Source organism: Arvicola amphibius, chromosome 4 (assembly GCF_903992535.2).
Source record: "Arvicola amphibius chromosome 4, mArvAmp1.2, whole genome shotgun sequence".
Classification (NCBI taxonomy): domain Eukaryota; kingdom Metazoa; phylum Chordata; class Mammalia; order Rodentia; family Cricetidae; genus Arvicola; species Arvicola amphibius.
This window is the reverse complement of record NC_052050.1, coordinates 144,072,105-144,357,956: the sequence shown is the minus strand read 5'-3', so window position 1 is coordinate 144,357,956 and position 285,852 is coordinate 144,072,105. Positions and strand designations below refer to the sequence as shown.

At 47.7% G+C, this 285,852-nt stretch overlaps 7 protein-coding genes and 1 pseudogene across 14 annotated transcripts; 4 read left to right on the top strand and 4 right to left on the bottom strand.

Annotated features, from left to right (window-relative positions):
- Positions 1–51,341: 51,341 nt before the first annotated feature.
- Positions 51,342–52,899, bottom strand: LOC119811629 (annotated as a pseudogene).
- A 38,587-nt stretch (positions 52,900–91,486) lies between these two features.
- On the top strand, positions 91,487–95,646 carry Znf703 (zinc finger protein 703). The gene is made up of 2 exons (XM_038327181.1): positions 91,487–91,845; positions 92,801–95,646. The coding sequence occupies exons 1-2, from the start codon at positions 91,597–91,599 to the stop codon at positions 94,325–94,327; spliced, it is 1,776 nt and encodes a 591-aa protein (XP_038183109.1). The 5' UTR covers positions 91,487–91,596; the 3' UTR covers positions 94,328–95,646.
- A 42,534-nt stretch (positions 95,647–138,180) lies between these two features.
- Erlin2 (ER lipid raft associated 2) lies at positions 138,181–152,673 on the top strand. 7 transcript variants are annotated; one of them, XM_038327846.2, is made up of 13 exons: positions 138,532–138,557; positions 138,636–138,768; positions 139,344–139,465; positions 141,941–142,022; positions 143,076–143,122; positions 143,553–143,614; positions 143,751–143,876; positions 147,361–147,434; positions 147,589–147,647; positions 148,220–148,311; positions 149,354–149,443; positions 152,015–152,094; positions 152,453–152,673. In XM_038327846.2, the coding sequence occupies exons 3-13, from the start codon at positions 139,359–139,361 to the stop codon at positions 152,651–152,653; spliced, it is 1,020 nt and encodes a 339-aa protein (XP_038183774.1). In that variant the 5' UTR covers positions 138,532–138,557; positions 138,636–138,768; positions 139,344–139,358; the 3' UTR covers positions 152,654–152,673. The 7 variants fall into 7 exon arrangements, with proteins under 7 accessions (XP_038183773.1, XP_038183778.1, XP_038183775.1 ...); XM_038327845.2 differs by lacking the exons at positions 138,532–138,557; positions 138,636–138,768 and adding an exon at positions 138,181–138,279; XM_038327847.2 differs by lacking the exon at positions 138,636–138,768 and having other exon boundaries at positions 138,501–138,557.
- A 4,956-nt stretch (positions 152,674–157,629) lies between these two features.
- Positions 157,630–171,488, top strand: LOC119812667 (pyridoxal phosphate binding protein). The gene is made up of 8 exons (XM_038327501.1): positions 157,630–157,786; positions 159,613–159,720; positions 159,799–159,834; positions 160,360–160,435; positions 165,561–165,695; positions 167,647–167,789; positions 169,130–169,228; positions 170,171–171,488. Exons 1-8 carry the CDS (start codon positions 157,688–157,690, stop codon positions 170,276–170,278), a joined length of 804 nt encoding a protein of 267 aa, XP_038183429.1. The 5' UTR covers positions 157,630–157,687; the 3' UTR covers positions 170,279–171,488.
- Positions 171,489–182,462: 10,974 nt separating this feature from the next.
- On the bottom strand, positions 182,463–182,849 carry LOC121677166 (cofilin-1-like). The gene has a single exon (XM_042054922.1). It carries the CDS (start codon positions 182,847–182,849, stop codon positions 182,463–182,465), a length of 387 nt encoding a protein of 128 aa, XP_041910856.1.
- Positions 182,850–197,100: 14,251 nt separating this feature from the next.
- Positions 197,101–237,432, top strand: Adgra2 (adhesion G protein-coupled receptor A2). The gene is made up of 19 exons (XM_038328689.2): positions 197,101–197,403; positions 211,944–212,015; positions 223,861–223,932; positions 224,269–224,340; positions 224,514–224,585; positions 224,980–225,143; positions 225,576–225,789; positions 226,552–226,716; positions 227,303–227,501; positions 228,002–228,151; positions 228,306–228,467; positions 229,048–229,272; positions 229,479–229,695; positions 231,294–231,493; positions 232,627–232,754; positions 233,285–233,408; positions 233,867–234,012; positions 234,459–234,548; positions 234,772–237,432. Exons 1-19 carry the CDS (start codon positions 197,138–197,140, stop codon positions 236,036–236,038), a joined length of 4,005 nt encoding a protein of 1,334 aa, XP_038184617.1. The 5' UTR covers positions 197,101–197,137; the 3' UTR covers positions 236,039–237,432.
- Positions 237,433–237,765: 333 nt separating this feature from the next.
- Positions 237,766–242,307, bottom strand: Brf2 (BRF2 RNA polymerase III transcription initiation factor subunit). The gene is made up of 4 exons (XM_038328690.2): positions 242,059–242,307; positions 241,098–241,157; positions 239,639–239,960; positions 237,766–238,567 (listed from the first exon to the last, which is right to left on the bottom strand). Exons 1-4 carry the CDS (start codon positions 242,210–242,212, stop codon positions 237,856–237,858), a joined length of 1,248 nt encoding a protein of 415 aa, XP_038184618.1. The 5' UTR covers positions 242,213–242,307; the 3' UTR covers positions 237,766–237,855.
- Positions 242,308–249,323: 7,016 nt separating this feature from the next.
- Positions 249,324–281,682, bottom strand: Rab11fip1 (RAB11 family interacting protein 1). 2 transcript variants are annotated; one of them, XM_038328113.1, is made up of 6 exons: positions 281,253–281,682; positions 265,045–265,481; positions 263,090–263,873; positions 260,370–262,193; positions 259,431–259,539; positions 249,324–249,791 (listed from the first exon to the last, which is right to left on the bottom strand). In XM_038328113.1, exons 1-6 carry the CDS (start codon positions 281,627–281,629, stop codon positions 249,573–249,575), a joined length of 3,750 nt encoding a protein of 1,249 aa, XP_038184041.1. In that variant the 5' UTR covers positions 281,630–281,682; the 3' UTR covers positions 249,324–249,572. The 2 variants fall into 2 exon arrangements, with proteins under 2 accessions (XP_038184041.1, XP_038184042.1); XM_038328114.1 differs by lacking the exon at positions 260,370–262,193.
- Between the last annotated feature and the right edge of the window lie 4,170 nt (positions 281,683–285,852).

Genomic DNA, 285,852 nt, shown 5'->3' with positions numbered 1-285,852 from the left:
CGCACTCTGAGGTAGTTGCTGTAATCCTCACTCACAAATAAAAGGATCAGGGTTCAGAGAGACAGGGGCTGTCTGCCTAAAGTTACAGGGTTAGAAAGTGAAGTATCACATCTTCCGCATCGTAGGGGCAGACCACACTCTTCTGGGCAGGGCCCAAGGGCCTTGACATCAGGCTGGGAGAGAATTCAAATCTGCACGCATCACATACATGCATGCAGACACATGTCTGGAGGTTCACAGAGCCCAGCCAGGAGCCAGGGCCCTCAAGCAGGCTGCGGGAAAGCAGGCAGCGCTGGGGCCAGAAACCCGAGTCCTGACAGGCTTGACACCCGGCTCTGCCTTTCACTAGCTCGACTCCTTTCCTAAGCCTCAGTTCCTCCTCTGTGAAAGGAGGGACACCCACTTTGTAGCATCTGGGTGCAAAGAAGTGAAGTCTCTGGGAGTTCCTAGCCCCAGGCGTGGAAGTGAGCCCAAGGTACTGCCACACATGCAGGAGAGGCCATGCCAGCCTTTCGTGTCAGGCACCGAGAGATCTGGGGAAGGTGGTGACTCTATCGCTGCAAGAGGACAAGAGAACAGGAACAACTGCCCTACAGCAGCTGCATCTTCCACGCCCACGGCTTAAGCTGCTGCTCCATCACGACTCCTATATCCAAAGTGGAAAGCACACCTCCTAAACAGGACCCTTCTCATTCTACTCTTCGGCCAGAAAGAGAAAGAAATAAAGAGACAGACAGATTCCACTAGCGTCTGGCCAAGACCAGGGTTTTCCTCTTGCTAGACATTTGGAGACCACTGGTTTATCGGCAAGCATCCGGGATGTTGCTTTCCAATCCACTGTGGAAGGAGACCGACAACTGACAAGCAGCCGGCTCAGCAGCTATCACCGGGCACCTGCCATGAACAGGTCCCTAGGGAGACAGGAGGATGAATTAGTGCAGCCCCGACCCAAGGGGCTTGCTGTCAAGTCCAGGAGACAGATAGTAAACAAATAACCCCCAACAAAAGAGAGCTGTGGCCAGCGCTAGATGAGAGTGTCGAGCAAAATGCCACAGAAAGCTGGGAAGAAAATTGTGGCCCCAAGGCAAGAAACGTGTTTGCCTTTCGAGAAAGCAATCTGGAATATTCATCAAAAGCTTTAAAAAAAAAATGTTCTTAACATTTGACCTAGGAATCCAACTTCTAAGGATCAGTTGTGAGCACATCATCAGAGGCATGCAAGGGGATTTATAAGCAAGGGCATATTTATGTTGTGTATAATGGATGCACACGGGAAACAAGGCGGGTCATGAGTGCACCATATGAGAAAGGAGTGTGGAGGGGGTAGGCTTTCAGGCAGAGAGAAGAGAAAGTGCAAAGATGCCGTAGCAAGCCTGGAGGAAGCCAGACCCTGAGCTCAGAGGATAGATGTCAGCAAGGAACGTGAAAGCTAAACCTTGTGGCTGTCAGGCTTAAGCTAGGCTCTGGGGTCCAGGCTAAGGACCTCCGAAAATGGGACCATATGTCTTCACTGTGTTTTCTAGAAAATCACATCAAGGATATATACTCGGTAAGGCCGTCTGTGCTTGTGTTAACATGTCTTTGCTTATTTAATCTTTCCCACCTTGTGAAGAAAGAAAACTGAGACCCAGAGTGAAGTATGGCTCACAGAAGACAAAGTCAGTCTTTCTGTTCGGGGACACTAACCTAGTGCCACAGTTGAAGAGGACTGAGTGGAACCGTTAGCAGCCATGATCAGGGTCAGGCTGGGGACCGTGGAAACAGAGTAGACTGCCCAGTGACAAGAAAGACCGTAACAGTAGGACTTGGTGCTAGATGAGGGTGAGGTGGCATGGGGGGCATATGGGGAGGGGGAGGTCAGGAGTAACTCCTGGGCCTCTGGATTGCAGTGCTTAAATTTGTAAAAAGCATTAAAAAACAAGACATAAATGCGTATAAAGGCTTAATGTGCCTACTAAACAGAAGATAGAGAAAATGCAGATAATCAATGATATCTTAGTCAGGGCTTCTATTGTGAAAAGACACCATGACCACAGCAACTCTTACGGGGGAGAACGTTTCGTTGGGGTGGCTTACAGTTTCAGAGGTTTAGTCCATTATCATCATGGTGGGACATGGCAGTGTGTAGACAGACACGGTGCTGGAGGAGGAGATGAGAGTGGAGAAGGAGCTACATCTTTACCCCACAGGCAACAGGAAGTGATCTGAGACACTGTGTTTGACTTGAGCATATATAAGATCTAGAAACCCACTCCACAGTGACACACTTCCTCCACTCCAGGCCGTATCCACTCCAACAAAGCCACACCTCCTAATAGTGCCAATCTCCATGAGCTTATGGGGCCAATTACATTTAAACTACCACAGTGGCTATTTGGAGTAGGATGAAGGTGGCTTATTTTTATTTCTTTTTACACGTGTATATGCTTTCTGAACTTTTTTGCAACAGGGATGCATCATCTCTGCAATCTGAGTATAGCTGCTTCTGCTTCGGAATGAGATGTGCATCAGTGTGTGTGCAGTGTATAGGGACCACCCTTAGAATGCCATGTACTCGCAGACCACCTCCATCCCCACCCAGCCTTGAGCCAACGCCCATCCATCCACCTTGGGTCATCAGTAAGAAATCTCAACCAACCTTCACAAGCTCCATGCTCACTGCCACCCTGTTCTTCCAAAGCTAGTAAAAGCCTACAGCCAGCGTGCACCACTCTAGGCTTGGGGGAGAATACTGGGAGCAGAATTCTCAATGGGAATCACAAACTTCTGCTTGGGAGCCAGCAAGGCATGTCCAGCAGAACCACAAAACAAACCCGTCATAGACAGATGATGGATAAATTCAGTGTGGATCGCCTTACATGGCCATAAGACCTCTTTTGGGGCTTTCTATGCAGGGGGACCTGCAGGCCAGGCAAGGCCACCTAGGACTGATGGTCTAGTATCATCCCCTAACCCCATGGAAGGGATAAAGAAACTCCATCCCCCTGAGAATAAGGTAATACTCACATCCCAGAAGCTGCAATAGAGATGCCAGAAGAGTAGATATACCCTGCGCTTCCATTGAGCAGTAAGAATCCCAACTGGGTTAGACAAAGGTCGTGATTTGGAGACAGCCAAAGGACCCTGGGAAGTGTGGCATTCACAGTCATGGTTATGTTAATGGACCAAGAACCTCTTAAAAGTCACGTGTGCACGTGCAACTGTGGCACAAGTACCCTTACAAGCCCAGTGAGCTGACCGTTACAAGTGAGGACAGTTTGTTGTTTAGAGTGCTCTCGCTTGAGCCTTGTGTGTTTGTCACTAATTACTTCATAACAAAAGCAAGCTGTCACTGACCAGTTCTTACAGGCAGTAAAAGTGAGTCCAGATTGTCTGATCATCTCCTGGAGATGTATACTAATAAGCAGTGTTTGCAAGCCAGTTCTGGGTCAAATGCTCCTCCTCATCTCTCTCTCTCTCTCTCTCTCTCTCTCTCTCTCTCTCTCTCTCTCTCTCTCTCTCTCTCTCTCACACACACACACACACACACACACACACACGTCACCTGTCATCTGTCTGCAAGGCCATAAGCTCGGATTTCTGACCCTCCCCAAAAGCAGCTAGGAGTCAGACCCATCGGTGAGGGGTTCTCTGAGTAAGAACCAGGTGGGCCAATAGAACAGGGCTCTGCCTCTGAGCCAAGCACAGTGGTCCATACTTGTGATACCAGCACTCAGGAGGCCGAGGCAGGTGGGCCTTGAGTTTTAGACCAGCCCAGGCTGCACATCACAAGACCTTATCTCAAAGCAAACCCAAAAGCTATGCACACATGCCTACTTACTTTAATCCTTATTATTCCCCAGCTTTTGGCTGGGGTTGCGATCAGAGCTACTGGCCTGCCTACCTGCCTGCCAGAACGACACTGTTGTCTGAGGACCGGCAGCCTCTGAAGACCCTAGGTCAAAGCAGGCACTGGAGCTGCCCAGGCTTGTCTGAGTCTGCCCCAGCCAAGAGGCCCAGGTCAGAAACATAAGTCTGCCCCAGCCAAGAGGCCCAGGTCAGAAACATGACAACCTAGAAATGTGTTCCCAGGTACCAGGAGGGGACCTGAACCCTAAACCCCAGCTCTGAGCTCTTCCAAGCCAGATCTAATCTCAGACAACCAGACCTCCCTCTGCTGAGGCCACAGGCTGCTGCCAGCTCCGGCCTGGCCACCTGCCAGCCTTCAAGTACTGCCTTTAGCTTGGAGAACTCAGCAACTCTGAGGTGCTGACCTTCCCGCCAGAGCCGTGGCAAACACCTGTCACAAGCCTGAGTGCTAATGACAGGCCAGAGTGAGTGGCATTGAGTTTAACACCTGCGTGAGTGCCATGCCCTTCGAAGGTCAATGGTGCACATTTACACAGCCTTGGGGGAACACAGGGGTGAGGACCATCACCCTTCGGGCTGAGCAGATGGCTCCATCACTAAAGGTCTCCTAGGCATACGAGTAATGGACACAACCTCTGGAATTTCTCTTCTGCCCTATGCAACAGTAGGAAGAAAAGAGAAAGGAAGCTGTGTTTGCTTCTATAGCCCTGTTGTCCTGTCCAGAACAGATGAGCAAACCTTCCTGCCACCGTTGATCCCAGAGAAGGTTCTTCCCCAACCAACTATGAACCATCTACCCACTCACGGCAGGAGGCGAGTCTGCATTCCTGTGCCCGGCCTCAGGGAGCAGCTTATCCTGTTGGACACACAAACAGCTTCCTTCTTCCTTCCTGCCCAGATCCCAGGCCTTTTAATCCTTGCCACAGCACCTCCTGGCCACCCTCAGAAAGCCACCTGTCTCTACCTGGGGACTCTGAGATACCTGTCACATCAGAGCACAGAGAACCTTGAAGCAACAGGCTTTCCGAAAGCAGAAATCATCACCAAAATGCAAGATGAGTTGGGAAAGGTGCTGGATTGCAGGTAGTGAATACCATACAGAGTCCCCCACATACACCCTTAGGAAAACACTCCAAGACCCCTAGAGGATGCCTGGAGTCTTGCACACTTCCTCTGACAGTGCCATCATGAGATGGCACAGTGCTGAAGCTGACCCTAAGTGGCAAAGCCTGAAATCATGAAGAGTACAGCTGTGGATAAGGGGGGGCCACTATGGATGCCACAATCATGAAGAATCGTTATAGAGAGCAAAAGCATGATCACATTCCTTCCGGCTCATTACCAGTCAAGAAGGGGCCATGGCGGATCCACGTTGGTACACACACTAAGCTAGGTCCTGGAAGTGGAAAGCAAGTCAAGGAACTGTCTGAGTCCCTGTTGCAAGAGGCTGTGAGAGGGTGGCAGCCAAGGAAGGTGGAAACTGCTTGGGCTGAGGAGATGGGTCAGCAGGTTAGGTACCAGCTAGATGATCATGAAGACCCAAGTTCAAAGCCCAGAACCCATGCAAAAGCCCAGTGCCATGGCACGCATCACCTGTAATCCCAGCACTCCTGTGGCAAGACAAAAAGCAGAGACAGAATTTTTCCCAGAAGCCCATGGGCCAGCTAGTACAAAGGACAAAGAAACAGGGAAGGAGATCGCCAGGTCCTTTCTCAAGGTCTCTGACTCGCACACCTGATAGCTGCACGAGTATAAGCATTACATAAATAAGTAAATCATTTCTTAAAAAGAAAGGCAGGTCAGGCTGTGGGGAGAAAGGGAGGCACGCGGAGCTGGAAAGTTCCAGAGACTCATGTGAGGCAATAGGTTCTGTGAAAGGTCCACAGTGAGAGCAGAGAACACAGGAACCCTGGGGATGGGAGTTCCTGATGACCACCTGTTTGTGGCCCAGGCAGTGACCCCGAAGTCAGGAGAGAGAGATATCTGTTCTGCTACAGGAAAACAAGATGGGTGTCTGGGGCAGGGGGTGGGACGCGGGAGGGAGGAATAACCCGGCACTGAATTTTTAGGGGGTTGGTTCATGTGATACAAAGTGGGTGGTGTTATTATTATAAAAAGATGTCAGGAATAGACCACAGGCCTCCTGGCAGATGCCAAGGCCAGATGGAAGGCTGACAGTATTTCCACCTCACTTGCTCCCGTGTCCCGGGATCCCCCCTGAGCATCCCCACGGACTCAGGCAGCAAGCACTTCGGTGGCAAAGTGGAGGGAAACTGTGCTGGAGAATCTGCAGAGTTGAAAGGCACCTTCCTTCCCACAGGGGCTCAGCGTGTCTCTAACGCTTCCCCTTACCTCTCGCGCAGCAGTGGGCAGTGTTCCAGGCAGGGAAAGCTGAGACTGGCATTGTCCTCACGCAGCTCAGCTCAGACAGACACCAAGTGGCAAGGGGAATGAGTATCATCGTCTGCACACAGCACTGAGAATGTGCTAAATGCTCTCAATTCACTCAGTTCTCTGTGTTCCCTAAATGAGGGCATTCAGAGAGGCTGAGGGACTCCCCCCAGCCAAGTCACACAGATTGTTAGATGGTGAGGAGAGCTCCCAAACCAGGCATTTTTTGTAAGAGTCGTGTTTCTGTCTATGGTCAGATGTAGATAGACTTAGAAACCAAACCAAGATCAAGCCTGGAGCTGGGAGGAAGACGGCCCAACAGAGAAGGCTTGGGAGAAGATTCAACATCCAACTATTTCACAGGCCCTCTGTCCCTCAAGGGCTGTCAAGGAAGCAACACCCCCAGTCTAACTGGGGACCTCTGTGAAGACAGATTCCAAAGTGGGGAGGGTGACAAGAGGAGATGGAAATCAGAGGGATAAAACTTCCCCTGCCATAGAAAGCGGATATCTAGGGAAGAACACTGCATCCCCGCCCCCCTATGTCACAAGAGAGACGATAGCAATTGGACATGTCGTTCCCCAAAACCAGAAACTTGGAGCAATTTGAGATGAACTTTCAGAATGACGAAACAAATGGCCATGTTTGTGATACACACCGAATAAATCACACCAAAGTGATAGTTGTAATTCCCGAAAGTACACAGAGAATTGATCTTACTACGACACTCATCATGATGAACGGGCGCAACCCTGCATGGGCCACCTCAAGTGGCTGCTGTTTAACCCGTTCTCCCAGCCTAGTCCCTTCCCCTGCCAGGTCTCCAGCTGTGAGAAGCCTGAACACACACAGGCAGCTTGGCACTGGCTTGAGACTGGACCTGCCCTACAGCCCTGCTGAAGCAGGTATCCCAGGAGCTTCCAAGCTGGGAGAGCCAGATCGAGCCACTGCCTGAAACAATGGCCTGAAGGATGGATGTCAGCTGACTGGCTCAGCCAAGGGAAGGAAGGCCTGCGCTTTCCATCAGTATTGGATTTCTTCTTATGACTGTCTGAATTCTGGGTACCACTGCGTACTCCCAGTAACCTCCTAGAGGCCGGAGAGGTCTAATTACCCAGAGGCTGGATCAAGGTCTATTTTAGGAATGTCCAAGTAGGCCTTATTCCAGTACGTTCTGTTTCCAATGACGCTAAGGGGCCTTTCCACCCACCTAGCATTGGAATTCTTTGTTTCATTCATTCATTCATTCGTTCGTTCATTCATTCATTCATTTATCATTCACATCTATTCTTCCATCCTTCAGCGAGTGTTTACTGAGTATCTATTAGGTGTCAGATACCGAGATTAAATATACCAAAGAATAAAATATTATTGACACACTTCCCACCCAATACAAGGCAGCAGGAGGGTGAGGAACAGAAAAACGCTACAAATGAAAGAAAGATTATAACAGCGTTCAGAAAGGCATGCTCCATGCTTGAGCCCTGGGGAAGTCTGACAGCTTAAACAAGGGCAGGGCAGGGAGCGCCCTGGGAGGCGAAGGCTGAACTGGCAGTTCCCAGATGAGATGGTACCGACCAACCAACAGGAGGAGAGAGCAGTGGAGGCCAGGGCCTGGGGTAGCCTACTGAGCTGGAGTGGGAAGAAGAGGTAAGGGAGGACAGGTGTGGGAGGCAGGGAGTTGAGGGGCTGCAGCAGCCCATCAGGAGGTCCCTCCATCGTGAAGCTACCCCAGACCATTACTGGAACAGTGAGAGATCCCTAATCTGTGCTGCCAGCACACCGACAGAGCTCAAGGGCCTCCTCTGGTCCTGAGGAGGCTGCCACGCTGTTTCCAGACTGGAAGCCAAGAGGGCACAAGGCTTTCTGACCTTTTGAAGCAGTGGTTCTCAACCTTCCTAAGACCATGGCCCTTTCATACAGTGCCTCCTGTTGTGGTGACCCCCAACCATAAAACTGCTTTGGCTGATTCTTCATAACTGTAATTTTGCTGCTGTTATGGATAGTCATATAAACAAATATCTATATGCAGGATATCTGATATATGACCCCTGGGAAAGGGTCGTTCTAACCCCAAAGGGGTCACCACCCGCAGGTTGAGAAGCGCTGTTTGGAACTTTTGCTTTCTGCCAGCTGTGGCAGATTGTCTTGCTCACGGGCTCCTCTAAGAGGTGATGAATAAAGACAACAGACGATGCTCTGTAAACTGAGCTACAAAACCCAACCTGGGACTAAATTAAAGGAAGTTTGTGCAATAAAAATAAACAGAGCTAATGTCATTAACAGAAGGTTTTGATCTGTTGCCATGTGAGCTGTTTGTCTGAGCTTTTTGTTCGATTTTTATTTTTTTTTTTTTTTTTTGTCTTTGGCTTCTTAAATGCAGCTGGTATCGAATGCCACACTGCCTCTTTCTACATATGCAAGTTTAGGCAAAAGTTTTGGCTCTGTTAAGCTGCAATCTTTCCTTGGGTCCTAAAATTGTATGACTCCCCCTCCCCCCCCGGCCCCGGCATACAGAGATTCCAGAAGTCGCTTACACTTTTCTATCAGAGTTCAAGCCCTTCGCATGGGTGGTCAGCCCAACTCCAAAGAACAAATAACACGATATGCCTTCTGATCCCCCAACTTCTCATGTGCAATCTCCCCAGCTCCAGGAACCTGGCCTAGGGGAGGAGATGTACTTTGAAAGGAAGCAGCCATCACGACTTGTCCTGTGTTGGTAAAGACTGTGAGAGGCCATGACACCAGTCATCCCAAAGTCTGTGAGAACAGGGTGTCCATCCCAGCCATGTTCTTCTTTCTTGAGTTTTCTGGGTCATAGGAGGAACGCACGCAGAAGGGACAGAATTTTCAGCATCACTGTCCTCCTGGCCCAAAGAAGTTTAGCGAGTGGCAGTTAACAGCAATCATTGCACAACCTCCAGCCCCTAGAAACAAGCCCTTCCCACGTGCCTCTGAGGCAGAGGTTTTCAAATTTAAGTAAAGGATGTAAAGAGTTAAAGGTGCAGGGGTGAGGTTATCTTACCAGTACTCCGGGCTTAGCTTATAGCCTAGTGTTCCTGTGACATCAGGAGACAGCTTGGGTGAGTCGGCCTTCTCCTAGCCCAGCACCTTGTGCCGGAAGCAGGGGCTCTCTTGCTGTTTCTGCTGTGCTGTGCACTCCTGGCAAGCTGGCCCAGGAGCTTCCGGGTACTTCTCCCATCTCTGCCTCCCATTCTACAGGGACGGTACAGGGTTACAAGTTCGGTGGCAGTGCATCCAGCCCCTTATAAAGGTTTTAGGTCTAACTCCAGTTGTCAGGCATGGCAAGAGCGTTTACAAGATAAGCTGTCTCACTGGCCTCCAACACATGCAATTCAAATCAGCGTTAGTTTGTTATAACAAGTAAGGAAGTTTTGCAAAATGGCAGCCTCCAGTCTCGGGCTTTAGCAGCAGAAAATGGCAGCCTCCAGGGTCGGCCTTTAGCAGTAGAACTGTGCCATAGTTTGCTTAGCTTCTTCCTCGTCGTTTGGTTCTTTTGACAAGAAAATGATGGATCTTCATTTAATGCAGAGGCTAGCAAACACTTTCTGCCAGAGGCCAGATGAGAAATAGTTTAGGCTACGTGGACCATACAGTCTCTGTTGTGAGTTTCTTGACTCTGTTGTGGCATGAGATCAATCACACACACACTACGTAAACCCATGTGCCTGGCTCTATTCCAATAAAACTTTATTTACTAAAACAGGTTCCAGGCAGGATATGCCCCAAGGGTCAAAGTTTGCTGACTCCTGATTCAATCCGTCATCTTTATTATGTCATCATTTGGCCTTTTGCTTCTTGACAACGGGTATCACTTCTAATTGTTGATTTATGATCCTTATGGGCCAGTCACTTCAATAATTCGCTCCAAACTTCAACTTTGAAAAATAAATTCATACAAAATGGTCCTTGCCTATTTACCATTCAGTCACTGATGAAGAACTTGTGCAAAGTGATATTTAATTAAAAAAAAAAACAAAAACAAAAAAACCCAAAACAGACAGGATCTGAGCAGCCTGGATCTCAGAGCAGGAGTGGTACCTTTGGCTTCTGTAGGCCTGTAGGTCTGGGCCATGTGTCTTCATGAGACCAAGCTGCGTCTTTTTTACAAAACTTAAATTAGCAAGGTGGTGGTGGTGGTCCATGCCTTAATCCCTGCACTCTGGGGTGGAGGTGGGGGCAGAGGCACGTGGATCTCAGTTCAAGGCCAGTCTGGTCTACAGAGCGAGTTCCAGGACAGCCAAGGCTACACAAAGAAACCCTGTCTGGGGGGAAGGGGGGGAAAGCACAAACAAACGAACAAAACACAAACAGAAAACCAGAAATAAATAAGTCATAATGTAAACTGTCTTCATCTCAGAAAATGGCACCCAGCTGTCGGGTCTGGCGGGGCAGCTTTGGTGGGATAGTGGTGAGCGTAGCTCCCTCCTCGGTTGTCAGATATCATCTCAAAGACAGCACTAAAACCCTGTGCCCTGTGCAGGGATCAAACAGATTGTCAGCAGTGCTTACTTTGCTCTGCCATGAGGACAGGGAGACTCACCAGAAACCAGGCTTGCACATCTGCAAATCGAAGGCTCCAAAAGCCAGGTGTGCTGCAGTCCAAGCTACACACTCTTGACCTTAAACAGCCTGGCATTTCCGTGGTTTCCTCTCTGTGGAAGCTCCACAGGACAGCCCAGAGAAGAGCCAAGAAGACCACGAAAGGCCTTTGTCCTATCCTGGCTCTGCCTCTGGTGAGCCTGGCCAACCTGATGGTCCCTCAGTCTCCCCGTCAATTTGTAGTAATAGGAGTGTGTGTCCTGACTCCCACACAGAGTCCCTAAGAAAACTAAACGGGGGTCAGCTAGGAAAGAGCTTGAAGTTACATCTGCTGAGATCCAGTTTGGTCTGAAAATACAAAATCAGGGTTCTTTTCCTGTTCTGGCCAGTATTGAGGAGTCCGTAGCAGCATGGGCCACAGGTGGCTGGTCCTGTGGAGCTGTTCGGGTTTCCCTGTTCAGAGAAATGAACAGCCCTGATAACCTGAGGGTCCACAGGATCTTCCACCAAAAAGGGGTTGATTTCAAGACTGTGGGCACACAATCCCCACAGTCCACTGCAAAGGCCCTGAGACAGAGATTCTGATATCTGCTGCGTGAATACTGCCTGTCAGTAAGGATATGCAGGCTATGCTCAGAGGCACCAGACACTTGATCCAGGAGAACGAGAGCAGCCCTGATCTGCAGAGCCTTGAGCAAAGTCAGAACACCTGTGCAGCCACAAGCCCATGGTAAAGAGGTAAGACCTGCTCAGCTAAGAGCTCCTGAGGTACATGGCCTCAGAGGCAATATAGTCAGCCAAGGGAGGGAGGGAGGGAAGGAGGGAGAAAAGGAAAGAGGGGGAAAGTAAAGGAGGGAGAAAGAGAGGAAAGGACAGAGGGAGGGAGGGAAGGAGGAAGGAAGGAAGGGAAAGAGGGAGGGAAGAAGGAAGGGACAGAGGGAAGGACAGGGGAAGGGAGGGAGAGAGGGAGGGAGGGACGGAGGAAGAAGGAAAGAATGAAATTCAGAGGGCCCTAGCAAAGGAGCTCTCCTGAATGTGTGACCTTGACCCAGCCCAAACCTGGGCTCTGCGCCCCCACAGCTCTGCTGCACACAGGAGCCCCGTGATGTAATTGAGTCCTATTATTACAACTGCTTCATGTGCTGGAAGAACTACCAAAGATCAGATGCCAAGGATGCTCGCAAAGCCAGACTCTCTTCACGAGAGACCTTTATCTCTGCTCACATTCATCTTAGCTTCCCGAACGTTATTAGTTACTCGGCCTAAAGATTTTTTTCTCTCTTTTATTTTTTTTTCTGGCGAAAACTCTATAACCTTTTGTAGACTGACAATATATATTATTCCTATAATCTTTTTTCTTTAATCGATTTCAAAATGCACCTCCCCTATCCTTATTTCTATTGCATTTTCCTTACAGCTTTAGTGAAGAAAAGACAGGGAACGAAACCCCACTTCCCCACAGACCACATTTCTACAGGCCACAGAGTTGAATATGAATGGGTGGGAGGACTATTTTCCTAAAACCTCTGCCAGGATGCCCAGTGTACCCACTCATCCTATCCAGCGAGAGCAGGCATTCTGCGCTGCTCACTTCCGATGCCTTTCTGGGACCACATTGTTCTACACGCATTATTATCAGCCAGGACTGTGTACTCCACTGGACCGCTCCTGAGGGGAAAAATCACAATATATTCCTTCCGTCCAGTTCTGACCAACTCCCACCCCCACCCCACACTCAGTTTCCACTCCCTACTGCCTTTCTCTGTCCAGCATCCTCTGACCACAGAACAACTGTTCTCAGCCAAGGCATCTTAGCTCCAAAGCAACTCACAAATGCCCAGAGCAATCACCTGGGGGTGGTAGAGCTTTGTGATGAAGGGACTCCCAAGAGTAACAAAGCAGCACCCTTCACCCTCCCCAGCCCAGGCTGCCAGGGCACCCCCACTCCCAGGAGGCCCCACATGAGCTAGACTGCCCCCAAGAAAACACCCCTAAGAGGATAACATTTTCAATTTGCAACCTGGTTTTGTTCTCCTTCAATATGTGCTGTGTGCTTTCCTTTTGTGGAAAGAGCACCAGCTTTCATTTTGCCTTTTATTTGTCTTGCTGCTGGTACGGTGGAAATGTATTGGCTTTTCAGTTCGTGATTACACATCATCACATACCCAATTTATAACACCATGCCCCAAAGAACAGATGTAATAAAGTGAGGGCAGGAAGTGGCAACCTTATAAAACAGAGCTGCCGACTCGAAGGGCTTTGCATGTGTGCAGGACGGAGAACTGCGTCGACGTAGGGCCTGGGAACTTGGATTTTAAAACGGTTACAGATGTGGTGGACGTGGGACAGAGTAGAACCCTCCGGAGAGTCGGTTTCCTGCCCTGTACACCTAAGACCACAGCCACCAGCCAGGTGCACGGCAGGGAAGAGCAATGGCTGTCTTTGCATTTGACCTTCAAGAAAGTCTATGCCCCTCGGATCAGACTCAACACCGTCCAGCAAGGAATCCTGGGAAAGTTGGGCCGTCTGCCTCTTTGTGCAGGTTCAGGGTTCTACTCAGTCATTACAAGAAGTCCCCTGAATGCAGGGTCTTGCATTAAAGCCCAGTGAGACCAGGTCTCCTAGTGAGACCCTGAGACCTGAGTGCTCCTCACAATCCCCCAAGAATGAAAAAAGATATCTCTCTCAAAGACTCTCAGAAACATTTCTACGGTTCCATCATCTCATGGGACAGACACGCCAGCTCCTTCTACTGCTACTCTTGTTTCACACAGGCCTTTACTAAACACAGTGTCTGTGTGACTGAAGTAAAGGAGAAAGCCTTTAGGCAAAGACGGACCTTCTTTCAGGTCTCAGATGATGAGGTCTCTCACCCAGGGCTAAAGATTCTCCCCATGACAATGTTTCTTTTCTTACCTCATGGTGACCTGAAGTCCAACCACAGAAAGAGAAGACTCTCTTCTATCTGGGCCCAAGGTTGGCTGACTGCAGCGAGTAGCTCTCACCCTCACATCCAGCTCCTTCCCTGGTGTCTTTGCGTTTCTGTTGCTGTGAAGAGACACCATGACGCGGCAACTCTTATAAAAATGTTTAACTGGGCTAACATACAATTCAGACTGGGTTTGGTCCATTATCGTCATGGCGGGAAGCAAGGCGGCCTGCAGCAGACGTGACACTAGAGCGGAGAGTCCTCACATTTTTACCCAAAGGCAACCGGAAGTGAACCGAGGCACTGGGTGTGGCTTGAATATATGAGGCCTTAAAGCCTATCTCCATAGGGGCACACTTCCTCCAACAAGGCCACACCCACTTCCACAAAGCCACACCTCCCTTTGGGAGCCTTTTTCTTTCAAATCACCACACCTGAAACTGGGTAAGGAGAAGCCAATGACAAATTCCTCTGTCTTCAGAGCGACCTCCTCACTCTCTCTCTCTCTCTCTCTCTCTCTCTCTCTCTCTCTCTCTCTCTCTCTCTCTCTCTCTCTCTCTCTCTCTCTCTCGGCTAGAACTCGGGGCAGGCTGCCCGGCTGCCCCTCTCACCAGCCACCATAGCAAAGCCATCCGTCCTCTTTCTCCTTTCCAGTGAGGTCCTCCAGGTTTTCTCCTCAAAGCCGCCCCCACACACTGTTGTATCCCATCTGCCCATTCAGGACTCTGCCCACACCGCCTGATGATCAGACACGCATGCTTTCACACACCCTTGCATTCACACAGCCACACATGCACACTTCTCCATGGGCGTATTTATTCACGTTCACAATCACTCCCATACCACACATTATTCAGGCACGCGCCCTGCTCGGCGCCGGTGCCGCACGCTTACGGATGGAATCCGACTCACAGGGCTCCCACAAGGACTTCAGAATCTGAACTCCGTCCCACACTTTCTGCCTCTTCAATGTTCTCCAACTGTTTTGTCTACGTTAACCACATCTATTTCCCCTGACTGCCCCTCACTTTGCCCTTGACTCCAGAGAATCCAGCAAAAGGCTAGATCTAAGACAGGCGACAATGACATCTTAAAACTCACTCAGCAGAGATACTTTGAAGATCGCTATGGTCCCTGATTTCCTGACTGCAACACCGAAGTAAGTGATTGATCAATACATTGATTGATAACCTGGTTGACTGGCAACTTAAGAACTGCAATCTATATGACCACAGAGGCCATGCTGCAATTGCTGCCTGTACTTGCCTGTTCAGCAGAAGAAGGGATGCGGGGGTCCTACCCCAACATTACTTCATGTGATCTCATCCTCAGGAGATACCCAAGAATCAATGGTACCCAGAACTGTGAGCTAGTCCTGATAGAGGATCGGTTGCAGCTGCCATGTTACCTCTCAACTGGTTTCTCTATTGATTCTGATTTGAAGTTAATTCCTTCCACATGGGAAAGTGAAGATCATATACCCCACTTGTCTGGGCTGTTCCGGGAGTTAGAATTTTATTCATGGAGCAGCAACACTTAGACCTGCCTGCAAGTAAGCACTTTCCACTCAAGCCCCTCTCGCTCTCCCCATATTCTTTAGTCATTAGATCCCACGTTGTCTCTGTAATTACAGAGACCGTCTCTCACGCTCTCACGGCTCAGGAAAATGAAGCCTTATTGGCTCCACATGTCCTGAGAAGACAGAGGGGCTGTGGGTGCACCACTGGGAATGGAAGGCAGCTCCAGCCACAGGAAAGCACAGAAGGTCAGTCTACTGGGCCCCTAATTTAAATATCCTAAATGTCCTCATCTTTAGCAGGCAGGACGTTAGCAGTGGGCAGAAATAGATACTTCAGAAAATTCTGGAACATATTTAGAATGCCCATACTTTGGGAATCTGAGGTAACAATTTATTAATTTATATTTGGATCCTGAAGTTTTCCCAATTGTAAAGTATTGTCAGAGACACAGAAAACCAAGCTGTATATGGACCAACTCTGTGGACATATAAATATGGTCATATAAATATCACTGTTGTGAATAGTTTCACATATTTCCTTCTGGACCTTTTTCTAGGAGTATTCTAGCAAAGTTGGGATCCCTGTGTAAAACATTTCACATCTGTTTTCCAGTTAATGGGACACGTTATTATGCAATTAATTTCTCATATCATTAGAAACCTATCTGATGACATCATCTTTAATGGCTCCATAAATACCCCTTCACTTGGAAACTACTAACTTATTTAACTGTTCTTTCCTTGGCTGTTGAGCTCATAGCCAAATTTTAACCCTGAAAACCTTTAAAGCACCAAGAAGTAGAAGCTTGGAAGTCCCTGATCTAGGCCAAAGGTAAGTGCTCCACAGCCATTAGCCCTGTGACTAACTCCCCATCTGCACCTACCCCAGCTCCGTGAGGACCATGATTAATTAGAGGCTGGCTCATCAGAAAGCTGCCTCTTTGTGTTGCTCTTTGCTAATATAGCCAGAATTAAACATTTGAATGACCCAAGCACAATGAGATTGTCCTCCCAGACATTACTCCAGTGAAGATGGACAATCTAAATGGTAGTGGAATTCATTTTTACTAGAACTCCATAAAGTTTATTGAATGAAATACAACCTATAAATAGTTTCTCCCTCTTTTCCTTACCTTTGATCTGGGCTGTTTCAGTCTGGACTTTTTTGATTGCAGTGATCCCTAACTCCAATCAACAATGGTATTATTGTGATGATGGGCAGGTCAGTCTCAAGGCCTTGGAAGAACCCTGAGTCAGCCTTGAGAAGGGCAGAAAGTGGAATTGTCTTACCCACTCCCTAATTCACACATGGTTTCTGTTTCCTTTGAGCCCTAGCCTCCTGCTCGTTTCTCTCCTGAGTGCCCCTGCCCCCATTGTCAGGAGGCACACACACAAGCCCAGGGAAGCTCCTTGCTCCAGTTTTTATTTTCAGAATAAATTCTCCAAACTAACCAGTACCTTCTTCTGGTCCCAATTACAAGTCTCCAAGAAGGGAACCTATTGCGTTAGGCAAACATTTTGCTCCAGTCCCAGCTTGTTGGTTGGTTGGTTGGTTGATTGGTTAGTTAGTCAGTCTGTTAGTCAGTTGTCAGTTAGTTACCTAGAAAACTGGATTTTGAAACAGTCCGCCTGTGTAGTTCAGTCTGGCCTTGAACCCCTGCTCCACCCAGCCTCTCAGCTGCTGCCAAGCATTCACGCACCACCATGACAGCTACAGAAACTCTAATTGGCCATCCCACAACCACTCATGATTCCCAAGTCTACACATGGTCTAACCCAGTGTGACAGAGAAAGGCAGAGTTTCATTAATCCCTTTCATGGCATTACCTATTAATATATGTTTTAATAGATTTCTAAAGATAAAAGAATGAACTTGTGTGCATGTTTGTGTGTGTGATAGGACTCACAATTCCTCTCTTAGACATGCTGAGCAGCAATATGTGTAATGTAACATCATGTGGACACACCAGAAACTAAATAAATCACTGTATCGTATAGACAATAGAGGGGTACCTTAAGGTATTCTCACAGCACAGGGCCTCATGAGCAAGGCAAATGTAGTTCAGTCTGACCTTGAGCTACAGATAAATTAGAGTCACATGAAACATGGCTGAATCGCACCAACAAGACTAGCCAAACACAAAAACACGCACACTGCACAGTGTGTTCATATGAACTACACAAACGAGCAAAACTCACCTCTGGTTTTAGGGCGTGCAATGTGGTGATTTTATTAGGCGGGGGTTGGCAAGTGCCGGGAGGGGTGAAGGCACCTTTGTGACATCACCTCGTCTGACTGTGGTTATGTGATACCACTTTCTGATGGTCCTGGGGCTGTATATTTATGATTTGATACATTTCCTAGATGTATATTATACATCAATTGTGTATCCTTTTTGTACAGGGATAATAACATGCCATGTGATGCACATTGCTATCCCCGGTTGTACATGTTTATTCCATGGATGTGCGAACTCCTGTGGATCAGAGCGGTGGAACCCATTCTCCTGTCGTTGCACAGGTAGCTAACAGTAGGCCACGTCTCAACCTAGGTTTTAGGGTTCCAAACAGTCTTTCTACTAAACTCTCCTGTTTCCATTGAGATATAAAAGCCTCAACCATAACCCCATATATGCCTCTGCCTCACAGTTTAAAAAAAAGACAAAAATGATATTCAAGACATTTTTAAGCCATGAACTCACCTTAATGTCTTGACGGCTCTCTAGTAGGCATTAGCCAAACTCAACACTTGGTTCTTTGGCCTTGCCTATATAACTCATTCCCACAGAAACACCTCATCCAGAAGGCACTAGCTCACAATGCCCCCCCCCCTCTGCCAGCCTTCCAGACAGCCGCTGTGATGCTGACCTCATGTCTAACAATACAGTCTTGGCAGGAAGATACTCAGAAACTCCTGGCCCATCGTTGCTGCAAGGATCTACATAGCTCAACACAGAACAAAAATCAAGGCGTGTAAAACCGTATCCCATGCAGAGAACAAAGTCACCCCACTGGACCGAGGCAACTCTCAAGATTGTGGGTGACGGCGGGAGACAGGAGAGTGATGTGCTGGAGAGAGCCTAACATCACAGGGCTGGGAAATTGAAAGGGACTTTTAAGTTCAACTTCTAAGGCAGGAGACTAATAAAGACTACACTTGGAAAGCACTTAACAGGTTGCCAAGTCTGTTCTCAATTCTCAATTGATCTTCTGGCAATCGTTTCAGGTAAGATGTAATTATAAACTCTCTTTGAGAGGCAAGGAAATCAGAACTCAGGCAATTTGTAAAGTTACTAAATGGTGACCTCCTATAATTGGTCCCAGGTTGGTTGAGTCCAAATTCCAATCTTTTTTTTACACTACACCGTATACCATATGTGGCTCTAGACGGACACCTGGAGATTGTCATCACTACTTATCCCAGAAACCTTAGCGTCAAGACAAGTCACTCTGAGTTCTGAGAAACCCAGCTGAAGACTGTGGAGGCCCTAGAGCTGAGCTGATCCCCCACTGAATTTCCCTGGGCAGGAGCTCCCAGCAGATTTAAGAAGTTGACACAGTGTTTATAACGCACTGTATATGCCCTGAATTAAAGACATGTTGCTTTGTTAACAGCAAGCCGTCTCTTACATATTGAGCCAGCAGCCAGAATGAAGTAGACCTCTTCTGTCCACACAAATGAGGAAGTCTAACCGCTATAAAGAACTTCCTGTCTCAAGAATTAGCTCTTCCTCCCCACGTTCTGACTGCTCCATAACAAATTCTCTTCCCTTGAGCAAATTGGAAATGAGCAAAGATGTAAACCCTGCTGCTGGCCTGGAATTCCAGAAGCATGTTCATAGAGCCATTTTGGTGAACCTGGCGCACTGACTGGAGACAGAGGCTGGGAGCCAACCCCCAAGTAGCCTCTTGTCTTTTCCTCTTCGAGTTTCCTGAAACTCTGCAGATTGTCCCCAGAGCCTCTGCTCTTTCTGAAGGTCACATGAGCTCATGTAACAGCTGGGTGTGCCTGGGCTTAACAGAAAGGGTGCACCTGGACAGTGTGTCTGCTTTGATGGCCGAGAGGACCAGGTCAAGCTGGTTTTGGAAGGCATGGATCCACGCAGTGCAGGTTCTGCTCTTGACAGATTGTCCCCTTGTCTGGACTGGGGTGATTCACCTGCCTGCTGCCGCCTTTGTGATCCAGAGGAAGGCTAAGAGCCCAGCCTGGAAAAGTGATTTCTGAGCCCAGCACAGAACAGCAGACATCCGTCCATAGTACACATTGACATTTATTGACTGTCTGTAGACAGAGACTGCATCAAGAGCTCTGGGAGAAGCGGAGGGGAGGATTGATGATCAGCCTCAAAGGAAGCAATAGAAATACAGCATCGCCGTTTCAAAGCACACTTCACACCTGAGACCCTGTACAAAAGCGTTGACCTAAACAGAATAACCATGCCAGCCACACATGCAGTCCTGTCTGCCGCGTGAACATATTCAAGGAGGGGATCCTTTTGTTTGATGAGTCTCAACCAGACAAGCAATGCCCCCTCACTGGGCATCTGCAAACTCAGAAGGAAATATCTGGGGTGCTCTTTTACCTGGGAGACTCTACTGTCCTCAAGAAGATAGATGCCAGGCACCCTACGCTTCTTGACAATGTAGAAAAGAATCATACACAAAATACTGTTCTACTCCAAAAACCAGTGTCCTGTTGAAAACTATATCCATACCTCCCCTTGCTCGGCCTTGGTTCTCAGCTTGTTATTGTCTTCCACCCTGTGAATAAGTTTCACACTTTGGTGGGAACATTCAGTCTGGAGGATGCGTTAGTGTACACGCAAATGCACTGTGCTAGCTGGAGCGAGACCATGTGATGCCGTGGTCACAGGCATGACCCTCGGATGTTAAAATCCTGCCTGGGGTAGCAGTAATTTGTCCTTCGCTCATGGCGCTGCTATGAGAATTAAATGAGATTCTGTATATTTAGTTCTGTGCTAAACAAGCATGGTGATTTTTGCTCTTGGAGAAGTGTTTGCTCAGGATTTTGAATGTTTTAGTTGCCAGCACAATCCAATAAAGGTGAAGTAAAGATTGGAATGTACAAAACTGGGCTTCGTGGCTGTCGTGTTGGTCAGAGGCACACCATGTGTTCAGCATGCTGGAGATTCTGGGTTCAATATGCAATATACACATATCCCCCAAACAAAAGAAAATCTACCTTCACCCACAGATCTGCCCACGAGATCACAGTGAGATCCGCTTACCTCTCTACATCTCATCTTTTCACACTTGGAAATACTAATAAATAACGATGAACCCTTTCCAGGCAACTGTGAGGGTTGACTGAAGTAGACATAGACGAGATGTGACTGCAGCAGTGTGACCAATAAATCACACCTCTGGCTGGACAGAAAGAACCTTCTGAAATAAGATAGCGCGACAGTGTGTTTGTGCATCCCTTTCACTCACGATGACATCATTTCCTCTGTGGTTAGAAGGAACCAATGCAATAACATCAAAGGATGTTCCGCCTCACTAACAATTAAAGATGCCTATGAAAATATCAAGAGACCAGTATTCATAGAATATTGGCAACAATTCAAAAGGCAGATGATGCTCAGTATTGGTTAGGGAAATGGGCTTCCTCAGATATATGGTGGGAATATTGATGCAATATTTCTAATTTCTAGAAAGCAATACAGCAAGATATATCCAAAAAAAGTGTGTGTGTGTGTGTGTGTGTGTGTGTGTGTGTGTGTGTGTGTGTCTTAGTTAGGGATTCTATTGCTGTGAAGAGACACCATGATCACAGCATCTCTTATAGAGGACAAACATTTAATTGGGGTGACTCACTTACAATTTTAGATGTTTGGTCCATTATTATCATGGTGGAGAACACGGTGGTGTTCAGGCTACATCTTGATCAAAAGGCAACAGGAAGTGGACCGTCTGTCACACTGAGTGAAGCTTGAGCAAAAGAAACCATAAAGCCCACCCCAATAGTCACACACTTCCTCCAACAAGACCACACCTACTTCACAAGGTCACACTTCCTAATAATGACAATGCCTTTGGGACTATGGGGGCTAATTACAGTCAAACTACTACATTGTGTGTGTGTACAAATATAATACACACACACACACACACACACACACATATATACTGAAGAGATGGCTCAGTGTTAAAAGTACTTGCTGGTCTTGCCGAAAACCTGGATTAGGTTCCCAGCACCTACATGGCAACTCATGACTCTAAGACTCCAGTTTCAAGACTCCATGGCCCTTTGCTGACCCTCCCATAGGCACTGCACACAGTTGGTGCCAATACATAGTACACAGATGCAGGCAAACACTCATGCACATAAAATAAAATCTTTGAAAAATAGTTTAAAGTGTATATATTTATGTGCATACACAAATGCATAAATGTGAGAAATAATTAGTACTTATCAAAAACTACCAAAACTTATCCTTTACAATGAATAAAAATGGAAATAGCCTAAGTGTGCTGTAATTTGATGATTAGGCATGTAAATAATGCTATACCCATACAACAGAACACATACAGTCATCACAAAACATATGAGTTATGTATGGGCTCAAAAGATGTTAAGCTCTCATATGATGAACAGCATGTTACCAGATCTTTCCAGGGCACGATCCTGTTATTGCAAAAACACAAATATCTTCCATAGAGAGTTCAGAAATCTGAAAGTATACATACCAGGTCCTTAAGCCCTGGTGGTTATCTCTGGGGAAATAAAGGGATTAAAAAGAAAAGTTTTATTTGTCTTTAGTTGAACGTTATAATTAGAGGCACATTCTACCTGGATGTCAAAAGGTCAAGTGTTTGAACTCAGCTGAGAAGACAGCAAAGCTTGTGCAAAAATTTAAATAAAATAGTGTTACAACTTTTTATTAAAACTATAGTGGGATCCGTGGATGCATGGCTAGTACTTCTCCCTTGTGATAGGAGTAAAATCACAAGATGTCACTATCACTAAGAGACGCCCTAATTTCAGAGACAGTAAATGTGTATATGCATCTCACACACATGATGTAAACGCAAAACAAATAGAGCTGTCGTGCCATAGCAGGGCTGAAATGGCCTCTCTGCTGTCCATTTGTGCCATGGAGAGATGGTCACATACAACCAAGGTACCCAACGAGCAAGGTATTTGAGACAAGTCTCACACACGTGTTTTTTTTTTCTCTAATTCTCTCTCAGGCCTCACTCAAGGCTCATTGGTCACAGAGACTGGGTGAGATTTGGCCACGTTTCTGCTTTTTCTAACTTGAAGGTGGCAGAGTTGGCTTCTTCATGCCTCCTCCTCCTCCCCTGTGCTTCTCAGATGAGATGATTTCCTGAAAGAGCTCTGACATCAAGAGGATTAAACACTTGAAAATTAAAAACAGTCCTGAAGGGTTGTTTTCTTTAGTGTCATGAATGTTATTATAACAAATAATACTGTAAAAATGAGATTTAATGACATAATCTAATCTAGTTTTTATCTTGTTATGTTTTCAGGCTTCACAGTGTGTTTAGTTCCCAAACAGGATATAAAACTCTAAGGTTTTCCTTAAGTTGTCAAGCTGACAGTCTCTTCTATCCTGCACATTAGAGTCAGCTTTTCTTCTGTCTGTTTAACTGGTGGAAGGTCTGCAATAATTTTCATGCCTAAACACCCTTCACCCTCACGGTTATTGCAAGTCCTCAGTCTTACCATCACAAATGCATATTTCAATGTCAGCTGACGGATGGAATTTCAAGCAGACAGCACAAAAGGCATTCTCCTTCCAAGCTCTACCCGGAAGGCTTACCTCTACTTCAAAGTTCATGCTTAGCGATTAATAAATCTGCCTCGCATGCCCTGTTCAGAACATGTGTGTCTTATGATGTCATGCACAATGCAGAAACCAGTTGTTGGGCACATGCAAGTTCAGGGATGCCCTCCATAATGTTGAAATTGGCATTAATTTTCCAACCTCCAGAGGCCAAGCCCAAAGCTGAAAGGCAAAGACTAAAAATTGAGGCCAAAGTTGACCTTTGGTACATCTCTTGGGAATTCTTTTTTTTTCCCATGTGTATGGGTGTTTGGCCTACATGTATGTCTGTGCACCAAGTGCATGAGTTCTCTGGGACTAGAGATACAGCTTTAGCCACCACATGGGTGTTAGGAAAAGTCCTGGGTCCTCTGCAAGAGTAATAAATTCTCTTAACCTCTGAGTCAGCTCTCTAGCCCATCACAGATTCTTATCTTCCATGATTTTTGTTGTTACTAGTATTTTCTCTTTTTCCATGAGTTTTTTGATGTTGTTATTAAAAGTATGTGTTTCCTTTATATTTAAATATGTATTTCTATGATAAATCACACAGGAAAAAAATAATACCTGCTTTAGGTACGGCTCCCTTCTCCTCCTTCCTGGCCACCTTGATGTAAGCAGCTTTGCTCCAATATACTCTTCCCATCATAATGTCTGTCTTCCTCTTAGAACCAAAACATCAGGATCAAATGACCCTGAACTGAGACCTCTGAAACCATAAGCCAAAAATAAAACCCTCTTCTTTATAGGTTGATTATGTCAAGGAGTTTATCCCAGGGATGAGAAGTTGACTAATACAGTACCTGCTGCAGTATGCATATAAAATGTTTCCCGTAGCTCATACATTTGAGTGCTTGGTCATCAGTTAGTGGCACTGTTTTGGGAGGTTGTTGAGCCCTAATGGAGTGAAGATTAGCTGGAAGAAGTGGTTTGCTGTGGTAGAGGGAGCACTTAAAATTATAACTCAACCCCATATCCAGGTGCCGTCTTCCTCTCTGCTCCCTGATCCACAGAGATGTGAGTGAGTGGCTTCATACTCCAGCTATGGTACTTTTCCGCCATGGTGGACTGTACTCTCTCAAACTGTGAGCCAAATCAATGCTTCCATTACATCACTTCTTTGAGACTCTTTATCACAACAATGAGAAAAGTAACTAATACAGTGTTCTGTCAGGGAAGGGGGTGTTAAAATATGATGTCCTGCCACAGCAGGGGTGGGCATTAAAATCATTACATTGAATCTTCACGTGCTTCCAACCTTTCGAGTAGCTTCTTGTTTGATCACCAAGTTGGATCTAAGAATCTTAGAATTTGCAATGGCCCCAGGCATCAGCAGGACTCACTGTGCCTCCCACTCAGAAGTGGAATCTGCTGGTCCTTACCAAGAGTCATTCCAAACAAGCTGGGACATCTTCCACAGTTAGCACTTCAACATGAATCTGTGTCCTAGACTTTCAGGGATTCCTTTCGCCCTCTGGATGAAGCCCAACTCTTTGGGGGGGATGTGAGCCTCTGCCCTGTGTTTTGAGTCTCTTGTCAAGCCATTCTCCCTCACAGAGCATGCTTCTGGTATCCTGAGCTTTGTTCAACCTGTTCCCTTCGCCTACAACACTGTGGCTGATGAGCTCTGACTGCCTCTCCCTACAGTGCCAGCATTGCCTCTTAGTGAATATCTTTCCTGTCGTGCCCCAGAAGAATCTGTAATATTTCTCTCTGTGTGGACAGTGTTGTCTTTACTGATCTGCCAGTCTCTGAGAACATGGAGCACACTATTGTCACCTGTAATTCCCAGCCTCCTGCACAGTCCTATAGAAGTCTCCTTGGGCAAACAGAAGGATCTGAGAAAATGCTAAAAGAGGAAAACAGTTATACGCAATTATTCCCAAATGTTCATGTGGAGTTTATATCTACCTGTGATGCCTATGCAGACTTGAGAAGTAGGGTTGTATACCTGGAGTTCAAAATGACTAGACCACCGATTTCCAAATGTCATTTTCTAAAGACTCTGGCTCACAGAGACTGAGGTTGCTGTGGGGCCTAGAAAGAGATAGGCCATGAGTCCTTACTACTTCCTAGAGTGGACCACCCTGCTTCTTCATCCGGGTTCTGAGTGGCAGTGGGCATCGTGCAGGGAATATCATGCTGCCAAGAAAAGTGTAAACAAGAATCTCACTGAGATGGTAAGCGTTGGCTTCAGAAGGGAGGAAGAACTCCCTCAGACACTGACTCTGAGCGCCAGTCTCCACACCTGTGGAGACAGGCTACCGATGACTGCCCTCTGTGGTGACAATGGTGGAGGATGCTAGGAAGAGCTAAGCTAACGAGCACCAAGTTTGTAAAGGACACTAATGTTAAACGTTCATCCCAGCGGCTTTCCTTATGAGTACACGGTTACTTCTGCCCTTCCTCCCACAGATTTCTTTTGCCTATCTTTAGACCCGGTTTACAAATTGAGCCCTGCAGTGTGCATTCTTTTGTGCCTGGATCTTACATCTGTGTTGTGTTTGCCCAAACAGCCATAGGAAATAATTGGGAAAGGGGGACGCAGTCAGCAGAGTTTCAGGCTACTTATAGACTCTAAGCATCTTGGGAGTAAAAGCTAAAACTTGTTCTGTTTGTTTTCTGTACATTAAAGTGAGAACAAGCTCATAAGAGGAGTCAACAAATCTTTGGCTGAAGTGAAAAGTATTAGTCAGGCAAACATAAACCCATGAGTCATTGTTACCGCCTGCCCCCCTTTGGCCTTTACCTGTAGTCCAGCTGGCCTCCTCACTTTTCCCTCTGGCTTTGCCACAGGGTCTGTTCCTGTTTTCAAATCCTCCAAAGTTGGAGTGACTCATGAAAAGTGGGGAAAGCCTGAACACCTCAAAGGCCTACACTTGAGGGCAGTTCCCAGACAAGAGGAGGAGCTGGAAGCAGCGCCCAGACCCAAGAGTCAGACAGGAGACTGTGTGTGCCCTGGGGACTCCTGACTTAGACGGACCTGGAAGGAGGCCCTCGGGTCTCAGTCTGAAGTCCTTGACCTTCCCCCTCGATGTGCATCTGGGCCAAGACGTAGCTCAGCCCAGCTGTCAGGCACACTGTCATTCCAGCTGTTACTGAGCGATGGATTCCTGTTGCCAAGATATGGATTTGGTTTTAATAACAGTTAGTGCAAACACTGTAAATTTACTGCTGCGAGAGAGAGTTTTTGAAAACGTCCACTCTGGCTATAATTTTTCAGCCGCACCAGCTGTTTGTGCTCAGCTCATACCTGACACGGAGCTTTGAAATAGCAATGACTGTATTTATAAGAAGGCGAGGACTCATAAATATGTCACAAGTGGAATATACAATGCCATATTTCACCATTTTCTATTTTAAAATGGTGAGTTATGGCTGCAGAAATGCACGCCCATTAAAGGTGATATGATGTATTTTCTGCCCTGTTCAGGAGTCCATCCATCATTGAGACAATAAAGAAAACCGCACTTACTTTTTTCCTGTCGTCTGTAATTTATGATCCCCAAAAAGCTGTAACCTTTTGGCAGGCTCTGCAGAAACCACTGCACTGTTAGCAACTAAATAACCTTTTATAAGGTTTTAAATGTGTTGCTACAGTCTCAATGCACTTGCTGTATTGATCCAGAAGATCTTGGGGTGGGGGGAAAGGGATGGAAGGAGAAGATCCATAACAAAATCAATAACGGCATATAGATTGTTGAAAGATGCTTCTAATGATTTTTGCCAGCCGTCATCTTTCAGCGTGCCACGCCCTATCTCTTAGGCTCGGTCTTGGCTCAGAATTGATTGACCTTGCTTTTCAGCCTCTCTCTCTTCATCCCTCCCGCCCTTTCATCTTGCAGCCAGACCCAGGAGAAGCAGGAAGATCTATCGGCCACCACAGGCTATTCACAGCAAAGCTCCGAGAATCCCAGTCACAGCTATCTGGCTGTGCAGAGGAGGCTCGGAGAGTATTGTGACTCGCATGCATTCTGCTGGCGATTTAGGGATAGACTCGGGTGAGGGTCTCCAGTCCATCTTTTTCTAGCTCTGCCACCTCGCTTCTGATGTTCACACTGGAGAAGGGTGTGGGCAGGATGAGCGGATGTATTTCTGCTATAAATCTCAGCAATCTGCCCGGGGCAGAGCTCAGAGCAAAGAGAGTGAGTGAATGAGAGCAGCTGCTTAATGGAGTCCGTGTCTCAGTCTGCTCCGAAAACAGTGAGATGCCAATGGCAATGGTCATCGTGCCTGCAGGTGGAGAAGGTTCGATGTTTGGTGTGAGTCACGCGGTCAAAGCTTCCCATTCATGTAGCGGTCCAGCAGGAAAGGTAACCCCAGCATTTTCTGGGTTAGTCTTCCACTCTCTGTCATTTTTCTGGATGGAGGGGGACAAATCACCATGGCAACTTCCAGGGATGGAAGTAGGTAATCTTTGCCTCCGTGGTCCCTGTGGGTGAGGCCTCCCTGTTTGCCACAGAATAGAACTGTGGTAAAGATGAGCTTCCTGATGAGCATAAGCTGAACCAAGTTCACAGAGCTGGAAAAAAAGACCTGCGTAGCGACTTTAGATGCACCCCCAAGAGGAATCTGTAACTGAGCCTGGACACTATATTCAGAGGTATGATAATATACAGTTTTAAAGTTCTGCTGGACAACCAGACAGAATCAGCAGAGGTGCCCAGGCCTACCCCCTTCAGGATCCCACTCCCCACCCCAACTCCTCTCTACCTCCCACCCCCACTCCCCACCCCTGGAAGCACTCACTATGCTGTAAGCTCAGGATTAGATTACATTCCTACCTGCATGGCAGATCAGCCACAGCTGTGATAATGAATAAGGCTTCACCAGAATACAGCCCTGCCTCCCCTGCCTCTCCCCTGCTTCCCCTGACTCCCCTGTCTCCCCTGCCTTTCCCCTGTCTTTCCCCTGTCTCCCCATTAGAGTTTGTCTGTGGCTGTCTTCAGCTACAAGTAACCTCAACACAGAGCATAAAGCACATCCAGGCAACACCCCCCCCCCCCCGCCAAAAAAATAAACACACAAAGCTTGCCCTTTCCCCAAATACTGCAAGGCCCTGACCTTGGCTCTACACAATGGTAGTGCAGAGGCCTCTGGAGCAGGTGATCCATGGTTGCTGCTTGCACAGGAATTTGTTGCCTACCGATGCTTTGGTGAGTACGACCTTGGCTGACTCCTCCAGCAATGCTGTAAGATGGAGAGTCTTATTATGCAGGTTTCCAGAGGAGCGAATGCCATGCCCAAGGTGGCACAGTGTCAGAGGTGGGGTTTAGAGGACAGCTCCCAGGCATCCCTGTGCTCATACCCCGAAATCAAGGGACCCCCATATGTGCATTCCAGACCTGAGACTCACAGCTGGTGACACTGGGAGCGTCACTAGCCTTCCTGGACCTTTGTACCTTCAAAATATGAAGACTCGCTAATATAAACATGGCAAGGAGCTCTCCAAGCAAAACCCACACCCTAAGCACGTAGGAAATACTTCCTAAGGCAGAGCTCCTTTCTTTCACCCAGTCTGACACCTGTCCCACCCACAAATCAGCAATAGAAGATGCCAGGAAGGCAGTAGGGTGGGATGGGAGCTCTCTAAAGGCCACCAAGTGTCCCAGAACCCCCACAAGCTGCATGGAGCCATAGATACAAAGAGTCTAGAGAGCACACAGCAGGCGCTTCGCGCATCCTGGTCCTGTAGACTCCATAGAAAGCAGTCTACAGAGTGATGGAAAACTGGCCCTTCATTGATGCTGGGCTATTGGGTAGGGGCGCAAGGACAAGGGCAGTTCTCCCTTTGTCAAGCATCTTGCCACCTCTCTGTGTTGAAGTTGAACCCTCCCTCTCTTTCTCCTGGGCTTTCCCAGGGCACCCCATCATTATTAACATTATAAATAAAAGGAGAGGCGAGTTATTAAATGTAAAATATGCAAAGTTCCTCTCGGATCTCACTGGGCAGTTCATAAACGTGATGGCTTAATTTTGCTGTGGATCCAGGCAGCTGACGAAGCATCTCAAGCTCTCGGGCTAATTGAAGTTGTTAACGAAGTGGAGGAGAATGATGGGGATGATGATGGGTGGCCGCTTCTGCCGTGGGGACCCAGAAGAGCTGCCCTGGATCAAACTGGAGCCCTCGGTCCCCATTGTCACTACAGCCAGGATTGCCAGGGTCCTGGAAATTCCCTAAGAGGAAACTGCTTTTGTGTAACTTACCTGGGCTTGCGCATCCTTAGAGACCCCTCTCCAACAGCCTCGTGGGTCCTTCCCTTTCATGTGCCGCTGTTTGGGTGAGTGACCGCAAAGGCCCATGGGTTGAAGGCTTGGTCTCCTACCCATGATGGAACCTTTGGAGGTGTAGGCGGTATAGGAAGAGTCAGAGGCAGTTAGGTCATTAAAGTGTTCTCTTGAAGATACTGGGACCCCATCCCTTCCTATCTCAGTCTTCATGGCTACCACAACTTTGTACCGCTTCCTACCTGTCCAGAACAACAGGGTTATCTACAGACCGAGATTTTCAAAACCATGAGCTAAAATAACCTTTCCTGTTTTTAAGTTGATTGTGTTGGGTACTTTGTTACAGTCACCGATCGCTGACAAACGCTGGAGAAAAGCATTTACAGAAAGAGATTGAGATGGGATCTTGAAAGAATTGTTTTTAGGGTGGCTTTCGTTGAATTCAGGTCTTCAAAAGCTTATGCCCTCAAAATCTGGGATGAGTAGAAACAACCCAGGTGTCTACCAATAGATAAACAGATAAATAGATTGGGCGTAGAAATGTTATTTAGGCACAAAAGGAATAAAGAACCCATATGTGCTGCCACATAGATAAACCTTGAAAACATGATGCCGAGCCAAAAAAAAAAAAATCAGACACTAATTGTCACATAGGGTATGATTCTGTGTCTACAAAATATCCAGATTAAGTGATTTCACAGAAAAAGCAAATGGCTGATTTCTGGGGCCTAAGAGAAAGAATAATGCTTGACTCCCCGGGATCATATTTTATGGGTGATTGGGGTGATGAGAATAATTTGGAGCTCTGAATAACCAAGTGCTGGTGAATACTTTACTGTAAAGGCTTGAACAAGGTCTGGAGAGATGGCTTAGTGGCTAAGAACACTTCTTGCTTCTCCAGAGTACACTAGCTGGTTCCTAGCACACCCTTCTGACAAACAGCTCACAATCACCACTTGACACCCCAGTTCCAGATGATCCCACTCCCTCTTCTACCTCTGCAGGCACTCACACACATGTGATGCACACACACACACACACACACACACACATACACACACACACACACAAACACAAATAAGTAATAGAAATAAAAGCTTTGAATTTGTATTGTATACATTTTACTTCTTTGTTGTTGTTTAAAAATGCTGAGGGGGAAATCCAGCCCTAGGACAAATTCTATTTGAGGTGCCCTCATTTGGGAAGCTTGGTTCCTTTGTGTGAGCCACTGATTTTCCCAGCAGGAAGCCCAGGCAAAACCCAGCTCTATGATCCTGGTCCCCATGTGAAACGTCTGTGTCTACCTCTTCAACCCATCCAGCAACCAGAAAGAGCTGCCTAGGAAGTGAGCAAGCCTGGAGAAAGAGCATATCATGGCAGGCAATCAAAGGGCGCTTGATACCAAGATCTTTACTAACGTCCCGTGCTGCCGTGGTCTGGCAGTGAGCTGGTGAATAAGCCACCCGTATTCTTTCCTCCTCGCTCACTCGCTTCCTCGTCTGAACAATAGGTGTGGTAACGTCAACCCTGCCTTCCATGGGTCTGCTTCCATCATAAAGTGACATACTCTGCATTACCATTAGGTCAATTAGCACTCTGTGATAATAACGAATCCCTGAGATAATATTATAAACAGATATTTTTGGCTCACAATTTTAGAGGTTCCAGTCCATGTTGGTCACATTCCCTGGGGAAGGTAGGCTGTTATGGCCAGAGGTGTGATAGCAAACTGTTCACTTCTGACCAGGAAAGCCAAAGAGAAGAGAAGGGTGCAATTCTAGTGACCTACAGACCTCCCCATCTGTGGGATAGTCCATCACAGAGGCCCTGAGGGGGACTTACAAGATTCAAAGCATCATAGTCATGGTTGGTGACTCTTTAAAATCCAGTGTATTGGAGGTTGGGAGGATGGCTCAGTGGTTAAGTGCTCTTGCTAAGGATACAGGCTCAGATTCTAGCACACACAGTGGCTCACAACCATCTATAACTCAGTCCCAGGGGCTCTGTTCTCCATGGGCACCAGGCATGCATGTGGAACACATCTATCAAGTTCCTTGTGAGTGACAGTCAGTGAGCCTAGGATCTAGGACCTGCCACAGTAGACAAAAGACAAGAGGTGAGCCCTGTCTTCTAAATAGGATGGCAAAGCTACCAGCGGACACCGTGACAGAGCAGACAACAGCCTGCCATGGGCAATACGCTGCTGGAGGAATCCGTGTGACTTCCAAACACTAAGAACCCAGGTATCCATGACTGGCCAAACTCTACTGCCAACTCCGTATGCATTTTGGAGGCACTTAACTATTTTTTACCTTGGCCTCCTTGCTTTTGCGATAAAAGCCTTACATTAAAAAAGTATTTTTATAGCTTTAAAAAGCTAGAAATGAAAAGGCAAAACCTGGTAATGTATTCTTAATAAATAAGTCAAAGCATGGATGTTTTTAGTGTATAAGGGGACTTTTTTAAAAAAATCAATAGAATGGATGGCTGCCCCAAAAGGGAAACATGGGTCGCACACACAGGATTTCACACAAAACTTTCTCCACTAAATATTTTATTTTAACTTGAAACCAGCCTCAATCTAATGTGATAGAACTAGTTTTCACTTTATTTCAGAAAGTCATGTCCACAGCCTTTGATAACCACACTTTTCATAGCATTTATGAGAGAAGAAAGTGGTCAAAATAAAAGATGCAAAGTAAGGATGAAGCTTCGTGGTTCTGAATTAGTTTTTGTTTAAGATAATATCTTGCATGTAGCCCAAACTAACCTTGAACTGGCAATCCTCCTGCCTCAGACTCCCGAGTGCTTGAATTACAGGTATATAACTCTTTGCTGTGGCTTGGTTGTTTTTGAGAGGCGGGTAAAGAATGAGTAGGAATGATCAAAAGCCTAGAAAGGCACATGTGGAGTTGAGAACCGTTATCTCTGCACACCGGTTAGTCATTTTATTTCTTCTTTGTAACTGTGATACCTCTCTGGATATCTGCAACGGACACATTATTTTCTAAATTAGGGGTCATATGTTTAATCTGTGACATCACAAAAACAAATTTAAGGTTTTATACAATCGGTACCATCAAAAATTCATTCTGATATCGAAATAATAAAACCTATGTTAGAACCTATGTTAAAAGTGCCAAAACTTGGAGCTAGACACATCCTAGGCCCAATTCTTCCCAATCCTAGGGAAGAATCTGCGACATTTCTTTATTATTCTGCTTAGTGGGCATAGTATTAAACCAATGCCAAAGTTTTAGTGCTAGAGCGTAGATTAGTGTTTCTCTCAGTCCTCATCAGAGAAGCTTCTTTTGCCATAATATTGATTAACAGACACAAGGTAGCGAATAAAAGACTCCAGAATGCTCAGTCCTGAAGAAGACCCTGACAGCACACTGCTTCTAGCCAAGGCTCAGGAATCATCAAGGAAGAGGGAGAAGAAAGACTGTAAAAGCCAAATGCAATGGGAAACTACAGCAAAACGTGTTTCTGGACACAACAGAGAAGCTGCAAGTATGAACTCAGTGGCTATGACAACATGCACAAGACTTTTGCCAGTTCAGCCGGACAAAATCCCAGCACAGAAAGGGGAGTGGGCATGAAGTCCTACCCCTAGCTAGGGAGTTATTGACAATCCAGAGTTGCTAGGAAAGGGAACAACATCTTTGTTTAAGGATGTGACCCGTGGTGGATCCACTACACTCCAGCGGAAGGTCACACACTCAAGAATATACGCGCAGCCTAAATTAGAAAAGAAAAAGGAATACACAAAGTTGGGTGAGTTGGGAAAGCGGCAATCTGGGAGGAGTTGGGGATGCATATGATAAAAATACATTAAGTGGAATTATTAAATAATTGATTCAGATATTTAACTAAAACAAATGTTTAAAAATAAAAAGGTTATCAATGGCAATCTTTATTTTCTGTGGTTGTGCCTCTATTGTAGCTCCTATCTCAACTGTTGGTTGGTCTACCTATAGTCTCAACTCTACAGAAGGTTTTCGAGGACAGAAACCTAGGAATATTTATTCCTAGCTCCCAGGACTGTGTAATAGATATTCCATAGATGTTCGTTAATAAATGATAATATTGAAAGACCAGTAGTCTGAAAAATCTTAGGCGAGAGGACAGGAAATGTGAGGGGGAGCCTGCATGGTGAATGGCGGTGGGTGTTTTTAGTTATCACCTGTCTATCCAGTGACTCCACTTGGCTTGAACAGTGTGTTAGGCTCTGGAGATCTAGAACTGAAAATGCACAGAGCCCCACTGTGAGGAACACAGTTTCAGGAGAGAGGCACACCATCTGAGGTTTGACCTTTTCGTATCTACATTCTACGGCAGTCTGAAAAGATTATACTGAAAATTCCAGAGAATAAAGAATGCTTAAGTCTTAAATTCCAATAAGTCTGAACAGTACTCTATTCATGATTCTGAAATCTTGTTCGACCCTTCCAGGACATGAGTCATTCATTCATTAGCATCCACAGTGTATATGCTACCCACCTATTGGTTACTTAACAGATGTCTGTCTTAGCTATTATCTCAATAGTATTACTTACAGAATTAGATCTTATAGGAGGTTTCAGACATCTTTGGGGTGTCTTGGAAAAGTCTCCCCATGATAAGAGGGGACTATATGGAGTTAGAAAAGAGGAAGAAGTTTAACAACATGCGGAGGGCAGGAGGAGAATCAGGACAGAAGAGACGAGGTCACAGGGGCAATGCCCAAGGATGAACAGCTCTAACGAAGGTAAGATGCAGGAGAACCAGACAGGGATAGGAGTGGAAGGCAGCACATCCCAAGCCAATAAGCTAAAGCATGGAAACATGACCCCTGCTTCTCAGCAGAGAGGATCTTGGCAACAATGCCCACACACTTGGCCTGTGGCCATTGTCCTGAACCTCCAAATTCAACTCTGCAGAAATGGCATGGCCTTCTCTTCCTGGGAAGTAACTTCAACCTTGAGGGGAGATGGTTCTCAAGCAAAGGTTTCTGATACCAGGTCTGCATCCCATCACCCCTGTGGAGAGAAAGGCAGGTAGAGAGAGAGTCTATTAAGGTATGGGGTCCCCTCACCTATGAGATAGTAGAACTACCCCAAAAGGAGAATACTGAACACACATACAATCTCCCAGATACAGGAAGGGTTTTTTTAAATAGCTTAAACGTTTGTGTGAGTGTGTGCTGAGTGTATGTCTGTCTGTGTGTTTGTGTGTGAGAGAACACATGTGCCACAGCACACATGTGGAGGTCAGAAGGCAATCTCGGGCATCAGTTTATTGCCTTCATCCTTGTTTGAGGCAGGGTCTCTCTGGTCTGCTCCTGTGTTTCTTGTTCCAAGCTAGCTGGCCTGTAAGCCTTCAGGATAGTCTCCTCTTTGCCTCTCATCTCAGCACAGGAGTGCTGGGACTACAGGCATGCGTCATTGTATCTGGCTTTTACTTTCAGAGACCAGAACTTGGGTCATCAGCCTCTTGATCCTAGCCTTTTTATCAGATAAGCCATCTCCCTGGGCCAGGAAGGGTTTTGTCTTGTTTCCTTTGATGGTTTGTTTCTTTGTTTCCATCCTCCAGGAAACATCAGCTTCTGCCTCCAAGTTGGTCCTGCTCTGATCTGGAATTCATTATTCCAACACAAGCAAATGTAAATTAATGTATAGTCATCACATTGGCTTCTCAGCAAGGTAAGGAAATGTTGACATCAGCCCGAGAGTCAAAAGAGGCTCTGAATTATATGGTGTGACTTGAGGTGTTGACACGCTGGCCCTCTGCCTTCCAGCCTTCAGGAAAGAAAGCACATGGTTGGGAACAGAGCTCATGACTTCATCGCTTTCCAGAACACCACTGGCCAGTGAAAAGTCCACACTGAGCAGATCCAAAGTATTGCTTCATCCCTGTCCAGGAAGCATGCCCAATGTGAAGTGTCCATCCTCAACCATTGCTGGTCATCCACGGTGGGTCTGACCCTGAGCTAGGTGCTGGAGCAGCACTTGGCCCCAGCTACATCTAACCAGAGTGGCTGTTACCTTTCCTGTGTCCTGTATGTTCGACTTCTTCTGCATCCCATGTCCCCCTAGTGTTTTCTGCATGCCTAGCTTTATCCTTCTGGCTTTCCTCTCTCTGCTGGAAATCCCACCTCTCCTCTCCTGCCTAGCTATTGGTTATTCAGCTCTTTATTACTTCAATTGCAGCATTACATTGTCACACCGTGTACAAATATCCCACAAGAGGAGACCGCAGAGAACTACACTGTCGGGAAGCCTGTCTCATCCCAACACCAAGCCTCATTCCACCATAGACTCTGATGATGCCTTGTTTAAAGAGACGTGAACTTACTGAGACACTCACCCCCACAGATCCAGCCTGGAGCAAGCTCAGCATGCATGGACTGGCAGGTCAGACAAGACTTACTCTCCAGACACAAGAACAAAGTAAGAGTAAGGCCGTGCACGAAGAATGAACTCGTTACCACTGAGTGTCAATCAACTGCTCTAACGCATAAACATATAGGAGATGATGGAGACATCACTGTTGCCTGTCCACGGTGGGAAAACTTTAATGGGAGGCAGACCTGGAACCATCCAAGCAGGAGCCCAGCTTGGCTGTGACACCAACAATCGTGGTTCGGTGCTGTTGGAATGCAGTAGTTTGGTGCCTTTTACGACCTGGCAGTCTACCCATATTGAGAGCCAGGTGTGGCTGTTGCAAAATATTTGTACACTGTGTAAAGATGTGTTGCTGTGAGTGGGGTAATAAAGAGATGACCTGCCAATAGCTAGCAGGAGAGAGAGGTGGGCAAAGGGAGGGAAAAGAGATAATCGAGGCACACAGGAGATGCGGAATGAGTCAGACACACAGAATGGGAGAGAGGTAAAAGGCATGTGGTAGAACGTAGATTATTTAAAATATGGATTAATTTAAGCTATAAGGGCTAGCCTATAGCTACAGGCCAAGCTTTCATAATTAGTAAGAAGTGTCCATGGCACTATTTGGGAGCTGGCTGGGGGGGGGGGGGGGACAGAAAAAGACTTTACACATGGTAGATGCCTGAAATTCCAGCAGTAGGGAGGCTGAGGCTGAGGCAGGAGGATCAGGAGCTCATCACCAGCCTAGGCTTCATAGAAACCTTGTCTCAAAACTTAAAGAGGAGTGGGGATACAATCCGATTGGTACAGTGGTTGCCTAGCATGCCAAGGCCCTGGGTTCAATCCCCAACATCACAGAGCCCACCTGTAATTCCAGCAATCAGTAGGCAGAGGCAGGAGGATCAGAAGTCTGAAAGTCCTTGGCAACACAGCAAGTTGTCTAGGCCATGAAACTTTGCCTTAAAAATAAATAAATAGTAAACAAAATTCCTGGGTCCCTGGATTCTGATTCAAGGATGCGGAGTTGAACCCTGAATAGTAAGGCATCCAGATTGCTAAGAGACAATTGCATCATAAGAATGTGACCAGCTCAGTGAATGACACTGAAAATCCCAAGAGGTAGAGAACTAAGAACATTGTCTTCCCTTCCTTCTCTACCCTGGGGTTATAAGGGAAGGGTTTGGCGGTTGTTTTTCAGCAGATAACCTTTGACCCAGAGCAACGGTAGCTTATGAAATTCCTGTGGCTTCTAACCTGCTGGCAAGAGCCCTCCATCTGATCCGCAACTGCTGAGCTCTGAGATTTTGGCAGCGTCTGTAGGATTTGTGCATAGGTGTCTCCTTAAGCCTTCTCATTCAAAGCATACAGGAGGACGGCAAACAAGAATACAGTCTGCGGTGGGGACCCTCCTGTAACCCCACAGCTCTCTAGGCAGGAGGACGGTGAGTTTGAGGCTAACTGAGCTAACGGCAAGACCCTGTCTCAAAAAGAAAGCAAGGAATGGAAAAGAGGGAAGAGCCAGAAATTAGGAGAGAGGAGAGGAGGGAAGAAGAGAGGGAGAGAAGGGAGGGAGGGAGGGAGGGAGGGAGGGAGGGAGGGAGGGAGGGAAGGGAGAAGGGTGTAGATATTATTTGGGCTTCTCCCTAAAGCAACAGTTCTCGACCCATGGGTCACGACCCCTCTGTGGGGACCAAACAATCCTTTCACAAGGGTCACCTAAGACCATCTGCAGATCAGATATTTGCATTATGATTCATAACAGTAGCAAAATTACGGTCATGAAGTAGCAACGAGAACAACTGTATGGCTGGGAGTCACCACAACATGAGGAAGAGCATTAAGGGGTCACAGCAATTGGGAGCTTGAGAACCACTGCCCTAAAAAAGAACGGTGTGGGGTCTGTCATTAAATCCGACCATAAGCTCTCATGGATGGCAGTTTCTGTAATATCGTACAAACTTGAATTGGGAATATTTGCCATCCATGGTACGTGTTCCAATTAGTTTTGTCAAATCGACACAATCTGGAATCTAGAGCCACCTGAGAAAGGAATCTCAATTGAGAATTTACCCAGACTAGTTTGCCCTGTGGGCATGTCTGTGGGAGACTCTCTTGACTGTTAGTTGATGTAGAAGGGTCTAGCCCACTTTAGGCAGCACCATCTCCTAGGCAGGAAGTCCTGGGCTATATAAGCAAGACAGCCATCAAGATCCCTCCACGCTCCAACTCCTGCTTGATTTCCTACCCTGACTTCTCTCAACAATGTGACCCGGAAGTGTAAACTGAATCAATTCTTCCCTTCCTCTGGTTGTTTTTTGTCAGTGTTTTATGGTAAAATCAAACTAGAACTCTGCTCCCTGAGGGGAACTGAGTGCCGCAGGGCACCATGCCTCTCGCCTAGAAGCACAGCTTCCAGAATGTTAACCCAACAGAGCACATCTCCTGGTTTGGGACCAGAAGTTGCCTACTCCGGAAGTCTTAGCACATAGCCCAGGTTGCCTCTCTCACCACTGCTTGGGTGTGGAGTTGAGGAGCAAACTAGAGGACTAGAAGGTTCCTTTGGTCATGTGTCCCAGCCTTCCTTAGCAGACAGAATCTAGAGGGACCCTGAAGCCGCTACTAAAGACCTGGATTTTCAGAATTTCCAAAACAGCCGGTCAGTGAGTGAGTAAAGAGATTAGCCCAGACTCCCTGCGAGAGAGGAAGGCAGGTGATGTGTTTCTTTGGTACGTGATGGCCACAGGCTGCCTCCTGATAGAAGTAGCAAATGTCACACGGGTTAAGCTAAAATGCTCGGGTTTTCTCTATTTTTAATTTTTGTCTTTATGAAATTGGTGGTTTGTCACAATTGCAGTTTTGTCTCTACCAACACCACATGAGTTAGAACCACAACCTGGGGCCACACTGTCATGTCAGGTGCGTCCAATAGCTGAGTCTCCCCCCCCACACACCCTTCCCCCAGCCCCGGTCCAGCTACTTTGCCTCCTCACCTAGAAGCATGCAAGAGGTACAGCTGGACATCCCCAGCCTCTGGGATTCTGACTACCACACTCCCACTTGCCTCCCAGTCCATCCTCTGGCTGGGCCTATTCTCACGTAGACCTTACCCAATGCCTTGAAGCCAGGAAGAGTGAGGACGAAGTCATGCTTGCTCACAGGCCCCCAAGTGACAGACTGACTCTAACGCATCCTGGCCCAACCGGGCCAGAGAAAAGGCCAAGTCTGGGCTGTAACTAGAGGCTAGATGGCTAGAGATCAGAATTTTAGAAATCCATGTATTTGTTTCTACCTTTAGCTATCATGAATTGGAGTACTATTCATGAACATGTGGATGAAGAGCTGAGACATCTGCTTTTAATATTTTTTTAATTTTATTGATTTTTATTGAACTCTACCTTTTTCTCTGCTCCCTCCCTGTCTCTCCCCTCCCCTTCAACCCTCTCCCAAGGTCCCCATGCTCCCAACTTACTCAGGAGATCTTGTCTTTTTCTACTTCCCATGTATATTAGATCCATGTATGTCTCTCTTAGGGTCCTCATTGTTGTCTAGGTTTTCTGGATTGTGATTTGTGGGCTGGTTTTCTCTGCTTTATGTTTAAAGCCCATTTATGAGTGAGTACATGTGATAATTGTCTTTCTGGGTCTGGGTAACCTCACTCAAAATGATGTTTTCTAGCTCCATCCCTTTGCCTGCAATTTCAAGATGTTATTTTTTTCTGCTGTGTAGTACTCCATTATGTAAATGTACCATATTTTCCTTATCCATTCTTCGGTTGAGGGACATTTAGGTTGCTTCCAGGTTCTGGCTATGACAAAGCTGCTATGAACATAGTTGAGCACAAGTCCTTGTGGCATGATTGAGCATCCTTTGGATATATTCCCAAAAGTGGTATTACTGGGTCTTGAAGAAAGTTGTTTCCTAATTTTCTGAGAAATCACCGTACTGATATCCAAAGGGACAGTACCAGCTTGCACTCCCACCAGCAATGCAGGAGTGTTCCCTTTACCCCACAACCTCTCCAGCATAAGTTATCATCAGTGTTTTTGAGCTTGGCCATTCTTACAGGTGTAAGATGGAATCTCAGAGTTGTTTTGATTTGCATTTCTCTCATGACTAAGGATGTTGAACATTCCTTTAATTCATCCATTTTAGATTCCTCTGTTGAGAGTTCTCTATTTAGGTCTGTACTCCATTTTTTATTGGATTATTTGTTCTTTTGATGACCAGTTTCTTGAGTTCTTTGTATATTTTGGAAATCAGACCTCTGTCTGATGTGGGCTTGGTGAAGATCTTATCCCATTCTATAGGCTGTCGTTTTGTTTTGTTGACCATGTTCTTTGCTTTACAGAAGCTTTTCAGTTTCAGGAGGTCCCATTTATTAATTGTTTCTCTCAGTGGCTGTGCTACTGGGGTTATATTTAGGAAAGTGGTCTCCTGTGCCAATGTGTTTGAGTGTACTTCCCACTTTCTCTTTTTTGAGGTTCAGTGTGACTGGCTTTATGTTAAGGTCTTTGATCCATTTGAACTTGAGTTTTGTGCATGGTGATAGATATGGGCCTATTTTCATTTTTCTACATGTTGATATCCAGTTATGCCAGCACCACTTGTTAAATATGCTTTCTTTTTTTCCATTTGATTTTTTTTTGCTTCTTTCTCAAAAAATCAGGTGTTCGGAGGTGTGTGGATTAACATCCGGGTCTTCGATTTGATTCCATTGATCTTGTCTGTTTTTATGCCAATATCAGGCTGTTTTCAGTACTGTAGCTCTGTAGTAGAGTTTGAAATCAGGGATTGTGATGCCTCCAGAAGTTCTTTTATTGTACAGGATTGTTTTAGCTATCCTGGGTTTTTTTACTTTTCCATATGAAGTTGAGTACTGTTCTTTCAAGGCCTGAAGAATTTTGCTGGGATTTTGATGGGCATTGCATTGAATCTATAGATTGCTTTTGGTAGGATTACCATTTTTACTTTGTTAATTCTACCTACCCAAGAGCATGGGAGACCTTTCCACTTTCTGGTGTCTAGGAGAAGGGCTTTTCAAGAGAGGCCCAGGAATGGGGAGGAATGGAGGAGTCCTGTGCATAATCTTGGAGCCACTAGCCCTTTTCCAGATCAGGTTATTACATTAATTCAGAACTTATGCTCACACTTAAAAGATTTCTGTCATATTTTATGAACACTATGATCTCAGAGTAATTTGCCCTGGAAATGTGTCACATTAAATCAGAGACACTAATAAACTTTATTACTTAAACTCCATGTGGATCAGTCCAGGCAGATAGAGCAGCCTCCCGTTACACTTAACACCCCTGCCCTTCAACCACGGTCCCTCCTGTGGAAGAAGCAGAAATAGGCTGGAGAGCATCCCTCTGCCCCAACACACACAGATCCACCAGGCTCTATTAGGAGCCTGGCCTGCTGTCCCCCAAGGGAAACATCCTGGGTTCAAAGGATGGGCTCAGTCTTTGGAACTCACTCTGACTTCGTGGCTTTAACATCTTCCATCTGTACTGCCATGGCCTTTGGCCTGGACTGCACATAGCTGGCAAGAATCGCTTCACAGTTACAAGTCAGATATTAAAAAGTCCTAGCTAACAGCTAGGCGGGGTAGAGCACAATCCCAGCCCAGCCATGCCGAGACTGGAGAGTTTCAGGCCTGACTGGGATATACATGGGAGACCCTGTCGCAAAAAAAAAAAAAAAAAAAAAAAAAAAAAAAAAAAAAAAGCCAAGTCCTTCTGTTCTGCATGTGACCCGAGCACAAGTTAACCAGGACCATGACCATGTGATATAGAAAGCCAGATACCGGGATTATTTCCACTTTGTGGTGACATATTTAAGGATTATTTGTTTATTTGTTTTTCTTGAAAGCCTAGCATGATCCAGGCCCATGGCCGAGACTTGGAAATAAAAGAAAGAATACAAATCCACTTCAAATATTAATAGGGTGATTTGAAAAACTAAATTAACTATAGTGGTATATTATTTGTGTTTTAAGAAATAAAGCTTGCCTGAAGATCAGAGGGCAAAGAAGCTAGACTAGTCAGCCATACAGGCCAGGGAGTGGTAGCAAACACTTTTAATCCCAGGACTCAGGAGACAGAGGCAGCAAATCTCTGTGAGTTCAAGGTCACCTTGGGCTACAGGAGACTAAATCTGCCCAAAAGAGAAACAGAGTTCACACAAAGGTGACCCCAGCACTTGGGTTCACACACCTTTAATCCCAGCACTAGGGATGTGGAGGCAGGAGTGGTATGGCTGGCTGGAGAGAGGAAGATAAGGTGGGAGGAGACAGGAACTCAGTAGAGTGTGGGGTCTGAGGTCGGTGGAGAGCGTCGCAGGATCACCCCTTTGTCTGAGCCTTGGCAGAGGTAAGATCTCTCTAGTGGCTTGGTTGTTTTGCTTTTCTGATCTTCAGCTTGAACCCCAATATCTGTCTCTGGGATTTTATTATTCATGCTACAGTTAACTTATTATAAGATATGTATAAATCTATACTGTTCTTTATAGAATATGAAGTACTTTAAAAAAATCTTTAGGTTCATATAAAAACATCTAAGAACAATTAGGATGAACTTGTGCCATCAGATATTAAACCAAAATGTACACGGGGAAAGGGACTGGTGAGATTGTTCAGTCATTTAAGGCTAGATTCACAACCAAATGTGTGTCGGGGTGGGGGTGGCGAGGTTGAGATTGCCCACATGCCAACATCACATTTTATATATACACACTTTCAAACAACAACCCCATGGCTGTGAGAACGAGCAGCACGAAGAAAGCTGACGGGAAGTCTGTGGCTTGACCACATGGATTCCCAGGGAGCTTCCCCAGTGTAAGCATCTGTGCCTCCACCTAGTCCCACGGCTCAGGGAAACCGGAAGTCTTTTCTCTGGGAAGAAAAGAACTGAGGCCAGAGAGATAGCTCTACAGTTAAAGTGTTTATGGCCTCTTACAGAGGACCAAAGTTTGATTCCCAACACCCAAATCAGGTGACACACAGCCAGCCACCTGAATCACGCCAGCACCAGGGGATCCAAAGCTCCTGGCCTCTTTAGATGAAACACACACACACACACACACACATACACACACACACACACACACACACACAGAGAGAGAGAGAGAGAGAGAGAGGAGAGATAAATATTTTTTTAAAAAATAAGAAATCAAATTGAGTCTAAACTCAAGGTAGGGACTACTAAACTTTCAGGGGTGAGCCAGTAAAAAGGGGACTCCGAAGAACACTGACTCCACATGGCAAAACGCAGGTGCTCGGGGGCCCTGTCATCTGGTCCCCCAACGCCAGCATCTGGGGCCCTCTCCCACACATCAACAAAGGCTGAACTGGAGGCTGCCTGGCACATAGCACTCCCTGCCCCCATATGCAAGCAGGAGAGAGACAAAATGAGACAGCCTCTGGCAACCTGGTCTCCCTGGGGAAGCCCACACACAAACATCCTCCCCTCAAGCAGGGGAGACAGTGAGGAAATACTTCTCACAGAAGACATAATCAAAAACAAACACGAGGAAAAGTGTTTGGAAGAAAAACAGACAGGGCAATCATATTCTCAGAGAGAGAGAAAATGATTTCTCACCGAGAAGTAGAAACAAAATGGTGCTTAAAATGCCAGCTTAAAAGTAGGAAACTGCTGTCAGAAGCTAAAATGGGCAGCTAGATACTGTTCAAGGAGATTAAGATTAAAAGTTAAGGAAATCCCCTTTAAGTTAGAAGTTAGTGGCTATATACGATGAAAGAAGGAATGATTTAAAATCCGGTGTAAATCCAAAAGGCCAACATCCAGAATTTCATTTCAAAAATGGAGAGAAAATGGGAGATGAAAATTACTGATGGAAAGATTGGATCTGGGAGATAAATAGCTCAGTGATACAGGACTTGCCTAGCGTGCATAAGACCCTTGGTTCAATCCCCAGTAACACACACACACACACACACACACACACACACACACACACACACACCACATATTTAATTGTATTTCTCAGAATCACTACACAGTGAAACCCTGTCTCAAAAATAAAAAAAAAAAAAACAAACCCTCTCAGAATTAGATGACAAGGGAACTCAAGTGCACATAACAAAGTTAAGGGGAAAAAAAAGAGGATACCACTGTGAAACATCAGAAAATTATAAAGAGATGGTCTCTAAAACTTCCACAAGTCAGGGTAGAGGAGAGGTGGACATAGTGGGTGTAAACAAAGGAGTGGGAATAGAAATAGCCAGGCTGTGGTGGTGCACACCTTTAATCCCAGCACTCGGGAGGCAGAGGCAGGCCTCTGTGGGTTCGAGGCCAGCCTGGTCTACACAGCAGTTTCCAGGACAGGCTCCAAAACTACAAAGAAACCCTGTCTCAAAAAAAAAAATGTGGCAATAGATATCATATGAAGAATTAATGTCTTAAACATATTAATACAAAAAAATGTTGCATTCTTATACTAACCAGAACACTTTGAAACAGAAATTAAGAAGGGACTGAAAAGATGGCTCGGGGGTAAAGCCCTTGCTGGGCAAGCAGGGGACCTGAGTTGGGATCCCTGGCTCTTCCCTAAAGCCAGAAGAGGTTCACACATCCCTAACCCAGATCTTCTCAGAGAGATGGGAAGAGGGGACATAAGTCCCTAGGCCACCTGCCTGGTATATACAGCAGTGAATGAGAGACCTTGCCTCAAACAATGATGACCAAGATGGCTCTCTGCCCTCTACAAACATGCCATACCACACATGTACCTTACACACACACACACACACACAGAGAGAGAGAGAGAGAGAGAGAGAGAGAGAGAGAGAGAGAGAGAGATTCTTTAAAAATTAAAGAGGACAAAAGGCAATAGATAAATAGAAATAAAAAGATAGAATAGACTAATAGAAACACAGTCTTTGTTCATGGGCCAAAGACAAAAATTTTAAGATGTCAATGCTATGAAAATCAATCTATAGACTCCATGCAATCTCTAGCAAAATCACAATATTATCTTTTTCAGAAACAGAAAAAAAATCATCCTAAATGCCACATGGACTCTCAAAAGATTTTAAACAGCCAGAACAATCTGGGGGGAAAAAATCGGAGCTCTCACACTTGCAGGTTTTATTGCATATTGCAAAACTTTGGCAATCAAAATTGTGTAGTGCTGACAGAATAAAAATAACCAGAAATAAGTAGAGAGAAAATAGAGAGAAATAAGCCCTCGTATGTGTGCGTTCATGTGCTAGTGTGTATCTGTGAACATATATATATATATATATATATATATATATATATATATATATATATACACACATACACATATTATATATATTCAAATGATTTTGACAAGGGTGCCAGAACCACTCAGCAGTCTTTTCAACTCGTGAATATCCACATGCAGAAGATGAAACTGGATTCTCTTATCTTATACAAAATGCAAAATGATCCCAAAATGGGATCAAAGATCAATTAACCATAAGAAAAAAAAAAACCAAAGGGGCTGGAGAGATGACTCAGCAGTTAAGAGCATTGGCTGCTTTTCAGAGGACCTGGGTTCAATCTTCACCACTCAGAACGATCTATAACTCAGTTATAGATGGGACCCAACACCCTCTTCCAGCCTCCAGAGGAACCAGGCACATACATGGTACACAGGTGAAATATCCATACACATAACAACAAAATAAAAGCAAAAAAAAATGAAAACAACATCAAACCCACTTAAAAAACAAAACAAAAAGATAAAACAACAAGTTTCTTCTAAGAATACAAAGGAGAAGGTATTCATAACACTGGGTTTCAAGTGTTTTCTTGGACATGGTTCCAAAATCAGAGGAAGGAAAAAAACTATAAAAATTTTCAATCTCATCAAAGTTACAAGCTTTGGCAGAGTGCAAAGGCAGCACGCGGAAGACAAGGATTTGCAAAGAGTCTATCTGATAATGGATTGATATTCAGAATCCAGGAAGAGCCCCAAACTCAGAAACAAAGAAATCATGCTTAAATAGGAAATTGGCTGAACATTTCTCTAAAGAACATATCCAAATGGCTCGTATGCGTGTGAAATAATGTTCACCATGATTAATTCTTAATAAATACAAATCAAGACACGATGAGTCACCAGTTCATATTCACTAAAATGACAAAGAGAGATGAAGAAAGAGACACACACACTCTTACAGAGAGGGACTGTGGCAACACTCATAGGGCCTGCACAGGTCTAAGCCACACGGGGTCCCAACACTGAGAGGGAGCAGTACACAGGTCCCCATCCCCAACCCAGAAGCCATCTACCATCAATAACTGCTTGCAAAGGAATAAATGGTTTTCTCCGGTAGTCTCACTGGGTACACAAACCACTCTTATGGCCCGGCCCATACCCAGCAGTTGGTGGCCAACACAAAATCAACTTCATAATATTTTTGAAGATTCCGTGTCTTGTCATTTTTTTTGTCTGGGCATTATTTTTGCTATTTTCTTTTTTTCTTGCAGGTATTTCACATGTATGTTAACTTCTCGTGTTCTGTTTTTATGGGATATCTGTATGTATAAACATGTGTGTCTCTGCATCTATATGTGTTTCTTGTACTTCTTCTTTGGCTCTTTTCCTTCTGTTAGTTTGTTTGGTTTGAGCAATTTGGGTTTGTTTGTTTTTATTTTATCTTATTATTTTATCATTTTTATATGTCTGTTTGTATTCTAATGAGAGAGAAAAAGAAAGGATGTGGATTTAGGTAGATGGAAAGCTGGGGAGGAGCTGGGAGATGGAAACCATAGTCAGAATATATTATATGGGAGAAAATCTATTTGCAATAAAAAAAGAGAGAGAAATGGAGAGGGGGGATCAGAGAGAAGGGAAGGGAAGGGAGAGAGGAACCGGGAGGGAAGAAAGAAGGGAGCACAGCACAGTACAGCACAGCACAGCACACGGGGAAGGCAGCCCTGGGAGAGGAGCCACACCGCTCCTTACTGTCCAGTGCCAACGTAGGGTCTACAGGGAAAGGGGAAAGCGTGACCGAGAGCGGGGTGCAGGAGAGGAGCTGGCTGGGTGTGTGTGACTGTGTGCAGTGTGCTCTCACCAGTTCCAGCACACACATGGTTAAACTCGTGAACAAGCCTGGGGAGAGAGAAAACTAGAGTTTCGTTGCAACTCTACTGCACATTTTTAATTATGGGGAGAAGATAAGAAGGCAATCGTCTGATTGCAAGCCTCAGATGTTTGTTAATTTTTAACTGGGAATTAAGAGCTGCTCAAAAGGAGCCCTGTTTCACATGGCTTGGTCCTCACACAAATTAGTGAGCAAAAGCTGTAGAAGGAGAGAGCAATGCTGAAGTCCAGGCCATGATGCAAGGGACTTTTACAGAAGCGAGACTTTTAAAGGATAAAAACCAATCTGGGGCCAGGTGTAGATGTGTACACCTGTAAACCTAGCACTTGGGAAGCTAAGGGGTGTGTGTGTGTGTGTGTGTGTGTGTGTGTGTGTGTGTGTGTCAGTGGGGGTGAGTTGTGAGTTTAAGGCTAATCTGGGCTATACAGTGAAGGGAGGGAGGGAGGAAGGAAAGAGAGAGAGAGAGAGAGAGAGAGAGAGAGAGAGAGAGAGAGAGAAGAAAGAAAAAGAAAGAAAGAAAGAAAGAAAGAAAGAAAGAAAGAAAGAAAGAAAGAAAGAAAGAAAATAAAGTAAAAAGAAACAAGGGATGGAGGGAGGAGGGACAGAGGGACTAAGGGAAAGAGAGAGGGAGGAGGAAGAAAAGAAAGAAAGAAGGAGAAAGAGAGAGAGAGAAAGGAGGGGTAGTGGGAAGCAAGGAGGAAGGAGATAGAAAGGGAAGGAAGGAGAAAGGGGGAGGAATGAAGGAGAATAAGTGGATGGCTTAGACTGCTAATCTCAAAACCTCTTAGAAAACAAGGAAGTCAACTGAAAAGACTCCGACAACTTTCACAAGGTTCCTTGATTGGGAATCTGGTTCCTCTCCCAGTCTGGCAGGGCGGTGTTGCTCATCCTTGCTCAGTGTGTGAAGGGTCAAAGCCTGGGACAGCAGAAACCAGTGTCTCTGTTCAGATGGGAAACTTAAACTATACCAGTCCCCAAAGACCATCCTTTTGCTTGCACTTCCTGAGTGGCCAGTTCCTATCAGATTAGCTAAATATTTACAGAATTGTCACTTTCCCATTATCTCTGGCAGACAAAACAAAGGGCGCAGTTATTTTGTGTGGAAAAGGCTCGCTGACGTTAGACTGTGCTCAGTAAGGGCTGCTCACAGACCGTCAGCTCCATGTGGCCCCCAAGGGTTCCTGCGTTTGAACTCTTGGTCACCAACTGCTGTGCTGTTTTGGGAAAGTGCGGAACCTTTGAAGACCATGGTCTGTCTGGCGGACACAGGCCCTTAGGTCTTCAAGGGCTATAGTTAGACCACACTTCCAGTGTACGTTCTTGCAGGCTCCTGGGCCTGTGGGTTGGGTAGAGTCATTTGCCTTCCCCATCTCAAAACTATGAATCCCAATTGTCTTCCCTCATTTACCTTGTTTCTCTCAAGTATTTTCTCTCAGAAGCAAGCAAAGTAATTATTCCAGAACGCGTTCCCATATCTCAGGGTTGTTGTAAGAATTAAGTGTTATCATCAATTAAGCACCGGTCACAAAGAGAACAGACACCCAGTAAATGGCAGGTTTGGGCCACCACGTTCCATTCCACTGCTCACCTGTTGTCTCCACTGGTGTGTGCATGCATGCATGCATGCGTGTGTGTGTACACGCGCACACACACACACACTCTCTCTCTCTCCCTATCTCTCTCCATTTCACAAATTATCCATTGTTCTCTGCTGTGCACCTGCAGACAAAGAAAGTCTCTTCAGCAGCGGCACTGGAGAGATGACAATGGCTACAAGCGGGCACTGTTCCTCCAGAGGACCAGAGTGCAGTCCAGCACCCAGCTCACAGTCACCCATAACTCCAGCGCACGGCCTCCACTGATGACCTGCACCACTCACATGCGCAAACCCACACGCAGACATGCGTGCACACATATAATACAAAATAAACATAAACATAAAGAAACAACTCAGACGTACACCGGAAGACAATAAAGGACAGTTTTGTTCCCAGAACATGAGCAGGTTCCTGCAAGTGGCAAGGGGATGCTTGTTTTCCTCCCTTGTCCCATACCCATCAGAAGAAGGTGGTTCAGATCTGACTAGGACTACGCTGAGTGACGTGCAGAGCCTGGTGAACTTGTTGATAGCGAGGTCAAGGTTACCCATTAGACCCTTATAAGAAGATGTAGCCTAGCAACACTAACTCCACTGGCCCTGCCCATTCACAGATATTTCCTGTTGCACAGAGGAGCCTTGTCAGGGGCTGGGTGGAGTCGAGATCAAACACAAACGTCTCCACTGTCATAAAAAAAAAAGCCTCCACGCTCAGTCCTAAAGAGTGAGGCCGGATGTCCTGTTCACATCTCAGTACCTGAAGAGGGCAGTTACAAGGCAGCAGGGCTCTGCGGCCCGACTTCGGAAAAACATGCAGTTGCTATAACAAAAGTCACAGCAATGGGGACTTCAACACGATCACTTATTTCTTTCTCACAAGAATTCAAATATAAACAATCCGGAGCAACTGAGCCGCACGCTCCACAGTGTCGGGAACCCGGGTTCCTGGCTGAGCGCGCTGCAGATGCAACCACATAACCCAGACGGCAGGGGTTGGAGAAGGACTAACCTAAACACCTTTGCAGGGTGACACGTCCACTATAAACATCAAAAGGAACCCGCGTTTCTGACAGCCCGAATATGAGCCTTCCACTTTGTCATCATCCAAGATAACTGTCATTGCGACAGCACTGAATATCCACCCAGCCAGAAGAGACCGGGGAAGAGCCAAGGCGTAGCTAGAAAGACGCTCCCACTCTGCCGTTCAGAAGAGCCAGGCTATGGAATCAATAGAGGTGCGTATGGACAGGTAAGCTGTTAAGAAACATCTTTATTTTGTGGACTGTTATTCCCCCATCAAAAAAAAAAATCATGTTATTTGCCACAAAGTGGGTGTAACTGGCAGATATTGTGTTGAGTAAAATGAATCAGGTAAGAGAGGTAGGATACTGTGTGATCTCACGTGTCGCTTGTATGTAGGGAGTCACTGTCCTCCTAATATTGCTCACACGACTAACTGCCTGCAGATGACCGAGTCTCCTCTGCAGACTGCATGTTGGGTCCCCATGGGGTCATTGTTCTGCTCCCAAAGGTTCACATCTTGTCCCCACAGCTGTGTTCTCCCAAAGACTGCTCTCTCCTTTCTTGCTCACAGTAGCTGACAGTCGCTACCCTAGAGGGCGGGGCCACATCGTGATTTTTACAGATTACTTAATCTTTAGATAAATGTTTAGATATTAGAAAGTATGTTTCATGTCACCATCAGTAGAAAGATAAAGATATTCACATGATATGTTTTTTTTTTAAAAAATCTACCTAAATGGTTTTTCTCTCGTTATTCTAAAGGAGCCAAAATGTTTTATAGGAACTTAAAAGCTTTGTAGACATTAGGTACTGTACTATTAGGTTAGTGTAGATGCTGACCACTGGAAGGCTGATAAGGGGAAAGGCAAAGCCAGCTTCAAGACCAAGCAGGGGTCACTTCTTCCACCCCAACAGACAGCACTCTCCCTATGTGTTCTTCCTATGTGTTCTCCCTATGTACCCTCTCTATGTGTTCTCCCTACGTGCCCTCCTTATGTGCCCTCCCTATGTGCCCTCCCTATGTGCTCTCCCTATGTGCCCTCCCTATGTGTTCTCATTATGTGTTCTCCCTATGATGTGCTCTCCCTATGTGTTCTCCCTATACATTCATGACCAGGAGTTTGCAAGGCACTAAACCACAGTTAGGTCAGGAAGAAAAAAAAAACACCCAAAGGAAAGGTCTTTCCCAACTAGATGCCCAGAAAATAAGAGCAAGAATCCTTGATGGGATTGCATGAAATCAAAAGGCTTCCACATATAAAAGGAAACAACAGAGCCAGGAGACATCCTACAGTTTTAGAGGAAAAGCTTTACCACCTATACATTTAGCAAGGGTTTGATATCTAGACTATATACTCAGAAACTAAATGCCAAAATATCAAAAGACCAAGTCATCTGATCAATAAATGGGCAAATGAATTCGACAGCCTTTAAAAGAAGAAATGCAAATAGACAATGAATATATGAAAAGGGGTTCACGATCCTTAGCCATCCGGGAAAGGCAAGTAAAATTTATATGAGGATCCCATCTCACCCAAGTCAGAACAGGGACCATCCAGAAAATAACAACAGAAATACTGGCAAGAATGTAAGGGGAAAGGAGCCCTTATGCAACCACTCTGGAGGTCAGTATGGAGGTCCCTCAAAAAGTAAGTAATATAATGAACACAAATCGGGTCTACTCTCCTAGTTTGACTTCTGTTGCTGTGATAAACACCTTGACCAAAAGCAACTGGGGGTGGGGGCAGGGGTCTTTAGCCTACCTTTGCAGATCACAGTCTGTCACTTTGGGAAGACAGGACAGGAACTCCTGCAGAAGCGGAGGCGGAGCCATGCAGGAGTGCTGCTTACTGGCTTATTCCTAGGCTTACAGTCAATGACATTTCTTTTTTTTTTAAAGCTTGTTTTATTTTAATGACTGATCCACATGAGGCCACAGGCAGCCCACTATGTACAGACTCGAGGGAAGCTCTATTTCTTGGTCTCTTCCTCCTTAGACAGAGTCTTGATGATCTCCTCCTTCTTGGCCTGGAGGCGCTCATCCCGGCGCTTTCTTGCTTCCTTGGTCTTAGACCTGCGAGCCTCAGCCTGGTCAGCCAGGAGCTTCTTGCGGGCCTTGTCTGCCTTCAGCTTGTGGATGTGCTTCATGAGAATCCGCTTGTTTCTGAAGACATTCCCTTTGACCTTCAGGTATGGCTGTAATACATATGGCGGTCAATCTTCTTGGATTCACGATATCTCCTGAGGAGGTGGCGCAGGATCCGCATCCTTCTCCTCCAGGTCACCTTCTCGGGCATTCGGGCATTGGCAGTTCCCTTCCGCTTTCCTATGCCCAGATGCCTGTCCTTCCGTCGAGCCAAAGTGTTTTTCCGGCATCGAGCCCTGGAATGGACAGTCACAGGCTTCCGGATGATCAGCCCATCTTTGATCAGCTTCCGGATCTGCTGACGGGAGTTGGCATTGGCAATTTCATTGGTCTCATTGGGGTCCAACGAGACCTTCTTTTTACCACAGCGCAGGACGCTAGAGGCTAGAGTAGCCTGAGCATACTCATGGCTGTGGACGCAGCAGCGAAAGGCTTAATGCATTTCTTTTTTTGTTGTTTTTTTTTTTTTTTTTTTTTTTTTTTTTTTTTTGTTTTTCAAGACAGGGTTTCCCTGTAGTTTCTAGAGCCTGTCCTGGATTAATGACATTTCTTAAACATCCAAATCTCACCTGCCTAGGGACAACTCTCTGCATCAAATCAGTAATCAAGAAACTGCCCACCGATGTACCCACAGTCTGGTTAAGATAATCCTTCAACTGAGGGTCCCGCTTTCCAGGTGTATGAGGTTGATGGCAAAGATTGGCCAGCATCCCTACCATATGAGCCAGTTAAACCACTCCTGGGAATATAGCTAAAGGAACCTAAGTCAAGACACCACAGAGGTACCTGCACTTCCATGTTTATTGCAGCAATAATCACAGCTTCCAAGCTACAGAATCAGCCTCGATGCTCATTAACTTAATACATAAGGAAAATGTGGAGTGCCCTGTATGAACTCCCAAAAACTAAAAATTAAAAATTTGTGAAATAAGCAAAAAAGAAAAATGCACAGCAGAGTTTTACTCAGCCATGAAGAAAAAGTTAAATTAAGTCATTTGCGGGGAAATGGAGGGAACGAGAGAGCATCATGAGGAATGAAATCAGCCAATGCAGAAAGACAAATACTGCATGGCTTTTCTTCTGTAAGAGAGTAGAGAGAAAACTGGGAAGAGGACACACACCAGTGGAGGATGGGAGAAGGGACAGCTCTGACGGGACGTACAAAAAAAGAACATGGTACGCAGAATGGAAATGCCACAGTGAACCCAGTATTTTGTTCAGAGAATGTTTGCAGATAAAGAATACAACAAAGAAATCTTTTAAAAAGCATCCCACTCTCAGGACCTGAAATAGCATCCCTTACCCCAAATGTGTTCCAACCACTGTTGTCAAGCACATGTAATTTGACAAGAGTAGCTGCCCACACAGCACGGCCAATGCCATAGCCTTCTTTCAAGGGTGAGAGTAACTTCCATCCTTCACGGTGAGCTGTGGGACGCTTTGCCACACATCTGACTAATTCAAAACTGCATTTTGTTCTAAACTGCTTTCCCTTGTTTTTACAGCCCATGTATACTTTAAATCTAATATTTGCTAATACATTTAATTTTAGCTCATAGGCTGATTTATAAAGCACATTCACTCGCTTAGGTAACTATCTCATCCTAGTGTTCCCGGAGCCTGATTTGGGCACCGAAATTCTTGCATCCTTCAGGTCCCAGGCAAACCTGGACATTGGTCAGCTTACAATGATATGTAAATATCACCAAGCTGTACTGAATTTTATGCCTAGATCAACAAGATAAAAATCACTGGGGAAATCATTATCTTGAATAAGGTCTTCGATGGAAACTATTTTGGGTTGTGGTTGTAGTTTTGGGAAGGGTAAGTGGGGATCAATCATACAGTTCGGAAAGATGTGTGTAGCGCTGAATGTGGCCACACAAGGTCCTGTGGCCACACAAGGTCCTGAGACTCCTGTAGCAACTTCAGTATGGTAAAGAGCAGCTGGGAGTCAGTGCTGCGGCTTGGATAGCATTCCCCGAAGGCTCGTGTGGCACAGGCTTGGTCCCCAGATGATCCCACTGAGAGGGAATGGACACTTTAAGACATAGTAGGAGGTCTTTTGCTCCCTGGGGATATGCCGTCAGAGGGAACTGTGGAACCCCAGCCCTTTCTTCTGCTGTTCCGTGGCTATTCTATAAGTAGTTTTCATCCTACCCAGCACTTCAGCGGTGAGATCATTACCGGTGATGTTATTATATGTCAATAGCCGCAAAGCAACGGCATCAATCAGTCGTGGACTGAAGCTGCAAAAGCAGGAGCCAAAATAAATCTGTCTCTCTATAAACGATTCTCTCAGGTGTTTGTTATAGGACAGCAGACCGACGAATGCAGTCAGCACCCATGCCTCTGGGATCCCTGGAATGTCTCTCCCATGAATATTTTAGATAAAACACCAAAGGAGAAAAGGGATTTGGGCAGTGATCTGCACAGGGCACTTAGGAAGAATCTGAGAAACTTGCTTAAAAGGGTATAATTCTGGGCCCTCTACCCAGAATGTCTGGTTTGGGAGCATCTAAGAAACAGTCCTGTTCACAAGGACCCAGGATCATCTTCATGCACGTAGTTGGTGACCCATGCTCGTTAAGGCTCTGGACAGCATGGGAAGCGATAGAAATTGCTCTCCGACAGTAGTCAAGCTGAATCAGCACCTACCCAGAAGGAACAGGAAGCCAGAGTAATTATCTTAGCCAGTGCTCTACTGCTGTGAAGAAACACCACAGCCATGACAACTCTCATAAAAGAAAGCATTTAATTGGGGCTGGCTTACAGTTCAGTAGGTTCAGTCCATTATTATCAAGATGGGAAGCATGACATCATGCAGGCAGACATGGTGCCAGAGAAGTGGCTTGATTGTTCCACATCTGGAGCCACAGGCAGAGGGAGGAGAGAGCCACTGGGCCTGGCTTGGACTTTCGAAACCTCAAACCCCACTCCCAGTGAAACACTTTCTCCGACAAGGCCACGCCTGCTCCAACAAGGCCATGCCTCCTAATCCTTTCAAATAGTACCCTTCCCTAAGCATTCATCTATGAGTTTATGGGGCCATTCTTATTCAAACCGCCACAATTATAAAGCAAGGGACCTTCCTTATGTAAGGGCCTCTTTTAAACCTTAACTACCTAAAGCAAAGTGTATCTGAGCTAACCAAGGCAGTCATGCACTCTCTACATATGCATGCATGCTATGCTAGGCAGCTATCATAGTAATATACATGTAAATTATGCCAAAATGAGCTAAAAGCCATTAAACTGATTAGCATATAACAGACACTGTAAATGTTAGTGCATCTATGAGCCCTAGGGTGTGTTTAACATATATCAGTAATCTTGTTTTGGCCATGTTAAATCCAGGATGTCCATAATGAAGGTGTCCAATAGGCAGCTGGATACCATAACCCCTATTATAGAAGACACTCAGGGGCCAGGTTACAAATAGACATATAGATTTAAAGAAGCAACTCCATACAGACTCCTGGGCATCAATAAAATTGAAGCCATGCCAGTGGGCCAGGGAAGGTCAGGGCTTAATATTAAGTCAGAGTTATGTTCCCTACAGTTTTGTCAGCAAGCTAAGCCCCTACACAAGCCTGAAACTGGTCAAGTCCGGATATCAGTAAATGGAAATTAGAACAAAGGCCCTGTGGGGGAAGGCCTTGATCTCTCAAATTGTACACCCTAATTCCAGATGCCTCTCATTACAGAAATCCAGAGGCCCCAGACAGAGGCAAGCGAGGATCACACTCATAGACAGGCCTCTGCCGCCCAAACATAAACAAGAAAATGTTTGCATATCGGGCATCCCCACAGGATGTCCTTAATGCACAAACCACAAACTATGAGGAAGTCAAGATTCTGAACACTGAGACTCCCACTTCACCCCTGCTCCAAAGAAAAGAGAAGAAATCCCCTGAATGGTGGTAGAGAGAGTATCACACTCTGAATGGACTTTGAAATCGCTGCAATAGGAAATAGGAAATCACTGCAAGGTCTGAAAGATGCGGTGTGTGCTGAAATGGCTGTTTCGGCTGTTTAGAATTGCGTCATCCCCGCCTTTGTATGTCAGCGCTATGAGGAATGGAAGGGACAAAGCTGAGGACAGAGGTTCCAAGACCAGCCCAGCAGCTTCACACCCTCCCCGTGGGTAATTTCTCCTGTCTTCTGAGAGCCCATAAAATTTAACTGGCGTATCTTTAATGACATTATGGCCTGTTTTATAGTTTCTTTCACATATATAATAAGCTTGTATACAGGAACTGGCTAAACTCAATGCTCCTTGGAGGTGTGTGTGTGTGTGTGTATCCATACATGTATATATCTTCATACACATGACTTTTTATATACCTCACAGAACCTAACATGGCCCTGCACATGTAAGATGTAACTGTTTAACATTAATTCATTAACATTTGCCCAGGAACCTTGTAAAATACTGACAGATCAGACCCATGCACTATGAACCTCTCTCTTGGACTAGAAAAAAAAAAGCCAGTTAATGGTGAATCACTACCTGGCCCCTTGGAGCCAAACAGACTCCCTCAGCCTATGTGTACACCATCTGTGACTGCATTGGTAAGCCAGCAGAATTAATTGACAACTTTCAGTTCCACGGCACTGAAGAAAATGTGTGTGTGTGTGTGTGTGTGTGTGTGTGTGTGTGTGTGTGTGCATGCGTGCATGTGTGTGCAGGTCCACCTACACATGTGTGTGCATACTTGTGGAAGCCAGAGGACAATCTTGTGTTTTACTTCTAAGGCACCTTCCACTTGCTATTCTGAGTCCCAGTTTTTCACTGGCCTAGAACTCACCCTTTTAAAGTAGGCTGGCTGATCAGCAAGCTGCAAGGTTCTGCCTGTCTCTTGACTCCTGTGCTGGGATTATATGTATGTGCCTACATCCCCGTCTTTTCTCATGTGGGTTCTAGAAAACAAAGATGGGTCCTCATTCTTGCAAGGAAATACTTTCCCAGCTGAAATATCTTCTTCCGAAGAAAGAAAAATCTCCTGCTGTGTTTGGATTTCCCTGGAGCAAGCAGCTAAATAATTCCTCCTGTATGGAACATGAATCCGTTCATGCTGTGTGTTATGGTAAACCATGCCCCTATCCAACCATCCTATTCCTAACTAGAATTACTGATGTGGGAGTCCCCTCTGTATGTTATGAATATGTTTTATTGCCATTGGTTATTAAAGAAGCTGTTTCAGCCAATGGCTTAGTAGAGTAAATCCAGGTGAGAAATCTGAACAGAGAGAGAGAGAGAGAGAAAGTAGTCAGAGTTGAGGAGATGCTATGTCAAGTAGCTGCCAAAGGAGAAAGATGCCAGACGCCAGCCAGAACCTTACTGGTAGGCCACAGCCTCATAGCAAAACATAGAGTAATGGAAATAGGTTAATTTAAGATATAAGAGCTAACTAAAATTATGCCTAAACTATTGGCCAAACAGTATTGTAATTAATATAGTTTCTATGTGATTATTCAGATCTGGGTGGCCGGGAAATGAATGAGCAGTCTCCATCTATGAATTACCTCTTCTCTTCACTGTTTGAGGAAAACCCTCTACTGTACTGCGCCTATGGAAATGTCAACCCCTTAATAATTTGTACAGGGACACAAGCTGGCCACAGCCAACAGCAAAATAGCAAAGATTGGGGACCTCTTGAGATACCCAGAGCCATCCTTGTATCCAAAACTTTCCCACTAAAAACCAAAAAAAAAAAAAAAAAACAAAACAAAAAAAACAAACAAAACTTTCCCACATAGTATTGATAAGGATACAAACTGAGGATGTGATATTGTCTGCACTTGTCCTATGATCTTTAATGTGACCGGATAAATACCACCTAGTAAGGAAGGTACTAGCATGACCATCTTGCAGCTGGGAAAATGAAAGAACCTCCCCTAAGATCACTGTAAAAATCTACTGTGCCAAGGTCAAGATTCAAGCCCAGATCCACCTGAATGCACTTTTATGTTCTCTGCTCCTCACAGTTTCCACTGCAGAGGCACAGCCTCCAGCAAAACAGCCAGTGACTATTGATGAACTTGGGTTTGGGAGCTAGAATTGTTTCCTGTGAGACTGTAAAGAAAGCACACACCAGCTCTAACTTCTTGTGTTTTCATTCCAGTCTCATTCATGGATTCTGGGGAAAGAATACACATATCCTCTCTGATCATGTTGCCTCCAATTCACTCCATAGGGAATCAGGGAGCCTGTTTGGCTCTCAGCTTTCGGGTACCCAGTGTGAGGTCAGCTACTCACTCGTATGGCCAAAGCGATGACAAATGAAGCATTGATATCCTCTTGGGTTTCTTTAAGGTACAGAGTAAGGGAACATTGTGTTTACTTACGCCATTGAAATGGTCCACTGCAAGCATGTCTAAGAACATTGCACCAGTTTATTAGATAAGATCAAAAACCACAGAATTGGTTATTTGAAACCCTTTCACTGTTTCTCAGCAGTTCCAACAATTGCAGACCAAGAGGCTAGACCAGTCCTAAACTGAGGTAAGGCCTATTAGTGTTTTTACAGTATCAAAGGAGCTGTAGAGCCAGATATAAGTGTTCAAATCCTGATTTAACTTGGGATTCAACGTCTGGTTAGGCCCACAGGTGTCTGAGAATTCCACATCTCCCAGTAGTTGCAGTGGCAACTGAGAAACCAAGGTGAGGATGCCATCTGAGTCTAGGTAGGGACAGAGGCCCATGGACAGCTCCTTCAAATCACAGAGAAACCCAAGAGAAAGGGAGGAAGTCCTGGCTACCATAGGTCATTATCTGACCCTCAAAGAAAATCTAGAAATAGAGCCTCTGGCCCTAAATAAGAGTCCCAAAGAGGAAAGTACAAAGCAGTCCTACTAGGACTTAGTCCTCCGCCTAACACTGCAAACCCCAGCTCTGAAGGACAAAAAAAAAAAAACCAAAGGTGTCTAGAATTTAAAACAAAACACACAAAAGAAAGAACAATCAACCGATAAACTAGCTACAGATACAGAAGGCCCAGCACAGAAACCACGGAAACACTCAGACAACATGCCTGTTCCACAGATCGCTGATAACCCTCTAATAATGGCACCCACATAATGAAATGACTTGGAAGGCCAAAAAAAAATTCAAAAGAATTATTATAAGTATGTTCAAATAACTCAAATAATACATGAATATACTCCATGAAAACAAAACAAAGAGATGATTAAAATGCAGTCAATTCAAGAAATGAAAATAGTGACAGAATTGCTGAAGAAAACCCAAACTGAGATGATGTCGGAAATGAAAAACTCGATCCCAATAAAAACTTCAGTGGAAAGCCTCTCCAATAAGATGGAAAACACAAGGGACCTATGGGGCACAACGAAGACAGTCTATAGGAAAGACTACAGCACTAAATGCCTACATCAAAAAAGGTCTGTTTTAATTTTAATTATATATATATATATATATATATATATGAGTGTTTATTTAATTTATATGTATGAGACCTGCACTCATGCCTGTGTACCATGTGCATGCCTGGTACCATAGAGACCAGAAGAGGGTGTGGAATCCAAAAATCCAGAGTTGCAGACAGCTGTGACTCACAATGTGTCCTTTGGTAATCAAACCCAGAACCTCTAGAGAAATAGCCAACGCTCTTAACCACTGAGAAATCTTTCCATCTCCCCACAGCAAAAATTTCAAGAGATCTCAAATTAATAACTTAATGGTGCACCTGAAGGCTTTAGAAAACAAGAACGAACAACACCCAAAATCAGTGAACAGGAAAGTCTCATCAAAATCTAGACTGAACATAATGAACTAGAAATGGAAAAAATAATACAATGAAAAGAATGAAATGAAGAGTGGGTTCTTTGAAAACATCAATGAGACTGACAAACCTTTAGACAAATTAAACGAAAAACATAGCTAATGAAACAAAATTAACCATGTAAAGATTAAAAAGGAGATCTTACAACAGATACTTGGGAACTTCAGAGAATCATAAGGACATACTTTAAAAATCTATATTGCACAAAACTAAAAAAATCTAAAAGAAATGGATTTATTTCTGGATGTATATGACCTACAAAAGTTGAATCAAGATGAATTAATCATTTAAATATAATCGTATCAAGCAATGGCATAGAAACAGTAAACAAAAATCTCCTAACTTAGAAAAGAAAGGAAGAAGGAATAAAAGGAAGGAACTAAAGAAAAGAATAAAAGGAAGGAAGTAATAGTAGGAAGAAAGGAGGGAATTATGGAAGGAATTAAAGGAATGGAAGGAAGGGAGGAAGGAAGGGAGGGAGGGAGGGAGGGAGGGAGGGAGGGAGGGAGGGGGGAAGGAAGGAAGGAAGGAAAGAAAGAAGGAAGTACAGACAAGCCCAGGGCCAGATAGACTCAGTACCAAACCCCACTAGACCATCAAAATCATCAGAGAAGAATTAGCAACAATATTCCTCAAAGTATTACATATAAAACACAAAAGAAAAGCATTCTTCAAAATTCTTTTTTTGAAACCAGTATTAACCTAATATCAAAGCCAAAGACCAAACCAAAAGATAGAGATAGAGGGAGAGAGAGAGAGGGAGAGAGAGAGAGAGAGAGAGAGAGAGAGAGAGACTTAAAGGCAATATTCCTGATGAACATAGATGCAAAAATCTCAATAAAACGCTCACAAACTAAATTCAAGATTATGACAAAAAGATCATCAATCGTGATCAAGTGGACTTCATCCAGGAGATGCAGACCTCATCAGAGAAGCTTCTTTGTAAAGTATAGTGTGATTAACACACACACACACACACACACACACAGAGAGAGAGAGAGAGAGAGAGAGAGAGAGAGAGAGAGAGAGAGAGAGAGAGAGAGAGAGAGAGGAGAGAGAGAGAGAGAGAGAGAGAGAGAGAGAGAGAGAGAGAGAGAGAGAGAGAAAGACAGACAGAAAGAAAGAAAGACAGACAGAAAGAAAGACAGGCAGACAGACACAGCACAGGGCAGTAATAGAATTGGAAAGATGTAAGTCCCAGAGGTCTGAAAGGACCAGAACAAAACAAGGTCTTCTGTAACACTGGTCTTCAGGGCCACTGCACTCAATAATTCACAGTGGCTGTGGTTGCCTATACAACAACAAGCCAACCAACATTCTATCAGTGAGTGAAAGGGGTTCATGAGCCCTCTCTCCTGAGTACCTACAGAAAGTGAAAGGCTTCTAGAGGCAGAAAAACCCATTTTTTAAAAGGATGTAACTATTCAAAAACACACACTGGAGAAAAGACAGCATCTTCAACAAATGGTGCTCGTCAAACTGTGTGGCTGCATGTAGAGGAATGAAGAGATCCATCTGTATCACCCTGAACAAAACTCAACTCCAAATGGATCAAGGACCTCAACATGAAATAAGATACTCAGACTCTTATAGAAGAGAACATGGGGAATAGATTGGTTCAAACAAAAAGACTTTCTGGACAAGACACTGATAGCACAGGCACAAAGCCCAGCAATTAATCACCCATGAACAGCTTCTGCAAGGCCAAGGACACCATCATTCAGGCAAGTGGCAGCCTATAGAATGGGGAAAGATCTTTACCAATTATATATCTGACAGAGGGTTAGTATCTAGAATACATAAAGAACTAAAAAAAAAACCCTGAACATCAAGAAAATTAATAACCCATTTAAAAATGGGACACATAACTAAAAAGAGAATCCTCAGAAAATAAAACACAAATGGTTGAGAAACACTTAAAGAAATGTTCAACATCCTTAGCCATCAGGGAGACGCAAATAAAACTACTTTGGAATTTCATCCTACACCAGTCAGAATAGCCAAGGTCAATAAAACAAATGACAGACAGCTCATGATGACTATGATGTGAAGTAAGGGAAACACTTGCCCATTGCTGGTGGGAGTGCAAACTTGTACAGTCACTATGAAAATCAGTGTGGTGGCTGCTCAGGAAGCTGGAAAGAGATCTCAAGATCCAGATGTACCACTCTTGGGCATATATTCAAAGAACTACATCCTACTAGAGAGACACTTACTCAAGCATGTTAGTTTCTGTTCTACTCATAACAGCCAGAAATTGGAAACAGTCTGGATGCCCATCAACAAATGAAATATCATTTGGTTGTTTAAAAACAAATTATGAAGTTCGTAGGTAAATGGATGTAGTTATAAGAAATCATCCTGAGTGAGGTAACTCAGACACAAAAAAACAAATAGTCCATGTTTTCTCATATATGTGACTGTTATATTTTAAGTTTTTGAATGTGGCTACAATATGAGTAACCACAGAGGTTAGATACCTAGTATTGGACCGGAGGAAGGAAAGAATCTCCCAAGAAAGGGGAAATAGAATGCAGTGCTATGGAGCGCTAAAGGGAAACTAGAAAAGGATGATTACATGGGGTGGAGGATGGGAGAGAAAGGTAAAAGAAGGAATACAAAGAGGGACAGCTAACATTAAAGGTCATTTGAAAAACCAAATGGAACTAGGTATGGCTGCACATGCCTTTAATCCCAGCACTGGGAGGCAGAGGCAGATGGATCTTTGTGAGTTTGAGGCCAGCCTATTCTACATAGTGAGTTCAAGGACAGTCAGGACTATGTAGAGAGACCCTGTTTAAAAAAAAAAATATATATATATATATATATACATACATACATACATATATATTCTATGCATACACAGAAATCCACTCTATACAAGATACGCTGCTGGTACAATAGCGGCATAAATGTTATGGGAGAAACCAACCACTTTCTGGTCTGATATGAAACCCATACCAGACACTGCTAAAGCAGCCGAGAACCTGAGACTAGATGGGTCATGGGCCTAGGAGAAAAACTAATAATATTGTCCTGAGAAGGGAACACCATAGCAAACTGATTCCTGATGACATACTGCCGTACCCATGCACCAGTGCCTCACTCAGCCCACACCAGAGAAGTTTCTCCTTTCAGTAGATGGGAATCCACAGAGACCACAGCTGTGCAGAAGGTGGAAGACTTTGGAACATTCAGTCCTAAATCGGATGTTTGGGTCATCTCCCTGCAAAGTTCAAGGATCCATGTGGGAAAGGAGGCAGAAAGGATGTAAGAGCCGGAAGTGATGGAAGATGTTAAGGACACCACAGGATTGATGAGCATGTGCTCACAGAGACTGTCAGCCCTGATAAGACCGGCACAGGTTTGAGCCAGGCTGAGTCCTAGAAGTGAGAGGGGGAAGTGAACACTGGCTCCCACTCCTAACCAAGAAGCTACCTGCAACTGGTACCTGCTGGCAAAGGTGTATCGGCTGGTTTTCTGTGTCAACTTGACACAAGCTAGAGTCATCAGAGAGAAAGGAGCCTCAGTTGAGGAAATGCCTCCATGAGTTCCAGGTGTAGGGCATTTTCTCAACTAGTGATCAACGGGGGAAGGCCCAGCCCACCGTGGGTGAGCAAATCAGGGGAAGCAAACCAGTAAGCAGCTCTCCTCCATGGTCTCTGCATCAGCTCTTGCCTCGAGGTTCAAGCCCCACTTGAATTCCTATTCTGACTTCCTCCAGTGACGGACTATGATCTGAAAATGTAATACAAATAAACCCTTTCCTCCCCCAGCTTGCTTTTTGGCCATGGTGTTTCATAGAAGCAATTGAAAGCCTAAGACAAAAGGAAAGTCCAGGTTTTCTACAGTGGAGTGTCACTGCGTATATCGGAACATATTCCAGGGCAGGCCCCATGCCCAAGAATAGTTGGCCAACACAAAATGAATTCAATGGAAATTTTGTGAACTTTTCATCTCATTTTGCTTTATTTTGGCTTTTTAAAAAAATTTTTGGTCTTAGTGGTTTTATCTTGTTTACTTTGATTTTTGTTTTGTGGTTTTATAAGGGGTCACATTCTTGTTTTTTGGTTTTGTCTCTTTTGTTTGTTGTTTGTTGAAAGAGCAAAAAGGGCATAAAGCTGAATGGGTAGGGAGCTGGGGAATCTGGGGGGAGCTGAGGGGGATACAAAAACGTAATCAAAATGTATTATACAAAAATTTTCAAGAAAAAATAATAAAAGAATTAAAAAGTATATGACACCTTGGTAGATCACCCACACTCCAGTAGATGAACTCACACCCAGAATTATATGGAAAGCACAAACTGGAGTCAATGGATTATTACATTTAAAAATATAAAGAAGACATGATGTTGGGGGAATAAGGAGATGGAGTGGCTAAGTTCAGAGGAACTAAGGAGAATTGGGGTGAATATGATCAAAATACACTGTATTTTCTTAAAGAAACTTAATATGAATGGCTTTTAAAAATGTTTCTTGGGCCAAGTGTAGTGGTTTATGTCTGTAGCCACAGCTTTAGAGAAATTGAGCCAGATAGTAAGTTTAAGACCAGCCTGTGCTATTATATATCAGGATCCTGCCTCAAAAAGAAAAAGATTCTAACAAACCAAACGGTCATCATCAAGACAGTGAAAGAAATGCAGTTTTGGTCCATTCACCCTGTATAATACTAAAGTAGTAAAAGATATACATGAATCATAGCTACTTGCAACAACACTAATAAAGCTTAGAAACAATGGTCAGTGAAAAAAGAAATCCACTTACTGTAGGTGATTGTTCTAAAAAAAAAATACACACATAAATTCTTCAGCACCCCATCCTTCCTAACTTGGAGAGCAACAGTCAATGACTTGCTTCTCTATGACAAGCCATAGTAAAAGGTGGTAGATGACTTCTCAGAGTAAACTTGGGAGACACTCACACAGAGAAGAGTTAGCCTTCCTGCCAATACCCAGGAGAACTTTCCAGACACATGTGAGAGCCCAGAGGGAAAGCCTCTTCTTCAGCCTTCAGATGACCTCCTGATAGCTTGGCTTCATGAGAGATCCTAAGCCAAAACTGTATCACTGAGATAATTCCAGACTTGTAATCCACAAAATGTTGTGCGGTAAGTATTTATTGTCTTAAGCCTCTAAATTGGTAAGTTGTTCTCCCGACATGCAAAACTAGTACAGCAAGATGATACAGTTTTTTTTAAATCTCAAAGCAAGAAAAGCGCTTATATAAAAATACATTCAGGTGGTAAACAAAAACATATGTGTGTGTATATGTATATATATAGATATAGATAGAAAAAGAGAGAGAGAGAGAGAGAGAGAGAGAGAGACCAGGCTTGCCTTGAACTCAGAGATCCACCTGCCTCTGCCTCCTGAGTTCTGGGATTAAAGACGTGTGCCACTACATCCAGCTAACAAAAAACTTTTATTTAATTAAAGGATATTAGACAAATCCTTCACTGATAATTATAATGATTAAATTAAATGTACAGGACAACAGCATATAAACATCTGCAAGCAACAAACTTTGGTAGAACTGATGGGACCAAGAGCACAAAGGGAAGAAATTTGAGGTCAACCATGCTTTTGTCACTGGCCTCTCTTCTGGGTCCCTTGTCACAGCCTGATGTGGCATAAAACAGAATGAAGGCAAAGCTAGAAAGTCAGAGGTTAAAGTTCAAGGCCATCAGATGGGACGTGATCTAACAGAACTTCGGAATTTGAGTTGAGAGCCCAGAAAATTTGCTTGTCTAGAAATGAGTTACATCCACTATCCCTGAGATTTCCAAGAGTAGGAACAAGGAAATACGTATCACCCTAACAAAGCTCCTAGTCACCCTTGGCAGCAAAGGGATGACTTGACCACTCCTACTCCCTAACATAAGAAAATTAAATAATCTTTTGTTTTGTCCTGAACCCAGGGCCTCGAGCATCCTAAGCAAGCCCTTTACCCATAAGCACACCCCAGCCTTTAATAGTTGGGAGGAAACAAAGATACATCATCCAAAGACCACAGCTTTTTGTACACAGTGCCTGAGTTCAACTGAAATTTACCAGACATGCTAATAAGTATGATCGAATGACTAAAAACAGAGAGGGGGGAAGCAGATAAGAAAAGAACAGCAAAGACATTATTGAAATTATCCAACAGACTTTAAACTAGCGTTGGTGTGTTTAAGAAAATAAAGAAGGTACAGTTTTACAACAGAACTGTAGTCTAATTTTAAAAAACGTGAAATAGAAATCCTAGAGTATTTACTGAGATTAAAAACAGAATAGAGTAATTCAAAGTAAATTAGGCATTCAGGTTTTTTTTAAACAAGGAAAGGTTTTCTCAAGAATAGAAGATACATGGTAAAAATCATCGAACATATTTGTGCCTGGTTCTCAGATGGAGGAGAAAGAGAATTTTAAAGAAATTCTAGCTAGGAATCTTCCAAAAATGATAAAAGGCAGAATAAAATAACATTACATAATTTTTGAAAACTTATAAAGCCCATTGAAGATAAATATAAAATTACTACAGCAGTATACATTGTGGGAAAATCTACTAAAAATGAAAAACCAAGAGGAAAGTCCTAAAGGCAGCTGAAGGAGGAAGCAAACTGTTTCAAAAGAGGAGTAATTAAGCCGGGCGATGGTGGCGCACGCCTTTAATCCCAGCACTCGGGAGGCAGAGGCAGGCGGATGGATCTCTGTGAGTTCGAGACCAGCCTGGTCTACAGAGCTAGTTCCAGGACAGGCTCCAAGCCACAGAGAAACCCTGTCTCGAAAAACCAAAAAAAAAAAAAAGAGAGAGGAGTAATTAAAACTGAAAATAAGTAGCAGAGGAAAAAAGTGGGACCAGGAGAGTTAGAGAATCACTAAAATAATCTAAAAAATAAAACTTAAAATTCTATGGTCAGTGACAATATCCCTCAACATGGAAGGCATGACAAAGACATTTCCAGGAAATGAAAACAGAATTTAGCATAGACACATAAAAAAATGCCAGGAGCATTTGGGGGGGAGTTAGAAGATCCCAAAGGAATACGCAGAAATGAATACAGGACTAAGCAATACCAGAAGGTAAAATTTATGGGCAAATTTAAATTGTTATTTAGTGCATAAAATATAGTACCTTATGAAGATGAAGATACACAGAATGAGATATATGAGATCTATGCTCAAAATAGCACAAAAAATCAGGGCCAGGTAAGTGGAGGGCATGTGGTGTCAGGCTCTTGAATTGTTCAGGATGTGGTGTAAGTACACGTAAGGTAGTTTATAATGAAGTAACAGCAGACATAGGAATCTCTTGCATGATTATTGTGCTCACTTCAGCAGCACATACACTAAAACAATACAGATTAGTTCAGTCTCTGTACACCAATAACTCAGAGATTACAGAACCATCCTAGAGAATAATTGAAAAATGTACCAAAAAAGCAACTAGATTAGGGAAAGGGGGCAATTTGCATAATAGTTCCAAAGCAGGAAATGAGAGCAAAATTAACAAAAATCACTTGGAATAAGTAAAAAGTATAGGATGATAGATTTAAATTATAATCTCCATGGTTGCTCTAAATATAAATGGACCAAAGACTTCGGTTAAAAAACAAAGACTGAGCCAGTGTAAAGGGTCAGTTGATAAAGGTTCTTTCCACCAAGACTGATGACCTAACTTCAATCCCCAGGATCCACAATGTTAATTGACTCACAGAAGTTGTCCACACAACATTGCATACATTCACCTACACATACACACACCACATACACACACTTAATTTACTAATTAATTAAAATGCAATTCAGTTTTTAGAATAAATTATAAAGCTAGATAAAAATTATAAAAATCTAACTATTGGGTGTTTCCAAGCAACACCTTAGGCATGAGGAGAGCCATGGAGCGGTTTATACAGCATAACCACAAACCCTTTGGCACATCTCTCAGTAAGAGTCGGGCCCACCTGTCTGCACCAGTCTGAGCCTGTTTGTTCCTTCAACCCACAAAGAATGACGAAAACAGCACTGGCTTTGGAGGCAAGATTATAAGCATACATTATTATAATTCAAGATTATAAGCATGAATTATTATAATACAGTGCACACTTTGTGCCATGAAACATCACTCTTAGCAGTCTGGGCCACTGTTTAAGAGACCTGACTACCAAGACTGTCATGTTATAAGGAAGCCAAAACCATATGGAGAGGCCATATGCAGGCATTCCAGTCAATACCATAGCTGGGTTCCACATCACGTTATCCAACTCCAGGTGACAGACATGAATAAAGACGTCTCCAGACAGTTATTTGAGCTCCAAATCATCCGAGTCTTTCCAACCAAGGTTTCAGATGTCATAAAACAACAAGAGGCCTGTATTCTGTTGTGTCCAATTCACTGTCCCATAAAACCTGCAAGTGTAACAAAATGCTTGTTGGGGTGATTTGTTATGTACAAACAGATAACTGGAAAAGGGGTGGAGCTAAAAGGATGGTAAAGATACAGCAAACAATCCCCAACGAGAAGAAAGCTGGTGGCGCTAGGTGTGTATCAGACAGAGTAAACCAGTGCAGGTGAGTCCCTGGGTGGGCATCTCAACAGAAAAACAGAGCAATTCTAAATGTGTATAGACCTAATAACATAGTCTCAAAATACAGAAAGCAAAAACCAACAGAACTAAGGGAGTATAACACACCAGAACATCTGGAGTTTTTTTTTTTTTAATGTAGTTAAGTAAAATTTAAAGAATTTAAGTAATTCAGTGTGAGAGGAGGGGTATCTCACTTGGTAGAATGCTTGCTTAGCATGCCCAAAGTCTCAGGAGCAATTCCCAGCGCTGTGTAAACCAGACAGCGTGGTTTACATGTACACACACACACACACACACAAAATACAAAATGCATGTTTTATTTTGTAGTTCTGGGATATCACACCTAGGGTCTTGTGCATTCTGGACAAATGCACCATAAGTAAGCTACACCCCCAAACTCACAACTGACAATGAAAACTGTATCTCAAAGACATTCTGTAAATTTTACTCAACCATAAAGAAAAACTAAAATTTTCAAGAAAAATCAATAGAATTGAAAAAAACTTATATTCAGTGAGGTCACCTACACTCAGCAAGAAACACCACATATTCTCCCTTATACACCAATCTTGGCTTATAATTCTTGTATATGTGCATTATATGGAAGTCAGTGCACGTAGAGGTCAGAAGAGGTCAGGAAACTAGAAAGTGGCCCAGGAGAGTGGAAAAGAGGGCCTTAAGGGTATGTGGGGGAGATAAAAACAAACAGACAAACCAAAACATCCAACCATATGGAAGTGGAAGGCAGACCTCTGGGAACTGAGAGTGTAAACCGGAAGGAGGCAGGAGGAGGGGGAGGGGAAAGGCCCCGTCAAAACAAGGGCTGTGAAAAGGTGGCTGGCAGGATTGCTCAGTGGGTAAAGCTGCTTACTGACAAGTCTGATGACTTGAGGTTCAATCTCAAAGAGCCTGCATGGTAAAAAAAAAAAAAGGGGGGGGGAACCTCTTGAAAGTTGTCCTCTGACCTCCACATATGTGTCATGTGCCATGATACATGCATGCCCACATACACTTGTATACATTCATGAAATAAATTCAAAGAAAAAGCCATAAGGAAACCTGATACTTGGTAACCAATTGTTAATTAATTGGTTAATTAAAAAAAATAAAATTTGAGCCAGGCGTGGTGGTTCACCTCCGTAATCCCAGCACTTAGGAGGCAGTGACAGGTGGATCCCTGTGTTTGAGACCAGCTTGGTCTACACAGCAAGTTCTAGGATAGCCAGGGATACATAGAGAAACCCTGAATTAAAAAACCAAAAAAAAAATAAAATAAAATTTGGGGGAAAAACTATTTGGTTGTGTGATGTCTTGAATATGAATGGCCCCCATGGGCTTATGTATATTTCAATGTTTAGTCACCATGGAATGGCACTATTTGAAAAAGATTAGGAGGTGTGGCCTCATTGGAGGAAGTGTGTCACTTAGGGCAGGCTTTGGGGTCTCTCTCTTGGTCTGCAGGTCAGCTGCTGCACCAGCACCCTGTGTGCCTCCACGCTCCCTGCGATGATGACAGTGGACTAAACCCTGGACACTAACCAAGCCCCCACTTCAAAGCTTTCTGTTGTAAGAGTCGCTGTGGTCGCGGTGTCTCTTCACAGTGACTGAACAGTGACCAGGACAAAGGGAAGCGAGATGACACAGTAAATAAAGGTCCTTGCTGTGCTAACCGGGCGAGCGCAGGTTGAGCCCTGAGATCTATGTAAGGGTGGAAGGAAAGAAGTGACTCCATAAATTTGTTCTCTGACCTCCACGTGTGTGCTTTAGCATGCATACACATGCACACACACACGTAATAATAGTAAATAACTTTTAATTTAAAAAAAAAACATTTGAATGAAGGAAGCCAGTGTGGGTGAATTAAAGCTGTTCCCAAAAGCCTTACACTATTAAGTAAAAAATGCTCATGCCAGCGGTGGGTACTTACCTATTGGTTATTGGTTGAAAAGATCTCTGGGATTCCCAAGACAGAAAGCAAAGAAAACCAGCCTACAATTCACAATCCCAGAGAACCTAGACAATAACGAGGACCCTAAGAGAGACATACATGAATCTAATCTACATGGGAAGTGGAAAAAGACAAGATCTCCTGAGTAAATTGGGAACATGGGGACCATGGGAGCAAGAAGAAGGGGAGGGGAGAGGAAGGGAAGGGAGCAGAGAAAAATATAAATAGATAGAAAGAAAGAAAGAAAGAAAGAAAGAAAGAAAGAAAGAAAGAAAGAAAGAAAGAAAGAAAGAAAGAAAAATATCTGTTTGTGATCCCAGCATGTTCCTTCCAGGATATGGGAGGCAGAGACGGGAGAAGCAACAGAAGCTCATCAGCCAGCTATAGCCCAGCTTATGCAGCGATGAGCACCATGAGGAATCTTGTCTCAAACAAGGCGGAAGGTGAGGATGGATGCCTGGGGCACACACATGCAAACTTACATATACACACTCACGTCATACTCACAAAAAAAAAATTGTTAAAACGTGTAAGAAATATATAGCCCACTACACCTACCAAAAACGACCACCAAAATTTTGACTAAACTTCACTTTCAATAAGTATGTGTTAAGATTAATCTATACTACATACCCATAGGTATAAACACAGATTTGTCCTGCTCTCAACTTGGCTCAGAGAAGTTCCCTTTTGTGATGGACAGTAGTTAACGAAGAGACACATGACTGGTCAAAGTGCCCAGTTTAAATCACTCTGAGTGCTTGTGATGGGTCATGTAGATATCAGCTTTCTACCACCCAAGGCTCAGAGAACATTGCAGAAGAGAGAGTAGAAAAAAAAACCATAAGGGCCTGTGGATATGGAGGGAGGCTGTGAAAGGCTGACTTCCATACAAGACATGGCTGCTGTGTGGATTAACTTGCAGCAACTGTGGTTACTTGCAAGGCAGTAGAGGAAATGTAATGCTTTGAGCCCAGCGGGGGCTACACAGCAAGACCTTGTTTCTAAACAGAGAGAAAAGGAAGAACGAAACACATGTATGTACCAAAGGGTGTAGGCAAGGAAGCCCACAGTGGTTGTACTGATAACAGTCAGAAAAGGGACACAGTACAAGGGTTCACCAAGGGCTGAGCAAATTTGTAAGTCGTGAGAGTCATTCACACAATTGAATACCTACCCTACCATGGAAATGAGTGGGCTAGAGATGCGTATAACAACACAGGACCTTGCAAACAGAATGTGGACTGTGGTGGATGGGGCTAGCAGTGTGGTTCAGTTGCCAGAGTACTTGCCAATAACCCTAGAAGCCCTGGGTTTGCTCACCGGCACCACCTACAAGCTGTTGTGGTATGCGCCTGTTAGCCTGGTGCTTGGGGGGTGAAGGCAGGAGACTCAGAAGTTCAAGGTCATCCTTAGCTACACGACAATTTGAAGACTCACCTGAGATTTGTAATACCCTGTCCTCCCAAAAAAATACTTTTTCAGGCAAAAACAAGAATACATACTTAATAGTTAAAATCGATATAATCCCCAAACTAATTTATGGTGACATAAGCCAGGTCAGAATCACCTTAAGAACATGGGGAGATTGGGGAGGGGTGGGGGGAAGGCTTATGGAGTATACATGATATTGTGTCTCATCCAGGTGTGCTCCCATAATTGTACAATTTATTAAAATTAAGCAACCTGTACACTTAAGATTTCCATGTGTTATTATGTATGCTATGCTTAAATTTTAAAGTTTTCCTAAAAAGCAAAAGCAAATTTAAAAAAAAAAAGTACAAATACAAGATAATGGCTATTTCTGGAAGAAAGACCAGAACCACACACACAGAGTTTTAAACTCACATGGACAATACATAGACCTTTTAACATTACATTAAATATTAATAAACACATAATTTTAGTAAAAAAAAAGAACTTTTAAATGTTTACAAATGCTGAGAAACTTAAAATCAAAATTAGGGGCAGGAGAGCTGGCTCAGAGATTGATAGTGCTGACTGCTCTCCCGGAGGATCTAGGTTTTATTCTCAGCTCCCCCATGGGAGCTCATGATCACCTGTAACTCCAGTTCTAGAATATCCGATGCCCTCTTCTGGCCTCCACACACACACGGTACACAGATGTGCATTCAGGCAACACATCTATACACATAAAGATAAGGAAAGAATTTTAAAATAAAATGAATGTAAATGACTCACTGATGCTAAGATGCAAGAGGACATGCTCATGTCTGTGCCTTCCTAGCATCTCTCCTTCAATGGGTTCAGCAGTAATCCTAACAGGCATTGTTGAGTACACACTATCTGTAGTTGAGAATGATTTACACGCATTTAATTGTCATATAACCCTATGAGGCCAGGGCTGTTATCACCCCAATTTAACAGATGGGGAAACACACACAGGGAGTTCAAGTGATTCGCCCGTGGCCTCACAGCGGGCGAGCGGTAGAGGCAGCTTTGGAAGCTTGCTTTTGAAATGCAGCCTGGGTTCAGAGCTTCTGCCCCATTTACCTCATAAGAAACACAACTCCCATGTCTATGAGTTCTCAGCCATAACCTGGACCTCTGGGGAGACCTGGAATAGAGTTCCTGGTGTTAAACACACCTGCTTGATAGAGGAAGGGATTGTGTGATGTGGCTGAGATTACAATGGCAATGAATTATATTGTCATTACAGCCAGTAACAACAGGCATTAAGCCCACACGGTACCATATTATAGAGCATATTAAAAAACCTGACATGATCCAACGGCAAATACTGTGCTTAATTCTAGACCTTCACCAAGAAGAACCTGAATAAATTATCTTCTCTCTGAACTCTCTGTCTCACCCTTCCCCAGCATACGGTGCCTACCACTCAATGCTCCAAGTTAGATGTCATTAGCTGTGACCCGTACCAGGCTTTCTTTCGGGCCACCAACCAGCCCCCAAATAAAGACGCGGTGATCTAATACTAGTTATGAATGCTTAGCCTCATCTTATGCTCGTCCCACTAGCTCTTATAACCTAAATTAACCTGTTTCTCTTCGTCTGTGTTTTGCTTCGGGGAGGAGCTTTTACCTTTCTTTTATCCTATATGGCCTACTTTCCTGCTTCATGTGAAAGGCTGGCTGGCAGCTGCCTGGTTGACTGACCTCAGGCATCTTCCCCCCCTTCTCTCTTCTCTCTCATTCCCCACATTCTTCTCTCCTCTTCTATTTATTCTCTCTGCCTGCCAGCCCCTCCTATCCCTCCACTGCCTAGCCACAAGCCAGTGAGCTTTTTATTAGACCAATAAGGTGCCTTAGGCAGGCAAGGTGAGACAGCAACTCATCTTTACATAATTAAACCATTGCAGCGTAAACAAAGGCAATACCCTTTTACACAGTGAAAGCAATGTTCCGCAACATAAACAAACATAGCACACCTTTCCGTAGTTAAATATTCCACAGCAGTGGCTTGTTTTCTAGGAGGACACATGCCTTTCCAATTCTGCTTTGTCTCCTTGCACAAATGACTTAGAGGCGGAGATGTTCTGCAACTAGCTGCCTAATGAGTGTGCACATGATAAAGAAGGGTCAGACATGCAGGTTCTTTGCAAGGACTCCCATGCAATATACTCGCTGCTTTATTCCAAAGATTTAGAAAGGGGCTCTGTGAGTTCGAGGCCAGCCTGGTCTACAAGAGCTAGTTCCAGGACAGGCTCCAAAGCTACAGAGAAACCCGGTCTCGAAAAACCAAAGAGAAAAAAAAAGAAAGGAAGGAAGGGAGGGAGGGAGGGAGGGAGGGAAGGAGGGAAGGAGGGAGGGGGAGAGAGAGAGAGAGAGAGAGAGAGAGAGAGAGAGAGAGAGAGAGAAAGAAAGAAAGAAAGAAAGAAAGAAAGAAAGAAAGAAAGAAAGAAAGAAAGAAAGAAAGGGGCCTGCAGGTTCTATGTGTCCACTAAATATAAAATCCTCACAAAGGTAAAGTGGGGTCAATGCTTAGGGAACAATGTGCAGCTGCATTTACACGCGATCCCTCCTCACCTCTAGGAAACACCCCAACATGTCTATCAACGTAGATAACAAAGGCACTGGGCACTGCTGGGTACTGATGACAGGACAAATTAGTTCACATTGGCATGACAGGCAACTGGCTCCTTAGAGGATCTGAGAGAAAGCCCACACACGCAGTTGGGGTGGTGGTCTGTGTTGTGACTTGGGGTTTTAAATCCCTCACAAAGACCCATGGACAAAGGGTTGGCCACCAGCTCATGGCACTCTTTGGAGGTGGCAGAATCTTTAAGAGATGGGGCCTGGTAGAGGAAAACTACATCACTGAAGGCATGCTCCTGAAGGGTGTAGTAAGACTGGTCTCTTCCCTCTGTTTATTTGCTTTACAGCCACCATGGCTCCTGATTTGCTTTGTCACAAACGTCCCGAACAATAGGGCCCAGTGACTATGAGCAGAAACCTCTGAAACTATGAACCAAACAAATCATCGTTTGCCCGGGCTATTTTGTCACAGCAGCAACAAGCTGACTGACACAGCCTATCTGCAGGATTCGCCATAGACAATTCTAAACCACCTCAGAGAGACAGAAACAAAAATGTTTCCAGTTACTTCAAGAATTTTTCACACAGAATTGAATACAATATGCCGTCAAGTGAGCCAAAAACCTTTCCCTCCTGGGTCCTCTGCTTCAGTTCTCACCTCACTTTCTTTAGGGAGTTACTCTTCTAGAAGTGGACAAGCAAGCAGCTGCCATCTTTACACAGGGACTATCACAAGTCAGTGGGGGCATCTCTGAGTCCGCCTTTTGGAAAGGTACCAGGAGCTTCCTTCCCCATGTTAATCTGCCTTGTCTTTGCAGGCAACATGGTGAAGTTCCTCCCTCACAGTCCCCTTCACGGCTTGACCCTCTTTCAAACTGCATGTGTCCCTTTCTCCCTACCCACATTTTCTTTAGTCTGCGGTGGGGATAGCCACGAGCTTGGTCCCTGGTGCGGAAAGAAACCACAAACCAGCACACAGAACCTCGGAGAGCTTCGCGAGAACAACGTGTCACTCGGGGACTTGGGCAGACTGTCTGAACTTGTGACTAGTGCCTAATGCAGTAGTTCTCAACCTGTGGGTCTTACCCCTTTGGACCTTCTCACATGGGTCACATGTCAGATGTCCTGCATATCAGATATTTATATTAGGATTCATAACAGTAACAAAATTACAGCTATGGAGTATCAATTAAGGTTATGGTTGAGGGAACTGTATTAAAAGGATGCAGCGTTAGGAAGGTTGAGAACCACTGGTCCAATGTGTCCTGTTCATATTACCTTGGGTCCTGCCCAAGCCAGTTATCATGCCTGACTCGAAAGAGAGGCATCCTGGTCTCTTTCCTGTATCCGTTCCACCATCTTTCTTTCCCTTCACCAAGAAACCCGTGAGGAGAAGTGAAGAAAGTCACCTTGATCTTGAATCTACTCTCTGACTCTGGACTCAGAACCTAAGGTCCAAAAAATGTCATATGGAACACCTCGAGTTGAGTTTTTACAGCGGTGTCTCAACACGCGCGCTCTGGGATCCCTTAGAGTAACCTTTCATCTCTCCCACTCTATCTTCCGGTTGTCTTGTGTCTCCTCCCATAGCCGCGTCTTTTCGAGACTCACCACCCCTTGAGCCTCCCCTGCACTCCCTCCAGGGGCCCTGGGAAATGCCTGAGAGTACCAAGGCTTTCATCCCGATCCAGGTGGCTGGAATCCAGTACAGGATTTACACCGCCCTGACCCTGAGCCGTCAAGAGGGAACAGCCAGATTAATGGGGTGGGCGGGCTGGGGTAATAATCGTTTGTTTGATGTGACAAGCCTGATAGGCGTTGATTTACTTACAGACTGATGGGCTTTTAATTGAGCACCTCCATCCCAGTCACTTCAAAGGCAGGGGAAGTTGACAAGGGGCCCCTTTCACGCTGGGCTCCTAGTGACTGACAGGCCCCCTCCGCCAGCGCTACGCTGGGCCAGGAATGGCCCGGGCAGCCCTTACCCGACCCTCTGGCAAAGTAACACATTTTCTGTGTAACTCAGAAATGGCCTTTTGTCTGCTGCCAGAGAAGGCAGGCCCTGCTCGGAAGGCCCCGCATCTTCCAGAAAGGCTAGCGACATAGAGGAGTGGGTGCTGTGTGGTCTAGGGAAAGGTCCCTCCGGGGGCACCCTCAGTGAGCAAATGGCTACTTTGTTCTCCCTGGTTGCCAAGGCAGGCTGTGTTCCACTGCTTTCTCCTCCTTCCCCTACTTCCTCCGTCTTATTAAGCACTTCTTTTTTTTTTCTTTATGTTTCCCAGGCCCCTTCCTTCCCCTCCTCCTTCTCCTCCCACTTCCTCCTTCCTTCTCCTTCAGAGGGAAGGCCAGAAAAGGTGGGGCCCACTTCTAGTGTCCCTGTTAACACCAGTGCCTTCCTCTTGAACATGCGTTTTTCAGTTCCCAGGCCACAGGCCGCTAGGCCCTTCAGACCAGAGGGTCTTAAAAGCCAAGACCAGTCATGCATGGAGAACCCCTTCTTCCTGTAGGCAACACTGCCTGCTTCCTGCAGCCAGTCCTCCCCTGCATCGCTTACCTGTGGCAAACCTCTGTCTAAAAACATGGAATGGATAATTCCAGAAATAAGCAATTTGTTAGTTTGAAACAATAATTGTTACTATATGTTATTGAAGTTCTGTTTTATTATTCGTGGTTGTTCATCTCTTATGTGCCGTAGTTTATATTAAACCCTAACACAGATACATACATGTAGAATCTGAAGTTTCGAGCATCCTCTGGGGGTGTTGGACCCAGGCTTGTGGATTTACTGTCCCTGTTCATCTAGATCATTCAGATAGCGCAGACTTTACTCAGCTTAACATTGTGGAGCTAATCTATCAGGGAAATGACGTGTTTGCCTTGGAGTGATTGGGTTTTGACAATGTTTATGAAGTCCTGATTTATTGGCTGCTAGACTTGCCTTATTGCCAGAGAAGGCAAAGTCAGTGAGTGGATCTTCTCCCCAGTCAGCTGGTAGACCCCGCTGCAGGGCAGAATCTGAGAACCCGAGAAGAGGGGCCTCCTGGGGCAACCACAAACCTTTTCACCAAGTCAGCCAGGGACAAGTGAGATACCAGCCAGAGGGGGGCTGAGTTCTAAATTAAATTCCTCTGCAGGCTGCCCCCACAGCTGGGCAAGTCCCGTAGCCAGTGTTCTTCTCTGTTCCCCTGTAGGAACTTGTCCAGGCTCACAAAGCAGGTACTTGCCTAGAAAGAAAGACAACGGTGATAACAGCTCACATTTACACAGCCCTTACTTCACTCGGAAAGCACTTTCATATCTGTTATCTTAATTGACCTTTTAACAACCGCATAAGGTAACTCGCAGGGATGTTGTGATGCCCATTAACGAAATGAGGAAGCCAAGACTCCTGGATAATTTGCTCCTAAGCTGCTCAACTGGGTCTCAAACTCAGGAATCCTCCTCCAGGTTGCCCTGCCGCCTCCCACTCTACTGTCATGGGAAGACTAGTTTCTCATTCTCTGGGGGGTTCTTCAGATCAAACCCAGGAATCACGTGTGTGCTATACAAGCGCTCTGCCACTGAGCTACATCCTAACCCATCTCGTTCCTTTTGAAGCTGCATTTTCTTACTTCAAATGGTCTGTCCAGGTCCCTTCCACCTTGTCCCTCTGTAAGGCTTTCTGCCTGTCCTTTCAGCTTGTGTGCAGGAGACCTTAAGAGGCCATGCCTCTTAACTTTGTCTCTGCCTTAAAGCTAACTTTCCAACCTTGCCTGAGAGCACCTACCTTGCTCTGCCATCTGTCTGATAAATGATCAGGGGCAGATGACCTGTGCCTATGTTCAGTGTCTGCTAGGGTTGTCCATCCGAAACCAAAGCTGAAGACAAGGTACAGAGTCAAGCAATCACGTACCCCTCTCCGGCCCACTGGAAGGGCATTTCCTACCCAGGGCTAAGCCCTCTGGTGAAAGCTGGGAGAAATGAATCATCTTTCCCTTCTCTGCCCCATGACGTGAGTGCATTCTCACTGATACACTCATCACCCTGAGAGGATGACGCGTTCACGTGCTGGTCCTCTCACTGAAAAGCCTGCCCCTCAGGGTAAGCCCTTACCTTTCCACTACATCCCTCTGCGTCCCAACGGAGAAAGTTTGGTTGGAGTGTTTGCTGCTGAAATAATTGATTGAGCAGCAGTTAAGTGTAGCTGTGGGGTCAAATAGCTCCACTGCTTGCCAGCTACGGTCCTTAGAGAAGCCATTTGTATTTGCCATGCTTCCGTCTTCTCAACTCTCCAATGGGACAAGCCCGGCACCTGCTGTATAAAGTCCCCGTAAGGCTTGAGTACACTAATAACCTATTTCATCTATCCCACAATGCACTGTTATTTTAGATCCAATAAGAAAGATAAAACGCTGTAAAATAATCTGCGACGCTATGCTTCCATTAAATCAGTGTCAGAAATGCTAGGATTTGAAATATGCGCCTCAGAATGGATTGACAATAGCTGGATGAACTATTCGGAACCAGAGCAGACACACCGTGTGTGCTGGGGGAGGGCTGCTCTTGGGCTAACTGCGTGCTCTCAAACATGCTATGATGGCTGGGAGAATCCTCGCTTTACCGATGAGGAAACAGAAACCGGGAGGGATGAAGCGATTGGGCCAAGCTCCCATAGCCAGTGAGTCCTCAGTAGGCATTTAAACCTGCCTTTGAGGTGTAATAATCTATAGTTATTTTAAGAGCTGGCAGCCGCCCACCAAGCTACCAGGGAGTTCAGAGCTGCGTTTTGTTCTCAATTGCATTAGCTTTCTTTAATCTAAGTATTCCCCCCCTCTGGAATAATTACTCTCCTTCTCCCCCCCCCCTCCTTTGTACTTGGCTCTGATCTTTTTACTTTTCTGTTAATGGCTTCAGATTTTACAGTATCTGCGTTTTGAATTGTAAGTAACCTCAAATCTTTTATGGAAGTGGGAGGGATATAAATAAATATAAAGATTAAGATCAGCTTTTAAAGGTGGATTGTATGGAGGGAAGAAATAGAGTTAGGCCGACCGTGTCGCAGGGGAACGTGGAGCACACATGTGCTCTCCTGAGGGATGGCCTAGCAAGTCTCCACAGCCATAGCACACTCTTGGGCTCCCTCCTCTGACCACTGAGAGTCCTGGGCATTGAGTGTCATGGTAAAACACAGAAAGCCCATTTGTTCCTCAGGCTTGTCCGTGTAGGCGCTGGAGGGCCATAGTGAATGTGTGGGGATCTCTCAGGATCTCGTGGGACACTTCAGGGTGGACAGGGTTCTTTCTAAAAATTTCTCCCCCACCCCATCATTATAGTCCAGGTGATAATTTTACAGACCACCTTGCATGTGTGGCCCAATTAGAGGCCTTCGTTAGCCTGGGCAGAGAGAGGGTTTGCCCCAGAGAATTCCTGATGCCAAAGCTCAAGTGTGCATTACTTATAAAGGCAAAGGTCACAGTGGCGTCATTAGCAGGTGTAGGCCCCAGAAATCTAATAACGCCTGTTCTGGTAGAACACATCAAGTGTTTGGGCGATGGTCAGAGTCAGGGGAAGTTCTGAACGTGTTGCCAAAGGCGCATGGACATGGCCGCTCGGGGACTAGGGGCTTGCCGGTAGCGCCTAAGCAGACCAAAGCAATGGGATGGCGGCAAGATAAGAACAAGATGGCAGCACCTTGGCCACTGTCTCGCATGTGCTGAGGCAGGTCTCTTTGAGTAGAACCGAAGGTTGGGTGTGGAAGTGTTAGAGACAGCTTTACGCGGGAGCTTTGTCAGAGGGAAGAGGGACAGCATGCCACCACTCGGTACCCAAGAACAGACAGAGCCTACAGCTCTTCTGGGGCCGAACAAAAAGCCCCAGGCTCAGATCCACCACACAGAGCAAGCAATATCAGTCAAAGAGAGGAAGACAAAAAAAATAAATAAATAAAACCCGAATGTTTGGCACTTCGTTCGGTTCTCCGTAGTTCATCTCTATGGCTCCCAAGAAAGAAACCGCACACCAAATCCCCTCTGATGCTGTTTAAATCGGAGCCCTCCGTGAGGTAATCTCTTAATGGAATATTTGAGAAGTCAGATAGACATCAGCAACCTTTTTATCTCCCCTGCACTTCACGTGCCGCAGGGCGCATTGTGCCCGCTTCTAGCTCCACTATTGGTTGCAGGTGATTTTCTGAGTGGCTGGAGCGATGTTTTAAATTGGTACGTCTTTCAATACCCATATCTATGTTTGTCGATGGGAAAGCAGAAATATAAATTTTAGAGATCAGAGCCGAGATGTACTTAGAGATAACTCAAAATTAAAGCCCATATCCCTCTGAAAACCTTTTTCGTCATTTGTAATGGGTAAAAAAATAAATAAATAAGTAAACCATTGTTATTACACATTCATAAATAACCTGATTCTGGCATATGCTTTCATACCAAACAAAAATGAATAAATTAAACTTGATTTACAGCCCTCTTCATTTTTATTAGTACCGTTCTGAAGAGTTTATCTAAGGGACGTGCCAGCACGGTTATGCCAAATGTTTTAAGGCGTTGATATTGATATTATATAAATTAAGGTGTTTTAATTTGCATTCTTTAATTAACTAAATACTGGCAGAAAAATAAAACACAGGGGCAGCCCTGACTTATTACCTCTATTAAACTGCTGACATCCCCAAAAAGATGTGTTAAGTAATCTAATTCACAAGGGAGTGGGAGGGGGCTATTAACGTGCTCCTACTTGGCAAAGAGTGCTGGGGTATAAGACATGAATCTCCTGCTTTGCTTGCAGAGAGAAATGGAGGAGGGTACGCTAAGGTCTGAGTCTGTGTTGGCAAGGAAGAAGCTGGCCGACCTCTTGAATTACCCATGCTGCCCCAGTCTGAGCTGAGGTCGCCGAGCACGGTTCCCAAGCACGCTGTGTCACAACTGCTGCCTTCGCCACCCAAGACTGCATCGCGGCATCGTGCGATGAGACGAACGAGTCGAGCGTGTCCCGAGTCAACATGATCACGCCACAAACCACGAGAGAAACAGCCCAGGTCTTTCTGTGCAGCAGCAGCAGCAGCAGCAGCTTCCGGTTCATCCCAACCCACAAGAAACTGAGTTCTGATAGAAGTCCAAGAGCCCTCGCTCAAATTCCTCCCCCAAACCCTAGGTCCTCGCACCCCCTCTAGGGTTTGTTTGTTTATTTATTTATTTATTTATTTAGTCATCACAATGGAGACATTCGCTTTTTTTTTTTTTTAACCTGAGTTCTTTCTTCTAACTTCCTTGGGCATTCCTGATATTCCTGCAGAGGTAAACAATGATAAGTCAGTAAGGGCTCCTCTGTAATTTCCCCCCTCCTCAGACTTTCGGGCTATAGGGAGAAAACAACTCCCATTGGTTGGCCATAGGAAAGCTATTTTTCCTTCAGCACAGTCTGAAAAGGCGGTATTTCTTCTCCCTAGTACACAGGGTCCTCAGTGAGCCATCTGTTTACTGTTCCCTTGCCATCCCGAGGGTGTCTGTCTTGCGTTCTTGGCCTAGTCTGGGAAACATCATGCGGGAAGACAGAGCCCTAAAGTTTCCAGCATTCTGCAGAGCTGACGCCTACATTCACATGGAGATATGAGGCTGGGCTTCACACACACACACACACACACACACACACACACACATGCACTCACACACATGCAAGACCCCCACGCTGCCCCACGCTCCCATACTGTAGTCTCTCCTTTGAAAAGTCCCAACAAGAGGCAGTTGAAGCAAGCCAGCAACTAATTGCCCCAGTCTCTGAGAACTGTCATTACGCAATGCCTGCACCCCTGCTTCCTTCCTGGATGACGTTCTTTATCTGCCCAAGGAATAAAGGATGAATTCCAACTCCAGTAAGGAAAACCCTGCTTTCTTTGCCAGCATCCCATCCTCCCCCCTCCCCCCCCACAAAAAAAATCTCACTTTCTTGTCGTTTCCCATCTTGCAGCTCTGTCAGTTGTTTTAAAACAACTGTTTTAAAACATGTCTCCTGTCATAAATAAAATCATCATTATGCATTTTGAGTGCAGTGGTGAAAAAATTCACAGCATAGATAGAGGACAGGACCTGGGGGAGCCCATTCAACTCCGGTGCTGCGAGAGAAGACAGGGTCCCATTCGGCTCAGCTTTGAACTACCGTGGCTTTCCTCGTCTGGCTGTTGGGGTGGTTTAGATAGGGTTTATTACCTTTAGATATGGTTTATTGTTTATTGCTGGGAAGTGGGTCCTCGGTGTGATAGCGTTAAAAAGAGATGGGACCTTTAAGAGGTAGGATCTAAGAGATCGTTGGGACTGTATGATTAGAAGGGATTAATGTAGCTCTCATGGCTTTCCGGTCTTTCTCAGCTTCCAGTAAAACCATGTGCTCTCTTTTCACACATATTATTGCCATGATATCATACAGCAAGGCAAGCAGGTAAGGAGAAGTACCAGAGACATGTCACTTAGCCTTTTGGCCTCTATATGCTGGACTTAAATGTACCTCTTTCCAGTATATGTTACCTTACCTCTAATATTTCATTATAATAACAGAACATGGACGAACAGCTGTTTGGAGATTCGTTTAATTTGCAATCATTTGTATGTTGGTTTATTTAAGGAAATTGATGAGAAAAGCAGACAGTTCAACACAAAGCAGTTGTGTTAACTATCAACATCAGATCTCGACAGGCACCTGAAGACACCTAAAGAAAGTTCTTCAGCATATGAGGCAGACAAAAGACGCATACTCAGTAGGATTGGGGGTTCTCAATGAAACTTTCCCTTAGACACCCTGGGGTTAAATTCCTCCAGAGACTCGGACCATTACTGACCCTTCTTCCCACCATCATAAAATGTGAGTTTTGGCCCAATGGCTCAAGGAGACCCCAGACCCAGGACTGAAGGTAGAGGCAAGGTCGAGCTCAAGTGATCTTCCTGCTTCAGCTGCCCACAAATCCACTCATGCACACACAAACACACACTGAATGTAAATAATAAATTTAAATATCCATCCGTAGAGACTAGCTACATAGACTCAGGCCCATCACATAGCAACGCTGTGAAAGAGACTGGAGAAATTAATAAGACACAAACACTCATTGTAAGAACTCTAAAATGCATTTTTTTAAAAGTTCGGAATATTTAGTGTACTCTGTTCCATTTGTGTATAGGGGGGGTGACAAATAAATACATATTTGCTAATATATGAGCAGCCTCCCAAAGGAACACAGCAAACTCACAGCTCTAAAGCACTGGGAAGGGGTCAAACGGCTAGAAAAAGTCACCTTCTACCTTAAATTCCAGGATGTGGTGCCATGGGAATGCACTTCATCGTGAATACATAAAAGCATTTTTTTCAACGAAAAAGCAAGTTTAAGCCACTTTCAAAGCACATACATGCATACATACATGCATTACTCCGAATGGCTTCTCTACTTTAACATAGGTTTCACTGAGGCCTTGTCCCTCAGGTCCTTCTCCAGATAGAAGCTGGAGGAGGGGGCATCAAAATAAATACTCCTTGAATTTTTCTGACATCTTGCAATTCATGTTTTATCAGAGACTAGTTGCAATAATCAAGACATCATCTGAGCTGGGCTGTGGTGGCGCAGGCCTTTAATCCCAGCACTCAGGAGGCAGAGGCAGGCGGATCTCTGAGTTCGAGGCCAGCCTGGTCTACAAGAGCTAGTTCCAGGACAGGCTCTAGAAACTACAGGGAAACCCTGTCTCGAAAAAAAAAAAAGACATCATCTGAGAAACTTTATTTTTGCTAATGTTTTTTGTTTGTTTGTTTGTTTATTTATTTTTAAGTCATGATCTTGCTCCATAGACCAGGTCCTTAAACTCAGGACCCTCCAGCCCCAGTCTCCTAAATGCCAGGAATTCAGGTGTACACCCATGGACCTGACATTCCTTTTCTGGTGTGTTTGCATGATTGTGTTTGGGGCTATGTGTCTTTGACGGCTTAACAAGGGGCACGCTGAACAAACTTGGAGGAAAGATCATACAAACATCATGACTTTCATGACCAAATCTCATGATAAAGGTCAAAAGCACATGATGTCTGCTCTACACAACTAGGATGTGCACGAAATGCCACCCACCCGGATCTTCTCTGGGGTGTCAGGTCCCATTGGGTCCAGGTGTTGATGACTCAGCACATGGAAGCAAAAAGGAGAAGAGACAGAGACACAGGGGTAGGCGTGGTTCCTGCTTACCATTTCGGGGTCTTTTCACTCTTGTTAGATTGAACCCCCTTATACTTAAGGGAAAGGTGTGCAACCAACCCTAGAATGAGACCTGTACCCACAGATTCATCTGAATGAATCTTTGAGTTATCAGACACATACCTATAGACTCAGTACTTAAAAGGGAGGAGGATCATGAGTTGCAGGGCTAACCTGGACTAAGTAAGAAAATTCCAGGCAGGCCCGGATTATATAGCAAGATGCTGTCCCCAAAGAGGAGAGGGAATGTGTGTTACTTAAGAGATAGTAGGAGTATTCTACCATTGTGCCCCCCCCCCCCGCCAAAAAAAAAAGCAGTGAAAGATTTATTTTGGAAAATTATTTTGAAGCTTATGGTTTCAAAGGTTTCGGTGCAGGGTGGCTTGGTCCCCTTCCCTCTGGGTTTGAGTTAGGACCAAATATCATGACAGAAAACATGTGACCAGAAAGTGGGCGAAACCAGGACTAGGGACAGGATATCCCCTTTTAGGGTGAGTCTCCAGAAATCTGCTCTCTCCAGCTAAGCTCCACCTCCCAGTCTTCTCCACCTCCTAAAAACAGCCATGGAATTATGAATTCATCAGCTGATAAAACCATTGACTAGGGCCGGAGAAACGGCTCAGGGGTCAGAAGAAGCATTTGCTGCTCTTGCAGAGGTCCCCAGTTCAGTTCCCAGCAGCCCCCACATTGGGTGACTCTAAACCTGTAACCCCAGTTTCAGGGGATCTGACATGGTCTTCTGTGGGCACCCTAACACACACACACACACACACACACACACACAATTAAAAGGCTTTGAGAAGTCAATGTCTTCATGATCTAGTCTCCCTAAAAGACTCTCTTGTGAACATCACCATGGAACCAAACCTTCAGCATAGGAGTCTTCAGGAACTTGTCATATTCAAACTACAGCAGACATTAAGCGGGAGCTAAGACTGGGCCTCCTCGGTTCTCTGTTGTTTAATCTCTAAGAGCCCGTGAGGCTCAAAGGTAAGGTCTGCACATGCTCCCTTTCTTGAAATTGAGGCCTAGGCTCCCACACAGTCGTGTCCCTCTTTACCCTCTGGGGATCGCCTCAGGCCCACACCTACCAAGGGGTCCATAAGAGCCATTGAGAGGATGCTCCATTGAATTAATCAATCCAATCTGGTTACACAGATGAATGGATGTTTCCTTCACCCCTTTCTCAGCCTCAGTTCCCTCTCTACCATATTTCCCATTTCTCATGGTGAAGGGGAATCCCAGCAGGGGGTGAGTTGCCCTCTAGAAAATTATGAAAGAGTTTGTCTTCTGTGTGTCCTGCTGGGGTCTTGAGCAAATCCCTCCCCCTTCAGGTCTGCCTTTACAAACAGCCTGAGCCACCTACCTGCGCTAAAGTATCAGCTCTACCCTATCCTGGCTGTGTAACCTGGGAAATGGCTTACCTCTGTAGGTTTGAGTGCCTCACATAGAAGACAATAAGAAAGGCACAACAGTAGTACCCCCGATTGATTTGCTGCAAAAAAATAAACAAATTAGTACTTGCAAGGTGCTCAGAGCAGCCTCTGGCATCCAGCAAGTGCTCACTAAACGTTGCCCTGTGTGCAACCCTGAGTGTCTATCTCAGCTGGAGCACAGGCTGTTAACAAGGGTGAGATACCGCCCAGCTTCAGAGGGAAGTTTCGGGCCTGGGATTTGAGCAATTATCTAGCGTGTGCAAGACCCTAAATCTGATCTCCAACACCCATCGGCGAGTTTCTAAGAAACATACAGACCTAAATGGATGAAAGTAATCAAGGATGAATGCCCAGGCTGATGTACGAGGACCGAACAAGCAAGGAAGGCAGACTTCAAAAGCACACCTACCATACTGCAACCCCCGCCTCCCCACCCAGCCCCTGTGGCTCCCTGGGGCTGATGGGAGATAAGGGAAAACACTTCTTCAAAGAGCCCTGCTCAAAGGCCTGAATCAAAAGAACAGGACTGAAGATAAACTGTGGTCTACATTTCCTTCGGCCCCTCTTCCCGCCTCATCTCTAAAGGAAATTCCTGGGGGAGGGAAAGGAGTTAATTTCCCCCCTCCTTTTATCAGGAGTTGCCACGCCCCCCGCACCCCCTCCCCCCCATCCACCGAGGAATTGAGGTGAAGGAAGCTGATAGGACTAACTGGAAGGAGTTGAGAAGAAATTACTTCCATCACTGCTGGGTGACTTTCAAACTCTCCTGCTGGCTCTGCACAAGGGATAATGAAACCTGCCCAAAACAACTCTGAAATCTGTCATAAGCAGAGGCACAGAAGAACTCCCTGGGGGGCAGAGATAGGACTCTGTGAAAGGTTAAGGCGCTTGCAGCTATGCCTAACCACCTGAGTTCGAAATTCTGGCTGACAAGGTAGAAGGAGAAAGCTAACTCTTTAGGGCATCCTAGGACCTCCACACACACAATCCTCTAACACGCACACACACACACACACACACACACACACACACAATGGACTTGTGGGGCTAAAACAGGAGGATTGTGAGTTCAAGGCCAGCCTGGATTATATAGCAAGATCCTGTCTCCAAAAATTGCATGGGCAGAGGGGGAGAGCACGGGGGATTCCTTTCACATGGTCATATAGTCAACATTTTGTAAACTTTAGTTCTCTACCTGAAGTTTTTTATGAATATGGTGAGATGAGATATAAATAAGTAGCCCTGTATATGTAAAACTCATATATGCATTTGGGGCTGGCGTTACAGCTGAGTGTTGAATTAGCATGAGTAACACCCTAGGTCGTACCACCACAAGGGAAAGAGTGAGAGAGGGAAGGAAGAGGAGATGGGCCAGACAAAAAGAAAGGGGAAGTAGAGAGGAGGCAAATCCCCAGGCACAAACTGCACCAGATCTTGGCCAACTACTTAACCTTCCTAGGCTCCCACATCTTCCTCTGTGATTAGGGCTAACCTACTCCCAGGGTTCTGCAGGGGTGAGGGGAAACAGTGTATGCACGTGCTTAGAACAGCCTCAGTACTGCCTTGATGGTCAAACACTGCTAGCCAGTAAGAACACAGAGGGTAAGGAAAAGAAATGCAACCACAATCCTGTGGGAGGTAAGCCAAAAAAAAAAAAAAAATTCAAGAAAAGGCAGATGCCCTGGGACACCTGTAATGACAGGACCGTGAGGTCACCCGAGTCGAGTAGTCTTCCTGTGCGGCTGGCTGGCCTGGCTCTCGCCAGTTTGCTGCCACCAGTCCTTAGTGACCCTGTCATGCCCCAGGCGGTGTCTGAAGCCTGGGGTGGGGCAGCTGAGAAAAACCGCCTCCAGAACCCTGGGTGCACTGTGCTAAATCAGGGCTTCTGGCCAAGGCAGTAATTGCCAGCTGTTGAAAGATATTAAACGCAGGGAAGGAAAACCAAGTCCTCTACAAGACAGACTTTGTAGAGTTCTTACAGCTTGTAAAAAAAAAAAAAATGTAAATAGTTACCCAGTGAGATATTATTTCATGTTGTTGCCATTATGGTTTGAGTGTTATGCAGAGAGGTGATCATTCAAGCAATTCCGCCCCAGCAAGGAGTGAAAACTACCCATTAACCCCTCACAACAAATCTGCCACCTCTTCCTTTCCACCTGACTCAGGCATTTTTTTCCTGGGTGGCAAATTTTATGTAAATGGAAGTTGTGAAAAAAATCTATAAATATTCACAATTTTCTAAAGGTTTTCCCCCCAATAGCTTTTGAGGGACATTAAAAAAAAATAAAAGAATACATCGGACTAAAGCCTAGGGGAGGGTCAGCTGCCACAGAATTCCCAATCCATGCTCAGATGCTAACAATACACTGTATCACAGCCATCATTTACCTGGGACTCCTTGCCCCAACACTCCACATGGGGCCTCCTGAGTCTGGGATGGCCACTCTTAGATTTTATGCGTGGGAAAACTGAAGCCCTGGGGGTTGTAGGGAGGCGGTAAGGTGCCCAGGGTCACCATGGCAGCATGCTTTAAAGGCCTGGCTCCCAGGGACCTAACCTCATTATATAAGCAAGCGCCCTGCCTCTTGGTATCCAGTATCTTCAATTGCATTCTTCACTCTCAGACCTAGCTGGGCTGCCTACAGCATCCAAAGACTATGGAAAGCATAGCATAAAACCAAGCACACTTGTAATCCCTGTTGGGGACATCATGGGTTCTAGACCAGGCCGAGCTACATTGTGAGGGCCTGTGTGACAGAAGGAAAAAGAGACGCCTAGCATCCAGCTCATTCTTTACAGTGTCATAGAAACAGCCTTAAATAGCCTTAACCCTGTCCTGTTTTACCACGGCTCCCCATTCCCAGGGCAACCGGTGAAAGCCTGGCAAACAAGGTCCCATCCATCTGCTACACGTTTGCAAGGGGAAGACTTATGCCATCGGCCCTGTACGGCCACATTTTGCGGGGACTTTTTAACCACCCTCCTAATACAGTGCTTTGCCCGCAGCTGGCCCTCAGCAAACACGGTCCAGTTGATTAATGAGTCATATTCTCTCCCAGGTGGCAAAGCCATGCCTTTGAAAAGTGAACTTCCTTTCAGTCGGCTGGGGCCCAGCGTAGTGCTCTGTATGGGGTAACAATTTTGCTAAGCAAATGTCAAACAGTGATTTTAATAATCCGCAAGTGTTTTAATTAGGCCTTTGGCCTAGCTCAGTATGTCTTTTTTTTTTTTTTCCTTTTTCGTTTTCCTCTCGGAAGGAAACTGGATAGATCCAGTCAAAGAAACCCTGCTGCCCTCTCCAGCAGCCCAAAGGTGTCCCTACCCTCTGTGTATGCTGTGGAGAATGTCCTACTCACTGGCCAGAAGCCGGAAGCAGGCCTGGCCCAGACAGCATGCTGTCTGGCATCACTCTCCCCGCCCATGTGACTGTGTTGAGCTTATAGAACGAAGTTTCTTAAAAGGACAACGTTTTACTTCATAGGGAGATTGCCTTGCCCCCTTCCCAGGTCCTTACATCCTGTCTGTACCCTTCCTCTCTTCCATTGTTCATTTGACATCTTTCTACTTGTCAAAGGGTGAACACTCCGCTGTCTTTCTTCTGCCTCCCGGTCCCTCTTTCCCACCCACATTCCTAAGTGTCTCCTCTCTTCCCCTCCAACTTATGTCCCATTAATCATTTCTAACACACATCTGCTCGGGTCCTAGAAGGATTTCTTGGCTCACTCCTGCAGCTGGACCGTTTACAGTAATCAAGAAGACTTCATCTGCCTGCTAAGCTCTTTCTTCTTCCTAGTTCTTCCTCCAAGGTATTCACAAAGACTGCCCTTTCTACAGGCTATCTTTCTTCAGCTCTTTTCTTCCAAAGGCCAAAGGACTGTGCAGACTGATACTTCAAAGCCCCTGCAGTGGACTTTGTTTTGAGATGGGGAGTCTCACTTTGTAGCACTAGCCAATGTGGAATTCACTAGATAGGGCCCAAGGTGGCCTCAAACTCATGATGTGAGCCTCCTGCCAGCCTGAATGCTGGGTGGACAAGCATAAGCCACAATGCTCAGCCCGCAGTAGAATCTTAAAGATAAGTGTTGGCAGCGACCACGAGGGTAGAATGCAAAGACTAGAATGAGCGGAGCTAATGGGGGTGAGAATCAAAACTTGACACCATAAAATAAATGAGATCACCCTCCTGTCCTCCATCCCTAACCCTCTTGCTGCAATAATGGAAGATATCATCAGAGTCAGGGCATCGCTAGCCGCTGGTTTACAACTAATTTTGTAAGATGAGGGAGGGGACAGTTGGTTAATTTCTAAGAAATCCATACACTCTTTTCACCAGATAGTGTGGAGCCAGGGAGTGCTTGAGTTTAGTGTGTGACTGGTGTGGCCTTGGAAGCTGCTCCTGCCCCCTGCAACCCCCCCCCCCCCCCGTTTTCTCTCCAGAGCACCAAAAAGGTCATGACCGTTCTCTCACTTTGAAGATCCCTTTGAAATCTCCTGCCCCAGTCTTGGGTTCTCACGTTGTCTTGAATCATTGGTACCAGAGTCAGAGAAAAGACGTGGGTGGGTCAGCACTAGACTCAGAACCAGATAGCCCTGGGGCACTACACCTACAAGGACAGTCCTTGATGATCGGAGTGAGTGACAAATCACTGGGAAAGTGGTACTCAGAAGGAATGGCGACACCAGCGCGCCTCCACTGGCCGCCGAGGGCAAGCAGAAGTGGTCACTCCAGAGCTGGGGCACAAAGGACCAGTGTCACCCGATTGAGGCCAAGGGTCGAGAACTTTAAGGTCAGGTCCATGACTATGTAAAATCTCTACCCAGTAGGAATACATAACTTTTTCCGGAAGGCTCGGGGGAATCCGAGAGAGTGCTGTTATTATTAATAAAAAGGTTTTATTTCGAAATTTCCCTGGGGGAAAACCGGTGGGGCAATCTCTGGAGCCCTGACCCGCTAGGACACACAGGCTTCTCCTGTGATGATGCTACCCCTCACCCCGTCGCCAAATAGCAGCTAGTCACAGCACAGCAAGGAAGCTTTACTGCTTTACACAGGACGAGAACCCTGAAACACACCTACACACGATCTATAATTCAGTGCGCCCCTGGGACGTTCCAGGCGCTCCGAGGCGCCGCGCCTTAGCCCGGGTACCGCGTTTCACCTAGATCATCTCACCGGGAAGGGAGTCCTTCAAATTTGCAGACTGACTGGACAAGCTCAAAGTAGTTGGAACGGCTCACGCGGCGCCCTGGGAATAGTGGATGCCCCCGAGGCTCCGCCACTTCCAAGTGAACACATCCGGGAGAGGCCAATTAGGGGAAAGAGAACTGGCCAAAGCAGCTCGGAGAAGGGGCCCGGCTCCCGAGGCAAGGCCCGCCCCCCAGGCGGACTTGGGGAGAGGCTTGGATCTTAGGACCAGAGAAGGACGCTCCCATCCCCGTCCCCACCACAGACACTGGCGACAGCCTCCGCCAGCACGCACACACACACACACACACACACACACACACACACACACACACACACACACGAGCGCGCGCGCTGGTGCTGGTGGGGAGCAGCCGGCAACAGGAGAGCCATCGCAAGGGAGGTCGCAGAGCCAGCGTCCAACAGTCCCATCCCTTGTATGACCCGGTGGCGAGGGCAGCCCGGCCCGGAAAGGGGAGCAGTCCCAACGCGCGGCAGCGGCGGCGGCGGCTGGGAGACGGCAGGGGGGCGAGGGCCCTTTAAGACTCTCCCCGCCCACCGGCGGCACCCGCCTCCGCCCGCCGCTCTCCCCGCCCCGGGGTCCGGGAGAGAGCTGCGATTGGGCGGGCGCGGCGATCCCTTTGAAGTGTGGCTGCGGATCGCGGCTATTTGACGTGAAGCTCGCGGAAGACGAAGGTTTTTGTGTTGCTTGCCTGGGCTAGCGGTTGCGGCGGCGGCGGCGGCGGCGGCGGCGGCGGCGGCGGTGGAGGAGGGGAGGCGGCACCGAGGCGCAGCGACTGCTGCACGGCGTTCGACGCAGCGGAGCGAGCCCACCCGCCCCGGGAGCTCGCCTCCCGGAGCTTCCCCTCCCTCCCCGCCCCCCCAGTGGCGCTGCCTCCTCCAAATGAGCGATTCGCCCGCTGGATCTAACCCAAGGACACCCGAAAGCAGCGGCAGCGGCGGCAGCAGCGGCGGCGGCGGGAAGAGGCCGGCGGTGCCGGCGGTGGTGTCCCTCCTGCCCCCAGCGGACCCCCTGCGCCAGGCGAACCGGCTTCCTATCAGGGTCCTGAAGATGCTGAGCGCTCACACCGGTCACCTCCTGCACCCGGAGTACCTGCAGCCGCTGTCCTCCACTCCCGTCAGCCCCATTGAGGTCAGTCTCCGGGCGCTGCCCACCCAGAGCTGAACCCATTCCGCCACCCATGCTGGGCCTGCTCCCTGCGCACCCCCCCCCCCCACACACACACACCCGTAGCTCAGTGAGAGGCGACTCCCGAGGCGGGCCACGCTGGCGGACCTCATGAGGAGGGACGAAAGGCAGGGATCAGACCCTCCAGGTTTCTCCCTAGACTGCCGGGTGGAAGGTTTTTGCCCAGTCGCCCTTCGGAGATGCGTGTTTTCTGTCGAACTGGATTTGCTCTTGTCGCGCCCAGACTCCTTTACTTTTCCTCCGCCCCACCCCCCCCCCCCCCCCCGTGTCCTGTCCAAAGACGGCTCCTGGACCTCCCTCGCCTCCACCCCGACCTGTTCTCTTGGAAGCCGCCCGGGTTCCCCCGCATCTTCCCGGGCCTATTGGGGCACACTGCAGAAAACCCAGGCACTCGCGATCCCGGTCTTTCTTCATCCCACTTCTCTGGGTGTCCTCCCCGGGAGGGAGAGAGACAAGGAGAGAGGGAGGGGCTACTCACAGGGCCAACTGCAGCTCTGCCTTTAGAAGGCGCCTCTCCCCGCTTCTACCCCGAGCGCCATCACCAGAAACCCGTCCCAAACGAAGTTCTCCCAAACTAAAGGCTTAAGTTTTTCCCCGGGCCAAGAAGAGGGGGAGATTAGATGGAAAGGGGTTGAATCGCCACCCCGACTCCAGAGAAGTCACCTTTAACCAGGAGGGCGGGTGTTGAACCGTTTCTCCTGCGTGCCAGCGCCCATGACACACTCTGGGACTAACCCATAACGCAAGTGCCATTCTGCCCGGCTGCTCCGCCACAGCCGGGCCTTCTTCTCGCTAGGCCCCCGTCGCGCCGCCAGTGCCCTGCTTTGCGTCCCTGCGCGCTTAGTGGGTCTCCTAATCTCACCCCTTTCTCCCACCCCTTTGCCACTGTCTCCCACAGCTGGACGCCAAGAAGAGTCCGTTGGCACTGCTAGCCCAGACCTGCTCGCAGATCGGCAAACCCGACCCGCCGCCCTCGTCCAAGCTCAACTCGGTAGCCGCAGCGGCCAACGGGCTGGGATCGGAGAAAGACCCCGGCCGCTCCGCCCCTGGCACCGCCTCCGCGGCCACCGCGCTCAAGCAGCTGGGGGACTCCCCCGCGGAGGACAAGTCCAGCTTCAAGCCCTACTCCAAGGGCTCCAGCGGCGGCGACTCCCGCAAAGACAACGGCTCCTCGTCGGTGTCCTCCACCTCCTCTTCGTCCTCCTCGTCCCCCGGAGACAAGGCTGGCTTCAGGGTCCCCAGCGCTGCCTGTCCTCCCTTTCCCCCGCATGGAGCGCCGGTCTCCACCTCGTCAAACTCGTCTTCACCGGGAGGCTCCCGCGGAGGCTCCCCGCACCACTCAGACTGCAAGAACGGTGGCGGGACCGGCGGAGGGGACCTGGACAAGAAAGACCAGGAAGCCAAACCCAGTCCGGAGCCAGCTGCTGGGAGCCGAGGCAGCGGCGGGGACTCGGCTCACGGTGGCCCAGAGGCCGCGGCATCAGGGCGCAAGTCGGAGCCGCCCTCCGCTCTGGTGGGGGCCGGCCACGTGGCTCCAGTGTCACCCTACAAACCAGGCCACTCGGTGTTCCCGCTACCGCCCTCCAGCATCGGTTACCACGGCTCCATCGTGGGTGCCTATGCCGGCTACCCGTCTCAGTTCGTGCCTGGCCTGGATCCCAGCAAGTCTGGCTTAGTGGGAGGCCAGCTGTCCGGGGGCCTGGGCCTGCCACCCGGCAAGCCCCCCAGCTCCAGCCCGCTCACCGGGGCCTCCCCGCCCTCCTTCCTGCAGGGATTATGCCGTGACCCCTACTGCCTGGGAGGCTACCACAGCGCCTCACACCTCGGCGGCTCTAGCTGCTCCACTTGCAGTGCGCATGATCCGGCCGGGCCCAGCCTTAAGGCCGGTGGCTACCCACTGGTGTACCCCGGGCACCCCTTGCAACCCGCGGCTCTGTCCTCCAGCGCCGCCCAGGCCGCGCTCCCGGGCCATCCTCTCTACACCTATGGCTTCATGCTGCAGAACGAACCGCTGCCACACAGCTGCAACTGGGTGGCGGCCAGCGGGCCCTGCGACAAGCGCTTTGCCACTTCCGAGGAGCTGCTCAGCCATCTACGGACTCACACAGCCCTGCCCGGCGCAGAGAAACTTCTGGCCGCCTACCCCGGGGCCTCGAGCTTGGGCAGCGCCGCAGCAGCGGCTGCTGCGGCAGCTTCTTGCCACCTGCATCTCCCCCCGCCCGCTGCCCCAGGCAGCCCCGGATCGCTGTCATTGCGGAGTCCACACACTTTGGGGCTAAGCCGATACCACCCCTATGGCAAGAGCCACTTATCTACAGCTGGGGGGCTGGCAGTGCCATCCCTCCCCACAGCCGGACCCTACTACTCGCCATATGCGCTGTATGGACAGAGACTAGCCTCCGCCTCGGCGCTCGGATATCAGTAACTACAGCTCTGGCCCCTCCCAGCCCTTCCCCACCCACCCCTTCCTCTCCTGTCCCACTGCCCTCGACGCTGCAACCTCCACTACTGCTTACCCCTACCAGGATCCAGCCCAGCCCCTCCCCATCGGACTGTGTATTTATTTACTATAATGTTAGCTTACAAGCTGGGAATATAAGTGCATTAATGGCCCACATGAGTCAGTGGTATGCAAAAAGTCTGTCTCCTCAAATAATAATATTAACCACCCAGAGAACTACACAAACCCCTTCCCTCTCCTGTTCTTTTTTCTTTTTTTGATTTCTTTTTCTTAGGTATATGTTTTAAGGGTTTTTTTTTTTTTTTTTTTTTTTGACTGGTTTGGTTTTAAGGAATGAAGGGAGAGTTGGGTTCAATACTTTTCTCATCTTGGGCAGTCTCTTGCATGAGTCTTAACTGTTAAAACTGCATCTCTTCCCTTTTCCTTCAGTCCCCTCTTGTTTCTTTCCATGTGACGTTTTAATTTTTCTCCTTTGTACAAAAAAAAAATTGTAACGATTTTTTTGGGGGGGTCGAGGGGAACGACCGTGGTGGCTGGAGGTCCCGAGCTTTGTTGAATCAGAACGCTGCTGTGTTGTGGCCCGGTCTCAAGCAACCCTCCTTTCCCCTACATGAGCTCTTGGTTCTGGGCCCTGGTCCTTCAGATCAAATCACAGCCTTGTTCCTCCAGGATGCTCAGCTGAAAGAGTCCAGGTGCCACCAGCAGGCTTCCCCTGCAGTGGCCCAATGGCCTCCCACCGAGCCTGCCGTCCATTCTACCTACCTTCCTGGCCCTTCAAGGACCCACACCTTGCCCTGCAGCCACATTGTCAGAAGTTGGGGACCTGCCACAGCCAGTTAAGCGTCTTAGAAGTCCCCCCCACCCCCCCGCTGGCACGAAATTGCTCTTTATATTTTATGGAGTACTTTATCATCATCTTTTTTTTTCCTCTCCCTAGTTGGGACTGTGACCCCTGCCCTCCTCTCGTAATAGGAGCAGGGCCAGGGATCCTTGCCGGATCCCTCCAAAGCAGACTAGTCCCAAAGTCATCAGACCAGACAACATTAGTAGCTCTGTTGGGGGCAGGCTGGGGACTCAGGGAGCCCTAGGATCACAGCACTCCCTTCGCCCTGTCCCAGACCTGAGCCAGCAATCTCCAAAGCTGGTGGTGGGTTTCCATGGGTTCCTGCAGTGGATTAAAGACTCCCGGGGTCTTGTCCCCCACACCTTCCCTCCCTCCCGGTCTTACGCAGCAGCGCCGGGGCTGCGGGGCCTCTCGTGGGGTGAACAGAGCTCTCCCTTGCTAAGACTATTTTGTTAATAAATGGAATACTTGGCTATATTCACACCGTGGTGTGTTTCTCTCTTGCCTCAACATAGTCCCACTTCCAGACACCTAAGCAAATGCCCTTGTTTTGTTTTGGTTTTTTCTTTAAAGGATTTAGGATTTCCTTCTGAGACTGCGGTTCCAAGACTAGTTTACTGCCTTCCTCTCTGAGGGGACCTGCACCAATGTATTACAAATTACATAAAAGCACTTTTACTCCCCACCCCCCTTTTGGTTGTTTGGCTCCCAGCGTTACTTCAAAGGCCTTGGCATTTCCTGGGGGCAAAGTGGAGCAAGGGCGTGTGTGAAAGTGGATCTTCCTCTGGACGGGAATTCAAGGGCTACAGGCTGAGAAAGGGAACCAGGAAGGAGGGTTGAAGCTGGCTGCCCAGCAACCTTATCCCAAGCCGGGCGGGAGGGCTATCAGAGACGTGCCTCTGGCGCCATCTCGTGGCCAAAAGGAGAGCTACAGGCTGAGAGGCCTCAACTAATTCTAGTCCGACAGACACCTTTCAAGGTCCCCAAGACTGAGGATTTGTACTTGGTGCTCATGGTAGGGGTGACTCTTTACACGATCAGCACTTGCTTCAAGGAATGTTCCGTGAGGCTTGGGGGCTCCTCAGCCAACTCTGAGGCTGAAAATTCGGAACCGGGTTTGGGTTTTGCTGAGAATGCTTAGCGATGATACAGGAACGTAAAACTGTTCTGATACCGGGGAAGCCAGACGCTGAGACCTGGCTCTTCTTTCCATATTTCTCTCTACTTGCCTGCATCCTCTCGCAGTGGAGAGCAGGCGTTGTTTAGTGGGATGTTGGCCCGGTACTTGCCTACTTCGCGGAATGGCGTTCCCTCTGTGAGTGTCCAGGATGCCCCGAGCCCAGGTGTCTGAGTCACCAACTGCCTAGTGCCAGTGCGAACTGGCTTTTCTTCACTGGGGGCAGCCACAGTGGTGCTGCAGACCCTGGGCCACTAGCCCCTCCTCACTGCGCATCCCTGGGCGCGCCACATAGGTGCCACCGGGCTTTTGGATCTGTTGGGGACGCTGCGCTTTGCCCACTGTTGAGAGTAACAACAGGTAGCTTGTACCTGACTTCCGGCTTCTGAAACTTGGTAGGCAGGAGTCAACTGCGGGGGGGGGGGGGGGGGTGGAGGGGATGTGTTCTCCATCTAGAAGTATCAAGAGTTCACAAACTGAACCTCTCTCTGGGTTGAGACTCCGTGGAAGGCCGCAGCACAGCTCTGGCTTCTTCTGCACAAGGCCCACACATTTGTGTCCCCAGATCTTTGCACCAGACAAAATTCTTCTGTCAGTTAAGAGAACAAGAAGGTTGTTGTTGTTGTTGTTGTTGTTGTTGTTGTTGTTCTTCTTCTTCTTCTTCTTCTTCTTCTTCTTCTTCTTCTTCTTCTTCTTCTTCTTCTTCTTCTTCTTCTTCTTCTTCTTCTTCTTCTTCTTCTTCTCTCTCCTCCCTCCTCCTCCTCCTCCTTTTAACCCAGTGTTAATGCTGGCCACTCAATGACTGCATGTTCCAGGGAAAGTAGACTGGGGTCCAGAGAAAACTGCAACAAGCAGCAGGCGTAATGGTCACCCTGAGACCAGCCCCAGGTGGGACCTGGGGAACCAGCATTGTTTAGCGGTGTGTTCTCCTACACACCTGAAATGCAGACTCCTGCCCCACACCCCACCCCGTTGTACTGTTTGCTGTGTTATTGTTTCTTTCCCAGCTTCCTTTGCACACAATTTCTCCCCCTTTTCAACAGACACCTTTATGTTTCTTCCCCAAAGCCTGTTAGAAGTAATGATAAGGGGCTCCTGAACTTCTCCTTTCTGCCCTTCCTCCAGGGCACAGGAGCTCCTCTGCTTAGGATGGGAGAAAGAGATTCCTTATCTCCCACCACTAATAACTGCTCTCTAGACAAAAAGAAAACTTTGCTAATAGCTGACTGGCTTATGCCTTTGGTGTGAAAAAAACACATATTGAAAATCTATTGCACTGGGAGTGGGAAGGGCACACACTGAGCCTGGTTGAACTAACTTGCCCCAAACTACCATGGTAACCAAAGGCCTGGAAGTAACGTTCTCACCTTTAAAACCTCCCTCCATTCATAAGCTGGAAAGATTCCTAAGAAATTGCCTATTTTAATTAACTGGTGAGGAGTTTGTTACTTTCGATAGCTTAATTTTCATTAATTGCCATTTTAATAGAGAAGAACTCTTCCCCCTACAGCTGCCAATTTGCATACTTAATACATCTGGCAACTCCTTCCTGGCATTTCTCTGCCTCCTTTTCTCCAGATTCCTCCTCCTTCCCTTCCTCCTCCTCCTCCTCTTTCCCCTAATCTCTCCCAACTCCAGAAACCGGGACCTGTCTTCCCAGGGTACGATGGTGGAAGCCATAAAGCTGAACCTGAGACACTGGATGTTCCTGGCTCCGGCTCCCATTTCCACACCTCTTGCTAGGTTATTTTTGTGGCCCTGTGGGCAGTGGAGACAAGAGGAAGAAAAGGAGAAGAAAGGCTTGCCCTCAGACATAGTCTTGACTCCGAGTTGGTGGTGTCTTCCCAACCATCCTGTGTCACTCGGGAAATCCGCCATTCTCCATTCGTAGACAGCTCCGACCATCTAGCTCAGCCTATCCTACTGCATGGTTGTTTGTAGACACGCTAACTCCCTTCTCATGCATGTCGGGGCTGGGAAGAATCCATCTTGCCATAATCCTGAGGTCAGCATTTCATTAATCTTTCTGTAGGGTAAGCTGCACTCCGGTTTTCTGTTTGATTTGATTTCATTCATCCTGTCTTTTGGGCGCATCCGATAATGTATGGTTTAATTTGGAGCACTATGGGTTTGAATCACCATTTTCATAATGTGCTGCACCTTAATGTGTTACATCATTTGTAAAGAGGAATGTGCTAGGTTTCAAACTTTTCCCTCAGAGCCAAAGTCACCTGAAGGAAACAAAGCTCAAATCGCTTCTACGAGTCTCCTCCTCCCTCCCAGAATTCCTCATGCCTCCTCCACAGGGTCACATGGCCAGAGCTCATAAAACCAACATGAGGGTTTTCATTCACATAACACAGGTGGGTGTGGAGGGGTTTTTTTTGGGGGGGGGGGTCAACGTGCACATGGCTGCCCGAGCTGTCCATGGCAGTACAAAGCGCCCCCTCATTATTGCCTAACAACGGTTTTGCGGCCAACCAGCTTGCGTTTTTCGCCTAGACCTCCAGTGGATGGCTCTCCGTCAACCCTAATCCCAGCATTGCCTCTCCCCGATGGCTGTAATAACACCAGCTGTCTGTTACTCAAACTCTGAGTGAGGAGGAAAAAGCACTGATTATCCAAATACAGTCATTAAAGGGGAAATGTGTTTTTAGGACTGTCAGGGTGATTAATGAGAGCGAGCCGTCTTTGCAAACGCGCTTGTTTAGTCTAACTGGCAGCTTCTATTTTCCCATTGATTTATTGCAGCCGTTGCCGGGCCTTGGTGTGTGCAAAGTCAGGGCACTTCACAACTGCGCCCTGTTTAAACAGGAAAAGCATGCACCATTTTGTCCAGGAGGGAGGAGACAGCCTGAAGTCTCTCTCTTCTGTGCAGCCTCCAGGGGCGCAGACCAACAAAGAGGACATTAAAACCTGCAAGCAAAGAGGGAAGGAAACGGGCTCCCCTTGGTCCTTCCCAGTCATTTTGCTCCAAGATCAGTGGAGACATAGCAGGCCCCTGGACAAAGCCTGCCCTATTGTAACCCTCAGCCTGGCCACATTTCTCCTCCCGTGGCCAGAATCCAGCTGTCAGTTACTGGGTCAAAGGACAGGAAAGGGCCTCAGCAGAGAAAGAGCCAAGAGAGGGAAACTGATGAAGAGGAGGAGGAGGAGGAGGAGGAGGAGGAGGAGGAGGAGGAGGAGAAGAAGAAGAAGAAGAAGAAGAAGAAGAAGAAGAAGAAGAAGAAGAAGAAGAAGAAGAAGAAGAAGAAGAAGAAGAAAAGAAGAAGTCACAAAAACCCCTGTAGTAGTCCAGCAAGGGGTGGGTATGCAGTACACTGAGAGACACTAACAATTGGGTTCAACTTTTAAGAGAGATGAGGGGACCACCAAAGCCTCCATCTTTTGATAAATACGGTAAGTAATGACTGGAAGCAAGAGTGACAGCTTTAAAAGCCTCATAGTTGGGGCATTGTACCTGCAGGTGGTGGTTAATGGCCCCAGAAAAAAGTTTACAGTCGGTCTGTGCCAGCACAATACAGGATGCCATGCAGTACCAGAGGTAACTCGGGAAACCTCCTGCCCACAAGCCAGGGGACACTATAGGATGGTACTTAACTGTAGCTGTGCACAGCTGACCCGGCACCACATTCTGCCGTGCAGCCAGAAGACCATGGAGAGGCTCAGGAAGGTACCACAATGTTGATGAGACAGTCACACTGCAGTAGATAGGGCCATTGGAGGAACAGTGGTGGGACCCGGGGCTCCCAGTTGTGGGTTAGTTGAGGCATTCTGTAGTGGGGACATGGATGGATGTGAGTCCCTAGGTCGATAATTTCCACTGTCAGAGCAAATCAAGAGATGGGTTTAGGACCAGAGAGACAGTTCAGCAGTTAAGAACACTTGCTGCTCTTCCCTCCACTTCCAAGGGATCTGACTCCCCCTTCTGGCCTTTGCCAGCACTTTTACGCTTATGGTATTTACTTACTTGGACACATAGACTTAAATAAAAGTAAAAACAATTTTTTTAAAGAAACAGATTTTAATCTATGATGTAAACTATAGGGCTGATGCAATATAGTGGTTAAGTCCAGCACTTGGGAGCCTAAGGCAGAAAGATACCAAGTGTAAGGCCATCCTGGGCTACACAATAAGGCCCTGATGAGGGTTTGAATAAAAATGGCCCCCAGAGGCCCATAGGGAGTGGCACTATTAGGAGGTGTGGCCTTGTGTCATGGGTGAGCTTTGAAGCCTCAGAACATCAAGCCAGGTCCAATGTCACGCTCCTCCTGCTGCCTGCATGACGTAAAACTCTCAGCTACCTCCCTCCAGCTCCATGTCTCCCTGTGTGCTACCATGTTCTGCCGTGATCAGAATGAACTAAACCTCTGAACTGTAAGCTAGCCCCAGTTAAATGTTTTCCTTTATAAGAGCAGCCATGGTCATGGTGTCTCCTCTTAGAAACCCTAAGACAGCCCTATCTCAAGAAAATAGAAAGACATCTGCATCACCACCCGTCCATCTTTCCTGGTCAGTGTGCACCTTCTGCACACCAGTCCTCAGGTGGACAGGGTTTCTCCTTCTTCCTGAATGAAGGCCCTTCCCAGCATTCCTAGGGCGTCGGCACAGCACCATCAACAACATCTGCAGCAGGAAAAGCTGCCCCTGGATTCTGAGTTGCAGATGAAACAGAAGCATTTTTTTTTTCTCAAGACAAAACAAATTGAACCTACCGCGTAGGAGAAAAGAGAGTGGCCGCACTCTATAAACTTAAGAACGGAGAACCATGGGATCAGCACACTTTGGTGAACTTGGAGACTACTATGGAAAGCCTGGGCTGTCCTGTCATTAATGCAGCTAGCAGGAAGAACACTGAGCTGAGAGACAGGAGACTTAGCTATTGTTCCGCTTCCAAAACCCAACTGGATAACAAAATCCATCACTTTGTACTCTAAGTTAGAAAGAAAACTAAAAGGGGAGGGGAGAGCTGGAGAGATAACTCAGTTAAGAGCACTGGCTGTTCTTCCAGGAATTGAGGTTTGATTCCCAGCACCCATATGGTTCACAGTCATCCATGAGCTCCAGCAGCAGAGGGCCCGCCACACTCTTCTGACCTCCGTGGGCACCAGGCACACACGTGGTGCGCAAGCGTGCACAGAGGCAAGACACCCATGCACACAAAATAAAAAAATGGAGGTTTTAGTTTTAAAAAAATTGGAACTTCGGGCCAGGAGTAAGTAGTGGTGCACATCTGTAATCCCAGCACTCTGAAAACAGAGGCAGGATGATCTTGGGTGTAAGGGTACCCTGAAGTACACAACAAGTTCCAGGGTGGCCTACTTCAAAATCATTAATTAATTACATTCAATAAAACCCAGCTGCTGCTGGCCTCTGCTGAATATATTTTTTTAAATATTTTTATGGTTTATTTAACTTTTATTTTATGTGCATTGGTGTGAAGTGTCAGATCTCCTGGAACTGGATCTTCAGACAGTTGTGAGCTGCCATTTGGGTGCTGGGAATTGAACCCAGGTCCTCTGGAAGAACAGCCAGTGCTCTTAACCACTGAGCCATCTCTCCAGCCCCAGCTGAATCTATTTTTAACTTCTTAAATGAGACTCTTAGGCCATATACTTATCTCTTCCTGGCTGGACTATTCTGTATTCTTTTTTTTTGTTTTTTGTTTTTCAAGACAGGGTTTCCCTGTAGTTTCTAGAGCCTGTCCTGGAACTAGCTCTTGTAGACCAGGCTGGCCTCGAACTCAGAGATCCGCCTGCCTCTGCCTCCTGAGTGCTGGGATTAAAGGCGCGCGCCACCACCGCCCGGCTCTATTCTGTATTCTTAAAGGTAGGCTCGTGACATCCTCCTGCCTCAGCCCCTACAATAGCTGAAACTACAGACATACACCACCATACACAGCTCCTACGGATTTATGAGCCATTTAAAGAATAAAGTGCCATGATGGGTGTCACTGCCTAGGGTGCTGCCCCTGGTCCCCACCAAGTATAACTCTAAAGTCCCTCTCCAACCTGGAGAAACAGCTCAGTGGTAGAAAGTGCTTAGGCATGCATGAAGTCCTGGGCTCCATCAGAAAAAGTTCCCTATCAGAGAAGACAACGTGGATGGTCCAGTTAAAGAGTCTCCATGGCATGGGCTGGAGAGATGGCTTGGTGGTTAAGAGCACTGATTGCTCTTCCAGAGGTCATGAGTTCAATTCCCAGCAACCACATGGTGGCTCACAACCACCTATAATGAGATCTGGTGCCCTCTTCTGGCCTATAGGCAGGCTACTGTATAAATAAGTAAATCTTTTTTTTTTTTTTAAAAAAAAAAAAAGAGTTTCCATGGCCTCATGTCACCAGCAGGCAGAGGGAAGGGGTGCTGGTGAAAAGTTCCTGCAGTATAGAATTCTTCACCCCCAAAACTGACGCCTCCAAGGTGAATTGCTACTAAGTTTTCTTTTTAAATCAAATGCTCAGTATAGGCTGAAACTGCAGGGAGGGTTCAGGTGGGGTAGGAATTATTTTAAATAATTTTGAGAATCCTGAGGTTAAACTAAGGTCTTCAAACAGAATTCAATTGTTCATAGCCTACAGCCAATGGCTTTTGGGGAGTGGGACTAGCTAGAGAGAAAAAGGAGAAGCGGATAAACACCAAACCACACTGGTGGCCTTTGCTCTCCATGGGCCGTGGGCATCTCTGCACGGTTCAGAACATAACGTCTTGGAGCTTAAATCAGAGCCAGATTTGAGACTAGAAAGAGCAGTTTAGAAAGTGTGCTTGCACGTCCTTCCATATCCTGTTTGCTCTCCTGGGGGGGTGTGGATTTGTGAGCATATGTGTGCGTGCGTGTGCTATATGCAAGATTGTGCTCGGTCCTTACAGGAAATGGCATAGCTCTGCTTTTGCAGTGACTCCCACACGCGGGACTCTAAGTCAGGCGTGTCTGAGGAAATCAGGAAACATTGCTCTGTGTTAGTCATAACATACATATTGAATCATATGTACATTTAATATAATAAGATATGTTCAGCACTTGGTTCCTCTTTCTGTGTGTGTGTGTGTGTGTGTGTGTGTGTGTGTGTGTGCTGGGGCTGGAACCCAGGGCCTGACACACACTAAGCTAGTACTCTCCCCCGAGCTATATCCACAGTCCCTGCTACTTAATTTTTATGACAAACCGCCATTTTCCTTTGATGATAGGCTGAGATTTAAAGTTAATTTCCCAAGATTTCATGGTTAAAGGACTTTGGAAAGCTGAGAGTAGATGCACCCAGCTGTGGTACCAAGTACATAGGATACTGAGGAGGGAAGATGACTCAGCCAGATTCAGCAATGCGCTTCCAGCGTAGGCAGCATAGGCGGCATAGGAGGCTGAATGAGACCCCGTCTCCAGTAAAAACAAACACAAAGGCTGTACTCACGATCTCACTGTTCTCCCGACTTTAAAACACTTCACGCTTATATCTTGGAGATCTCCAAATTTGCTGATCTGGAGGCTACTCATCCTTCAAAAGTGTCTCAGACCACAATGCCGGGCAGGAGGGTAGGTTCGAATCAATGAGTAAACAAAATGACCACCCCGTGCCAAGTAGAACCAGCTGGACTGGGACCCAGGGTGCTGCACAGGTGAAGCAAAGTAAAGCAAGTGCTCGTTTTACCTCTGAGGCGGGCTTCTCTCCAAAAAATATTTTTTTAAGAGCTGCGTGGACACAGAAAATGATAAGGCTTGAATCTTGTCATCATTCCTTAAACAATACAGTGTCACGACTATTTACACAGTGTTCCATTCTGTCGAGTGTTATGAGTAACCTACAGGTTGTTTAAAGGGTAAGTGTTCCTAGGTGATATGAGAATCCTGTGCCATCTTCTATAAGAGACAAGCATTGTGGATTTGGGCCCTGAAGCCAATCCAACTTGATATCAAGGGTGCTGGTACTATAATCTGACCTAGGGTTCAACAGATGTGGAACCGGTCATATTTCAAGGAACTTATTGTTGAATGTGGCACAGAGACACGCCCTAGCTAACGCATGATATACTAAGGAACCCATCAACGCTGTTTCGATAGCTAGATCCTGTGATGACAGACAATTAACGCCAAAATTCCAGGGCCTTAACACAATGGAGATCTTTCTTCTTCACTCACACTCTGTGTCCAATATGGACCGATAGGTGTCCCATTATCCACACTTCAACCAGAAAGCAGTGGTCAGACACTTCTTCCAAGTTATTAGTCTAAGCAATTGTAGTGGTTGTCTATGCAAATCAGAAGTCTGTAGGGGCAGCAGACAGAAAGGGAGGATCACAAACTTGCTGGCGGGAACCATGAATTCAGGGGAGGCTTAAAACCTCTCTCAAAGGGCTCACCTGACTAGGCTTGGCTTCCCCTGGACCATCTCCCTTTTGATCAACGTAAAGTCCACTTCTTAGGAACTCTGACTATAATCTGCAAAACTGTTTCACAGAGGCTCTTAGGTTGGCATTTGATTGACTAATAGGACTATGGCTCAATCTCATCAAGCCAACCTGTCAGAAAGCATCACTCTCTGCTAACTAATCAACTGGACCCACTGACTAACAGGGACAACAGCAGCGGATCTCGGATGAATGGTTGCATGCTTCAAGCCAAAAATGGCTCTGGGTGTCTCTTGTACGGCTAACTGCAAGACTGATATGCGGATAGTCCCAGTGAGCAGAGGGGGTAAGCCCAGTCAGCCACTGAACCTTCCACCCTGCCATCCCCACGCTCACTGCTCCTAGGGCAAACCAGGTCAGTGAAGAGATGCAGGTGTCCTGCAGCCGCTGGAGTTCAGCTCGGATCACCTCTACCTGCTTCCTCAGATCTCACCACACGGGAGGCTCCCCAAACCCTACCAAGTCTTGCTTCCCTGGGCAAAGTTGATGCTGAAGTCACATGGAGAGTAAGACTTTGATAGTATGGGTCTGGAAGACCAGCACGAAGAGGGTAAAAGCAGACAGGTCACAAGTTTGAGGCTAGCCTGGGCTACATGAGAAGTTCCAAGCCATCCCAGAGTGAGATCCTGTCTCAAAAATAGAAGGGAAGGGGAAGGAAATTGGGGGGAGAGAAACTATAAGAAACACACACACTCACACCCCCAGGGATGTAATGGTCCAGCAGCCGAATCTGGCATCGCTAAGGGCAAAGCAGAAGAGTCAGAGCTACTCAGAGATCAAGACCTGTACCCTCCATAGAGTTGAGACCTCCCCCTTGCATAGAACCACAGATCTGAGCACTTGAGGTGGCCTAGAAGCAAGCCTCTCTAGCAAAAAGCCCAGGGAGCTTTGATGTGTTTGATGATAACCATGGCCTCATGGTTTACAGGAAGCTGAAGGTTGACTCAAAGTGATAACGATCAATGGCCACGGGCATCAATGGTCACCAACAGGTGCTGTCAATAGAATGTGCTCCAAGTTCAAATGGAAAAGCCTGGGCCACAGGGACCAGACCTGAGCTAGCCCTTTGTCCTCTAGCATCAGCTGAATGCTTACAGTGCATCAGGCTCTGAGCTGTCATTCCTGCACACACGCTCCCATCAACAATGCCCCTCCATAAATCTTGATGCAAAGTCACACGAAGAGGCAGAAACAAGATCATCTAATTGCAATGCCTGTGTTCCCACCTCCCGGGCTACCACACTATTGTCAAGGTGGAGCCTACATCAGCCAAAGCAGCGAGCTGGGCTCTACAGCTCCTATGAGACCCAGCCTGGGCTGCACCCACAAAGGCGAAGCAGCTAATAGAGCCTTGCTCACCTCTGACCCTATGCGCCAAAGACCAAGGTAAAAAAGGAGCCTTCAGGCCCTGGTCACAGGTTCCCCTCCTGGAGTCTGACACTAAGGATAGAATTGTGTTGGGCTAATCACCAGCTACAAAAGACCAGACAAGATAAGACAAGAGTCCAGTGTCAAACACCCTAAATCCCAGTCTTCAGGAAGCTGAGGGGTGAGGCCTGTTCAAGGCCAAGTTCAAGACCTGTAAAAGGCTGTCTCGAAAAGCTTTCTGGCTTTTGTTTGTTTGTTTTTTCCTGGAAAACTCACAGAGTGTCTTAAATGCTATTGGACACATCCTGTGCACCAAACTGCCTATGATCCAGTATGAAAAACAAGCATGAACTCACACTAATAATGCAAACATGATAATGGTAAACAAAGGGGATCCCCCCAAAGTGCAAGGGCTTCAGAGTACTCTTGAGCCCCCCGGAAGAAGAGGAAGACGAGAGCTTGCTGAGAGGCTAGCCTGAGCAATACCCAAAGCAGGACTGTTGCAGGGGTACTGAGATGCCCCAATGCATCTATTGGTCAGCTTGTATGCAGAACAGAAAGACGCCTAAAGCCAGCAGTTCATTTTGCTTCTGGATCACCTGCAGTGATGCAGCCACCCAGCCGGCAGACAGGAGAGGACCAGAGGCTCAATGCAGGGAAGTAGCATAACCAAGGGGTGTCAGCAGGAGAAAGAGGCAGCGCTTCGCTGGGTGGGGGGTGGTTTGATTTGAAATGAGTGCTGAGTTCGCCAAGTCCCAGCTTCCCACCCTAGACTCTCATCCTCACAGGGACCACCTCCCTGGCTCTGTTAGAACATCGGGGTCCAGAGCACAGTGAGCTCTCGGGAACTTTTCCATGGTCACACCTGCAAAATGGGACCTTCACCCGCATCGAATATTCAGTCACCTGTCTCCCCGGACTCAGCTCCTCCCTCCCTCCCCTCCGGACTGTTGGGGAACTCTTAGCACATTTCCTTGCACCCTTGTACCTCACTGTAACTCTCCCCCTTGTGTCCCTCCCCACCCGGGGCCGTTCCTCCCCCAAGACACACTCACATGCATGCTCCCTCTCACCCTCACCTCCCCCCCTTCCCCTCCATTTGTTTCAATGAACAGACCCTTTTATCTATTCTGTAGGTACAAATGAAGCTGTCAAATTTGATCAGGCGCTTGATATGACAGGCGGTGGGAGTCAGGACCCCTTGAACAGAGTGCGCCTTGTCTGTCACAGCCTGCCTGACACTTCCCATAATGCCCAGACTGATGAGATTCTGAGTAGGGCCCAGCACATTTTCAACTCTATTTTGGGTGAAAACCCTTCTTGAAAGGTCTTGAAAGGAGCTGGCAGTTTGGCCGCCCAGATGATTAATGAGCGTTGGCTCCCCTGGATGGATTTCTCCTGGTGCCAACAGCCGTCCTCCCAAGAGGCCAGAACGTGTTGCCTTTGACTCCCCCAGTGCTTCCTCTCAGGCATCACCCCAAAAGTCCCTTCCCATCAGCCTTCAGACTGCCCCCTCCACCCCCCACTTCTTCCACTAGCCACCATCGCTGCCAGTCCCCCCAAGAGCACCTTCTAATGGGGGCCTCTCCCTCACACATGGAAAAAGTTAGCCTCACAGCTGAGGGGCCAACTTGAGGCAGTAGGGTGCCCTGGACATCTTTTGAAGAGTGGGGGTTGTGAGGGACAGCTGGGCAGGGACTGTGGAGGACTGTAACCCCTGGACTCCTTGTGTGTATGCCTTGCCCCACATGGGCAGGGTGGGCTTTCCCTTCAGGGATCTCAGGGGACAAAGGCCCCAAAAGATAAAACATCAAATTCCTTATTTGTTTTTCTTATCTTTGGGTGTTTCTCAAACAGAACAAGTTACAGCCATTCAAGTCAGGAAGGCACCTGTGGAGGGTAGAAGGCCCTTGGACTGGAGACACAGCCCTAACAGTCTCCATGGAGATTATTAGAAGTGCTTCCCACGGCTCCAAATACCCCTGAGGCACTGCCAGATAAACCAACAGCCACCTTACTGCAGAAAGCCCTCCTGGCCCAGGTACCTAAAAAGCCAGGCTCGCTCCTGTGCAGCTTCATAAACTCCTATATCCTTCAAGCCCCGCCCTCCCAGCCCACTCTACTGCAAACTGCAGGAGCCTTCTCTTCCCTCCTACCCTCCCTCATCCCTCCCCAGTCTCTCTCTCCCCTCCTACCCTCCCTCATCCCTCCCCAGTCTCTCTCTCCCCTCCTACCCTCCCTCATCCCTCCCCAGTCTCTCTCTCCCCTCCTACCCTCCCTCATCCCTCCCCAGTCTTTCTCCCTCCTTCCCCCAGCAGCAGACTTTCAAACTCAGAACCCTTCAGAAAGGAGCAGGCTGGAGGTAGTTGGGATTAGGAATTCGACTTGCCCTTCCTTGCTTGCTTTTTTCCTTTCTATCATTTTGACAGGATCTCCCTATTTAGGCCAGGCTGGCCTCAAACTTGCAATCCTCTTGTTTCCCTAGTACTAGGATTGCAGGTCTTCACCACCATGCACATGTGGCTTCTTTTCCCTCTGAGACAGACTGTAGCTGTGTTGTTCAGAGGTCAGCCTTATGAGTAACAGTGTTTCCAGACACACACCACTATCACCAACTGGGAATTTATTATGTCTTCTTCTTCTTCTTCTTCTTCTTCTTCTTCTTCTTCTTCTTCTTCTTCTTCTTCTTCTTCTTCTTCTTCTAGCATTCATCAATTTCTTTTTCAAAATGGGTCTGAGGAAGAAACCAAGTCCCTGTAACCATAGGGTCCCCTTTTTATCTCCTCCTTTTCTCTGAGAAGAGAGAAAGAAACTTCAGAATGTACCCAGGCCACCGGGTCAATGCCCAACCAACTTTGACGTCCCCCTCAACCCACACTTGAACCTGAGCCCATTCACACTTTCTGTCAGCACCATTCATGCCTGACTAGGCACTGAATTGGCGCTGGGCAGACACCGGTCAGTTAAAACTTGCAGCTTGCACCTTCACGCAGCTGGCAGGTTAAGGAGATGAAGCCCACACCAATCAATGTATAATTGGGAATTGTGGAATAATGATGAGAGCAAGGCCGAGCGCTGTGTAAGTCATTCGGGCGGTATAATGAGGAATCCAAACCTAGAACAAAGTTCCCAGAAGGCCTCATTGGAGCACGACACTCACACTAAGACCCAGTGGCTAAACAAGGTTGGCCAGGCGAAAAATGTGTCAGACTGGAAAAGTCATGTGTGACTGTCAGCCAACCTCCTTTGGTTCCTGTGATCTTGAGCTGAGACTTCACGGAAGGACAGAAACTCAGAAACCAACCATACCTTGGCAGAACCGTGCAAGCAATGAGCTGGGAAGATAGGAAAAGTCTGGAGATGCAGAAGGAGGTCACTGACCACAACAACCTGGCCAAGGCAGGACCTCTGCCCTCAAGGCTGGCGGCAAGAGTATGCAGAATGGGTGTCTCTCAGCGTGATACAGGGCCCAATGGGAGGCCCTAGGCAGTCTTCTAGCTCCTGGAACTAACTATACAATCAGCCACTGAGGGAGACAAAAACCAGCAGGTTATCCCGCACAGCAATACAGAACAATTACAAGCCCCTGGCCAGAAGTGTATAACTTGAAGAAAACGTCGTCTCTCCTTCCAGAAGATAATTTTTAAAGTAATTATTGAAGAGTATGTTTCCTACCTCTGGAAAACTCCTAGGCTCTATCTTTAGTTGTTTTGGATTTTGGGTTTTTTTTGGGGGGGGGGGGGTTGTTTTGTTTTACTTACAACAAATACCTGAGATAATCAACCTTTAAAAAAAAATAAAGTTTGAGGGGTTGAAGAGCTGGCTTTGTAGTTAAGGAATTTGAAGTTCTTGTACGGGACCCAGGTTTCATTCCCAGCATCCACATGGTGACTCAGAACCATCTGTCACTCCAGCCCAGGGAGATCCAACACCCTCTTCTGACCTCCACACATACCAGGTACATACGTGGCTAACATACATATAGGCCAAAGATTCATACACACAAAATAAAAATAAGTAAAAATTTAAAAAAGCATTTAAACAGGAAGATGAAATAGGGTTCTATTAACGATTAGGAGACAGAAGGAGGAGGAGAAGGGGGAGAGGAGTAAGGAGAGTGGAGGAGGAAATGAAGAAGGGGTTAAGGGGGAGAAAGAGGAGTAGACTCCCACAATCTTCCTCCACGTCATGTTTCCAGTGACCCTAAACCCTCCACTGGATCTGCCCCTTATGGTTACAACAGCTCCCAATAAGGGAACCAAATCTTTAACACATGGGCTTTTGAGGGAAGTTCCACAATCAAACTATTGAGCAGGACAACATTGGGCCCCATTTGTCTAAGAAGGCCAGACCTTTACTACTGTTGAAGTCTTCGTGTCTCCAGCGTACCTACATTGGCTACCAGCATCCTCACAGGAGCAAACAGGACAGTTTGCTGCTATACAGCAAGCTCTTGAGGACTTACACCTTCTTCCAAAGATGCCCACAGCCCTTGACGCTATTAGTTTGCCTCTGAGCCCTTGTGACAGTTTTGTCTTTGCTAGAAACATTCTCAACTCCTATTTATCTCCTCTGTAATCCTCATGTATGTCCCTCGCATCTTCATGGAATGTGCCAGAAAGCCCTTAAAGGATCAGTTCCCTCTGCCCAGGACAGTGCCCAGCACCTGGTAGGCAGTCAATAAGTGTTTGCTGTGTCCCCTTAGTTGAAGTCACTGCAGGGGTAAACATTCATCTGTGTCTCTGAACTGAAGTCATCAGGTGGACAGGGGAGGAGCCCCCGGGATGAAAGGCAAAGGAGAGACTAAAGGTGGAACATTGAAACAGGAGAGAAAGCATGCATGGATGCTACCAGGAATTGGTTATCCCAGAAGGATTCCTCTCTCTACTCAATCTCCCATACCCAGACCAGGGAGGTGATCACTCTGAGGGTTCCAGCTTCAGAAACATGCTTTGGAAGCATGCAGGAGAGACAAGTTAAACAGGACAGCAAAGACCCCCTTCCTCTACCAACGTGCAAAAATGGCAAAAATGTTCCCTTCAAGTCGTTGCTTGGAGAAAGAATTAAGTCATAAGAAAGCACCATAGTTGCCAGACAGGATGGTACACATCTTTAATCCCAGCCCTCAGCAAGCTGAGGAAAGATGACCAGAGCTTTTGGGCAGCCTGGGATTCATAGCAAGGCCGGTGCCCACCAGGATTATGTAGTGAGACTTGGTCTCTGAAAAATGAACAAATTAATAGAAATATTCCTATAAGCATGGAAGGGGGGGGACAGTCCTGCTAATGCACCTGTGGACTCCTCCTTTACACTGTGTGAATATACATTGCTGTGATTGGTTTAATAAAGAAGTTGACTGGCCAATAGCCGGACAGGATAAAGTTGGGTGGGAGAACCAGACTAAGGACACTGGGAAGACAATGGGGCAGAGTCAGAGGAGTTGCTAGAGAGATTCAGAGAGAAGCAAGATGGGCATGCCGTACTGAGAAGCATCAAGCCATGTGGCAAGGCATAGGGAAAAAAAAATGGGTTAACTTAAATGAGTTAGCTAGTACAAGCTGAGCTATTGGCTGAGCATTTATAATTAATATTAAGCCTCTGTGTGTTTACTCGGGAGCAGCTTACAGGACAGAAACTTCCTCTTACACACTCACGCCCACTAAAAGGATAAAAATCCCACCTTAGCTAACCAGAATCAGGGTTTAAAAGCATAGGTGAGATCATTAAAAGGTGAGCCTGTGCCAGGCCACAAACACGTTCCCAAGGAAAGCAGTTCCTGGGAGTGGAGGACGGATAGTTTCTCTCCTGCCCACCAGTTCCTGAGGCTTAATATTAGTTACAAACTCTTTGGCCTGTTAGCTCAGGCTTATTATTAACTAGTTCTTACAACTTAAATCAACCCATTTCTACTCGTTTACATTTTACCACGAGGCTCATGACTCATTACCTCACAACTTGCTTCTCTGGCGGCTGCTGGCATCTCTCTTGACCCCGCCCTTCTTCCTCTGTATTTCTACCTGGATTTTCTATCTAGCTATATTCTGCCCTGCCATAGGCCAAAGCAGTTTCCTTATTAATCAATCATAATAAAACATATTCGTAGCATACAGAGGGGCATCCCACGTCACTTTTTAGATTTTTTTAAATTTACTTATTGTATGTTTATATGAACGGGAGTTGTGGGTATGTGTGTGTGTGCGCACGGACAAGGCACAGTGCACGTGAAAACATCAGAGGACAGTTTCTGGGAGTCGATCCTCTCCTTTCACCGCGTGAGTCAGTCCAGGGTATTGAGCTCAGGTCATCAAGCTTGGTGGTAAGCTCCTTTTAAGCCCTGAGCCATCTCAAGGGCCCGTAGATATTTCCTGACTACAAAACGTTTTCTTTAAAAAACTATAAGAGAATGAATGAGACGGTGAAAATGTGCTAAAAAAAAATAGGACTCAAAAGGAAAACTAGTCTGTGCCCTTGGGATCCTGCAGCGGGACCTGGAAGGCACGCTGCATGCAGTCTAACCCACTAGGAGCAATACTTGGAATGAGAGGCGTGCATCTTCCAGCAAACCAGGTCTATGCCTGCAACTTGGGAAAGATGCACTTCACAAATGGACCCACCCACACCTGGTCTCTAGACCACAACCAAGCTCCCTCTTGTTTTCGAGATCTCTTCAAGGAAAAAGTAATAATTTTCCTGCCCATGAAGCCAGAATAGAAAAAACAAAGCTATAAAAAAAAATACACCTACAAGGCAAAGAGTAGGCCAAAAACAATACACTCACCTCTCATATATGTTCTCCCCCCTAGGACTTCAGCTTCTTTCCCGGTGGTAGGGGGCAGGGGAGCAGGGCAAGCCTAGTGACCCTCTGGCTCTTGTCAGACCAGAGGCCCTCACATTCGAGGAGTCAAAAAAAAAAAAACTTCTCTGAAGCTGATTACCAAGATGGGAAGGAGGTACACGGAGCACATGTGAGCAGCTCCTCGTTTCCAATTCAGGTCTGTCAGATGGTGATTAATGACTAACAGCCACGGAGCAGCCATGATTGCCAAGTGCCGTATTGTTAAGCCTGACATCTAATGAGGCCGGACACAACTCCAGCACAATTCCACACCATCATCTGCAAATAGTGCTCGACGGACTTAATTGGTTAACTATTTGTGTGTGTGTGTGTGTGTGTGTGTGTGTGTGTGTGTGTGTGTGGCGCGTGCGTGCGCGTGCATGTTTATATGTGTGTGTGTGTCATGTATGTGCATGGAGGGGCAAGCTGTCCTACTGTGAGTTTGCCTTCTTGTGGGCAGTGTGTTTCTCTATTTTAATGTGTAGGGATGGGTTATCACTGTAAGGGTTGGTGTTGTATCTGCCTACCTATCCATTAGAACCTCTGACCCCAACAGGATGAAACCTGCCCACCTAACGACATCAGTGCCCTACTGTGGCTCCTCCCCACCACACCACCCTCCCTGACACTGTCTCTGAGAGGCAGCTGGAAGCTGGCACATTTGTAAAGTTAAAACACATGAAAGGAAATTGAAAGAAGTTGCCCAGAAGTGGGCCAGGCTCCAGGGCTCCTGAGAAGCCACTTTTCACTGGACTGGGATCAGCGGTGCCTTGGCCTGCCTCACCGGGTGGTTCCTCCTTCGCCAAAAGAAAACTATGTCACCCCCATTCCGGAACTCAGGACTCTCTTGGGAGATGGGCTGAATCCATCTTATTGTTCTGGAAACAACATCCCAGGCAATAGGGGCTGAGAGACAGGCCTGGCATAGATTTTTTTGAGGGGGGGCAACTGAGCAAGGTGACATGGGGCTTAGGAGAGAAGATGTTGGCTCTGAAGGGCAGATCAATTCTGAGAACCAACGCCTAGAGTATACTGGCTCTCCCTCCAGTTTCGTGTCTTACAAGGACGGATGGAAACAAGTGGCCATCTAACTGAGCGGGGCGGGGCGGGGCCTAGCAGAAGAACAAATGGACGTGTAGAACAGTCTAGAATATGAATGCTGAGGAAAACCGGTACATACCACAAGGATGCTCATAGAGGCCAACCTACATGGGCTGGAAAAAAAAAAAATTCAGAAACCCAGAGTGTGTGTAAAGGGATCCGAAAAGTTGGAAGCACTAGAAAAGCATTGAGAGGGCCGTCTTCCAGGTGATGACTTGGGGAACATTAATCCCTATGAATTAATTCCCACTAACTACCTTCAAGGCCTGTGCCCCCAAGTGTAGAAGATTTGCAGCATCCCCATGGCCTGGCAGCGTATGGTAGCGCAGACTCTAGGACTCTACTCTAGACTCACAAGTCCGCAGCTGTGATTTCACTTGAGCCCGGAAGTAGCCGTGTATACATTGTAGATGAGAGATGTCCTCCAGCGTGCTGGCCAAGACGCTGCATGGAACAGCAAGCCTGGTCCGAGAACATGATGCCTGGCAGTCACCTGATAGGAACCCACTGTTCTTCTCCATAAAAAAAAAAAAAAAAAAAAAAAAAAAAAAAAAGAAAGCCCTCTGTGGACCAGATGTGGTGATGCTTGCCCGTAATCCCAGCCTTGAGGAGCTGAGGCAAGAGGAATTCAGGTTCAAGGGCAGCCTGAGCTACGTGGGAAAGGGAGGGAAGGGAAAGGAAAGGGGATTTATTTATTTATTTATTTTTTTATTTTTTTTATTTTTTTTTTTTGGTTTTTCGAGACAGGGTTTCTCTGTGGCTTTTGGTGCCTGTCCTGGAACTAGCTCTTGTAGACCATGCTGGCCTCGAACTCACAGAGATCCGCCTGCCTCTGCCTCCCGAGTGCTGGGATTAAAGGCGTGCGCCACCACCGCCCGGCTAGGAAAGGGGATTTAAGAAGAAAGGAAGTGAGTGGAAGGGAGGGATGGTGAGAGAAAGTGTTAGAGAGGAGGAGAGAAAACTTAGTCCCGGTCCTCTGGCTACAGTGAGAATACACTGAGAAACTCGGCAAGGCACCGTTACCCTGTACGCTGAAGGGCTCAGGTCAGGCGCAGGGGCAGGCGACGTTCTGTGGGTGTCCCAGCGCTGGTGTTTGTTCAGGTCCAATGGTTGGAACCTAAGGACCCCACGCTGAGGAATTCAGCTCGTTACTGAGGCCTGGTGTAATTGCTGCCAGCGAAAGTTCAGCCCATCGGGCATTCCTACCCTCCCATGATTGCCCTGCTCCTATCCTCCCATGATTGCCTTGCTCCTACCCTCCAACTGTGGGATGGCTGTGTGCCTCAGAAAACAAGAATTAACAGTATTTTCCAACTGTGACTTGCCTAGGGGTGCCCCTGCTGGGGTTCAGACCGCCATGCCTTACCACCTCAGCCTCTCCTCTCAGAAACCAGCACACACACAGACAAGTTAGGGCCTTACCTGCTAGGCACCGGCTTCTCTCCCTGTAATAGATAATGCTCTTATGACTTCTGCCACCCAGAGTCCCAGGTTCTAGTTCTGTGTTCCAAGTGATCATGCCCCATGATTGGCCTCCATCTTCCTCCTTGGAGAATGTTGTGATTTGACAGAAACGTCCCCCACAGGCTCACAGTTGTGGTCCTATTGGCAGTGTTTGGGGAGGCTGACTGCCCCTTTAGGAAGTGAACTCTAGCAGATCCCTAAGAGTAGACCTCTGAAAGATACAGCCCAGGGCCCTAGTTCTGGCCAGTCTCTGTTTCCTGGTCAGCAATTATGTGAACAGTCTGGCCACATACTCCTGCTGCGATGCTTTCCCTGCCAAATCCTTAGCCGAAATAAGCCTCTTCTCTTAGGCTGTTTCCTTCGGGTGTCTGAGTCACAGCTACACAAGAGTTACTTGTACTTATACATCGCATGAGGCGGCTGATTTACCATATCCTTTTCCGACACTGATTTTATTAGAGAAGGGTTTTGAGAACTACAAAAATGAGAAATGTTAAAATCCACTAAAGCCATCTTTTTATTTTTTTTTAATGACCTATTTTTCTTTTATGGGGACGGGTGTTTTGCCTGCACATGTGTCTATTGGATCCCCTCGGACTGGAGTTTAGAACAGTTGCGAGCCACTATGTGGGTGCTGGGAGTTGAACGCTGGCCCTCTAGCTGCTCCTCCTTCTAACTGCTGAACCATCTCTCCAGCCCCTCCTACAGCATCTTTAAGGACTCTTTAGCACCTGGACCCACAGAGACACCCGTGACTGGAGTCCCGGCCAGTGAAGTGTCCTGGAAGTGTGCTGTTGTCTTCAGGGCCCTATTTTCCTCACCAGATGGGAGGTGACGTGAGAGCCATGATAGAAGCATCCATTTCTTTATGTCCTCCCAAGGACTGACACCCACAGAAGCCACTGTGTGCTACCAGCAGACAGGCATTCACTTAAATAGAGTTGTGAGAGGCTTAGCAGGAAAGCCGTCACAAAGTAAAACCACTCTCGTGTGTGTGTGTGTGTGTGTGTGTGTGTGTGTGTGTGTGCACGTGCGTGCGCTTTTCACTTCTCTGGAAGAAGACAAAATTAGGTTAGCCCTCAACGTTAGCCAGAGTTGAGCCAAGCTGGTGTGCGTGTGCACACAGGCAATCACAGTACTTGGGACTGGTGCTGGAGAAATAACAATCTCAAAACCGGCAAGAATGCCTAGTGAGGTCCTGTCTTTTTAAACAGTTGTGTGATGGCTCGGTCGCTAAAGGTGTTAGCCTGCTATAAGCTAGCAAGCTAAGTTTGGTTCCCACTTAGAAAGGTGGAAGGGGAGAACCAACTTCACAAAGTCGTCCTCTGGTCTACACAACACACACACACACACACACACAATAGAAATAAACTAAAAAATTTTAATTATCCTTCTTTGTTTTTTTAAAACAATCTTTTCTCATTTTATATACCAATTCCAGTTTCTACTCCCTCCCCTCTTCACACTCCCACTCCCACCTTCTTCCCTCCCCACCCCTCATCCACTCCTGAGAAAGGGCAAAGCTTCCCATGGGGAGTCAACAAAGTCTGGCACATCACTTTGAGGCAAGACCATGGCCCTCCCCACTATATCTAGGCTGAGCAAGGTATCCCTCCAAAGAGAATGGGTTCCAAAAAGCCAGTTTAAGCACTAGGGATAAAACCTGGTCCCACTGCCAGTGGCCCCAGAGACTCCCCAGCCTCACAACTGTCCCCCACATTCAGAGGGCCTAGTTTGGTCCTATGCAGGTTCCCTGCTGTCAGTTCAGAGTCAGCGAGCTCCCACTAGCTCAGGTCAGCTGATTCTGTGGGTCACAAGGAGAACCCTAAGAGAGACATACATCAACTATCTTTCAAACCCATATATTGCAGATACTCTCACCCTTGGCCAGAGAGGGTGTCTTTCCAAAGTTGCTGAGACTAAGTAACCGTTGAGTGCTCGGTTCCAAGGGGACATCTATATCAACCTCCCAAAGGCTCAGGGGACATCATAGGAGACTGTCCCTATTTACAGCACCATTGGGTGCTGTAAAATGCTGTCTTCTAGACACAACATGGCCGATGCTCTCAGGAACTGACTGCCCCACAGTTTGCTGCACAAGGTCAAGCCAGCAAGCTCAGTCTACATTCCTGCACACAGACTCAGGAGAGTCAGGGAAGGAAAGGGAGAGAGCCTGAAATTGGGTCGGGGGTGTCTTGGGAAGTTCCTGAAGGGGCATTGGGAGGGAAGAGTTGGGGGGGGCATGAATATGATCAAAATACATTTTGTACATGTATGAGATTGCAAAATAATAAATAAAAGATATTAAAAATATTTTGGCACGCGAAGTGATTTTAAAGCTTTATTTAGACATCCAAATGGAATTTCTAATACGGCCTTGCAAATGAACCCCACACTAACATGCCCACAGTTTAATTCCACTCCCCGGGTTCTTATTGAGGGTGTTCTCTGCCAAGCTCTGACTCAGCAGTAAGGGAAATGCAGAAGTGATAAATGTCACATGACTGTTTGAGACAAGGTCACACTCTGAAGTCCAGCCTGGTCTCCAATACACTATATAGCTGAGGCTGGCCTTGAACTCTCGAGCCTCCTACTTTCACCTCCCAAGTGCTGCCATTACAGGTGTGCACAGCAGGACTCAGATAGCAAAACAAGCACTGTCCATTCTGAATGGCCACTTTGAAGGATGCAATGCCTATTGCACTGTGCTGCCTTGCACGCATCCATCTTTAAAAGCTTGTGGCCTTCTGTACAGGATGTTGACACATCTTCACGTGGTGATGAAGAAGGCAGGGGGTTCGTCAGTTTTCAACCACTGTGATAATGTGCCTGAGATAAATTAGCTTATGAAGAAGAAAGCTTTGGCTCCTAGCTTCAGAGGCTCTAATCCATGGTCTCTTGGCCCTGTTGCTTGGGCCTGCGGCGTGACAGGAATACATGACAGAGGCAGCCTGGTTACTCTATGGCAGCTGTGGCACAGAGAGAAAGGGGTAAGTTCCTCGTTATCCCCTCAAAGGGCACACCTTGCTCCTAGGTCCCACCTTGTAATGCCTCAACCACCTCCCAGTACCCTCACTGACTGGAGACCAAGCAGCCCTCAATACATGGGCTTTTAGGGAGCATGTCAAGTCCAAACTAGAGCGAAGGGAAACAATTGTTGAAACTAACCCTGAACGTTGAGATTTTCCTGGTCAAGCCCAAAATCTAAATGAAGGGCCAGAGAGATGGCTCAGTGGTTAAGAGCACTCTGTCAAGCAGCAAATAACTGTTTGTAACTCTAGGTCCAGGGGACCCAACACCCTCCTCTGAGTTCCACTGAGTACCTGAATATACATGATGCAGATACACTCACAGAGATGCACACACACACACACACACACACACACACACAACTTTTTTTTAAAAAAAAATCGAAGTGACATGTATCTTACAATCAAGCCCTGATAAACATGTAGTTCATACCTGTAGCCTCAATACTGAGAAGGCTGAGGCAGGAGCATACCCAAGAGTCATAGGCCAGCATGAGCTACACAATGAGCTCTAGGCAAGTATGAACCACAAAGTAAAACCACACCTTGAAGTAAAAAAGAATATGAGTGCTCCAAAAGTCAGATTTCATTGAGTTGTCTAAGTTCTGCATATTTGCAAAGAAGAAGAGGAGGAGGAGGAGGAAGAAGAAAAGGAAGAGGAGGAGGAAGAGGAGGAGGACTAGGTACAACTTAGTGGTAGAACACTTGCCTAGCGTGCATGAGTCCCTGACAACAGTCCCTAGCATGAATATGCATGCATGTACACACACACACACACACACACACACACACAATTAGCCTCTGTCTTGGTCTTATTCTATTCCTCCAAACTCCCATTCATCTATCCTCTATTTAACAGCCAAAGAGATCCTTGGACCACAAGTTAGATCACCTTACTCAGTAGTTAGAAACCTCAGAGTAAAGATCAAGATGGCTTCTGAGGCCATTCATGTTCCAACGCCCTGTCCCATCTCTAATTTCTCTCACCATGGTCTCCTTCATTGGCTTGGCTGTCAGCCACATGGTCTCTTTGCTGATGTGGGATTCCCCTCTGTACGCTGTGAATATGTTTTATTACCACTGGTTAATAAAGAAGCTGCATTGGCCTATAGCAGCGCAGAATGTAGCCAGGCTGGAAGAGATATACAGAGAGAGCAGGTGGAGTCAGAGAGACACCATGTAGCTGCCGAAGGAGATGGAACCAGCCGGAAACTTTCCGGTAAATCACAGCCTCATGGCGATACACAGATTAATAGAAATGGGTTAACTTAAGTTGTAAGAGTTAGTTAATAAGAAGCCTGAGCTAATAGGTCAAACAGAGTTGTAATTAATATACTTTCCATGTGATTATTTGGGTATGAGTGGCCAGGAAACGAATGAGCAGTCTCTGGTTACACCATGCTATTCCTCAACCATGCTAGGCATGCTCAGACCCGGGGCCTTCACTCCTCTTATAGCATCCACTAGACGACTTCTTTATTTCCTTCAAGACTTCCTTTTCAGTGAGGCCTAGGCTGACCTCTTATTTTTTACTACCGCGAGGAATGACTGCTTCTACTTCATACCCTTAGTGACTATGCAGCCACACATGCGTGCCCTCACCGACAAACTCACATTACACTATATAATCTGTCTCTATATTAGCCAGCATGTTACTGTTGCCCATGTCTCCCCATAAGAACCTATGCTCAACTTGGGGAGTCCTTCAGAGGAGGGGGAGGAGGGACAGGATGAACCAGAGGGGTCAGGGACGCCAAGAGAACTTGGTTCACAGAATCAATTGACTGGGACTCGAGGGAGTCTGAAGAGATGAGGGGGCCTGTAGGGGTCTGATGCAGGACCTCTGGTGTTCTGACTGGTGCTCTTCTAGGATGCCTTACAGAGGGGGTGGGGGTGGTCACTGACTTTTCTTCCTACTTTGCCTCACAGCCTTGATGCGATGGTATGTAACTGGTCTTATTGTAGCGTATTATTCTGTGTTTGGTTGATGTCCCTGGGAGGCTTGCTGTTTCCTGAAGGGATACAGAGGGATGTGGATCTGGGGAGAGAGGAGAGATGGGGGATAAGGACTCGGGGGAGGAAAGAGAGGGGAAACCGCAGTTGGGATGTAATATAAGAGAGAGGAATTAAAAAAAGAAAAGAATCTATGTTCAGAAGAGCCAATATCTTTGTCTATTTAGTAGGCTCACAAAGGCATAGAACAGGTACATAATGGGGCACTTAATAAATATATGCCAAATTGGACTGGATTAGATTAAATCAGATTGATCTACATTGTATTGAATTGTGTAACACAGCTGATTAAGAGTCCTAGAGCCACCCATTAGTTTCAAGCCCTGAAGGGGCTCCTGGACAGCACTTGGCAAGGGAGAGTCACAGTGCTGCTGTGGGCACCTAGGAGGAACCGGTTCAGGATGACGGAGGAAAAAGGACTTAAGGTATCCTCTACCTCACCCTCCATGCTATCTCCTGTCCCTAGCGCATGCCCAAACATTCCAGGCCCTGCTTCCTTGCCGTTGCTGTTTCGTGGGCTGTGGCACCCTTGACTCTTTTTGCCCCCTTCCCCTAACCTTTGCCACCAACCAATGCTCAATCCCAACCCCCTTCCTCCATGCAACATTCCTGGTTTGCTCACTGCTTCTTTCCCCTCTTGCAGCACCATTTCAAACCAAGACTTATAGTAAAAACACATGGGGGAATATATATATATATATATATACATATATATGTATATATATATATATATATATATATATATATATGGGAGCTGCGGAGATGGCTCAGAAGTTAAGAGCACATATCACTCTTTCAGAGGACCTGAGCTCTAATCCCAGTATACACGTGAGGTGATTCACTACTGCCTGTAACTCTTGCTCCGAAAGGATTTGACACCTCGGGCCTCTGCAGCTATTGGTCCTCATGTACGCAATCCCACACACAGATCCACATACATACACATTATTTAAAATAATAGAATAAATATCTCTAAGGTGTATATGTGAATTATTTACCCAGCTAAGAACCACACTTTTTGTTTCTTCTCTTATGTAAATAGAAACAAGCTATTAATGAGTTACCAGGTAAAGAAAAGAGGGGATATTGTAGGTGAGGTGATCCCTAGGACAGAGAGAAAGCAAGGAGGGTAAGAGACAAAGAGAGAATTAAAGTATGTATATATGTATGCGTGTATGCATGCATGCATATATCAGGGCATGGAAATAAGACCCAGGCATCAGTATATTTTCAAAGTGACTGTGATGTGTAGCTGGGGTTAAGAAGAACCATAGAGCCGGTGGTGGTGGCATGTGCCTTTAATCCCAGTACTTGGGGGCAGAGGTGGGTGGATCTCTGTGAGTTCCAGGTCAGTCTGGTCTACAAGAGCTAGTTCCAGGACAGCTAGGATTGTTACACAAAGAAATCCTGTCTCAAAAAAACAAAAAATTAAAAGATTAAAAAAAAGAATTATAGGGCCCAGCAGTGGTGGCACACACCTTTAATCGCAGCACTCAGGAGGCAGAGACAGGCGGATCTCTGTAAGTTCAAGACCGACCTGGTCTACAGACTGGAAGGCTCCAAAGCTACAGAGAAACCTTGTCTTGAACCCCCCCCCCAAAAAAAAACCCATAAGCATAGGATTAGAGAAAACATAAGGGGCAAGAGAAATAAGGAAGTGCAAGGAATTGGGAAATGGGCCTGAAGTACTATGGTCTGCCTCACCATCCTCTCCATTTTATTATCCTCAGAGGCAGCTCTACAAATCAACTGTGACCAGAGCTACTATCCTCTTCCTACTGCTCTGAGGAGTAACGAGAAGTCAGTTCACGGCCAGGGCAAACAGCACCAACTAAGGCAGCCGAGGCTCCTGGTCCGTGTGAAACTCCAGGCCACAGGAAGGTGTGGGGAAGTAAACGGCTATTTCCAGCCACTGGAAACTATGTCGCAATTTCTCCCTCCTTGGCGCTAGCAATCAGCTTAGTCTCCAATGCCTGCCAGCGGAGCCCGAGCATAGTAGCCCTCTGAGGCCACTGTCTCAGAACGTCTTGGCTAACCCTCACACCCCTTGTCCCTCTACCTGCTGTGAGACTGAACAGAAGTCCAGTGTCCTCCTTCCAAGTGACAGCTTGGTAAAGTGCTCTGCAGTACCTGCAATGTGACCTTAAGAACCAGGCTGTCCCCTAGATGACCCACGAGGATTCTCTGCACTCCGCTTCCTTCCTCTGGGCCCTTTCTCTGCACATATAAGCCAGAGGGACAAAGTATGTAGCCAGGCTGCTCTCCTTGTGACTTGACTTCAGGGGCTCCCCCACACCTCCGTCACTACACACACACACACACACTTTCACTCTCTCAAACCAGACACCTCTTCTCATCATATGACCCTACTAGGAATGAAGCTGGGAAGACAAGGGCCTCTGGGAATGGAAAAGATGCAGTGGAAAAGATGGAGATGAAGTTTCCCTGAGAACAAATTCTGCGTATTTGGGAGTGAAGGGTAGGGGCCAGGAAAGGAACATAAAAGAGAGGATGCTGGCATTCGGTGGCGGAGACGGGGGGGGGGGGGTAGGGAAAGGTGGCCTAAAAAACCAATGACAACCCTCCAGATCTCATGGCTGCCAAGGGCGCAAGGCAGGCTCTGGAGGCCAGGCCCCTCCAACTTTCTCATTCCCCTCTGATCCTTGTGTGCAGAAGCACTGCTGGGCTTCCAGGCTCTGCCATCCTGTGGCCTCTCTAAACTGCAAAGGGTCCTGGAAAAGCCGCCACGGGAGAAGAGACCAGGGCGGAGCAGGGAACCACACATCTACCCAGAGGAAACTCGAAACTCCACTGGGCCAGGGGAGGGGGTTACGGGAGAGGGGGTGAAGTTTTTCCACTTCCATTCGCAACTGTCAGGCGGGTGATTAATGACCAACAGGTTTGGAATCGCCTTTATTGCCAGATCAGTATTGTTGCCCGTGACAGCTAATGAGGTTGGACAGGCTTCTCCACACTGAGCTTTATGGAGCCTGCACCCTCCCCTGCAGAGCTCACGAGCCTTGCCAGCTTTTGTGCACTGGAATGTTCAAGCCCTACCTCCCCCCTTCATTCCTCCACCACCACCTCCCCCAACTCCCCAAACACCATCTCACCCAGAACCTCACCCATCTACAAAGGAAGCTGGGGAGTAGAGTACTGGCTTGCCTTGCTGGAGATTCTCATCTGTGACACCGAGGTCCCCGAGGCCTCTCCAGAGCCACCCTGGAGCTTGAGCAGTAGGACCGGAAGGAGGAAGAGGAGAGTGGGGACAAGCCTCACAGCCTAGGCGGCAGAGCCAGGCGAACGATTGTGTGAAGGCTTGCACCGGACAGCTGCATCTGGGTCCATCACCCTTGGCAACCACTCCGGTCAGCTGTAAATCTCAAGACCGATTTTACATACTCACTGTGTGAGTCTGAAATGTGTTTAGGGGGTGAGGGTGTCGGAACAATCCGAGTGGAGAAAGCTTAAAACCATCAAGAAAAAGATTTTTCAAAGCAGGGGGCCTGCTTCAGCTCCTAAGTTGGGCACTGGCGTAGTAACATGAACAAGTCCTTGGGTGCCACCCCAAGAACAGAAGGGGGAAAACGTTATTTTAACCCTCGCCTTAAGGGAGATCCACACAGCCAAGTTTAAGTTCCGAAATCAGGATTGTCCTCATCTGAGGGCTGAGACGAAGGAAATGCTGGTTTCGCTTTCTCCCCTCCTAAAAAGAACACTTACCTTTGTGCTAGTCCACATCTTGATACGGTTAAGCACATGCTTGCCTGTGGTTTAATATTTGGAGGAGTTGGAGCAATGTAATAAGCAAACAGCTTAAAAGGCCCAGAAAGACCCCCCTCAGCTTAAAAATCTATTACTTTTCGGTGTGATATAAATGCATTTTGCTTCTGCTTAGAGCAATTTCCTAGTTTGCTCTTATTAAACCAGGAGATGGCTTAGCAGAGATCTTGATTTATGAAACACATACTAGATTCATTAAAACCTTAAAAGATTTAATACATTTTATCAGGACATTAAATCTGTGCAGGCTTTTTAAATCAAATACCTGCCATATTTCATTCCCCACGCCCTGTACACTTACTTAAGGACACCGAAATCTGGACTGACAAACATTATGGGTATTTCAGGCCTGATTCCGAAGTGCATTAAAGTCTTCCCTCCCAGGGTTTACAGCCCCACCCATCCCCAGGCGTGATCTTTCCAAGGAGCAAGTGATTCGTCTCTTTGGAATTCGGTGCAGTAGGATGGACTGACATCTGTATTTCTTACAACACACCAGCGTTCCACCTCACTCGTCACCAACCTCCAACCACTGATTCCCAACCTTCCTAATGCTGTGACCCTTTAATGCAGATCCTCATGTTGTGGTGACCCCCAACCATAACATTTGTCTTGTTGCTACTTTGTAACTGCAGTTTTGCTACTGTTATGAATCGTAATGTAAATATTTTTGGAGATAGAGGTTTGCCAAAGGGCTCGGGACCCATAGATTGAAAACTGCTGCCCTAGACAGTGGGTTCTGTTCTCCTGAGTTCTAGAGGAACCTACCCTCCCCGTCAGCCATCTTCCTCTGGAACTTCTCATGGGTTCTGTGGGTTTGGATCTTCGTTATGCCCCCCCAAGGGCCAGTCAGTCACCAGCTTGTGCTGCTATGGGGTGTGAGGGCACCCTTAGGACACTAGGCCTCGGAAAGATAGGTCACTGGAGAAGTGCTCTTTGAGGGGTTGTTAGAACCCTGGTTCCTTGCTCTCTGCTCTCCTCTCTGGCTCCGTCCTAGCCAGCATGAGACACACTGATCTCCCCCCACCACACGTCCCTGCCATGATATATGGTACCTACCAGGCCAAAAGCAGCACAGCCCCGCCTCAGATGCCACAAACCAAAATAAACCTTCACTCTTTGGAGTTCTTTATCCCAGGCATTTTTAGCACAGTGGCAGAAAGCTAACACGCTCCTGCCATAAACCCTGACCCACATCTCAGCCACCCTTAACTCTTGTAGCATGGCCTGTGCAAAGCCACATCAGTACAATGTAGCAGACTTGACTGTCCTGGAACTAGAACTAGCTCTTGTAGACCAGGCTGGCCTCGAACTCACAGAGATCCGCCTGCCTCTGCCTCCTGAGTGCTGGGATTAAAAGCATGCGCCACCACCGCGCAGCTTATTGCCTCATTTTTAAAACCTTGCAGTGATGTTTCTCAGCTAGGACACTTTGGTGACAATTCAGAGGGGTGGAGATGAACCTTTGGCACACCTGAGACATATTTTGTTGGCACAACCGGGTGAGGCAGAGTACTGCTGGCCTCTAGGGATAGACACCAGAGCGATCACTCACCACCTTACACTGCATAGGAGAGTTCCCTACTCTGTACTCGCCAGGAGGAAGGGGGGGGGGGAGTAAGAGTTACCCAGCCTAAAATGACAGCCGTGTAGAGACCGCGAAACTCTGCCATAGCATCACAGCAAGTTTTCCGCTGCTGTAACAAAAATGCCTGAGATGATCAACCTATAAGGAGGAAAATATTCATTTGGACTCATGGTCTCAGAGGTTTCTGTCCATGGTCACTGGTTCCATTGATTATTGCGGCAGGGAATAAGCACAGAGGGGAACAAAGCTGCTCAGCTCATCGTGGGGTCAGGAAGCAGCGAGTGCAAAGCCCCTCCTCACAACCCCATTCATCTGTGACCCCCCAAAGACCCCCACCTCTAGACACATAAACTTGGGAGGCTACGGAAGAGTCAAAGCCTAGCGAGAGGCATCAAGGGCTTTTTGTTCCCAGTGTGCTTTCGTTTGTCTCAGAACCAGCTATGTTCATACACAATAACATCCACAAATAACCAGATAGTTCCGGAGTGAGCTGGAAATTGGACTCACCGGTCAATGGATGGAGGAGAGCTCAGGCTGTCAAAGCATCCTTCCTCTGAGTTTGAGGACTGGATTTTTACTAGGTTGTGAGGGGTGTGGTACCCATGTTGTGCCCGGAGATTTTCGTGGAGAACAAGGGATTTCCAGGCATCAGGGAATTGCTTGCTTCTCTTCTTCTCCAGTTCTAAGTATGGTCAAATCTGCTACACCAATGGCTGTTTTCGACTTTTTTTTTTCATCGCTTTAGTGAAACTAAAGTCTGCAGCATCGGTATGGCACCCAAATCACATGAAAGCAGTCTGGGTTCACCTGAGCAGTTAGAATGTGTGATAACTTGCTGGTCGTTGGTGGGAGTGCGTGGCTATTAACATCTGGCTGTAACTTATTCAAGCAAGACGTATAGGACACAGCAGGCCATCAGCAGTCCCAAGGTTCAGTCTAGCGTCACAGTCAAATTGTGGCTTATAGCTCGTGCTTGTTTCAATGAATGCTTGCTGAATTAAACCAGATTTCTTTCCTGATACCGTGACAGGCTTCCAAGTTACAAGTGTACAGGAGAAAGTATTGGATTTAGAATCGAGTGATTCTGTTCAAGACCCTGAAGTATGTCTAAGATGCTTCAGGCACAGAGAAATGTTAGGACAAGCCTTGAAAGATAAATAAGAGTTGTGTAGACACACACACACACACACACACACACATGAATACATCAAAAAAAGCTGGATGTGTAGGGAGGGGATGGCATTAAAAAGTCTATAGGATAAAAGATTTTAAGTTTTTTCTATGAAGAACCTGTTATTACACATTTAAGTATAAAAATATACAGTCATGCTGGGTGGTGGTGGTGGTACATGCCTTTAATCACAGCAAGAAGGAGGCAGAGGCAGAAGCAGAAGCAAACAGATCTCTGTGAATTCGAGGCCAGCCTGGTCTACAGAGCAAGTTCCAGTACAGCCAGGACTACACAGAGAAACCCTGTCTCACAAAAACCAAACAACAACAATAATTATAATAACAATAATAATAACAGTTAACAACAATAATAATTAACAATAATAATTAACAATAACTAAGAACAGCATTTTGCAGGGCTGGGATGGAGCCTAGGGTCTCCTGCTCACTAAAAATGCTAACACCCATCCCCAAGCATCTAGATTTTCAACAAAAGTCACCTAAATCTTGATTGGGTACCAAACATTCTGAGCAGTGACTTCTACTCTCTCTTTTAGAGCTGACAGAAAGAAACACCTAAACCGAACAAAAGTGGTTTCTAGCAACTTCCACTTCTATGATGTAAGAACCGAACCAAGACTGTGAAGGTCGCGGACCCTTGGGGTTCGGCTGGTCACACTTTTTAAAGTGAGCTGCAGTTGGGAAAGAGGTTGGCTCTCTTAGGAGGGCACACTCAGCCAGGCAGCACCCCAGAGATGGGGAGATGGTGACATCTAGAACAGCATGATGCTCTCATCCCATTTGCTACTGTTTGGATCTTGAGCGTCATCCAAAGACTGGTGTGTTGAAGGCTTGGTCTAACCTGTGGTATTACCAGGAAGTGGTGGAAGCTTCAGTAGGTGAGGTCTAGTTCAAGGAAGTTAGGTTACCAGAGACACACGCCCTTGAAAGAGAGAGGCCAGTACCTTCAGGCTCCTCCACCTCAGTTCCCCCAGGCTCTACAGGGCTACAGCAGTCCCAAAGCCACAAAGCCAAGGGACTGTGAAATAAAACTAGAAGCTGGAGAAAACGCCTGAGGTTAATAATCTCGGGCATTTTGTTACAGGGATGAAGAACAAGCATATTACTGCAATCTATAACTGCAAAATGAACAACAGCGTGGAACCCGTTCATGGGCTTAACAACACGATGCTGGCGGTGTTCAATTTAGAAATTCGCAGTGTCTGGTCACCATCTACGTTCCTGAAAGGCTCCGTGTGAAGTAACAGGTGTTCTGAGCCTGAGTCTGTGTGTGTGTGTGTGTGTGTGTGTGTGTGTGTGTATGTATGTGTATATATATATGTATGTATGTATGTATGTATATATATATATGTATATGTATGGGGATGTTTTAAGATGAAACATTTTCTACCACATTTACTATACAATAATAATAATAATAATAATGATAATGATAATAATAGCAATAGAGGGCTGGTGAGACGGCTCCATGGGTTAAGGCACTTAACTGTGCAAGCCTGGTGACCTGAGTTCAATCCTGGGAACCCATGTGAAAGTGGAAGGAGAGCAGTGACACCACAAAGCTGACCTCTGACCTCCACGTGTGTGCATATACACTGCACATGCACATAACAACAACAACAACAATATTTTTAAATAAAATTAAAATAAACCAGAGACCATCTGCATTCTGCTACTTCAACTCACAAGCTTTAGGATTATACTGGATGGCTTTATGTCGACTCCACACAAGCTCAAGTCATCTGAGAGGAGGGAAACTTAATTAAAAAAATGCCTCCCTAAGACTGGGCTGTAGGCAAGCCTGCAGGGCATTTTCTTAATTAGTGATTGATGCACACGCCTTTAATCCCAGCACCCAGGAGGCAGAGGCAGGTGGATCTTTGTGAGTTTGAGGTCAGCCTGATCTACAGAGCAAGTTCCAGGACAGGCTCCAAAACTACAAGACACCCTGTCTCAAAAAGAAAAAAGAAAAGACAAAAAAAAATAATAATGCAGGCTGAGCAAGCCATTAGGAGCAATCCAGGAAGCAGCACCCCTTGACCTCTGCATCGGCTCCTGCCTCCAGGTTCCTTCTCTGTTTGAGTTCTTGTCCTGACCTCCTTCAGTGATGAACAAGGATATGGAAGTGTGAGCCAAATTAACCCTTTCCTCCTCAAGCTGCTTTGGTCATGGTGTTCCATCCCTGGCTCGGACTGTGATCTTAGCCAGGCCCTTAACTTCTCTAAGCTCTGCTCCCTCTACCATGGAGTTGTAGGACAAACCTTAAGATTATGTAAAATTTGTGGGCTGGAGAGATGGCTCACAGGTTAAGAGCATTGCCTGCTCTTCCAAAGGTCCTGAGTTCAATTCCCAGCAACCACATGGTGGCTCACAACTATCTGCAATGAGGTCTGGTGCCCTCTTCTGGCTTGCAGACATACACACAGACAGAATATTGTATCCATAGTAAATAAATAAATATTTAAAAAAAAAGATTATGTAAAATGAGAAAGCCTAAATCTTCAGGCCTTATAGAAAGACAATATTCAAAAATGCTTCCTGAAATCTGTTTGGTAAATACTTACTATAGTATAATTGCCACAATCTTTATTCCTTTTTCTGATAAAACATTTTATTTTTTAAAATGTTCTGGCATTAATTTAACTGGTGTGTGTATGTGCACACATGATATGTCACAGCACACACATGGAAGCAAGAGGACAGCTTGCAGGGGTCAGTTCTCTCCTTTCTCTGTGTGTGTGTTTCGGGAATTGAACTCAGATAGGCAGGCTTGGCAGCGAGCGCCCTTACATGCTGAGCCATCTCTCCAGGCCCAGAGACTTTATTTGATTACTACTCAATACCACAAAACTTTAAGCTTATTCTGCTCACATTTTCTGTCACATAAACAATCTGCACCTATAAACATGCAATAACATGTTTATAGAAAACCTGCCACTTAAAATCAGTACTTTATGAACACTTCTAAAAGGTGCCGCGTGTTATGTTTTTCCTGAATACTCACAGTGATATTAGACGGCCTGTGCTGTTAGTACCTCCATTTTACAGACACAGAAAATGGGACAGACAGAGTAAGCCATTTTCCCAAGGTTGGCAATGCTAATGAAAGATGGCTGCTGTGATTTAAATCCAGATGTTAAAGCTGCTGGGTACCAGAGCTTGACTACTATTCTGTGCTATAAGCCTAAAGAGACTGCATTCTAAGCGCTTTGCTGAAGAAATTATCAAGCTTACCTGCTTGGTAACTTGGATACTGAGTTTTTTTTTTTTTTTAAAAAAAGGGGGGAGGGGGTCAGACTTTTCTGCTAATCACAGTTTGTCTTACTTAGGGTTTCCATTGCTGTGAAGAGACACCATGACCACAGCCACTCTTAAAAAAAACATTATTGGGGCTCACTACCTACAATTTCAGATGGTCAGTCATTATCATCACAGAGAGAAGCATGGCAGTGTATGGGCAGACAGTGCTGGAAAGGTAGCTGAGAATTCTGCATCTTGATCAACGGGCAACAGGGTGTGAACTGTGCCCCACACTGGGCATGGCTACACAGAAAAATCCTGTCCCAAAAAGAAAAGAAAAGAAAAGAAAAGAAAAGAAAAGAAAAGAAAAGAAAAGAAAAAATATCCTTTGAATTAGTACTAAAATAAAATAAACTTTAAAGCACACATAGAGAAACTGGGAACTTCATATCTAAAGTAAGATTTTTTTAAATTTATTTATAGTGTATACAATGTTCTGCCTACATTTTGGCTGCACACCAGAAGAGGGCATCATATCTCATCATAGATGGTTATGAGCCACCATGTGATTGCTGGGAATTGAACCCAGGACCTCCGGGAGAGTAATCAGTGCTCTTAACCTCTGAACCATCTCACCAGCCCCTAAAGTAAGATTTTTAAATGTCAACATTTGATATTATCTTAACATAAAGCAAGCTCAGTTTTTTCTTTTCACTTTTTTGAGACAGGATTTCTCTACGTAGCCCTGGCTGTCCTGGAACTTGCTCTTTCGACCAGGCTGGCCTCAGAGCCAGAGATCCTCTTGTTTCTGGCTCTCAAGGGTGGGATCAAATGCGTGCACCACAACTGCCCAGTTTAAGCAAGCTCATTTTTTATCATAAAGACTATAACCATAGGAGAGAACAGTCAAGATGGTTTTCATAAGGATAAAAACTGGGTGGGGCTCAGCAGTTAAAAGCACCAGCTGCACTTCAAGGACCCAGGTTCAATTCCCAGGACCCACACAGAGACTCACAGCTGTCTGTTAACTACAGCTCCAAAGGATTCGACTTTCTCTTCTGGCCTCTGTGGCCACTGCCTACACATCAAACACAGACATTCACGCTGACAAAATACCAATACACATAAAATAAAAAGAATAAAAATGTATACAGTTAATCATTACCACAACTATTGTTGTGACTCAGTTTCCCCAAAAGATTAAACCTTAATTGATGTGGGACTGCCCTCTGTATGCTGTGATTACCATTAATAAATAAAGAAAGTGCTTTGAGCTTGTTTACTTAGGTAATATATCTTTCTGGAGTCTTTGATGGAGTTGAAGAATTTATAGTTATAGTTTTCCTTAGTTATGTTTAAAGATAAAGTAGATATAAATACTATAACTGTCATTCTTGCTTGATAAAGAAAGTGCTTTGAGCCTATAGCAGAGAAGGGCAGAACAGAGGTAGGCAGAGAAAACTAAACTGAATGCTGGGAGGAAGAAGGCAGCAGAGTTGGGAGAAGCCATGTAGCCCTGCCAGAGACAGATGCCGGAACTTTATCTGGTAAGCCATAGCCTCATGGTGATACACAGATTAATGGAGATGAGTTAAATTAAGATGTAAGAGCTAGCCAATAAGAAGCTAGAACTAATGGGCCAAGCAGTAATTTAATTAATACAGTTTCTGAGTGGTTACTTTGGGAGTCTGGGCAGCAGGGAAACAAACAAGCGGCCTTCTTGCAACACTTAATGATATCAACAAAGACATAAGTGATAAGATATACATTTTTTAAAGTCAGTTTTTGTCAACATGGGCAGAGTACTATCACCTTAAGAATTAACAAACTTGTCTCAAGACATCCTCTGTAAACCTTGTGGAACTTCCTTGAACTTTTTGTGACTTGGTTTTAAACTTTTATGGTTTTGTTTGGTCTCACAAATCCTGAGTAAATGAGTTTACATCTTAACAAGAGCTTTAGACATATCATTGGTTTGGGATGAGAGAACATTTTTTGTAAACAAGAACTCGCAGGGGAAAAAATCCTCAGAGCTAAGGATCTTTAATGCTGACCTGTAATTGTAGCCTTAGGTGAAAGCTGTGTTGTTCATGTTTTTTAATCCTCATTAGAAGTCATCGGGGACATTACCTCTTATTTGTTTTTTCCCAAGTTTTTCCTTACCTGCATAAATGGAAGCCCCTTTTAGGTCGTGTGTGTGTGTGTGTGTGTGTGTGTGTGTGTGTGTGTGTGTGTGTGTTAGTTTTTCCCCCAAACCTTTAGGCTCTAATTGTATAATTGTATACAATTGGCTGGGATAGCCTTGTCCATTTCTTTCCTATATGAAGGATTAATAATATATTGATGTGGGATTCCCCTCTGAATGCTATGAATATGCTTTATTACCATTTGTTAATAAAGAAGCTGCTTTGACCTATGGCAGGGCAGAATGGAGCTAGGCAGGAAAACTAAACTGAATGTAGGGAGAAAGAAGGCAGAGTCAAAGAGATATCACGTAGTTGCCAAAGAAGAAAGAAACTTACCAGTAGTCTCATGGTGATACACAGATTAATAAAAATGAGTTGATTTAAAATGTTAGAGATAGCTAGAAATACACCTAAATTATTGGCTAAACCGTTTGGTAGTTAAAATAGTTTCTGTGTGATTATTTGGCTCTGGGTAACTGGGAAAAGAAAAATCTCTCTCTGCTTACAGTATATAACAAATCCAAATATATAACAAATTATTTAAGACATGCACAGTTGAAAATATGTAGATGGCAGTTGTTAAACAAAGAAGATAATATATAACATCTTCTTGATAAGAAAAAGTTGGATATAAATTATATAAGGAAATATAAAAAAGTAGCTTTGAGGCAGGCATATTTTGTCTGAAGTGGGTGGTGGATCAGAACCCGTCTCCAGAGCCAGCATTTTACAGCACATGACAACTTACTGTCATCGAAGTCAAAAAGACATTGTTTAATAAAACGGAACCCAGTCGTTTATATTGGACAGGATACTCAGTCTTGAGTCCAGGGACAACTAGATGGATCCAAAGGATCCATTGTTTTTCTTCCACATGGAGCTGTCCAATTGAATCTTACATCTTGGGTCTGGTAGAGATCTTGGTCATTTCCTTCCTACTCCTCAGATGATATCCACCAGGAATGCCTTTGTGGACGGCTTGGACCTGCTGTACAAGGGACATGTGTCTAGAAACTCCTTTCCCTTCCTTTGGGAAGGCTGAAAGGTTTAATTATAGTACATCCCTTAGTTGTTCAGGAGACGGGGGATGCTTTCACAGTTCAGACATGAAGTTTGCTTCCTTATATTCTCCCTACCCTTGAGTCATTCATCCATATGGGATAGAAAGTCAACTGCCTTGGTGATATGGCTCATTGATTTCTTCACGGGTTGCCTACATCTTTTAGAGAAAGCTTCTTGAGCTATTCATCTTTCTCCCCACCTCCACTACCCCCTGATGCATTTTCATTCTCTTCTCCAATTCTTGCTCCTAAGTGTTTTTTAAAACCTGTTGCCTGGCACCAGTACGCCAGACATGGTACGAGTGCCCTTGGCTTAACCACAACTCTATAATTCCAGTATCTTTCTCATCATTCACAGATGAAAATTTGGTGATATTTTGTTTATACTCTAACAAATAAAACTTGCCTGAAGATCAGAAGGTGGAGCTAGCCACTAGTTAACCATAGAGGTCAGGCCGTGGTGGTTGGTATATGCCTTTAATCCCAGCACTTGGGATCTTATGTCTTTGATCGCAGTACTTGGGAGGTTTGAGACAGGAAGTGATATGGCTGGACGGAGAGAGGAATATAAGGTGGGAGGAGACAGAAGCTTGCCCTTTTATCTGCCCGAGATTTTGTAGAGGTAAGAACTCTAATGGCTGGCTGCTCTGCTTTTCTGATCTTTCAGCTTTCACCCCCTAATATCTGACTCCAGGTTTTTATTAAGACCAATTAGAATTCATGCTACAGAAATCAGTGTAGACAACAGAGGAATAAGTAGCTGTTTTAGGAATGAGATTCCCCAGACTCCCATACTGCAAACCAAACAGCAAGCAAGGCCTGTGATGGGTAAAATTATAGCAAAGAAGGAAACAGAGGAACTGCAATAATACAAGTTCAAAGTACCAGGACTCGATCCCAGAATTCTTAAAGCTGAGCCTTTCTTGCCCAAGAAACTACCTCGCCAGGTTGTTGGTTTTGATTTGGAAACTGATAAATGAATGGAGGAATGAGAGTCAAAGAAGAAATCGGGGATGAACACTCTGAATTTCATTCCAGAACTTGCTCTACTGTGGAATATCCCTTTACACTGTGTGAATATATGCCACTATGATTGGTCTAATAAAGAAGCTGACTGGCCAATGGCTGAACAGAATAAAGTTAGGCAGGAGAGCCAGACTAGGAGAATGCTAGGAGGAAGAGGGATGGAGATAGAGTTGCCAGCCAGAGCAGAGAGAGCCAGAGATGAACATGCCGTGATATTAAAGATACCACCACATGACAGAGCATAAAGAGGGGATGTGGGTTAACTTAAAATGTAAGAGCTAGTTAGTAATAAGTCTGAACTGTTGGCTGAGCATTTATAATTAATACAAGCCTCAATGTGTTTATTTGAGAGCACCTGCAGGACAGGAGAACTCCGCCTACGTTTCCCTACTAAGCTCTTGGGAGATGTTGTGGGTGTCCCATAAAAGAAGGTACCTCTGTCTTCACTGTGTGCAAGTCAAACAGCTTTCCCACCCAACAACAGCTTGCTCATCAGAGAAAATGATGACAACCGAAACAGCAGAAAGCAGCAGCTTGCTTCGAGGCCTGTCACTAACCACAGTCTCCCAGGAGCCCTTTGCTCCCTAGGAAGAGGGAGGAAACCATCAATTGCTGACCAGGGCCTTTTCAGCTGTCCACTGAGAAGAGAGCCAAGAAGCAGCCAAAGTTCCCAAAGAAAATGACTGAAATGGAAGCCAGGAAAGTGCAGCATTTGTAGAAGGACAGGCAGCAGGAAGGAGAGCAGAAAAAGGAGGAGCTAGCTGGCCCATGGAAAGACCTAGAGGGCAAAGCAAACCCAGTTATGTCTGCACACTATGTTTGTGCAGTGCTCGTGGTGACCAGAAGAGGGCATCAAAGCTCCTAAAACCAGAATTGGAGACCTTAGTGAGCTGCCCTGTGGGGGCGGGAATCAAACCAGGGGCCTCCTTAGATCCCCTAGTGCCCCTGACTGCTGAGCCACTGCTCCATCCCTTCTTTTTGATGTTTTAAGTCTTTCTTGAGAAATCACGTCTTATTGGGGAAGCGGGTAATTTGAGAGGATGGTGCAGGGACTTTCTGAATCAAGGCTGCGGAACCTCTTTCTGTTAGAACACCCTCCCATATTTCATCTACCTCTTCTCCAGATGCCATTCAATCACAAATGTTCCATCGCCTGTCAGAGTATCTTTTTCCCCCCAAGTGAGCTTTTTAATCATCTGGCAAATTCTTCCTTCTATAAGACACGGCTCGCATAAAACCCTCCTCGGAGATCTTTACTTGAGAAGAATGGGTTGGCTCAGGGGGTGGGAGGGTGGGGTGGCAGGCTTACTGCACAGCCTGGCAGCCTGAGTTTGAGCCCTCTCTATTTGCCATTTTACTACGGGCATTTCTGTTGCGGTCCTGCAAGATGGTTGATTGGAACCTGACAAATTCAACCCAGCAGTTTTGGTTGTCAAGGGGATATTAGGGCCAGATCTACATCTAATTTGAGGCCAAATTGTTTGAAAAAAAATTTTTTTAAGCAAGCCAAAGGACTGTCTTTGGGAACAGAGGGACTATTGCCCATGTTTGTAGATCTAAAAACGGGCCAAGGGCAGTTTCCTGGTCTGGAACGGACTCCGGGGACAGAAGTTTCACTGGAATGAAATTCCCAAGAGTTTCCCGAGAGACGAATGAGAGAGTCCTCAAGCAGAGTCAAATTCCCAGGATGCTGCTGCATACAAACGGACCCTTACCCACAAGCGTGTTAAGACGGATGCTGGGTGCAGCTCTAGAAATAGCATAGGTGGGCCTCCAGGGACGCAAGTCCTCCTCAGAGGGTGAGAACAAGAAAGCTTTCCAATTCTGAGGACACGACTTCAAACTAACCTCCCCCCCACCCAGCTCCATTCACTTCTCAGTGAGACTGCTATGCCCCAGATGGGTGAAGTCTCCAGGTAGGGACCTGCTGTTTGGCCTTAGTGAGTCCTAAGGGTAGAGTAGCACCAGAAGAGAAAGAAACTTGAGACAGGAGGTAAGGGACAGGAGGTGAAGAAAGGGCCTTGTGGGGCTGTAATATCCTGAATATTCTGGAAGCCCTTCCTGGGCTTTGGTACCAATATGTAGGAGTATATAGTAATTACTTGTAAAGACAAATAAAAGATTAGAATTTAGAAGACCTCAAACAACTGAAGCAGGCTTTTCTTTTCTTTTCTTTTAAACGACAGAGAGGTGTCTTCTCACGCTATGACCACACCTTGATCAGAACACAGGGCACAGTCACTCAGAGACCCGAGTTCAGGAGACTGCAGATCACACGCTTCAAGCTAGGGCTTGTAGCTAAGAATGGCCGAGGGAGCCAGGCTCATTACGGACAGAATGGGGAGTTAGCCAGTTCCCTCAGACATGCTGCTTTTGAAACTACAGGGTCTGCTGTCTGCTTTTTCAGCCACTGGGTAGCTGGGGTTGGGGCAGCTGCTTTTCTTCTGCTGTACGCAAACATCCGGCTTCCCAGAACTTTGAACTCGGTTTTAGGGCCTTGACTTTGGGAGAGGTACTTTCCTCTCCTGAGCCCTAAAATCGTCTAACATGGACAAGGAGCCATCTACTTTATAGAAAAGTTGTTTCGTTTACGAAAAGCTAGTATTGAAGTGGGCAGTTCCTGGTCTACAAACAAAATTACTTCAGTGGCTGGTTCAGTAATTCCCTGCTAAGGAAGGAGCTTGGGGACAGAGTAGGGCTACAAAGTCCTTGGTTCCATGCCCAGAACAAAATAGGAGAAAAGACTTGATATGAACGTCCCAATACCACCCTGCTTTAGTGTGACAACAGGTGGCAGCCTTAGACTAGGAGGCATGAAGTCTTGATTATCTTCCTGTCCACTGTGTCCCTGGGTGTGTTTGGCAGACACAGGCTCACCGTGGCAGGTGTTAACCAAGGCAGAGAGCCTCAACTATTAAGGAAATGCAAAGGAAGCTTTCAATGACTGTGGTTGGCCTCGGCCCTCACAGAATTCAGGCAATAATTCCTTGTTAATTACTTCATGTTGCTGTGGGGACCTCAAGGCTAAACAAAACTCTCAGCAAAGTATAAAGAGCAGCTCAGAGTAGGACTGGTGACTAGCGACGTCATAATCTGCACGTTTGAAAGTTTTTTCATTTTTTCATTCCGCTGGCTGGTGCAGCAGGAAAGCAGCAAGCAGGGGACGAGACCGCTGCGTCGCGCTGGTACCTGCTCCGGAAAAAGAAAAGAAAAGAAAACAAATCTAGCTCGACCTGAACCTAAGGAGAATCTCTAGGCATCTCGGAAGTCAGAACCTCGGAAGGTGACACCAGAGTCGTGGTATGGGGAACTCTCCCAGCGCTGGGCACCTGCACAGCGGGCATCGTCAGACCCGCAATCCCTGGTTCGCCTGCAGCCGCCGGGTCGGCTCGCGGTCGCCCCCTGGTGGCACCGCCGAGCACTGCGCTCGCTTCCCGGGGGCGGGGCGGACGGACGAGCCCAGGGGTAGGGAGGGGCGGGTTTTTTGCGCGACTTGATGGCGTCATCGAGGCGCCGGGCCCGGAAGGAAGTAGTGTGCTGAGGGGTGTGGCGGTTTCTGCGGTTGCACGGGGGGTTCAGACGTGTACGGAGCGCCTGGAGGGACAGCCTGGTACGCAGCCCCCGCCCCTCAGTGCACGTTGGTCCTCGCTGCGGTTCGGGGATGGAGCTGACCCTGGCGCGGCTCCGGAGCTCAGGCTCCCGCTGCCGAGAGAACCCCTGTGTGTCCAGTCTCCTGCCCACCGGTCCTTACGCGAGTCGGAGCGGAAGCTCTCGGACGCGCCTGTCTCGCGGAGGAGGGCGGGCAGAGGGCGCGAGGTGGGGCGGGGTGGTGGTGAGGGCGTTTGCAGAGAGGACGCTCCTGCTGCTCGGTAGCTGGAGGCCGCCACGGTAAAAAATAAGTTAGACCTGAGAGTTGGCATCCGCGCCCTGGGCCCACGTGCCGATCCGTCACCATAGTTTTTCCAGGCGCTCCGTCGCATCTCGGTACCTGGATGTTTGGGACCCTCCAGGAGTCCAGAGTATCCCAGCCTGAGGCACTCCCAGTTTCCTGTCCCCACCGGGCTTGGGGGCAAAGGTTACGCGAGAGTTTTGTTAAGAGGTCCGTCCTGTTTCGGTCCAAAGGAATAACTGGGAAAGTGGATGACAGGCCAGAGACTCCTACCTCGGAGCTCAACTGCCTGCTGTCTCTCTCCCCAGAGTCCCAAGGGAAATGACTGGTGGTTTCCTTCGAAATAGCAGGCAATTAGAATAAGGAGGCGCTGGCCAGAAACACATAGCCACAGCTGCCTGTCATTTGACATCCTCTGTAATTTAAGCCAACCCGCTGCAGCTGCCTCTCTTCCCTCACTTAAAAGTGACTCCGGCGACAACACGTTAATGAGAAGTAAAGAGAAGGCTGTGTTTTGAGCCCTGCCCGATTGGCACCGGATCTATCTCCCTTAGGTGGGGCAGTATCTGGACTTAGTGCCTCTTTGCTGCAGTGGGCATTATACTTAGACAATTAAGGGATGGGATGTTGACCGAGAACAAGGCTGAAATGAACTGGTGCCCCGGCTGGCGTTGTGTTTGTTCTACAACAGGTCACCTGTGCATCGCTTTTCCATGAGTCTCTCTCAGTGGCGCAGCCTCTCTCCTGTATGTCAGGCCACACATTGTCCCTTGTCTCATCTCCAGGATATCGGTTCACTGATGGCTCAGTTGGGAGCAGTTGTGGCTGTGGCTTGCAGTTTCTTCTGCGCATCTCTCTTCTCAGCTGTGCACAAGATAGAAGAGGGACATATTGGAGTGTATTACAGGTAAGGCAGAGACGGGTGGCTGCTTTCCCGTCACCGGCTAGCAGATCCTGCTACCATCTGTATATGTTGTTAAATAGGGGAACCCTTTTCAGGTACAGTTTCTAAGTGGCCATGGATAAGGGTGTGTCTGTGTGTGTGTGTGTGTGTATTTATTTAAATTTAAAATTGTCGTTAGAATGTGATGCTGATACGTGTATTTATAGGATTAAAGGCAGAGATCTGAAGGAATCACTGCTATTTCAAGGGCATCTCTGGGATACTGTTGTCTCTTGTATCGCTTGAAGAATCTTGTCTCCGCACACCAGGCTACCTCTCTGAAAGCTGACAGTCCCAGTTCTTGATGACAGCTTGAGAAGTGTCACTCAAGAGAGACTGTTTGTGTTGTTGTTGGGTCTGTTTGTTTAGTTTTGTAGCCCTGGCTGTCCTAGAACTCACTCTGTAGACCAGGCTGGCCTCGAACTCAGAGATCCACCTGCCTCTGCCACCCGAGTGCTGGGATTAGGGGCATGTGGCACCGGCCTGGCTTGAAAGACCGTTTTAGCCGGGCAGTGGTGGCGCACGCCTTTAATCCCAGCACTCGGGAGGCAGAGGCAGGCGGATCTCTGTGAGTTCGAGACCAGCCTGGTCTACAAGAGCTAGTTCCAGGACAGGCTCCAAAGCCACAGAGAAACCCTGTCTCGAAAAACCAAAAAAAAAAAAAAAAAAAAAAAAAAAAAGACTGTTTTAAAGTGAAATTTCAAGAAAGTGTAAAGGCTCTGCAGGCTGATTGCCACCAATCAGGGAAGCTTTGGGAGAGCGACTCTTTAAATGCTCTTGACTTGCTTACTTTCCAAGGACTTCTTTGATCAAGGTTTTTGTTTTAGGTTTTAGAAGGGGGATTTGCTTGCCTGATAGTTTGGTTTGTGGTGCTGAGGATTGAACAGTGTGTTGAGCTGTTGCTCTACCACTGAACTACACCCCCAGCCCTTGCTGTAAGCCTTTATGACACCGCCCCCTTTTTGAGACAGGGTTGCACTGTGTAGATCTGGCTAGTCTGAAAGGCTCTGTGTAGACCAGGTTGACTTGAACTCACAGAGATCCACCTGCCCCTGCTTCCCGAGTGCTGAGGTTAAAGGCATGCATCAACACACCTTCTTTTACTATGGGTCTTGTGCCATGCTTTCTTATGGAATACAAGCTCTAAAATGCTCGTTGAATTGGAGTTGCAGCTCAGTGGAAGCACTTCTGACATACTCAAGGCCCCTAATTAAAAACAACAATAAAAAGGATTAAACCTTTGTTGAGTTCCCACTTGTTTAGTAATTTATCTTTGCCATCTGCTTTCATGTTCCCCCAAAGCTTTTAATTTTGTCACTCATATATAAGTTGATTAGAAATATATACATATATATGTCAAAAGATATATATTTAATATATATTGAAATGACTTTAAAATTGCTGTTGAACCAAGTATGATGGCTCAGCATCTGTAATTTCACCCCTTGGGCGAGGGCTGAGGCAAGAAGACTACTATGAGTTTTAGGCTATTCTGGGTCTTATAGCAAGTACTGCACAAATCAGGGCTATGTAGCACAATATGTCTCAAAATTAGATCATATGTGAGTCCTCAGATGTTTCTGGAACATGGTCAGGAAGGGCAAGCGAATTACCCTCTTGCTCTACGCTGGACTAAAACTTTGGTTAAGATCCTCTCCCTTTCTCTGCTAATTAAATCTCACTTGACTCCTCTATCATGGAGTCCGTCACTTTATATTAAAGTGTGCTTACGGAGCAGGGTGTAACAGTACAGTGCTTTACTAGAGGGTGTGATGCCCTGGATTCAACCTGGCACTGCGTGTGTGTGTGTGTGTGTGTGTGTGTGTGTGTATTTCTTTTAATTGCCTGTGCCACTGGCCTCCCAACAGTAATGCTGCTGGTTGATAACTGTATTCCTGGGTCTCCATGCTGGTGATTGCCACAGGCTCAGCAGCTGTGATGGACTTGCCTCATCCTGTGTGTAGCCAGGGATTCTGCTGTCTTTGTTTTGCTTTCTCTACATCATTACTTCTCAGATGGAAAAAGTATAATGGGTTTTGTTTTCCCATCAATGTTCAAATTGAGACAAAAGGAAGAAAGGGGGTGGACATGTCATTGACATGTGTCACTTGACAGTATTTTTATAGGAGCAGAGAGACGATTAGCCCATAAGTGTTGATCTAAGGCAGTGGTTCTCAACCTTCCTGATGCTGTGACCCTTAATACAGTTCCTCATGTTGTGATGACCCCCAACCATAAAATTATTTAACTGCTACTTCATAGCTGTAGTTTTACTACCATTATGAGTTGTAATGTAAATATCTGTGGTTTTGAGGATCTTAGGTCACCCCTGTGAAACGGTTGTTCAATCCCCCCCAAAGGAGTCATGGCCCACAGGTTGAGAATCACTGGCTGAAGGGATCCTGGGATATTGAAGCTCCCTCTCTCCCTCCTCTGCAGAGGTGGTGCCCTGCTGACCTCCACCAGTGGCCCCGGTTTCCATCTCATGCTCCCCTTCATCACATCCTATAAGTCTGTGCAGGTACATGCGCTTGTGTCACGGTGTGGTTGGCTCTCGGCAGACTCGGGTTGTTACCTAACACACGCTTTGAAATCATTTAGCTGTTAGATGAATAAAATGCCTTCTCAGAGGCTTATGTAAGGATCTCTCTCTCACACACATGCCGGGCAAGGGGCGCTTATAATATTACTTGATAATTGAAATAGCTGAATGGAGCCACTGCCTTGGCTTAACCTATCAACCCCAAGTGGAAATTATTCCCTCACTTTCGAAGTGGTACTAAAGAAGAATTTGTTATAAATATTTAGAAGAAAAGTCCAGTGTGTGTGTGTTTATTAAGTCACAGGTTACCATGACAGATTGAAATAAAAGATGGAATTTTGCTTTTACTTGTTTGAACTTCAAAACCGCGAATAATAGTTGTGTGGGGAGGAAAGCTGGTTGGGTGAGGGCCAAGGCCATGTAAAATAAGAGTAAGGCTAGTTAAGACCTGCCTCCTCCTGACTGAGGTAAACTAAGTGTCTCTACAGTATATCCAACAAAGAAAACTCAGCCACCCCAGAAAAGTGTTGGGGCTGTCACAGAGAGACAGAGACAGGGACAGAGGCCAGCATCCACCAGGCTGTGTGCTCAGTTCCCCGCAGAAAAGAGGGAAAGGGAGCGGGAGGTGATTAGCTCAGCAGAATGGACCCACCTTCCCTGTTAGTCTTGCCTTTGCCTTGCTGTGTGGACCTCACAGTGCTTTGGGTACTTTTTCTTATCTGAGGCTCACAGTAATGCTAGCAAGTACTGTATCCTGAAACCAAGCAGAAGGGAGTCGGCTGCTTCAGCACATGCACTCTTCAGGCTCCCAACTCCGTCGTTTTCTTTATGCTCCTGCCCATTCATAGGTGCTTCACATACATGGACGCAGATTCAGCCGGTAAAGGGGGATTAGGTGGGACAGTCATGTTTAGCAAGGACAAAGCTCGGTCCAAACAAGCAGTCAATTACAAAGACTTTGAGGCTTCCAGATAGTAGGTTGCTCTCTGTCACTGCCTGTTTTACATTATTTCATGTTTCCTCTGTCTCCAGACCACTCTCCAAACAGACGAAGTGAAGAACGTACCATGTGGGACCAGGTAAGGTACCAAGAGTAAAGCTGAGGAGCCCAGCAAGTAAGAGGCAGGACTGCCTGGCAGCTGCAGTGAGAGGCAGATGTGGAGGATAGTGAAGGAAAGGCAGTGCCTGACGGGCGTGCTGGTGAAGCCAGGATGAGAAGCCTGTTAGTCCTCTTTCTTTATTCTTTTCCATGTAGTCCCTTAGATCAGAAGGTCCTAGTGACTCAGAAGATAGGAGCTACCCTTTCCTTCCTGACGCTGCAAAGGGCTTGTAGTCTCCTTGTGGAGGTTATAAGCTCCGCACGTCTCCTGCTCAGAGGTGTGAGCTGCCTCACATTCCATGAACACTGGAATCCTGTTCTTCCGGTCACATGTCTTAAGCCGTCTCCTTAGGAAATTTCCCCAAATTCCAGAGCTCTGGTAACATCTTTGTCACGTCTCCCTCCGATAGTGGTGGTGTGATGATCTACTTTGACAGAATTGAAGTGGTGAACTTCCTGGTCCCGAATGCAGGTATGTCTTCAAGCCTGTCCAGCATGCTCGCTCCATCTGTGAGCCACACAAGCATTGAGAAGTGAGGAAGCTGAGAGAGTCTGGAGAGGTTTGCAGTCTTGGGTCTTTCTTACGCTGAGCCTCTCCCTCCTCCCAGTGTATGACATAGTGAAGAACTACACTGCCGACTACGACAAGGCCCTCATCTTCAACAAGATCCACCATGAGCTCAACCAGTTCTGCAGTGTGCACACGCTCCAGGAGGTCTACATCGAGCTGTTTGGTAAGGGTGGTCATCAGGGTGGCTCCACCCCTTCCTGAGGCATGGCACCCTTCAGCAGCCCTCTGTCTGTCTGCTTCTGAGCTACCACGCCGCAGGATGGGGAGTACACAGGCGCCAGTCACCAGGAGAGTTCCAGATAATACTGAGAACAGCCAAACATGGTGGTCCATACCTGTAATCTTCACACTCAGGAGGCTGCGGCAGGTGAAAAACAAGTTCAGGGCCAGCCTGGGCTACAAAGTAAAACTTTTCCTAAATAAATAACCCCCCCAAAGAAAAAGTACGATGTTATAAACAAGGGAAAGATCCTTGGAGTAGTCAGCCATAGCACTCAGAGTGTGATGAAAGAGTCCCGGCTGGTCTGAGCAGAGGCCTGGAGCAGACCGTCCCGGGAGTACTGGTCTATAATGAGAATGCACTCATTTCTAGAAGAATCTGACAAGGCCTTGTAGCGTAACATACTCATTTTAAAATAAGTATGCTGAGGCCAGGAGCAAGAGAGTGAGAGAGCTGTTTCTGGTTAACAACAGAGCTGCGGCCAGGCCCTAGTCCCTGCTGCCCCGTGAGTTCTCTTCCCACTGAGTGCAGGCGCCAGGGGTGTGCGGTGCGAATGGTGGGCTCACGTTTCATTCCCGAAGTCTACATAGCTTCAGGACAATCAAGGCTACATAGTGAGCCCCTGGCTCAAAATAATAATAAAAATAATCAAATAGTTGTTTCACACTTTTACTCTGAGATTTAGGAAATCATTCAAATCACTTTCTATTTTTCTGTAGTAATGAACCTAAATTCACTTTAAGAGTTTGTACTCTTGTTGGTTTCCGATTGATTATATTTTCAAAAAATACTGAACAGCCTGGTCTACAAGAGCTAGTTCCAGGACAGGCTCTAAAAAAGCTGCAGAGAAACCCTGTCTCGAAAAACCAAAAAAAAAAAAAAAAGAAAAAATACTGAAAAATTTACTGTATCTTTTTATGTCACGCCAGTAGAATTTAATGAAATATTAATTTTATAGCCATTGTTTTAGGACTTGTACCTTGTCAAGGCATATGAAACATCAAAAGACAAAGGATCTCTAATGTCCCCAGAAGGAAATTAAACTACGTCATTTCATATTTGAAAACTGTTGCTGTCCAAACAGATACACGTAGTGCTTATTAAACTGTTGCTTCTGTACAGTGGAGCTGGGAATGAGTGTTTGCCTTGTAACTCTTTTCTTTGCGGGTTGGTGTCCTAGTTTTCTTTCTATTACTGTGAGGAGACACCATGACCAAAAACAACTTGGAGAGGAAAGGGTTTATTTGGCTTACACTTCCACATCAAGGCCATCCATCACTGAGGGAAGTCAGAGCAGGAACTTGGAGGCAGACACTGAAGCAGAGGTCACAGAAGAATGCTACCTACTGGCTTGCTCTCCGTACTGCACTCAGCTTGCATTTTTACACAGCCCAGGAGTGACATGGCGCAGAGTGGTCAAGAAAATACCCTGTAACCTTCCATGAGTGAGTCTGAGGGAACAGTTCTTCAGTTGAGGTTCCCTTTTCCCAGTTGTCTCTAGTTTGTGTCATAAGAGTCAAAATATAGTAATCCGGTGTTCCTTTTCTTCTTTCTCTCGTGTGTGTGTGAGTGTGTGTGTGTGTGTGTGTGTGTGTGTATTGCTAGATGGAATTCAGGGCCCGCCTTACGCATGCCCAGGAGTGCTCTGCCACTGTTTCACTCCCCACCCCATCCTCAAACCGGAAACTTCACATGTTCGGTGCTAGCTAGCTTCCATAGGCTTCAGTTTGAGCATCTGTAAAGGAAAGGAGAATCACTGTTCCTCAAAAGTTGCTTGAGCACAGCTGACTAACGCAGATGGCAGCTCACAAGAACAGTGGTGATTGTGCTCTGATATCCTAGCCTGGCTCTGCTGAATCTTCTTCCAGGATCTCAGTGAGATCTAGGAAGAGAAGGTCCAGGCCAGAGAGGCAGCTTTAGTGTTGCTGTTCATGGAGTGGTTCAGTGGTAGCCTTTCCCACACTTGCCTGTCAAACAATACATTTGAATTCCAGACTAGGAACCAGAACCAAAGCAAATATATGGAAAGACGTGAACTGGGCTGGGAAATGTCAAGTGCTTGCCTCAGACGTGTAAGGGTCTGAGACTGACCCCGAACCTAGAGCACGTGGAGGTGGTAACACGGAGGACTGGCAGCGGGGAGCCTGGGCCTCGCTGGCCAGCCAGAGCCTAATGGGTGAGCTGAAGACCACTGAGAGATCTTGTCTCAAAGGAAGTCGATAATGTCCTGAGGATGACTCCATGGTGCTCCCCTGACCTCCTTGTACACATACACCCACGTGAACAGACAGCAAACATTAGACAAAAGGATGAGCTGATTTTCAGAACAGGAAATTTCATTTTCTCCTTGTGTTCATAGAATTCATAATGAAAGCAATATGAGGTTCTCCTGGTTTTTGTTTTGTGTTCTTGTGTGTATGCACACACACCTGCATTTGTATAACCAAACGAGTGGTTGCCATGTGTGGTGGAGGGGAAGTGTCTGCAGAGGCCAGAGAGTAAGTCAGATCCTTTGGCATTTGTATAAGCAAATGAGTGGGTGCTGTGTGTGGTGAAGGGGAAGTGTCTGCAGAGGCCAGAGAGTAAGTCAGATCCTTTGGAACTGGGGTTACAGATGTATCATGTGGCGCATGGGGCCTGTAACTGCACTGGGGTCATCTGGAAGAGCAGCACGCCATGTTTGTTTTTTCTATGGGGTCTTATGCTGTAACTCAGGCTGGCTCAGAACTCACTGTGTAACCCAGACTGGTCTCAAATTTACGACACTCTTGCTTCAGCCTCTCTAATGCTGGAGTTATACACATGAGCCCTGCTCCCATACCTCCAAATTAATTCTGGATTTGATAATATCCTTAATACTGTAGCAAGTGTTTTTTGTTTTAACCACTGAGTCATCTCTCAGCCCCTTGTTTTATTTTTTAACTAATAAAATTACTAGATTTAGTAACCACCTTTTGGTGACAAGACCTCATAGTGTAGCCCAGGCCAGCCCTATGGTCCTTCTTCAGTTTCCCAGGTGCTGGGTGACAGGCATGTGCTTCCATGCCCAGGTTGCTTCTTTTCTGAAAACCTGACAGCCATTCTATCCTCCTCCAAGAAACCATGGGTCTGCCTTCTCTTGATGCCAGTTGGGAAAGGCTGCTCAAGGACTGTTTCAAAATTGTTTTTGTTTCTTAAGCTCAGGCACCCTGGAAGTTCTGGCTAGTGTTTTAAACAATGAAGGGGCTTTATTTTGAAGCCAAAGTGAGAGGTTCTGCTTAGCTCTCCCTTCACGGAGGACCACTCCAGGGTCTCAGCTGGGTTCCCGTGTGTTAGGTACAGTGTTTGGAAAGGCGAGTCAGTGGGCCATTGTGTTTGCTGTGCTTTCCCCACATTCTTCTCTCACCTTGACAGTAAAGAGCTCCCTTTGTGTCTTTCTTGATTCCAGATCAAATTGATGAAAACCTCAAGTTAGCTTTGCAACAGGACCTGACTTCCATGGCCCCGGGTCTTGTTATCCAGGTAAGCATTGCCTCAGTGAGGAGTGCTTGCATTGGACCCTGCGTGTTCTCTCCTAAGGGATGCCCTTTTAGCGCAGGGACACAAGAGCCAGATGGCCCTCACATCCCTGACCATTTCCATTCTCCCTTCCGTTGCTATCTGTGTCCTTCTCCAGGCTGTACGAGTGACAAAGCCCAATATTCCCGAGGCAATCCGCAGGAACTATGAACTGATGTGAGTATGCCTGTGCCTAAGCTGTCCACCGTGAGCTCCCCCAACCATCCCCGAGCGCAGGCTCTGAGCTCTCTCTTCCTGGAGCACTTGTTAGTCTGTTGTACTATAAGGCTGGGCAGGCGTGTCAGCACTTCGGGCCACAGCGGAGCCCTGGAGAGCAGCAGTGCTTTTAAAATGTGAGAGAATCATAGCAGAAGTGGAGGTAACAGGGACAGATGATAAGCTTGCTGGCAGGTCTATTTCCTTAAAGTGGAATGTTTCTCTTTTATTTTACTCTGAGAGAGGGCCTTGAGTGTCGAGGCTAACCTCAAGCTTCTGTGCCTAAGCTGTCCCTCTGCCTCAGCTTCCCAAGTAGCTGGGACTACAAGCACACACCTAGGCATTGTGTTTTATTTCTCACAAAAGAAAGCCTTAGAGTAGATGAGTAAAGGCTGAGCTACTCAACAGCTTTGGGCAGAACAGAGACACCCTAGTGCTCTGCTCCTCAGCCAGAGTTGGGTTTCTCCACGAAGCACTGAAGGTCTCCAGAAGCCACTAGGACAGCCTCACAGCTGTGTGCTTCTTCCTTCCAGGGAAAGCGAGAAGACGAAGCTTCTCATTGCTGCCCAGAAACAGAAGGTGGTGGAAAAGGAGGCAGAAACAGAGAGGAAGAAAGCACTCATTGGTCCGCACATGGTTCTCTAATCCTCCTTCAGGGAAGAAGGGTTGGGGATGATGGGATGGTGTAAGGATGGCCAGGGCACACTTAGGTCCTCCAGAGTGCTTCTAGTATGCTGGGTTGGCGTTCGTATCTCCAGGAGCGCAGTGGAAATGGTCGGACGGTGGATGTAGGTAGTGAGTCTTGAGATTTGCATGTGGGAAGTAACGCAATCGTTATATCACCACCAGAGCAAAGTGCTGTCGTTTGCTTGGACTTTTCTGTTTGGTTGGTTTCTTAACTTTTATTGTGTGTGTGTGTGTGTGTGTGTGTGCACTGTGACCCTGTAACTAGGAGCGCCTATGCCATGGCACAGGTGTCGTGGTCAGAGAACAACTTTGGGGATGGTTCACTCCTTCCACTGTGTACTCAGGTTGCCTGGCAAGCACTTTTACCCACTCGGCCACCTGGAGGTGCTTGCTTTGCTTTACTAAACTCAGACTTGTAACCATGTCCGAGGTCATGTGACAAACAAGAGGGCGCCCTGGAGCTCTCTGCTCCAGATCTCTGGTTACAGCAGTCAGCTGAGCTGTTCCTGAAGTGAGTGTCAGGTGAAACCCACGTAAAGGGTTGACGGGGAGAGAAGTTAGGTCCTCCAGAAGCATGCTTTTCTCCTGGTTGCCATCTTCCCTTAGTCTTTGATGCTGATGTTGTTCTCCTGTGCTCACTGGGCCATTCATCTCTCAGGTGTGCCTATTGCAGCTGCCCTCTGTGGACTTGGCTTTGTGAGCATACCCATTCAGGTATTGAGGCCCTCAGTCAATCAAGGTTTTCCGGTTTTACATTTACTCTCTGTACGAGTGTATGGGCACATGCATGCCATGGCTGCTTATGTGGAGGCCAGCAGACAACCTGTGGGAATCAGCTCTCCGTCCACCAAGTGACTCCTGGGGTTGAACTTGCATCATCAGACTTGGCAGCAGGCACACTTACCCACTGAGCCATCTCACCGCCCTAGCCAGCTTTTGACATGCCACCGCTAAATCGTTTCTCAACTTCATTTACTCAGAGGCAGAGAAAGTGGCTCAGGTTGCAGAAATCACCTATGGGCAGAAAGTGATGGAAAAGGAGACGGAGAAGAAGATTTCAGAAATTGAAGGTGAGTAGTGTGATGCCATGCCTGACAGAACACGGGGTAGACATGATGCCATGCCTGACAGAGCATGGTGACTGAGTCACTTCCTGTTCTCTTCGATCTATGTTCTGGGTGTTGTAATGTCTCAGAAATACCAGCTCTCCTCTGCTTAGACCCAGGTTTAGAACTTGGAACTGGTCCTGCACAGTAAGCAGATTTTCACAGAACATTCACTCGGCGAGTGTTAGTCGTGCCAGTAATGTGCTGGGCGTTTTGTTAGGAGAGATGGCTGTGTGTTAGTGTTTGCTGCACACCTGAGGACCCTCATGGTGGAAAGAACCAACTCCTGAAAGTTGTCATCTGACCTCTGTACGCTCACCGTGCCATGCTTGCACACACACAAATAAATACATGTTTATAAGTAAGTAATCAAATAGGACTAAGAAGAAGGGTATCAGTCCGGGCATACTAACATATTCCTATAGTCTCAGCTCTGGGAGTAAAAGCAGAATATGGGGTAGTGAGTCAGAGAATATCCTGGGCTGCAAAGCAAGACTGTCTCAAAAAGAAAGAAGAAGAGAAAATAAAGAAAGCAACATAACGGTCCCTGCCGACCTGGAGCTCAGTCTAGCAGACATCTCTGAGAACTGCGCATTGACTCCGACCCTGGGCTCAAATAGCGGCTCTCCTCTGCCTTTCCTGCCTCCTCTAAAGTCCTCTGGTGGCAGGCATGGTGATGCGCTCCTCTGTCCTCCCACAGCAAGATCCTCCTAGGGGAGGGAGTCTCCTCCGGGTCCATGCAGGTACTGCATTAGCCTTGGTGAAGATGCTCTTCAGCACCAGCAGCCCTGGCGCTGACGAGAAGTGTCACTCGCTAGCTTTCCGAACGTTGCTCACCTTCAGTCCCCTCCGGAGCCCTCACTTCCCCACTGCCCTCGCTTTTCTTCACGTAGTGCTTCTGTCAGGATTTCCAGGACAAGGGCCACAGGGTTCCGTGTAACCAGGAGAACTTAGTAAAACTGTGCTTTCATTTTTCTATAAATACTTGTCATGGGGCTGAGAGAGGCACAGCAGCTACAAGCAGCTACTGCTCTTGCAGAGGACCTGAGTTCGGTTGCTAATGCTCACATTGTGCAGGTCACAACCACCTATAAATTCCACTCTGGAAGTATCTGACACCTCTGGGATCTGCAGGCTTCTGCACTTATATGCACATAATCATATACAGATACACATTAAAAATAAATGAATCTTTAGTAAAACATGTCAGGCTGGGGTGCAGTAATATACCCCAAAATGTAGCTCGGGGTCTAACGTATTTGCCTAGTATGCTCAAGGCTCTGGGTTCAGTAGACAGCAGTGAAAAAGTAATGACTTAGAGTTGCCTGGTATGGTGACACCTGTAACCCTGTGACTTCGGAGGTGGAGCAGGAGGAGTTAACGTTCCAAGCCATCCTGGGGTCACATAGAAAAACTGTCTCCAAGACCTCAACAGGCCAGTGAGATGGGTCATCCCATGAAAGTACTCGCTGCCAAGCCTGACAGCCTGAGTCGGAGTGGCTGAAGGAGAGAACTGATTCCCCCAGCTGTCCTCTAATCTCCACACGCGTGCCATGGTGTGCATGCCCCACCGCCACTCCCAATAAATAAATAATAAAAAATGTAATAATAAAAAGGTTTTGGCCGGGCGGTGGTGGCACACGCCTTTAATCCCAGCACTCGGGAGGCAGAGGCAGGCGGATCTCTGTGAGTTCGAGACCAGCCTGGTCTACAAGAGCTAGTTCCAGGACAGGCTCCAAAGCTACAGAGAAACCCTGTCTCGAAAAACCAAAAAAAAAAAAAAAAAAAAAAAGGTTTTAATTTGTTAAAAGGGTGAAAGGAAACAGCATCAACCACAAAACAGCATCCCCAAAGAGTGACCTTTGGCCCTGAGTGTTTTGTTACAAATGTGACTGAATGAAGCTGGCGGGTTCCCAAGGGGAGGGCACAATGTTGAGTAGGAGGTGCACTGCACAGTGAGATGGAACAGGTTTGAATCCAAACAGTGTTCCTCTGGACCATCCTACGAAATCCTAGAGTTAGCCAGCTTAATCACTGGCAGATCCTTTTGGAAAGGGAACCGAGCTATTTTTTATTTGTGGTATTCAGTCTTAGGGTGAACCCATGAGAGGCGCGGCAGTGCATGTCTGTAATCCCAGCACTGAAGAGGTTTAGGCAGGAGGATGCCGTTGTTGGGGTTTTCCTTTTTGCATTAAACTGAAACTCTGCCACACTGTAAAGATCTTAACTTACTTTATTTTAGAGAAATGCTTTCCCTGTGCTAACAGGGAGGCTAGATAGTCCAGCACTAGCCTTAGCTATAAGGTGTGGCCATTTCAAAAACAAGCCACACAAAAAGTGGTCTCTCCAAGGTCATAGAGACCAGGAATGTCTGGTTTTTGTTTTCTGCAGTGCCAGGAATGGAAACTGGGACTTTGTGTGTGCTGGGCGAGTGCTAGCCCACTTAGCTGTAATGCCAGCCCCAGAGCACAGGCTTCTGCACCTTCCCATGGTTTGTTTTACTCAATCCGTCTCCCTGTACCCTTCACCCCTTAGATGCTGCGTTCCTGGCTCGGGAGAAGGCAAAGGCTGACGCTGAGTGTTACACTGCTCTGAAAATAGCAGAAGCAAATAAGGTAAAGGCCTGGCCGCCCCCCATACTGAGGATGTGATTGGGCTCCCTGCTCCCTGCCTCGTCCTCACAACAGTTCTGAGGAGCCCCATGCTGTGAGAGACAGGCACCTCTCTTAGCGGGGAAGCCATAGGAGAAGTTTCATTCTTGTGTTAGACATGGAAGCTATTGGAACTGTTACTACTCTGTCATAAGACCTTAGATCACTTTCTCTTAGAAAATTGGTTTCTGGGTAACAGGAAGACCATGGAAAGTAGAAGGAGCTTGTCTGCTTGACAGAGACCCTCTCAGATGAAAGTTGAAAGGGCACCACCAAATTTTTCTCTGATGTCATCTCTCCTCCACTTTCTTGTATGGTGCAGCTCAAGCTGACTCCGGAGTATCTGCAGCTGATGAAGTACAAGGCCATTGCGTCCAACAGCAAGATTTACTTCGGCAAAGACATCCCCAACATGTTTATGGACTCTGCAGGTGGTCTGGGCAAGCAGTTTGAGGGGCTGACTGACAAGCTGGGTTTCAGCTTAGAAGATGAGCCCCTAGAGGAAACCACAAAGGATAATTGAAAAAAATGTATATACCCTGATTGTGACGCTTAGAGAGAGCTTTATTTTTTAAGATGAAACCGAATGTTCCTCCTTCCCACACTACCTTCTTTGACTCTTCAAGTTACTGTGGTAAAAAGGAAGACGTGGACATAAATCTACCCCCTTCTGGGAAGGGCAAGCAGATGGAGAATTGTATTTTAGTTTTACTTTTGATTCAGGTAAGTAGGTTGTTATGACTTCTGGTAAGGTGTGTACACCGTGGATTCGACCTCTGATCTGCAGGCACCAACCTTGTCCCTTTGAAGCTGGCTTAACTGGGGATATACTGTTAATAAGAAGTGGGAGGTGTGTGGCTGCTGCTTCCTCGTGGTTTGAAAACGTGCTCCGCAGTGCTCTCCCTGCCTCGAACGTAGGCAGTGTCTGCCTGTGTGCCTCCCGCTGACCGGGCCTCTGCTGTGGAGCACCAGCTACAGAGAGAGTGTTCTGACGCTTTATTTTTACAGCGTGAATGGGTCATTCTAGAGTTAAGCTGGGTTGAGCCCTCCTTAGGGAGAACCTGGTGCTAGGTTTTTTCCAAGATTTTGTATACACTGTACTTTTGCCCTAGTGTTCTCTGACTACATCTCACCGCAGCAGGGTTCAGTCACTCCACACACTCCTTTTTCAGAATGTTCTCCTGATCTGTGATTTGATTTCTTCTTGAATCATCTCTCCATTAGTTCCACTCTGCATCAAGATGGGAGCAAACAAGTGTCGTACCAGCTGATGAAGCAGGCTCCTTATACCTGTTAGCCACTGTACTGCTGTTTGGCATTTATGTCTTTATCATTGTGGAGATTCTTCCTTGAAGAGCTCCCGACACTGTGGAGAGAAAGGGCCAGCCGGTAGACATCTAAGTAGTGGTGCCTATGCCTGTGCTGGGGGCTATGTGACACTGAGAAAGGGATCGCTAAATCTAGACAATAGGTGCTGCTTGGGAGTGAACGGCAGAGCAGCTGCACAGAGGCAAGTCCGAGTTCGTGCCCATGCCCCTGCGGGCTGCATTGAGTCCCCGTGTTTCGTTTTTCATTGCTAGTGAGGAAAACAACAAGTCACCCAAGGATAACAAATATGATGGGAAGAACAAATAGAAAGGTGTTTCTTAGATCCTGAAATTGGCCCAGGCTGGGGGCAGGGCTGCAACTCTGAGTGTTGCATAGAAGGCCTTTGTGGAGGGCAGCTCTGTAGAGTTCATTTACCGCCATGCGGTACCCTGTATGCCCATGCCTAGCTTCAGCTGTTCCCACACCCTCCCACACACACAAAGCACATACTGTTATCTTTTAAGTGAATACTATAAATGATATTCTCTGGCATTTCTCATTCTTGGTTCTTTAAGGCAGGCCAGTTTGCTTCTAAGTGGCTGGCACTAAATAGGCTTGTCAAGTGTTTGGGTAGCGTTTAGCAAAGGTGTTAACTCTGCCTGCTTTGGATGTTGCCCTGTCTGTTCTAACTCCTCATACTGAGACGTCTCAAGCCACTGGTTTTGGTTACAGTTTGTACAGTCTACAAAATGTTTCTGGAAGGCATAGATTTTAACGTGCTCAAAAAACTTTTTTGGGTTTTTTTTTTTTTTCACCAAGATCAACTCATCTTCCTCCCACTTTCTGCGCTAACCACTTGTTGAGAGCAACATGCTACACCCAGCGTCCCCTCTTCTTCCTGAGCCTCAGAAAAACACTATTTCCCTGGAGTCAGTGCAGGAGCAAGGGTATGTCCCCAAACAGCACCCTCTTAGTCTGAAAGTCTGTCTGCTACTATCATTCAGATAGCTCGTCCCTTGTTCACAAAGAGCCTCAATAAAGTCCTGCTGCAAGTGCTGCTTCCCCACCCCTTGAATGTCACTTCTTTAAACAAAACATATGAATGTTCCCATGTCATTAACATGAATTCAGTAGTTGTCAGTATCTGTCCCAGCAGTAAAATCATGGAATTCAGCTGTCTTTTTAGCATGGGATACCTAGCCTATCTGTCTGTATGACTTTGTTTTTTTGTAATACTAGAAAAAAGTGATTGTAAAGCATTTAAATTCTAAACACGTAAAATGTGATAAGCCTACAGTTTTGTAGGCAGTAAAGTCATGGCTGCTATTTATATAGAGAACTTATATCAAAATAAGTTACTGTTTGTAAAATTCAGTTTTTGTAGGATTTTCCCAAGGCACAGCCACCTTGGTAGAATGTTTCTCACTCACTAAACTTTGCAGAAGCTATTCATATTGGGAAGAGTTTTTAATCATTTTTCAATATATGGTCAGAATGTTTGTAAGAAAGCCTAAGTTTAATAATTTTTATAGCTAAAAAAAGATGTAGAGGAATCAGTATGGATACTGAGTTGAGGAGGGAACCACTGAATGAGGCTATGTAATTCAGTTATCTAAAAAGGAGCTGTTTCATAAATGATGTGTGGGTCTGTGTGTGTCTTGTGCTGACCTGGACTGTCGCAAGGTGGAGTTTGGTAAACTACCTTGACAGGTAGCTGCTCTGTCTGTAAACTTCACCGACTTTGCTGTCGTCAGTGGTATTCTAGCCACTGCTTGTTTCCCTGTAAAAGCTGTAATGGGCAATCGTGTGTTTGTACTTCCATTCCTTTTTGTCCCTACTTCTGTGTAAACTGGTGATTGCATAGTCAAAGCAAATTTTCCAGTGTGCCCCAAGGGCATTAGTGAGCCTTTATAACTGAAAAATGATTCTTATTCTGTTAATCATTCCATAAATGATACTACTAGATTAGTTGCCTTGGGTTACTAGCTCCAGGAATTGTTTAGACAACATAAAAGGTCTCATGTGAATTTACTTAACATTTTGGGTTTAATTTCTGTCTTGCTAAATAAAATGTCTTTGTCTTTACGTTTTTTTTAATTCAAATAAAATTTGCCAATAGCTAATACTAGGATAGGTAATAGACATAAAACTTCCCTGTTAGGCTTTCCCGAAAAATGTATCCAGGGGATATATTCTTCCCAGCCTGGTGTTGCTTTAGTCCCAGCACTCAAGCAGAAACAGGAGGACCTGTTTGAGACCATCTTGATCTGCATAGTGAGACCCTGTCAAAAACAAACAATACATTGCTGCATTTCATCAAAAGATAACTGCATTCCCAGTTGACCCAAAACTTATGTGACAGAAGTTTAAGTAGGTAACTCCCAAACTGGGCACTGGCAAATTGCCTAGTCTAGTATCAGCAGATGAATGTGATTTTACAATTCTATCCCATCCCAAATACTGCACAAAACTTAAATAGAAGTATTTGCTCTTTATCTGAAATTTACATTTAACTGGGTATTTTAAATAACAAGTTTCAGCCCAGCAGTGGTGGCACATCTTTAATCCCAGCACTTGGGAAGCAGAGGCAGGAGGATTTCTGTGAGTTCGAGGCCAGCCTGGTCTACAAGGGTTAGTTCCAGGACAGCTAGGACTGTTACACAGAGAAATCCTGTCTCAAACAAATAACAAGTTCCATTTTTTTAAAAATGTGTGTGTAGTGCAGGGTGTTTTGCCTGCATATATGCATACTTGGTACTTAGGAAGTCCAGAAGAGGGTGTGGAGCCCCTGGACTGGAGTTATGAACAGCTGTGAGCTGCCATGTGGGTGCTGAGTCAAACAGGCCTCCTGAAGAGCAGCCAGTACTCTTACCCTCTGAGCCATTTCTCCAGCCCTCTGGTCGTATTTTTCATTATTGTCTTACATCAAACTGCGCTTTATTTCTTTTTGAAAATGATTCAAAAAAAAGAAAAAATGATTCAGCGGACAGTGGTGGCACACACCTTCAATCCCAGCACTCAGGAGGCAGGAACAAGGTCAGCCCACTCTGCGAGTTCCAGGACAGCCAGGACTACACAGAGAAACCCCGCCTCAACAAAACAAAAACCACTCCCTCCAAAAGAAGGAAAATGATTCTTTCACAATTGTACTTTGACCATTTTACACACACACACACACACACATATTATCCTCTTAGTCTCTTCCCTGCCGACTAAACCTCTTCCCATCAAGACCCTTCCTACTCTGGCTTGCTCATGAGCCCCAGTGGGGAGTCCCTGGGGCAAGGGCAATGCCACTCCCACAACTGCCTCAAGCTCCCCAGAGACTGGCGGGGCCTCTCGTGCTCCATCCTTGTCCACAATGGAATGTTGACCCAGTCTTGTACTGGTGACCACTGTTGCTGTTGGGAAGGTGTCCACCCTGCCATACCCAGAAGATCACATGACTTCACAGCTCTCCTCCCTGGTCTCTAGCTTCTCATCTTTTCCCACCCCTCTCTTCCAAGATGTCCTTTGAGCAATGGCAGCCGTAATACAGAAGCTCTGTAGGGTTTAATAGTCACTTATTTTGAACACTGACCAGTGGTGATTGTATTAATCATTACTCATAAGAAAAACAGCTGAAGTCAGCACTAACCTATAGATATAAATACTTAGAAGGCAGTTTGATACCATGTCCATTTAGCAGAACAGCAGTAGTAGCTTATCCACTAGGTCCAACGCCCTCTCCATCCGTGGACTTTTGACCAGGTTTACAGTAGGCGTGATTCCCCCTATGGAATGGGCCTCAAATCCTGTCAAAAAGCAGTTGGCTGCCCCCATAACAGTCACAGCACTACTACTGTACAAGTATCTTGCCAAGCAGGTTGATACTGTAGCTCGTGAGGTTCAATGCTGAGTACCACGGATGAGTTTTCTCCCCCAGTAGCCTGCATAGCACCCTCTGGCATTATCAAAGTTAACCAGCAAGGAAGAAGCTTCCAGCTCAGTTCTGGACTGGCTTCTCTATATCTTGTAACCAAAGAGTATGGTGTCTCCAGCAACAGGGTCTCATCTGGTTAGGTAACCAAGCACTGGCTCTCAGCCGGGGTAGCCTCCGACCTCCCCAAGATGGCGCCAGCCTCTGCAGCCAGCCTCCATCGGGGGCGGTGGCTGGGTGGTGAGCGGCGATTGGGCTTCGCGGGGAGGGGGCGGGACCGGAAGTTGTTCTCCGCGGGTCGCGGGTCCTCAGCTGGGCATCCTCCCGGGAATGTGGAGAGCTGGCAGCATGTCGGCGGAGCTGGGAGTCGGGTTCGCGCTGCGGGCGGTGAACGAGCGCGTCCAGCAGAGCGTGGCACGGCGGCCGCGGGTGAGGACGGGCTGAGAGGGACGCCTGCGTGGGGCCGGGTGTCACAGTGACGCAGAAGGGGGTCCCGAAGGGGCGGGGGCTCGCGAGGTTTCCTAAGCGCCCCGGCCTTGAGGCTGGGGCTTCCTGGAGGTTGGCTTGGCTGCAGAGAAGGTGCTAACTTAGGGAAAGTGACTCGCCATTTGCCGTTCCCGTCGCCACGGTACTAGAGCCCTCAGAGGGTCACGTCCACCCGCGATCACGTGCTTTGCGGCGGAGACCCGTGGTCAAGGTGCGAGACATGGCAAGGCGTTGCCGCCACAGAGTAGCGGGGAGCCGTCAGGCGCAGCATTTTTAATTTTCGTATTGGTTGTTTTGTCTCCTGTTGGACTTCTTATTAGACCAGAGTCAGTTATCTGTCTTTCTCCGTGCAAACTAAGCTACGTTGTGTGGTGAGACAAAAAAGAAAATAAAAGCCCTCTCCGGTCTAGTATTTATGGTCCCAGATTTCAAAATGATGCCTGAAGACAACGTCTTCTCCTAACTGATGTCTAGACGTTAAACAAGTCCTGTTAACTTCTCTTGCCCTCGGTTTCCTTATTGCTGAAATCCCAGCATTCAGGGGGCAGAGGCAGGCGAATCTCTGTGAGTTCGAGACCAGCCTGGTCTAAAAGAAAATGAGTTCCAGGACAGCCAAAGATAGACAGAGAAACCCTATCTCGGAGAATACCGCGGTTCAGTGAAAGTCTCAGAAATGGTGGGGTACATGAAGATAGCTGTGTGAGGATCCCTGCAGCTGAAAGCAGGGAAACCCTGCATTTTATGTAACAGATGTGGGAAGAGTGTGGATGAATCTAATCCTGAATACAGAATTGTTGGTGTCCTGTTGTCGGCGCTGCTATTGGTTGGTTGAATCATAGGTTGACCAGTACATTGCCTTTACCCCAATTGAGCCCCTGTCGGAATGAAAGCAAGTGGTTTTTTATAATTACGTTTTAATAAATTACATTTAAAAATGAGTTTCTTAACTGTTGACTTTGTGGTGCGGGAAGAAGCCTGGAGTAACCTTCCTGCTTAATAGGTTGCTGCCTTCCCTTAATGAACTGATTCTGTTGCATTTTGTTTTAGCTATTGTTTGTATGTTTGGGGGGCTGGAGATACAACTCAGTTTAACAATGCTAAGCAGACCCTCTGCCATTGCTACTGTAATTGTATCTTCCACCCAATAAAGTGATTCACGGACATGTGTTATATGGGCGTATGTACAAGTGCCTGCCTGTGTCTGCGTGCACACGGGTGGATGAATGATGTACTGGGGATGTGCAGGTGCGCATGCCCATGCATACATGGGAACCAGAGGTCAATGTCATCATCTTTCTCTATCACTCTCTATTTTATATTTTGAATCCTTGAACCTGGCACTAGCTAGCCAGCAAGCCCCAGGGATCCACCTGCCTCTCTGGGGTTACAGACAGGTGGCTCTGCACCTATCTTTTATATGGAGGTTGGGGTCTAAACTTGTCTTTGTATGCCTAGCATTTTACCCACTGGGCTATCTTTTCTGCCTCAGTGCCAAGCTGAGATCTGTGCCAATCTATTTTATAAGGTGTATGTATGTTGGCGGGGGAGGGGTGATGTTTATTTTTTGAGACAGGGTTTCTCTGTATAGTCCTGGCTGTCCTGGAACTCACTTTGTAGACCAGGATGGCTTTGAACTCACAGAGATCCACCTGCCTCTGCTTCCTGAGCGCTGGGATTAAAGGTGTGCACCACCACTGCCCGGCACTACAAGGTGTATCTTATTGAAGCAATATTTGCACGCTTGCACTCATGTGGCTCTTTCTTGGCAGGATCTCCCAGCCATCCAACCCCGGCTAGTAGCGGTCAGCAAAACTAAGCCTGCAGACATGGTGATTGAGGCCTATGGCCATGGCCAGCGCACTTTTGGAGAGAACTATGTAAGATACCTCTTATAAAGAGCCCTTGGAGGAGTTGTGACTGCCAGGCTTCTGACTCGTTCTGTTCTTGCTCCTTAGGTTCAGGAACTACTAGAAAAAGCATCAAACCCTACGGTGCGTAGACACGGCAAGTGTTGGTTTTGTATAGAAGTCTTAGCTCTTAGCTGAAGGTTCGACCCGTGTTGGTGGTGTTTTAGAGCAGAAAGCTGGGCTAGGGAAAGAAATCATCCATGCTTCCCTGGAGCCCCAAATAATTCATAGCTAGCCTTTCTGCCTTTATTCACACTCTAATATTCTCTTTGTGTCTGTTTGTGAATAAAGATTTAGGAACTTGCTGAGTCTCGGGAGATTTGAAAGCATAAATCAGAGGCTATAGGATGCAGCCCAGTGGCAGAGTACTTGCCTTGAAAACAAATCATTTTTGTCTCTAATGAATACCTGATAAATACAGTGAGTTGATGAGAACAAGGAAGGGAAATAGGCTTTGATGACTCTCTGGGGTTCCTTGTGTTTCAGTGGGAGACTGGCTGAAGAGGGCAATGGTGGTTCATCAGTCGAGGGACAGGACAGGCGTGAAGGGGCCTGAGCTGACAAGGCCTCCGTGGAGCCCATATCAAATGATTCCCTTTTTCTCTTCAGATACTGTCTTCCTGTCCTGAGATCAAGTGGCACTTCATTGGCCATTTACAGAAACAGAATGTCAACAAATTGATGGGTAAGACAAAACTATCAACACAAAGACGAGCCTTCCCTGTGACTGTGTAGCTTCTACCACCTTCTGAGGAAGCAGCTCTGAGAACCCTCCTAGCTCACCATTGCGAATAAAACATAGTAAAATAAAAATAACAATGAAGCAAAGGATTGGGAGAGAGTGTGGCTAAGCAATAGAGTGTTCCTAGCACTTACAAGCCCCTACGTCAATCCACAGCACCATATAAAATAATTTACTAACTATAGAACTGTTTCACCATATGGCATGTGAGGATTTCAGATAACTTCTCTCAGATATCAAAATTTGGGAAACCTGTACTTTTTTCCCCCTTTTTTGAGGGAGTTAGGGTGAGGCCGATTGTATGTATAGAGGTCCAAGGACAACACAGAGGGGTTGGTTCTCTTTCCATTATGTGGATCCCAGGGATTGAACTCAGGTTGACAGGCTTGGCAGCAGGCACCTTTACACTAAATCGTCTTGTCTCCCCTGGTATCAGCATTATCAAAGTGAAATTGATAAAAACATATCCAACTACAATAAATTGTGCACATTGAAAGTGTCTGATTTGATAAGTTTTGACATAGGATTACAACCTTGGAACTATTACAAGAATTAAAGCAGTGTGCACCCATCACCCCAGAGGCTCCTTTCTGTCCTCTTGTCCAGGTGCTCCTTGTCTGTTTCACTGCTGCAAATTCCATGTTTTAGAATTTTGTGTAAATGCAATTATTTTTTTAAAAAAGTATCTGATCTCTATCAGTCCTCATTAGGCATTTGACCTTTGTCATGTTTGTGTGGTTCCTTCATCTTCGTATTCAATAGTATTCCACTGCATAAACATATTACAGTTCCATGTTAAAATGGTATTCCACTAATAAACATATTACAATTCCATATTACAGTAGTATTCCACTGCATAAACGTATTACAGTTCTTCATTCACATTGACTGTTTAGTTACTTGTAGTTCTGAGGTATTACAAAGAAGCTGCTATGCCAGATGTGGTGGCACAAGCCGGAATTCCCAGCACTCAGGATTAATAAACAAATGTAATAAAAAAGAAAAGAAAAATTTGAACCATTATTCTTCACACTTTATTTTTTTCTTCTCCAGTTTCTTATTATACTATTTCAGAGTTCATTATTTGTTTTTGTTTCTTCTGCAGAGGCAGGCATAGTTCTCTGGTAGAGGCCACTGGTCTACACAGAGAGTTTCAGGCTAGCCTGCCTCAATAAGATAAAATAAAGGGGATGGAGAGATGGCTCAGAGGTTAAGAGCACTTCCAGAGGACCTGGGTTTGATAACCCAGCACCCATATGGCAGCTCACAACTGTCTCTAATCAGGGGATCCAACACCCTCTTCTGGCCTCCTCAGGCACCAGGCACAAACGTGCACAGATATTCCTGCAGGCAAACCATCCATGTTCCTAAAATTAAAAAAAAAATCAAACTTAAAAAAATTAAGTAAATAAAAATTCCTCCTGTGTATCATTTTGAATTGTTTTATTTTGTTGAGACAAGACCTGGCTGTGTAGGGTAGGATGGCCTTGAGCTCACCTCCCCCTGCCCTGTCACCCAAGTGCTGGGATTATGAGCATGTGCCACCACAATCTTTAGTGGTTTAAATTTGATAGCCATGTAGAGTGAGGTTTGAGCATGTAATATACATGTTGACCCTGGTGCCCAAGTAGTTTTAGATTTTGGATCTTCAATTTTTATACCATAAATCCTGAGGCTACCATAAAAACCATACAACAAGGAATTATGGCTAATAAAAGCATAAAATGAGATAGCCATTATAGAATTCGTCCCAAAGGCAGAGAAACAATAAGAAAAGTCAGGCTAGGGAAATTTACAAACTTGCCCAAGATTAAGCACTAAAAGGTGGCAAGGCTATAGCTGGCAGCCAGAATATCACCACCGTCACCAGAACCCCAGATCGCTGCATGGACTGGGGTCCATGTTTGCTTTTGTTAGCTGAGATGAAGACCATGACCAAAAGCAACTTGGGAAGAAAGGATTTTTTTGGCTTACACTTCCACATCACTGAGGGAAGCCAAGGCAGGGACTGAAGCAGATACCATGGAGGAATGTTGCTTACTGGCTTGCTCCCCATGGCTCACTCGGCCTACTGTCTCAGACAACCCAGGACCACCTGCCCAGGGATGACACAAATCAGTGAGCTGTGCCTTCCCACACCACATCCATCATTAACCAAGAAATACCCACGGACATTGCCTACTTAGGGAGGCATTTTCTCAGTTGAGGCTCTCTCATCCCAGATGACCCTGGCTTGTGTCAAGTTGACAAAAACCACAGCAACCAGTTTTGCCATTCTGAGTGATGTCATTGGCTGTGCCTAATGCCTAAGTTGTCAACTATCAGAGTTTGGCATCTGATACATTGTAGTTTGGAGGAGGGGTGTTTGTTTTTGCTAGAAGTTTGAGTCTTTAGATTACATGGAAGAAATAATTTACTGTCCTTACCTACTAATTCTTTCCTCCGCTTTGGATCAGTTTCAGCTAACGTGACTTCTCATTATACACCATCCTGTGAATAATTCTTCTTTTGTTTGTTTGTTGTTTTGTTTTGTTTTGTTTAGACGGAGTCTGACTCTAGCCCAGGCTGGCCTGGAACTTACTCTATAACTGGCCTAGGGCTTGTGGTGTTCCTCCTGCCTCATCCTGAATTCTGGGACTGCAGGCATGAACCACCAACACACCCTGCAAGATGCCTGACAGTTTTGTTTGGATTTCAGACATGAATTTTATCGTGCTCAGTTCTAGCTATTTTTATTATCCTATAAATATTCTTCTCTTTGTTCCGGAGCATAGTTTACATTTTATCAGAACAATTTGATCCCTTTTAGGATTGGGGATTTTTGTTTATTTTGTTGATTGGATTTTCGTGATAGGGTTTCTCCGAGTAACCCTGGCTGTCCTGAAACTCTCTCTGTAGACCAGGCTGGCCTCAAACAGAAAGATCTATCCCTGCCTCCCAGGGCTGGGATTGAAGTTGTATGCCACCAATACCCAGCTTTAGGTCTTGTTCTTAATACCAGTTAGTATATAACCAGGCCAGAGCTGAGTTTAGGATTAATTATTACACTGCCAAGGCTTAGCCGTCCTCCACACCCTTTGTGAAGCCCAGGCCGTCTCTCCTAACCTGTAACTTCCTTGCGTGCGTGCACACGTCAGTACTCAGCTGAACAGCCCATTCAGATCAGCGGTTCACTTAGTGCAGCTCTGTCCTCACGTTCTGCAGAGAGCTCTGGCCCTTATTTATTATGCATACAATGTTCTGCTGGCATGTGCAGGTCAAAAAAGGGCACCAGATCTCATTGCAGGTGGTTGTGAGCCACCATGTAGTTGCTGGGAATTGAACTCAGGACCTCTGGAAAAGCAGCCAGTGCTCTTAATCTCTGAACCATCTCTCCAGCTCCCCATCCCCACTCCTTGGACTAGTTTAAAAGACAAGAGGAAGGTTGACCAGATGGCTCAGGGAGTGAAAGCACTTTTGAACAAGCCTGACATTCATGAGTTTGAACCACCAGTTCCACAGTGGAAAGAAAGTACCAGCTCCCACAAGTTGTCCCCTGACCTCCATACAGGAACTATGTCACACACATGCCACACATACATCATATGCATATGATAATAGACTCTGGTTCATATACTTTTTTTTTCTCCCAGGACTGGGCCCCTCACATGCTAGTCAAATTTTCTACCACTAAACTATTTCCCTGTCCTTTTTTCAAAGTTTGAGTTAGGCTGAGTTACTTAGGCTAGAGTTGAACTCATTTTGTAGTCCAGGTAGGCCTTTTGCCTTATCCTCCCAAGGAACTGGGATTTTATAAGCCTATGCAGCTCACCCTAACCTGAGAAGTCTAGCCGTGTTTTTGGTAGGAAGTTTCATTCAGCCCTGTTTGGCCTCAGTCTCCTTGTATAACTGAAGATGACATGGAGTCTCTGCTTCTCCTGCCCCTGCTTCATAAATGCTGGGATTACCAACATGCAAGAAAGAAAGGAAAAAACAACCTAGTCAGGCCCTGATTTAGTTATTTTTCTGTTTCTGTGATAAAATGCAATGAACAAAATCAACTTAAGGAAAACGTTTGTATTGGCCTGTAGTTCTGGCGGCTAGACTCCATCCTGGTGGGGAAGGCGGGCGTGGCAGCAGTAGGACACTGGCTGATCACACTTTCTTCCACACAAAGGAAGCAGAGGGAGCGAGAACCGAAAGTGTGAAGAGACTCTAAAAGCCCCCGCTCCATGATGTACTTCCTCTCTCAAGTCTCTCCCTCCCTCCTAAATGTTCTATAATAGTCCCAAACAGCACCTTCAACTGGTGACCAAGTGTTCAAACACATGAGCCATGGGGGAACATCTTCCATTCAGACCACCACAAGCCCTATCTCACAAAAAAATAAAAACAAACAAACTCAAATAGTGAAGGCTGGGGATGTGCGGGTCAGTAGCAGGGCACCTGCCTCTCAGGCCCAAGGCTCAGGGTTCGGTCTTTACCATGGAAGAGGGAAAAAGGGAGAAAAGGATGGAGGGCAGGGAAAGTAGTTAGCCAGCACCTGGAAGGTTTCTGTGCTCAGTGCAGTAAGCTGCTGGGGTTGCATCACGGTCCTTTGTGGCAAGAGTCATAGTTCATCTTCATAGCAGTGGCTTTGATGACCTCACTGTCTGCCCAAGCATCCAGTAAGTGCCATTCTGTGTCTTTGTCAGAAATTTTAGGACCGTGACCTTCCTGGCTAGCATGTCAGCCTCTGGATGCCTCTGTCCTCTGTCATTTGGCCCGTTTCACTCAGGTTGAACTGAGACATAGTTAGATCAGACCTGCTATTCAGAATCTCAGCAGCTTCTGAAAGTGCTCTCCACACAGATGCAGCCTGATTGTGGTGTGTTAGTGTTTCCCTTATCCATCTTTGCTGCTGAGATGGGGCTTGTCTGCCTTTGAACTTCACGTCTAGTAAACTCTCTTGTTTGTCTTCTTAGCCAATCATAACATTTAACTGTCCTTTCTTTGCCCGCAGTATCTCCCTCTGTCAGATCAAAGTCTGTTGCGTGCTTCCTCCGGCAACAGCAAAATGAAGCCTGCTCCCTTCTCTTTCTCGTTGCAGCTGTCCCCAACCTCTTCATGCTGGAAACCGTGGACTCTGTAAAGCTGGCAGACAAGGTGAACAGTTCCTGGCAGAAGAAGGGCTCTCCTGAACGGCTAAAGGTGATGGTCCAGATTAACACCAGTGGAGAGGAGAGTAAGTGACCAGCCCTGACTGTAGATATCCAGTGCCTTAGGTGGCTGAAGCTGAGGTGGGGTGGGGAGTAAGCATCTGATGTGGACATTGTGGGGAGACTCCAGCCTCTCAGTCAGCTGCTTTGTCTCAGCTCAGCAGTGTGTTGACCCTGGTAGGTGCTGATTTTGAGCAATGATAACTTTGATGGCCTAGCAACCATCAGAGATCTTCAGTCCCCTCCTGAAAAGGATTGAGAGCTGCATGCATAATACTCCTTGGGTCTCAGGACAGTCACCCAGTGTTCCATCAGGCCAGACTAGAAGAGAACCTGCTGACCCCCAGTGAGGGGCTGTCTCGCGGGGCCTGGCACAGCTGTGTACCGAGGAGCGTGGGCTTGGACATCAGACAGATGAGTGCTCGCGCTCCACCGCTTTCTGTCTTTGGAGCTTTCCGTCATTTACCTAATCTGTCCATACCTGAACTCCCTTGTGTGGCAGTGGCATGGGGGGTACCCCCATCAAGAGTATAGTGAGGGTTCCGTGCTATGATGCAGAACCCCAGACGTCTCCCTTGCTTGCTCTTTGCCAGAAGTGAATGCGAGGCTGTAGCCTGTAGCCATCTTCTAAGCGCTCACGTGTAGCCAATCTTGGTATGGAGGAGCCCAGGGTAGGCATGATTTCTAGGTGTGCTCTAGAGTCAGGCTGCCTGGGCTCACATCTCAGGTTCACAGTTCTAGTCTTCTGACCTTAAAAGGGACTTAGCCTCCCTGCCTCAGTTTCCTCTGGAGGCTGATACAAGTCAGAATACTTGCAGTGACTATATAAAAGGAAAAGTCTTAGGGCTGGCATTGTTAGTAGACTTTAATGGTTACATATATATATATATATATATATATATATATATATATATATGCTCCCTGACTGGCTACATGGCATATAAGTAGATACAGAACTTACTCCAGAGTGTCTTTATTACATTTCTTGACAATTAGCTGTGATTTGTCCTAAATTAAATCATAGTGAAAATTCCTGACAACTCCATTTAATAAACGGGGGCAAAGGCAAAGCAATATTAATAGTTATTAGACTACATAACATAATTATCTGCTGCAGTTCCCCCAACTGGTCTTAACAAGTAAGCTAAGCTTTGCAAATACACAGCCCCAAATTTATCATGTGTATATAATTTATTTTTTGCATTACTATTAATAAATTGGTGAAACCGTACAGATGCCAGGATTAGAAAAAAGTTCTGAGATTCATCTAGGACATCGTCAGTGTGACTTTCCCTGATGTTGCAAGACTTACATTTCTATTTCTGTGATAAAACACCATGACCAAGGCAACTTGCAGAGGACGGTTTCTTTGGTTTATGGTTCCAGGGGGATAAGGTCCATTGCAGGGGAGCATGGAAGCTGGAACAGAAGCCAAGGGTTCACATCCTGAACCACAGACATGGAAGAGAGGCAGAACTAGGGGTGATACATGGCTTTGAAACTCCCCCAGCCGGCACCCATGACATCTGTCCAGCAAGGCCACATCTCCTAGACCTGGCTAAACAGTGCCAACCACTGGGAACAAAGCATTCAAACACATGCGTCTATAGTCTCGTTCAAACCACAGCATACTTTTCCTTCTCTGTTTCTATTTCTCCAGCCATTCTCAGTGAAAGCCCTGTGGGGTACGGCTTAGTGCGTAGAGTCTGTTTATGCAGAGCCCTGGGTTCAGTCTCTGGCACAAAAAAAAAAAAAAGTAGAATCCTGCAGTGGAGTAAAAAGAGTCTGATCCAAACGTAGACCCGAGTAGAGGAGGCAGGCGTGAACAACTGCACCTACACAGTCTCTCTGTAGGCTCAGTTACTCCATCAGGTTTCCATCAGAGCCTCCTCTGTGTACGGAAGGGATGAAAGCATGGACTTCTTCTGCCTGCTTAACACATATTGGTATACCCATCCTCTGTTTCTTTCTGTGAAGGTAAGCACGGCCTTCCACCTTCAGAGACCATAGCCACGGTGGAACACATAAAGACCAGTTGTCCAAGCCTGGAGTTCGTGGGGCTCATGACCATAGGAAGCTTTGGACATGATCTTAGTCAAGGACCAAACCCAGACTTCCAGGTACTGGGGTCGGGGTGATACTCTTGTGGGGCTGTGCATGGAGCCCGCTGGTGGGTGTACCCACCATATGCAGTGCCTGTGCTTGATCGCAGCCCCGGTGGGGTGCAGTGGCATTACACCAGCTTACAGGGCTGGGTGTGTGGTATAGGCGGTCTGCCAGTCCCCAGATAACAGATGTGGAGCCTTAAGATTAATTATAAGTGGTCAGCCAGTACTCAGGCTTGTTATTAGCTAACTCTTACATTTAAATTAACCACATTTCTTAAGCTTTGCCGTGTGGTTTGGTCCCTTTTCTCAGTACAGCATGCTTATCTTGTTTTCATTTCTGCTCGCAACTCCTGTGACCCCACCCTTCTTCCCATCATTCTCAGTGTGGTTGTCCCGCCTATACTTCCTGCCTGGCTACCAACCAATCACCTTTTTATTAGCCATAAGAGCAACACATTTTCACGGTGCACAGGATTATTCCACAGTTGTGTGGTACTTCAGGGACCTCTCAGAACACAGCCTGTCAGGTGCACTGTTCCAGCCTCTTCTGAGCTCTCCTCCGGAGAAAAACGAAGACCAGGCCCCCAGATACACACAGACCTTCCTTAACTCAGCTTTAACTTGGTTAAGGCAGTTTTGGGATTAAGCTTTTCCTTCCTCTCTAGTAACTGGCAGTTTGCATTTTTATTGCTGTTGGGTTTGTTTTATTTCACTTTTGGGTATTGCTGGTTTTTGAAGTAGAACCCGGGGTCTGAAACGTGCTTTGAAAGCATTCTACCCTGAGCCACACCCACCCTGGCCCTGGTGATTTTCTTGAAAGTAGGAAACATGGCTAAAACACTTACAGTAACTTCTGATAATTATTACCCACCTCAAAATCATGAAGGATAGAATCATCAGAAATGGTTTGAAGCTGGGCGGTAGTGACACGCCTTTAATCCCAGCACTTGGGAGGCAGAGGCAGGCGGATCTCTGTGAGTTCGAGGCCAGCCTGGTCTACAAGAGCTAGGTCCAGGACAGGCTCCAAAGCTACAGAGAAACCTTGTTTTGAAAAAAAAAGGAAAGAAAGAAAAAAAGAAAATTTTTGGTTTGGTAACTTTCTTTTTGTTTCCATTTTGATGAGTTTTGCTTTTCCTCTGTTTTGTTTGTTTTGCTTTAATTTGCCTTTGCTTGCTTTGTTTGGAGACAAGTTCACCACCCCGTGCAGCCCAGGCTGGCCTTGAACTCAGGGTTCTCCTACCTGTTCCCAAGGATTACAGGCGAGCAAGGATTACACACCCAGCAGACTTGGTCATCTTCTGACGTCCCCGGAAACAACCGGAATACAATGGAAACCCTTATGTTTCTGTCAGGTGTTGCTGCGCCTGCGGCAGGAGCTGTGGGAAAAGCTGAGTATTCCCGTGGAGCAGGTGGAGCTGAGCATGGGCATGTCCGGGGACTTCCAGCATGCTGTAAGTGTCCTTGCCAGGTGGCCGAAAGGGGCAGGGTAGGTCCTGCCATGGGCTTTAAATGCCTCGTCCTAGACACGGTGATTCAACCGTTGTAACAGTTATGAAAACTACACTCAAATACTTAAAACTCAATGTAATCCACTACATGTAATGTGGGAAAAGGCTGAGGTGTGGTTCAGGGTTTAATGAATGTGTTACGCTGCGGGTTTGCCCTCCCAGACCAAAGAAAGGGAGAACTGATTTTCAAAGGCATTTCCTATGTAAACCCTAGGAAGTGGCTCTGAGACTGTGAGTATAAGCCAAGGCAAGTGCCGTGCTAGCAGCTCACTCGCCTGAGTTCCTAGGGTAACAAATAGTAACTGGGCACCGTGCACACGCCTGTAGTTCCAGCACTTGGAAAACAGAGTCAGCCAGGCTGCTGTTGAGTTTCAAACCAGTCTGGTACCCCATAAGTCCCATGCAAGCCAAGGCTACAATACTGAGACCCTCTCTTAAAAATAAACAAACAACAAATAAATAAATGCAAAGTTTAAAAAAAATCCAAGTACAAAATTGCATTTTGGGAGTATCATATACATTACAACAGTGTAAAAATTCTAAACTTTACTTAGGTAATTACTTGTTCTTTCCATTTGGCCAACCATGGCCCTCGGTCGTGGAGTGCAGGGCAGCTCTTGCTATGCCGCTCTGTCCCACACCTCAGTCCCTGCCATCCTTTGTCCCCACATCAATAAACTGCCTAGCCACTGTGCAAGTTTCCTTCCTCTCGACCACTGCCTGAGCAGGGGCCCTGCTCTGGGGATACCAGAGTGCCTAGCCATCTTCTGCTCTAGCTTGGTCATTCCTTACGCAGCCTCTGGGCACCCAAAACCGCAGTACAGCCTCAGCACCAGCTACATTTAGCCTTTGAATCTCTCCTCTGCACCCTCTTCTCTCCCACAGATTGAAGTCGGATCCACAAACGTCCGGGTAGGAAGCACCATTTTTGGAGAGCGGGATTACTCCAAGAAACCCACCCAAGACAAGACTACAACAGACCCGAAGGCCTGAGTGCCCGTGGCCCAGGAACAGGAGCCAGGTCAGCTGAAAGACAGACTAGGCACCAGCCTGGGTTTTCCGTCTGGCCCGCATGCTCCCAGTCATACTCTCCTGCGGCCCGGCTAGAACGCTGAGGCACCTGTGCTTCGCCTCGCTGTAAGAGACTGCATTCAAGCAGTGACTTAGGCTTGAATTTGAGGAGTTCCAAGACTTCAGAACTGATGTCGAGTCAGTAGCCAGGAACCAGACACTGCCAGGAGCACCCCAGCCCCCATGAATGCCTTTCCCGGGGCAGCTTCTGGTTTACTGGTGTCTATAATGGAGAAAATCGGGGGAATTCCCATTTGCCCTTCCACCCTAATAGAGCGCCCTACAGTTGTTCGACAAGTCCCCACTGAACACTCGTTCGCTCCTCTGGAACGGGATGACTTTTGCTGCCCTGGCCAGTGATACCTCTAGCCACAGCTCCTCTGTGGCACCGACTTGAGATTCCAGGGTAAAGAGCACATGGGCCTTTCTCACATCCTGCTGAAAAGATGGGACTGGAGCGTGATCCTTGGGCACTACAGTGATGGGAAGTGGGGGTTTCTTCTCCATCAGGATCCTCTTCTGGTGTTAGCAAAGACCGCCCCCACCTTGGAGACAGACGCCCTTCAGCACCAGTTCCAGCACATGGTTTCAAAGGCCTGACTCACCCTTTCTTCTCTGGAGTCATATTTCCCAGGTGTACTGATCTCACCCCAACACACACACTTTATTTATAAGCCAGAATTTTGCAGCTCTTGATTGTTCGTAATGTAACAAGATCGTCAAAAACCTGGAAGCAGCTGGGCATAGTAGCACCTGCCTATAACTCTGGCGTTTTGGAGGTACAGGCAGAAAGAACAGATGCCAGACAAAAGCTAAACGAGACCCTATCTAAAACAAACAAATAACAGAACAACCTCGGAAGCACAATTCTCCAGTAACCACAGAAGAGCTTTGGTGGGGGCTGTTTAGTTCCCGATAGATTTTCTCTTGTTTACTCCAGCCCTTGTCCTTCATTTATTTCCCAATAACTTCAGAACCTGCTGCTGAATGTAATTTCATAAATTTAAACCATTACAGTTCTTGTTCTGTTTCAATCAAAGCTAGTGTGGTATTTCAGAGTCTTAATACAAATGTGAGCTTGAATTATACCATCTGTGCCAACTGCAAAGTGATTAAAGCTTTATTTTTATGATCCGGTGTCAATGAGTAGATGTAACAAAGGGGGCATCGGGGCTGATGGGAAGCAGCTGCATTCGTTGTCGGGCATCATGCCAGCTGGCTCTGGAGAGGCATCTCCTTGAGTCAAAGATGCCGCCAAGGCCATGCCATGTATACAACAAGAGTTCTGAACTTCAAGAGCAAGAAAATGTCTTCGTAGAGCTTCGTGACATGCCTGTAAACACAACACACGGACGATGGCAAGTTCTAGACCAGCCAGGGCTACATACCAAGTTTCATGTCACCTGGGCTGTATATTGCGGCCCTGTCTCAAAAACAGAAAAGTGTTGGTTGGCACGGCAAGAATTAGAAAGGAGCCTGCCTCCCACTGCATGAAGCTCTTTTGATTGCCTCTAGGTGGCAACATTGGTTAACCTGAAGAGCACACACACTTGGCTCCATCAGCGGTTTCTCCTACTGGGGACTGTTCAGATTTACTTGCTGTGTGAGTAGAAATGGAGGCACGAGAGGACATGTGCTCCCAGGTGACCCATGGACTTTCAGACTCACGGGTGTGTCTGGCAATCTCACGTCCATGCTGACTTGGTTAAGGGATCTGAGGGTGACTCTGGAAACTTTGGGGGAAATGAAATGGTTAAGCAATAAAAAGTCTCCCTGGCTTGTGCCTAGAGATTAATAACACGGCAGAGGAGAAGCCAGGAGAGGCTGTAGTCCAGTTGAAGAAATCCAGACTATATCCAGTGACCCTCAGCAGGATGACTCTCTTGAGAAAATTCGGCCAGGCTATGAAACTGTCTTTTGTTTCATGTGAGGCAGCTGGTCGGGTTACTCCCATGTTTTTATAGCAGCAGTGACAGCATCGGGGCAAGTTTTAGAGTCCGAACCACCCATCCCCCCCATGCAGAATTTGCCGCCGCTCCCTGACAGCCCATGCCCTGGGCTTTGTTTTGGAGTGTGTGTGTGAGCATGCGCAAGCACACAATTCCCTGTATTAGGGTTCTCTAAGCAACAGAACAGATCGTGTGTGTGTGTGTGTGTGTGTGTGTGTGTGTGTGTGTGTGTGATTTCTTAGAGTGGCTTACAAGCTGTGGTCCATGTCATCCAACAACACATGTCTACTGCTGGAAAGGCCAGAGATCCAGTAGTTTCTCTGTCCACAAGACTGGATATCCCTGGAGTCCCAAGGAAGTCCTAGAGAGCTGCCAGTTTTCAGTGCACATTGGAATATGGCTCAGGATAGACAAGCTTGCCCGCAAGAGTGGGGCAAGCAGGCAGAAAGCACGAACTTCCTTCTTCCGCGTCTTTATATGGGCTGCCAGCAGAAGGTGTGGCCCAGACTTAGTGTGGGGTCTTCTGACCTCCAAAGATCCCAACTTCAGTGGGTCTTCCCACTTCAAACAGCCAACCAAGAAAAGCCTCTCCCAGGTGTGCCCAGCTGCATGGGTTTTAGTTACTTTCAAATGTTGTCAAGTTGAGAGCCCAGATCAGTCATCATGTGTCTTGTAGCCAGCACCAGGTTTGAGAGGCTCAGGAGACCCCTGGTGACCTACCAAAGATTTGGTCTCTTGGGAGGATACCAGACACACAGTCTGTGTGTGGCACTGGTGACGGGGCCCAGGCCCTAGGAGATGGAGGGAGTGCACTACCCCGAGGTTGCACCCTGACCTTAGCCATGTTACACCATTTTTATATGCACCAATTATACACAATAATGAACTTCATTGTGACATTCTTGTGCTTGTAAAAAATGCATTCTGGTCATATTCACCACCCATCACCCTCTCTTGATCACCTCCCACTCCTGCTGGGCCCCTTATTTTTCCCAGCCAGTCCCTTCTACCTTCATGGCTTTTGCAAAAAATCCCCTCACCACATACCTTAATGCAAACCCTGTACCCGACCCCACTCCCTTTCTTAAACCTTCATAGTGTCTAAGTCTTCTCCCTGTATTCTTTCTCTTTAAAAGTAAAATATTTACACTTTTTTAAATTTTATGTGTATGAGTGTTTGACTTGAATGTGTACATGTGTACCCCATGTGTGCCTGAACACATGGAGGTCAGAAGAGGATGTCGGATTGTTGAATGGTTGGGAGCCACCATGTGGGTGCTGGGAAGTGAACCTGGGTCCTCCAAAAGACCAATGAATGCTCTTAACTGCTAAGATTCCCCTGGAACTGGAGCTATGAATAATCATTACAAATGTGAGTGGTGGGATTCAAACCCAGGTCCTCTGCAAGAACAGCCAGGGTTCTTAACTGCTGAAACAGCTCTCCTTCCCCTTTTGAATCTCTGTGTGTGCATGTACCTTCATGTGAGTGAGCGGGGGACATGCCCTTGCCACTACACGTGTGTGGAGATAAGAGGACAGTCTGGGGTATGTGGCGTCCAGTCCTCACCTTGTTTGAGACCGGGTCACTTTGCTGCTCATAGCTGTTATGCCAGACTAGCTGATCCACAAACTTTCGGGGATTTTCCGGTCTCCGCATCCCATCCTGCAGGAGAAGCACTGGGGTTACACATACTTGCTACTGTGCCTGGCTTTGCATAGGTTCTGGGGATTTGAACTCAGGTCTTCATGCTTGCATAGTCTTCAGTTATCCACTAAGCCATCTCCCCAGCCCTGTGTTCTCTCAGGACAGCTTCTCAGGTACCCAGGCTATCTGTATCCCTTTCCTGGATCCAGCACTGAGGCTGGGAGTGAGGACAGGCACATAACCTTGTCTAAGGTCAGAAAAAGCTATCATTGGCTTCTGTTATTCTTCGGCACTGTTAAGACTGGCACCTGGGGGGTTTCTGCAGGTCACGAGGTCACATTTGGCTTCCACTGCTGGCTTTAACCAGTGATAAGTAGCGTGTTAGACTTGCAGCTTTTAACTTCAGAAAGCCATATTGCTGTGCAAGAAATGCACATTTTCCGGTCCACTGTGCTAGTTGAGAACTGATGTATCTTAATACAGAACAAACTCTGAAACCGCAAGCTGTGGGAGTGAGAGGGAAGGAGAATTAAGCCCAGACACGAGGAGAGTCAGTCTCCCCTCATCCCATTTCCCTGGCTGGCACACTCCTCCTCCAGATCGGTTCTCACACAGGCTACAGGGCTCCAAGTGTACAAGACTGTCCCTGCCCAAGCCCTGAGCTGGAGCAGCAGCAACTCCTGTTACCCGAGGCTAGACAGGGAAGGGATGAGGGTTGACATCTGCTTTGTACTTTGGAAAGCAAGTAACTCCTACGCTTCCTACCAAAGCTTCAGGAGAAGGACCGTTCCTGAGAGGGGGCTGCGTGGGGTGTTGCCAGGGTGCAGTTGGAAATGGTTTTGCTCTGAGAACTGTGACTGTCCTTACCATGAAATCAGTTGGATGCTCTTACATCATCCTCATGAGTAAGGGCCAAGGAATCCAAACCACCGCCATCCTCCCAAATGTTTTACTCGTCTGCCTTCTCTGGAGAAGCACAAAGAAAGGGGATTTTTTTTATTTTTTATTTTTTTGGCTTTGTTCTGGGATCTAACCCAGATCCTAGCACACGCAAGCAAGGATACTACCACGGAACCACATTCCCAGCCCAAGAAAGCCATACTCTTCCCCAACTGTTTTGTATCAACTTGTGTATGCCATGGTTCTGGATGTTTGAGCAGACGTTCGTTTTTTAAAATATTTATAATTACAACGTGTGTGCGTGACACGCTTGAGCACAGGTGTGCATGTGGCAATCAGAGGACAGCTTGCTGGGGTCGGGGTTCCCCTTCCATCCTCAGGTCATGGCGGTCACACAGCGAACGCTTCTCCCCACCGCGCTTGAGTCGGCATTTACAAGGTGCTTAAACCTAAGTTTCCCTGTAATGACTTAAGCATACCCAGGGGCCTCGGAACACTCCCTTCCCTATAAAGGATTGGCTAGGTCAGCAGAAGGAGCCTTTGGAAGGGACAGGAGCGATGACGCGAGCCTGCCTCTGAGATGCCTCAGCAGCAGGTGGCGCAATTTGGGCACTGCCGCGCCTCTTGACTGTTAATGAGTTCCGCTACCCGGTGCCAGTTGCGTGCTAGGTTAGCCTCTATCCGCCATCCAACAGTGGCCTGGTTCTGCAGCCTCGGAGCTCAGCTTGACTGGGGGCTGCCAATTTCCAAAATAAAATCAACGTGTGACCTTATTCAGCAGATGTACCAAAGAAACAAGCGCAGAGCAGGGCCAATTCTGGAGCCAAAAAGGGAAGATGAGAAGAGGGAGAAAGAGGAGGGGAGAGAAACTTGGCCGGACATGAAAGGTGTCTTGTCCGTCTGTTCCCCATTAGGCGCAATTCTCTCGCAATCTGCAGCCTCAACATAATTCTCTTGACCAGAAACTCTCCCGAGAGATAGTGTTGGAAGGAAAAACAAACAGCGCTGGTCCATCTTCTGACAGCAAAGTCGTTTAAGAACCTATTTGGGGGCCAGGGAGAAGAGAAGAGATGTCAGCCTATCAGGGGAGGGCGCTCTCCACAGCTCCCTACATGTTGACTGAGCCGGACAGGAAGAGGGGTCCAGGGAGGGCTGATGAGCAAGGCTAGGGCTGCCCCAGGAAGCTAGCCCCCAAGGCTTTTTACCCTGCTGTCCACTGTGATGCCTCGTGATCTGCCTTGTGTGGCTTTTCTGGGCCTGAGCTCAACACTAAATTCCCATGCAGGCAGAGTCTGTAGCCTGGTGATAGAGTACTTTACCTGGCATGCACAAGGCTCAAGGTTCCATCCCCGGTGGTGCAAAGCCAACTAGAAGAGGAAATCACCATGGCGCTAGGCTTTTTCACCCTCCTGAAACATGGAGAAGAACTCAAGAGTGTTTGGAAGAAAGGGGCCTCCACCTGGGATGGCTCCCTTTTCCTTCTTCTGACAGCACCGGCAGCCAAAAGCCAAGAATTGAGCTCTTCCTAGAAACCGCTGCCAGCTCCCCAGACAGCAAAGGCCTTCTTCTCCCCAAGTCCTTTTGACTTGCCTTGGAGCAAAACACCCTAGCACTAGGGAAACAGGGCCCACCCCACCCATAGGAGCCCAGGGAAAGGTTCTGTAGTGGGGAGGTAATACAGGGTAGGGCAGGGCAGGGCCATACCAGGCCACCTTCCATGCTCAAGTTTCTAGGCCAGGCATCCTGTTATAGGAGAGGCCCTCTTTAAAGGAAGAAAAACTACTCAGTAGAAAGAAGCAAAGCTCTCCCCCTGCCTTTAGGACTTGTTTACTACTAGGATATCTGATTTCAGCAAAGGAAGCCAGCTCCAAAGCAAGGTTTTTATTGGCCACGAGCAAGAGGAATCCAGAGTTTGCTTTTGATTTGGCTTCCCCTTGAATGCAAAGCACCGAAGGGTCCTGCTTTGATGGGACAGCTTGGTTGGGGGGTGGCGGGAAAGAGCGACCCCGACCACCATCGCACACAGTGTCAGCAAAAGTTTGCTCGGGAAGATGAGTGTAGAGCGAGGGTCGGAAAGGGAAGATGGCAGAAACAGTAGTTCACAAGGCCTGCATCTGGAGCACGGCGAAGGCCTGCCCCTCTTCCCTGTTGAATGTTGAGAATGCAGGAGGCCCGTCTTCCTTGGCTGAAATCGCAATGTTCAGAGACTACCCAACAGTGAGGCCTCTGCAGTCCGGCCTGCGTTGATGGTTTCAATGTGTCGGGAAGATAAAGCCAGAGATTGGAGGCGGCCTCTGCCAACTGCATTCCCCAACCAGAATGGGCTAGGGTTCAGGCGAGGGAGGTTCCTGCTGGGACCCAGACTCCCCAGACTAGAGAGAGCTGCTAGGCAAGGTCCGCAACACCAGACATCCCAATCACATCCCTGTGTAGCACTAATAAAAACCCAGAGACAGATATTGGGGTTCAACCTAAAGATCAGAAAAGCAAAGCAGTCAACCGCTAGAGACCTTTTACCTCAATCAAATCTTCAAGACCAAAGGGGTGAGATCCTGTCTCCATGAATCCTCAGACTCCACACTCCACTGAGTTCTTGTCTCTTCCCCCTTATAATCCTCTCTCCACCCAGCCATATGGCTCCTGTCTCCACCTCCCTAGTGCTGGGATCAAAGGCATGGGATCCCAAGTGCTTGGGATCACCTTTGTTTGAGCTCTGTTTCTCTTTTAGACAGATAAAATTTCATGTAGCCCAGGGTGCCCTTGAACTCACATAGATCCGTCTGCCTCTGTCTCCCAAGTCCTGGAATTAAAGGTGTGTGCCACCACTTCCTAGCCTGAATGGTTGACTAGTCTGGCTGCTTTAACCCTCTGATCTTCAGGCAAGCTTTATTTATTAGAACCCAAATAATACACCACTGTAGCCCTGCATCGCCACCTGTTTCCTAAGTCTTTATAGGAAACACTGCCCACATTGGAGGAAAATGAAAAGGGCCTCACTGCCCTGGGGTCCTTGGATGAACACAGCCACCTCTCCCATCTTTCCCCCTGCCCTGTTTATAGGTTCTCTCAGCCTGCATTCCGCTCTGACTCCCTTTGTTTCTCTTCTCCCACAACCCGCTGGGAACAGCTGCGTCCTGAGTGGCTGTAGCGTGCACATGGCTCTAGTATTGCTCCACTTTTTTGACCACTTTTGAGTGAGGCAGGGCATGGCCAGCACCATGAGGCTGCTGCTGCAGGTGCCCTGGGACCTTGAGCTTCAGACTGAGGTTACGGTGGGCAGCCCCCTCGAGAACCTTATGGTACGGATGACTCTACCTGCATCTGGCTCTCTTCCTGTTCTAAGGCTGCGCCTGGAAGCTGCAGGTCTATGGAGACAGCCACTCTTTCCCTTTTGGGATGTGTGTGGTGCCCTTCCAGGATCGCTGTGTGTCTCCTCATGTATGTTCATTCTTTCTTATCTCGGAGGCAAAGTAAGTGCCCTGTTGTGGTGTTTGCTGTCTGTAGCATGCCAGGACTCACCTGTGAGGCCCAGGGCTACCTTGGCAGCCAGTGGGCCATTTAGCTCTCTAAGCTGAGGCCCAGAGCCTGGGGCAGGGGGTGGGGAAAAGGGAAACAGGGCTCTCACTGTGTCCACTTCAAGGAGCCCAGTCATCAAAAGGACTTTGTATAGTGAGTTAGAGAACATACCCCCAAGAGGAGCTACAGGAATAGAAAAGATAGCCTTGCCAAGTGGGGAGTTGCTATACACACATGCACAGCCCGTGCTCAGACATACATACACAGCCATAAGCACGTGTCATACTGTATATGCATACAACCACAAGCACACTATAGCACGTACACACATATACGCTTACAGCCATGGATATATGTGCATGCGCACACACGCACATGTGCACAGCGACATACATACACACCTGCACAAGCACAGTCACGGATACACACAAGTTGCGTGGCTGTTAGAAGGCTGGTGTCAATATGTTTGAGTTTAAACAGCAGATCGGTTCCTTCCCAAACAAATAGCCTTAAGCCCCATTCTTACTGACAAGGGGAGCTTAGCGTCCTTATCTCTAAGTAGGGGTTGATAATCCCAAGCGACACAGACTTTGCTGCGAAGATGACTCGTGACCAGCTCCTGGCTGGAAGGCAAGGTGGTGCCCACCCCGCTGTCTCGGCAGCTTTGTCCTCCTTCCCTGAGATCTGCAAGGAGTCACAGAAGGAGAGCACTGATGGACAGGACAGATAAGGACCTTGGGAATAGCTGCCCGCCAGCTTGCCTGCCTTCATAGCTGAAACCCGACCCTGAGAGGCCGAGCGAGGAGGCAACTACAGCTCCACTTTCTGAACGGGCTCCCAGCGTGGGTCACTCATGGATGACCACTGACATAACCAGCTGGGACGGGTGGGGGGGGTGGTGGAAAGGCTCTGAGTCTGCTGAGCTGCTGCCCAAATATGGGCATCCAAGCCTTCCCTTTGGTCCCTCCAGCTTCATGCAGGAAGACCTAACTACCCAGTGGGACATGGGGCTGGCGGTGTGGCTCAGTGACGGGGCACTTGTTCAGCACAACACATTTGTCCGTGCTTAGCACTGCAAAACAAAGTCAACAAAAAGCCGAGAGCGAGATCAGCTCGGATCAAAATGCAATACGGACCCCGAGACTCCAGCAAACACCCAAACCTTTCTGTTGCAGCGCTCAGGCTCGGGGAGAGAAGCCATAGCAGTGCCCACACGGACATGGATTTTCACACCAACCTGAAAATCCAAGCTCCCAGGCTGCCAACCAACTTGGATGGTGTGTTAATGGAGGTGTTTGTCTGAGCCCCAAGCAGGAGAGGTTTGTGCATTCCTGGTTGGGGCATGGTGTTGACAAGCAACTGTAGTGACTCAGGGAGAACTGGTCTGCACATTAGGGAAGGAACCCCAGCTCTGAGTGAGCCTGGTGGGGTGCCAAGACATGAAAGCTGAATTTGGAACAACAAAAACAAAACAAATAAACCAACCGACAGTGTCCTGGCTGGTTTTATGTCAACTTGACACAAGCTAAAGTCATCTGAGATGAGGGAATCATAATTGAGAAAAGACCTCCATAAGATGGGGCTGTAGCCAAGCATATAGGTCATTTTCTCAATTAGCGCTCAATGGGGGAGAGCCCAACCCACTGTGGATAAAGCCACTCTTGGGCCTCTATGGGGTCTATGAGAAAGCAGACTGAGAAAACCACAAGGAGCAAGCCAGGAAGCTGCGCTTCTCCATGGCCTCTGTTCCAGACTACAGGCTCCTGCCCTGAATTCCTTTAGCAATGAAACAGTCATGTGGACATGTAAACCAAATTAACCTTTTCCTCCCCAGGTTGCTCTTGGTCACGGTGTTTCACCACAGCAATAGTGAGGTAACAAGACAGACAGGTATCTGGAGCTTTGGAGTGGCTAACCTCATCCCTGGAGTGGCTGTTTCAACAAAGAATGAAAGGCAGGATCAGTTCCAAGTGTTAGTCTCTTCGGGGGAGCAGGATTGGGAGGGGGCTGTTGCTTTCAACTCTAAGCTCTTCTCCGCTAGCTCGGTTCTAATCTTGTGGCGGGAGCTGGAAGCAGGTTTAGTGACAGGCGAGCTTTTCAGATCTGCATCAACCTCAGCTCTCCACACACATCTTGGAAAGAGAAATCTACCCCTCATTTTTCCCAGCCCGAACCTGGGCCAGCGTCCCAAGACACCTTCGGACACTCTAGGTTTCTTGTGTTCTCTCCCCAGCTCCCTGTCAGAGATAAAATCTACAGCTTTCTCATCTATTGTGTGACTTTTCCTAGAAAACTGAGCAAATCTTCAGGTAGGGCACTGATGGTTCATTCCAAGTCAAGCCTAGTGAACCAATGAGTTTGTTGGAGAAGCCTGGGCAGCTGCATCACCAAAACACCTGCCCCAGTGTGCGTGATTAAACAACTCATGAAAGCTGCCTACTTAGAGTTCCTCGACCAACTTGCTGGCAGGTCCACCAGCCTTCCCAGTGTGGGTTGGTTCTTTTTGTTTGGTTTCTAGTTTTTGCATGTGCGTTGGTGTTTTGTTTGCATGTATCCCTGTGTGAGGGTGTCAGATCTCCTGGAACTGGAATTACAGACAGTTGTGAGCTGCCATGTGGTTGCTGAGAATTGAACCCGTGTCCTCTGAAAGAGCAGTCAGTGCTCTTAGCCATTGAGCCGTCTCTCCAGCCTATGACCAATCTAGCCACAGATTCTTGGCCCCTTTAACAATGCCAGGGAAAGCCTGGTGTGGTGGCATGCACCTTTAATTTCAGCACTTGGGAGACAGAGGCAAGTGGATCTCTGTGTTTGAGGCCAGCCTGGTCTACAGAGTGGGTTCCAGGACAGTCACGGATAACAGAGGAGCCCTATTTTGTTGTCGCTGGTTTTTTTTATATTTTTTTAATTTTTTTTTTTATTTTTTGGTTTTTCGAGACAGGGTTTCTCTGCAGCTTTAGAGCCTGTCCTGGAGCTAGCTCTTGTAGACCAGGCTGGTCTTGAACTCACAGAGATCCACCTGCCTCTGCCTCCCGAGTGCTGGGATTAAAGGCGTGCGCACCACTGCCCGGCTGTCGCTGTTTTTTTAAAGCCAGATGACAGCCATCTCAAGCACTGGGCCTTAGATCCAATAGGAAAGCAAATGGTTACTCCTGTACATTTATGTCACTATTGCCTCAGTAGGCATACCCACTTAGGCTAATCATTGTAGTTTTCAGGGTTCACAGCTGTGTAAGATCAATGGTTTCTTTTCTCCGCTGGCAATGAGCATGGTACGTTCCAGCGCCACAAAGGCTGGCCAGTGGGAATGAAATTCACAGGTAAGAACAGTTTGATCTCTCCATGGACCTGTGATGCAAGTATCCCTCATTGGTCCTGCTTCCATGAGTGACCAAGACCAAGAGAGAGGGGAGGGCAGCCAGCTAGTGCAGAAAGGGCTTGCACAGTGTTTTGTTCACACAGAAAACTTAACGGATAAGCACAGAGTCACTATTTTAGCTACAAGTTAGCAGCATGAGATGGGGCTAGACAGATAAGGAGAAGGGATGTCATTAAAAAAAATACAGGCAGGTTCGAGAGATGGCTCTGTGGTTAAGAGCACTGGCTGCTCTTCCAGAGGTCCTGAGTTCAATTCCCAGCACCCAGTTGGTGACTCACAACCATCCTTAATGAGATCTGGTGCCCTCTTCTAGCCTGCAAGCAGACATGCAGGCCAAACACTGTATACATAATAAATAAATAAATAAATTTAAAAAAAATACAGGCTTCCCCAAGACTGGGTACCTGGTGTGTGTATGTGGTGTGGGGATGCTTGGTCTTCTTCAACATATGAGGAACTGGAAGGTCAAAAGCAATTTGGGAAAGCCAGAACTGTCAGGAATGAAAAGTGGGATTGCCCTCCCTGTTCTGGGACTTTTCCCAGCCCCTCAGTCCAGCAGAAAAGGAACAAACAGCCCACAACACTCAAGAGCGGGTCTGGAGCTGCTAGACGCTTCAGGCAGGAGCTGGATGTGGCTACAGGGAGAGGATGGTGTTGCCACCTAGTTTGTCTTCCATGGTGCGGCCATCCTTGCCCTCCTCATTGCAATTTGTTCACAATTCATTCTTGATCTGTCATCTTCTTCCTGATGGCCTCTGTGGGACTGGCATAGATGCCATTGCTCTTAAGGGCCCTCTCTCGGGGGGGTCCAGAAGTTGAACGCCAGGCTCCCTTTCTCCTTGCTCTCCTAGCTTGTATCACATCACAGAGAGGATTGCAGCAGCCCTTGTCTGGCAGCATCTTGACAAAGGTGGTGGTCCCTACATGTGCCCCATCACCTACCAGGATCCCCTTGCCCTCCTGCAGGATACTGTTTCTCTTGTCCCCTCTCAGGCAGAAGAGCTTTGTCTCCTTGCATTTTGCTTCCCCTGGCACTGAGGACTTAAATACCTTCATGTCATTGAATGCCCTGATCCCACCATCAGAGACAGTCATGCCAGAGGCCATGTTCCCGGAAGTAAAAAGGAGGTGAGAGCACAGAAGAACTGAGCAGCTTTAGTTGGGATCTGACTGAACTCCCCACCACATCCCACCCCATCCCACACTACCTCCCTGCCACCTTCCACCCCACCACTAGACCCATTCCCTTATTGTAATCAAACTGACAATCACAATGAACATCACAGAAACCCTAACCCTACCCACCAGCCTCAAGTCTGGCTGATAACAACTCTGGCCTCCGCTTTGTTCTTTTGGCCACAGCTGCTTCTCCTTCAGGGACCCGAGGGATCTGCTTGCACCAAGGTTGGGAAGAAGGGTGTCTGTCCTCAGCTGGTCCTCTTGGCTGTTTGGGGAAAAAAAGCCCAGGGTCCTAGAACAGATCACAGACTTCCCAGACCTGATGCAAAATTAGTCCCCTTCGGGTACACCAAGTCAGTCCTCCAGAAAAGGCCCCTCCTCCATGACCTCAAGAGGCTGTGGAAGAGGAAGTCTTCGGGGCTTCTGCACACCTACACTTAACTCTGCCTTTGCTTTGTCCCCACCCCCACACCACCCCCTCCCTCAAAGGTGGCTCTTCTGTGTAAGGCACCATTTGCTCTTCCTGCCCAGGGGTAGGGGAAGCTTTGGAAGCCCACAGCCTGCCTAAGGGCGATTTGTCTTTTCAGTCAACTTACGCATTACTGCCCGGGGCTCACCTTTGGGGCTACCAGGGAAACTGACTGCCTTCTGCCCCACTCTTTTCTCTAAACCTCCTCTTTCCCCTTTTCCTTTAAAGTGTTTATCACAGTTTCTAGTTTCTAGTCACCCTTGTCACGGGACCATGAAATCCATGAAGGCAGTGATCATATTTTTTCTTTCAGTCCACCTAGCAAAGTGGAGAGCTACGGTGGTTTGAAGGAAAATGGTTCCCAAAGGGAGTGGCACTATTAGGAGGTGTGTGGCTTTGTTGGAGTTGGTGTGGCCTGTCTTGTTAGAGGAAGTGTGTCACTGTGGGGCGGTGAGCTTTGAGGTATTCTTTGCTCAAGCTACACTCAGTGCGGTATTCAGTTCACTTCCTGTTGCCTGCAGATCAAGATGTAGAACTCTCAGCTCCTTCTCTAGAACCGTATCTGCCTGTGTGCCGTCCACCATGAAGATAATGGACTAAACCTCTGAAACTGTGAGTCACTCCTATTAAATGTTTTCTTTAAAGAGTTGCCTTGGTTATGCTGTCTCTCACAGCAAAAACCTAACAAAGACAAAAACCAAACTTGATTTGCTCCCCAGAACTTATCCCCCTAACATTTTTTTTCTTTCTTGTTTTAGATGGGTGTAAAAGAAGTGGGGAGGAGAAATAATCTTCCTGTATTACCCAGGCTGAACTAGAACTCATGATCCTCCTGCCTCAGCCTCTCTGGTGGTGGAATTATAAAATACACCACACCAACTGGCCTTCAGGAATTGTTCATTTTGTTTGTTTGTTTGCATGTAACCCAGGCTAGCCCTAAACTCCTGACCCTTTCTACCTCCACCTTCCAAAGACTGGGATAAAGCACAAATGCAGCCATGCCTGACTCCCACCTGATTTGGATGTCAACCCGTGTCCCAGGTGTGGTTCTGACAACTGGTTATAAATCTGGATTCCCAACTGGGGTTTGATCAATTTGCTGGAGCTGCTCAGAGACCTCAGGAAAATGTTTATCCACATTGACTGATTTGATGAAAAGATGCAGTGGGCAAGGTGTCAGGGAAGGACAAGGAGCCGTGTCCTCTGTGCTGAGCAACTTAACAGACCCATCCCTTTTGGGTTTTATAGTGGATGGGTACATACGCATGATCGATCAAGTCATTGGCTATTAAGTTAGCCTTCCGGACACTTCCCAGGAGATCAGTGGATGGGACATAAAGTTCCAGAAGGTCCTTATCCTGGTCTTTTCCCTAACCAGTCCCCTCTAAGAGCTTTTCTCATTCAATTCATTAGCATACAAAAAGACACTTATTTCAGAGACTCCAGGGATTTTACAGTCTGTGCCAGGAAATGGGGAACAAGACCAAATATTTACATCATGGTGTCACTGAGCTCCACTGTCACTACAAATATCTTGGTTCCTCCTCTCCTTCCCTCCCTCCCTCTCCCTCTCTCCCCCTCATCCTATCCTCCTACCCCCTTTCGCTCTCTCTCTCTCTCTCCCTTTCTCTCTCTCCCTTTCTCTCTCTCTCTCTCTCTCTCTCTCTCTCTCTCTCTCTCTCTCTCTCTCTCTCTCTCTCTCTCTCTCTCTCTCTCTCTCTCTCTCTCTCTCTCTCTCTCTCTCTCTCTCTGAGAGGGTCTTTCTGTAGCCCTAGATGTCCTGGTACTCTGTGTAGACCAGGTTGGCCTTGAACTTGCTAAGAGGCTCCTCCTCCTGAGTGCTCCACCACCTGGCTTGGTTTGAGTCTTTTTTGATCACTTTCAGCAGCTCTGTGTCTAAGACTCTCATTTCTCAGAAGGACTATAGTTCGGCTTTCCTTACTGTTTCCTCCGAGTCCCCCTTCTTCCGCTCCTGTTGGTTCCCCAAGAGAGGGCCAGTTTAAATCTATTTCAGAACCCAGAGTGGTGGTGGTTCATGACTATAATTCCATCACTCAAGAAGTTGGAGTGCAGCCAGGAAATAGCTCAGTGGGTATAAATGCTCAACCTCCAGAACAAACTTGGAGTAAATAGAGAACCCACTTCCAAAGGTTGTTCTCTGACCTACACCACACACACACACACACACACACACACACACACACACCACGGGATACATATCTCTCCCCCATATGAACATAACTTTAACAGTAGAAATGGAGCAGAAGGGTCTTGAGTATGAGACCAGCCTTGGCTGCACAGTAAGATTGCCTATTGTCTCGAGATAAACGGAGCTGGGGACATAACAAGAGTCTCTCTCTCTCTCTCTCTCTCTCTCTCTCTCTCTCTCTCTCTCTCTCTCTCTCTCTCTCTCTCCTTGCATATATTTCTCTTTCTCAGATTTTCTAGTCTTCTCTTCTCATGCAGAACAGAATCTAAAGTCCCCTATCTGTGTATGTCGCCAAAGTCACTGTGACCAGCTCTTGCTTCCGTCTGTCTTGCACCCTCATGCATGCTTGAACACGCCATGCCTCCCGAACTAGCTGTTCCTTCTGCAGGCCATGCTCTGTATCCTTGGAGCCATACAGCCTACTCCTTCACTCCTCCAGAACTCAGCCAGAGAGCACGTTTCTTTCCCCTCTCCAACATCCCTTGCCCTGCTTGATTTCATTCCGCTTGTCTTTTCTTCAGCTGCTAGGCTGTGCGTGTCTTGCTGGTTGCATGTTGTCTCTCTCCCTCTTCTGTAATATTAGCTGCATGAAACTAGACATTCATTGATATATTGCTGTATCTTCAGTGCCTGCAACATTATTGATGCTTAATCAATATTGTTTAAATACATGATGATAGCTTCAATAATGCTTTGTCAATCATATGAAAGAAGTTTTTATGATTTTTTTGGACATTAAGATAGTCTGAAGTAACCAAGAGGTGGTGGCACATGCCTTTAATTCCAGCATTTGGGAAGCAGAGGCATGCGGATCTCTGAGTTTGAGCCCAGTCTGGTCTACAGAGTGAGTTCCAGGACAGCCAGGACTACACAGAGAAATCCTGTCTTAAAAACAATAACAACAAAGTTAGTCTGAAAGTCTTAAAAACAATAACAACAAAGTTAATCTGAAAGACATAAAAATAAATGAAAGAGCCGGGCGGTGGTGGCGCACGCCTTTAATCCCAGCACTCGGGAGGCAGAGGCAGGCGGATCTCTGTGAGTTCGAGGCCAGCCTGGTCTACAAGAGCTAGTTCCAGGACAGGCTCTAAAAAAGCTGCAGAGAAACCCTGTCTCGAAAAACCAAAAAAGAAAAAAAGAAAAAAAAAGAAAAAAATAAATGAAAGAACCCCTAGGCTGGACAATAGTGTGTGACACTATTCCTGGGGAGACATGAACAGAAGTCTACATACCTCAAATAGGTCTGACAACAGACCAAAGTATGAATACCACCAAAGTCCAACTTGGGCAGTCAATGAATTTTATAGAGGTTGTTTACAGAAGCATGGGTTACTTATAGGAGCAGAAATGACTCAAAGACCATGCGTGAAAGCTGGAGACCAGGAACACACTGCACAGCCTGCAGGCAACTCAGCAGGGGCAGTGGTGCTCAACCTGGGGATCGAGATCCCTTTGGGGGGCCACAGAGGATACATAGCAGATGTTCTGCATATCAGATATTTACAGTATGATTCATAATAGTAGCAAAATTACGGTTATAAAGTAGCAATGAGACAATTTTATGGTTGGGGGGGTCACCACAACATGGGGAGCTGTATTAAAGGGTTGCAGCAGTAGGTAGGTTGAGAACCACTGGTTACAGAACATCCTTTGCATGTGGCTCAATTGCTCTGAGCGAATCTGTGCATTTGGGGAGGGCGGGGCCTAGTGATTCTGATCAGTCTCAGGTACTTCCTGAATCTATCTTGAGTTATTTACTGACTGCGCTTCCTTGCAGGATGGAGTGTTTCACCTGTGCTTGGAACATCCTCTTGTTTCGGGTCCCTTTAAATATGGTCTGTCTTGATGAGCTTCCCTCTTGGACGGAAGGTCTAGTCTCTGAGGAAACAGCCACACAACAGGTATAGGTAGGGTGTAAGATGCGTACTCAACACAGGCAAGGCCCTAGCTTTCATCCCCAGAAGCAGAAACACCAAAAGGAGCAGAACTCAAAAGTAACAACTAAATGGCTAAATTCTGGAGAAATCAAACCAAAGCTAAAGCTAAAATTCAGTCAACCAATGAATCAAACAAACAAACAAAACCATTTGCGGGGGCCTGGTGGGCACAGGCCTAGAATTTCAGCAATTACCAAGGCTTTGGTAAGAGGAGACTGGCAAATTCAAAAGCTGCCCAGGCTACAGAGTTAGTACGGGGCCCACCTGAGCGACTTAATGAGACCTAGTTTAGAAATAGAGCAGAAAGAGGACTGAATGGGCCTGCAGCTCAGGGGTAGTACTGAGAGGGGGTATCAACTAAGCCACCGCTGTGGTGCTGCACCCCTGTACACTGAGCACTCAAGAACTGGCAACCAGAGGGCAGCTGTCTCATCGAGACAGCATGGTCTACATAGCAAGACCTTGTCTCAAAACAAACAAACACCCACTCAAGAAATTCCAAGCATTTTAGGATCTCTGTTAGGAACCAGGAACTAAATATGCCAGGCATGCCTGTACCACACCATACCTGTGAAGTCAGCAGTCCCAGCAGTGGGTGAGACAGGACAGGAGTGGAGGAACTGCTGTTTGAAGCAGTTCTCTCTCTCTCTCTGTGTGTGTGTGTGTGTGTGTGTGTGTGTGTGTGTGTAAGAGAGAGAGACAGACAGACAGACGGACAGAGAGAGAGAGAGAGAGAGAGAGAGACCGATAACATGTAGCCTATCACCCAGATACAATGCTTATCATGATTACACTTCCTTAGAATAAATATAATTGTTAACTTAAATCTATAGGTGACTGGACTGGGAATGTATCTCAGAAGAATTATGTTCACCTCGCTTGTGCAAGGGTCTGGGTTTGACACAAAGGAAATTTGTTGGTTTTAGAAACCAATGGCAATTGTACAAGTGTGGGGTGTGTGTGTGTGTGTGTGTGTGTGTGTGTGTGTGATGGCACACATATGGAGGTCAGAAGACAACCTCCCCGTCTCTGCTTTCACTGTGGGTTCCAAGGACTGAACTCATGCGTCAAATTTGTTCAGTAAGCACTTTTACCCACTGAGCCATCTTGCCAGACCCTTCATGTCTTTTTATTTTTTTAAAAGCTTGATTCCATATATGAAGTAAAGCATGCTATCTTTGTTTCCAAGCCTTTATATTCTAACTCTTTTATTTTTCTACAAATGCCTTACACTTGTTCTTTATGATTGAATATGTATATGTGTACCACAGTTTCTTTTCTTAAGTTTTTTGAGATTATAATGTTCCATTTCCCCTTCCCCGTTCCTCTCTCCAAATCCTCCCATACACCTCCACCCCTGGTTCTCTTTTAAACTCTTAGCGTTCCTTTTCCTTCAATGGTTGTTACATGTGTGTGTGCACTTGTGCGTGTGAGTGTTCCTAAATACATGAATATGACCTTCTCAGTCTGTATGATGTCACTCATGTTTTCAGGTCTGACCATGTGGTATTGGGTAATCATCTGATGTAATAATTAATTTGATAATCAAATGGCCTTTTGACCATTTCCACTATATCTCCTCCTCTCAACGTTCCTTAACTGCCTATTGTTCTTTGTCTGGAGCTGAGGCCTCATGGACTTCCTCCTTCCACGTTAGACATGTTGCATGTCTATTGGTGTGTATGGTGTTATCTTTGTTCAGGTCAAGTGTTGGCAGCCATGTTGGTGAGATTTGATGGGTATAGCTTCTGACATTTCTAGAAGACACAGTCTTACCATAAACTCCCTGTTCCTCTGGCTCTTTTTCTTTTCTTTTGTTTTTCGAGACAGGGTTTCCCTGTAGTTTCTAGAGCCTGTCCTGGAACTAGCTCTTGTAGACCAGGCTGGCCTCGAACTCAGAGATCCGCCCGCCTCTGCCTCCCGAGTGCTGGGATTAAAGGCGTGCGCCACCACCGCCCGGCTTCTACCATGTTTTCTTTTTTTTTTTTTCTTTTTTTGGTTTTTCGAGACAGGGTTTCTCTGTAGCTTTTTTAGAGCCTGTCCTGGAACTAGCTCTTGTAGACCAGGCTGGCCTCGAACTCACAGAGATCCACCTGCCTCTGCCTCCCGAGTGCTGGGATTAAAGGCGTGCGCCACCACCGCCCGGCTACCATGTTTTCTTTATCCACTATTGGTAGGCACCTAGTCTGGTCCATAGTGTGGCTATTGTGACTAGTGATGCTATAAGCCTGGGTAGACAGATAGTGTTAGTCTTGCTGCTTTGATTTGTTTTGCTGTGTATACAGAATGGCATAGCTGTACTGTATGCCAGTTCTGGTTTTCCTTTTTTTTCCCCCAACAACTCCGTATTAATTTGCACCAGTGTAGATTCTCACACATGGTTCTTGAGTGTCCCTTCCCCATTCTCACCTACATCCCTCTCTCTCCTTCCCTTCTTCCCTCCCCCACATTCCCTCTTCTCTCTCTCTCTCTCTATAAGGTCTTATTATGTACTTCCAGCTGGCCTGGAACTCATACATAGACCAGCCTGGTCTCGTATTCACAGAGATTTGTCTGCCTCTGCCTCTTGAGTGCTGGGGCTAAAAGCTGGCTGGCACTACTCCTGTCTCTCTTTTCTTTTTAAAGCAAGGTCTCCGTAGCCCTGGCACCTGCAAACTCTCTGTGTAGCCGAGGATGAGTCTCATGAACTCTTGAGCCCCAATCCTCCTACCTCTGCCTCCAGAGTACTGGGATGACAGGTGTGTACCACCACCATGCTTGCATTATGGGGTGCTAGGGATTGAGCGCAGGGTCTCATGCTCACTAGGCTAGCAGTCTGCCAACTGAGCTGCATCCCTAGTCCTCTTGATTCTTTTTTGATGGTAGCCGATCCTACTGAAGGGGGAGGGGTCTCAATATAGCGGGGTTTTCTTCTTGTTTTTGTTTTTGAAACACAGTCCGACTATATAGCCCAGGCCGGTATCAGGCAACCCAGGATGCCTCAGCTTCCCAAACTGCTTGTGCATAACGTGATGCTTACCTTCAACTCAGTCTAGTTTCCAATTATAGTCCCTTGATGACTCAGGATGGTGGACTTTCCCCCATCCATTTAGTGACCATTTGTGCTTTTTTAAGAGTACTGTCCATTTCTTTGCCTCTTTGTTAATTGGATTATTTGCTCTTCTGATTTGTATGTTTAATTTTTTTTTTCTTTTTTTTTTTGGTTTTTTCGAGACAGGGTTTCTCTGTGGCTTTGGAGCCTGTCCTGGAACTAGCTCTTGTAGACCAGGCTGGTCTCGAACTCACAGAGATCCGCCTGCCTCTGCCTCCCGAGTGCTGGGATTAAAGGCGTGCGCCACCACCGCCCGGCTGTTTAATTTTTTTTTTCTTCATATAGCTAGATATTAATCCCTTGTTAGATAAATATCATGCCGAGGTTTTCCTCCAGTCTGCAGGCTGTCTCTTCATTCTGGTGAGTGTGTCCTTGGCTTTATAATATGATGCAGTTCTGTCTGTCAGTTCTTACAACTTCCTGCCCTGTAGAGACCGACTCAGAAAGTCCTTACTCATCTTAGGACTTTTTAAAAAGGAGTTATTATTAGCCAGGCAACAGTGGCACACACCTTCCATTTCAGCCATTGGGAGGCAGAGGCGGTCGGATCTCTGTGAGTTCTGTGAGGTCAGCTCGGTCTACAGAGGGAGTTCCAGGACAGCCAATGCTACACGGGTGTGTGTGTGTGTGTGTGTGTGTGTGTGTGTGTGTGTGAGAGAGAGAGAGAGAGAGAGAGAGAGAGAGAGAGAGAGAGAGAGAGAGAGCATCATTCTCATATCTTGAAGTGTTTCCTTCTAAAAGTATCAAAGTTTTGCGTCTTCTCTTCGGGTCTTGCATCAGAAAGTCTTTGCTCCGTTTTGAGTTTATTTTTGTTCAGGGTGAGAGACAGGATCTGGTTTCATGTCTCTGCACAGTGTCCAGTTTTCCTAGTATCGTTTCTTGAAGCTGCTTCTCTCTCCCAATGTTTATGGCCAGCTCCTTCGGCTCAGCTCGAATAGGTGTTGGTATGTGGGTTTGTTTCTGGGTTTTGTTGTTTTATTCTAACTCATTAGTCCACAGGTTTGTTTTTTGTGTCGAGAACAGTAACTTTGAACCACCAATCACTTTCCTTTCCTGTTTCTGCTTCCCTCAGCCCTTTTGGTCTGTAAACTCAGCCTCGTCTGCTTGGCTCGCTGGCACACTCATTTTACAGAATCAAGTATTGCCTCATTCAAGAACAATAAACACACATAAACGAGAACAGGATTTTTTAAAAAAAAATAGAATGACAAACAAAAGCCAATTAAACTTCTTAAATTAAATGTGTTGTAGCTATGTTTCTTTTTTTCTACTGCTTGTTTTGAGACAGCATCTCTTATATCCCAGCGTGGCCAACTATCCAAGGGTGACCTTGAACTCCTGATCCTTCTGCCTCTACCTCTGGAGTATTGGAATTACAGTTTATAAAGTGTTTTTGTGGATCCAACCCAAGGCTTTGTGTGTGCCAAGAAGCACTCTCCCGCCTAAATTATGGCTTTTGACATTTAATTTTATCTTTATGCACAGAGGAGAAAGTATAATGGAGGTGCAAGACCAGAATTCATCTTCACCTTCAACCCTCATGGTGTGATTCCCTGCATTAGAAGGTGGAGAACCACAACTTCTTGAAACAGGGCTGGGTGGCATCGGCCCTGTTCCTCACAGTGGCTCTGGGCTAATCAGAAGCAATGGTCCAATGCCACATTACAAATCAAGCCAATGACCTGCCATCGCCCCCTCTTCGTGATGTTGACAGGATCCTGTCTCTGAAAGACAGCAAAATGCAGAAGGGTCTAGAAAACCCTACAGAGAAAATATGATGAAGGTATTCTCTCTCTCTCTCTCTCTCTCTCTCTCTCTCTCTCTCTCTCTCTCTCTCTCTCTCTCTCTGCATAACTCTGACTGTCCTGAAACTTGTTCTGTAGACAAAGCTGGCCTTGAATTTAAGAGATCCCCCTGCCTCTTCCTCCAAGTGCTGGGATTAAAATTAAAAGCACGTGCCACTTTGCCTGGCTGAAGGTATTTTCTCAGTTGAAGTTTCTCTTCCCAGATGATCCTAATTTATGTCAAGTTGACAAAACAAACTAACCAGGACAACGTGCAACACCTATTCTGGGCCCCACAAGCATCACACACCCATGTGTCACACAGACACACACATCCACACATAGAGGTAGGTAGATAAGTAGATAGATAGATAGATAGATGATAGATAGATAGATAGATAGATAGATAGATAGATAGATAGATAGATAAATGATAGACAGACAGACAGACCTCTGCTGTGAGGACTAAAGAACCAAATCTTATTTTGTCTTCCTTCTAGATAAGCTTCTAGTACATACTCTGGGCTGGCCTATAACTCAAGGTCCTTCTACCTGGATCTTCTAAGTGCTGGGGTTGTAGTCATGGGCCACCATGCTACACTCAGAACTTTTTAGATGTAGTGTCTGTCCATGGGTATGCAGAACAGTGCAACAATGTAGTTTATGTATTCAATATGTAATTGTCAAATTAGTATAATAAGCAGTTCCCAAGCTGCATCTGAGACATGCCTATAATCTCAGCGCACAGGAGATGGAGGCAGGAGGATTGGGCATTGAGGTCATTTGAGGCCAGCCTGGGCTACATCAGATCCTGTTTCAGAAAACTAAAAGTGCTTCTGTTCTCCTTACACAGTAGGATTAATAATTCCTGTGTAGTGGTATTTTTACAGCTATTCTGAAATACGTCATCTAGGCTGTAGCTCAGTGGAAGAGTTCTTGCTCATCATACACAGGCCTTGGGTTGGATCCCCAGTATCACAAAGAAAGAAAAGACAGAACTCTCTCATAAATTATTATAAGTAGCAGTTCTCCTGCTGTGCTACAGAAAAACAAAACCAAGGTGCCTTGATGGATAAATGTGATATATAAGCATAATGGAATGTTAATTGCTCTTAAGGAAAAAAAACAAAAAACAAAATTATATCATTGACAGCAACGTGGTCATTGTGTTAGCAAAACAAGCCAGGAAGTTAATTAAGCCCCACCAACTTCTTTTAAGAGTAAGGTAGCCGGGCAGTGGTGGTGCACACCTTTAATCCCAGCACTTGGGAGGCAGAGATGGGCGGATCTCAGTGAATTTGAGGCCAGTCTGGTCTCCAGAGTGAGTTCCAGGACAGCCAAGACTGTTACACAGAGAAACCCTGTCTTGAAACAAACACACAAACAAAAAGAGCAAGGCAGAAGGTGAACTTGGTGACACATGCCTATAATATAGACCCTCAAGGTGCGGAGACTGGAGGATTTTGAGTTTCAAGACCAGCCTAGGCTACGTGGAGAGTATCGGTCTGGGTGAGGTTATGCAGCAAGAGACTATCAAAAAGGAAGAAAAGGAGGAGGAGGAAGAAGAGGAGAAAGAAGGGGGGTGTAAGCTAGTATTTGTGAATTCTGGAGATTTATGGAATTCACTTTACTAGAAACAGGTGGGCTGCACTTCTGCTCCCTAAACCCTCTGCTCTATTTTCTTATACGTAATCCTAACTTTTGTTGCAAGGTCTACTCAGTATAGTTAAGGAGAGGGGTATGATTCAGTGGTAGAGCACTTAGAGAATTTGTGAGGCCCTGGGTTCAGTGTGAGTGAGTGTGTGTGTGTGTGTGTGTGTGTGTGTGTGTGTGTGTGTAAATGCAAAGTCTTTGAAGGAAGTCTCTTGTCCCACAAAACATCTGAGACTGACTAGAATACAAATAGTATTGGCATGATGTTGAGAGGACATACACCATGGTAGGCATTTAGCATGAATATATATAGTTTATACGTACATTGAACACATATGTACATGCATACATACATACATACACACATATATAAATATTATATATATATAATTTTTATTTATTTACATTCCTTGAGATAGGAATTCAGATATCCCATGCTGATCTCAAACTTGATATGTAGCCACGGCCAGCCAAGGCCAATTCTTGATCCTCCTAACAATAACATATATTTAATTGGTCAGCTCCTTAACTAGACTGCCTGAGAATGGGAATGAAATGTGAGTTTCCCTTCTCTCTCAAAAAAGAAGTCTCAAAACAATACATGGGGGAGGGGGCAGGTAGGGATTAGGTTCAGCTGGTACAGTGCTTGTTTGCCTCACATGCACGAAGCTCTGGGCACTGTCTATCCCTAGACCTTCATAGCTGGGCAAGGAAGCATCTTCCTGTAATCCTAGCACCTGGGAGGTATGGCTAGGAAGACCTGGAGTGCGGAATCAACCTTGGCAGGAGAATGCAACCTTTGGGAGAAAGCAATGAGCAACTTGAGGGACGTTTAGAAAGGATATCAAAGGAAAGTGCTCAATCCTGCTCTTGGAGACTTGGGTTGCCTCCTCCATATATACCAATGAGTGCAGAAGTCGAAATGATGCCCATCAGAGCGGGAGGACTGTGTAAATGTCTTCACCAGGCATCTCATGCCTACCACGGTGTACCTCCACCTTCGCTCTATGGCCTGCCAATGCCATCTGTAATTCATGGGCCTTCTCCTGAGACCTTGTCTTTTAGCAAAGGGAAGTCAGTCACAGACGCTGTGACAGAGCCAGAGGCCTCTCAGCTCTTCTCTGTGTATCTCTGACCGGCAGGGGTTAGATAGGCAGCTTGGTCTGGTCTACGTGCCTGGTGTCTGCCCGTCTCTGGCCCCTTTCCTGAGGAATGCAGTCTCCCTTAGGCCTGCCTAAGGCTCCTGCTGGGAGCGTCCATTCCACTTCTCATTTCCTCCATTTGCAATCACTATTTATTTATCTTTGGAAGTTTAAGGAAACAGAGCCTGCCACAGGGACTGACCAGGGAATCCAGTAAGGGAAAACTAAGAAAGAAAATTAGCCTCTGCCGCCATCAGGCCAGGGAGAGAAGCTGCTTCCCCCGCAAAGAAGGTGGGAGACGGCTCCTGGACCACAGTGGCAGAAAAGGCACCAGCACCCCAGCAGATCCAAAGTGTGGTCACTGGGCTGGCGCTGGCGGGGAGCAGTTCTACCCTAGCCCTGAAGCTGCCCTGCTACCTAGCAGCGAGGGCTCCGCTAAGAGACAAAAAGGTCATCGTTTGTGGGGAAACTGAGGAGGCAGCGCCCGGGTCCTCTGGCTCTAGCCTTCTTTTCAGTTGGCATTCCGTACATCTGTCACCAGCCTGCCTGTCGTTGCTGCTGTTGCTTTTGGAGGCAGTGTCCACAGGCACTTCATTCCCCTCCCTCTTGTCAAGGTCAGATCCTGCCCACGACTGGACCGTCTCGCTCCTTCTCACGCCACAGTGCGCATTTATAGACGACGAGACAAGCAGGACCCAGCAGATTCCACTCCCCTAGGTGATGTGCACTGTGAAAAAGTCAAACAGTGAACAAAAGGCATCGCGGGGCCTCGAAACCTCGACCGGGATGTCCTGACTAGTGGTACGCCCTATTATAGATCCGTCGGCCTTCTCTTATTTTCCCTCTTTTCCTTTAGCATTTGCCACCCCCAAACACACACACACACACACACACAAACACACAAACACACACCACACCACACAAGCGTGTGTGCACTAACAGGAGGCTAACTCACTGTCTGCCTTAGCCTTTGACCTCTCCTTGGCCTAATGACAAGCACCTCCTGCTGGGCAAGGTCACTGCTCACAGGGTAAGGTCTAAGGCCTCCTTGTCTCAGGCTTGTGTCCTCCTGCTGTGACCTCAATCGAAATTTGGGGGTGGGAACAGTACTGTGAAAGTCAACTTTAGACTGGCCCGTCGTGTCAGAGGCCAAGAAAAACCTTAGATCCTGAGCAAAGCTCAACCCCGAACACGAAGCTCCAGACACCCCAGGCCAAGCCTGAATGAACTTCAGAAGTCCTGTGCACAAGGGTGTAGGCAGATGAGAGGGTTTTGTAAAAAGTGATGGTTGCCTTAGAGGTCTGAGCTGGGTTGTGGAAAGAAAGGGTCCTGGCCAGTAGAAAGAGTCGAGATGGAAAAACAGTTCTCGTGCAGGGAGAATGGGAGTGGGTGGCTGTTTAAGCTGGGCTCTAGGCTTGCACTTGAAGGAGGGCAGCTGCCTCCCTGAGCATCGGGCGGCGCTAGGGCCTCGCAGAGTGATGAGGCGGTGAGGGAGGCGGGCGGGGGTTGGCGGCTGCCGCGGCTCGGCGCCGAGCTGCCCCCATCCATGGCACGGAGTTGCGGCGGCGGCAACTGTAGCAGGAGCCAGGCGCAATCCGCTAGGTCTCAGAGGCGCGCGGAGCGAGCAGGCGACGTGCGGGGACCAGGCTCCCATCGGCTCGGAGCGCTGCGCTGAGACTCAGGCCGCTCCGCCGGGGGCCACCCGAGCTGTGCTGTCAGTGGCGCCCGAGTCCCGCCGGGCCCCGGTGCTCGCAAGCCATGCCCCCGGGGCGACGCAGCGGGGACCCCGAGCCTTGCCTCCGCCCAGGGCCCCCCGCCCCGCCCTCGGGCGCCGGGGGCTCCCGCTGAGCACGCCTCCCGCACGCCCGGGTCTCTCCGGCCGGCGCGCCGTCTGGCCCCTGCGCTGTAGGTCCCCGCGGGGCGATGGGTTGATGGGCGCGGGGGGACGCATGATGCCGGTGCCGCCCGTGCGCCTGCTGCTACTGCCGCTGCTGCTGTGTCTTCTGCTCCTGGCTCCCGGAACTCGGGGTGCGCCTGGCTGCCCGGTCCCCATCCGCGGCTGCAAGTGCTCTGGGGAGCGGCCCAAGGGACTAAGTGGTGGCGCCCACAACCCGGCTCGAAGGAGGGTGGTGTGCGGCGGCGGGGACCTCCCCGAACCTCCGGACCCCGGCCTTCTGCCAAACGGCACCATCACCCTGTGAGTACCCTACCCTGTGCTGGATCAGGACAACGAGTGGGACCTAAAAGCAGGGAGGGGGGGCGATCTTGCCACTTGAGAGACTGGGTAAAGTCTGAATCCGGACATCAGTCGGGAAACTTGAAGTAGGGGTAGGTTTGGAGCTTTGGGAATCGGGCTGTGCCCCAAAGAGAGAGGCACCGTGGAAGTCTGCTCACCTGCACAGGTGAAGTGCGAGTGGACGCTGGAGGGACATCCGTGTTGCTTGTCCTAAGTGATCTATCACTAGCATTGCAGCCTTAAGGGACCCTGAGCTGGGTGGGAATGAGTGAGAAGGCTGATTGATCGGGGCTAGGGACCCCCTAGGTGGCAGTGGTTCTTACTGAAGCTTCAGAACCCGCACGAGGGAGACCCTCCTAGACTCAACTGCCGAGCCTGGACTCTTAACTGGGATAACTGAGTCTGCGGTGCCCCGCCTCGGGCCTGCTGAGCGCTGCTCCAAGCCGGGCTTCACTGGGCTGGAGGTTCGTTGAGTCCCGTTAAGCCTATCCTTGGAATGCTGGAACTTCTGGTCTGAATGACCCTCACCCTCCACGCTCCAATTACCTCTTGGGCTCTCTCCCACTGTGAGCATTTGGGAAGTGAACTTGGGTTAAGCAACGGGTTCCGGCCTATTCCTTAACTCCCCCTGGAAATAATACAGGCCTTGATTGTTTATCGATTGATTTAATTGCTCAAAGATTTGGTAGAAAAAACCTAGCCGAAAGAGACACGTGCCTCCGGGCCTCCTTCCACGCTTCTCCTTTCATCTGGGGCTCGATTCAGCCCTTGCTTTACGGGCCACTTGTGCCTGCTCCTTAACTTAGTCTCAAGTTCCAGCAACCGCACGAGGAGAGCCTCCCGCACCCCAGCGGTTTCCTGTGCTGGCCATGTGCTCCAAGCACCACGCACGACGTGGAGTTGAGGGTCGCGCCCTAGCGGTGGCTCCTTACTTTCCTGTTCAAGATCCAGCCTAAAACCCGCCTCCCTTTCCCTGTCATCCTGACCCCGGAGACACCCGTTTCTCCAACCACCCCTCGCCCAGAGCTGAGGCTGGCTTCATCTATTCCGATTGTCCCCAGAACAATACAGTAAGTCCTCTGGTAGGTTCAGAGGCTGCCGGCTTCCTGGCAGGACACAACTGGTCAGCTTGTGATGTTAGCCAGCTGGCCTGCATTTTCTCCAGCTGGGGTGTGTGTGTGCACACGCCTGTGCGCCTTGAGTGGAGGCGGCATTCCTTCCCTCTCCCGCCTCGATGCGAGTTCTGGGGGAATGGCCGTGGCTGCCTCAGGCTTTTCACAACAGGTCCGCATGTCCAATAATAATGCTTAAGGGTCCTAGAAGGCTTGGGCACGGCCAGCCTACTTAATTCAGGAGGGGGAAAGTTTTTTTGCTGTGAGAACTAGCTGGGCCGATGTTTGTGATGTTTGTGTCACACAGCTGCACGGCGATGGTTCAGCTGGGGGTGGAGGTGATCTGTGTAATCGCACATGCTCCCGAGCCTCTGCACACTCACATGTGTGGGAGCTGTCTCTTGTACGTCTGTTGGCGGGGATTAGGGAGTCCTAACATGGTCAAGGCAGAAGGAAGAGAGGGGAAAAAATAGAAAAGTGGTTTTGCAGTACATCTTAGAATGATTTGGCAACTAATGCTTTCCAGCCATGGCTAATTCCCATCGACGCCACTCAAAGGAGGGAGACCAGTTCTTGGTGAGAATGTATCAGGGCAAAGTAGCAGCAGACGCAACTGACTTTGCTGCCCCAGCCTCAAGCCCTTCCTTAAGGAAACGCTCCTCTCCCCTCTCAGGCCATGCACCTAGCTGCATTCCAGTACCTTCCAAAGAGACTGGTCCCCCACCTGGCAGGACAATGCAAAGAACAGAACAGGGAAGCCTGCTCATCCATCAGTCTGGACGGGGGATGGAATCTGAATCTCCCTCCAGATGTTTTTCTTAGCTTTCCACATTTATGATCCTGATGGTCCCCCCCACCCTGGCCAGCAGCCTCTGAGTACACCCCAGAATGCATCTTGAGTTGAGAAAGAAGGGCTGGCAAGGGTGGTGCCAAGAGTATGGAAACCCCCTTTCTAAGTGGGGAGTCATGCTAGGTAAAGAGGATGGTGACTTCCAAACCTTCCTGAGCTACATAGGGGAGACCCTGTCTCAAACAAAACAGAACATTCATTTCACCCTCTCTAACTCTTCTGTTCTTTTTTCTCCACACAGATTTTCCTTTTCCTTTTTTTTTTTTTTTTTTTTTTTCTTGTCACAGTGGCAGGACTTGAGCCAGCTGTTTTTGCATTGTGGCGGTGTCCTCCCTCTCAGACATTTGCTACATTCCCACTGAGGACCTTCTTCTCCCCTCCAGGATGGGTCCCCAGCTTCCAGTCACAGGAACCCTCGAGATAGGAGCCTGTCAGACACTTAGGGCTAGGACTCGAAGTGCCAGATAAGGTCCCTGTCTGCTGGGGCGTGGGGGCGGGCGCGGGCTTGAACAGTCCTGTTTACCTCGTTGAAAAATCCTTCCTCCGCGCTGTTATCTCAACCCCTGCCTTCTGTTTTTGTAGACGGCAGGTCCCCTCTCCCCCACCCTCTGCTTTGTTTCCCCCCATGGTGGACTTTCATTTGCAGTTTTCCAGGAAAGCCGAGCTCTTGGCTTTCCTTCCTGCTCCGCTTCTCACCCCACCCCCAGCCTCACAGCCCGGTCTGCTGGGCAGCTGCGGGCACAAATGTCCAGAGCAGGAACCTTTATGAGCCTTCTCTCTGAGGGGAAAGGTCCCGGGGTAGGTGCCTTGCAGTGGGGAGGAATCCGCTGTGAGAGGAGACCTCTCCAGCCTGGACGGTGGCTGAAGGCCTGCTTTCTGGTCCTTGGCTCTGAGAGTTAGACGGAGAATAGATAACTGCAGAGGGCAGTTATCCCAGGAGGACCCCAGAGGACACAAGCCAGTGCCATAAATTCCTACTGCATCTGCACTGAAAAGGGTCTTAGAGACCAGCCAGCCCGGGGCCCACATCTCAAGGCTTTGTAGCTGATGTTGGTGAGATTAGAGGGATCGCTAGGTGGATCAGTTCGGATTAACTAGTAGAGTCTCAATGTTTCTACCAGATGAGGGTCTTGCTAGTTGGGATCCGGTGGGCACAAATTCTACATTTGAAATTTGCCCACCCCCACCCTCCCCCAGCCAGCAGGACCAAAGCCCCTTTAACCAGGTAGAACGGGCTCTCTGCACAGATGTGCCCAGCACTAGCTGGGCACTCATGCTGGGAGTCTGATGGTCCTGAGTAGGGAGAGGTAGGGGGAAGCCCCTGATGGATGGACCTTGTCCGTGCTCCTGCCTCAGGGAGGCGACTCTTGTGTAAGGATCTCCCTTGGGACTCTCAGCTCTGGCCTGGGATTCAGGCAATGCAACCACCAGGATCTAGTTAAGAGATTGTGGGGTAAAGTGTGCCAACCACCAAGCACACTGCCTGAGGGCAGTGGAAAGATGCTGGCTAGAGGGGCGGGTCCCAGCCAGCCTCCCCACCCCCTTCTCCTCTACCCTCTTTCCCCCATATGGTTCTCATAAGGTCTGGGCTCCGAGACAGCGGCCAGAGGAAGTGGCTGTGTACAGAGAGCTTTTGTGAGCAGGGGAGGGGGAGGGGGAGGGTGGAGAGAAAGAAGGAAAGAAAAGAGGGACGAGGCCAGAGATGAGAAGATGAGGAGGGAGGTTTGAGTCTAGCACTCTCCCAAACCCTCCGGGGTGAAGCTCTTATTCTCACCTCATGAACCTCTTGACCCCTTTGCCCATCCCAAGTGAGGAGCCAGGAGGAAACCCCGGTCATCCCTGACTCCTCCCATCCACCTTCAGGAGGGGCTGTAGGTGACCAGCCCAGGTGCCTGAGATTGTGACTGCCCCTGCTCTGTGGCCTTGAGAACCCCTATCCTTCAGACTCCTGGTGCCAGATATTAAGGTGCAATGCATGGTCCCTGTTTCAGGGGAGCCCTGTGAGGAGAGCAGAGCCCCCAGCGTTTGGACTGCATTATTTACTGCACTGAGGAGACGGAGATCCCTTAGGCTGGGTCCCAAAGACATACATATACTTCAGCCCCAAATGGTACCAGGACATATTTAGGGAAGTCACTAGAATGAGTCACCTGCCTGGATTAACCAAGATGTGCTCATGGACTCTTTGAACCTTAAAGTCCCAAGCTGCGGGCTCTTGTGGGATTGGTGAAGGGAGTGACAACCGCCTTGGTGGTGGTTCTGAGAATCTACCCCCAAAGTGCAGGCAAACTAGTCTAATATGAACCTGCTTATAGGTTGACACTTACATTTGAGGTTATCTTTTTAAGATGAGAGACTGTTTGTAAATGTACCCCACATGTGTGTCATTGGACTAAGATCCTCTTCTGTTTCTTCTAAGTTCGTCCAGGTCCTTCCGTTCAGTTTAGCCCCCATCTGCTTCCTCACCAAAACCCAGAGAGGATAGGGGAGCTCCCCATTGTCACACAGCTTGCCCAGAAGTGGGAAGTCTCCCATAACCCCTTAGGGAGAGGCCGCACAGGGAGGAGAGGGGAAAAATCAAGAAGGGAAATGGCCCTGAGCTGAGGGACCATCAGGAAGGGCCGCTGAGAGGGGCTGTTTATTTTCATTGCCCCAGCCTGGCTGCTCCGTTCTATTTAGGGCTCAGATACTGACAGGACGGAGTCGCCTCCTCCCCTTCCTCCCTCCTCTGAGGGGCCCCCATCCTTCCCAAACTCCAGAACATTCCTTTGCTTTCAGGACCGGACCACGGAGGGGGAGGGTGAAATGGGGGAGAGAAGCTGGAGTGAGCGGACACTGAGGTCCTACTCCCCCAGTCCTGGGAGTCAGGGGAGACAGGATGGGGGCACAGCGGGGATATGCAAGATGGATGGGTCCAGGTGAGGACAAGCTATGGGGTGACATGAGGAGGGAGTTGGAGCTGGAGTAGTGGAGCCAGACATCTCCCAGCTGGAAAGGAAAGGGGAGGAATGGGCGCCCCTCTTCCCCCAGCCCCCACAGCTACCAGGACTCCTGCCTTGCTGGGGATTGTGTGGGGAGGCCCAAACCTGTGCTTCAAGACTAGAGGGAATGCCAGCCCCAGGGTGGAAAAGGTTGATAAGGGCTGGGGTCCCCCATGCAGAACTCTGTCCTCTCCAGCTCACAAAGCCCTCCCCCACCAACCACATCTAGACCTCTAGGGCTTCTGACTCCCTGTCGCCTCTGCAGGTGACCTCAGAACAATCAGGGACAGAGGGAGGAACTGTGAGGCTTCCTGCTCTCTCAGGACTCCAGGTAGCGTGACCCAGAGCACAGGGCACTAGAGTTTGAATGATTGAAGGGGTCTAAGAAATACCTCTCCCAGGTCTACAAGAGCTAGCTCCAGGACAGGCTCTAAAGCTGCAGAGAAACCCTGTCTCGAAACCCCCCCCCCCAAAAAAAACCCTCTCCCTTCCTATACTATCCCTGTTGAGACAGAAAAAAATAGAAAGAAGGTAATTTTTAAAAGAATGTTTGTTTTATTCTATTAATTAATTAATTTAGAGACAGGAGCTCACTATGTAATACTGGCTGGCATAGCCTTGGCTGGCTGAAACTGGCTGTACAGACCAGGGTGGCCTCGAACTCACAGAGATCTGCCTGCCTCTGCCTCTGCTTCTTACTCTCTGGCACTGAGATTAAAGGTGTAGGCTATCACACCCAGTGGAGATGTTTTGTCACTGCCAAAAACTACCCTAGTAGCTGGATGTGGTGTGCCACTCTTGTAACGCCAACACCCAGGAGGCTGAGGTGGGAAGATTGCCAGTTTAAGGCCAGCCTGGGCTACAGAGACCTCATCTAAAAACAAAACAAAACAAACAAACAAAAACCTCCAAGCAGAGGGCTGGAGAGCTGGTTAGAGGTGAAAGAGCACTTGCTGCTCTTGCAGTTGTTGAGTTGGTTTCCAAGACCCACACCCCGCAGCTTACAAACACCTATAACTTCCACTGCAGAGGGATAACACACTCTCCTCTGGCTTCCAAGGGTATCAGGCCTGGTGCATAGACCAGGTTGGCCTCTAACTTCCTCTGCCTCCAGAGTGCTGGGTTTAAATATGTATATCTTTAAAAACAAAACAAAAAACAAAATAACAACGAAAAATCTCATATCAAACTGGAACAAGAGAAAAGCCAGATAAGGAGCCCTGGCTATGAGAGTCAGAGTCTCCCACCTGGCCGACATCCTCAGCCCACTCCCACTTGGGGATGGACAGCCGCACACTAGGCTGTTCCAAGGACAGGCAGGCAGACTGGGCGTGCCTGGAGTCAGGTATCCTGGCAGTAGCAAGGCAGATCTATTCACTCGTTATCTTTCTTCATTGGGGAAAGGGGCTGGCTCCTCTTAGTAATGGCTTAACCAATACAAGTGAGCTAGAAGACCACTGAGCAAAATACCCCACAGAGCATGTAAAGACACCCTGGTCCAGGAAGTCTAAAACTTTTGGTCTCTAAATTGACTCTCCAGGTCTCCCATCACCTTTCCTGAACCATCTACCAACAGTCTGCTGCATCTATGGATGGGGGAGCAGTGGCTCCATGTAGCTGGGGAAAGGATGGATGTTCTGTCCTAGAGATAGGGTGGGGTAGCATAGTGGGATAGGAATGGCAGGGAGAGAGAAACCACCTTTGACTTGGGACAGCTGGCTCTGCATTGAACTCCTTCCCTCTGGGCATTCCCTTTCTCAGAGCTCTGCTTACTCCCTGTTCACTCAGCCAGTGTCTACTCTCATCAAATCCCCTGAAGGAGGTGAGAGAGAGGATTCAGCTGTACAGAACTGGGCAGATCTGGGCTCCAAATTAACACTAGGGAGGAGAGAATGAGGGACTAGCCTACGTGTAAGTATGAATGATTGATCAGCCAGTGTGCTGCTGCTCACACTGAGACAGGATGACCAAGAACAGCCTGGGCGGCATGGTGAGACCCTGTCTCAGAAATCAATGAAAAGTAATAGCAAATTAATCCTTTGTGATTGATCTATTTACTGACTCTTCGATTATCAAACCCAAGACCTTTTATACTCCCAGCTCTGTTTACATTTTTGGGGGGGTTAGGTATTTCGAGACAGGGTTTCTCTGCAGCTTTGGCACCTGTCCTGGAACTAGCTCTTGTAGACTAGGCTGACCTCGAACTCACAAAGATCTGCCTGCCTCTGCCTCCCGAGTGCTAGGATTAAAGGCGTGCGCCACCACTGCCGGCTTCTGTTTACATTTTGAAGGAAAAGAACTTTCTATCTCCACGAGTTTGGATCTTACTGTTAGGATTTTATATCATGGCAGTTGTCGGTAGTCCTTAAGATAGATTGAAAATCCCTCCCGTTTTCTCTCCCCCGCTTCTCCACTTTCCCATCGCCCCATCTATCCCCTGTAGAAAATCTTGGTGTGGGTAGTTACAGCAGACACTGTTTCTTGTGTTCCAGCAAGAGTTCTGAGACCACAAAATCCTCGCCAAGTCTCCCTCATCACCTTCCACCTGAAGCACTTTGCGGTCTCTGCCTGTAGATTCAATTCTAGAGCACAAAACCATCCCTTTCCCATCTAAGCCCAAACACCTCGGCTTTGCCCACTCCTTACCAAGCCGCGTGCCCTTGTAGCGATAATTAGAGGAAGGAGACAAGACCTCCAAGACAAGTTAGAGGGAAACCAATAAGCAGGAGTCAGGATGGGATGGCGGCTCTTTGGTCTTGGCCTTGACCCATGGCTGTCTTTGGCTTGCTCTGTGTCTAGGTTAGGGTTAAAGGTAGTATCTGGACAGGGCTCAGACTGGAAAAAGAAGAGCCACCTGAAGTCATTCGGGACTGCCTGGACAGGCTTCCGGCCAAGCAAAGCAGTGGTAAAACAACTCAGGAGCAGGCAGGGCACCTTACATGTCCTGGAGAGAGAGAAAGGAAGTTATGGAAGGGCTGTATCCTTCATCCTTTCAAAAATAATCTAACTTTATTTTATGTGCACTGGTGTGAAGGTGCCAGATCCCCTGGAACTGAAGTTTCAGACAGTTGTGAGCCACCATGTGAGTGTTGGGAATTGAACCTGGGTCCTCTGGGAGAGCAGCCAGTGCTCCCAACGACCGAACCATCTCTCCACCCCCGTGACTATAGCCTTCATTACACGCAAGACTTACTACTTATTGATAAAGTTTGGCATTTGATAGTCATGCAAGTAAGACATTTGTTAACTTCAAATCCATAGCATTGATTCACTGATTCATTCATTCATTCATTCATGCTGGGGAATCAAATGCAGGGCCCTGTACATACTGGGCAATTGCTTTATCACAGAGTTACACACCCAGCATAGTGTTTATGTCCTAGAGGCTCTGGTTGGTTTTTAGGTTCCAGGCACTATAATTAGGCGCTGTAAATACCCAGAAGCAACTGAGCTCCATCCTATGGAACCATCTGGGAGCGCTGGTTTGGCCTGGATGGGGCAGTGTAGCTTATCTGCAGGCAGACAGACAACCAGACAACCTCCCTCCCCCTCACTGCTCAGCTTGCTATTACCACACTCCAGCAGCAGGCAGTGGTGCCAGGGCTTTCCCCCACACTCTACAAAGCCGGCGAGGGTCTAAACCTCTGACGCTCTGGCCCCTAGGGAGTGTGGGTCCTCACTATCCTATCTGTTGGAGCTAAGAAGGGAGGCTGACCCATACACTGGCTTTCTCGGGCACGTGAGAACCTTTTGGTGCTGGCACATGTTGGTTCCACGCCCCTTAGAGCAGGGCCCACATGAGTCCTTTAGGGTCACTTTTGATGTGGGAGTGGTATCTGGTAAGTTCCTGTGGCTACCCAGAGGCCACACGGGCTCTCTGGGATGCCAGCCACTCGCTCCATGGGCCTCCTAATTGGCCCGCGTCTCTCTTCACTCTCCTCCCTAAAATAGGACCCTCCGACCCGGAGAGGATTCTGGAATGGCCTTGGTGTACCCCATATTTGGCCAGATTTCAAACTCCGGAGTAGAGAAAGAAGAGGGGACCCCAGGGACTAGCCCTCCTTCCCACTGAAAGTATGAGCTGAGGGCAGGAGGAGTGGGTGGGGCCAGAAGTTAAAGATGCTTAGCCAGGTCTCAGTGGGGCCTGTAGGGTTAGTGCGGTTGGAAGGGATTCGCCAGACTGGCTCCCCGCAAGGCAGTAGTGTGAGAGAGGTATAGCCCTATAGCCCGAGGAGCGATCCGACTGGGGAGAGCCACGTTTATGGAGAGCCCACGTTGGCACGATGTCTAGAGCAGCTGGATGGAGCTGTGGAGGCTATAGCTCCCTCCTCCACCCTGGGGCTGCTTCCCGGTTTTCTTCCCATGACACAGTCAACAATGGTGGGAACATTTTTCTTCCCATTGGATGGAGCTGTGCGTTTTTGTCTGCTGTGCTCATCTACCCCACTATCAGCTATGCAGCTTCCAGTTTTTCACCTGCTGGTAACATCTCCAGAACTGAGAGTATATAGCATGCACAAGACCAACCTTGGGTTCTGTCCCCTGCACCAGTAAAAAATAAATTCCTAGGTCCACACACTTGAGGGAGAAAAAAAAAAGAAAACAAAAACAAAAGCAAAACCCGCAGACACTCTCTGGATAATGCAGGTTTAAAGTCAAATTCCTTGGCCCACTCAGGGTAGCTAAAACAAACAAACAAAAAAAATCCAGTTCTGGGTATTTGGGGGCTCAAACCATGTAGCCCTCTACTGGAGTCTGTCAAAAGCGGCCACTGCCTCCTAGAGGGGGCCCATTGGAAAAGGAAAAAGAGTTGTTTACCTGGTGCCCACCTTTGTGTCTGTGGAGACCGGGATCTCCACTTTAACACTCCACTCAAAATGTGAGTTTTAAGACTTTAGGAGATGGCATTTGTGCTGGTCAGGCCGGAATCTCGATTGCAGCTGTCCCCAGCACAGAGGCATATGGGGGGGGGGGAAACCAACTGCAGGAGGCCTCTGGGGAATAGGGTGGGATGTGGTCGGGAGCTGGCAAGGCTAAGAGATGTGTTGTTTCATTCTGGACTTCCTCGCGGACTGGTCCCCATTTTTTGCGATGCTCCTGAACCCTACAATGTTAGTCATGCACATTTAGAGCGTGGCTGGTCTGAACTGAGCGTGCTAGTGGAGTCCAATACAAATTACAAAGCTTTGTTACACACTAAGAAATAAACTAGCTGAGAATGTAGATAGATCACATATTGAAATGAAAAGAGTCTGGGTATGTTGGGGTAAATCAGATTCTATTAATCCGTTTTAAGCTTTTAAAATGTGGCTGATAGAAAATTTAAATTACACATGTGGTTCACATTGTATTCCAATGGGCCGGTTCTAAGTTACAGGTTTGGGATAAGTGAGAGGGATTAGGCCTGATGGCTGAAGGGCCTGGAAATGTGGGGACCCCATTACCGCTTTTGAACCCCTCTGAACAGGATCCCTACCTGGAGACTCATATGCTCATTTTGGAAATTTGGGAGTATGATTTTTTAAAAATTTAATTTGTTTTAGAATTATGATTTCAATTCAATTATCTTTCAAAAATTCATGCATGTATACATGTATGGATTTTTATATATGTGTGTGAATTTATATATAATATATATTTTTAATAATTAAAATTTATATTATAAATTTTATTATATGCATATGAATTTATATACATATATAATTATTTGTTAGCAAGCATTTTCTGCTGCGTGAGGTGTCCCATGCCTATAATCCTAGCATGTGATAAGTAACATCACAAAGATCACGAGTTCCAGGACAGCTTAGACTATGAAGTAAGGTGCTGCCTGTCTCAAAAGAGAAGGAAAAGCAGAGGCTGGGAGGATTCTCAGTGGTTAAGAGCATGAGCCGCTCTTCCAGAGGACCAGAGTTCAATTCCTGTCACCCTCAGGTGGCTTACAGTGACCTGTAGCTCCAACCCCAGGGGAATCCGACGCCTCTGGCCTGAACATACCTGCATATGCCTGCTCACACCCACACAACAGATGCACATACACATAATTAAGAATAATAAAATAAGAAAAGAGGAGGAAATCAGGGCTGACAAGATGGCCAAAGGGTTAGGGCACTTAGCACCACGCCTGGTCCCAGAAGCCCTGTGACAGAAGGAGAAAGCCTACTTCTGCAGGTTGACCTCTGACACGAGCGCTGCCGTGTATCCCGTGAGCGCGTGCACGCGCGCGCGCACACACACACACACACACACACACACACACACACGATACTTGTTTTTTAAAGGAGAATGCAAGGAGAGGAGGGAAAAAGACAGAGAGGAAAAACAGGAAAAGAGGGAGCAAGACCGTTTTGTTAGTCCAGGACTTCCCTGCCATTTATTTATGTGGGTGTGGAGGTCAGAGGACAACTTGCAGGAGCCATCCTCTCCTGCCTCTCTGTTGATCGTGGGGTCAAACTCGGGTTATCCGGCTTGGCAGCCTCCAGCCACTGAGCCATCTTACTAGCCCCTAGTGTAGGAATAAGAAAAAAAATGTGTTTTTTTTTTAAGATTTATGTACTTACTTATTTTGAGATAGTTTTACTCAAGTATCCCTGGATAGCTTGAAATTTATAGATTCACCTGCCTCTGTCTCCCAAATGCTGGGATTAAAGGTATACACTACCATACCTGAGCTAAAGACTTACCATTAAAAAAAACAAACACACACTGTGCCTTTTGACTTTTTTTTGAGATAAAAAATACACTTTATGGCTTGTATGTATATGTACCATGTGGGTGCCTATTGCCACAGAGGCCAGATCCCTTGGAACAGGAGTATTGAATGGCTGGGTGCTGGGAACCAAGCCCAGGTCCACTGCAAAAGCAGAAAGTGCTCTTAACTACTGAGCCATCTCGCCAGCCCAAGATTGATCTATCTATCTATCGATCTATCTATCTATCGATCTATCTATCTATCTATCTATCTATCTACCTATCTATCTATCTAGGTGGATGCATCACTACAGACTCTGGCATCCATATACCCAGAGTATGGAAGGTTTCAGTGGAAGTTCCATCCCAAGCCCCCTCCCCTGGGAGTTGCCTCAGTCCAGACTCCCTCCCCTGAGAAAGTCCCCCAAACGATGAGCCCTCTCCAGAGATGCTCAAGACAACTCCCACAGGGTATTTAAACTGCCCCACAGAGACTGAACACGGGATGTTCCAGTCTTCCTTTCCTGTCTCCTCTCTGGGGGGCTGGAAAGCCATTTGAAAGCATTTGTATCCATTAAACCTGGGCTTTTTCTAATTTGGTTTGATTTGGTCTAATTTGGATTATTGTGTCAGTGGAGAGGCTTATTGGGGTGCAGAAACTTTTTACTATCTGTCTAACCATCCATCCATCTTGAGAAAGTGCCCCCACTATGTATCCCTTCAATGACCTGAGGCCTCAAACTCACAGAGATCCGCCTGCCTCCTCTCTCTTGAGTGCTGGGATTAAAGGCGTGCATCACCATACTGGTTAGTGTAGGAATTTTAATGTCAGTGTTCTTCCAAGTGGAATCCTCAAACCTCAGACATTCCCCAGAACTCAGACCTCTTTCCTACTTCAAGACAACATCCGTTTTCCAAGCCCTCCTGTTCTCTGTGGCTTCTCCATTTGAGCAGGAACCCTGTGCTATCATCCTTATCCATCAAACAAGAAAAAGGGGGCTTGCTAAAAGGCTCTTCATTTTTCCTATGTCTAAGGTGCTTTTTGGTTTTCATTTTGTTTTTGTTGTGTGTATTAGGATTGAATTCAGGGCTTCATACACATTAAGTCTATGCTGTGTGTTCTTCCTCTGAGCTGCAGCTCAGTTCTGCCATGATGTGCTTTTTCTCTTTTCTTTTTTCTTTTTTCTTTTTTTTTTTTTTTTTTTTGATGGTTTACGCTGTAGTGGAAGCTGTCCTTCAATTCCTGAGCCTTTTCTCTCAGCTTCCTGTGTGCTAGTGCTTTTTGGAATATCAATATGGAGTGTGTGTGTGTGTGTATGTGTGTGTGTGTGTTTAGCATTTTAGAAACTCAGTAATTTCCCCTAAGTCATTCTTCTGCTGGAAAACAATCCCCTTGTCTCCCTTGGAAGGACTAGTAGACTATACTGAAAGTTGGGAGCACTCTATCTGGAGGGAGAAGGAAGAGATGAGGTATTCACCCCTTTCCATTGATCTAGAGACACCCCCTCCTAACTTGTCTTCATCCTCGCCAGTGTGGGGCCTGGGCTGTACCAGTGGTAGGGCGTTTACCTGGAATTCCAAAGGCCCTGGACTGTTGGGACCTGGAGGTTCTTCAGTGCCTTATTAGGTCACTCCCTTCCTGTCTCCCTCCCATGAGACTTGGCAGGTGGCAGAGGTCTTTGACAGCTCTTACGTTTGGTTCCTGGCCCCTTTCCTCTGTATACCATAGAGCACAAGGCTATCTGCTCCAGAGATGTAGTTGTAAGGTTTGGACTTGCAAGGGCCTTCAAGTGAGTTTTCCACTAGTAAGAGCAGAACAAAGAAGGGGGAAACCCTTTGCTTCAGCCCGGCCAGGAGTTTGGGTTGAGAGGCCTCATTAAGACGTTCTAATAAGCAATTAACTGGAGGGTTGAGCCTCCTTTGGCTGGTCTGGAACTCCCTCCTCCCAATAAGAAGTCTGGGAGAGAAAGGCCAAGTGGGCAGGCAAAGTTGAGACTGGGCCTCTCCCCCAGAACATAAACAGTAAATAAACAAAATGACAGAGCAGGCATTGCAAAGGGGAGGCCTAGCCTTCTGTCAGATCCAGGGCTCTGTCAGTCTTTCTACAGGTTGGGGAGACAAGGATACAGTGAATACAGTCTCTTATTGTCACTCTGAACTGGAGACCCTGATGGCCCAGCATGGTCACCTTCCTGTAGAGTCCTTGGCTCCAAGGAGAGTATTGGAAAGCCCTCTTCCACCAGGGCTCCCCAACCTCCTGCCTCCTTTCCTTCTGTGTTTTGTTTTTGTTGGTTTGTTTGTTTTTGAGACTGGGTCCTAGGTAGCCCAGGCTAGCCTCAAACTTATTATGTAGCTGAGGATGACCTTAAACTCTTGCTCTTTTTGCCTCTACTTCCCAAGCACTGGGATTAAAGGAGCATGCATCCATGCAGGCTTTCAGGGCTCCTCTTCTATACCTGACCCAGATGAGGCCAGTCTTCCCCATCAGTCTGTTCTGGACTTTGGATTGAGGGAGGGAGGACCTCTGCAAGGACAGAGCTGTGGGGGGCACGGCAGAGGCTCAGTGGGGGTCGACACTGATACTCCAATATGGAAACCGGCCATCAGAGTTTAACATCCACCAAGCCCCCATCTCCACTCAGATCCAGTCTACGGGTCCTTCACTGTGTGCTTGGTTGAAATCCACGACTTGAGGCTCTCTCTATGGCTAGACTGCTTGCTCCTCAGCGTCTCCCCACAACCTCCTAGAGTGGTAGGTGGGGTGCCTGCTGTAGAATTGCTGATGGTGGCATCTTGGGAACCTGGGTCCCACTGCATTTTGCGCTGGCTAGCATCTAACAGCGCGGATCTGTGTTCTTCCCGTCTCTTCAGGCTCCTGAGCAACAACAAGATCACTGGGCTCCGAAACGGATCCTTCTTGGGATTATACCTGCTGGAGAAGTTGTAAGTACTCAGAAGTGTGTGGGGCAGGGTGGGGTGGCAGTGGGTGGGGCATGATGGCAAAGGGTGGGGGTGTCATTCTGGGAAGGAGGAGGGACTTGGGTTGCCAAATGAGGCTAGAACTTGCAGAGCTAGGTCCAGTATAGGACTTGGTAGCGGATAGAGCCTGCTAGTCTGGAAGGGGGGGCAAGTGGCTTTTCAGTAGGGGCTGCCTGGTGAGCTAGGCAAAGTAGGGGACTCTTCACTGTTCTAGGCAGGGGTGGGGCAAAGGGAACCTCATTAATGTTCTTTAATGAGCAATTAGCTGAGTGAGCCCCTTAGCCAGCCTCCTCCGCCCAGCTGGGGGCCCAGCGTGAAATGGCTGAGGGAGACTTTATGTGACTGAGCCCTCTTTCCTCCTCCCAGGAAAACAAATCAACAGAACCTGGGAGGGGAGCAGAGCCCTGGACTGAGGGTGGGAGCTCAGTCATTTCTGACTCGCCTCCCCACTCCTGCCAGTTTAAAGCTGCATTTGGGGCAGTGTCCTTACTCTCTCCTGGGGGCCCTCATCCCTTGCTGATGGCCCCTGGGGTAATTTATGTGACAGAGTTGCTAAGCAGGAGCTAGGGACCACAGTGAGGACACAGAAGGGCTCAACTACGTAGGAGGACTTGGGGAAGGAGAGAGAAAGCCTGGATAGAATGCCTGACTCAAGGACTCTACTAAGGCAGTTAACCTGCCAGATGAGCGGGCATCAACGAGAGAGAAAGCCTGGATAGGATGCCTGACTCAAGGACTCTACTAAGGCAGTTAACCTGCCAGATGAGCGGGCATCAACCCACTGCCGTGCTTCCGGAACCCAGCCTGTGCCGTCACTTTGGGCTCTCGTCCTGGGCTCTCTTCTCTCCTGGGGATTGATTCTTGTTTTCTTTTCTACCTATCCCCACCTATGCCACCTCTAACCTCCCCCTCCAGGGCACCCCTAATTCGTGCAATAGGACTCTGGGCCCCCTCTTGTGCCATCTTGTTCCCAAACCTTAGATCAGTATGATGGAAAATATAAACGAAGAAGGTGTGAGTTCCGTGTGGTGGTGATCGCAGATGTCTCTGTCCACATGACCATAAAGGAGTTCGGGGACGTCTTTCAGACATGTTCAGAGGAGGCACCATGGAGACTAGAGAGTTCAAAGGCAGCAGAGATGAGATGCCCACTCGACCATGTTCAGCTTTCTTAGAAGGCATCCTCCTCCTCCCTCCACCCACTTCCCAGTGGAGGTGAAAGAGTTTGTCCAATCTACCAAAGTGAAGAGGGAGACTTTGTGGCCTTGGTGGGAGACAAAAGTGACCAAGTCCATGTGGGTGTCAGAAAACTCTGGTCTGGGGCAGGTGAGGGTCCTGGGAGGAAGGTGAGGGTGGTAGGGTGTGGGGCCATATCTCTGTTCTCAGAGTCCTCTGACTGCAGCTCATAACTGTGATAATGACAGAGGCTAGCATCAAGCTCACGCCCTGAGGCGCAAAGAAATTCTCTCCCAAGGGGCTGCATTTATAAGGATGTGGAATGGTCCTGGAAGGAACCGAGGTCCTCATTCCATCTGCAGCCTGCACCTTTTGGCTTCTAATAACATCTTCTGTTGGGATTCCTTTTCCTTCCTTCCTTCCTTCCTTCCTTCCTTCCTTCCTTCCTTCCTTCCTTCCTTTCTTTCTCCTTCCTTCCTTCCTTTCTTTCTTTATTTCTCCTTCCTTCCTTCCTTCCTTCCTTCCTTCCTTCCTTCCTTCCTTCCTTTCTTTTTTAAACATAGTCTTGTGGTCAGTGGTGGTGGCACATACCTTTAGTCCCAGCACTTGGGAGGCAGAGAGCCAAGCAGCTCTCTGAGTTAGAGGCCAGCCTGGTCTGCAGAGTGAGTTCCAGGACAGCCAGGGCTACACAGAGAAACCATGTCTCAAAATATGAGAGAGAGAGAGAGAGAGAGAGAGAGAGAGAGAGAGAGAGAGAGAGAGAGAGAGAGAGAGAGAGAGAGAGAGAAAGAGAGAGTCAGTCTTGTTATGTAGCCCAGACTGCTGGACTCTCAAGCTTCCAGCTTCACTAAGTGCTGGGATTACCGGTGAAGGAATTTATTCATTCTTCCATATGTGATTGAGCATTTGGGAATGGATCATTTAGAGGGAAGGGGCTTGTTTTATTTTTATGCCTCCATGTATGTCTATGTGAGGTATTAGGTCTCCTGAAACTGGCATTAACACAGTTGAGAACTACCATGTGGGTGCTGGGAATTGGACTCGGGTCCTCTGGAAGGGCAGCCAGTGCTATTAATCCATGAGCCCTATGTTTTATGTCTTGATTTTTTTTTTCTTTTTTTGAGACAGGGTTTCTCTGTGTAGGCCTGACTGTCCTGGAACTCACTCTGTAGAACAGTTTGGCGTTGGACTCAGAGATCCACCTGCCTCTGCCTCCCAAATTCTGGGATTAAAGGCATGTGCCACCACTACCCGACTTTATGTCTTGATCTTAGGAGGGCAAGACACCAAACATTTCTAAAGAGGTTTTTTTTTTGGGGGGGAGAAAGGCAAACTTACATGTTTTCCTTCTTGGCATCCATAGTTGAGTATGCCTCTGAATCTCAAGTGGCCCTTCTGGCATCTTCTATCTGTCTTCTTGCTTCATCTTGCTTCTTCCTCTTCCTTCAGAGATACAACAACTACCCTCCCTCCTTCCCATACAAAGGACCAAACTGGGCTCCTCTCCCCAGCACCACAGACAGGGATTTTGCACATTGGGTCTTCCAAGGCATAGGGAAGGATGTCTTGATTACCAAACTGTTGGATAGCAGAGGCATGTGCTATGAGAAAGGATATAAAGGCCCAGTTGGTCAAGAGGAATGCACAAGACTGGGCGGTGGTGGTGCAAGTCTTTAGGCCCAGCACTAGGGAGGAAGAGCCAGGCAGATGTCTGTGAGTTTGAGGCCAGCCTGGTCTATAGAGAGGTGAGTTCCAAGACTACAAAAGAACCCTGTCTCAAAACACACACACACACACACACAACCTTAGATCCTCAGTACCTGTAAATGCCTATAAATGAAGTTGAGGCCATTCTGTGTTATATGGATTCTGTGAAACCTTATCTTTATTTTAAAAAAAAATGCTGTGAATGGCACCATATGCCTTTAATTCTCAGGAGAATTAAATCCCTGTGAGTTTGAGGCCAGCCTGGTCTACATAGTGAATTTGGGTCAGCAAGGGCAAACAGTGAAACCCTGTCTCAAAACTAATAAAAATAAAAAGTTAAATAAAATCCAAGTCTGAGCTGGGACCTTTGCCCGTATGAATCACTCTGTTTGTGTGACAGCTATTCATGGGACCCCTCCGTATGCTGTACCCTGATCCCGGCAATGGGATTATAACCAGCAGACCTAGTGCCTGTCTTCATACCACTTACCTTCTCTCTATTGACAGGACCCAGGAAATAGCAAATGCATGTGTTATTTTGGGAGACATATATGCAAAGAAATTCTTTGAAACCAGAAGTTCCAGGCCAGGATAAGCAGCTTAAAGCTCAGTTGGTAGATTGTTTGCCCAGCATGCACAAATCTCCAGTGCTCCATAAAACTGGCATAGTAATATACCCAAAATACCCAGAGGGGAGGTGGAGGCAGGAGGATCAGATGTTCCAGCTTTCTGGGGATATATACTGAGTTCAAGGCCAATGTAGGATATATATATATATATATATATATATATATATATATATATATACTCAACTCTGTCTCAAAAAAGGAAGTTTTTAAAAAAATGTCATTAGGAAGGTTGAGAACTACTGTTCTAGAAAATTGTGATGTTGGGTTCCATCACTTCAAGGGAGAGAAGGCAAATGACTACAGAGTAGGTAGAGAACAGGGGGATGTAATGGTGTGTGTGTGTGTGTGTGTGTGTGTGTGTGTGTGTAGACTGAAGTGACCAATAATTGCTGCTAAGTGTGGGGTACCCATTGTAAAACTAGGGAGGGGACCGAGATGAGGCTGGTCATGGATTTAACATCCTGTACTCCTGGGATCTGGGTGGTGTCTGCAGTGTTGCCTGGGGAGATCAGGACTTCAGTGAAGTGGAGGAAGGGCCTTTGGGGCAAAGGACTGTGCTGTGCACAGCAGGGTAGGGAGGGCGCCTGGCAGGTCTGGGGACCTCAGTCTTCCTAGCCTGCTGATCACTGGTTGCTGATAAGATGAGTGTGTATTCTCAGAAATCAGGTCTACATGATTGTGGAGACTATCAAGCCCGAACCTAGGGCAGCCTGGGAAGTCAGACAGGAAAAGATGCTGCTATCTTGGGACAGAATTTCCTCTCCACAGTTTTTCCCCCCTCCTGAGCCTTCCTTGATTACAGGATATCCAACTGCATTGTTGAAGCTAGCTCCTTAAGGTCTATCCCCACACCTTGCAGAATACCTCTGCAGAAACTAACGTGAGTGGCTTGTGGGTTGATTTGATTGGGAGTCTCAGTGTGTGGCCCAGGGTGGCCTTGAAGTGCTGAGTTCAAATCATTCTCCCCATAAGTAGCTAAGCCTACAAGTATATGCCATCACGCCCAGATGGATGAGCGTATGACTAACCATTGTGCTGGGGTAGAGAGAGGGCCCAGAAGTAACGTAAGTCCGGTGTCCCATTCCTGGAGATGGTTAAGTCATTGGGTCAGCTAGGGCCTGGGAATTTTATCCAGCAGGAAGGCAGTTCTCATGCTCATCTGAGGTTGGGAGCCAACATCACCCGATGACCCCTAGACTGTGGGCCTATTCATCGTGGCTGTGACATTGTAGCCTGGTGTGTAGTCGGTGCCCAGGAAACACTGATCTCTCTGTCCGGTGGGACTCGGATGTCTAGGCATGGGCAGCCGAGGCCCTGTCGGTTCCATATCTCACAGTCTGTAGACAGTAGGTCCTCTGGGAGGGTTGGGATCTGATCTGGTAACTGCAGTGGTAAGGCCACGGAGTATGCCCTCCTGCTCCCCTCCCCCCCAGCCCTTCAGGTCTTTGCTAATGGATGAAAGGGTAGTATGTGAGTGTGTGTGTGTGTGTGTGTGTGCATGCTGTGTCACCAGTGACTTTGCTGGTCACGAGTGGGCAATAGATATGCACATCATCTGCTTTTGGAATTCAGGGCCCCGACTGAAGGAAGGAGGGAAAGGGCACAAACAGGTAGACAGAGCTGTCTGTGTTAATGTGAGGTGGAAGGGCACGGGAAGGGAAGCAGAATGGATGGAGGGGTGGTTGTGTTGAAGAGGACCTTAGCGGTGGATCTAGGGGGAACCCATCTTCACCAACTGGGTGTGATAAACCAGAAACCCTGTCTGCCACAGGTGTACAGAAGGGCCCAGACATGCCTAGGCCCATCAGCCTGGCCACGCCTATTAGTGACCCGAAGGAAAGACTTTTGGGGCAGGGTAGGTGCATGGAAGAAACTGACGAAAGCATGAGCCAGGGCCAGGTGTGGTAGCTAGACATGGCGTAACACTTGTAATCCCAGCACTGGGGAGGGAGAGGCAGGAGTACCGTTGCAAGTTCAAGTCTAGTTTAGAATTTACTGTGTGGACCTGGCCTAGCCAGGGCTACAGAGCTATACACCAGACCCCCTCAAAACAAGCAGAAACGGAGCTTGGCCTTACTCTGGTATAAAGAGGCCTAGGATCAAGTCCCACTCCTTTCATTTGTTTCTGGATGCTTCCGCACGCCTTGCATGTGGAGAATGGGGTTAGGAATTCTTCTCTGAGGAGTCATTATGGGGTGGATGAGTTCCTCTATAGAGCACTTCGGAGCATAGGCTTTCTCCGTAGAGACAGTGCCATGCCCTTCCCTTCTGAAGACGTCTACGAAAGTGTTAGCCTGGCCTCCTGTTATGTGTACCTGTCCAGCCTTCTCAGTCTGAAGCACGATTAATAAAAACTCAGAGAAACTGGGGTTCAACCTGAAGGTCAGAAAAGCAAAATAGCCAGCCACTGGCTCTTACCTCGACCACAGTCTGATATGGCGATCCTGCCTTCAGGAATCTCAGAATGAGGCTGTGTATGTGAGCTGTCTCCTCCTATCTTTCAATCCTCTCTAGGGCTGGGCTTAAAGGCGTGCACCACTGGGATTAAAGGCATGCACCGCCCGGTTTCTATGGCAAACTAGTGTGGCTACTGGGATTAAAAATGTGTGTTACCACTGCCTGGTCTGTAAGGCTGACCGGTGGGGCTCTTTTACTCTCTGATCTTCAGGCAAGCTTTATTTATTAAAATACAGAGGCAGCGCCACTATGCCAGTCTTACTCAGGTGGTTATATACTTGAAATATAATGTCTTTCTTGTCCTAATTTTTACATTTATGCCAAGGTATATGTATGAAGGTCAGAGGACATCCTACTGGATTTTACCTCCCCCCCCCCCACACACACACACTACATAGATTTTTGAGGATAAAATGCAATTTGGCAAGCTCAATGACAAGTACCCTCTCCTGCAGAGCCATTTTGCAGGCCTGGTTTCTTTCTCTGAGAGCCCAGAACGCCACCTGTGCCTCGCTTTGCCCTCTGGAGGGCTGAGATTATGGATCCAATCCGCTGTGGGTCACCAGGCCTCCCTTCTGTCGTTGTTCGTGGTGCTGGGGTTGGGACTTGGGGCTCAGTGCATGCTAGCAGGCTAGACAAGCGGTGTACCACAGAGCCACTCCCGCCCCACGTGGAGGGCTCGTTCCTCAGGTGCCTTGTATGCTCGTCCTGATTCCCCACCGATCACATGCGACGAGGAACAGGTCGGTAGGAAATTCTTCAGGGCCCTATGAGATGCCTCCACGCCCACCCACGAGACCACCGTACAGACATCTCCCAGAAGAGATCAAGGGAGAGGGACTTAGGACGCATGGGGGCGTGAGGTTCCGCGTGGGTATGGCCCCTCCGTAGCTTGCCTGTAGCTGGAGCAAAGGGCCCAAGGAGGGGAGCTTGCTCCGCCTGGGATGATTTGTCATTGCCTAATGAGATTAATGAGCCCTGGGGGCTGGTATGCAGCGGGTGCTGGGGCACTCATTAGAAGCAGATGCTCATGGGAATTGGCTGTTCACTGGCCAGGTGGTTTCTATTAATCTGTGGGCGGGGCCAAGGGTGAGGCCCGGGGGCTCTGTCTCTCCTTTCCCACTAACGCTGGGGAGGAATGACACTTAGAAGTTGTCCTGGACTCCAGTATAGCTGAAGCCCTGGGGGGTGGCTCACAAGTTCAGGACCAGTCCTCTGTGTGCCTTGGTCAGCAGAAGTGGCTGGCACAGTGTATGTGCTCAATAAATATCTGTAGAGTGGTATGGGCCAGAAGTCCTGGGAGGTGGGAAGGTGAGAATCTGGGACCATAATGGATTGCCTTGGCCACAGGAACCCTTCTTTCCTTCCCACAGCAGCCTCTATACCTGCAGGGGTGTTCTGGCCAGTTTTGCAGCCAGGCTTCGCTTTCTAGCTGAGCTCTGGAAACCTTGCAGGGCTGAGGACAAGTCGCTGTGTGGCCAGCAAGCCTATAATTTGGTTTTCAGACCTACAAGCAGGGAGGTCTTGTAGGGGTGAGGAGGAGCCAATTCCGTGCAACCCTGCTCTGCCTGGATGTGTGTGAGCGCACGCCCACACGGTCACGTCAGCCTACACTCTCAACAGCTCGAACACGGTGTAATTGATACAGTTCAGAAAATTGTGTGATCGTCACGCTAATCTAATTTTAGAACATTTTCATCATCCACAAAAGAGACCCTGAATCATTAGCTGTCACTCCCCATTCCTCTGCCAGTCCTAAGCAACCACTAATCTGCTTCCTTACCTTATGGATTTGCCTGTTATGAACATCTCATATAAATAGAATTATAGAATATGTAATATTTTATAACTAGATTCAGCCAGTGAAATATTTTCTAGGTTTATCCATGTATCAGCACTTTATTCCTCTTTGTGGGCGAATACTAGCTAGCTCATTGACCAAAAATACTATATTTTAAATCTATTATTTATGTGTACTTTGACGGATATTTAGATACTTTTCTCTTTTACGCTACTATGATTGAATTCTTTTGGGAACCTTCACCTAGTGGACATTTTGTTTTGTCTTGCTTTTGTCTCTGCTTGTTTCTTTTTTATTTTGTTTTGTTTTTCGAGACAGTAGTTTTTGGAGCCTGTCCTGGAACTAGCTCTTGTAGATCAGGCTGGCCTCGAACTCACAGAGATCTGCCTGCCTCTGCTTCCTGAGTGCTGGGATTAAAGGTGTGTGCCCGGTTCCTCTGCTTGTTTCTTCGAGACAGGTTCTGGATCTAAAGCCTAGGCTGGCTTCAAACTCCTGTCCTCCTTCAGCCTCCTCAGGGCATCACCACCACAGCCAACCTTGATCTCTTCCTGCTGAATTCCTGCATTCAGGTTCTGGAGACTCTGTTTCCCCAAGATGGGCACAGGGCGTGACCATCCTAGGAAGTCTCCCCCTACTTCTGCCCTCAGGAGTCCTTTCCTCCATGCTGACATCCATAGTCAGAGAAGGGTGTGCCTAGAACATGAGCGAGGTTGGGTCAAAGGCAATGGGGATGTGGACACTCCATCAACACACTGCCTGTTTCCCAGGTTCCGTACATGGCGGAGCTCTGTGGAAGCAGAAGGGAGTCATAGAATCCATATTCTAGAAACAGCTTTGTGACCTTAGACAGGTTACTTTGGTTTGTGACCTAATTAATGGAGAACCAGTTTAGATTAATCTGGAGTAAGGGTCCCCCCTTTCTTTCCTTCCCTTTTCTTTTCTTTTTCAATAGGGTCTCACTGCATAGACCAGGCTAGCCTTGAACTCACTTGTCTGTACCTCCCGAGTGCTGGGATTAAAGGCATGCACCACCGTATCTTCGGTGGTCCCTCTGTGTCCCGTCCCCCTCCCCCACATTGTGGAATGGAACGCCAGGCCTTGCACACATGAGGCAAGTGCTCTTCCACTAAAGCCCCAACCCCAGCTTTTGAAGCCAGGGTTCTTAGCCTGGATTCCACAGCCCACCAAGACCGTGTGTCCAATGTAGAACATTTGTCAGGGGTGGGAGTTCAGGCCTCCATCAGCTTTTCCCAAGAATGTGCTAAACAGGAAGGGTTCGAAACAGTCAGTTGACAAAAGCCTTGGATTTCTAAAATCTGCTGGTCCTAGGGTGGCATTTCCTCCTGTCCCTGGGGAGGTGCAGCCATGAACCACTTCCCTTATTCAGGGACCGTGGACTGTTCATAGGCACCCTGGGCTGTCAGGATTCAGCCCTGGAGACAGCCCTTGGCCTGTGCCCCCAAGACCTGGTATCCCAAGGCTGGCCCACCCCCTAGAAAACTCACTCCAAGAGACCATCTTGGTCACCCCTGGGCCACGCTTGAGGGAGGAATGCCTGTCCCTGTGGAGGCTACCCTGTAGGGAAGGCCTGGTGTGGCTCAGCCGCAGGAAACAGGGCAGAGAGAGAGGCTGGGGCCCCAGGGCTGCCTTGCTCCCATCTGCAGAGCATCAGTGGGGCAGGCGGGTGGGGTTCACGAAGTGGGGGGCGGGGAGGAAATGAGAATAAACACAAGTGAGCAAAGAGGGAAGGGGTGGGGGGCTGCCGCCTAGGCCCCTTGGCAGCCCATGAAGGGAAGTGACACAATGAGGAATGTGTTTCCCTCTGCCCGCCCCTGCGTGTGGGGGTGGGAGGCAGAGCCCTGAGAATGGCCAGACCCCGGCAGAGGCCAGGGGGCACAGGCTGGATCAACAGAGGAGGGTGGGATGAGAGGGTGGAGCCTGATGCCAGAAAGGGGGGGGGATACACAGGAAGGGCAGTCCTGGGCAGGGGGACCTAACTCTGTCCCCTTGACGTGGCATGCAGGGAATCTAGGGCTAGGCCAGGCCCTTCCACATTCTCTGCATGGACCCAGCACTGGGACACCTTCCCAGAATGCTAGCTTTCTCTGGGAAGGTGAGCCCCGATGCTGGGTTTCCTTTCTTCCTTAAGGGGACTCACCATCATCTGAGTCTGGAGCTGAGATACAGCCTGGTTAAATAAAAATTACATCACTGCCTCTGGTCTCTGTTTCTTTCCCCAACAGGGACTGCACAAACAGGCCCCCTGGTGGGATAGGACAGCACCTCCCTATCCTGGACACCTATTTCCTCTTACCCAGCAGTTAACCCTCTCCTGTCCATAATTCAGAGCCTTCTCCAAAGCCTTGCCTCTCTTTGAAACTGGCTGGGACACCAGTTTGACCCTGTATACCTTTGTTAGAATTGTCTTCTTCCCCCAGGAGTGGCCCGGTCTTCACTCCCTGCTTCCTCCCCTGAGCTCTTTTAGGTAGGAGCAGACAAGATGACTCGGTGTTCTGCATCGAGTTCTACATAGCCTAGTTCTGATCTGTGTCGGTTTACAAAAGGTTGGGTTTGATGGAGCCTCGGGTAAGTGGGTCAAGATCTGTAGCCTTCCCTGGCTGTGCACAGCATAGAGGATAATGCAGAAGATGATGGGCCAGTTTGGCCCTTAGAGCAGAGAGCTGTATGGTAGGTATTGGGCTGGGCCAATAGATAGGCACCAGCATGTCCCCATGGTTGGATGGGGGACTGTAGCCTCTGAGGAGGGGAGGAAGGGCCAAGAGTTGAACTCCAGCCTCAGTAGTGTTTGAGTCACTGAAGTGGGGGGGTCAGAAACTCACTAGTGGGTGCACGCCTCCATGTGGAGTGGGATGGCTCCCAGGAGCCATGGTCCATTCTGCTGTGACCTATTCATCCTGGAGGAAGCTTCCTTGCCAGCTCCTGACAGCGGTGAGGTCAGATATCTTCTTAGGGAGGCACTTAGGTTGCACAGGTTTTATTGGCCCTGGGCCTCATCTATACCCATGATTGGCAACCTTACTTAGCTTGGGCCTGTGCAAGGAAGGGCACAGTGCATTCTGGCCCGCCAACCTCCCTGCCTCACAGGCTCCATAGAGAGAGATCTGTACAGAGAACTGTAAAGTTCCCTCTGATGTCTAGGTACTGCAGTTTTCAAAGACTTCCCTGAACAGCCCTGTAAGGTCCTAGAGTGGCCCCCTGTGAAGGAACGCGGGGAAATCTAGGCTCCTCACTCCTAGCGAGAAGCTTTCTCCACTCCTTGCCCCTGTTTTACTATCTAAAGTCCTTCCTATCACATCTCTTGCTTCCTGTAGATAAGCTGTCATAAGACACAGCTCCTGTCCCAAAGAGAGTTTGTTCTGAGCCACAGTGAGCGACTGTGCCTAGGAATGAATTCAGCTTGCTCCAAATTACACGCTCCACCACGGAGGAGGTGACATCAACTTTATAGTCCCAGAACAAAGAAATCCATCGATCAATGCGTTAACCAAATTAGAGACAAGAGTAGGTAGGCATTACAGGAGAGTGGAGGAATGGCTGTTCTGGGTCTCCCGTGCTATCTGCTGATGACATTCTTAGCTTTGGGGCTGGGGAAGCTGGTTATCTGCTAAGTCACAAAGGTCTTAGCTGATAGGCAAGAGGATGTCAGACTGGATACAAAGGTGGGGGCTAAGTGGCTAGGAAGGGAACTAAAGATAGCCCAAGATAATTGTGGCTTCCCCTTCAGAACACAAGTCTTCATCATCCTTAGGCAAGTGAATCATGAGTTGGTCCGCAGAATTTTCAACCCGGATTTGTTCTTTTTCACGGGACTTCAGCTTGCAGACATTTCTCTGACCCGTTCTCCTTATTGGTGGCCAGACAAGCTACAGAGACCTGTTGGGTGGGTATGTAGGGAGGCCAACTTAGAAGGAAGTCAAGCACCACAAAAAGCCAGCCCCTGTGGTGACAGGATGTCCCACCCAAGGAGCAGGGTAGCCCTGGGACAGAAGTGTGAAGGCCTCCCCACTGCTTCCTGCAGGGACCTGAGGAACAATGTCATCAGCACTGTGCAGCCTGGAGCCTTCCTAGGTCTGGGAGAGCTGAAACGCTTGTGAGTGGCTTGTCCTACCCACCCCACTCCCAGCCCTCTCTTTATTCACCCCCCCCCCCAATATCCCAGATGAGCCACTACCCCTAGGACCCACCCTTCCCTGTCCCTTCTCAGACACCAAGCCTCTATCCAGTACATTGGGACCAGTTGTGGGGGTGTTTCCAGCTTGCTGTGGCATTAGGCCCAGGCCTACTGCCCACATAATCTCCAGCTGAATGTCTCTCACAGAATTGAATCTCTGTCCTGTTGTTGAGTGGACTTGCTGATTCTCTCTCTCTCTCTCTCTCTCTCTCTCTCTCTCTCTCTCTCTCTCTCTCTCTCTCTCTCTCTCTCTAGGGATCTCTCCAACAACCGGATTGGCTGTCTCACCTCTGAGACATTTCAAGGTCTCCCCAGACTTCTGAGACTGTGAGTGATAGATAGGTCTTTGAGAGAGGGAGAGAAGTGGGGAGGGGGAGGGCTTGGGAGGAAAAAGACTGGGCCAGACCCTTCCGGTGCCTGCATTTTCTCCTTCCAGCTCTCTACTTTCCTGGCCCAGGGAGACCCTAAGATCTCACCTCACTCTTCCCTGCCCTCTGTAGAAACATATCTGGGAATATCTTCTCCAGTCTGCAGCCTGGGGTCTTTGATGAGCTGCCAGCCCTTAGGGTTGTGTGAGTATCCTCTCCCTGTACAGGAACAGAACGCCTGGTCCCTTCCTCTGCCCAGGAGAGAGACACCTGAACCCAGGGGACTCTGAAGCCCAGACCTCAACCCTCCCCTCAGGCCTAAAGAAACTCCCAGATCCTATATTACCTGCCTGCCACCCCACACTGTCCCTACCCAAACTCCAATTCTCCACTTGGCACACTGACTGGGGCCAAATATGTGGTCATTTCTAGCCTGTATCGTGCCTGCTGAGTGTGCAGACTGCCAGAAAACGCCCCCCAAATCATATCCTGAGTAGCAGGGCACACACGTACCCCAGGTTGTCTTCTCTACCCCTTTCCTGCTGACTTTCACCCCCACTGCCATGAGCCCACACTGTTTCTTGGACCCACCCTGCAGGGACTTTGGCACTGAGTTTCTGACCTGTGACTGTCACCTGCGCTGGCTGCTACCCTGGGCCCGGAATCACTCCCTGCAGCTGTCGGAGCGTACACTCTGTGCCTACCCCAGTGCCCTGCACGCCCAGGTCCTGAACAGCCTCCACGAGCCCCAGCTCCGCTGTGGTGAGAAACCTGTCCCGTGCCCCAGCGAGCCAGCCCCTCACCACAGCTTGCTAGGTCAAATCTCTCTGGGCCCTGTGTGTTATATGATGGATGTGTTTTCCCAGACTTGCCACCTTCCCTCAGTTCCACAGGGTAGCCCTCCATCAGCACGCCTAAACCTCTTTTAGGACTGCGGACTTGTTTATATTTTCACCTGGTCTCCTCCTGTATTCCTCTGTGTTCTTAACTGGGAGGATTCTTTCTGATCCCTCCCATTCCCAACCAGAGATCACTAGAGGCAGAGGATCAGGACCTACCCTATGGGATTCTACTCTCACTATGCGCTACCCTTTAAATACAAGCTAAGGGATCCTATCGCACTACTGGAGACACTCCTGCGTGTAGGCGCCCCTGCGCATGCGCTCAGGTCTTATCACTGCCTTCTGTCCACAGAAGGGGCTCTGGAACTTCATACGCACTACCTCATCCCATCCTTGCGCCAAGTGGTGTTCCAGGGTGACCGTCTGCCCTTCCAGTGCTCTGCCAGCTACCTGGGCAATGATACCCGCATCCACTGGTACCACAACGGGGCCCCTATGGAGGGTGATGAGCAGGCAGGCATCGTCCTTGCGGAAAACCTCATCCATGACTGTACCTTCATTACCAGGTACAGGCTCTGCTGTCCCTTTTTAGCCTAGGGCATGGAGAGGGAGAGCCACGGTTCTCATTCCCCTCTAAACATGCTTCTGAGAGATGGGGGCGGGGAGATTGAGATTATAGAGAGCTAAAACTACAATTATAAATGGTCTCAATAGAGGTTAGAATTAAAGCCCTCCCCCAAGAAAGATAGTAAACGCTTGTTAAAACGAGGCTAAGTGGCATTTGACACATTAGTGCCTACATGGAAGAGTATGTATGCACACGTAATTCTTATTCCATTAACGGAAGAACCAGAACTGGTGTCCCAGAACAGGGTATAGGCTGATGGGCTTCTGGGGGAGCGGGGGCACTGAGGGGAGGGCTGGGCTGGGCCTGAGAGTGCTCACCAAGTATCTTCGTTTGCTTCCTATTACTGTGGTAAACACCATGTCCTAAAGCAACTTGGGGAGGAAAGGAAGGGAAACCAGGGCAGGAACTCAAGCAGGGTAGGAACCTGAAGGCAGGAACTGAAGCAGAGAGGAACATGGTTTACTGACTCCTCGTGTTCAGCCTGCTTTCTTAAACAACCCTGGACTACCTGCCCAGAAGTGGCACCACCCACGGTGAGCTGGGCTCCCTCACACCAAACACAAACCAAGAAAATGCTCCCACAGACTCACCTACAGGCCACTGTGATCGAGGCCTTTTCTCAACTGAGGTTCCATCTTCTCAGTTGACCCTAGCTTGTGTCAAGGTGCACCAAGCCAGTTCCCCCACCCCTCCTCTGCAGTGAGCTGACCCTGTCTCACATCGGCGTGTGGGCCTCAGGTGAGTGGGAGTGCTCCGTGTCCACGGTCCAAGGCAACACCAGCAAGAAGGTGGAGATAGTAGTCCTGGAGACCTCCGCCTCCTACTGCCCCGCTGAGCGCGTGACCAACAACCGTGGGGACTTCAGGTGGGTCGCTTCGCTTTATAAATGGCAATTCCCCACTCCTCCCCCGCATCTCCACCCTATGAGACACAAGAGACTAGGGTCTCCTGTGCCTTCTTCCTCCCTTGTTCCTCCAGTTCCGTGGACTCCCTTTGGTCATTAGCCCACAATCTTGCTGTCACATCTCAAGAAGATGACTTTTGCCTCCTCCCACTTTAGTATTCAGAAGCTTTCTACTACACTGTCACATTTTAATGTTCTAGAGACCCTCTCTGTATGCAGGATGGGTATTAATTATCCTCCACACTATAGAGCCAAGACTACCAAAGCCCAGAAAAGATCAGCAACTTGTCCGATAATTGACAGAGCTTGTCTGTGAACCCAGATCCCTGCACTGCACCCCCATATATTGCCTGCAATAGCATTGTCAGAACAAACAGAGAAAGCAGAACTTGGAAAACCCCTTGATGACTGCCAGGACAGTCTTTACTGCACCCTTGACCAAGCTCAACGTGTCTGGTGTCATAGTCCTAGGTTGGGGTTGGGAGGGGAGGGCGTTTTGTCTCAAGGAGTCTTAGTCACGGCCTCTTCCTACATCTACCTCCTCTAGGTGGCCGCGAACCTTGGCTGGCATCACAGCTTACCAGTCCTGCTTACAGTACCCCTTCACCTCTGTGCCCTTGAGTGGGGGAGCCCCAGGTACTCGAGCCTCACGCCGGTGTGACCGAGCTGGCCGCTGGGAGCCAGGGGACTACTCCCACTGTCTCTACACCAATGACATCACTCGGGTGCTCTACACCTTTGTGCTGGTAAGGCCGGGGCACACACCCCCTCTGCAACTTTGATTCCCAGAATTGGCTGGGATGGAGCCTAATACCTCATGGGGGAGGCTGCACCTCTGTTCTCAACTGTGCATTAAAAGTGGGTACAGCTGCCAGGCATGGCGGAGCACGTCTTTGATCCCGGCACTCAGGAAGCAGAGGCAGGTGGATCTCTGTGAATTCAAGGCCAGTCTGGTCTATGTAGTGAGTTCTAGGACAGCCAGAGTTCCTTAGTGAGACCTTTTCCAGGGGCCAGGCCTGTACCCTACTCTAGCTGATCTATCCACCATCACAGTGATTTACACCATCACCCTTGGGATAGTGATACTTAGCTTGAGTAGCCTAGAGTTGTGATGACGGGGACTCATGTCATTATGTGACATGATAGTCCCAGTGCATGGTCTTGGCTCCTCTCCTGCCCTGTGGCCCTAGGTCCTGGGACAGAAAGCAGCCGCTAGCCTGATCTCCTTTTCCCCTAATACCCCCAGATGCCCATCAATGCCTCCAATGCCTTGACCCTGGCCCACCAGCTGCGAGTGTACACCGCTGAGGCTGCCAGCTTTTCAGACATGATGGACGTCGTCTACGTGGCTCAGATGATCCAGAAATTTCTGGGTTATGTTGACCAGATCAAAGAGGTGAGATTCAACCTATCCTCTGGACCCCCTGGAAGCTATCATTCCATCATCTCAGGCCTCACATGTGCATCAGTCCTGGGTCCCAAATAGCACTCCTGCTGTCAGTGACTGCCCTCCCTCCCTCCTTCCCTCCCTCCCTCCTTTCCTCCCTCAGTTGGTGGATGTCATGGTGGACATGGCCAGCAACCTGATGCTGGTGGACGAGCACCTTTTGTGGCTGGCCCAGCGAGAGGACAAAGCCTGCAGCGGCATTGTGGGTGCCCTGGAGCGCATCGGAGGAGCTGCCCTCAGCCCCCACGCCCAGCACATCTCTGTGGTACTGTAGCTTGGCATGGGAGGGACTCTTCAGGGGCTGGGACTGTGGAGAGGGGGCCTCAGAGTGGATGGGGCCAGTTTTTGTGATTCTTAGACCAGAAGTGCAAGAGTTTCTCTGTAGCTTTGGAGCCTGTCCTGGAACTCGCTTTGTAGCCCAGGCTGGCCTCGAACTTAGAGATCTGCCTGCCTCTGCCTCCCGAGTGCTGGGAGTCCGTCATTTCTAAACTGGTAGAAGGCACACTATAGCAGAGCGTCTATGTATAAGATATGGTGCTAGATACTCGGGGACATATGGCTAGGGGTAGACATGGACCCTGCTTGACATCTGAGGTGGTGCGACAGAATCAGCGGGTAGAAAACAGGAAGTGCATGAGAGGAACGATACCTCCAAGGGAGGGAGAAGACCTGTGTCTGGGAGGTGTATGTGTATGGGGGGGTGGGTGACCCCATGGCTTATGTAAGACTTTCCATGCTTGGAAAAGACAGTGAGCCATAAAGGGTAAGGGGCGTGGCTGAAGCAGATCTGAAGAGCAGAGAGCCTCTAGATCTCAGACAGTGGGTGACCAGTTCTCTGTCCCCAGAATTCAAGGAATGTGGCATTGGAGGCCTACCTCATCAAGCCTCACAGCTACGTGGGCCTGACCTGCACAGCCTTCCAGAGAAGGGAGGGAGGAGTGTTGGCTGCGCAGCCAGGAGGCCTTGGCCAGAACGTCCCCATCGAGCCTGAGCCCCTCGCTGATCAGCAGCTCCGCTTCCGCTGCACCACTGGGAGGCCCAACATTTCTCTGTCCTCTTTCCACATCAAGGTGGGCACCAGGGGAAGGGAAGGGCATGGGGGTGGGGACCAGAAGCTGAGGAGGGCGGTGCTGAGATGCAGGTGTCTCCTGGTGGAGGTGGGTATGAGAGGAGGCAAAAGGTGGGAGGAGGGGCAAGGCAGGAGATAGGAAGGGACTGGGAGACGTCAAAGCCCAGGGATGCTGAGTATCTCTGAGGACCTCCTATGTCCCCTCAGAATAGCGTGGCCCTGGCCTCCATCCAGCTGCCCCCCAGCCTGTTCTCAACCCTTCCGGCTGCCCTGGCTCCCCCAGTCCCTCCAGATTGCACCCTGCAACTGCTGGTCTTCAGAAATGGCCGTCTTTTCCGCAGCCACGGCAACACTTCCCGTCCCGGAGCAGCTGGGCCTGGCAAGAGGCGTGGTGTGGCCACCCCAGTCATATTTGCAGGAACCAGTAAGGGACTAACTTCCTACATGTCTGTCTTTTCCCTTTCACGTTCATGGCTCCCTACTGCCCTGGTACAGTTGGCAGAGGGTAGCAGCAACCTTAGAGTTTCTCCAAGAGGGTGGCAGTGGGGATGGTCTGTTTGGTGGAGAACAGGATTAGGGGGACATGGTTTTATATCCCAGACATAGGACAATCTTATATCCTAAGCATATGGCATATCAGAAAGCTGTAAGCACAAAGCCTCAATTCCTTCCCTCCACACCAAACCCCCGACTTCTTGCCCTGCCACCCATGGGCGCCAGGCAGGTAAGCGATACTACAGGAGCACATCCTGGAAGCTCAACATTAACGTCAGTGTTATATGAAGGAAAACACGAAGGCTGTGGGTTGCCCCACAGTGGCTTCTGCCTCCCAAAGTAGTGAAATCCTTGACTAATGCCCTGGAGCTACCCCAGCCAGAGGCTCCTCAGGTGGCACTGGGGTTAGAGGTGGCGGGTGGTCAGAACTTCCAGACACAGCACAGAGGGTAGAGACCAGAGCAGGAGGGAAGGATACACTTTTTTTTTCTTTTTTGTGGTCTGGTCCCCCAGGAACTTAGTGGCTCGTTGTAACCCTGCCCTATCAGGAACAGCTCTTCCCCCATGTGTCTTTCCATCTGAGTCCCTCTTTCCATCCATCTTCCAAACTCTGGCCTTGCTCACCAGGCAATATCCGTCGACAATGGGACCCACACTGTATTCCAGACACAGAACATCGGGTTTACCATCTGAAAACACCACTGTGCACATCAGAGCCCCTTCAACTATCATTGGTTTATAATATCTACCTTCTTTTACATGCCATGCAGGGTCCTGTGTGCCATGATGGTTTGGCTATCACTACCCTGGGATCTCTTGTTGTTCCTAAAATGGGCTCTTTCCAGGCCGGGTGGGAACACGTTAAGTACCTAGCATGTGCCGGTTTCTGCTGGACTGAGATACGCTTGAGCACAGTTGGGTCCTTGCCCTTAGGAGTGCACACTTCAGCCGACAGGCACTGAAAGAGTCAGTAGAAGTGAGCGGCAGTGCAAGGTGCCTGGACTATGGCATTATGATGTTCATCTGAATCCCTAGTTCAGGGCCAGCTTCCTGGCCCTTCCTTGAAAACTCAAGTTTTTTTCTGAGACCCAAATGCTATGTCATCAGAGGATGTTGTCAACCACATGGGTTAATAACTGTATTAATGGAGAGATATAGAGGTAGGGTGGGGGCTCTATGATCCATGTCACAGGTACTTTCTCCCACGTAGCTCTGTTTAGTCCCTTTCTCGGGTTTCTCTCCTGTCCCCATCCATCCCTCTTCCCAGATGTCAACTGTTCCTTCCAGGGATTCCTTGTCTCTCCCTCTGCAGCCAATGGGAACCTGGGGTAGGGGGCCTCCCATGGTTTTACCTGTCTCTTCCCCACTCTCTGGCTCAGTCTACCTGGGTAGACTGGCACCCTCACCGCATCTAGCTCTGTCCCCAGGTCGGCAGGATCCCTGCAAAAATTGCTCTGCTTTGCCACTCTCTCTCGGCGGCCTTCCTCATGGTCTCACGTGTCTATGCGGACTTCCCTGTCCCTGCAGGCGGCTGCGGCGTGGGAAACTTGACTGAGCCAGTGGCCGTTTCATTGCGGCACTGGGCTGAAGGAGCGGACCCCATGGCAGCATGGTGGAACCAGGAGGGGCACGGGGGCTGGAGTTCCGAAGGCTGCAAGCTCCGCTTCAGCCAGCCCAATGTCAGCTCCCTGTACTGTCAGCACTTGGGCAACGTGGCTGTGCTCATGGTGTGTATAATGGTGTGTGTGTGTGTGTGTGTGTGTGTGTGTGTGAAATGCAGGGAGGTGACGGAACATGTGTGGGAGATAGAGACTGTAGTTAGTACTTTGATCTCTTGGAGCCACAAGAAAATACAGAAAGGACAGCAGCCTTGTGCTCTGTTGATGTCAAAGTTCATGGGAAATGATCCTCTAGCCTCTTCCACGCCTCTCCAGCTTTCAAGAGGGAGCTGGAACCATCTCGCTTGTCCTTCAGGTCCCGCGTTTTTGGTGCCTTTTATTTGTTGGTTTGTTTTTTTGAGATAGGATTTCTTGTAGCCCAGCCCACTATATAGCTGAGAATGACCTTGGATTGCTTATCTTCTTGTCTCTACTACCCAAGTGCTGAGATAATAGGCAATGCCTGTGTTCGCCTACCTATTTTGACCTGAATTCATCTATTAAAAAACAACCTGGGGCCGGACAAGGGTGCCACATGCTTTTAATCCCAGCACTTGTGAGGCAGAGGCAGGTGGATCTCTGTAAGTTTGAGGCCAGCCTGGTCTCCAAGTTCCAGGACAGCCAGGGCTACACAGAGAATACCCTTGCATACCACACCCCCCACCCCAAGAAAAACAACCTGGGAACATGTGGAGTCATCCGTTCCCTTATCTTATTCCTTCATCCAGCTTCTGCTGGTACCCACAGACACACAGCCTACCACGGCAGCCTTCTTCCTCTTAGCTCATCTGAATTCCTAAAAAGTCATTTATTTCTTTTTATTTTATGTGCATTGCTGCTTTGCCTGCATGTATATCTGTGTGAGGGTGTCACATCCCCCGGAACTAGAGTTAGAGGTGGTTGTGAGCTGCCATGAGGGTGATGGGGATTGAACACAGGGTCTCTGGATGAGCAGCCAGTGTTCTTAACCACTGGGCCGTCTCTCCAGGCCCCAGAAAGGCAAAACACCAGAAGGAGTGAGGTGGTCAGTGTTTCCTGAGGTCACCTCCTTTAGTGGCTGTCCTCAGACTTGCATTCTACCTACCGAATGGACCAAAGCATCCAGGTGTATGTAGGTCCGAGGCTGGCAGAGGTCAAGACAAGGGAAAGTGGCTTAGGGGGCAGACAGGGTCTGCTCAGTCCTCCCACCCACTCTTTCCCAGGAGCTGAGTGCATTCCCACGGGAGGTGGGAGGTTCTGGAGCTGTGTTGCACCCTGTAGTGTACCCCTGCACGGCTCTGCTGCTGCTCTGCCTTTTCTCTACCATTATCACCTACATCCTTAACCACAGGTGAGCCTGCTGCCGGGAAGAGGGAGTGGGTGGGGCTGGGCTCACACAGGCTGGCGGATATTTCTTCTCCAGGCAGGTCCCCATGACCTGGCCAGGCTCCGGGGATAAGGAACACATTTCTGGGGGGTGGGGAGGTGGGGATGGGGAGGTTAAGGCCTTCTTTCCCATGGCCTGGAGCACATTTATACACATGCTCATAGATAATTTATCTTCCTCTATTTGGCTCTCCTAGTGGTCTTGAGACCCTGTAGGGCAGTGGTTCTCAACCTTCCTAATGCTGCTACCCCTCTAATACAGTTCCTCATGTTGCGGTGACACCCCTAACTATAAAATTATTTCATTGCTACTTCATAACTGTAATTTTGCAACTGTTATGAATTGTGATGTAAATATCTGATATGCCAGATTATCTGATATGTGACCCCTGTGAAACTGTCATTCGGCCCCCAAAGGAGTCTCTACCTATAGGTTGAGAACCGCTTCTGTAGGGGGTTAGACGGCTCATTAATAAAAGACTCTTTCCGGGGCAGCTCCATCCATGTGTCCCGGAAGGGTTGGCACATGCTGTTGAACCTGTGTTTCCACATGGCCATGACCTCCGCTGTCTTCGTGGGGGGCATCACTCTCACCAACTACCAAATGGTTTGCCAAGCGGTAAGAAGGGGGTGGGGACTCTAAAGTGAGCGACTTCAGGGGAAGAGGGGGCTTAGCAAGGAAAATAAGGTTTATGGAAATAGCCCTCAGCTCCTCTGTTCTCTGTACTAGCCTTGGAGGGTCTGGAAGGGATGGGTGGCGCGTGGAGTGACAGGCATGGTCAGACTAGCTCCAAGATCACTGGAGATGGGGCTTCAGAGGGGAGAGTGGGGGGGGGTGCACAGCGGAGGAGAGGCCACATATCAGCCAGACTGCCCTGCCTGGATCCCGGAGAATCCCTGGGGTGTGAGAGAGAGCCCTGGCTGGAAGCAGGAGGACACCAGCGAGGACCAGTATGATGAGTAGCTGGGTGGGATGCTGGAGGCATGGGAGTAGTGGGAACATACACGGCCATTGACTTCCAGGGTGTAGCCCAGTCAGCAGCTCAGGTCCCAAGCCTCAGTGCCTTGACCTTGTAGGTGGGCATCACTCTGCACTACTCTTCGCTGTCCACGCTGCTCTGGATGGGGGTAAAGGCTCGAGTCCTCCACAAGGAGCTCACTTGGAGGGCCCCCCCTCCAGAAGAAGGGGATGCAGCCCCTCCTGGTCCTCGCCCCATGCTCCGGTAAGTGCTTCCAGTTCTCAGCTATGGGAAGGGGCCTCAAGACCCAAGGCAGGTGTAGCAAAGCTGGGGGGTGGGTAGGGATGAGTAACAGGATCCCCAGGATCACTCTCCAAAGGCAAGAGATGAGCTTCTTAGGCATGACAAGGCTGGGGAAGGAGGTGACACCAAAGGGATTGGGCAGGGATCCTAAAAACCTTCCTGACATCCCGCACTCAGACTGCTTTGGGTTGGAGAGAACAATTTTGGTCCTTGTCCCCTAGGACAGTTCTCGGCCAAGTTCTGAAGAAGCTGCTCTTCCTTAGGAGGCCTTACATTCCAGCCCGACCCCACCTCCCCAAATAACACAGATTTTTAAGGAGGCAGAGAAAAAGACAGAGATGTCAGTTTGAGGGTTCCAAGCACCTGGTTCCCTTACCTCCAGTGCACGATCTCTCCCCCACCTCCAGGTTCTACTTGATTGCTGGAGGGATCCCCCTCATAATCTGCGGCATCACCGCTGCGGTCAACATCCACAACTACCGGGACCACAGTCCCTAGTGAGCACCACTCCCTCCTGCCTCATCATCACCGTCTGCCTGCCCCAACCTTCACACCAGCCCCATCCATGCCTGCTGTTCCACCCAGCCAGTCTGCATGCTGACTAAGCCAGGGCCCGCCTCACCTCTCTATTTCCCACATCCTACCTCATCGACCACCCAGCCTGTGCCCCAGCTCCTGGGCTCTCCAAACTCTTCATCCACTACCTCTGTCTCCCCCTAGTTGCTGGCTGGTGTGGCGTCCAAGCCTTGGCGCTTTCTACATCCCGGTGGCATTGATTCTGCCCATCACCTGGATCTACTTCTTGTGTGCAGGCCTGCACTTACGGGGTCATGTGGCCCAGAATCCAAAGCAGGGTAACAGTAGGCTGTCTCTGGAGCCAGGGGAAGACCTGAGGGGTTCCACCAGGCTCCGGAGCAGTGGCGTCCTCCTGAGTGACTCTGGTTCCCTTTTGGCTACGGTTGGCGCAGGGGTAGGAACACCTGCGCCCCCAGAGGATGGTGATGGCGTGTATTCTCCGGGAGTCCAGCTGGGGGCGCTGATGACCACACATTTCCTGTACCTGGCTATGTGGGCCTGTGGCGCTTTGGCGGTGTCTCAGCGCTGGCTGCCTGGAGTGGTGTGTAGCTGCCTCTATGGTGTGGCAGCTTCAGCTCTGGGCCTCTTTGTCTTCACGCACCACTGTGCCAGGCGTAGGGATGTTCGGGCTTCCTGGCGCGCCTGCTGCCCTCCTGCTTCACCCTCGGCTTCCCACGCCCAACCCCGGGCCCTACCAACTGCTGCGGAGGATGGATCCCCGGTGTTGGACGGACCGGCCTCCCTCAAGTCCTCCTCCCCAAGTGGCAGTAGTGGCCGTGCACCGGCGCCCCTGTGCAAACTCACAAATCTGCAGGTGGCCCAGAGTCAGGTGTGCGAGGCTGGTGTGGCTGCCCGCGGGGATGGAGAGCCAGAGCCCACGGGCTCCCGTGGCAGCCTAGCTCCCCGGCACCATAACAACCTGCATCACGGGCGCCGAGTACACAAGAGTCGGGCTAAGGGTTACCGAGCTGGAGAGACTGGCGGCAAGAGCCGGCTTAAGGCGCTGCGCGCGTCCACAGGAGCTCCAGAGCTGCTGTCCAGTGAGAGCGGCAGCTTGCACAATAGCCCTTCCGACAGCTACCTGGGCAGCAGCCGCAATAGCCCCGGCGACGGCCTTCCACTCGAGGGCGAGCCCATGCTTACGCCGTCGGAGGGCTCCGACACCAGCGCAGCGCCGATCCCTGAGACGGGGCGACCCGGACAGCGCCGCTGCGCCAGCCGTGACAATCTCAAGGGCAGCGGCAGCGCACTGGAGAGGGAGAGTAAGCGCCGTTCATACCCGCTCAACACTACCAGTCTTAACGGCGCCCCCAAGGGGGGCAAGTATGAGGATGCCAGTGTGACCGGCGCAGAGGCCATAGCAGGAGGCTGCATGAAGACCGGCCTCTGGAAAAGCGAGACCACCGTCTAGGGCAGAGGCGGGCTGGATTTAGAGTGGGCCGGCCACACCGGCTTGTTACTCCTCGATCCTCCTGGGCGGTCCAAGCTGTCTACCGATGTGTAGGTTTGAGGTGGCCATGCTGATGGCTGCCCCTGGGCTCACCATCTTTAGTTACCCAGGCTGGGAAAGGAAGAAGGCAGATGCTTGCCACTTGTCTGCACTATCCCTCAGCAGTAGCGACAGACAATCCCAGACATCAGCTTAGACCAGTTTTGATGGTCAAGTTCTTGGGGTGCCCTCCCAGGTAGGGATAAAAGTTCCGTCGATCTGTGGGGTGACCCATAAACGGAGTGGCCAAGCCCAGCCCCAATAGGCTCAGGAAACCTGGGAATTGCCTTTTTCTCACCAGCTTCAGGAGGCACCGCGTGACTGCTAAGATCCCAGGCCTCTCCCCCAGTTCTGGTTTGGGAAACCAGCCTCGCAGGTGAGCCAGGTGCCCGGCCAGGAGGAGTAATAGGTGCTGCCTTTTCAGATAAACTATGCAAGGGGGGAGGGGCGGAGTGTAGGTAACTCTGAGACCAGCTGAGTCCCGCAGGAGGTGGGCAGGTGGGAGAGGTGCACTATTAGGGAGATGTGATCCCTAGGAAGTGGTACACAATCCTTCCAACAGAGTTCAGAACAAGACCTGAGAAAGCAATACTACCAAGTGCCTAAAGACTCAAGGGGAGGAGCTGAGGTTTGGATCTGAGCACAACCTGTCCAATGGTCTGGAGAGTGGCTCCACTCAGCTGCTCAGTGACAATACCCACTGCCTGCTCTCAGCTGTCCAACTCCAAGGGACTGGGGAAAATGCCTCCATGAGGCTTCTGTGGCAAAGCCATGGTAATCCGATTTCTAACTCCAGTTAGGAACCTGAAATGCCAAACCGTCTCCCAACTCACCAAAACCCCACCAGGCTGAGGGAGCACCTGGATCCAGGTTGCTCGAGGCTCTGCGTTTTCACTACTTGCTAAAATCTCCAGCCCCATCTTCCCCAACCTAAAATGCCTTTTTACTACAGAACCACATGGAAGTAGAGGAATTCTTGGGCCTTGGGAAGCAGTAGGGAACCCGGGGCTGGTGAGAGAGCACAGTGGGGGAGAATCCATCCTCCTTGAGATGGGCCCCATTATTTATGCTTGCTGCACAGACAATATTAGAGGAGAAGCTTTGTATCACTCTCCCACGTATGCTGGCTGCTGCTTACCCTGCCAACGCCTTAGCACTGGAGAGCTTTTTGCAATATGCCGGGAAAAGGGGAGGGAGGGAACCAAGTGCCAAAGAAAACATGTTTTAAAAGCTCTGGTTTTATACAATAGAATGTTTTCTAGCAGATGCCTCTTTGTTTTAATATATTAAAATCTTGCAAAGCCCTCTGAGCGACAGCTGTAGTCCACCGTATGGTCCTTTTGTTAACGAGGTAGAGGAGGCAGGTGGAAGCCTAAGACCACTAGAGCCCAGAGCAAACACGGGCCAGGAATCGCTGCTCCTGCTCATGTAATGGTCGATGCCACCTCTTTTACAACAGCAATATACTGACTTCACACCACAGCAGGAGAGAGCTGGGCAGATCTTCAGCAGTCTTAGGAGTGCGACCCAGACTGGACAGCCAAGGTGCTCCCCTGCACCAAAGACATCCCATGCACCTCCCAATATCTCCAGAGCGCTGGGTCCAATTAACTGCTACTCTTGGTTTCCTTAAATAAAAAAGGAATATCCAAGGGTCATATACATTTACTTCTTGCAACATGGCAGGCCTATCAGCAAATCCTAGTCAGAATTACTGGCCACACCTGGAAGAACCTGCATCAGGGAGGGTTAGGGGCACTCATGGCTGCCTGGCCAGCAGCCTGGGCTCTCTGAAAGTCTCTAACTTCCTGAGGGGTGCGCAAATACTGCTCTATTTCACTATCAGAAATGTTCTCATCTCCAGTCACTTCGGAAACAAAGGGGGTGGAATGGGTCCGTTTGGGAGGCTTTAACATACAGGGTGGGAGGAGAGGTGCAGGACTGGCTGGGCGTTTCCTCTTGGGCAAATCAAAGGTACTATCCTCCGCTTCCTGGTGTCCTTGTCCCCCCGGCTGCTGCTTCTGGGTCTCCGCTTCTGCTGTTGCATCTCGGAAAGCCATGCGTATCAGCATGTGGCGGTGCTGGAGGAGGTCACCGATGTGCTTCACCACAGTCCGCTTGTCAAGCTTTAGGACCTGCAGCCAAGCCAGCCGGCTGGCCATCTGCAGCAGCACAGCCAGCAGCTCCTGCAGCCGGGAGGCGGCCGGGTAGGGCAGGTCCACGTTTGCCAGTTTACAGAACCGGGCAAGAGAACATGTCAGTCGGTCTGAAGGCCGCAGAGACTGCCACGCCAGGAAGGTGGCTGCAGTGATGACAGGCAAGGGATGGCGCCCAGTAACAAGCCATGTCTCATTTGCCAGCTCCACCAGCAGCAAGGTTCGAGACAGCATCTTGTCTTTGTCCTCCACATATTTGGCTGGCATGGATGGGGAAGCCTGGAACAGTTTGAAGCTGAAACAACCAAAATGAAGGTCAAGTGAATAACAGGGTGTTCTTCCGGGGCGAGCAGGGTAGTCTACCCAAGATGAATGGGGAAGCTAGTTTGTCCTAGAGACACTCAAGGTCATGGGAGCAAGGTACTGAGCAAAGGGGGCAGGGACGTGCCAGGTGAATGGTACTACAGCCGAGCACAATTCCCGTGTCTCCATTTGCTCTACAGGAAGGGCACCATTGTATGTGTCTACTTAGGATGTGACCATGTTTCAACTGTTTGGTAGCATCCCTCCCTGGCTGTCCCTTAACTTGCTTTGTGAACCAGGCTGGCCTCAAACTCACAAGATCTGCCTGCCTCGGCCTCCCGAGTCCTGGGAGTCAAGGTGTGCACCACCACTGCCTAGCCTTGTTTGCTTCTTTTAACCAAGTCCAGGCTGGTCTAGAACGCGATACTCTTGCTTCAGTCTCCCAAGTGCTGGGGTCAAGAGTGTGTGCTACCAAACTTCAACAGCCATTTTTGTGGTTTGGTTTGGTTTTAAAGTATACTTGTCAGAAAACAAAAACAAAAACCCCTTTTTAAAAAAAAGAAAAAAACAAAAAAACAAAGGGCAAACCCAAGGATCATGGTGCACACCTGTAATCTCAGTGGTAGGAAGATGGAGGTGAGGTGATCAGAAGTACAAGCCCAGCCTGAGCTGTATGAGACTGTCTAAAACCAAACAACTAAAAATCTCACTAAACCTTAGCTTCAAACCTTGTTCAACCACTAACTAGTATCTTTGGACTCCATATAGAGGCAATCCTGCTGTAGCGGGGCCCCTGCCATGTAATTCCAGTGACTGCCATTCATAAAGCAGGAGGGGGGCAACTAAACAGCCCTATGCCAAGGCTGGCTAAGGATTTTTTTTTAAACATTATCACAGTCCTGTGATGGGAAGGGGATGGGAAGACTACAGCGTCCTGGAAATGTACAAACGGTGGTGAGCACGGGTTGGGAAGGGAAGACAGGCTCTGGCGAAAGCACACATCTGCCAGGACAGCTATCTGCCAGGACAGCTGCCTACCCCGTGCTGCCTCCTGGATAAGTACCTGCCGCAGTAAGACTTCACCAGGTCTTCCAGGCACAGAGCTGGCACGTCCAGCCCCAGAAGCTTCACCAGCTGCATGTAGGTGCCAGAAAACATGTCCAGATCTGCGTACAGCAGGGTGCAGATGGTGCCCATGGTCAGGGGCCAGTTATGCTGCCGACAGGTGATGAGAACACAGCATCCAACCAACACTTCCTTCTTCTGGAGCCTCGCAGCGCGGATGCCAGACAGCTGATAAGCCCTTTGGTAGTAGGAGATGGCAGTCTCCTCGAACGTTGGGGGCAACTTCAGGATCCGACACAGGTCTCTCACTCGGCGGAGATCTAGGAAAACACATATTAAGAGCAGAGAGGTCAAAGGAAGTTCAGTTAGGACTTAATTCCGTTAAACTTGCCATATATAGCAGATGCACAAATAATATGCCCTTCTAGCCGGGCAGTGGTGGTGGTGCGTGCCTTTAATCCCAGTACTCGGGAGGCAGAGGCAGGAGAATCTCTGTGGGTTCAAGGCCAGCCTGGTCTACAAAGTGAGTTCTAGGACAGACCCCAAAACTACAGAGAAACACTGTCTCAAAAAACAAAAACAAACAAACAAAAAATGCCTTTCTGTACTAACAGGACACTTGACGTGGCGTGTGCACTGGAGCTAGACTTGATCCTCAAGCATGCTGGGCAAGCTCTTTATCACTGAGCTGTAGTCTTAGCCGTTAGAACTGTGCTCCTTCCAAAGGTACAGAACACCACCTGTGGGAAGGTCACATTCAATCCACCACCCTTTTATGAGCTATTCTGACTTATAGACAGGGCAAAGTTCCTTTTTTTTTTTTTTTTTTTTGGGGGGTTCTGGGGATTGAACTGCACGCCTTACACATGATAGGTGCATACTCTATTACCAACTTACTCCCCACCCCAGCTCCAAAGGCCAAGCTTTTACCAAGGTTTCTTGAGGCTACTTTATCATCTACTTCTATTCCTTCTGGTTTCTAAGACACACAAACTATGTCAGCTGGGCTGACCTCAAAGTCTGTCCTCTTGCCTCTCCTGAGTGCTGGGACTGTAGGCACACAACCCGTCAATCACGGTTCTCTTCTAGCCTAACACCAGTAATGCTGACAGCAAGAACACACGCAGATGGATTAGGACGTCAAGACAATTTTCTTTCAAGCCACTGAATAATAAAAAGCCGTCTCTGGGCTGGAGAGACGGCTCAGCAGTTGGGAGCACTTGCCGCTCTAGCAGAAAACCTGCGGTTCAGTTCCCAGCACCCACAAGGCCGCTCACAACCACCTGTAACTGCAGGTCCATGTGATCCAACACCCTCTTCTGACTCCACGGGCACCAGGCATGCACACGGTATACACACATACATGCAATTAGAACACCCGTACAAATATTCAAACATTAAAGAGTCACGTAAAAAAAGCAAAGCTGAAATTTGAGGAGGAAAAGGGTGATTCTTACCTCGCTGCTGGCTGCGGCTAACTTGCTCGTTTTCCCCTGTGCTTCGGGAATATGTCACTTCTGTAAATAATATACAAATTATTAATAAACAAATAGCACAGGTGGCCTCTATCCATTCATCATCTTCTTGTCCTCTGACCACATAAACCAGGGAGATTTCAAGTTATTGCGAATATACTTCACATCTCAGAGAAGATACCCATCCATGTAACAGTAAAGGCTCACCTGGCTTTTTATGTCTTCATGTAGCACCAAAGACAGCCAGTATTGAACTATATAAAGCAACGCTGGTGATCCCAATGTCCCAGCTTTTTCTCTGGTGCATTCAATTTTGAGGTAGCACAGCGGTTCTCAACCTTCTAATGCTGTGACCCTTTAATACAGTTCATGTTGTGACCTCGAACCATAAACTTAGTTTCGTTGCTACTTCATACCTGTAGTTTTGCTAGTGTTATGAATTATAATGTAAATAGCTGATATGCACGACTGTCTTGGGATACACCTGGGAAAGGGTCGCTCAATCTCCCAAAGTGGTAGAGACTCAAAGGTCTCGCTGAACTAAACAATGGTGTGGAAGGACAGGAGGAACATTTTGCCAGTTAGTGCTAAAAATTACTGTGGGGTAATGGTTCGCGTTCTATTCCCAAATGGTTCATCTTGTAGTCCCGAATAATTTGTCAACAAGCCTCCAACACTGACCAGGTCCGAAAAGAGGAGTGAAACCTTTTCCGTTTCATCCATTCACCATCAGTATACCCACTAAATGCCAGGCACCATAGTAGGTACTGGGAAAATAGATGGAAGAGCACCCGCCTCCAGCTACTTTTTCTTTTTAAAGCAAGCTTCTCCCACATTTCTGTGCGCACGACCAAGAAAAGGGGGTGGGGACCGCTAAGAGTCTGGGATTAAGCATTCCATCACACCAGGCTACCCCCCAGGGCCCGAGGCCAGGTACCAGTACCTCTGAGGTTGCCCTCGTCGTTGAAGGTGGTTGTAAGGACCCCTTCGGTGACCACACAGCCGCAGTCGGAACACACCAGCTGGCTCTGCGAATAATGCGAGTCTTCCACGAGCTCAGAGGAGCCGCAATCCGGGCAACGGCTTCCGCTCGGCATCTCACCATTTGTCCAGCGACGCGGTAGCGCCGGGACACACGCTCCTAAGAACGACCGGCTGCAGGAAAGTGGGAGGGGACCTTATTCCGGCTGCACCTTCCTCTTCCGGTCAGCTGGATAACCGGCTGGAGGTTTGCTCCGCCCCGTGGCTGCACGCCACTTCCGATTTCGTTTGTGGACTCGTGTAGAAACATGAGCTCGAAAGGAAGGTTCCCGGGCTTAGTTGTGTCTCAGGGTCTCTGGTGTCTTGAGTTGGGCCACGTTAAGAGTTGACAGTTGCCAGAGATAAGGAATTGCTCTCTGCGAAACACTTTTTTTTTTTTTTTTTTGGATTTTCAAGACAGGGTTTCTCTACAGCTTTTGGAGTCTGTCCTGGAACTAGCTCTTGTAGACCAGGCTGGCCTCGAACTCACAGAGATCCGCCTGCCTCTGCCTCCCGAGTGCTGGGATTAAAGGCGTGCGCCACCACCGCCCGGCGAAACACTATTTTTTTATAGCATTTAATTTATTATTTTAGACTATCTTGCTTATGGAGCCCAGGCTGACCTAGAATACTGCTATTTCTGCCTCCCACCTACCGCTTGCTGGGATTACAGGCTTATGCCACCAGGCCTGATCCTTTTTAAAAGTCACCTGGAATCAGTTTCTTCATTCCTATGTAGTAAGGAATGTTAAATGTGACTATAGTAGGAAACAGATCACTCTGCTGTGAGAGAGCGGTAAATTCTGTTCTGCTTTATGGAACTGCCTCCCCAAACAACTTTTGCGTGTTCTCTCTCTCTCTCTCTCTCTCTCTCTCTCTCTCTCTCTCTCTCTCTCTCTCTCTCTCTCTCTCTCTCTCTCTCTCAAAATCTATTTTGTTTTTGTTTGTTTTCAACTATAAAATAAGGGAATTGTGCCGGACATGATCACCTGTAATCCTAGTGCCTGGGAGATGGAGGCTGGAGCATCAGGAGTTCAAGGTCATCCTCCTCCATATAACAAGTTGGAGGCCAGTCTGGACTACAGGAGACCTTATCACAAATAAATCAAAATAGCTGGGTATGTTGGCATACTCCCTTATTCCTAGTTTTGGGAAGACAAAGAGTTTGAGGCCAGCCTGGCCTACATCTCAGTTCAGCCGAGCCGGTCATTTGGCTTGGTGCGAAAGTGCTTTTACTTGCTGAGCTATTCCCTGGCCCCATTATTTTATTTCTGAGACAGGGTCTCATGCAGTCCAGACTAGGTCTGAACTATGTGTCTCAGCATGACCCTGAACTTCTGCTACTTCTGCCCCCACCTCTCAAGTCCTGGGACCACAGTCCTAGGCCACCACACCGCGCTTGGCTCCTTTTGTTTTCTTTTTAAACAAGCCGTGTTCAGAACCACTTTATTTACTTACTTATGGTCATGTTGGTGTGCATGCACAGGTACGGGAGGCCAGAGGACAACCTTGACTGCTCCTTAGGCACCGTCCACCTTGTTTAGACGGTCTCTAACTGCACTAAGCAAGGTTAGGTCACCTGGACAGCAAGAGCTCCTGGCCATCCACTGCCCTGACTGTCCATCTAAGGCACTCCTGAGCTGAATGCCACAATTGGGAGGGAGACGTGGAGAGGCATCTCCAGACACAGTCCAGACAGACCACTGAGGAGACAGTCCAGGCACGGTCCATGTGTGCCATGCTAGTTTTGACAGTGGGTTTTTTCTAGAAGGGAGACTGAAGAGGAAAGTGTTTAAGGAGAGGCATCAGGAGGAATCCCCTGCACCTCTACCCGAGACTGTCCATCTATCCGAGTACATTGTCAGTCTGGCTGACCTCCCCTTGATGGTGTATCTCTGAGGCTCGATCATCTTGGGGAGGGCATAAAGTTTCAGCTGCTGTGAATAACTGTCCCGGGTGGGCCTAATGAATCTCCATCTATGAACACTAAAGTTTGGAGATCATGTAATTTCTGTTATGGGACACTATCATTTTGATTTTTCCTTAATTCATCCATTGAATGTTCAAGTCTCTCTTGCCTTAAAAGCTGTATGAACATGGGCCATAGTTCGCTGACTCCCTTTCTAATCCTCAAAGTCAAATAGGTTAGGAGCTCTCAATCGCCTGGGCTGCCGCAGTCCCCCGCAGAAGTCCTGGACTCTCCCTGAGTAGCTGCAACTATAGGTGTGTTGTGTGCCGCCCCACCCCGATGAAGCCTCACTTCGATGCCCTGATGTGACTCGGGCAGCTAAGGTTTTCAAGTCTAAGTTTGTCTCATTTGTCTGATAGAGTCAGTATCTCAGTGCTCCCTTCTGCAGTGAAGGTGCAGCCTGAACCAAGCACTCGGCCACAAGCAAGGACAAATGCAGCTTTCTCCCCTCAACTCTGGGGGCAGGGGGCACAACTCTGTCTCCAACACGACCCTTTCCAGGGCTCAGGCAGGATACAGGTTTCTGTGTGAAAGAACAGAATTAAAATGCTGAGAATATTTACTCTTGAGTTTTGGGTTGTGGGAGATGCTGGGCCAACTAAGCCAGTTTTAGGTCAGAATTGATTGATAGTCAGGATGCCCCAAGAGGCAAGATCACAAAGATCCTGAAGATGGTGCCAAAAAAGAAGCCCCAAACACCAGATCCATCTGTCTGGTTATTAAGCTAAGGACAGCTGTGTGCTGACACTTTGGATTTGAAGGATGGGCAACACCCCTCTAGAGTTTTCCATGAATGGGCTGAGGCCAGGGGGCCCTCATCCAGCAAGTGCCACTTTTGGCCCATAGGTGGCAGTCATAAACTGTCAGAAAGGTCCTGGCTCTTCTTGATGAGTGGTGCTTAGCTGGGGGTGGGTGGGGTGTGTGTGTGTGTGTGTCTCCCTCTGAACCCTTATCAGTTCATGTTGCAAAGTACAGACTGTTGCAGACTGCAGTCATGTCATGAGGTACACTCAAAACAGGTACTGTGGCTGTGTTATTCCCACCAGAGGAACAAAGGACCCGGTGGGATCTGCTGGAAAGGCAGGTTTGCTTTGGTTTCCCATTTCAGGTTTTCATGCAAGGCTGCCTGGCTCTTCCGCTCTGTGTTTGCGTCACAGCACCAGATCACGGCTGGGACACACGGCAAAAGTAAAGTACAGACACAAATCTTTGAAAGGAAATATCTTTTTATTTAGTGTTAGAAAACTTTAAGTTTTTTTTTTTTTTTTTAATTTTAAGACAAGGTGTCACATATCCCCACCTGATTTAAACTGCCCTGTGCTGCTGAGGATGAAGTGGAACCTCTGGTCACGTTGTTTCCACCTCCCAAGTGCTGGCTGGGATTACAGGTGGGCATCACATGCTCAGTTTATGTAGTACAGGTGGGGGAGAGGGTGGGGAAGGGTGGGATCAAACCTAGAGCTTTGTGCATGCAAAGCAGACACCCTACTAACTGAGCTACACACCTAATCCCTTAGGTATTTCTTTTTGTTTCGTTTTTCGAGACAGGGTTTCTCAGTAGCTATGGAGTCTGTCCTGGAACTCCGTACACCAGGCTGGCCTCGAACTCACAGAGATCCGCCTGCCACTGCCTCCTGAGTGCTGGGATTAAAGGTGTGTGCCACCACCACCCATCTTTGGTATTTCTTAAAAGCAATACCAGTCAACTTCAAAATCCCCAAAGCAACATACAGGGAACAGTAAACCTGTAATTTAAAAAGAAAATCAAAACAAAATACCATGGAGTCCTCAGTTGAAGAGGAAACTCAATTTAGTAGCTCACAAAGTAGGTAGGAGAATCCAGAGTTGGGGTTGGCATGGGTTCATATTTGCCATCTAAGACAACTGACTGCTTTTCAGTCTTGAAGGATCCTTAATCAGTACCGTACTCCACCGCTACAAGTGGGAGTGGTAGCATCCTGATATTCCCAGCACGTGGAAGGTGGAGGCAGGAGGATCAGGAGTTAAAGGTTACCAGTGGCCAGCTCAAGGCTAACCTGGGCAACGAGAACCTGCCTAAAAACAAAGATAAAAGCATCACAAAGTAGGGTGGAGGACTGGCTGCGGGTGTAGCTCAAGGGGAGAGCACAGGATTGATATGCACAAGACACTGGGTTTAATCCCCAAACACCAAGAAAGTAAAAGGAAAGAAGAAAGGTTGACTGGGCAAAAAACCCAGGGGTGAAGAACTCTGGCCTCAACAGAGCAACTGGGAAAGCATCATGGACCAGCCTCTCTCGACACCCCGATCACGCATGTGCACAGCTGTGGAGCATGGCACAAGGCAGGGCTGCTCGTTCCTTCCTCCACTGCCGAAGTAAGGGTAACATACTGGAATCAAACAGGGAGGCCAGGACATGTGCCAAGGTTAAGAATAAGACGACATGAAACACTTGGGCCAAGGACTATCTGTTTTTCAGGAAACTGACCTCCAATGGGAGTCTGCTGGTATTTAATCCAATGCTCCCTTGTGCCCTGGCTGGGCTTTCTGGAGGCAGCCAGGCAAGGGCAAGGAAAAAGCCCCCCTTTTTTCCAGAGGGCAGGCCCTTCCAGGGCTCCTCATGTTGGCTTCAGGAGTAGCTACAGGCACAAGCCAGTGGCTAGCCTCGGTAGCTCCAGGGCTTTCCACATCACCAACCTCTGCTCCCACCAGTGGCTCAGCACAGGCTCAGCTTCCCTTAGTGTCTATCTTCCCTCAGCCCCCAAGTGCACACTCAAGAACAGTTATTGAGTAGTTATGGCCTCTATGAACTCTGAGCTACAGCAAGGTTAGAAATGCCAATGTTTTCCAGTCAAGCCCTTGAGGTAAACTGCCCTTCATTCTCCAGAGTTCCCAAGTGGCATTTCAGAGCCCAGGAATTCACCCCACCTAGACGGTCCTCTCTAGTGCTGACCCAGTAACATACCAAAGGTCCTAGGAGCAGCAGAGGCCTCCAGACTTGTTGTTAACAGAACCAGTGCCCTCCCCTCCCCCATGCACTTAGGTTATCACAGTAGAAATGCATTTTTATGAAGTAAAAAAACATGATGCAGAACAGACATATACATGTACATTTTCAGAGTTCAAGTGAGTATAGTTTCCTTTATAGGCATATTAATGAATTTTGCAACACTTAAAAAAATACAAACCACCTCAGAAATTTGCAGTGGTCCCTAGTATTGTAGGAGAGATTAAATAAAAAATAGGTGTGGATCATTAACAGGTAATTAGATAAATCAAGTGACAGTCTTGCCCTTCAGAGTAAAGTGCTCCAGTGTCACCAATGCCCCTCATCTTCAGGATGACAAGGACAGACAGAGAGTCTTCATTAATAACCACTACCTCCACCCTGTCCATTCCACTGGCCTGTGATTGCCCCTAGCAGAGATGTTAAGATTTCATGAGATTTTATTACAACCAGGAAGAAAAAAAAAAGAGCAACATGAAACACTTTAGTTCCAGTATGAGGTGAGCAGCAGTGAAATTCCCTCTATTGGTGAAAATGGGGCTGAATTTAATATATATATATATATATACACACACACACACACACGTGTATATATATAAAACTATATTTTAAACTAGATTTATATAAAAATCTAGTCTATATATATGTAAACTAGTATATATATATATATATATATATATATATATATATATATATATATATGTATATATTTTTAAATGCAGCAATCTTACCAGGCATGGTGACACATACCAGTGATCCCAGTATTTGTAAAGCTAGGGCAGGAGGGATGAAAGTCTGAAGCCAGTAAGACCCTGCCTCAAAGTAGCAAAACAACAAAACTCCCCCAAATTAGGAAGTAGCAATCAAAACGCAAGTCTGGAATGGGAGTGAGGGTGGCAGGGTAGGAGAGGTAGGTCTGGGGGTGGTGGCAAGGATGGGAGCAAGGGTGGTAAGTGCTCTGCCCCTGTGTATTAACCCTGCCCTAGCCCAGGGCTCCTTCATCTTGAGGAACTAGCGGGCTCTGGCTACTCCCTTCCAGAAGGCTGCCAGGAAAGCCAGCAAGATAAGTAAATGGAAGCAAGGACGTGGACTGGAAGGACATGGCCAAAGGACCCTTCCTAGTCATTCTCTACCTCACAACGGTTGGAGCGAGCATCTGGATCGCTTAGTCCTCTCTCCAGGCACCGGAGAGGCCAATCCAGCAACAGGAGCCCTGTTAGCATGAGAGGAGGGACTCTGAACATTTTTTCCTACTTAGATGGAAAGTGACTTTAAAAAAAAAAAAATGTGCATTGGTGTTTCGCCTGAGTGTATGACTGTGTGCGGGTGTTGGATCCCCTTAAACTGGAGTTATAGACAGTTGTAAGCTACCGTGTGGGCGTTGAGAATTGAACCTGTGTCCCTCTAGAAGAGCAGCCAGTGCTCTTAACCGCTGCGCCAGCCTGAAAAGTGACCCTTTAATTCCTTCATATCTCCGGGAGATGGCCCTATGGATCTAAAGAGCACGCTGTGTGTATGGGCTTGTGGGTGTGGGAGCCTGTCTGTGTGTGTGTGTCTGTGTGTGTGTGCTCACCTATGTGGGAGAATACGAAGGGCAGAGGCTTAAGGTAGCTTTTCACGTTATTAAGACAGGGTCCCTCACTGAATCCGGAGTTCCCTGTTTCAGCTAGAACGGCTGGCCAGTGAGACCCTGGGATCTGCCTGTCCCTGCCCCCCCCACCCCTCCAGGCATCTGTAGCTACTGCAGGCTCTTTTGCATGGGTGCCGAGAATGCAGATACAGATCCTTATGCGTGCAGTGCAGGCCCTTTACCCACTGGGCTGTATCTCCCCATCCACAAAGAGCGTACTTTTAAGGCTAGAAGGTAGAAGGAACTGGAAGAGACAGCATGTTCAAAGTCTAAGAAGGCTAGTCTCAGCTATACCGTGAGTTCAAGAGCAGCCCGGACTAGACAAGAGCCTATCTTAAAAACAGAACAACGCCCGCCCCCCAACAAAAACCCTACCCAAACAACCCTTGACTCTTGAGACATTCATAAGACATAAAAATTTAGCATCTGTTTGAGCTGCTCCAACACCAAGAAAGGAGGTAAAACAGTCACCACAGTACAGTCCCTTTCTGATCTCAGCCAAAGCCTGGCTTCATAGAGGATACATACTGGAAAAGTATCAAAGGGCAACAACCCCAGTGTTAAAATACGTTAGTTCCGTGGCGCCCACTTGAATCGATGGCTCAGGATCAAATCGTGTATTCACAACTTAGTTAAAGGCACCGTGGCATTTAAAAACACGCTGGGAATGTATAGACAAGATCCATTGTAATAATTAACCTGGTTTCAACTAGGAGAATTGACTCTTGACAGACAAGGCACACACCTGATGATGGGAGCCTGTGTGCTGGTTACTAGACAGACCACACACCCTTGACCTCAAGAGGCGCAGGACACAAGATCACAAAGCAGATCCACTTCCCTCCCGCAGGTCACATCTTTCCGGCCTTCTTGCCAAGCTGAGATGGCACTCGGAGGATGTTGGGCGTCTCCTCCATGACCCTGACCAGCAGGTTGTCGATGTAGTCTTCCAGCTCTCGCACCTGGAACTCCTTCTTGCTGATGGTTTCCTTCTGTTTGAGGACCAACTGGATCAGCTCGTCGTGGGTCAGCTGTGCGTAGGCGAAGGCAGGATCCGACGGCTGGTATTTCTTTGGGGAGGGATAGAGGAGGGAAATGGTTACAAGCCAGCAGAGAAACCAGACATCTGAAAGGAATGCTAAGAGAATGTCAGCGGCCGTCGGAGTCTCTCAGAAACACATTTTGTTGTTATTCTTCAGCACCTTGCTATGTAGACCAGGCTGGCCATGAACTCGGAGATCTGTCTGGCTCTGCCTCCCAGGTGTTGAGATTAAAGGTGCGTGCAATCACACCTGGCATGGAAATGCACTTCAACACAGGTTGGAACCAGGCAGCTGACTGAGAAAGGTACCATGGCACCACAAACAACATTTAAAAAGCAGAAACCTTCCTTGGCTCATAGCTGTCAGAGCCTTGGTCTTGACTCTAGGTACATGTTGTCAGGAAATGTAATGAGGGGCTGGAGCCATGGCTCAGAGGTTAAGAGCACTGGCTGCTCTTCCAGAGGATCTGGCTCAATTCCTGGCACCCACATGGTGGCTCACAACCATCTGTAACTCCAGTCCCAGGACCCTGCACTCTCTTCTCAGCCTCCTCCAGCACCCCCACCACCACACACGGATGCACACGCATGCACACAGGCAAAACAACCATATACACTAAAAGGGGTGGTGGGGAGGAACACAATGAAGCCTTCGTGGGAGAAGGAGAAAGCAGCGTCAGGTAATCCTAGTGTGCACATCTGAGCCCAGCCACTCGGGAGACTGAGGTAGATGAACGACTTGATCTCTCAAATTTGAAACCAGCCTTTAAAACTCCTGGAGTCATACAACCAGCTATCGATACAGAGCTGGGACAAGCAAGCCCCAAGGTGGAGCAGAAAGAAGATGTGGGGGCGCATCCTCCTGCCAACACTGTTGGGTATGAGCCAGTGACATCAGTCTGCTACCCCTAGGCACCCTCTGAGACCCTACCAAAACTTACTCCACACTCTCAAAACATGTATAGCTAAAGCCATGTGCCACCGGGCCATGGACTTCACAGGCCACCTGAGTACACTCTCTGGGTACACACTCTCTAGGTACACACTCTCTGGGTACACACTCTCTGGGTACGCGGTAGCCTGTCCCAAAGACTGACTGTTCCTGTTTCTGAGGGGAGCGTGCGTCCGGAACAGTCACTTTTAATGAACATTTATCTTCTGGGACAAGGAGACTAACTGCAAACCAAAGACTTCTGAGCCAAAGGGAAATCAGAGATAACGGACTAAGAAGTAACAAGTCATGTCAAGGTCTTAAGAGGGAGTAAGAAGGCGGGCCTTGCGATCTGCAGCTCAGCAGATTTACAAATCAGGGAAACAGGACTCCTGAGCAACTCAAGGTGACTTCTGCCTACAGAATTCCAGGGCAGTAACCGGTTTTGCCCTGAGAGCCTGCCAGTTTCATCTTCTATCAGAAAGACCAATAAGTCAAGTCAAGAGCCTACCCCCTCCAAGCAGAGCCAGGGGCAGAGTAATAGTAACAGTAATAGCAAAAACAGCACAGAAGCCTCCTCCCGCATCCAGGGAGCAAACTGCCCAAGGAGACCAAATTCAGAGGAATCCTACTCTAGCTGGCTGCTGTTTTCACAGACACAGCAAGCTTGAATCCAAGTCGGACGGTGCGTGAATAATGGAGATGCTGGGCTATTTCTCCAACATTTGCTTCTCCATCCCCTAACCCCGCTTTTTTTCTTTCAGCTTGTTGAGAACATCTATTGAGAGGGGGTGACCTTTTCTGATAATTGTTTTCGCTCTTGCTGTTAAGGATTAAATTCCAGGTTTTGTGTGTGACACATCAGTGCTCTACCCCTGTAGTCACTGTGTGTGTCACCTCCAACACTATATTCAAATCGGGCATGATGGCACACACCTGTAATCCCAGCACTCAGAATGAGTGCATCATGAAGCGAGTTCTAGACCAGTCTTGGCTATGGTGACACAGTGTCTCAAAAAAAAAAAAAAAAACCTAAAACTCAGTTTTATGTCTACAAGTGTTCTGGATGTTGGACACACATGTGGATGTATTTAACAATACTAAATTATGCTAAAAAAATGATATGAAGAGGCTTGAGGTTGGCTGGGGAAGCACACACCTTTAATCCTGCTCTCAGGAGGCAGAGGTAGACAGGTTTGAGGCTAGCGTGGACTACATCAAGAGTTCCAGGCCAGTCAGGGTTACAGAGTGAGACCCCGTCTCTTCTTGTCAAATGCAGTTTTCCACAGAAGAGACACCCACTGACAGATGGCGGTGGCACACGCCTTTAATCCTAGCAGCCGAGAAGAGGCAGGCAGATCTCTGTAATTCGAGGCTACCCTGATCTACAGTGAGTTCCAGCACACCAGGACTGTAGAAACCTTGTCTTGAAAACCAAAAAGTGTCCGTTGATGTTTCACATCAAGAAACATGCCCTGGAGGGTTGTAGATTACACCTCTCTCTATATAAGGGTTTTTATTAAGAAATACTAATTAGTGGCTGAGCATGTAGCTTGGTGACAGAGTGTGTGTTTAGCAAGTGTGGGCCCCGCATTATTAAATCCATAACAACTTGGTTCCTCTCCATCTCTTCCTTCTCTGTGAGACAGGACCTCATGCACCCCATACTGGCCTTGAGTTTCTGATCCTCCTGCCTCCACCACTCAATCCTGGAGATTACCAGTGTGTGTCAGCACACCCGGCTTTCTTTTTTCTTTCCTCTTTGCTGTCCCTCCACCACCTTCTTTCTGAGACAAGTTCTCACTTAGCTCAGGATGGCCTTGAACTGCTGGTCTTCCTGCCTTTCCCCAGTGCTGGGATTATAAGCATACCACTGCCCGTTTGTGTGTTACTGAGGATCACTGGGAGAGCATGCCTTGCACTGGCAGTTTACAGGAAGACGGGACCAGGAAGACGGGACGTACGGTAGGAGAAACACTAGTTAGGAAGAAAAAGGAGAGTCGCAGAAGTGGAGCGAGCGCGGAGTCCGGGGTGGGAGAAGGACTACTAGGAGGTGACCATAAATAATCTCAGTACATTGTATAGTCGTGTGAAACTGTCAAACTCACAAAACGATTTTTTAATGGAGGCCCTAAAACAACAGCCAAGGGAATAAAGCCAAACAAACAACACGGTTGCAATGACCTTACTAGCTTTTCCTTTACTTTAGCTCTGTGATTTCTCTCCCCAGACTCTCTTATTTTGAAGTTATTTTACAAATGCTGCTTTATGCTTAGTACAAAGCTGCTATTCTCTAGAAAGCCAACAGCAGTCTCCACGGAGCTTTCTGTATTTACCTAGAATATTTACTTGGGAGGGTCCAAGACCAAGAGATTTATGGCAGGCCGAGGGGCAGCAGTGAGCACACACAGGAGGCAAAGTGAGAAGGGTGCCTTTTTTCTAAGTTATTGTCCCACTCAGTCCCGGGAGATAAACCCTTGATTAAATGAACAGGGAAGAGGACATAAAATGGGAATCGAGGGTCTTGTTTACTTTCTGAAAAAGAGGCATTTGTTTCTCTCTGGGTTCAATGCCTAGTACATCAGTCAAGTCAAGCAGCCAACCAATCAAAAATAGGCAGGCAGACAGACACACAGACAGACAAGGGGCTAGAGAGACGGCTCATCAGAGCTCTTCCTGCTCTTGTAGAGGGCTAGGTTTGGTTTCCAACACCCACATGATGGCTCACAACCATCCAGTTCCAGGGGACCTAGTGCCCTTTACTGGCCTCCTTAGGTATCAGGCCCACACTTAATGTGAATATACACACAGGCAAAACATTCCTGCACTCGAAATAAAAATAATTAAAATCAGAGTCGCAAAGCATTCTGCACTATAAGGAAGTGGGAAGGGGGAACTCCTAGATGACTAGGTTTAGTTATATCATCTTTATGTTGTCCTCTGGCCCAACTTCCTAGTAAATATCAGGAAAACAAAAAACCTTCCTGGCAGAAAAACAAACAAACAAAATCCCTCCTGGCAGATAGTGCTGCTCTTTCTATCAGCAACTATCACACAGAAGCCAGCGAATCAAGCAAGTCGACAGAGTTACAGCAGATACAAATTGTCGGGGCTAAGCCACTGCAGGCACGTGGTTCTGGCACTGGTGGTGGCTCCAAAAGCAATGCTACCTTGTTGGCCATTTTACAAGGAAAGAGGTCAAGGATGGAGCTAGGTGATGCTCAATGGTTTCCAGCAATAATTATCACTACTGAGCCACTTTACTCAAGACTCCGAGCTCCAAAACCCAATGAATGCTTAATCCAGCTCCTGATGGCAGAGGTGGAAGGAGAGCAACCATCACCAAGCATGGCAGAACACTTGCAGGGGCTGGAGAGATGGCTCAGTGACAAAGAGCACACACTGCTCTTCCACAGGACTTGAAGTGGCTCACAAACACCTCTGACTCTAGCTCCAGAGACTTCAATGACTGTGGCTTCCTAGGGCACTTGCATTCACACCCACAGAGACACACGTATCCTAACAATAATAAAAATACAGTCTTTAAAAACAAATGCTTTTGGGGGCTGGGACTGTGTGGCCTAGCATGCCCACTATCACACATACATATAGCAAGAAAATCTTTCACAAGTGACAGGGTACAAGTAGTTCATTTTATTTTTGATTTTTTTTTTTCAAGACAGGATTTCTCTGCATAGTCCTGGCTATTCTCAAACTCAGAGATCCTCCCGCCTCTGCTTCCATGCCTGGGAAAACCTTTTTATTAAAAAATAGTAACAGGGGCATAGTGGTTTGCCTTTAATCCCAGCACTTGGGAGGGAGAGGCAAGCAGATCTTTGTGAGTTCGAGGCCAGCCTGGTCTACACAGCTAGTTCCAGGACAGCTAGGGCTGTTACACAGAGAAACCCTGCCTCAAAAAACAAACAATGAAACAAAAACCACACCAAACAAACAAACAGAAAGTAAGGGGCAGCCCTGGATTGTGGCACAAATAACTGAACAGGGTTGTCCCCTTGTTGGGACAGCCGTGAAATAGATGCCAGAGAAGAGAAGGCTGTTAATTTAGCAGTAAACTCCTGGATTTTGAAGAATCCCTTTGTTCTCAGGAGTTACATACTCAAGAATTTAGGAGGGGATAGAGACGGGTCAGTGAGTAAAATGATTGCCGTGAGGCCTTGAGTCTGGATTCCCAGCACAAACATAAAAAGCCAAGCGTGCTTGCAGGCGCCTGTGACCCGGGGACTGGAGGGCCAGAGAGAGTAGGATCCCCGAGGTTTGATGGACAGCCAGCTCAGCTGGATCAGTGAGCCAGGTCTAGGAAAAGACCGTATCTCAAAAATACAAGGTTTTAAAAACAAACAAAATGTAGGCCTGCTATATACAAATGACAGTCTGAGAAAGAAACCAGGGGAGCAGTACCTTTCCAAACAGTCACAAGAGAAATACCTTGGGGGTAACTCTAATGAAGCTAGGGAGAGTCCTGTAGGATAAAACTCTGCGACACAGAAGAAAGAAATCGAAGGCCTAAGATGGAAAGATCTCCCGTGCTCATGGATTGGTAGGATTAACAGTGAAAAGGGCCACCCTACCAAAAGCAATCTATAGATTCAGTGCAGTCCCCATCAAAATCCCAGCACAACTCTTCATAGAAACCGAAAGGGCAATTTCAGCTTCATATGGTCACACAAAAAAATCCAGGATAACTAAAACAATCCTGAATAAAACAAGTGCTGGGGTTATCACCACCCCGACCTCAAACTGAACTGTAGTGCTCCAATAGTAAAAACAGCACGGTATCGGCATAGAAACAGAAATGTTCATCGATGGATCAAATCCAAGACTCAGACCCAAAATCCACACCTAAACTGATTTATACACACTAGAAGAAAACAAAAGCCCCAGCATCTGTAATAAATGGTGCTGATCAAACTGGATAGCACAAGGTCATCACCCTGCGCAAACCTCATCTACAGAGGAATCAAGGACCTTAACATAAGATCAGACACCCTGAATCTGACAGAAGAGAAAGTTCTGAACGGAACACTGACAGCACAGGCACTGAGATCAACTTTCAATTAGTGGGACCTCATGAAACTGAAATGCTTCTGTATGGCAAAGGATATTCACCGGTTACATATCCAAAAGAGAGTTAATTTAGATGTCTAAAATACCAAAGAACTAAAAAAGCTGGACATCAAGAAAACAACCAAATTAAAAACTGGTTCAGAACTAAGCAGAATTCACAAAAGATGGAACACTCAAGAAATGTTCAACATCATTAGTCATCAGGGAAATGCAAACAAAACTATTCTGAGACTTCATCTTAGACCAGTCAGAATGGCCAAATCAATAAAACAAATGACAGCTCACACGATTGAGGGTGTGAGGTCAAGGGGACACTCCTCCATTGCTGGTGGGAGTGCAAATTTGCACAGCCATTATAGAAATCGGTTCCTCGGGACACTGGAAGCAGATCTCAAGATCCAGTTATACCACTCTTGGGCATATCCACGAAGGATTCGACACCCTACTACAGAGACATTTGCTCATCCATTACTGTTCTACTTAGTCATAGTAGCTAGAAAACGGCAACAGCCTAGATGTCCAGCAGCTGAAGAAAGATAAAGAAAATATGGCACATTTACACAATGGAGTATTATTTAGCTGTTTAAAAAACTGAAATTATGAACTTCACAGGCAAATGGAGATGGAAAAAAAAAATCATCCCGAGCCAGGTAACCAGACCCAAAAAAGACAAATTTGGTATGTAGACGTCAGCTTTTAAAGTCTTTGATAGCAGGCTACATACAATCCATATAAGGTTTACAAAGGTTAGGTATACAGTAAGGGGCTGGGCAGAGGGGAGGATCTCCCAAGGAAGGGGAAACAGAATGTAGAGTTATGGAGAGATAGAGGACCGGGGAAGATTGGAACAGAAGATTAATGGATAGGGGAAGGGAAGAGGAAGTTAAGGGAGAGACAACTACCACTAATGGCCGCTTGAGGAGTCATATGGAAACCTACTACAGCATAAGCTTCTAAAAATATACACATACCTGAAGAACTATAAATGGAGTCACCAAACAACAGGGGAGGCAAAGCCTCAACTAGACATCTCTTGCCACCGAGTGAAAACTCTAGTGCCAGGAATGGGTTATATCTAATTAAGCTATTGGCCAGAGCACCTCCATGAACCGCCCCCCCCCAAACCCAGGCTATTGGTTGCTCTCCACAAACTGTTGGTAAAACATTATTGCTGAAGAAAACACTTACATAACTCACTGAACACAGAGAAGTTGTACCGATGCCCAACTAGCGCCTTTCCCCGTCTGGACCAGTGCTCATGGTACTGGAAGGTACTCTACATGCTACCAGAGGAGAAAAAGACCAACCCAGCTATAAACCCTTCCATCTACAATGGTGGTCTGCCTGCATGTTATCCTGGCACAAAAAGCCAGGAGTGGTGGCACACATCTTTAATCTCGGCACTCAGGAGGCAGAGGCAGGCAGATCCCTGAATATGAGGCTAGCCTGAAGTACATAGTGAGTTCCAGGTCAGCCAGGGTTACGTAGAGAGACCATCTTTTTTTTTTTAAGTAGCACAAAAGTTGTTAGGAGTAACCAACTACTATATTGGATTGGATTAAAAAAAAACATTCCAGGAGATGACGGAACCCATACCTGACAATACTCCAGGGGCCAAGACTCTTAGACTAGACAGGCTATGGACCTAGGAAAAAACTAAATCTGCTGGAACAGAGCAAGAGCAATAAAATGACTCCTAGACACGCTGTGCTACATCCAGAGATCACGTGTCACTCGGCAATCACCAGAGAAGCTTCCTCCTGCAGGAGGTGGAACTAATAGAGAGACCCTCAACTGGACTAAGTGGAATGTCTCTATCAAATCTCTCCCCTCAGGGCTCAGGGAGCTCCGTGGAAGAAGAGACAGACAGAGGGATGGCGGACACCAAGGAAGCAAGTCCTTCTAGACACAACAGGACTGAGACGTAACAAACTCACAGAGCCTGCACAAGTTTAAGCCAGGCGGGGTCCCAGTGCTGAGAGGAAAAGTGGATCCAAGTCCCCGTCCCTAACCAGAAAGTCGTCCCCAATTGGCAACCATTTGCAAAGGAAAAATTAGTGTCTACAAGAGAGTGTCAGGGGATACTAGCCACACTTAGGGGAGGCCCCCTCCATGCCCAGCAATAGACGGCCAATACAAAACAGATCAATGGTATTTTTGTTAGATTTTTTTTTTGTCTCCTATTTCTTTGCTTGGAGATTTTTTTTAACCTTATTAATCTTTTGCTTGTATATTTTTGTTTCCAATTTTGTGTTTTTATAGAGTTCAATTCTGTGTATGTCTGTGTATGTGTGCGTCTCCGCGTACGTGCTTTTTCTTTGGGTTTTAGTATTGTTTATACTTGTCTGTTTGTTTTGTAAAGAGAGAGAGAAAGAAAGCATGGAGTTGAATGGGTGGGGAGGATCTGGGAGGAGATGACGGAGGGAAACCATGATTGGAATATATTATATGAAAAAAAATGTTTTAAAAGAAAAAAAAATGAGTTCTAGAGAAAGACACCGGACTTCAAGTTCGGGCCAGCCACACACAAGTGCGCACACCCACACAAACACCCGGAGCCGTGCACATAATTCACACTCAAGAAAATCAGAACTAAAAAAAGCCACAGTGCATACAACTTACTTTTTTATGCTTCAGAATAATAAACAAAGCAAACAAACAAACAAAAACCCTAAACCTACAGCCGCAGTGGTACATAGAGAAAGAGCAGGAGGGAGGGAAGGGACGAGGAGATAAAGAAAACTGGGTCAAATGTGAACGACAGGAGAACCCGGATGACAGTCTACAGGAGCTCTTTGTGCTATTGCTGCAACTCTGTAAATGTTGGAAACCATTTTCCAACACAGTGATAAAACCCAGCACGCCTGTATCAAGAATTTTATATTCTTGCCTAAAGATAAAAAAGAAGACGGGATGTGGTGGTGCACACCTTTAATCCCAGCATTCAGGATGCTGGTGGCAGGTGGAGCTCTGTGAATCTGAGAATAGCCTGGTCTACAGAGTGAGTTCAAGGATAGCTAAGGCTACACGAGAAACCCTGTCTAAAAGAAACAAAAAACAAAGGGAAAGGAAATCTTTTCTTTAAAGAGAACTGCCAGATGAACATAATGGGGGCACCTGTCTGTAACCCCAGCACTCAGGAGGCTGAGTCATAAGGATTGCATGGGCCAGTCTGGGCTACAGAAACTTTGTCTTTAAGAAAAACGAAACAAAATAAACAAAAACCACCACCGTACTCAACAAACATACAGTACCAGTGGCAATCACGTTGCTAGAGACAAGAATGAATGTAGTGAAAAATGAATAATTATAAGGTAATGTAATTATCCATTCAATGGACAGTCTGGGGGCCCTTAGAGGTTATCAACACTCCGGACGCATCAGAGGTCTGCATAAGTAATTCCCAGAATTGCCCAAGGTCTATAACTTTTGCTGTTGTTTGTTCTGAGACAGCATCTTGCTATGTTGCCCAGGCTGGCCTCCAGACTAAATGAGCTCAAGTTCTCCTCCCATCAGACCCCTGCGTAGCTGCACAGATGGAGGCCAGCTGTAATGGTGACTCTATACATGCAAGCTCTGCCAATGTTAGCAAACATGCCAAATTCTCAGAACACATACCTTAGCAACATGCCAAATTCTCAGAACACATACCTTTATAATGGCATCGTTGATCAGGTTCTCATTGATGATGGCAGCAGTGCCCAAGCTAGGGTTTGCAATCTTGGTGGCTGTTGTGTTCATCGGCTTCACGGGATGAAGCCTAGAAAGACAAGAAGAGGATCCTTAAACTTTCAGTAACCACAAAGCTGAGAACTACCCATCTCAAAGGTGGCTGCCCCGGCAAGATGAGCAAGGGGGAGGGGAATCATCTCTGGCCCAACATCCAGCTTCTGCCTTAGCTCCTGTGGAATTCAATGTCAAATGGATCAGAGAGCCACACACAACCACCAAAGCTCATCTCTGGCTCGGGGAGTAGGGGTGGGGGTCCCAGTAGACACTAAGTCCCTCAGGCTGCTTATAGACACAAGAGCATTAAGACAATCTCTCAGGCTGAGGTGTAGCTCTGTGGCATAGTACTGGCCCAGCATGCAAAAGGCCTCTGGTTCCATCCCCAGCGCTACAAAAAAAAAAAATGTTTTTAATTAAAACAAACAAACAAACAAACAAAACAATGTTAACAACACAGAAGAAAGACAGAAAGAAGTTTCTCATCCTCACAGGCATCTACAGTAAGGGAGAGCGCAGATCATGCAAGCTGCTCTTTGAGCGGTCCTCACTCCACCTCAGCTGGCTTCTGAGCCCCTGGAGACACAAGCGCCCCACACTTCCGCGGCTACAGAGCTCCGTCACAGTGCAGCACCTTTCCTAGGTTATGTTTGAAGGCTACCACGTCCTTGCTACACGCGCAGCTGGATTCTTGAGTTATTCCAAGCACAAAGTACATGGCCCTGCAGTGACAAGCCTTGCCGGCAAAATGGGCAAACTCTGACATCAGGATATCCGTTCGTTTTGAAGACATGGTCTCTGCAGGTAAAAGCAAAGAGAGGGCAGCTTTCCCATGCACAGACAATCTCCCCCACTGGCTCTCACCTGTGCTTGGCTGCCCCAGCTCCAGCGCTTGGCTGAGCCGAGACTGGATGTATCTCTGAGGGTGTGACCCAGGCTTGGAGAAGTGGCTTCTTCTTGCCAAAATTTTCAACTTTACCAGTGGAGCCTTCTGGGGTTGCTTTTATTTGAGACTCTGCTACACTGGTGTGGTGGTCATTGGAATGTGGAGAGCTAGGCAAAGAGTGTGCAGCAGGAAAGGTCTCAGAGGGTGGGGGGCTGGGCACGGGAGAGCCCTGGGGTGTGCGGAGAGGTGAGCCTGACCTCCCACTCTGCTCCAGTTCCTCTTCCTCGGCAGTACCAGGGCCTGGTAACTGTTTATTCACACCTGAGCTCTCGCCAAGACGGGGCTCAGCAATTCCTAGTGCTGCTGTCTGCTCGGAAGGAGCCACTCTGGGAGATTTTGGCCTGAAGTCATGTAGATTCTCCACAAGCACCGACTCACGTGTCCCGCCACTCAGCCCCTCCGTCTTCTTCAGACTGGAAGGTGACATGTTCAGGGGTGAAACTCCCGCTTGCGGATCAAGCAGCTTTTCTGCCTCTCCTCCATCTCCAGCCTCATCTATTCTTTCATCATCCGATGCCACTTCGGGAATGGAAGGAAGAGACAAGCTCAGATCAGCCAAGATAGGAGATTTCACATCTGAGGCAGATGGGAGGTCACGTAGCGGGTCAGACAGCAGGCCTTCATGATCGCTGGCTTTGCTCTGATACTGAGTCATAAGGCCATCATTCTCCACAACTCTCCAGAGTCGGGTGCCTCTTGCTGGGCTGGCTTCACTTGTAGGATCTTCTGAGAAACTCTCGCTTTCAGAAGGAATGATGGGCTGAGGTGCTGTGGTCACAGGTTCCTCTCCTGCGCCTTCTGTGTGGGGACATTCAGGAGACTCTGCATCCAGCCTGCCTCCAGCCACAGGCCCTTCACGTGTCAGCTGCTGGGGATAGCTGTCATCCTCCTCCTCAAGCTCAGTGGGCTTTTCTGTTTCTTCTTCCACGAAGAGTTGTTCAGAGAAGGACACACGCTTCTTGACTTTCTTTTCACCTCCACCAGCATTCGAATGGATCTCTTCATGTTTCCTTGCTATGCTATCAAACAGGGAGGCCGCCTCTTCCTCTTGAAGAGGGGGTGCTGCTTCTTTGCCTACACAAGCCATTCCACCATCGTGATCGTTCTCCACAAAAGACCTAGACTGCTGCTCAGAATCTGTCTTTCCCCCTGAGGGGGGCTTCTCAGCAGGGTTTGCACAGCTGCCACTCCTGAGTGAAGGCCCAGAGGGTACGTCCAGGACCTCTTCAGGTGAGGGGACCCAGTGTTGCTCTGGGACAGGAACCTTCACATGTTCTTCATGCTGCTTCATGGGGTTCTTTCCTGACTCATCGCTGCCGGCGTCCTTCCCAGTGCCTGTCACCCTGGTCTCGCCCCCTGAAGACTCTTCCATCCCTTTCTTCACTGGGATGGTCAGTTGTTTAAAAGGTGGTCCTGAGGCAGAAGAACCAGTGTTCGGAGCTGGCATTACACGCTCCTTCTGAGAGACAGCCTTGAGGAGCAAAGGGGGTTCTTCAGCATCAACCTCCCCCTTGCCTGTGGGGGGCCAGTGTTCAATTGGGGTGGATGTGGAGAGGGGAGCTGCCAGGGGAGATGAGAAAGAGGAGGAGGCAGGAGGACTTTCAGAGGATTGTGTCTCTGAGTCACCTCTCAGGTCAGAAAAGAGAGGGGCCTGAGGAGAGCTGGAAAGAAGAGAAGGAGAGAGAGCAGAGTCAGGGGAACGAAGCCTGGCTTTGGGTTGGGCCTCTGGAGGTACGTCCAGTCTGCAAAAAGGACAAAATAAAATCTGCAGGTCAGTTGCAGATGCATTTCAAGAAACATAAAAATACTCATTAAAGAGGAACAGGGTTTTTTGTTTTCTTTTTACATTTGGGGCAGGATCTACAAAGCCAAGGGAATGGCAATTCTTGACATACAAATGGATCGCTTTGTGTTTCTCCAGTGTTGGGGAAATCAAAGCCTGGGCCTCAAACATGCTAAGCAAATACTCCACAACTGAGACACACTCTCCCCACAGGAAGAGACTGCTGGGCACCAAGCACATCTGTCACACAAGAGAAAGATTCGGCTGAACAACAGGCAGCCTACAGTTCCTTTCACGACAAGGCGGCAAGTATGGACGTCGAAGAGAGAAGTACACCTGTGCACAATCTCCAAAGAGTTCTGCCCACCCCCAATACCAGAGAAATGTCAACGTGAACCTCACTCAGAAGCTGCTCCTTCATGATGAGTCTGGAGCTTATGATCAGGTACAGAGGAGACAAAGAACGGCCACAGCTACACGCGCCCCAGCAAACGGATGCCAAGTGCCAGGAGGAAAGGCAGCCATCTCCGCTGGGCAGCATGCGGTGAAACCTTAAACCCAGGTTCTGCCCATGTACCCACTGCAACCGTGAATGCTCAGAATCGGCCACAGACTCTCTCCTTTCACTAGAGTCTGGTTAGCTCACTGAGAAAAACAACCCCCGCCCACATATGGCTGAGCTGTGGCTTTAGGCTGGGAAATGCAAACTGGGCCAGCAGAGGTGACTGATTCAAATGACTTAAGACCAGCAGACTTCTGTATACACATCCTGAAACTGACCAGGTTTGCTCTAGTGGAGATTGCTAATGTCAGACGGTGACGGAGAAAGACCCCATATGTAAAGAACTAATTTACCTAGGCTTCACGGCTTTGGTCTGAGGAGCCCTCGCAGCGGGAACTGGTGGCTTCGGTTCAGATTTAGGCTCCAGGCCGGCTTCTGGGGCTGAGATCTGAACATCTTCAAAGCAGTTCAGGGAGTTGCCCCTCTGCGAGGCAGTGGGTACAACATCTCTCTCAGGCTGTCTCCCAGGGTCTTCCTCCCTCAGCTGGGCTTCCACGCGCGTGCCCTGCCTTTCCTTCTCTTTCTCTGAGACAGTGGGAAGAGGCTCGCCTTCACCGCCTTTAGCTGCATCTTTCTTTCCTGTTACCAGAGAAAGCAAAGAGGACTTCTTGCTCTCCTGCTTCTTGCTCTCTTTCGGAGTTTCTGCATTTGCTGGAGACACGCTCTCTCTACCATCCTCGCTGGTCAGAGGTCGGTAGGATGGCAAAGACATGGACTTCACAGAATCCTTGGTGGAAGCATCAGACAGTTGTCTGGTAGAGGTTACACCGCCACCTCCTTCCCCTGGTTCCTTAGGAGACCGGGCAACCAGGTTTTCAGTGGAGGAGAATAAATGCCTCTTCCGGAAGCCCTGCGGGGATGGGGAATTTGAAGGGCTGCTGTCCCTGATCTCGCTCTTGGCCTCTGTCTGCTCCACATAAACATGGTTCCCGTTGATACAGAGGTTAGATCTTGAAAGGGAGTCGTTCTTAGAGCGGAGGCCGCCGAGGAAGGAGAGCCCTTCTTTCTTGGGAAGGCTGAAGTTGGTCTGATTCGGTTGTGCATGATCCACGCTGGGTGTTCTCTTGTGGGACATGACTGGGAAGGAAGTAAACCACAGAGGGTTAAGTTCTAGAGAGTTGGTTCAGGGAGTGGAGGTATTGATTACAAAGCCTGGTGACCTCAGTTAAATACCCAGGACCCACGGTCAACAGAGAACTGACCCCTACGAGCTAGCCTCTGACCTACACACACACTAAACAAAGAAATGAAGCTGAGGATAGAGCTCAGAGGCAAAGCATTTGTCATCATGCCCAAGGCTTTAGGAACAAAGGAAGGAGGGAAGGAAGGAAGGAAGGAAGGAAGGAAGGAAGGAAGGAAGGAAGGAAGGAACTCCGTGAGTGAGTGATTTGGGGCACAGCTCAGTGATGAGTTCCTGATAAGCCATGTATGATGCCATCAGCATTGCAAAGACAGGAAAAGGGGAGGCGTGGACGTGGGGGTGGTAATAAGTAGTTGCAGCGGGCAGTGGCATCTGTCAATCTATCAGCATTTGCACACGGTCTTCAATCGTGGTAACCAATAGGAAGGTGCTGGTGTTGCCTACACACCCTACAATGCACAAGACGGTTCCCCACAAGAATTATCAGCCCAGTCAGCCAGTGATGCTGAAGTGAAGAAATTCCGTGTTAAACCAATGGAAAAGGCAATGTTCTCGACAGAGTAACAGAATTTGGCGGCTAAAAGGGATTCAGTAATTGAAGCTGGAGTTCAAAATACACAACTCAGGTTAAGGAGACTGGACTATTTAGCTTCCATCAGGGACGTACCACATGGGAGTTAAGCACACGATAGAAGCTCAGCAGACATCTAAGGAATTAATGAAGTATCAGACATATAACACGGTCCTGTTATAACATGGTCGGGTCCTATAGTTTTATTTTTTCATATACAATAGGTGCTGGGGGTATGGGTCAGTATTAGAGTACTTGCCCAGAATACTCAAGGCCCTGGGCCAGATCTCCAGGACTGTGAGAAGACAAACAGCAGGAGAAAAAACAAGAAGAACAAAACAACAACAAAAAACCCCTCAAATGCACTTATTCTGTGAGCTCCAAACCCTGGGAGAAGACATTTGTATTCTCTTAGGAAAGAAAGCCTTAGTGAACTTCATCACCATAATGGCTGTGGTAACTAAATCCCAAAGACCTGCCTCTTCCTTCTCAGAGCAAAGTCAGGGAGACAGGCAGTGAGCAAAGACGGAACTCACCATCCGAGGTGGAGGAGGACTCATCCTCGTCATCGTCCCACCGGGACTGCAAGTCTCCGGGACGGAGCATCACTTTGTCTGGCTTGGACGTAGGCAGGACAGACATGGACTGAGAGAGCGGCGTCTTCTGCAAATTCGACTTGGAAAACAAAGTCTTGATCTTTGACTTCTTTTTCTTGTCTTTGGAGGAAGACTCCTCATCGCTGTCGACTGAGGGTGTCGTGCTGGGGACGATGGCTGAAGCGGTGTCCGATGCGCTATCCTTGTTCTTCCCTTTGATTTTGTCCTTCAGTTTTCCAAAGGGATTCCGAGACTTATCCTTCATGGAGAGGTCAAACATGCTGGCAGTCATGTTGTTTCTCATAAACTGGATATCGACCTCAATTTCTCCTCGCTCTTTCTCCTTTTTTCCTGGCTTGGACTTCAAGGTGTACCATCTAGAGGAGGAAAGGACGAGAGGTTACCTTTAGATTGGAGCAGCTCCAACGGGACCCTGATGCCATCAGTGAATTCTCTCTGCTGCTCCAACCTCTCATATAAACACTCTTCTACACTGTCAGTGAGGAGCAGGAAGCGGGGGATAATACAGAACGTTTTTATTTATCCATTCATTTCTGTAGTGTAAGGGGTGGAACAAGGACCAACGTTGAGCAGAACAGGCAAATGTTCTGCCCTCAAGCCACATCCCTAGCCCTGTACTTTTATTTTTGAGGGTTTTTTTTCCCCATACACTACACAAGGGTAGCCCAATGCATCTTACCAGGGATTAGACCTAAGGCTTTGAGCATACCGTACAAGTACTCCATACCATTGAGCTCTATCCTCAACCCTTATAATCACCTAGAATAATGATCCAATAATGAGATTTTTCTAAAAATAAAGAACTTGGCACAGTGACGCAAGCCTAGAGTCCCATATATTGGGGGGGGTACACGACTTTGAGGCCAGACTAAGACCCCACCTTAGTCGGGTATGGTGGCACACGCCTTTAATCCCAGCACCTAGGAGGTAAAAGAAGGCACATCTCTGTGAGTTTGAGGCTAACCCTGTCTACATATCCAGTTCCAGGACAGCCAGGGATACATAATGAGACCCCATCTCAGAAAAAAAGGACAGGAACTAACAGAGACCCAGAACTGGACAATATGCAGAGAATGAGAGACCTTGAAACATTCAGTCTTAAGTGGGACATCACCATCAAATCCCTCTCAGAGGAAAAAAAAAATATAGTGTGCTTGTTTTATTTGCCTGCTGGTTAATGAGAGAAAAAAGGCGTGGAGTTGGGTGGGAAAGAAGATCTGGGGGAAGCTGGGAGAAGGGAACCGTGATCAGAATATATTGTGTAAAAATTATTTTTAATAAGAAAAAGAAGAACACTCAAATCCCTACCCACAAAATGCCAGACCCTACCTCAAAAAAAGAGAATTCTATCAAATTAGTTCCAATGTCATATTTTCCTTCAGCAAGTACAGTTAAGTTATTATACAAATTTATACATAAACACCAGATGGCTCAGCAGTTAAGAGCACTAGCTGCTCTTCCAAAAGATCCTGGTTCAACTACCAGCACCCATATGGTGGCTCATAACCATCTGTAACTCCAGTTCCAGGAGATCCAACACCCTCTTCTGCCTCCACGGGAACTGCATGCATATGGTACACAGGCATACATTCAGGCAAAACACCAATACACAAAACATTTATAAAAAAATTAAAGCTTACAGAAAGGAATAAAGCCTGGCAGGGAAAAAGGGAAAATACAAAATACAGCTTCAAAAACAAAAGGAGGTTTTTTTTTTTAAAGCTACAAATGACAAATATTGTATTATGCTTCCACTTACATGAGGGACCCAGATACCCAGAGCTGTCAAATTCATTGAAATAGGAAGTAGAATGGTGGCTGAGGGGCTTGGAGGATGGGCATAGCAGAGAAATAATGCCTGAAGGGTACTAAACTCTAGTTTAAACTGGAAAAAATGAAAAGATTCTGGAGACAGATGGTGGTGCTGGTCACACAACGTGAACGGATATCTAACTGTACACTTGAGGGGGCTAAAATGATAAATTTTAGGCTGGGAATGTAGGTCAACGGTGGAACACTTGCCTAGCATTATGAGATGCCTAGGGTTGAATCCTCAGCATCATAAGAAATAAAAAGCTAAATTTTACATCTTGTCACAATTGGAAGTAATGAAAAACTGACCAGAAAGCACTCAGGTCTAACTTTATCAGAAAAGAATGTTTCAAACATCACTCAAGTGTTTTACATGGCCCTTTGCAAGCTACTTGAAGACACGGCGGGACACCAGCCCTACTCAGACTGCAAACTTCAGAAAGGGGCATCTCCTTGACATTCCTTTTCTGTCGGGAAACCTGATCTCTGGTGAACTGGGAGCCCAGTTCGTTGCAGGTGCAATGTGGGACAACCAACTTCAAATACCTGGCCTCCCGAGAGCCAGCCAGCCACAGGCCATCTCTCAAATGGAGAACTTTCTGTTTTTTTTCTTCAGTGACCTACTTAAGAGCCCAGGGCCGAGACTTTAAGGAAACGATGGTTTTGTCCAAATGAGCACAACTTCCTCCCTCACCTCCAACTGTAGCTCAGCAGAGGCCAACCTCCCCCTGCTATTTGGCTCACCCGGCAAGCAGGGAAGCAGAACCTGAGCTGCCAAGCTGCACTTGCAGCATGCCCTGCAGCATGTGTACTTGAGCTGCACAGGAGGTGAGGGGAAGGAGGCTTAGACATTGCTAGGATCCCAATGCAGGTGCAGAGTAGCAAGGCTTCTCCATTTTCTGAGCTCCTCTTCCTTCTCCGCTGGGAGGCTTGCTTTAAGCTGATTCTCCTGAATCATTTTCAAATCCTTTCTGAGGAGGGTTTAAGATTTTTCCCCCTTTCTCTGTGTGTGTGTGTGTGCGCGCGCGCGCGCGTGTGTGTGTGTGTGTGTGTGTGTGCAGGGGCTGCTGGGATGAAATGCAAGGCCTCCTGCGTGGTGGGCAAGTGCTCTACTGCAGAGCTACAGCCCAGTTCAGACACTTTCAACTTAAATATCCCAAAATAAAAGGAGAGAGGGGACACTCCGACACAGCTTGCCACCTGTCATAACCCGTAAGATGACCACTGAAGATGTAACACACGCAACTGCCAGGAAGAACTGGAAGTGCACCAACAAATGCAGCCAAGACCCAGCAAAGTGAAGTGAGATGCTGGGCAGGCCTGGCAAAGAAAAGGAGTAGTCAGGGAGGACCAGCGGCAGCTGGAGACGCAGGGCTTTTAACGTTAGTCTCCCAGCAAGCCTCCTTATCTTTCCAGGACGCTGTTCTAGGGCAAGGCCTGGCCTGGAATACTTTGCATATTTGTCGAGAGGTCGAGAGGATTATTTGTGTTTTTCCTTCCCTGACAGTCACGTGGTAAACACCGTTGCCTTGGTGATGAAAGGTGTCTGGCTTCTGTAATATTACTAGCAGGCACCTGAAAAGGAGAAGTGGCTGAAAGTTGAATGTAAAGCTCAGCTGGCCACCGCAGGGGCTGCAGGCATCAGGGCCACCCAGGGAGAAGGGGCTGCCCCACCCCCACCCCAGTCCTTCTCCACTAGGCTTCTGAGGCATGCAAACGCTTTCAAAGCCTTCAGAACATGCCACCTGACCATTCCTGGTAGCAGCCTTGCCTTTCTAAAGGTTACCTGGACCTAAGCAAACGTGTACCCAACCCCAGAATGCTCCCCACCAATTATTACCCGCCCAAGCCCTGGAGTGGGACTGGCTTTGGAAACTTCCAGCATCACAGGTGAGCAGAAACCTCACCAGCTGTGCTTGTTGCTCATCTTCCCAAGCAATCCTAAAGTTAACCAGCCGGTAGCCAAGGAAGCTCCAGGGCTCCCTTTTAGGGGCGTGAAAAGCAGAACTGGAATCATAGGTAGAGCAAGCATTCCAAGGAACACCATCAAGAGTGTTCCCACTACAGCAAAGAAAGGAATGTTTCTGCCAATAAACCCTCCTGCTAAAAAGCCAGGCCACCAAGAGATTCTTGACATCAACCTAACCAGAAGCCACTGTGAAATCGCCTGGCAGCCAGCAGACAAGATATTCTTTTTTTTCTTGTTTTGTTCTTTTTATTGTTTTTTTTTATTAAATTCTTTATACACATTACATCCTGACCAAGTTTTACCTCCTCTACTCCTCCCAGTGCCCCCCCCCCATCTATTCCCTCTCCCCTAGATCCATTCCTCCATTTCCAGAGGGAGAGAGCAGGCACCCCGGGATAACAACTGAGCACAGCATAACAAATTATAATAAGCTAGGCACAAACCCTCCTATTAAGGTTGAACAAGGCAACCCAATAGGAGGAAAGGGGTCCTAAGCACAGGCAAAAAGTCAGAGATCCCCACCCACAACACACACACTGTTAAGAGTCCCATAAGTCCACCAAACTACGCAACCAGAAACCATACACACATGCTCAGATCCATGCAGGCTCCCTGATGCAGGCTCTCTGAGCCCTTATGAGCCTGCTTAGTTGATTCTGCGGGTTGTGTCCTCATGGTCAGACAAGATAGTCTAAGAGACTTGTGTCCCAAATATTAAAATTTCCTCAGGAGTCTCACGGTGAGGAAAGGAAAAGGAAGAAGTCTGGTGCCGGCTAGAGGAGGAAACTTCTCCCAAGGAAGAGATTTCACAGAGTGCTGGCAACTTACCATATGACTATTTTACAGGGAACACTGGAGCCTGGTAATGCTGATGGATGATGGGGTGGGGGTCACGCCATGACGGGACTGCTTAGTTATGCATAGCATTTGTCTGGTATTTAAACCCACCTCAAGTCAGACTTGAGGGCTGCCAGACCTCCTCCCATTGTGGCTGTGTTGAATACACCCCCTTTCCTGCTTTCCAGTATTACTTGTCTCTTTAGGGGCACACTGGGGCGGTGGGCAAGCCTTTGATCTGCCAGAGCCCAGGCTTTGAGCCTGAAAACTCCATTAACAAAGTTCACGAATCACGCCCTCTGGAATCCCAAATCAGATTATGGCTGTGGGCTTCAACATTACTATCAACACGTTTTTGGTGCTTCTGTCTTTTTTTTTTATTATTCACTTAATTCCCGTCCCCTCCGAGAAGCAGTTAATAAATAATCTCCAGCCCAGCATGGCCACACAGCATAGGGCTGCAGTGTAGGTGTTCGGTATTACCTTTCACATAGAGCCAGAAAGCATCCAGTAATCTTTCGATCAGGGTTGGGCTCATTTTTCTGTCCAAAGGGCAGAGTGCATGCAGCAGGAAAGCCATAATCCCATACAAGAAGTTTGTTTTTAAGCCCATGATATGAAAAAAGTCATTAACCTATCAAAAAATAAAATCCTATGATTTTTTTTTTTTTTGTATATGAGGCAAGGACTCCATCACCAAGCTATATGCCTAGCCCTTCTAGAAATAATGCCCACTTTTGTATGCTCCCAAAGGAAAAACATAAGTTATCCAAATAATCTACTTCATGGTGTTTATGTAGGTTTTTTTGGGGAGTGGGTGGGTGGGTGGGTGAGGGATCCAAGACAATATAAGACAGTTAAAAATACACAAATTGTTGGTTATGTTTCCTAGTTATACACAGTGGTGTCTTAAGGAGATAAGCAATCACATTTATAATCTAGTACTTGGGAGATGGAGGCAGGAGGATTGTGAGAGACTGGTCTTGGGCACACAGTGAACAAATCCTGCTCTTGTTGGAAGGGCAGGGAGGATGAATTAGGGGATGCTGAAGACAGGATCTTCCTCCACAGACAGGGAAAATTTGAGTTCTCCCATGGCAGCCCTACACACATAAAGCTCACACTGGAGAGTAAAGGGCTGCCAGGAGGGCCTCAGAATCACCCTGGGGCTGGAGCGAACATGCTTGTCACATTCCAGAAGGTGACCAGAGAGATGTACAGAAACCATGATCTTCAAGATCCCATGCAAACATACTTATATGCTTTGCACCGCAGTTACGGGGAGAAGAGGCCCATGGTTTGCCAGGGATTGCCTCCTTTCTATTTCATTTTTTAAAAAATATGAAAATTACATTTATTTATTTGTGTGTATGTGTGTGTACACACTGTATATGTATGGGAGCAATCGTGTCGTGGTGAGCACACATCGTAGGAGTTGGTGAGTGGCTCCCGGGTACAGAAGGGTTTGGCATTAAGTCCCTTTACTCTCTGAACCTCACCACTGGTCCTGCTGCCAACTTCTGACTTTGAACATCGGGACAACTGCTGGAAACTTCCTCACTGTGAAGTATGCAAAAATACTCCGTGTAAAAAGGCACCCCCTACTAAAGCACAAACTCTGTGCAAACAGGGCTCTCAACTCACTTAAGGCCCCACGGACTACAGAGACCCCTGTCTTGGAAAACTAATACCCTGAACCTCAGAAGGGTCCAGAAAAGGGAAGGCCAAGAACACCACCAGCTCTGCCACTCTAGACACACAGAGTCCATTTCAAGGTCTCCGGGTCTAGCTTAGACTTCTGGGTCAGCACAACTACACACTTCCCTACACACTTCCCTTTTCAGGCCAAATCTCAACTGCCTGCTGTGGCACAAGTCAGTGTCATCCCCACGGAAACCCAGCAGCATCAGGACCCTGAAGGTCATGGCTCCTCCAGGAGGAAGGAAGAACAGAGCAGCATCCTAAGGGTGTCAGGAAGCAAGACAGTCTTTTCCTAGACGGATGTGTCTTGTGAAGCAGCTCAGAAACAGTCTGCCCTGGGAATTATAAGTAGGGCAGAATGCCACGCTGTGGGCTGCCGAGATCCAAACATCTGTGCCCTGGATAGCACAACAGCAGTGCAGAGCAGTTGCACGGAGCGGCAGGGCAGGGACACTTATGACCTGTATCACGTTGGCAGTGTGGACTCTACAGCCGCCGTGCAGTTCAGCAAGTTTCGTTGTGGAACGAGGTGGGTAGGTGGCAACAGGGCCCGACTTTGATTACAGATTACCCATTGGCTAATCCTCCACTCCCGAACCTTCCTTCTGCCCACCATCAGTGGCCGGAAGAACGAGTCCACCCCAAGCAGTGGACGGCTCCTGCTGCTGCTTTAATTTCCGCCCTCTAAAACAGCCGTTTTAGTAGCACTGAAAAGCTCCTTATTAGGAGCCACCAAACTCAGTCCCAAGAGCTGGTAAGTGACATGAAGTGGCAGGAAGGGCAGGTGAAGAAGGATTTGGAGCAGTGAGATGGCTTAGCAGGTAAGGCATTTATTTGTGGCTGGCCTACATGACTGGGGCTGGGTCCCCGGGACTCAGACCAACAGAGCATGCTGGAGTTTGCTTGGAATCCAGGACTTTGACTTGAGGCAGGAGGATGTGAGAGAGTTTTAGGCCAGCCTGAGCTACATAGCAAGATCCTGTCTCAAAAACAAACAAAAAGCAAAACCAAAATCGTCCCCTCACATACATATAAAAGACATATTACAAAGAAAAAGAAAAATCAAGTGTGTTTTTAGAAGCACACTCAATCCCATGCTAATCCAACGACTACTGTTTCATACACACCCCTGAAATTTACTTCCTGTACAGATCACAGCCCGGAGCTGACCTAACCCTTCTCTGGTTCCAGTTCCCCCGAGACAAGGCTGAGGGTCCCTGCCTCAGAAGGATATCATAGAGTTTAGATGATTTAATATATGTAAGTGTCTAGAAGAAGGCCTGCTGTCTTAGCTGTAATTACTACTTAGCCGGAATCAGAATGCATGAGCAGTTTTATTTGCAGCCTATGGCACACGCCTTATAATCATCATACCACCAATTCCGACGGCTGCATGACATCCCACCCCCTGAATACCCTACAACTGACCCAGTCACAAGGTTCCTGACACGAAAATGGGGGAAGACAAAGAGTTCTAAGTAGTTATCAAATACTCAAACCAGCCCGCCTAACCTTGCATTTGAAGACGTAGGAAAACATTCACCTATATAATTAGTATTACAAAATTTCCGTAAGGATTTTTTTTTTAACGGAAGAAATTAAAAATAATGCGATCGAAGTATATGTTCTGGAACTTATTGGGGGATGTAAAGATCATCACGGAAGGCTTTACGGCTTTTATACCGGTGGATGGGTGGGACCCAGAGGCTCCTGGGATTAGCAGTGCCAGGGGGCACCACAGTTGGTTTCAGCACATATAGGTCAGGGTGCTTCTAAGCAGACAACAATTCTAAGCACCCTTATTAAAATATTTTCTAAGAATTAGAAATTTTTACTCAGCCGGGCGGCGGTGGCGCATGCCTTTAATCCCAGCACTTGGGAGGCAGAGGCAGGTAGATCTCCTAGTTTGAGGCCAGCTTGCTTTACAGAGCCAGTTCAGGGACAATCAAGGCTACAAAAGAGACCCTGCCTCAATGAGTTCGAGACCAGCCTGGTCTACAAGAGCTAGCTCCAGGACAGGCTCTAAAGCTGCAGAGAAACCTTGTCTCAAAAAACCAAACAAACAAACAAACAAAAAAAAGAGACCCTGCCTCAAAAACAAAACAAAACAAAAACTTAATTCATTTTTCAACACGTAAGCTTATCATTTCTAAAGTTATCTACTTATGAAGTTGATCGTATTTAAGAAAGCCACAAATGGCACTACTGTATGATGAGACCCGGGACCTCAGCCCTTGCCGAGATATAACGGCCACCCAAGTATCACGTTTGGCCTGGCAAAGGAATTTATCATGACAGTGATGTCCCTCACAAAAAGAGTTTAAGGGTGGGAAAAGAAAGAGCCTAGTCTGATGCTCCCCCTCCCCACCCTCTTACCCCCATGCCTTGGCCAGGACAAAAGAAAACAAACTTCAGGGACCAACATCAAAGACCATTCCATCCGCCCCTCACCCTGCACACAGATGAAATGTGCTCCCTCTATGAGCTCCTGGCAAGGGAGCAGAGAATCTGGGATTTATACTGTAATCACTGGCGAGTTCAAAGCAGGAAGAAAACATACCCAAAGAGTTTTATTTTAAAATCTCATCTTAATAACAAATGATTAATAAAAGTGAAAAAGTCCATGCAGGTGAACTGCAGGTCACGTTCACTGACCATGAGAGGACAGAGCTCTGAGAGGCCCCAGCCCTGAGCAAACACCCCAGGACTCAGGCTGCTGTGCCTGCCCTTCAAACCAGACATTCTTGGCGATAACAAGAGGCCTTTTTAGACCAGGCTTTCTGGAAGCTCTAGTTCTTCTGGAGGTTAGCTATGTTCTTGATCTCAGAAGAACACACACACACACACAAAAATGAAGTGTGCAGGGGGGGTGGGGGGGTGGCGCATGCTTTTAACCCCAGCATTTGGGAGGTAGAGGACCTCTGTGAGTTCAAGCCCAGCCTGGTGTACAAAGTGAGTTCCTGGATAGCCAGGACTGTTACACAGAGAAACCCTGTCTTGAAAACCCAAAAAGAAAGCAGAGGATTGTAGTGGCCCCATCTCTAGCAATACTTCCCTAAGGTTGCTTGTAAACGCCTTCCCTTGGGGTATCTCAAAGGCCGGCATCCAGGCAAGATCCTCACAGCTGCCTTCTTCTTTCCAGGGCACATTCCTCGTGTTCCCCAGGGACACCCTGGAGACTCGGAGCCTTGGTTTTTCTTTACCAGACTATCAACACATTCCTTCAGGAAAAGAGGCTCTCTTGGCCAGGTGTGACGGTGCCTCCTGTAACTCTAGCACAAAGGAGGCAGGCACTGGAGGATGGAGGGCTGGAGGCCAGACTGGACTACGTGTTTCAAACCAACCCACTGGCCAAACAAACCAAAACCTTGAATGCCAACTACCATGACCACAGGTACCTCAGCTATTCGCTCTGCCACTCACTGCGGCTCAACAATGACCAAGTCCCTTATCACACAATAAACAAGACAGGAGTGGTCAGGTGAAAGCAGACACCTCAGGCATGGTTTCTTGGGGGTGGGGGGATGACCTCTGTCTGACTCAGGGCACACTGGAGGACAAAGAGCCACTTGCTAATACAAGGCTTGGGCACAATTTTGCTGGAGTTCAAAGGCCCTGAGATTTAGAGGCCTGCGCTGGATCCAGAACAAAAGGTCACGCTGGAACTGCTTTAAAATGAAAAGATCAAATGGCCTCCTACTGCTGTCTTCCATCTCAGTCCTGAGCTCCCTAGCCCTCTGGAGCTAACCCAGAGCTAGCTGTACCTCCTAGAGAAACAGCACGTCCCAGGACAGAGTACTTTAATGAGCTAAGCAGCTATGTTGGAGCTGATGCCATTTTAACGAGTACACATACTGCTTATAATATAATTATTATATTTCAAAGTTAATAGCTACAGTCCAAGTGACCTATCAGATACTACTTATAAAACTCTTCCTCGGATGGTAGCTATAGAAACACGGCAAAGGTCTTTGGACAGAAGGGAACTTAGCAAGATGGCAAGGCCCAAGGCTTTGCAACACTCGCCGTCTCGGATGTGAAACAGACGGTTCATTTACGCGGTCTTGGTTTTTGTACAGGGCTGCTCTCTCCACTGTTGTGTTATATTAGGTTTTCCTTGAAACCATGACATCATCAACTTCGCAGAGCACACCAATGAAGTTACACCAGTCACACAATACCACACTTGGCCTGCTCTGAAACAGCAGGCATTTGTAGACATACACAGCCACACCCTGCTTTCAACAGCATGTCGACTCAACTCACAAGTGGCACTGCCCGAAGTTGTCCTTGTCATGGTGACCTCACCCTGGTATCAGGGTGATTGCTGGGCTAAGAAAGCAGAACGATTTCCTGGTTCACTTTCAGCACTACCTCCCTTTATTTTACTTGTTTAATCTTATCACTTCCTCCTCCACACCCCCTACCATGAGGCAGAGCAATTAAACCCATAAAATATTCCTGAAAGGACCCAATACTTCTCATCTCAGTAAGGATGGCCATCACACTGCTCCAATTATTGTAACGGCCTTCCATTTCATCTGTGGGATTCCAGACTAGGCCATGTTCAAATTGGGTCACACCATCCTGCTTTTAACACTTGGTGGCTTCCTATTCTTTCAAGCTAAGCTATTCCTTTCTCTTTAGTCTTACCCTACACAATCAGTCCTCCAGCTTCCTTGGAATGCTTGCTTGCCTCAGAGCCTCTGCCCAGTCCCCCTTGGATTCCTCTTGGTTCTTGCTCAGCCTGGCCCAGAGGCCATCTTATTCGCTAACATTCATAGCTGGGGATACAGCTCAGTACTACAGCACATGCCAGGCATGCAGAAAGCACTGCGTTTAATCCCTAGCACCAGATGCATAAGACAAAGGCTTACCTGTTATTCTCTTATGAGCTAGGCTCTTGCTACACAGTCCAGGATAGCCTTGAGTTCTCCGGCTCAAGCAACCTTCCTGCCTCGGCCTCCCTAGTAACTGAGAGGAAGGAGAGCTCCCATTATGCCCTGTTTTCCAATCTCCTTCCTTACAGCATACTCTAGTGATCATTTCTTTAAAAACTAATTTCCTTTTATTTGCGTTATGCATATGGGTGTATTGCCTGCGTGCATGTAAGAGCACTGTGTCCATGCAGTATCCTCGGAAGACAGACAGCATCAAATCCCCTGGAATTGAAGCTACATACAGCTGTGAGCTGCCAAGTGGGTGCTGGGGATGGAACCCAGGTCCTCTAAAGGGGAGTCAGTGCGCTTAACTGCTGAACCACCTCTCTAGCCCTGTTCATTTTTTAAATAAATCTTTTACCTAAGACATCTTTTTATTTTGATTCTATGTGTGTGGGTTTTTTATTTTGTTTTGTTTTGCTCGCATGTGTGCAGGCAGTGTCCTTAGAAGCCAGAAGAGGGCGTCGGCAATCCTGGAACCACATGGGTGCAGGGAATCGAACCCAAGGCCCCTGAAAGAGCAGCCAATGCTCTTAACTGCCAGGCGTCTATCCAGTGCCAGTCTTTGGTTCCTGATAGCTTGTTCTTTCGCTCTCCATGACTGAGCACAATACATTATTTCTTTCTTGTGTTCCTTTGTTTACGATCTACTTCCCAACAAGGTTCTCAACTTCCTGAAAGCAATTATGCCCCTCTGGCACTTTATACCCAGCTTCTGGCACACAATGGTCCTAAAATGTACTTTGGGCTCAGCTGGTAAAGTGCCTGCCAGGCAAGCATAAGGGCCCAAGTTTGGATCCCCGCAAAATGCGAAAGGCAGGCACAAGCACCTAGTGTCTACAACCCCGGCACTGGGGTGATTAAGGGGAGGAAGAGCCTTGCAGCTTATTGGCTAGCCAACTCAAGGAAATGAATAAGATCTAGGTTCATCCAGACACCCCATCTCAAATGACAAGGTGGAAGGAGACAGGTAGCACACTCGTCTCACAGCCCTGAGGATCGAAGTTCTGATCCCCAGAATCCATGTGAGTCTCAGGTAGGTGTGGAGGCCCAGCTGCAACCTGAGAGCGGTGTTGAGATCACCTGATGTCAGTCCCTGGCCTCTACATGCATCCTTGCACATACGCAAGCACACCCACACACATGAGCCATGCACACAAGCCTAACACACACACACACACACACACATACACACACACACACACGTATTTTAGATGGTTGGGAATAGAATTCAGTGGCATTCAGTGGCTTGGAGCAGGCCCTGAGTTCAATTCCTAGCATCAGGGGGGGGGGGGAATCAATATTTATTAAAAGAACGGATATACTTTAAAGATGAGAAGGGGGTTGGAGCAGGTAGAACTTCCTCTATTCTTACTGAATGTCAGACACAAGAAATCACAAGTAATACTATCATCACCTAGTGACACCTTTGATGTAGTCCCCTCCTGTGGTCATTTCATCCCATAGCCAAGATGAGGGAGGGGTGTTTATCACAGATCTACAGAGAGCCAGGAGCTCAGTTTTCAACACTGGTGTAGGAGGCGCCCCTGCTGCCTGGGAGACAAATGGTTCCAGGAAGGCCCAACGTTATCTTTAAGGGAAATTCTAGAAAGAAGGAGGGGTGGGTAGTAACCAGTAACAATATTGCTTAAAATTTCCACCCTGCTATAAAACGATTTAAACGTGCACAAGAAGCCCAAAGCACACCTCCAATGGCTTCCTTGTGACTTCAAGACCTCAATGGTCACCTAAGCCATTTCTTTGTACTTCAGTCTCTCTGAAAAACAACTCCTCAACTCATTTCCAACAGTCCAGACTTTTCCATGGGTGACTATTTCTGCGTCTCACTATCTTTTACAACTTTTCAAACCATCTAACTGCTACAATATCCAAACACTTTCTTTCATAGGCAGGCATCGGAGTCTAAACTGATACAGGAAATGGCCCCTCCACCATTCCCTCCTCTCTCAACATCTTGAAGATTAAGGCAATCCTAAATCTTATGGCGTTTACTTGTAAAATGGCCCTACTCTAAGAGATTATTTCCCAAATTTTGTTGTTTTTAGCCCCTTAAGAAGGTTTGTCTGTTTTGTTTTAAACCAATCTACTACAGGAGACAAGAAAGCTGGACTGAGGGTCTTACATGTTGTTTACCTGACCATACTTCGGATTCATGCCTGCTGTTGTCAAGGTACTTAACTGACTCCTATTTAACCAACATCCACTGAAATATCAGGTCTTTAACATATATCAGAGTAAAATCAATTCCTTTTATTATTCCTAACTGAAAGACATACATTCCCTGCTACTAAATGTATCCTGCCTATATATTAGGCTGCCCTATATAGTAGGCTACTTTAAAAGTGTGTATCATCACACTAAACTTAGGACAGCAAATTCAGAATCATGATAAAAAGCATATTCTCGCCGGGCGGTGGTGGCGCACGCCTTTAATCCCAGCACTCGGGAGGCAGAGGCAGGCGGATCTCTGAGTTTGAGGCCAGCCTGGTCTACAAGACCTAGTTCCAGGACAGGCTCTAGAAACTACAGGGAAACCCTGTCTCGAAAAACCAAAAAAAAAAAAAAAAAAAAAAAAAAAAAAAAGTATATTCTCTTGTCTGCAAATAAATTTGCTGTATAGGGGTTTGTTAAGAGAATGATTAGTAAATTGGTTCTTAATAATGGACCTCAAATTTCTGTGTCTGAAACAAAAAAAAAAACCTACCCTTTGTTCAGTAACTGTTTTGCTACATACATATACACACAACACACAGAGAGAGCAGACCAAGATTTTAGCCTTTTGTTTTGTTTCTGATGTTTTACATATAAGGTGGAATCAAACCATTAATAACTATTTCTTTATGTTAAAACTGACACCTCTCAGGCTATATCTTATTTTTCAACTCTCAGCTACCTGGGGCATCTTGGAGTTATTATTCCAAGGATCAGATAGGCTTAACCAGAAGCTAGGAAAGCCCCAGAAAGGGGTAGACGGAAACTTTGCAGTATCACCTTCTTGTTGAAAAGCAAAGACAGTCCGTGGCAGTTATAAAAACCCACAAAGTAAGCACAATTTCCCAGCTAGTCAATATTGTGACTAAGTGGTAACCTGCTCATGTGACAGAAACAGGAACAACCATGTAGGCTTAGGGGATTACCTTGGAGAAAATGAGGGGAAACGATACAGAGATGAAAGAGAGCTTAAGGAGGTTTCGTCCCTCACACAGCAGCGCAGGACCTTTTGAACCTTCACACTGGCTTCATTCTCCCAGGAAGCTGCAGCCCTTTCCAAACATCAATTAAGGGTAGCAGCATGCTCCATTTGTAAATAGGGAAGCTGGGGTGTTTAGAGCCTGAGCAACCCAACTGTGAGTCAGGACCAAGGAGATGTGAGCCCAGGACTCTGGAAACCCCATCTATGGCAGGGAAGTGCAATCTATCTTGCAAGGGCATGAAACTGTCATATAAGAAACAGATAGCAAACAAAGACGCAAACATTCATCTTGGAAAGGGGCAATATGAAGAAGAGTCAACAGCCAACAACTCAAGCCCCTAAAATGCCATTTAATCAAGATGGAAAATAAGGATGGCTTCCGCTTCCACTCCACAGGCACGGTAGGGCGTGTAAGTGCTTGCTTTGGGATACCCCATTCAGCCTCACATTAAGGCTTTCCTCTTTTGAGTTCAGCAATGCCTATTCATCTGTGGCCACAAAAATGAATCAGGTATTTCAACTGGACACATGCACGCTGAAGCTGAACTACCCTCGCCTGGAAACTGCAGCTGCTCTGGATCCTCCTACCCAACCCCAAGAAAAAGTTAAAACACTGTATATCTAAAGTAAGGGGCTGAACAGGTGCATCTCAAAAACAAGCGAAGTAACCAGCTAGGCGAACCTAAGCTTTCTTTGGTACACGAGAAGAACGGAATCAAATAAATACTCCACTGGCTAAGCTGCCCCTTCCGAAAACCAGTAAACAAGAACAAATAAATCCGTATGACTTTAAAGTGAAGTGGGGTTTACCCAGCTTTTCCTGCAGAATTAGGATGCCCTCCCTGTCATTACCTTCAACTGAGGAGCAACAGGTAGGTTAGTGAGTAGCCACCTACCAGGAATTTGATCCAGACAGAATTTACCTAACTCTAGAGCGCCATAATGTTCGCTTCTACTGATCTTGGAGCCATCACCTACCACTAATTAGGACCCCCACCCCCACCCCCGCAACACACACACACACACACACACACACACACACACACACCCACCCCGAGCAAAACACCAAATTGTTTTAGACTTCATGCTGAGGGACAGTTCCAGGTGGCAAAGTGAGTCAGTAATCACCAGACTGGTGGGATTTTTTTGGTTTTGTTTTGCGCCCACCCCCCCATTGTTTTCCCCACGCCTCCACTAGCCCTCCGCCCAGCAACCGTTCAGTTCTGCGGTGCTGGGGCTTTTATTCCAATTAGTTTTCTCTGATCCTTGCCCCAAGGGTTTTCAGCTCTAAACGTCAAGCTTAACAAAATACCCAGGGGCCTTCCACCTAAATTAACACCGCTTATCAGGCGCACACTACCCAACCTAATAAGAATTCTCCTACCCGCATATTGTTTCAATTCATCAAAAATTCATCAAGGGCTTACTGTGTACTTACTGTGCATTTCGAGGCGCTCAGAGGATTCAAAACCTCTCCTGACTTCCAAAAGCTCCCCATACTGGGAGAACTGGGACGTGACACCCGCACGAGAAGCTGGGTTAGGTGAGACTTGCGGGCGAAGCCATCGCGCGGTGGCTGCCACGGTCGCCCCCCCCCCCCGGAGCAGCACCGCCCCAGAGCCCTTGCGCCCCTCGATGCCCCACGCCAACTCACTGTGTCTTCCTGCGGCGCTGGTCCTGGTGCAGCTCCCGCAGGTCCACCTCGGCGCGACCCAGGAACTTATCGAGCCCGAGAAGCGCGCGGTGTAGGACGGTGAGTTGCAGGGTGGCGGCAGCGGCAGGCGCAGCCCCCGCGGACAGCAGAGGCGGCAGCTCGAAGGTGGCCTCCTCGCGCCACACGGGCGCGCCCAGGCTGCGCTCCGACACCGACGTGGCGTACTTCTCCTTGCCCACCTGGATCACCGCGTACGCGTCGCTCGTGCCCCCGGGACCCTTGGCCCGCAGGCCCCGCGCCTGTAGCACCGTCACCTGAACGTGTGTAGGGGACCACATGGTCCCCAGACCCCGGCCCGCTGAGGCCCCCAGGGACATGGTGGCCGACCGCCGCTCCCAGCTGGGAGGCCACAAGGTAGCCGCGGCCGTCGATCTGGACCGCCCACCCGGCTCCCTGGCCGCTTTAAGGCTTCCGGCCACGCCCCCGCCACGCCCCCGCGCCCGCGCGCCACCTGCCGGGGGGGGGGGGGGCGGGAGGGAGAGCGGGGCGGGACCTGGAGAAGGCGGGGACCTAAAGGTCACGTGGGCTCGCGCTTGCTGAAGCTTTTGGATCAGAGAGGTAGCGATGCTAGATGGGGTCCTCAGCTGCCCAAGTCCTTAGGACGCAACGGGAGCTAGGCGGAAACTCTGGCTTGGAAATCATGATTAATTACTAAGCGTGCACTGGCAAACCGCAGGTGTGTGACCTTGTGTAGATCACTTAAAACTTTGCCTCAGTTTCCTCATGTGAAACAAGACAACAGTCATCGCTTGGACTGCTGTAAAGAAAGTGATACATTTAAGTTTTTTTGCACAGTTGCGTGCGCCTGGGGAGGGTTCCGAAAGTGTCCAGGATAAACGGGACGACCGCAAGCACTGCTCCTCTTGCCCTGGTCCCCTGGCTACTGCTCTGGCGGAAGACAGGCGCCAGGGACGGTAGAAGGATGTTATTTGGGCCTGCGAAGGGGAACGGGAATGGAGGGTAAGTGATAGGCCGGCCTGTGCTACCTGCCCTCACCAAATAAGGTGAGGCTCGGTTAGGAAGAGCAAGAAGGGGGAACTGGAAATGGGTTTGCCAAACTAATCCCCTCGGTTCCCCATTTCTTCCTACTTAGCCTCTTGTGTCTGTCCCTGGGCTCCATCTCTGCCCTCCCACCCGTCTTTCTTGTTCCCGGTGTCTAGTAGATTGGTGACTTCCCTGTGTGTTTCAGGGCATCATCCTTCCAAGGCTGAAGTCTCCTGTGGCATGGCAAGTCTTCAGACTGGAAATGGAGCTCTGAAGGCTTTTAGGTCTTTTAGGATTAAGGAAAGGTTCAAGGAAAAAATGTGACACTTCCAATGTGACAATCTAGCTGGGACTAGAACCCTGGTGTCCTGCCTCCCTTGCTAGAATTTACTGTGCCTCTTGCTCTATCACATTCTCAGGATACCAGGTCCACCAAGGTCCCCAGGCTTCCCTCCCCCTCCTCTGGGTTCCTGCCCATGCCCATCGACCTGTCAAAAGCATTCCTAACATCTGGAACCCCTGTAGCGTTGCATCACCACCAGCTGCATTAATTTCTCACTTAGAGACCTGAAGGCATTCCTCTTTGGGTCCCACCCCTATGTTTTCCTTGACTTCTGGATAAACAAGCCTTCAGCCCAGTTTCTCTCCCTCCAGGCCTGAGCGGCTTCCATTGTCTTTTTGACTGTCCTAGCTACCCAAGCAAACACTCCCCACTGCTTCACAAAGATTCTCCAAGGTTTGTAGCTACCTAGAAGGCAGGTGACTTGTTCAACTCCCTTCTTTCTCAGGCAGGGGGAGGGTGATGGTGGCAGTCGCTGCTGCGGCAAAAAAAATAAGACCTTAAGACCGCCAAGGTAGCAGGGTCACGCAGATAGATTATCAACACTAGACTTGGGAATTTATACCTAGAGGCAAGCCAGCCTCTGGAGGACTGCGAGCGTTAGCGTCCTTAAAGTATGTGACCAGACAGCTGTGACAGTGAAGAACTTGCAGGTGACGGCCATTTGCCGTCATTCATTTCTCCCTGGAGACTCTTTCCCTTTGCCATCTGCCTGCCCCTTGCTCATCCTCGCTGTTTACACTCAGTTGGCTGTCCTGCTTCTTCAGTGCCCCCCAGCTAGACAATGTCTAGGTCTGGCACCCACATTGGATCTGGGAGGAAGTTTTCAACTCTGATTTCCTCCAAAATTATTGGGGCTAGAGAGATTGCTCAGCAGTTAAGAGTACTTCTTCTTCTTCTTCCGGAGGACCCAGGTGTGATTCCCAGCACCCACAGGGCAGCTCATAACTGTCTGAGGTTCCAGAGGATCTGACAGCCTCTTCTGGCCTCTACAGGGACCAGACATGTATGTGGTACACAGACATACTTGTAGGCAAAACACCTATACACATAAAATAATTTTAAACATTTATTTTTACTATATATTGGTTTATTTACTTACTTATAAGGAAAACAAGGTATCTGCATGGATAGCAGCAGGCTGACCTCAAATTTCTCTTTGTCCTGTCTCACCCTCTGAGGGTGGAGATTACAGACATGGGCCATGTTGCTCAGCTCCCAGGCCCTTTTTTATTTTTATTATGTATGTATGTATGTATGTATGTATGTATGTATGTATGTATGTATGTATTTGCTGCTTCCACAAGGGAGAGAGCAGGGATTAAAACAAAGCTGGGCAGTTTCTCAGGGTGAGCAGGGAGCAGGGGACAGCATCTCTTCACTCATGACAGGCCTAAGGAAAGTGAGGTGGAGCTAGGACTGTGAAATCTTGAGCATTCGTGACCTTGTGTGTTTGGGTTTCTGTCACACAGAGGCCTACTAAACAGGGTTGGCAGGATCGGGGAGGGCAGTGCCACCTCACCACCCCGCACAGTAAGGCCCATTTTCTCTGACAGTGGACTCCCGGCAGGGGTCAAGTGAGCTGCCTGGGGCTAGGCTCAGTCAGGGCAGGGAGGCTATGTATGGACATTCGTCAATAAAGAGGGGATAGGATGCTTCCTAGTCAGTTGCAGACCTACAGGGTCGTTATTTTCCTCTTATTCTTGGGACCTCAGCACACTGTCCCCAAGACTCAGTGACTGAGTGAGAATGTATCTGCTCCCATTTTGACAACACTGTAACCTGACTAGGGATACACAGGCACGCTGGCAAAGGCTACGACAAGGCCGACAGACTAGGGGCTCAGGCTGCCCACCGCCTGCAGCGCCACTCCTAGGCAGCTGGTTATCCTAAAGGCAGGCCAGCTACCTTCCCGGGCTATTCGGAGTGTTGGTAAATACCTCCAGCGGGGCGGCCAGGGTGGAGAGGGAGAGAGAGAACAGCTCTTCCGCCCACTCTGCCCCGCCCACGCATGGGTCCAACTGAAAGAGGAAGAGTTTCAGTCAACCCTGAGCACACAGACAAGGTGCCCGGCAGGTTAGACTGGACAGGCAGGGCAGCAGCTGTCCTCCTGCAATAGAAGCAAAGCACAGCCAGCAGCAGGAAGGCTCCGGGGCCTCTCTACGGGCAGGGACCAGGATGGGCTCCGATCAGGAATGCAGATTTGTAGTGGCCAGCCAGCCGGCAGCTTCCTCCTCCAAGCTGAGAGAGGAGAGGAACTATTCAAGTAAAGGGACACTGTCACTGCCCTCCCAGTTACCAATCACTGTCACAAGAAGGTTTAAGTAAAAAAAAAAAAAAAAAAAAAAAAAGTCTATGGAGTTTAGGTGGCTGATGTGGCAGACCAGGGGAGGGACTGGGAGAGTCTGGTAATGATGGCTGCCCGTTCTCATTCTTCACCGAAGATTCCAGGGTGTGGTGGTGACAGACTTCCACCCAGAGTGATTCATTCACTCAGCTCTGGTAAATTGCTGGCCAGCCTCTTGCGTCCAGCTGCCTTGGCACCTGCCCACTAGGCTGGCTGTGACTGCCTGCCTTCTGTTGTGAAGGTTTCAGGAATGTGTGGGTTGGTTTTTTGGTTTTGGTTTTTTATTTGTTTGGTTGGTTTGGTTTGGTTTTGGTTTTGGTTTTTGAGGCAGGATTTCACTGTGTACCCCTGGCTGTGTGGCTGTCATGGTTCTCACTCTGTAGACCAGGTTGACCTCGAACCCACAGAGATCTGCCTGCCTCTGCCTCCTGAATTCTGGGATTGAAGGTATTAGACACAACCACTCAGAGCTGGTTGTTTTTTTTTTTTGTTGTTGTTGTTTTTTGTTTTTTTGTCGACTTGACAAAAACCTAGATATATCTGGGACGAGGGACTCTCTATTGAGAAAATGCCTCCATCAGATTGGCCTGTAGGCATGTCTGTGAAGCATTTTCTTGATTAATTAATGATTGACGTGAGAGGTCTAGCCCATAGAGATGGTGCCAGTCCTGGGCAGGCAGGCCTGGTTGTTTGAAAAAGCAGGCTGATTAAGCCAATGGGAGCAAGCCAGTAAGCAGCATTCCTCCATGTCCTCTGCTTCAGTGCCTGCCTTGAAGTCCTGGCCTGACTTCCCTTGGTGATTGTCTATAAGCTGTAAAATGAAAATAAATCCCCCACTTGTTTTAGACGTGGTGTTTATCACAGCAATC

Coding starts and splice junctions, on each gene's coding strand:
- LOC119812667 (XM_038327501.1), top strand. CDS start 157,688: ATGTGGAGAGCTGGCAGCATGTCGGCGGAGCTGGGAGTCGGGTTCGCG. Junction 159,835..160,359: donor AAAAAGCATCAAACCCTACG/GTGCGTAGACAC, acceptor TTTTCTCTTCAG/ATACTGTCTTCCTGTCCTGA. Junction 169,229..170,170: donor CCGGGGACTTCCAGCATGCT/GTAAGTGTCCTT, acceptor TCTCTCCCACAG/ATTGAAGTCGGATCCACAAA.
- Adgra2 (XM_038328689.2), top strand. CDS start 197,138: ATGGGCGCGGGGGGACGCATGATGCCGGTGCCGCCCGTGCGCCTGCTG. Junction 223,933..224,268: donor CTGGGAGAGCTGAAACGCTT/GTGAGTGGCTTG, acceptor CTCTCTCTCTAG/GGATCTCTCCAACAACCGGA. Junction 233,409..233,866: donor ACCAAATGGTTTGCCAAGCG/GTAAGAAGGGGG, acceptor TTGACCTTGTAG/GTGGGCATCACTCTGCACTA.
- Rab11fip1 (XM_038328113.1), bottom strand. CDS start 281,629: ATGTCCCTGGGGGCCTCAGCGGGCCGGGGTCTGGGGACCATGTGGTCC. Junction 262,194..263,089: donor ACCAAAGCCGTGAAGCCTAG/GTAAATTAGTTC, acceptor TCCTTTTTGCAG/ACTGGACGTACCTCCAGAGG. Junction 259,540..260,369: donor GCTGGGGCAGCCAAGCACAG/GTGAGAGCCAGT, acceptor TTGTCTTTCTAG/GCTTCATCCCGTGAAGCCGA.
- Brf2 (XM_038328690.2), bottom strand. CDS start 242,212: ATGCCGAGCGGAAGCCGTTGCCCGGATTGCGGCTCCTCTGAGCTCGTG. Junction 241,158..242,058: donor CGACGAGGGCAACCTCAGAG/GTACTGGTACCT, acceptor TATTATTTACAG/AAGTGACATATTCCCGAAGC. Junction 239,961..241,097: donor TAGCCGCAGCCAGCAGCGAG/GTAAGAATCACC, acceptor GTGTTTTCCTAG/ATCTCCGCCGAGTGAGAGAC.
- Erlin2 (XM_038327845.2), top strand. CDS start 139,359: ATGGCTCAGTTGGGAGCAGTTGTGGCTGTGGCTTGCAGTTTCTTCTGC. Junction 142,023..143,075: donor CATCCTATAAGTCTGTGCAG/GTACATGCGCTT, acceptor CTCTGTCTCCAG/ACCACTCTCCAAACAGACGA. Junction 143,615..143,750: donor CTTCCTGGTCCCGAATGCAG/GTATGTCTTCAA, acceptor CCCTCCTCCCAG/TGTATGACATAGTGAAGAAC.
- LOC121677166 (XM_042054922.1), bottom strand. CDS start 182,849: ATGGCCTCTGGCATGACTGTCTCTGATGGTGGGATCAGGGCATTCAAT.
- Znf703 (XM_038327181.1), top strand. CDS start 91,597: ATGAGCGATTCGCCCGCTGGATCTAACCCAAGGACACCCGAAAGCAGC. Junction 91,846..92,800: donor CTCCCGTCAGCCCCATTGAG/GTCAGTCTCCGG, acceptor TGTCTCCCACAG/CTGGACGCCAAGAAGAGTCC.